This window comes from Mastacembelus armatus, chromosome 13 (assembly GCF_900324485.2).
Source record: "Mastacembelus armatus chromosome 13, fMasArm1.2, whole genome shotgun sequence".
Classification (NCBI taxonomy): Eukaryota; Metazoa; Chordata; class Actinopteri; order Synbranchiformes; family Mastacembelidae; genus Mastacembelus; species Mastacembelus armatus.
The window spans coordinates 6,033,744-6,275,911 of record NC_046645.1 but is presented as its reverse complement, the minus strand read 5'-3'; the positions used below and the strand labels follow the sequence as shown (position 1 = coordinate 6,275,911).

The window sequence follows — 242,168 nt, the reverse complement described above, 5'->3', positions numbered from 1 at the left end:
GGTAATTACTTTGTGCCCTGCGCTTCCTCATCCTGCCAGAACCTGCTGCCACCCGCTGTAAAACGTTCTAATCTGCTACTGATGAGCTTCAGATGGGTTTTGCAGATATAATCGACTGGACACATTTCTCCAGTTTATAGTCATTACACATTTTTGCCTTTTTGGAACCTGACAAACTCATTTCAGCCTCAAAAACCCAGATCTTCTGCTTTGTTGTCAAGGAAACCACCCAAGTGAGTACTGATCGCATCAAAGGTGTTGATCCCAGCAGCATTTTGACCATCAAAAGCATTGATGTCAGTGGTCATTCATTTCATGCTGTGTCTCCTCTCTTCTGCTCTAAAAGCACTGATATAAAAAAATCTGTTTGGTTTTGATGCTACATTTTTGTCATTTTTTATTGTTTGAGGAATGTCTTACAGTGTCTGTCGATGGAATTAAGATACAGTAAAAATCTTTTTCATCTCAATTAAAGTGGTTGTGCGAAGGTCGAGAGCCTCTTTTATCTCATCATGACTTACAGTACCAAGGTGGAGATGAGATAACAGCAGCTGGAAAGATGAGGGATAGAAGGGCGTTAAAAATACTGCTCAACCACACAGTGTGGATGATCATGTGATCTAAAGGTCCAGCATAAGTCCTGTAAACTATAGGAAAACTGTATTCAGATGAACTTTCTGTGGAGAAATAAGGTGAACATCATTCAGGTTGTGCAAAAACTGATTTTGTTTTAGGACATTTACATACGTAGTGGTTCTTTAAATCTCAGAAAAGCCAATCTTTCCAGGAATGTTCAAGTTTTTGAGCAGCAGCACTGAGCCACTGCATAAAGTAAACACTGGCTAATCCTGCTGTGGTGAAATGTTGAGTGCAACAGCTCTGAGGTCCTGAAGTCCCTCCTGCAGGCTGCAGACTGGAAATGAAAATGGAGTTGGAGCAGACTTGTGTGATCCTAAGAGGGTCTGATGGTCTGCAGTGCCGCGTGGAGCATCTCTCAGCAGGATACAGTTCATCTGAACAGTTTCCTTTGATACATTTCATTAACACCTTGTCTTCAGTCACCTCCAGCTGACTGGAAAACACACAAACACTCATGCACGCACACACTCGATCTTCTCTCCCAATCTATCCCCACCTTTTATACCCAAATATGGACTTTTATCTCACACACACACACACACACACACAAACACACTGCAGCACTTCTTCAGAGAAAAAGCTGTCTTGCTTTGCTGCGTCTGATTAACAGACCCCAGCCCCTCCCTTCAGGTTTATCACCAATTACTGGTTATCAGGGAGAAAAAAAGGGGAAAAGGCCTTTCTCCTCGTCCCCATGGCAACTGCTCTCCTCTTCTCCTTTTCTGCACAATCAATCAGACAATGACTTTCTGGCTGCCCCAGCCCAACTTAAGGGGAGACATACAGGAACTGAATATCACTTTCAGATTCAGGTTTGATAAACAGACTATTTTTGGTCATTTCCATCGATGGTGTCTCTGCCTACCCGGCTTCTTTCCCAGTGTTTCCTTTCCTTCTGCTTGTTCCTCAGTCACCTCTAACCGTCAATATGTATTTTAGGCAAAAAACAAACATCCAGTAAAAATAATCAAATTTAAAAATTGTCATTATGTAGATTTTCTTGTCTCTTCTCATGTGAAGAGATGATACCTGAATATTCATTGATACTTGACTTATGCTGAGTGTGTGTTCATGTTCTGACTGCTGTGCTTTGACATACTACCTATTTAAAGGAATAGTTTGGCATTTTGGGAAATGCTCATTAACTTTATCATCGAGGTAAATTGAAAGATTGACAGTCTCAGGACTGAGCAGTCAATTTGAAGCCTGTTAGCTTAGCACAACAGCTTGAAATGCTGAGGGAGCTGTACACCTGGTCTGTGGTCTCAGTTCTGGTTATGTTACTCCTAATGATATGAAATATAAACACCTTTGTGTCTTTTCATGCTGATTTAATATGTGACTCCGTCTTCCTCTCTACCTGTTGGATCTACGTGTTTCTCACTATTGTCCTATTTCCTTCCTCCCCTTAGTCTTCTTTGACTTTATCTTTCAAATCTGCCCATTTCTCACCAGCTGCAGACAATTTGGAGAACATTTCGTGCCGGACACCCAGCTTATCTCACAGACAAAATCACCACAGACAGACTCAGGAGGAGGAGGTGACAGAGAATAAGGAGAAGAGAATAAATTAGAGAAAGGGAGAAGTTAGACAGAATGACAAGATGTATAAAATGATCAAAAGATGGTAGAGGTTATAGAGGAGGATTAAAACATGTTAAGGAGAGATGAGGTGGTGAAAGAAACAGGTAGAGATATAGAAGTAAGAGCTGATGAATGAAGGAGCAAAAAGCCAGAAAATTGAAAACGCTATAGAAAATGTAATATCCATAAATGATTAAGATTTTATTGTTTCATAATTGACATGGTTATTTTTCCAAGGATGTTAAGTTCAGCCAGGAAACCCCTACAGCTGAAATCAGTGGAGGAGGAGAGCAGAAAAAGAGGGAGGGTGTGGTGAGGAGGATGCATGGAAGGAGGAAGGGAGGTCACTGAAGATAAGTACTAATAGTAGATGAGTCATGCTAAATATGCTGTGAGCAAATGCACCACTAGTCAGTGTGTGTGCGTGTGTGTCGGTGAAGTGAGTGAGGGTGAAATGGGATGTGCACAGGCAATCAGACTGAGGAATTAGCCCCTTAATCACTATACAGTCATTAAATCTGATTGCACAGTGACGTCCAGAGCTCAACTTAAGAAAACATGCTACTAAACAAAACACAAGTAAACTAGGAAAGTAGTGTATCTTCACCTGTCTGAGCACACAGGTGCAGCTTTGAGAAGAAATGCTGCAGAGCGAGGAAACACAACCAATCACCAGTGAGCTGCAGATACACAGAACGGCTCAGAGGGCCACTGTACAATCAGATGTAATTAAACTGCACAGAGATTAAGAAGCAAACTCCTCAGTCTGACTTGATGAAGACACACAGTGAGAGAGAGAGAGACAGGGCTGCAGGGCAGATTATGTCACTGTCTCACATTGTATAGGCGGCTGTCGCAGTAGTAGCGTCATCTGTATGGCAGCAAACACACAGTGGCTTTAAAGAAGCTTAGCACTTTAAACATTCTGACAGTTTTTTCTGATCTAGTTTGTCTCCCCCTGATCTTGTCTCTTCTTCAGCCCCCTGGGGTGCACCTTGTCACCCTTTTACTGATATTCTCATCCTCACGCCACAACAACCACTTTTGTTGCAAACTCATTGTCTTCAATCTCTCTGGTGTTGTTTCTAAGATCTGCCAAAACATATAGAGCACATTAAGTTCAAACAGTTAGGGAAACATTATTCTTATTTTGTGTTTCCTCTGAAAATCATGATACTCTTTTTCTGGAACTGAGGATGTTTTTTGTAGGTGTCCTGATGCTTCATTAAGCTTCCAAAGCTTAGGGGTCACCTGCAGATCACCAATTAAAACAAAACTTGCTTTGTTGAATTACGGTTTTAAAACAAACGTAAGAAATGGCTCATAGCGTAAAACAGCCATAGTCATGTCTTTTTATGTTTATGAACAGCTTTTATTTTCTTTTCTTTTCTTCTTAGCCTCAGAGTTTCTTAATAATCTGAGCCAAACAACAGTGCCAGTGGGCGGGGCCGTCAATCACTTCCGTTTACGTGCTGAGTGGCAGGTGCTCAGGTGTTCGCAGCAGAAAGATGCAGCGCAACCAAAACCCGAACCTTTTCACCCTTGTTGGTTTAGAGCCAGATAAAGAAGGAAGCTACCTGTCATTAAACACGAAGAAGAAGAAGGGCGGCAGAGACGAGGAACCTGCAGACAAACGTCATTATTCACCTGAACAGAGCGCTGAGTCTGCAGGACCATGGACCCAGACTTTGTCTAAGGTAAGACACGGAGGGTTTTTTTTTTTTTTAGGAAAAGACCGTTTGTTGGTGCAGCCCTGTGCTCATTGTCTGTCTGTTTACACCTGCTACAGGTGCGTCACGCCCGAACACGCAGAGCAGCGTGGCCTCATGGTCACTGAGCGTCAAACACTCAAGACCAGACATCGGGTCTGAACGTGTGGATTCACGAGGGCCCTGAAAACTGATGCACTAAGGTGAGCTTGTCCTTTAGATAAGTCAGGTCTAAGTACCTGTGGAGGCTCAGGGAGACCAGTTTTATCCATGAACCTTTTAGCAGGTCCACGACGGCCACCAGTCATTCATTGTCATTAGACAACAGTTTATTTTCACTGCCTTGTTATTTCTCATCTGTTGCTCTATCAATAATTAGTTGTCTGTAATGTTGATTGCCGTGTTATTTATCGTGTGTCTTTCTACCAATAATTGTTTGTTTCCAATGCCTTGTCACTTCTCATGTCTCATTTCTATCTAATCTAGAATTCTGTTTCATCTCCAGCTAATTAGAGGTGGCTGGGCTGGTGGTGCCAAGAGAACTGACCTTTCAGTTTTGGCTGCAATAAGCCTATTGGTTGTTGTGTGTTGATGGTGGCTGTGTCATTGTACAAGGAGGTCTGACCTGTTTTGGTTCCAATAGGCCTATTGGTGGTTGTGTATTGGAGGTGGATGGCTCGGTAGTGTTGAGAGGTCTTTGGCCTGTTGTGGTACTTAGAGGTCTGACCTGTCTGTTTTGGCTCCAATAGGCCTGTTGCTGCGCTGGGGGTGTGGCAGGCAGTGACAGGTCTGGAAAGCAAATATTTAAAGGTTCTTCTAGGTGCAAATGTAGTGATGAGTAGCAAGAACATCTCAAGTCTGGCTTCCTTTGAGACTGAAGAACTTGGCCATTAACAAGCACTTGCTCTTTAACACCACCATGCCTCTGCTCGCCTGTCTGATGTCCTTTAGATGTTCCCAGAATCAACCAGCAGGTGGCATTAGGACAGTCCTGTCGGAAGAGCTGATTGAAAGTTGTTCCTGGACAACTTAGATGGTGTCTGGATTCATGAAGAGCAATTTACAAGTTCTAATGCCACAGAGTAAAGTTTTACAGCTGATACTTTCCAAAAGTGTAAATGTGATGGACAAACAAGGCCTAGATTTTATTGTAATTGGATCAAATGGGTCTATATCTGCCTGGGCCCATCTTATCTGATTAAACAAATTAGTTCACGTTTCCGCTGAAGTCATGATGTTTGAGTTGACTCTTTCATCATTCAGAGTTTGACTTACAGTTAAGACTGGACCTGGAATTTAGATTTTAGACTTTTATTGTAGTGCATCAACATTAAAAAGGCAACAAGAAAAATCAGAACTTTACTTTTTGATTTCTTTCTTTCTAACACTCAACCATCTAGTTCAGTTTTTTGCCCTCATCCCCCATGTGAACTGCTTGTAAAATGAGACTGTTGCAGTTAAACAACCCCCCCCCCCCCCCACACACACACACACAGCTGTTCCTCACCTTCCTTATTTACACAGAGAAAAGCAAATCATCTAATCTGAGGAACTTTAACCACCAAATGTTCAAAATTTTTAAATTGCAGAATAATGCCAGTTCTGTAATTTACTGTTCATGTATATTTCACTGAAACATCACAAACGTAGTTTTTCTAACTTCATTTCATTTCTAATTCATTCATTTCATGTCAATATTCAATATGCACAAAAAATGCTGAAAAAAATCTAATATATATCAAGTCCTGTTTTGAGGGCCATGCGGCAACTCGATAGAATCAGAAAACTAGAGATAATTTTGCAGCTGATCTCAGACCTGCTGAGACTTTGTGAACCAGGCAAATGTCTAGTGAAGAGCTCCCTCTGGTCTTTGCCCTCAACACCAGTGTTCCCAGTTCAAGGCTTTTGTTTCAAACCAGCAACAAAGAAATAAGCTTTTCCTCCGTTTGTCTGTGAGTAGATGGGTCTAAAACACCGGCCTAATGGGAGGAGCTGAAACAAGTGGTGTCCAGGATGTATAAAGTCTTTGATGTTCTTTGACAGCCATAATTGGAAAGATGGTCCAATGATGGTGAATCCATGCCAGTAATATCCTGGGCTGCTTTCACAACCCACTGACGGGCTGTTTTATGGCCTTTGCTGCTGCTGTACCAGGCTGTCATGCAGTTGGTGACAGTGCTCCCTGTCGTCCCTCTGTAGAAATTCACAAGCAGTATTTGGGGGTGCTTGGTTCTCCTCAGTGTCCACAAGACATAAAGACTTTGTTGTGCCTCAGCCCCTGCTGCTGACATGTTGTCAAGCCCAGGAAAGCTCCTCAGTGATAGAGACACCCAGGCACCTTAAGCTGGAGACTCTTTCTACAGCTTCCACGTTGGTATGGACAGCACTATGGGTAGTCCTCTGGGTGGTTCTAAATAATGTCCTTGATTCTGGTGTTTATAACCAGGTTCTTATCTGCACTCCAGTTTTATTTATCTGGTGTGATTTTAGAAGAAGATTGTTGAACTGTCAGAATGAATACAACTGTTTGATATCTGGGATAATGACAGCATCATTTGCACATCAGATGTTAATTGTTGCTGCTGTAGGGAATTAAATTAACTCCAGAAATATATGTATTTCATATACACTGAGGTTTTCTGACACAGATGACAGAGTATTTGATTCTGTCTGTGGTTTTTATTCTCAGGTCTTAAATAATTGAATGACTACTGGTAGAAAGGGGGTTCCTCCAGAAAGGACGCACTTCTTCTTTTGAGTAACTCAGCATCTGTACAGGTGTTTTCTTGTTTTTTTTTTTTTTTTAGTTTTTTTTTTTAGTGGATGTACAATCTCTCAAAACTAAGTAGAATGGAACACACAGAATCAGTAGAGCTGCTGCTGTTATTGCTGCTGTCAGTCGCAGTATAATGTAGAGGTCGATCCATCCCTGACTCTCTGGTCCTGGACTCTCTGTTGGTCTCTGAGGTTCAGGTTCCTCACCAGCTGCTGTGAAACACAGAGATATTTGTTGATATCTGTTCATGTCCAAATGTAACATCTGGACAGTTTGAGCTTGGACCTAATGATGTTTGTTGCCATGTGCAGCATGTGTGTGTGTGATAAGATGTTAGCAAAATCACACAGACCTCAGAGCCTCAGTCCATCAGATCCAGTTTATCACCACAGTTTGTCCAACATGGACACACAAGGACACTTGTTCAACTTTTTACTAAACCAACTTACATTTTTCATAAACCTCCCTACATCAACACTTAAACAGGTGGACAAAAGAATTTATTCTCATATATCAAAGTCAAATTGACAATGTCCTTGACTTTTGCAAAGTGTCACACAGATGGTAATATCAGACATGGTGGGAAAAATGACATTGCTCAACACATTAAATCACAATGGCACCATTGTGCAGCAGGGGCACAGAAGGGCACACTGACCATTTCCACTGTCATGGGTAGAAGCAGAAACTGTGTTACAGATGGTTAATGTTGTAAAATTGAAGGAACAAGAACCATAAGTCACCTTATTATCATAGTGCCTCCCCACCCCCCGCTCATGGGTCTCCCAGATTTTGGTCCCCAAATGTTGACAGGTATGATGGTCGCAGAGCAGGCAAGTGAGGCCTTCATTTCATACATCATATGTCTGCCCTTAGGATCACCCCTCTGAGCACAAAGCAGCATCAGTATTGTTCAGGGAACGAGAGAGAAAATAGAAAGACTGGGCAGATGATGTAGCCACAGGGTCTTCTCTGTGTGTGTGTGTGTGTGTGTGTGTGTGTGTGTGTGTGTGTGTGTGTGTGTCTGTGTGTGTGTCTGTGTGTGTGTCTGTGTGTGTGTGTGTGTGTGTGTGTGTGTCTGTGTGTGTGTGTCTGTGTGTGTCGTTCTGGGTTATGCTCTCAGTGTTACATAAGCTGTTTGGGAAAAGGGCTAAGCTCTGGGAGGGAAGGGGGTGTTATCAAAAATACAATTTTCCGGGACTGAAAATAACACAGATTGTATCCTAAGTTACAGAGACAAGCTACAGTAATTCTGCCGTCTATTCCCATTACCATTCTCCAAACTTCTCTGGCAGTTTTTTTTTAATATGTGCAGAACTTTTGATGTTGTAGCATAATCCTCTTTTCTGTCCTCATTTCTTCCACTTCTGCAAAATCACCACCATCATCCCTTTCTCTTCTAACTTCATTTTTTGTTACAGTGCATCAAATGTGCAGTGCAGTACGTTGCTGTGTGACACACCAGCTGTCTGTTAAGCCATAATGACATATCAGCTTCGTATGTTACTCTGCCCTTAAGGATAACCCTTACTTTTCTTATTGATACAACAAATGTGAAATACCATAGAGATCATTGTGTGTTTGGTTTTCTGGTAATTACATAGAGAATAAGATGTACTGCTTTGCTTAATGTTATCTTACCGTTTCCGACTTTGAGATTTACCAGCACAACCAGTTATCCTTTTAAGGTTTTCCTCCAGGCAGAGCAGGTTTTACCCAGTGTTGACTCTGTGTTGCTCAAAGGACAGAGCAGTTGTAATGGTAATTTCAAATACACAGAAAAGCAGAAAGGTCGTCCAGTGTGACTTTGCTCTGGAGGTACTGTTGGTGGTGGTTTTCTGTGTTAGCCAGTAATTGATTATAACAAATAAGGCAGGAAAGACAAGTTGGTTCTTAAGTGTTTGTTTTACCAGAGCATGTTGAGCCAAAGCTCAGTGAATGGCTTTGTTTCATCAGACTTGAGTCACACTGACTGCTTTGGACATGCCGGTTAAACAGGGCTAGACTGTCCCTAGATGAGTTGGATCAGGTTTTTGGAGAACTGTCCAAGATGCCCAATGGGATCCAGTGTATTGAGGGTTTACTGCAAATATCTATGGGCTCTGATTTCATCTTTCGTGTCCTCGCAAACTTATTGACATGAGGTCAGAATAGACCCTGTCCAAAACCTCTGTCATGGAAGCAGCTGCATCACTTTATGGCCAGGAGGTGACCGGTGCTTGTTATGGTGGTAGCCAAGGACAGAGACCATCCAAACTGGTTTGGCATGGACTCAGCAGAGAAAAACCAACAGGCCTTAAAGGCAACAGCTGAAGTAACTGCAGAAAAGAACAGAGATCCCACTTACATGCACCATGATCCTGGCTATGGATGAGGACTTCAGGGTAGTTATATACCAGTGATGCTAGAAGATATGAGTAGTAACCATAGCATGAAGTATAGATAGTACCTTTTAATAGTATACTTTAAGTTCCTGGCCCACGTTGTAAACATTTTTAGAATAGAATAGACTTTATCATTGTACACATGCAATGACAGCAAACAGGGATATATGAACATGTGTTGTGAACAATCCAGACTAACAATGTCCCGTCTGACTTCATAAGTCTAAATAGTCAACACCAACAATGTGAATTATTTACTGAAGCATTATAAATAATAGAAAATACAGGCAGCTATATACTCTACAAACAATGATCATAACCAACACAATCAACCTTTATGTCCACAACATGTACAGATGGGTTACAATCATGTTAGATTATTCATTTTGCTTAAATGATAAATAATTTGTTGATTGACACGGAAATACCCAAGAGTGGACGGTAGCAGCTGGGACAGATGGGGACAAACTGGAAGCGTATCAACACATTCCTACAGTTAAGTGGCATTATGGCAACAGGGATGAACATGGAATTAGCACTGTGACTTGTTTACAGGATTTTGCAAATGTAATTGCATTAATATAGCTTCATGATGTTTGTCAGCATTAACACCAGTTAAATACCTGAGCATAGAAATAAGGTTGACAAACACTGCTATCAACGAACCAATATATAAAAATGGATTTGAGCAGTGTGCATACCAGGCACTTTTTTGAAGTACTGTATATTAATGGAAAGATAAGAACAATTGTATCATCTGATTTCCTATAATTCGTGCTGCAAAGTTAGCCAGCAGCCATCTGGCTCCTCTTGAAAGACACACAGTTCCTCTCACATTCAGTTATTCACACACACACACACACACACACACACACACACACACACACACACAAAACAAACTCAGTGGGAATGACAATCTGAGGTCGTGTAGTCAGAGAGAGGATATAATGACAGGCCTGAGTGACCATAACTCCCAGATGATGTAGCAGTCACAGCTCAGTTTTTCTCTCTCTCTCTTAAACACAAACACACGTTTACACACCACTGACAAGGGGATGATAATGTTCTTTTATTTAAACCTGGAGAACGAATGTATTTCTCTTCTAGGCATTTGTATCAGCAATCTCTGTCCACTAAATTCACTCAGTTCATAGAGGGCAATTAAATAAACTCAAAAGCAAGATCTGGTGTTCCTGGTGATAGCAGGGCAATTGTGCTTCCCTCCTGCTGGGTTCAAAAGATTTCCTAGATTATGTATTAAAGCCCAGCACAATATGTGGTGCTGTTTGCTGGCTAGGCCCAAAGAAATGATGTTCAAGCTGTTGATGCAAGGAAAATGAAAGGATGAACCCTTGTGCTGGTAATGCTCACAAGAAAGCAGCAGGTTAAGCACATGACTATGCTCTGTTGACTTTGTGCTGACAGAAAAGTCAAACACAGGAGATTTTGTTGAAGAGTTTCCATTGGAGATGAAGTACTGTATGATGTTGCAAAATGTTATGTTGCTTCCAGTGAATTCTTCTGACATAATGTAATAAATTTGATATTCTCCAGCGTAGTTAGACAGGGCTGAGTAAATGTAAGTGAATGTGGACTGTTTTACACAGACACATTCAAGTCGACTACATGCAATTGTGCTTGTAGCCCCGAGCTGGAGCAAAAACTCCAAAAGTGGAGGATGAACACTTGGAGAAGAGGCATAATTAGTTTTGGAAAATTCAGCCTTGTGCTGAAGACAACACTGGGCTACTAGTCACTGTGATAAAACCTCAAAATGTCAAGTGAAGGTGGAAGATAACGCTGTGTTTGGGTAGCAGTGGGAAGAAGCTGTCGTGTGGTGGGGATGGCAGGATGGCAGAACGAAGGAAGGAAGAAGGAAGAGAGAGGAAGAAACTAAAGGAGGAAGGAGAGGGAAAGATGCAGGGACTGTGGGCTACAGGAAGGTATTAAAGCATGCACTGCAGGGATGGAGAGAGGAATGAGAAGTGAGAGGAAGGCACAGAGAAAGGAGGGGATTAAGATAAGAAGGGATAGATAGGAGTGAGAAATGTCTGAAAAGCATGTGTGCACAACAGGAGCTCATCAGCAGTCATTTTTTCCCCTCATCAGCTCTTACATATTTACACCAAATCAGATGGTATGTATTTAAATATGACCCATATGAGCATTGCTACAAGGACTCATGACAGATCTGGCTTCTTTGATCCATGACTAGATATTGGTAGGTTTAAGGAGCTGGAGTAGCTTTAATCCATTTTCCTGTACCGAGGATGAATCCCATGATAATATGTATGTGAAAGGGGGCCCTCATAATGATCAACTGAACTTCTCACCTGATTGTAGTGTCAGCTCTACAGAGCATTTTAGCATCTGTCAGCTCATTGCTTGGGTCTTATCAGTGTTGACTACAGGAAGGTATTAAAGCATGCACTGCAGGGATGGAGGGAGAAATGAGATTTTTGATTGATTTTTAGCTATAAATGAACTCTGAAGCAAAAAGCAGAGCACAAGTTAGCAACTATGCGTGCACATATTGGAACATTTAGCAGTTAACAAACCAGAGATTTCTTTCAGCAGCTGGTGCAGACCAAAAACAGATCAAGTGGGGAGTGCATATTGGACTAAAGTTCACCAGGTGGCCAGAAACATGACTCCAGATGAATAATAATATTACCCAGTTTGTGCTGGATGTGTCTAAATGCAAAGATTTGTCTTTTACTTTGACATGTCAATTTAAAACCTTATGAAATGTGTTGTCTCCTTGTGGCAAAAAATTGGAAATTGAAGATTTAATGTTTGTAAAGACAAAACATTATACGAGCACAAAAATATTACTTCTGGCTTTGTGAGAGTTGAGTGAATGTAAAGCTGTCTCCTCTCAGGATACTGGTCTGTTTAAATGCTAGTTGAAGACGGACTGAATATTCCTGAGCCTTTCCTTTCTTCACTACAATCTGTTTTTTCCTTTTGTAATGTGGACCAGTGGAACTGCTGCTTGTTATTTGCTGCTTGTTATCAACCTGGCACGAAGTGAGCACAACAAGCGAGAGAAGAAGTGAAAGAGGGTGTGGGGTTGTGTTGTTTGGGAAAGGAAATGCATTTTGCAAGGTAGGATTGTTTTCGTGCCAAAAGCCACCACTAAAGCTGTGTGTATTTGTTGAGAAAAGGAAGTGGATGGAGTCAAACAAGACAAAGTGATACAAGCAATAAATGCACAATTGAAAAATCATCCACAGCTTTGTCCGGCACACGGTGCATGATTTGAAGCTGCTCCAAGTGATAGAGCACATAGGTCTTTCCATATGAAGTGCAGGTAACGACAAAGTGCTTTTCACATATTTCACCCTTCTGTTTTTGTCTTTATATCCTAATATCTTATTGACAACCATATTGTTGCTCCATATTTCTGCTGCAGGCGCCGTAGCTCACAGCACTGTCTTCTAAAAATCTGTATCAGAGCTGACCTACAATATTACTGTTTCCACTGATGATGTATCAGTGTTTCCACTGATATTGTAGCTCAGCACAGAACTATCTAACAATCAGGCCATGGACACAGAAAGGATCATAAATAATTAAGTGTCTGTTCGGTCGGCACTTTCAAATTCCAGGAATCGGGCTGCCTATAAATGTCAGTAAACACTCCTGGTTGAGGACAGAAGGTCCCATCAGGTTCTGATGTAATCAACTAAAGGAGATAATATGGGAGCAACTCTGGGAGCTCAATCAACAGAGCCATGACATGGTTTGCTTTTGTTGCAGAGCTTTATTCAACAAACAATAAGATTTTTTTGTTTAATGGTCACTAAACATGATGTCAGGGATATTGTCTTTTCTTGCTCTTTCTTGACCTTATCAGATTCACAGAGCTTGAATCTGGTAGCTGTAGGAGACTCAAGACGAGCGTTGACTATAGGGGTAATATTGATTTCACCGAGCTATAAACTGAAGCACACCTCACACTCTCTCTGACCTTTTATTTCCAGATTAAATCATGATATATTTCACTGCTTTTCACATTCAACACATTTGATTTGGGCTCAGGGGGTATGAAATGTCTTTGTTTAATCTTATGTAACAAACAAATCAGGTTTTAATGAAGGGAAGACTGCTCAGGGTCACATTAATGGGTCGCTTCAGTTTGAATCACATTAAAAATAGTTTTAAAATGAACAGAGCATGTCTGGCTGCTTTGCTCATTAGTTTCATCTTATTTGCAGAATCAGCTCTGTGCAGTGTGTTTGAGTAGAAACTGGTGCACCAGGAATTTTCTGTCTCATAAAAATAAGCCTCACTACACTTTATTGCCGAGCACTGGCCATACACTACTGTCACATTACAGCTGCTCCTACTTACTATCCCCTTCGCTGGTGGAGAGCATTTCATCTTTTATTTTCTCGTCAATGCTGCTAACACTGTTGGTTTCTTAGTCTGATCTACCTTTGACCGTAGGGGGTGTGTCAGATCTACCAAATATTGGTGTCCCATGTTCTTCAGCAGTTTGCATTTTACTGAGATTTTGGCTTTAAATGAGAAGAAAAGTTTCACTTTTGTTGTCAACTGCTACAAGACAAAAGGTCAGCTTTAGATAAACTTCAAGCTGGGTGTTAAAGCCAGAACTATATATATCAAAAGTAATGAAGAGAATAAAGAGCAAGTTTAAAATCCTTCTGAAGAAATGACATTGAAAACCTCAGTGCTTTGGCTCCACTAGTGTTGTGGCTCCATAATGCTGGTCTATCAGCTGGTCCAAATCGTAGACTGTAGGACTATGGAAAAGCGAAGCGAATATGGGGCTGCCTTCTTGCTTTTATTTTTAAATATTTCACAACTAGATTCTTCACATATGCTAATCAAAGCTATTAATATTCAGAAATACACCAGTTGTTCAAACACAATAAGAAACAAACTTGACCACTTGTTTCCGAATCTTTGTGATTGTGATCTTTGGGAAACCTTTGTACTTTCATTGACTCATATCCCATTTGCTATGACAGAGGGGTGAGGGTTTTAAACCTATAGTGCAACCAGACAAAATGAATCACAAAAGCAAGAGGCAGGCACCGTATTCATGATATGTTGGCTTCTGTTTTGTACAGTGGGAGGAAGTGGTTACACTTCATCCATCTGTCTAGAGTACAAACTGACAAAACATTAGCATGCTAACACACTAACATAGTGTTCGTGGTAAACATTGTACCTGCTTAAAAAAAAAAACAGCATGCTGAAGTTTGTCTATAGATAAAGCTTATATTGTCAAATATGCCTGTTTAATCTGGAATATTCTAACAAGGTTTTGACTTTTTGATGAAAGTATGAGATATTTCAGAGATATAAAAAAATAACTGGCCTTTGGTTCCTTACAATGACGCTGGGGTCAATTTAAAAAAAACATTCAAACAGCTGCTGCTGTTAATTTATTGATGCTAGAGGAGTACACTTAAAAAAAACACTGGTATAAATACTTGCTCCAGCTGGTGATGAGTGTCCATTGCAGACATCTCTTTGACCTGGCTCCCAGCAGACTAACTGTCTGTTAGTGCCCACACTGACTGATTTCAATCCAGGGTCCTCGGACCTCGTACAAGAGTCCTGCTGGACGGACACACACGAGCACATACAAGTTGAGGATGTTGAGACACAGCTGAGGACCATAGATCTTTATGCCAACACACCAGACGTGCACATACATTTGCATACACACAGAGGCAAACTTGACATGGCAGTGCTGAAGTTCAGTCTCCCTCACTGCTGCAGCTCTCTTCTCCTGAGCCTTTTCCTTCATCCTCACTTTTGAATTATTCTTCTTTTCCTATCTCCATGTCTCTGTCACACGCTCTTGTTCTTCTCCCTGTGTTTTTTTTTTTTTTTTTGACAGCTGCTGCTGGGTGACTTAAAATGCCTCTATTAAAACTGCAGTGCTTTTCAGACACTTTACACCCTCTGTGTTTACTAAATTAGTGTTTAATAAAAGTGCCACACGCCTACATTATCTTGGGGCACGGGGCTACTGTTTAAAGCATCTGTGTAAGCCCTGTGATTGTGATGAACATGCCCAGTATTTATCTAGATGCATAAAGGACTGTGAGGATGCAGCAACACTGGGATCTATTTACACTGACACAGCAGATCTGATTTTTGGACCTCTTCTGGTCTTCCTCTATTACCATGAGATAGTCTGGTTTGAATCAGATTTGATCTGTTTAGACAGTCATATGGAGATCATCCACATGCTGCAAATTATAAATAAATGTACTTTCTGCTAGGGTATAAAAAACAGCCAAAGCCTGTAACTACCAAACAGGACATTGAGGTCATGTCCTATTTTTTTGATGTCACAAAAAAAAACATAATTCATCTGATGGATGGACCTGTACAGCAGTACTGTATCAATTTGTTTTCTATGTTTTAATCCAGTGGTTCCCAACACAGGGATCATTTCTGCTGCTGATACCTACAAAATGAATTTGAGAGGTCACAAGATGATTTAAAACGATGGGGGAAAATAAAACATGTTATATGTTCTAATATTTTTTTACATAATTTTACATGTAACAATAAAAGCATTAACACTAGAAAGACAAAATCTTATTGGTAATCTCTCACAGGGAATATCCACCTGTAAAGTCCTTTGCCATCCTGGCACTTTAGGTGCTTTGGTAAAAGCCTGTAGACATTCTTGTTTGAGAGAAATGATCTGCTGTGCTGCAGCACAATATTTGTTCATTGTGTTATACTGTAGATGATAAAGCACAGGTGTAAGTGATGACATTAATAATGGCTGTATTTCATTTAGTTGTGCTAGTTCAAGGCTTGTGGTCCTGTGCATATCGGTTCAACAATACTGGTTTACTGACTCACAATGGCATCATAACCTCAGTAATATTATTATTTACAGGTGTATCTTCTTGATTTAAAATGTGCCTTTCCCTGATGAGGCCTGCAGTTTTGTAGTTTTTACGGACTTTGTTTATTTTAAAGTAGATTTTCAATCTTGGTCTCTTGACCAGCGTAATAATAAAACAGCTGTTGAACAGAGAACTTGTTCTGTGTCAAACTAGAAAAAGGAAAATATGAAGGTGTAATACATAATCAAAATGTAAATACACCACCCGAACTTAAAGCACATGATTCAAAACTACTTTGTTTCAAAAAGTATGAATATTTTACAATAGTGAACATGAGAGCAACTGTCAAAGTTATACAGAAGTTTTGTTCATTCACACAAGTGTTTGAAATTATGACTGATGAGGCTGATTAATCCCTAACTCAGGTTAAAGTTAAACTATGGTTGAAAGTTCCTCAGGTCATGAACTAATGTTGATAGAGGTGATGATGATCATCATCATCATCATAACCACATGCAGCAGATCTAACAGAAGTGTCAGTCAGTCTTGAGTAGAGGCCTACTCAGGTAAGATAATTGAGAACACCTGCCTAAGACCTGGTGATTTAGATGCTGTTTAATATTTGTTTGGACTTCCTCTACGTCTTGTGTGAACGGGCCTTTGAAACGTAAAACACGTGACATCTGAAGCCACAGGTAGGACATTTAAAAGGCTGAAATATCAACAATCATTGCTGTTGTGGTGATTCCCTGCTGCTTTCTGTGGTGCAGCGGAAAGCCCATATAAGGCAGAAGAGAGAGGCTCTGAGCTGGACCTTATACCTGTCCTGTGATAAACCCTGCGGGGTGCAACATGTGGTTTCTAGTCAAACCGTGCCAGCACGAGGCGATAAGATCTCATGTGTTTGTGAGCAGAGGGTCACGTGCAGGCTTGTTCCAGATATATAGCAAACATGCAGCGGGAGTGCACGAGAGGAGCGTGCGTGCTGGGAGTTGTGCACGTGTAGCTGAGGTGTGAAGACACTGTGAAAGTTGGATTTTCAGAACAACACACAACTTTCATTTCCACGGAGGAATTAGCCGGTGCACGCGGAGTCAGGTCCGGTTTGACTGACGCGTCTTTGACTGTTGCGTCCATGTGGCGTTGGACGCGAAGAGACACCGGCTGAGCTCCCTCCCTCCCTGCTCAGTCGTTATATTCTCCCTCACCCCAGCTCGAGTATCAGTTACCGGGTCCCGACCAATCCCCGCGCGCTGTCAGAGCTCGAGAGCAGGCAGCAGCCGGCGGAGCCCAGAGCGGAGAGAGGCAGGCGGAGCAGCACACACCCAAACACATCTCTCCATCCGCATACACTCCTTCCCGGTCACCCCCTGCAGACACACGGGCAGCTCCCTCTCCTCCTCTCCTCCTCTCCTCACCCTGACTGCAGCTGTTCGGGTGCACCGGGGAGGCGCGAGGCAGGATGCGCGATGGGACAAGCGTGCGGACACGCGCTCCTTTGCCGTAGCCAGCCGCCGTCCTCCGAGATGTAAGTGCGTCTCTGATAACTATGCATGCCGCCTGTACTGTTGGGTCTTTCTTGTGACTTCTGCACACAGCGCTGAAACTGAGCGGCTGGAGAGAGATGGCGCCTGGCGCTGGTGTAGTGGGAGTGTGTGACCTGCTGGGTGTCATTATTCCCCCTCACAGCGATACAAAAAGCCCATGTGAACTGTGTCAGTACAAACCCCCATCACTACAGGTTGTCACAGTGCGTCTACAGGCAGCTCTAAGACTTCAGTGACCTTATGGTGCCTTTGCATCTTGTAGGAGATCAGCACTCCTTTGGGACAGACGCATCTGTTGAATTTTGTCTACAAAAATGATGTCAGATTGTTTTTTAATGGGCTGAATTTGATCTAACTATCTAAAAACAGTCACTCTCCAACAACCCATCAGGTGCCAGGTTGTGGAAAAAATATTTTTGATTGATTAGACTTTTTTTACCTGGAAATGAGCTGCACGGGAACTGTGCCAAAATCAATTTAAACAGCTTATTAAGCATTTATTAATTAATTGCCAGCCTCTGCAACAGCTTTGTCACCACAAAGGAAGAATAAACTCTGAGGGGTTTTTTTGCCCACAACCTGGCAATTCATAATCTGTTCTTATTATTGGCTATAACAGATTTGTGAGGCATTAGCAGATGATTTCTGAGTGACTAATACAGCTTAAAGAGTTCCTCATTAGAAAGTTTTGCCCATGTAACCCAGACATTTGGTTGATTTTCAGATAAACTCGAAGATCAGTCCTTCATGCTGCAGTTTTCTCATTTGAAAGGCCAAAATGCAGCATGACAGAGGTTAAATTAAGACTGTGTAAGTCCACTCTGTGTCCTGAGGCTTAGTCATGAAAAGCTGACATGAGATGGCAAATATACTCCATTTATCAAAAGAGCCTGATATGATAGTAAGTACAGTTTAATTCAGTCAGCCCATTGTTGCATGCTCTCCTAGTGTGTGTTAATGTATCAGAGACGTACTCATTAAACTCTTAAGGTGATTGCTGAGGCCATTATTTGCCTTCTGTTGTATGGTGTTGCTGGTTGCCATGCGTCTTCAAAGCGGCATCTGTTTGGAGGAAAAAAAAGTGAACTTTTAAATGTCAGGGCCACAGTTGGCTTAGCTAAATGTTAGTTAATAAAGTGAAGCTCTCCAGAGATGGTACCTGGTTTCAGCTGTTTGAAATGAAATTTTGCGAAGTAAACACACAATGGCTGCTCTCACATTATCTGACACATCTGCTGCCGCTGAAGTTGAGTGATTGTGATCGTAACGCGTGGCCGATCAAGCGGCATGCTCATACTTTATGGTATATGTGGTGGGAGCTTCCTTCTGGACATGTCTTGCTGCCTATGGTGTGTGTGTGTGTCTGTTTTTAATACCATTAGGTCTTCGCCTCTCTGATAGCTGAATCACACCAGTTGTGGATAACATCATTGTGATGCCATTATACACTGATTGCACAAAATATTAGGGACATCTTCCTCATATCAAGTTTCAATCCATTTTACTCTGAGCTGAAAAATCCTCATAATGTGTGTTATTCTTGCCATCTCCTTCATTATTGGTTTTAATTCAATAAAGATAACCAATAAATGGCTTTTATTCGTCTCACCAGTGCTTGTCAGAAAAGACTGAGCTTCTTATGTTGGGCATTTGTTGGCCAGTCTAGGAGAAAATAATCAGAGCTATGGGGGAATAATGAATCTGCCAGGTGGACGTCACAGGTCTCTGACATACAATTAGTTTCAGTAGCTGGTCTCACCTGCTTCCCTCAAGCTGGAGTCGGTTTGACTTAGAGATTTAGTATTTGTGATCAGTGAAGGTCATGAAATACACAAGAGCTTGTCATGCTTGTATCCACTGGTATGTGTACACTCCTGTAATTGAGGACTCATGGTTGTTACTTGAAGCGCGAGCCATTCATTCTCAGGAATATAAACCAAACACTGCAGTTTCAGGAATCACAAACATGTACATGTAGATGGATGAATGTATGTACTGTCAGTCCTAATACTCTCTTTATTTTGCTGTGCTTGTTTATTTTAAATAGGACTGGTTCCTAATCAATGCACTTTGTTTATCATCATGCATCAATTTAGCTGCCAACAGGCATCGCCTTGTAATCTGTATTTGGGTATGTGCGTATGTGAATGGTTCTCAGCCTGAAAGATATTGCAATTTACTGGATTGACACCAGGAAGTCAGGTCTCCCAGTCTCAGCCTCACAAACACACACAGAAATGCACAGAAGTACACACCAGCAGCAGAGTTGTAACCTGACGCCTGATGAGTGAGCGTGTGTGTGTGTGAGAGAGAGAGAGACAGAGGGAAAGGATGCTGACATTGCATTGTGTTATCATCAGTAATGGGCTCATCAATACTAAAATATTCAGAGAGAAAAGAGACAAGGAGGAATGGGGGAGGTAAAGTGAAGCAGAGGGAGACTATTGTGTGTTTGGATGCTATTGCGAGTGTTTGTCTGTATGCTATATAAAAAACATGTTTATAGCAAAGCATTTGGCTCTCACTTCACTTTTATTTAGCTAGATTTTGCTTTTCTCCATCTGTGTCCAGAATTGTACATATCTATTTAAAAGAACAACATGTGGACTGCTTATTGTGTACCTTGGAGCCTGGCAGCTGATATCAGATAATGTATAATCTGCTTAAAGTTTAAATGCTTCAGTATTTTACCTTTAAATATAATATACATTTTTGATTAATTAATAAATGGAAGCTGTGCATGTCACATAAAATCTTATAAAAGTCTTTCATGTGAGGTGTAAATTAAGGATGTGATTATGTTTTAAATGGTAAACTCAATGGGTATTTTGGTAATTTTCTGCATGAATAGCAGAGAAGCAGGAAGAAAAAAAATTGTGTTCAAACACCAAGAGAGTGAGAGAAATCAACTATGACTCCCAAGGAGTTATGAGGTAACAAATCACCAGCGCTATTGAGTTTTGTGCAACTTTAATACATTCAGCAGATTTAATCAATTGTCTTTGGGATTTTGGGTCTGGGTCTTGATTGAATTCAAAGGCTGGTGAGGTTTTTTGTTCCCGATTGCAAAGATGAAGTTTTTTTGAACTTGCTACAGCTATGACTTGTGCCTGTGGCCATACCAGAAAGAATGAATGAAACTAAATATATAATAAATGTATTAAAAAAAAAATAGTACCATCAAACTCTCCTCTCTTCAGCCTCTTTAAGGTTATTATTGAAATATAACCTCAGTTGCAGATATGCAGAGAACACCTTCCTAACCCTGCTCTACTTCTTAGCTCTTGAGTTTACCGTACACTTAAACAGAATTAATACTGATAGCTCTGGAGGTCACATCCACTCTGTCATCCTGAGTATGTCACACATGCACACACATTGCATTTTCACGCATAGCTGAACCAGGACGCTTAAACACCAACATTAACAGATGTTCAAACACTGAGCAAGGGCCACTTAAAAATGGGACCCACATGGGACAAAAGCTGGAAATGTGATCATTTGCATGATGCAATGTGCTATATAAAGGCTTTTACTCTGAAGCAGTTGCATGCATGTTGTGTGCACAGGGCTGATTTTCAGACAATTTTACAGCTTTAAAACAGACTAATTCCAGCCATGGCACAAGATCGTTGATCTAAAAAAACAGTGTATTTCAATCTTCAGTCATACTGTCTTGCAGCTGTGAGTAGACCTAAAATCTAAAAACTTTACATTACATTGTGTTCGGCAGTGTGGTCAATTATTGAGCAAGGCTGCCTGCTCAGTTTCCCTGCATTGAAACTCCCTATCCCAGTGAATAGCTCATCATACGAGTGTGTGGGTTTGACATGTTTATGTAGAAACTGTGCAGGTTTGTGTGATCCTGTCTGCAGTTTCTATTGTGGGTAGCTGGGCAGCTGGTCACTTGTGATGACAGGTTCACACCTTATTAGGAAGAGTTATTTTAAAAATGGAGGCTAGAATGACAGTTAGAGCATATAAAACCTTAGGTTTAGTCTAAGATTAAGGCTTCAGCAAGTGTTGGGCTGAAGTTGAGGGAACGTTTTGGGTTAAGAAGAGTATACTGCATAACGGCTCTAGAGAGTGAATTAAGTGTGTCTGTGTGTTTGTGTTGGAGAGAGAGAGAGAGAGAGAGAGCGAGCCTGGAAGTGTCACGGTGAAATGTGCCTGACAGCTCCCATGGTTTCCAGCTTTGGCTCCAGCAGCTCCTGTCACCCTTCTTATCTCTTTGGATTGTTGCCACAGACAGGTGTTTCTGTGTGTGTGTGTGTGTGTGTGTGTTTACACGTGTGTGTACATACATATATACAAGTAACAAGTGTGTGTATGTATGGGTACAGTTGTGTTTCTGTCAGTAATCAAATGGACAGCCACAACTGTGGTTGTGTGTTTTTCTTTTGTCAGTGGCCACAACTTGCGTGTGTGTGTGTGTGTGTGTGTGTGTGTGTGTAGGAGTTGACACATCTGTGTTTTGGACACAGAGCTTTGGTTTAATTACAAAGCAAAGCAGTATCAGGTACTCCTGTGTGCATGATGTGACCTCAATGACAGGAGGTTGAAGTGTGTATATATGTAAATGTGTTTGTGTGTTCTCTTTGCCTATAGCCTGGGCTGTTACTAACACATTAAATAAATGCGTCATAATCCACCAAAGAGTAAGCATAAAGCATGTTGCACTCTTTGTGAAGTTTGTGTTTAAGGTTTGTTGTTCTGCCTGCTTACTTTAGTTTGTCAGTGTGATCAGCTACATCTGTTGTAATTTGAGTGTAGGTTGATTCATTTGTTCTTGCAGTTAGCCTGTATCTGTGTATTGCAGTGTTGTAGCATGAAAAGCAGAATGGGCTTTGTACACACACATTCAAACACACAGGCTTTATACATGAGGAGAATTACCCAGCATGTGACTCATAAATTGATATCACTTATGAATATGACAAAACAGTTGTCAGAGTTTCTCCTATAGTGTCATATTTTATGTAGAAAAAGGAACATTTGAAATGGCTACTAAAAAGAGATGGAAGATTGAATGACACAAGATAACTGATGTAAATAATTAATAAATCTGAAAGATGAGTGTTTTGAATACAGATTGTGGGGATTATGTGTCTCACTATTTTTTTGCTACTGTAAGAATAAGCACTTGTTTTGTGTTCATTCTGTGTAGGTAGGGGGACTAAAATGGCACTGCAGTCAATCCACTGAATCCCATGGCAGTGTTTACCTGTTTAATGCTAATGGTGTGTGTGTTGTTAGTTTTTGCTGCTGCAGGTGTTATCTGTTTTTTATTGTTTGTCTTACCGCCATGAAATGTAGCATGTCCCTGTTATGTCACGGTTGTTTTTCCTATTGCTGCTGTTGATTTTGCTGCCATTGTTTTATGTGCTCTCACAGCAGCTGCAGATGTTTCCTGATGTGGTTGTTACTCTTCTGCACATGTATCTTGCGTTGTTTTTCTGCTATAAATTAATTGGCTTGTTGAGCAAAGTTACAGAATATTGATGTTCCATTTGTTATTATTGTAGCTGTTATTGTTGGCATTGTTGTGCTCTACATTAGAGTAGCAGAATGTGTTTCTGTGCTGTGGTTCCTCTGACTGCAGGGCTTTTTCTTATTGACCGGTTCTATTGATTGACTCAGAGATAAAGCCACTGACAGGCTGTAAGTGTCGCATTTAGGCATTCAGGGGTTTTGTGATGCTTGTAGTGCAGAATGAAACAACTCGCTCACTAGGATTTGAGCACAGGCTGTTGAAACATGCATACACACAGCTACTCACACACATACTAGTTGTGTGTTGATCGTATTTCTGTCTGCATAGTGTATAGTCAGTATTTTGACATTAATATCCATTAGCACTCAGCAGCTATTTTAATACTGCTTTCCAGGTGGAAACATAGTGATGATTATTTTGATCACATGGACACTAAAGTATTGAATGTTTACCCTGTCTGTCTTCACAGTCCACGTGTTAACTGGAGTATTTGTTTACTTATGTTTTCTTTTCCGACAGATCAATTCTCTGTTCTCTTCATCTCATTTGTGTCCTATTGTCTCCATTTACCACATTTGTTTTTTTTTTTTAATATATATTCTCACTTCTCTGCCCTGACTTTCCACCTCTCCACTCACCAGGCAGAGACAAAGAGGGAAAGACAGGTGTGACAGAAAGACGAAGAGACTGCTGAGATGACTTGATAGATGAAGGGTGGGTGCTTCATCCAAAGAGTAGTCCAGGTTGCCTGGCAACTAATGATGTCACAGGTCACCCAACATATAGAGGTGTTATATTCTATATCTGTCCTAGATGTTTGATCTTTGTCCTTTTAATCCATCTCTGTAATCATTTTACAGTCACACACACAAAAATCAATACCTTTTGTTGATGTTCATCATATAATAAAGCAACGTAAATTTAGAAAACAGAATGACACAGATCGAACAGGAGAGGAGGAGGTTGCAAATTAGTAGACTTATGCAATCATAACCAAACCAGTCATTAAAACAGTAATAAAACTACACCTAACATATTTATAAGAAAAATGATGACCCAAATGATGTTAATGGTCATTAAGTACATATAGAAAACTGGCATGTGGATTTACCTGTCAAATATTATGAACATGGATGAATAGGCCTATCAGGGACAGGCCCAGGGGCCCAGACGGGCCTGGGGCCCTCTAGACTCCAGACAGGCAGTTAACTTTTCCATTAAAAACTCAATCAAATGAGTGAAAAGCTATGACAAAAAAGCAACAAAATGAGGAAAAAATTGATTCTGAGCTACTAGAAGAGATAAAAAAAAAACACTAAAAAGAAGCCCAAAATGACTATAAAGAGAGAAAATGACAGTAAATAACTTCCAAAATAATGCGAAACAACAGAGAAACAGAATGATGACAAAACAATACAAAACAACTAAGAGAAAAAATTAAGTAAAATAGTTAACTACAGAAAGATGCTGAACAATTAAATATTAACACGAAACAATTTCCAATAAAAAATTGAGACGGTGGCTCAAACTGTCTTGCTCAGTGTAAGAAGGTGTTGGGGCATCTGTGCCCAAGGACCCATTGTTGTTTAATCCGTCCATGATTATGAAAATACACCTGAGAATTACATTGGCAGAAGAAGAAAAAGTGATAAAACATATTTAAACATAAATATTAATGTTGTAGACTGAAAACATGTTGAATTATCTGAAGAGAGGACCTGAGAGCTCCTTACAGTGTAACTGGCCGCTATTACAAATCTTTTTTGCAGAACGTTAAAGCCTGTAGGGATTTTGGAATTATGTTGGCCCAGACAACATTAGCATAAATCAAACTGCGATGAATCATAGAAAAATAGAGGAAATAAACAAGACACATTAATCAAAAAGGTTTGCTGAGGATTCCCAGTGACTGAACATAATCAGCAGGTTTTTCCAGTTGAATTTCTCCACTAAAATTCCTAGAAAACACGTGTAAGAAATATGGGAGATTTCAGCTGCATCTAATGACACAGTCCTTGTACTTGCTGCCCTCTCCTGCAAATGCTGTGCAATTTGACTTTTAATATTTAGTGAACTGTCTTTCAGCTCTCATTTGCATATTACTATTTTTTTTAAAGTATGTACATCTGTGTGTGATGGTGTCATGTTAGTAAACAATAGAGGAAGGGAACATTTACAAAATAATGGAAAACCATTGATATAGACAGTAAATAATATGGATCCTAAAATAGATACTTCAGTACACAAGAATCACATTAATTTGTTAAACTCTACATGTGTTACTTTATCTCACTCACAGAAATAGTTCACCACCTGTGTACTGTTACATTTTGACTAATAAAATTGACATTAAGCCAAAGATATTTATTTATAGCAATGTTTATTTTGCCCAAAGGTTGTAAAAGTATCAATGTAATCTTTAACAGTATAGTTGTGGTATTATATAAATATCTGTAAACACTGGACTAAAACACATATTTTGATTTATAAGTTGAGGAAATTAAAAAGAAAATGCACATCTCATTTATGTGACAAAAATACTGTTTGGACCTTTTTCCCCACAGAGTACTGCAGAACCATAATAAATTATGTTTATATTTCGAATCTAGCTTTAACAATTAATCAGTCAATTAACTCTTTAATTGATAAAATAATTTCTCAGGCAAAAATACCAAACATTAATTGTTCCAGGTTCTTCAATGTAAAAATTTGCTGCTTTTCTTTCTTACATATAAGTATTGACTAATTTGGGGTTATCGACTATTAATTTGATAGTGACCTCCTGGGTTTAATTGTTTTAGTTTCTGAATCCTTCTTATTATTACTGGCCCTGTAAACGAGTGGTTTTCACTCCTGTTTTTTCTCTGAGTCCAGCTGGTTTTCATTCTCAGTATTTATATAGACTCACCTGGGACACTATGTGATGGCACTCAAATGGAAAATCAGCAGGTGACTTTGCTCGTCACTGCTTGTTCTACTGCTCAGACTGAAAATGGAAAGTACGTTAGAGAGCAGGACCTGCACTGCCAAGGCAACATGGGCACAATGAACTAATAAAACAGTAAGTGTCGGGGATAAATAATCTTACAGCAGGAAGAGACTGACAGCAATTTTTGTTAACTAATATACCTTATTTATTATTGAGTGTTGTCTCTATATAGCTCTCTTAGCTCCTGTATTGTTTCCTTACATTTGGTGTCTCAGCCAGATGTAATGACAAGGTGAGAAAACTTGAACCATCATCGACTCAGGCAGCAGTGACAAATAACCTCTCAACAATTGCCCTGCTGCTGCTCCAGGCTTGCAGAAAGTATTATCTGGGCAGCTCAGAAAACAGTCTACTCTACTTTGTGTTTTTCGAACTTTAGAATGATTTAGAGCTGTTAGTCTTATGGTCTGTGTGTTGTCCAATTTAACAATACCTTAAGGGAGCTCACAGATTGGAAATAGTATTAAGAGGATCAATATCCAGATCAATACCAGGCCCCCATATCTTATGTCATATGTTTTGTTGTGTGTGCAACGTAGGAAGAATAGTTGCTACCTCAGCGGCAGGTAATGGAGATCTAAATAAAATTAGTAAGTAAACAAGAACGCCAAGTCCAGACACATATAACATAAAACATATTTATGGATAAACCTGATAGAAAGGGAATACATAACGTGGAAATCAACAGTATTGAATTTTATCATGATAAACTGCACGCAGAGCCACAGAGCTGAGATTATAGTGACTGTGACTTGGTTGAGTCACACAGCGGTGGAAGACCAAAGACATCAGGAAGGCCTCTCAGAGAGAGCTGGTGGTTTTAAGACCATGGAGTGCATATTATGTAGGCTATACTCTATGCAACTATGTATACTGTACCACAAGGTCACAAAGTGCTCTTGAGTTGAGCCAACAGTGCTCACATACATATGGACAGAAACGTTAAGGGCTTTTAAATTTCATGTAGAGTAGAGTAAATCAGGTGGCATTAATTGAACTGTGGCGGAGACTGGATGCACTTACTTTAAGTACAGGATTTGTGGACTCCCAGGATGAATAGTACTCACTTGGTAAGTACTACCTGTGATAATGTACCTATAAAACTAAAGACATCCCCATCAACCTCAGCTGTACTCTGTGCAGCTCTAAATAAAATAAAGTGGTTAACATGGTATCTGCAACATGTTTTTTTTTTTCTTTTCATGCAAATGAATAGTGGTAACATAGAGTTAACCAAGTACAACCTTACAGAATTGCAAGTGTTGCTGAAGGCGCCAAGTCTTGTTTACCAACACCAGTGCATGTCAGTATGTGCTGCACTGCACAGTGTGTTCAGGAGTGAGATAAAACTGAAATATTTAGGGTGACCAATCTGTGTTCTTTGAACTTTGGAAACTGTCTCTAGATTATGGGCCTCTCCCCGTTTGAGAGATCATATTTATAAAAATGCAGCTTTTTACAAGCCATAAAAAGTGTAATCGTTAAGGCTGGAGAGTGTCTTTGTTTGTTTGAACTATTGTGGCCTATTTTAGAAGACACACACGAAGAGACAGACCATAAACTGCTCCCAGACAAACACACAGAAGTTGTTCTTGATCCTCGCTTACCCTGGGCCACATACTGTATGTGTATTAAGGAAGACAGTGTACACACACACACACACTTATGCAGGCTTACACACACACGCCAAACACGTACATGAACTTGGAGAACACACACACCAAGACTCTCATTTCTCTTGACAGCATGACAGCAAAATGAGCATAAACTCTAATTAAGAACTTCAGTTTCAAGCTGCAGAATAGTTTCTGCATGTGTCTATGTGCGTGCATGTGTTTGTGTACGTGTTTAGTGGCGTCTGCCTCCGTGTGTTATCATTTAGAGGTGTAAGAGCTTAGAGACAGTGCGGTGGCTACTTAGCATATAATTAGCATATCATAGGGCTGTTGCTCTAACAGCCAATCAAACCGGGAAAATACTGTCTGAATGCAAATGAATTTCGCCCTGTCCAACCACTTTTCTCACGTTTCACAGCACTTGTATAAGACTTTCAAACAACGAGATATGTGACTGTGTGTGTATGTGTGTGTTTGGTAGGTGTATATATTACTAACTTTGGAGTAATATACATATACATATAATATTTTAGAGTATTAGTTGACATAAATAGGTAAATAGTTGCTGTGGTTAAGATTAAGGTTAGTTTCCAGGAAATAAATGTAAGTCGATGTAAAATCCTAACAAGGAATAAAAACAAATGCATACATGTGTGTCTGTGTGGCAGATTCTTTTTTAGTGTCTCTTCCCATTTTCTTCTGTCATTAATGATCCCAACTGGTCAACTTTCACAATTTTGCCATCTTGCTTTGTCTACACACACACACACACACACACGCACGCACAACTGCCCAGAGGCACTTCTCTGTTTCTCTCATCCTGGCTTCAATTTTGTCTTGTATTTTTTTTCTCTCTTTACTTTTTAAAAATTTCCCTTTCAAGTGAGCCCAGTCAAATTTTTACTGCCAGCAGGGGGTATAGCTGGGATGTATGTGTTAGTTCTTCGTGCAAGTATTTCTGCATGTCTCCTTAAATGTGCTGTAAACGCATGTCCTAGTTGTTTTAGTCTGCTACATGTGGGGATGCTGCATGTCTCCAGATGTGCATTTCTGCTAATGTTCATCTATATGGAGTTTACAGGTATGCATGTTATAGTTTTGTGGTGTCCAGGTGCAGCCTTATTCTCAACATCAGTTTTTGTATTGCAGAGGGCTCTGGTCTCTGTCTTCAGCAGAGGAGGGAGGATTTAAGGGTTTGATGGGTCCACTGCAACTTTTTTAAAATGTACTTTGAGAAGCTTTCTCATGGTGGAGTGCACTGATGTCTAAGATGCTTTCATCTCTTTTGTCTTTTTCCATCTTTCTGCCATAATCTGTTTTTGCCTCTCTCTTTGCATCTACATCAGTCTGTTTATCTCTCTCTGCTTGGCTCACTGTTTCTTTCATCCTCGCCTTTTGCCTTCCGATAAGGACGAGAGGTCATGTGTTGCACTGTCGCATGTTTTGTACTACAGTGAGATTGCGTCGGGGCAGAGCTCACTGGGTGCCTAACTAGGCAGCCTAGGAAACTACTTTGATGTCACCGACAATTTGAAGTCGGTAATGAGGAGGTGGATTTCTTTCTGATTGGAGCCGACCTTGTTTGAAACATACAGTTCTGTCTCATGTTTGTTGATGGTGTTTGTGCTCTGTTGACTTCTCATTTTCTACCGCCCAGCTAATCATACCGCTTGCTTGATCTGTCTGACTGTCAGAAATGGTTGGATTTCTGGGCTGGAATAGAAGAGAAACTTCATGGTTAAACAAAAGAGTTGATTCTGAAAAGCTTCACTCGCTCATCTTAATGAAGCAGATGGTATTATTTGCTTTATTACACTGCTAGCTAGCACCATGCACTATACCGTATGTACTATGTATTGAGATGTTCTAATTTGTACGTTCCTTACCTCATGCTCCTCTGTATGCAGATAGTTGAATCAAGGGAGCTAGACTAACTAGACTACATCCCTTATTGTGAGGATGTCAACATAATTTGTTGACTCTATTTTTCTTTTTTTTTCTCTGGTGTCTGGTCTGGGAAACACTGAAAGAAATCAGAGTTGACACATTTATCAAATGAAATTTACTACAACACCCAATCCATTAACGTGTAAATTAAACAACAAATCACAGTAATTGCCATTGCAACATAACACAGGCTTCAATAAAGAAGTTGCGGGCGTTTACCGTAAAACTAATTCTGTGTCCTAGTCACAATAGCTCTGATGTGTGACTGTTATATTTGAATAGATTCCTTAGTCACATTTTAAAGGCTTGAATGATTCCCTGTGAACGTTTGTCTAAAATGAGCTCAGCACTGACAAAAGACAGAGGACAATCAACAACCATCTGGACAGGACAGAGTTTGGAAAGAAGACAGAAACCACACGTGGAATAATGAATAACAGACTCAAATGTGTGTAACTGATCAAAACTGAATAATGCTCTGTACCTCTTCTATTCTTATTATTGTCTCCCCTGCCCACTTCATCACTCCTTTTCTTTTTTTCTCTTTCCTCCTCCTTACTTTTCCTTTGCTCTTTTTCATGAATTTCTTTCTTTCTCCCAGTTGGACTTGTGTCCCATGTGGTAAAGGTTGTCAGGGACTCTATTTTAAGTTTTTTCACATCCATCACATTAGATATAGAACATAAAACGTTCTGCTTTTCTCCATTTTGTCCTTCCCGCTTTCTTTTTTTTTTTCCCTCTTTTCTTTTTGCTTTCACAACATCTCTTGTTTCACCTTCTGCATGCTACTGCTCTACTGCTCTTCTTTTAGTTACTTTTAAAGATTAAACAGTTTTTTTTTTTGTTTTGTTTTTTTAAGTTATGTAACTTTCTTTTTTTATCATGTCTTCCTCAAAAATACCTGGATTAATTTAAAAGGTGGCATTGATCAGTTTCAACTGATTTTCACCCATATTTTCATGCCCACTGCATTGAGTTTTTGTTTTCTGTAGCTTAAAAACACATGAAGGGTTAAGCTAAGAATATGCTTCTGCTGACAGATATTAAGAGAGAAATTTGGAGCTGATTACTGTATGTGCTAGTAACATGAAATGGTTAAAAATACAGTAAATTCTGTTTACTGTACTTTTCTATTGTAAATAGTCAAAATATGCACTGTTTCTTTTCAAAATAAAGTATAAAAATAATTACATTTACTTGATGCAAAGTTCTTTCTATGCTCTTATGTATGAAACCCTTTTGTTTGCATTTAACACACACACAGACACACACACAGGAGCATGTGAAAATACATTTCGTCATGCTTTTAACTGCTGGTCCGCCTTTTCTGATACATAATACATTACAGCTGAGACCAAGTGTGCCTCACCCTCTTTCTCTGCTCCTCACCCCCACTTTTCCCTCCTTCTCCCTCATCTACTCACACTCCCACTGATGATGTTGGTCTCTCATACCCCCCCCCCCCCCCCCCCCCCAGTCCCTGTCTCTACATCACTTTTCTCTCTATTTTATGTCGTACCATATTGTTAGGTCCCAGCAGTAATTTATTCATAGAGGTGCACCGGCTGGCCTCTCCTAAAATGGGAGGACGAATTATTCACAACAGACAGCTAACAAGAGATGTGAGATATGTGATAAATGACTGGCACTTCCGATTTGATGTTTCGAGGTTTATGTGCAAAAAGAAATCACATCTGTTGATGAATGTTGTTTGCCCACTGTCCCCAAACCACAGAGGAAGTGTTTAGAAATTTATATTGTTGAAATCGCTGCAGCTGGTTGGTGTTGGGAAGGAAATGTCAACCAAATTGTCTCAGAATGTGACTTTAGGCATGACAGATTCTTTTTAGTTGTCATCTCCTCATATCCCATGTTGTCTTCTGTTGTGGCAGACATGTACTGATGTACAGCTTCTCTTTTTAAGTATATCTTAGCTTAGTTCCTGTTGTGTAAAGTTAGTGAATAATTGCGGCCTGAATTCAAAGGTTAGAACATGAATGGACATATAACTCATAGCATTCATGGGAAATTAGAGGAACTCTTTTGTGAAACCATATTCTGGGGCAACATTTTGTATTGAATGAAACACTATGTTTATTAATGGAGCCCCCCAGGGTGACGGGCGTAAAAATTACACTGTCACATCAGAGGTTGTTGGAAAGATCATGGTATTTGTTAAATATAATTGGCTACATTCTGCCTGGTGTTACTTCTTCTGTACTAAACCAGAACACAGTCTGTCCCTAACCATAAAGAAAGTGTTGTGTGTGTGCTGTGTGTTGGATCAGTTGCATGTACTGCACTTTGCAGATGTTTTAGGCACATTTAGATGTTTTAGATTCTTATGACTGTCCTGCACAGGTTCATTGTGCAGGACAACATGCCCATAAAGAACCCGCTAGAGTTCATTAAGAGCTATTTTCAGAGGCAAGAAGAACCAGCAGTCCGCAGCAGATGGTCTAACCCCCACAGAGCCTTGATCTCAGCAGTGTGGGGTCAGTCTGGGATCATGTGAAGAGACAGAAACACTGGGACAGCCTGACTCTATAGAAGAACTGCAGCAACTTCTCCAAAGTGCTGAAAAGTACCAGGAGAAACTGTGTGCAAACCAGAGAAAGCTGCTGCTGGCTTAAGAGTAAAATGCTGCAAATGCTGATTAGACCCTGTACTGCACTTTTTATGAAGTTAACTGTCATTTTTAGTAAAGGCATCACATGTGTATTTATAGTGCCAAAAACTTTTGCACATTACTGCAGCTCTATATAAAGGGCCTGTGTATTGAAATGGCTTAGAATATAAATGCTGTAATATGTATTGAATTGTTTGTCTGTCTTTGTAGCCTTGGCCTATTTACAGTATATCTCCAGGAAAAGGGGCATTAAATAAAAACAGATTGTGTTGCTTTCTCTGACAAGTCTGTTTTGTACATTGATCCTAAGCTGCGAAACATAACAGCAGTGGTCCAAAACTCAGTAACACCATCAAAAACACAATATGTCCAAAAGCAGATTTTAAAAAGAGTCTTTGTGTATGTAATGTTGGGTTTTCTAGAAGGTCAAATGTTTTTATTTTTTTTGTTCTTTTTTGTTTTGTTTTTCGTCTCAGGACAGTAGGACATGTCTGTGTGTTGTGTGTGATAAACCATGATATCTACTGTACAGTGTTATAGTTATAGAGTCATAGTTTCATTGTATTCACTAGCACAAAGCACAGGTTCTGTTGCTATGGTTACCTGCACTTTATGATACTTTGTGCACAGATTTGCAAACCGTCCACTGGACACGACATGGTATATTATATGTAATGGCTTCAATTATATGTTAGATGTGATGTGGAAATGGTGGTGTTTGTAGTAGCTGATGGTGATTCTACTGTAGATGAGCATTGCAGCAATATTGTCCAATAACCACCAGTTTGCCCAGTGAGCTGCCAAATTGTTTCCTGCCTCTGTATGTGTGTAGGTGTGTGTATATCTGTATCTGTGTGTTTGGATGGCCAGATGCTAGGTGTGTCTTTCATCAGCTTCCAACAGGAAGGACACACAGACCCATTAGAGAAAAGAGAAGAAAAACCTAATTGATTGATCAACAACTGGGCATAAGGGTCGACACACACGGTGGTTTCCCTCCAGTCACCCATCCACCCTGGGCTGGTTGTAGTGATGGTCTTTGGGAATATACTGATGATATAGGCCTCCTCCTTTCCAGTAATTTCACAGTTTTTATGTTCTGTATCTCAGGTTCAACTTTTAGTTTTGGCCTTAGCTACCGGTACAGCAGGCGACTCTCTGACCTCTTGAGCTTTTGATCATGTCAGAAGGACTTCATATTGGTGGAGCTCCAGATTCAGGGGCTAATTCTCAGAAGTTTCATGATCATGAGCAAGCCCTTTTGCTTTTTGACACTGTCCTTTGAGATATTGTTATATGTAAAATATTAATGATAACTGCTTTAAGGGCTTATAGTCTTTTATTGTGTTGAGATAAACTTTAAATTTCAGCGTCTAATGTATAATTTGATGACAACTAAGATCATGTGTTATGACTTAAATCAAAAACTGCTGCTAAATGAACCTCAAGGTGAGATTTTGCCACCTGCTCAAATGTGTTATACCAAATTCAAACTAATAGCTTCATAGTAAAATTTATATTTTAATTTAATTTTTCCAGAATAATTCATTCAATATCTGTACAGCTTTAAAGGGAGTCCTTTTACTTTTTTTATAAACCTCAATATGAGTGAAAAAAAATGGCATCTGACCTAAAATAAGCCATAAAATTATCTCAACCAGCAGATTGCTGATTTGCTGCTGCTTCAGAAGCCACAAGAACAGTATTATAAAGAACGAATAAAATGTAGTGATCAGTGAATTTGAAATGTATGGTAAATTTTAGGATTTTAGGTAGATCCTGATGTCATCACTGATTTATGATGCTTCTCTCTTTATCTCCCTTCTCTCTCTGCGTACCCTCCCTCCCTCCGTCCATAATCCCATGACAGCTATTAATAATGAATGGCTCTGACTGTGTAAAATGCCAGTCCCTTGCATATCTGTGAACTGTCCCTTTTAGAGAGCTAATGTTGACAGATGACTGGGAGCATAAGGCATTTGAACACACTATTAACCTCAGAAATGTCATTGTTTGTGTGTGTGAGCCAGAGAGACGCTTGTGTGTGTTTGTATGTGTTTGTTTGAAAGAGAGAGAGAGAGTGTGTGTGTGTGTGTGTGTGTGTGTTTGCGCGTGTGGTCCTGTCTATAAAATGTTATTAGGGGGCTTTGTGGGCTGCTATTAACCTTCATTGACCTTCATTATATTTCAGCCTTGTCATTCCTGTCGCTTTCTCTTCAAATGTCGTCACATATCACAGTGATAATAGTTTCACTAGCTCATACACATACACAGATGCATATGCTGTCTCACACACACATACAGATACAACCATGTATCTGTATGTGTGTGCTATTGTACAGTGCATTGAGCAGGCAGATAAGGAGGAGCAAGCTGCTACACTCTTACATCGAGGGGTCTAATTGAAGGGCCTAATTGGCTGCTTAAACACAATTTTTATTACACACACACACACACATGGGGTGCTCTCAGGCAGGTTTTTTTCATTTGTCATTGTTAATGAATACTATAGTGTTAAAGAGATAAAGCTAAACTGGCTGGACTCATTAAATCACGCCTGAGTGTTAAAGATTATGTTTTCTGTGTGAGTGAGTCTGTGTGCGTGTGTGTGTGTGTGTGCGTGTGTGTGTGGAAAGGAGTCAGGGAAAAAAGTTTGCATGTTGCTTAATTACCTTGCCATAGAAAATCATGTTCGCACTACAAGGGGTACTGGATTAAATGTCAGCATATCCGTGAATATAATCAGAATGTGTGGGGGGGTTAAGGCTTGTGCATTCTTATGGGTCTGAGTACGTAGTTATGTAAATATAATATAAATAAATTAATTATGGTAATATAATAGTAGTATGAATGTGTGTATTTGTTTGTGTGTGTATGGTTCTGGTGCGCTCTGTCAATTCCAGTAGCCCTCATCTCACACTTTCTCTCCTCCTGTCTCTCTGGGAGCTCTTCTCACTGCTCCATTTATTTTACTATGCTGTCTGAGTGTGTATTTGTGTGTGTGTGTGTGTGTGTGTGTGTGTCCACTGTGTGGGTGTTATCTGCCTTGTTTTATTCTTCTTCAGTTGCTTATTAAACTTTCTTATGGCCTCCACCTTCTTTTCCTCCTTCCCTTGACAGTCTCTTTGTGTCCTTCTCTTAGTATTGATCCATAAATCTTTACCTCTGGGTCATTTTGTCTCTTCACCTTTCTTTATTTACTATATGTATTTGATTTGTTCACCTACACTAAGCCTTTATTGTTTTCTTTTATATGTGTCTTTTATTCATTAGTGTTGTCACTCATCCTCCTGTTTTCTCTCTCCATTTCTACGTCTGTCTCTTAATGTCTGACAAGGATTATGCAATTTCTATTTCAAACTGGAGGTCATTATGCATTTACAAAATAAGTCATAACTGATAATTAGAAGGCATGGTGTTCAGTGCAGTTTATTCTGACTGCATGCAAAAGGAAAAAGTTAATGCTTTAAAGCTTGATGTGTCTGTAGTACACCAACTCTAAGGCTGTTTGCAATGCGGAGACTCTTATTCAACTGTGAGAAAGTGAAGGGGACAGAGGAATGTGAGATGCAAATCTGTCCACTTTTGTATTAGTTCTTAACGGCTTTCTTAACAATCCAAATAAAGGTTAAGTCATATTTCTCTGGATGTATGGTGCAAATTCAAGTTATGAGTAGCTAAAGGTGCAGAATTGTCTGCTGTCACCAGAGAAACACTAGGATGATGCTAGCAGGAGGTATGATGTTTCATGATAAATCTGTATAATACTGCAGTATTGCCTTTGTAAACAGCATAAAGGAGTTGTTTTTTTTTTGGGAAGACAAAGACACACCAAATAATGTGGCTTGTTTCTCTTAAGTCATTTGCACTTCACATCCTCGTTAGTGTGTAGCATCAGTATAGACCTGGCTGAACTTAAATGCCACTATATTACTGTTTAAAGCCTCATAAATTGAGCTTACACTGAAATTAACTAGTAAATTGCGGATCATCTGAATGTATCACTAAATTTTATAAGAAGAATCTGAATCCAATGTCCCTTCTCTGCTCAAATCTTGCTTCTTTTTTTTTTTTTTTTTTTTTTACCAGCATGTCAAACAGTACTGGAGTAGTACAGAGCTTGTACTTTATCCTTGAATTCTCATTTCAGTCGGGGGAAAATGGGGCTGGCAATTGTGGCGTAAAACCACATTATATAATGCAGTTGGGCTCATAACTTTCCATAGCCGTGGGATAGTGTGAGGAATATTAGCATTTTTTGGAAAAAATAACTGAACATGCAGAACATGTCTGCCTTTTAAAAATGACCACTACATTTGGCCACTAAAGATACTATATAACCACTCTCTAAAGAAGAAATGTCTTCTCTTAATGAAGAAATGTTCTCTGCATGATCATTTATATATTTTAAAAAAGGTGTTTCTCAACTTGTGTATGTAAATTTAATATTAACTGTACAAACCACTTTTTTATTTTCAACCTTAGCAATAAGTGTTTTGTGTTGTATGAGCATAAACAGCAGTACAAAAACTTTGCCGTATTTTATTTACATATTCTTTAATGTGTTATATACTGATTTAAGTTGCATTTATTCCAATTATAAGCTTCAGTATTCTTAGTATTCAATGGCTACTTTTAGTACTTCACAGATATGCAAGTATTATTGGAACCTGAAAGTTTTGAGATTTGCTGGGTTATTGTAGTTATCATAGTTTTATATTGACAGATCTAAACTTACTGTAATATTGTGTATAATTAAATTACATGTAGTTCTCTCATCTCTCTCTTTTTCCGGTGCATTAGATTTGTACCATGAGCAGCTTTAAACTAAGGTCACTTACAGTCAAGACATTGCTCACGTTTACTCATGTAACTGATTATTTGTGAACATCAGTGTTACCCTTTGTTAGTGTTTGTAAGTGTGGCGTGTGTTAGTCAGATATAGTAAGCCACACACACTTGTTCACTATATCTTGCTTTAAATCTACTTTTTCTCTACGTGTTTATTACGTCTATGAGTCTATTATTTATCATATGTGTGTAGATTTAACCACGTGTGTGTGAACACAGGCGTTGCCGTCTTATCTATGGCGTCACACAGAAACAGAATCAATCAACATAAGACCAAAAGCCTTATCGTGCCAAACACCACCATACTGTTTACTCAGACAAGCAGACACACACACACACACACACACACACACACACACACACACAGACACACACACCTTTCCTTTACTATCTGGTATTCTGCGTAATGAGCAAGAATCGTGATGTTTACTGTAAGATGTGTATGTTTGAGTGTGTCTACATGCATTCGTCTGTGTATTGCCAACAGCTGAGAACAAACTGACTACAGTATATGTGGGCGGTTCATGTGTGGAATTGTTTTAAAGTCAGATTCAGTTTGTGAAGACATAATTGCCACTTTGTGCAAGGGGTGGGGGTGTATTTATTGGTACATAGATATCCAGTGGGCTTAATTAGTGTATATATAATTCGTGTAAATATGTTATAGAGCAAAGTCCATGTGGAGAGGAGGTATACTGAGATTTCCTGAAACAGATATTGAACTACAGAATAAAACAGTGAAACAACCCAAAATAAGATATTGATTGATCCAGTTTTTTTAACCCACAGTATCTTCATGAGGCAAACCTCCATGTGAACAAAACACCTGACTTTTTTATACACTTAAAACATTTCAAATCTCCTTTGTATGTTGTTTCTAGCTGGGGTTTGCTGTGCACAGTATCCTCTGCCACTCTGGTCACATATTGACCCATGAATGTGATTCCTGGAGCCAGTGGGTGGAACATACTGTACTGTATGAGTGGGGCATTGTTTCCATATGGCCCATTGAACTGATCTGACCTTTGATGCAAACCTTACATTTACTAGTGCATCCTTTAAGATTAGTAACCAAGCTAATATGAGATTAGTCATTTGGTTAATTTAACATACAAAAACACTTTACACTATAATATTATTTGCGCTAATATTTTGACTGTTTCTTCAGCTTTAAATTCAATATAGGGGTACTGTAGGTTGATAGTTCTATTGTCTGCGACCTATGGTTTTGTAACTAACACAGTCTCGCTCTCTTCTTGAGATTGCTTTGTTATCTTGGAGACAGACTGCTTTAAGTGTCACTCTGTATAATCATGGTTATTCACAGGATGAACTGCAGAATGAAACTAATGGGGAGCATTAGGTTTCCACAGGGGGGACATATTAAGTAATACAGATATGTTTACAGAGTGCCTGCAGTAAAAAAGAAGAATTGCCAGACTGCAGTTCAGCTCAGTGTCCTAACAGGAAGGAATTTTGTGCCTCAGACACAACCAGATGTGTCATTACACAAAATGACATTGTATGGATACACAGAGTTCCATTCTGGCTTCAAAACATAATACACAAGACCGACCTACTTGCACAAATAAGCAGGCAGTAACCCACTCACTCATCACAGTTACTTGAATAGACATGCTAACATGACATAACTGTCATCCCTCTAGTTTGACATGTATATCATTGTTTTAGAGTTTTTTATGACATGAAAAGGTGGAGTGTGTAAATTGTTATTTAGTGGCTTCTAGTGGTGAGATTACAGAATGCAGCTTTCTGAGCATTTCTAACCCCCCTACTTTTCAGGTGTGATGGTAAAACATGATTCCCTGTCTACAGTCAGTGTTTGGTTTGTCCATTTTGGGCTACTGTAGAAACATGGCAAGAGAACATGGCTGCCTCTGTGAATGGAGACCCGCTCCCTATGTAGATTTTCTTACAAGCAGCCTCTTGTAAAGCTGCTAATGGCTACAAGATGAGTGTGAAGCTACTGTCTTATCACAGAATCTCTCAAGGTGGAGTTTGATAGTTCAGAGCACAAAGTGAATTAATTTGACACCAGAGACGGTGTAACAATCAGGGTGATCTTTCCCTAATGACTATGACATTTTCCTGAGTACAACCAAATATTTTAAGCCACCATAACTTTTCTGTAAAGCTGGCATATGAGTCATTTTTGGAGCATCGCTCTCCCACATATAGTTGAGCTGGATGTTTGGACCACTTAGCTAAACTTCTCTGTCACCCACAGGAAGATACAAGTGGCCTTATAGTGTTAACCCTGCAGTCTTATCCACTGATAAACCATGTATTTCATCCCACTAGGAAGTCTGTACAGTGAAGTGAAAGTCACAGTGTCATGTTAATCCAGCCATGATTTGAATTTTTATGTCTGTTTTCATTAATCTGTAGTGAGGTCAAGGTTTGCCTTAATGAAAGTCATTCTGGATGTCAGATAACTGAATAAACACTAAATGTGCATGTGGCAGTGAGGTGGATGAGGGTTTTAATGGAGGAGAGAGCAGTTTCTCTGGCTTGTAGAATAAATTTAGGAGAACTCTTTATCAGCCTGCTCACACACTCTTACACAAAAACATAGATGCACATACATTTATATATGAGTTTACATATACGTACATACACAGTCTCCTAATACAGACACTCATTTCAAAAATGATTTCAACTCATTTGCATCCACAGCTGCGAGAATTTTAATGTTGGTAACACAGTGAGAAATTAGTCATGTTTGCATGAAGCAGAGTTGGCTTTTGATGCTGTTATATATAGTTCAGTCAACCCTAATAATCTTGGGTAACCTGAGGTAATGGATGCTTCTCTGTGGCCTACATCTCATGAAAGCGAATTAGGTGAACAGATCCACTCCTGTTTATCGCTGAACGTCAAGTGAAAGCTAAGTGTTTTTAAAGTGGCTCATACATTTTGTGGATGTTCCAAATGACCCTGTAAAGAAGAGCATAGCTGGAAATTTCATTTTGTGGTCAGGCTTTCTTGTCACAGCAGCCCCTTTTTGAGTGCTTGACCTTGAATTAGGCTGGTTCAGACTGGTTTTCTTGACCTAGGCATTCTTCAGTGAGCCTATATGAAGCATTCCATTTGATTTAGTAATGTAGTGGTAGGAGGTTTGATCCACTCTTGTGCTGAGTTGCTTTTAAGGTGTGAAACATGAAGTGGGCAGAATTTGGGGGAAACTTTGGCCAGAGGGGTAAATGGGAACGCAAGAATATCAACCTCCGAGCTCAGACCTGAGAGACAGTTTTATAACTGAAAAACAAGTTTTGTGAGAAGCCTAGGCTAGGACCTGTGTGTGAGCAGGGATGCTTTTTGTTTTCTCTCTGCGAAGTTGCACAGTCTCAAATTTTTGCAGTCACATCACTTATATGCAAATCAAACTGAGAGCAGAACAAAATCCATTGGATTTGACATGCCTCAAAGTGTCATCCTGTTGAGTCTGCCTTCTGTCAGGCTGTGTCATCCACACGCTGCGGATGTTACACTGATCCTAACCCTTGTGTCACACTAAAGTTCTTCAATACGTAGCTACATTGACTTTTATCAGAGAAAATTTTTGAGGGGCTCAGAGAGCTAAATATGCAGACCTCAGTGTATTGGTAAACCTGGTAGGACATTCATTTCTTATCATCTGACAACAGCCTTTGTGCTGCTTTTATACTGTGTTTCGCTTTCATGTTTCCTCCAGAGTTTTCTTCCTCTGCAGACTCGTCTGTCTCTCTACCCGTCAGTCGTCCTGTGGGAGAGAATAAGGTTCACACTTGTCATGTGTCTCTGGGCCCAAATAAAAGAAAAGACAGATCTCCTTCTGAGTCGCAGGCAGGAAGCAACTTTTAACGTTTTCAGTCCAACACACGGTAATTCACATCAGCGTGGATCATGATCTTATTCATTTTGTTATGAAAAACAGAGCAAATACTGTAAGTCAAACTGTCGCAACTGCACTCACTGTAATTTTTTGTAATGTAAGTTTTCCCTCAGATTTACTGCCAGAAATTAGGCATATTACCACCATCCTTGTGTCACGAAGCTTAAGATTTCATCTAGCTGTTACAATTATATTAAGCAGTGTTACAGTAACAAATGGTCACAATGTAACATCATACTGTAATGCATGCTGTTGTATTCCACAACATTATACTGCATTTTGGCAAGCCTGGCTTCAAGTTGCTCTAAAAACGTCTTTTGTGATTTAAGAATCTGTCCTTCTCAGATTGTTTCTTTGTATCTTTGGCAATTTCTGTCTTCCCAGCTGTGTTTTGGATGGCCTTGGTGTCATGTATATCTCAAACGTCTATGTCAGATCTTTGTACTTTGTAGTAGATGGAGAATAGAAACGAGAGTGTAACAAGGCAGAAAGGCAGGTTAAAAAGGTGCCATGAGAGTTGGAAAAGTGTGGAGGTGTGACATCGGTGCAGAGTGAGAGATGAAAGAATGGGACTAAAGAAAGAGAGAGAGGCCAGGGACAGAGAGAGAAAGTTTAAAGACGATTAACAATATGGGAAGAAAGAAATACCCAGCTGGGGGAGGTTTAGGTAAAATTCAGGGGAGAGCTTGGCCGGTTTTTACCAGAGGGAAAAGAGGAGATTGTTATGACCACGTTACCATGGCGACAGCAGGTTTCTAGCGCTGCTTTTCTCATCCCCTTGATCACAGACTGGGATTTAGATAAAGGTGTTTGCATATGTGTATTTCTTTTTTGTGCTGATGTGTGCCATTGTGTGTGCTTGTGTGTGTGTAACACAGACAGGGAGGGAGAGAGAAGTGAAGGCTGACCTTTGTGGCATATTGATGCCTGCTGGGAAATGATATTGTTTGCATCAGTGCATCCTCAATATGTGTGTGTGGGTGCATGTGTGTAATCATGCTGTCAGTCCAAATATACGCCCACCTGGCTGATAATGACGCCGCTTCACCATGTGTGCCCTCTGTGGTTGTATGTATTTGTACGTGTATGCGTGATTTTGTTTATGTTTGGGTAATGCGTGTGTGTGTGTGTGTGTGTGTGCTGCGAGTTTATTTATTTATTTTTTGCAAACAGGTGTTGAGACTGAGGCGAGGAAGATATTGGAGAGGGTCAAGAAAGGCCGAAGCAAATCATTATAGAAATCCTATCAAGCACTGAAGAGGCATCTAAGTGAAACCATGTTAACAACAGAAAATAGAATTGGCTCTGGTTACATCTCTAAGCATCACAACCGAAGGGGATGGGCTGGGGGGGATATGGAGGGAAGGACAAGGGAAAAGACGACAGGTGAGGAAAATTGGAGAGAAAATGATTTCTGATTTCCTCAGCAGTGGTGAGGAGATTGGACAGGCAGCCGTTTAGATAGAGTACTACACACATCCACACAGGGGTGCATACACACACACACACACCCACTCTCACTATCACACTTTGTCAGTACTTTAAAGCTCAGTGCTATGAGCAAGGCCCGGCTGCAGTAATCATGAGATAAAGTGTTTTAATCGTGGAGCGAAATCACTCCTCTTATCCTTTAATCTCAGTGATGGGCAGGATTGGAAATGTTACTCTGAAAGTGTAATCTGTTACAGAATACTCATTACAACTACACCATAATCAAGTGAAATACTCAGATTAAGGTTGTGTGATATGACAATATATATTCTGAGATCATATAAACAAAGTGCTTTGCTGTTTATTCAATAGTTTATATATGTGGTTGTATTAAACCAGCAGCTCCAAACTTGAGCAATGAAAAGATTCTATAAGGGCAAAGGAGAAAAAATCATTTTCTTTGTATCTTTTCACTGTTTTGTTTTAAGGGGTCAACAGACCAATAGAAACCACTGTATTGATTATCATTTAGCAGGAGCGTTCACATGTGATGTTCATGTGATCTGTTTTAATTTCTCTCTCTCTTTCTCCCTCAGGATTTTACACCAAAACACACACACACACACACACACACACACACACACACACACCCTCACACACACACACACACACACACACACACACACACACACAGAGTTACAGAGACACATACGGATACATGCACAGTTTAAGAGGCTTTTCTGCTGATCCTTTGTAGCACCCATAAACACACAATAGGTAGAAATGCATTCACTCACATATGTGTACTGGTTGTGCACATACATATTATTACACACATACACAATCACATCACCTGAAAGAAACCACCACCAAGATGAAGAGTCTGTAATGAAAGATGAATATGAATATGAAAAGATGAGATAAGAAAGGAAGTCTGTACACTCTCACACAGTGTGAGTTTCTATATGTACTGTAAATCTGCCCTACTTGCGACTGTAGCCTCTCAGTGGATTAGACTTTCTTCTTTCTTGTCTCATTTTTCCTTTCCTTTCTCTGTCTTATTTATCCTGTTTTTTGGGGGGCAGGCATTATTAATTCTTACCCTCTTTAGGCCCTACGCTTCCCTTTGAAATGGAAACAATAAGCTCATTGGTATTCCTTATAGAGATGTGTAAGTGTGAGGAGAGAGAGGGCGCAGGAGAGACAGAACACTTGCAAGACTTTGAAGTTTGTGTTTGGAAGGTGGAGTGATGTTGTAATTGATGCCGGCCCTTCAGGTGAAGTCAGTGCAGAAAATGCAGTTCATTTCCCCTCGTCTCATCTGCCTGTATGACGACTGGACCCCAGAGAGAAATTGTCAAGAAAATTTGAAAATTGGTTTCCATTACGGTCCTCAGTCTTCATAAAGCAGATAGAGCGGTGCAGTCAAACCCGACATTAATCCAAATGAGAATGAAAGCAGCGTGTTTTGGTTCAGCTGGGATTTTCTTCAATAAAAAACAGACAAGGTTACAGATGCACTGTTTCATGTTGTCTTTATTAAATTCACACACAGAGCACACAAAAGAGATTGTAGTTCTACACTAAATTTAAGTGCTGCTCTGACAGTGTCACTGTAAATCAGACACACGTCCAATTTGGATGTGCTGAGTGTAGTTTAGCTATTTGTACACGTGGGGGCACTCTGACAGCAGAGCTGACTTGTCTGACATTGCAAACCTGCAGAGAAAACACACAAAAAAACTGGAGGAAGAAAGATAAAGAGGAGGAAAAAGGAATTCTTAATAAATTATTTTAAGGAAAAAAGTAATGAGTGAAAGAAGGAAGGAAGAGGGAAAGCGAGAAAACATGAGTTAAAAAGAAAGAGTCCAAAGGCGAAGAAGGTCAAAAATCTGTTTATTTAGGCGTGGCTGTGGATGTATGTTGAGGGCGTGTGTGTGTGGATTTGTCACGTAAGTTCATGACATGAATGAGGGCACGTGTGTACACAGAGTGTGTATGTGTGTACAAATGTGTGGGTGTGCCCATAATTGCCATTGTGTATTCAGACCCAGATAGTGTTTCTTTGTTTCAACATGTTCACTGTCTGTCTGTGTCACAGCTTCACAGGACTTGACGTATTTTGTTTTCAGAATGTAAGTTAATTTATGGGCTGTCCACCTCTCCTGTTTATGTTCATTGCACTCCTGTCTGTGTCCACTGGGCTTCATCCAGCAGTGGAGTTTTGAGCTACACAGTTGGACCAGCCGTTTGCTCTGGAACAATTATTAATACATTATAATCAACAGAAGAGTAATTCATCATAATTCATAGCATAATTCTGGTAATTACATTTGCACATACAATGTTAATCAATTGATATGTTGGTTATTACCAGATTAATTCTTCAGTGGTTTGTTCCAAAAAAAAAAAAAGATTAAATGTCACATTTTCCTAGAGGCCAAGGTGGTGCCTTCATACTCTTTGTCTGTCCAACTGTAAAAACAATCAAAGTTTGCTACCATAACACCATGTAATTGTAAAATGCTCAGTATTTGTGCTTGAGCTGCTGACTGTTTGAAAACTTTCAACAATGTTTTTGGTTATAGTTCCAAAAAATATAACCTTACATGTAGGTTAGATTTTTTAGGTCTGTTTGATATCCAAACACAAGAAATGGGAAAGCTAATGGTAAAACTTGAGTCTCTGGTTAAATTAAGATTGGACTGAAAACGTCAGAACAGCTACTGATAATACTGATACTAATGTTTATCAAAGATCTCCTGTTTTATCTCAAGTTGTCAAAGTGCCATCAACTTTTTTTCACAGCTGCATTACACACACTAACGTCTTCGTGTCTGTCTTCAGTCAACTCTGCCTTTACCTATGCTGTAAAACATCTTGCATCATTTATTTATTTATTTATTTATTTTTGCCTGTTACAGGTTTTCTGAGACAGAATTCCCATCTGATATTTTGCAGTCTTACACATAACTCTGTCAGTTTTGTCAACATGAATAATTCCCTCCTTCAGCTATGAAACTGGTTTGACATCCTGCTCTAAAACTAAATCAAAAGGTGGCATAGAGCCCGGTGACAGCCTAACACTGACTTTGTTTGAGAGTTTAGTCTGGTAGTGTTTTCACTGTGACCATGACTTCTGAAAATATGGTTATTCTCTTGTATAACTCTATTTAGTCCCCGAGTTTAGTTCTAATCCTCCATCTGTACCGAAGGCTCGAGGTTATGCTTTGAGAGGATAAAGCTGCTGTGTGTGTGTGGGGTTACATGTGTAGCTGAGTGTGTGCACGCCAGGGTCAGTGCATTCACTGCTTCATTATAGAAGGGAAATTGTGGGTATAAATTGTTCTGTGATTTTTGCACCTCAGGACGACGGGGTGCCATAGCAACAAATCTGAGGCAGTGTGGTTATTTCACATGCACGCACACATGCACGTGTACACACACAAACACACACACGCAGTCATTGTCATTACCACTTGTAGCATCTATTCAGTCTGCTCAACACTGCACTCACATCAGCTTGTCGCAGTGCTGTGTTCTGATTGGCTGAACTAAGAAAGCAATTAGATTAGAGGTGAAGAGATAAAGAGGGCATGGAGATATTAATATAACCAGACATTCACCATCTGATCTATCTGGTTACTACCAGTGCACAAAGCTGCAAAGACATGCAAATACTAGCACACAAATGTTATGTTTCCTAACCAGAGAGTGAACAGTGCAGTGAGGCACTATTGGACTTACACCTCATTAGCTGTTGGGTAGTTTTGTATAAAGTAAAAAAAGAACCAGGGAAACAGGGTGGAACAGGAAGTTTTGTTGGTTTGCTGCAGGGTTCCTCTGACTTTTTCATTCCCTGCATCTACATGACTTCTTTCCATCTATTACTTTTCTTTTTCTTCCTTCAGCTGCTGTTGCTGCAGTGTTTTCTTTTCTCTGTTCCCACTCTGGTGTCTTGCTCTCTCCCTCTGCAGGATGCTCTCTGTGTTTTCTGCTTTTCCTGCTTTTACCTAGGCTCTGACTTCTTCTGTCTCACTGCTGCAGATTTTCTGCCACCCTCACTCATTTTCCAGTGAGTCTGTGTGGGGTTTCTTTTAACTATAGTGCACATCAGGGTGCATGTGCTCACATATGTAGCAAAAACGATGTGTCAGCTGTGACAACTTTTTGGCTTTTTAGCTGACGCCGACATCACCATGGGCTACAGCGACAGTGACTGAAAGGGTCAGGTTCCTCCCCTTCAACCTTTAGCTTCTCATTAGGTGGTTTGCCGCCTTCCTTCCATCTCTCCACCTCCTTCTTCATCTCACTATCTGTCTTTCACTTCCCCATCCTCTGGGTTTATCACTTACTCCTCACTGTGCTCACTGTTTCCCACTCACCTCTGACATGAATGCCAATAACGAAATGGTGAAGGAAGGAAATGTGTGTGTGTCTGTGTGTGTGTGTGTCTGTGTGTGTGTCTGTGTGTGTCCTTGTGCCTGAACATTGTTGAGCAGCACATCAGGAAGGAAGCAGCTAACTATGACAGGAGAAGAGCTCCTTTATACATAAACAGACACCATTTTTATGCTTCTAGTCTTTCTTGCATTATTTATTTCTTTATAATTGTAAATACTGGAAGACACTATGAAACTTGAATAGTTCAGGTCCCATCAGTTTAATGTTGACTGCATGTAGGAGCAACTTTTTTGCATACTGGGAAAGCCACATTTGCCAAGTGTGGACACAGATCAGTACCCTCTATGTACTTAATAGGTGTCCTGGTCCTGCATTACCCCTTTTTAAACAGACGTCTTTGATAGAGAGTTCACTAAAAGCTTATTAGGCTTAGTCAGTAATTTACTGATGCTTTAAAAATTTGCTTTAAGCCATTAGTATGAACAAATTTTGCAGAGTTGTTATTGTTGTGTAAATCTGCTCAAAGCCTCTGTGCATTAGCAGTGAGTGACAGTGACATTCACATCATCAAAGGATCAGTTTTGGTGTCTTTAGAAACAATCAGTCAGGCCTCACCTACTCCAGGTTCCCTCCAAGTCTTAGACAGAGGTTACTCATGTCTGATCGAAGAATAAATCTATCAGGACAGGTGTCTGTTGTCTGAGAAACCTGGCTCAGCCTGTTTTACTAGGCCTAATGTCCAAAACAGATAACTGACAGACTCGAAACATCGCAGGTAAACTCCACATTAGTTGTACTCTGAACCCTCATTTTCACTCGGCTCATTATGAACTTGAACACTCCAGGTGACCTGCTAAATAGGCTCCACTTTTAACAGTAGTGTTAGCAGCAAACAATTAGTAAGGTCCAGCTATGACTCAAACCCAGAAACAAATACAGTTAACCTGCTGTCTCGTTCCACCTGCAGGGTGAAATTTACAGTATGGACTAAATGAGCAGAGTATATGACTCCTGTAAGCCACACAAATGCAATTGCTCTTTGAGTTAATGGTGAATTTGCAGTGTTTCTTACATACACATTTAAAAACAACAAGACAGCCGGATAGTGCTATTGTATTGTTCAGCAGGTGGGCTTTCTAAATAGCAGTGGACTATACAGATATTTCTATAGAACCTTCTCCTTTTCTTCTCGTTCCTCATCCTTTCATCTGCCTCTCCTCACTTCTTGAAGCTGCTGAGATTTACTATAGTTAGGACACAGTGCATGTTGGTATGGAAACTAGCTTATAAACTGTGCAGGTTGCCAACGTCCTAGCTCACATAGCAACCACCAATGAGCCTCACAAAATGTTGATGAGAAGCAGCTTGGTGATTTCTGATGAACAGAAGTCATGAAGGTTTATTATTTTTAGTGTGTGGACACCCTGCTGGATATCACACAGAGAGAAAGGGGCTTTGACAATGTAGGGAACTATTGGAGGTAAAGAGCTTTTACAAAAAAAGCTGGATTTTAAGGTGACATGTCGACTTGAATCAGTTGACACCCACTCACTTACCTTGACATGTAATGGTGTGGAAATAAAGCTCAATCTGCAGTGCTTGAAAATTTTTAAGACCTTACGTACAAAACACTTTTCAAAGCATTTGATCAACTGATGAATTGTAAAGCCCAAAATGTTTTTTTTTTTTTGCAATTAAAGAACAAAAACCTTCAAATGGATTTGCAGTGGGAGCAAATCTGCCACAGTTTGGTACAGGCTGCAGTTTCCCTTCATACAATGAAGAACCGTAGTTTCTTCCACATGAAGAGAAATGTTTTTTCCATTCTAGTGTGCAACAGCATGGCCTGCTCTCTTAGCACACTGTCAATATCTGTTGTAAATACAATTTGACTGGAAAGTGAAACGTGCAATGTGGGTATTTAAAGAGCATAAAAAATCACCTTTATTTTGCTTCATTCAGCACATTGGCTGTTTTTCCCCCATATGCAGTTGGCAGCATTATTGATGCTCGCTGCATTCAGATTCATTGTTTCAAAGTGCTGTGCTGAGCAGAGTCACGTTAGCAGACGTGCCGCACTGTTGAAACAGGTTATCAATACAAACAGTACGGCTCACTGTTAAGTGTTTGATTGCGTATGTCTGCGTGACTTTTCAAAGTAGGGCGTGTCATTGTCGCTTTCCTGCTGTTGTTTTACTGCTCATGTTGTTTAAGGAAATTAGTTATGGGCAACAATAAGGTTAAGCAATATTCACACACGCACACACACACACCCACACACTTTTCTCTAAGATATTAATCATACAACATGTGGTAACCACTTTTATCCAAGGCACTTTACAGTGCATAGATTTCTAGCATTTACTGCCACACTAAGAATTTTTTTTTTTTTAGCTTCACACCTACCTTTAAACTTAGAGGGAATAAATAACAGCAAAAAAGGGCGTTAATATTAAATTAAATACACTACTAATAAGTTCTCTTTGAAATGTGAACTCTAAGAATAATAGATTGCATTTATTATCTGTCAACCATATTTTTCACTGATTCATTGCTTAGTTTATCTGTTTTTGCAAAACATGGACAAATTCTTCATCAGAATTAAAAGAGCTCAGATTATTTGCTTTATTTGACTAATCTGAATATATTTATCAGGAACTAGTGAATTGAGATATTTTCTTGATTAAAATCATGAATTACTTACCTACTGTAATTATTTACATTTTATGTGTGAAGGTAGCTAAGATAGAAAGTAATTTTCATGTCATAATGCTGATCTGAACACCTTACGCTCATCCTTGATAGCCTAACATATACTCTCACTGCATGCATTGCTATGTACTGCCTCGCTCTGTCTTTTCCGGCTCCTCACACAGCAAAAGCATTTCCCCAAATGCAAATCACTCATTAAGCTGAGTGCATTTCTGAAGCATCCACCTCAAGATGGGAACCTCTATTGTTCCACAGAAGAGGATGTCAATGGATTTTGCAGATCTCTTTCACGCTGGGATGGAAATGCAGCGAAAGAGGCACTAGTATGAAAGGCTCTAAAAATTTCATGTCATGGATTATTGGTTTTAGAGAATACTGCTTAGAAAATGCTGATGATGATCTTGATTTTTGCATAGAAAAATAAATAATGAAATGTTAATATATTTGAAAGGTTGTACAAGATCAGCCTTTAATCAGTGAGCGCAATCACACTAAGTACATTGATCAAATAAGATCTGTGATATGTTATTGGCTTTTTTGTAACACAGTTAAATGAGAAGCTGGTCTAAAACAAATAAAGTTAATTATGTCTTTCTTAAAAATATTTTTATTTATATACTTGTCTATTTTTTCCCTTGGTTTTCTTTTTTTCTTATTCTGTCTTTTTTGCACTGGTTCAGATCAGCAGGAAGAAAACTGGGGGTGTGGGGGAAGAGAGAGACTCCGGTTCACTTGACACTACACATATATATATATGTGTGTGTGTGTGTGTGTGTTTGCATTAGGATGCCATTAATACAGCTCGACCATTATGTAGATTAGCCCTATTCCCCTGAGTGCACCTTCACCAGTTAGAGCTTTCAATCACTCCACTGCTTTATGGGAGCCAAGACACACACACACACACACACACACACACACACACACAGAGGCACATTTTCATACAGATGTGCTTTCAATCACTGTATTTTATGGACACCATATACACACACATAAAACCACATCACAGCCACCAACACATCATGCTGACATATACTTTATCCATAAACACACACACACACACACGCACACACACACACACACACACACACACACACAAACTCCATCATTTTAGAGAACATTACATTGACTTAAATTCGTTTCTTGGAGACTTATCCCAACCTTAATCCAGGTCTTCACCTTAAAACTTAATGATCTGCATTACAGGGACTCACATTTTGTCCCCAAAAAGAAATCACAATATGACTGTGTAAATACTGTAGATTACGTATGTCTCCACAATGTAAATAATACAAGAACAGACACACACAGCACTTCAAGGTTACTGGTCATACCCTCATCAGACTCCAGGTCCATCCATAGCTTGGTAGTAATGTTCTGCACTGTAAGTTATTCCTGCTGGTTCAGTGTCTGTGTGCGTGTGGGGGGTATGATGTGCTGGGTGAGTACGTAACCGCATGGTGTTTTTATGTGTTGATTGCATCTAAGCAACAACGGTCCCCGTTTTAATCGTGAACTTGGGATCTATAGTCTTTTCAGCTGAACTGTGCAGCAGCTATGCTCTAAAGAATGTGTGTATGCCTGGAATTACTCACATTGTGGGGACCAGTGTTAGGCAAGCACTGCTTATGGTTACAGTTAGGGAAAGTCTCCAGAAAATGAATGTAAGTCAATGTAAAGTCTCCATAAAAAATAAAAAGATGTGTGTTTCACACAGTCCACAGCAGATGAGAAGAGAGTGTTTGAGTCAAACTGTTGTCAGGAGTGTGTTTGTAAATATGCTTGCTTGTGTGTTTTCCTCAGTACAGGTAAGGACATGTACCCCTACCTGTGTGTGTGTGAGAGTGTGAAAGAGAGAGAGAGCTCAATCTATGGCAGATACTGCACAGAATTGATTATATGAACTATGTGCCGTGCTGATTATCTATCTGTGTGTTTTGCTGCTATTAGCCAACACTGGTCAATACAGTATGTGGTCCTGCTGCACTGGAATAACCTAACCATGTGTACAGAACAGCCAGCCTCTGGGTTTACTGACATTGTGTGTCTAATCACAATCAATGTAACTCTGTGAACGAATGGTCAGGTTCTGACTTAGCTGCCCACTATGAACCATCTTTCTCTCTTTTCCTGGGTCCCTTCATATATAAAAGGATATAAGTGACTTTAAAGTAGTTGTTATTGTCAAATTGTGTTTGGACTTAACCCAGGAGAGTTGTGTTTGTCAGCCAGTTATAATCCAACACTGGCTTTTTGATGGCTTCAAAGATAATCAGCCACTACCATTTTTAAGTGTGCTAAATTAAAAAAAAAAACAAATAAAAAAAAAAAATATATATATATATTTAGCTCACTTATATATTATATATATATATATACTTATATTTTTTTTAATGCAATGAAAATTGTGTGTAATTATGAAAATTGTACGTGTATGTATATGTATGTGTATGGGTACGGAAAGTATTCAGACCCCTTTAAATTTTTCACTCTTTGTGTCATTGCAGCCATTTGCCAAAATCAAAAAAGTTCATTTTATTTCTCATTAATGTACACTCAGCACCCCATCTTGACAGAAAAAAACAGAAATGTAGAAATTTTTGCAAATTTATTAAAAAAGAAAAACTGAAATATCACATGGTCATAAGTATTCAGACCCTGTGCTCAGTATTGAGTAGAAGCACCCTTTTGAGCTAGTACAGCCATGAGTCTTCTTGGGAATGATGCAACAAGTTTTTCACACCTGGATTTGGGGATCCTCTGCCATTCTTCCTTGCAGATCCTCTCCAGTTCTGTCAGGTTGGATGGTGAACGTTGGTGGACAGCCATTTTCAGGTCTCTGCAGAGAAGCTCAATTGGGTTTAGGTCAGGGCTCTGGCTGGGCCAGTCAAGAACGATCACAGAGTTGTTCCGAAGCCACTCCTTTGTTATTTTAGCTGTGTGCTTAGGGTCATTGTCCTGTTGAAAGGTGAACCTTCGGCCCAGTCTGAGGTCCTGAGCACTCTGGGAGAGGTTTTCTTCCAGGATATCTCTGTACTTGGCCGCATTCATCTTTCCTTCAATTGCAACCAGTCGTCCTGTCCCTGCAGCTGAAAAACACCCCCACAACATGATGCTCCCACCACCATGTATCACTGTAGGGATTGTATTGGGCAGGTGATGAGCAGTGCCTGGTTTTCTCCACACATACCGCTTAGAATTAATGCCAAAAAGTTCAATCTTGGTCTCATCAGACCAGAGAATCTTATTTCTCATGGTCTGGGAGTCCTTCATGTGTTTTTTGGCAAACTCTATGCGGGCTTTCATGTGTCTTTCATTGAGGAGAGGCTTCCGTTGGGCCACTCTGCCATAAAGCCCCGACTGGTGGAGGGCTGCAGTGATAGTTGACTTTGTGGAACTTTCTCCCACCTCCCTACTGCATCTCTGGAGCTCAGCCACAGTGATCTTTGGGTTCTTCTTTACCTCTCTCACCAAGGCTCTTCTCCCACGATTGCTCAGTTTGGCTGGACGGCCAGGTCTAGGAAGAGTTCTGGTCGTCCCAAACTTTTTCCATTTGAGGATTATGGAGGCCACTGTGCTCTTAGGAACCTTGAGTGCTGCAGAAATTCTTTTGTAACCTTGGCCAGATCTGTGCCTTGCCACAATTCTCTCTGAGCTCCTTGGGCAGTTCCTTCAACCTCATGATTCTCATTTGCTCTGACATGCACTGTGAGCTGTAAGGTCTTATATAGACAGGGGTGTGCCTTTCCTAATCAAGTCCAATCAGTTTAATTAAACACAGCTGGACTCCAATGAAGGAGCAGAACCATCTCAAGGAGGATCAGAAGAAATGGACAGCATGTGAGTTAAATATGAGTGTCACTGCAAAGGGTCTGAATACTTATGACCATGTGATATTTCAGTTTTTCTTTTGTAATAAATTTGCAAAAATTTCTACATTTCTGGTTTTTTCTGTCAAGATGGGGTGCTGAGTGTACATTAATGAGAAATAAAATGAACTTTTTTGATTTTGGCAAATGGCAGCAATGACACAAAGAGTGAAAAATTTAAAGGGGTCTGAATACTTTCCGTACCCACTGTATATACATACATACATACATACACATTTCATAATAGCTTTTTGGAAGACATCATACACAACTGCAGTTGTTTGCAAAATTTAAAATCTTAAATCCTAAGAATTGGCAGTACAGTGTTGACTGAACACAGCTGCTTCAGAAATGCATTTTCTGTGTGATATGACTTGACATTGTGTGTGTACGTAGCTGCTGGCGTGCCTGTTTTTAGTAAAAGACTCAGAGGTTTGTTGTCAGATTGATGGACTACATTAGACAGTCCTATTCAACCTCTTGTACAGCTCCGTGCTGAATGTCCTGTCACTACCAATGTCACCTTAGAGAAGCAGCTGTCAGTGGCACACGTGGCGCTTTCTGCAGCAGATTGGAGCTGATGTGATAAATCTGCCAGCCGATTGGACGTATATCACTGTGATGGTGGAGATAAATCTTTGATGCATTATAAATATGCATTGCATGTGACTTTGTTTCTGTTATAGTGGTTGGAGGGCTAAATCAGGATTAATTCTTCTTAGGAATTGTTTGAAATTATTGGGTTTCATTTTGAGCTGAGAAAAATCCATCTAAGTGAAAATCAGTTTATAGAAATAGGCAAACACTGCAGTGACTATATTTTCTGTCACTTTGAGGACCTCAGGGACCCTTTTTCCATTTCGTTTGCTGTTGTGTGAAGTATTTTCTAAATGGTGTGTGCAACAGAACAAAATTAACATAATGGAACAATCCGACATATAGACTTTTACCCAGGGCAAAGGCGTGTGTTGGTGGTGGTGTGGTGCTTCATGTACAGGTGAGAAAATAAAATATGATACAGTTGTGGTTCAGTTGGAGAAACAGATTTTTATGTGTAAAGCTTATTAGACACCAAATCACAAACAGTATTTTGTAATACTCAGGATTTTACAAAGGTTGTTGCAGCAGCAACTGTTTCATGTCTGGTCATGACAATGTTGAGGTAAACAGCAGAAATACAATGTTCATGTTACAGAATCATCCATGTGTACATGTTGATTGGCCAGTGCCTTGCTGGATGACGATTGTGTTACAGAAAAAGTTAAACTAGATCCATTTTTTCCCCTCCGGTGCCAGTTCCTGCACTGTGCCCTTCTAAACAAATGAAAGCTGCATTTATTATGTATTATCAAATATGGCATAAAAAAAGGTTTGAGCCAATTTGACCAAAAAAAATAGTATTTGAACCTGTGAAAATGGGTGAACTCAATCTATTAATGAAGATCTTGGATACGACAATAAATAGACCATGGGATGTGATGTTCATATAGGTACAGTACAGTATTTTCTGATCTGCCTCCTTAATGAACTGGTTAAGTTGTGGCAGTTAAACTAAAGTACTGGGTTAACATGAGGACCAACCCAGGTTGACTGTTGATAGAAAAGAGTTCACACACATGGCTGTATATATGTTGTTTCAATGGTCACAACACACTGACAGTAGGGAAATTAAATGTGGTGAGGGTTGAGGGAGGCAGTAAGACCCAGAGGAGAAGCAGAGAGAGAGGGAGAGAGGGAGCGAGAAGTGGGAGGAGAGAGGAGGAGGGACTGTGTTCATTCTCGGCTCTATGTGTTGAAGCTCGTGGTGTTGGCGCACCAGTGTGTGTCTCAGCCTGCCGGCGCGAGTGTGTGAATGTGTGTGTGACTCCAGCGCTCTCTCTGCGTGCGACAGGTGGAGATGACATGACTGCACTCGAGAGAAAGAAAGGGAAGGACCTGTAAGGACTATACACACTCAGATTCACTCACATACGTAAACACACTCACCTTTTCCCCTACATTCCCTCACACACAAATTCCTGCACTCCTCAGTTCAGGGAAAAGATAAGTTCTTCAGTGTGTGTGAAAATCTTTTTTTTTTCCCAGAAGCTTATCACCCAGACTGAAACAGCTGACTCCATGTGCAGACAACACAGCAGACAACAAACACATACACAGAAGTCCTGACTGTTGTTTTTGATGCCTGCAGACGCGGTCAGCAAGTGTTTCTGCGTCCAGAGGACAGTTCAGCTCCAGCCCTGACTACCAGACAGTCCACCACGTTGTCCGAACAACTCCAGGTAGGATTTACTTCTCTTCTCCTTCTACCCGTCAATGTCTTTTTCCACTAACTACTAGATGTACACTGATAAATTCACCTTGATATACTCTACTGACCTGGTTTTCCCTTCAGTCAAAATCCCTTTTAATTGAGGAACTTTCCCCCCTGATTTGTTCTGTCAGTTTCTTTTTCTTCTTCTTTCTGTCTCTCTCTCTCTCTCTCTCTCTCTCACACACACACACACACACACGCACAAACACTTCTGCTCTCTTCTTGCCTCTTGTTATTCCCTCACCATCCTTGTTTCTGGCAATGATGAACTTTTGTCTGGAGGAGGTAAGTTTCAACTCCTGTTGTTGAAACTGTCTATCTTTCTCTCCAGATTGAGTTGGTGAGATACTTATTACTTGCCTGGGGCTTCTGTGTGTGTGTGTGTGTGTGTGTGTGTCTCTGTCTCTGTCTCTGTCTCTGTCTCTGTCTCTGTCTCTGTCTCTGTCTCTGTCTCTGTCTCTGTCTCTGTCTCTGTCTGTCTGTGAACTCAGATAAAAGACGGAAAGATAAAACATAAAGCAGCCATAAACATGAAAGGGAGGAAATTAAAGATGATGACATTCTTGTTTGAATGGCGAATGAGTGCTTGGGCACAGCTGTGTCTGTGCATGTGTGTTACGTGCTTGTGTGTGTGTCTTTTGCTCGACTATGTTTTTCGTTTGAGTTCATGCAAATAGTTCTTGTAGTTACATTCCTCATTTTGTTTTGTCGTCTTTTTCAAATTTCTTGTTTTGGTCCGTCTCGCTCCGTTTGTGTTTGTATGATTTGTGGCCTATAAGCAGATACCTAACTGCTGCTTTCTTGTGTATTCACACATGCCATCAAACAGCATTAGCTTGAGTGTGTGTTTGCATGTACAAGTGTGTGTTTGGTTGTGCATTTGTGTTTGTGTTTTTTTTTTATTGCAGTGGGATTTAATGTTGTTGGCAGCAAAATAGAAGAAAACGTTTGATTGGATGCCAGTGTCAATATGTTCTGCTCAGATCCAATTACTTAAACAGATGTACACACACTGATGGCACACAACCCCAACCTCTTACACACACACACGTTATGTCATTCATACAAGAAAGAGATAAATAACCACATAAACATCATTCAGTATGAAAATTGTTTCATCATTTCTTTCTCATTAATTTATGTCAGGGCAAGGATCAGTTTTAAATACACAGTAGATAATTATAGTGTTTCAGGCTGTGTGGGTATCTCAATACATTTTAAAGTTGAATTGCACCGGCACATTTGTTCAGTTGATTCAACCATTATTTATGCAGGCATTTGTGTACATGTGCGTCTCAACTTGTTTGTGTGCAGGTCTGTCGTTATAGTGGTAAGGCAGTTCTCAGTCACTCTTCCACATACGTATTTCCGCAGTCAGATTACGTCTCTGAACAGTCCGGTCCAACTGCATTCTTGTCTTTCAGCCTTTGCGTGCATTTAAATGGTAAATGGTTTGTTGCTGGAGCGTCATCACCGCTGTAAATACTGGCTCTCATTTAGCTGCTGGTAAACATGGGTGCACTTGTTACAGTTGCTCAGGGGCGAATAAGGTGACACGTTTGTTATTGACTTGCTTCACATGTAAAGTTTTGATGATGTCATGACTGTTATCTTTTGCTTATGTCAAAAATTTCGGTGAAACCAAGTGAGTCCATCAATGTTAAGTTGTGTCCTGCGTGTATGCTGTTATTCGTTGGTGAGCCTGTGCATAGGGGAAAGGCGCTGTATTTATTGGGTTTGTGTGTGCACACACTCATTTGTATATGCATGTGAACCAATGAGGCAGGAGAAGCAGAAGGTTAAGCTTTTCTCATTCTCCAGTAAAACAGAGGATTAATTTGTCAGGGGAAATTGTGGTAGCGTTTACATGTTTGTGTGTTTTTGGGTCTTATATTGTGCAAATCCTTGTTTCATTACTATCCATATTTAGACCCTGTGCTTCAATCTTATTCCTAAGTGAGACATTGTATGTTGCTGTATAGTGTGTGAATCTCTACAACTGTGTGCATCGTTGTGAAAAACAAATCAGAAGCAACATTTGGGAACAGGTGTGTGTTTATTTGTCCTGATCCCTTCTTCCTTAGGCTCCCCGACAATTATCTGCATATGTTATCCATGTCACACTGTCATTTAGCTGTACAGATCCATCCATCCATTTTCTTTACCTGCTTATTCCTTAACCAGGGTCACAGGGATCTGCTGGAGCCTATCCCAGGTCTCTTTGGGTGGAAGGCAGGGGTACACCCTGGACAGGTCCCCAGTCCATCACAGGGCCACATAGAGACAAACAACCTCACACACTCACACTCACTCCTATGGGCAATTTAGAGTCACCAATCAACTTGACATACATGTTTTTGGACTGTGGGAGGAAACCAGAGTACCTGGAGAAAACCCATGCAAACACAGGGAGAACATGCAAACTCCACACAGAAAGGCCGGGTTGCAAACCCACGACCCTCTTGTTGTGAGGCAACAGTGCTAACCACTCAGCCACCATGCTGCCCGCTGCGCAGATGTCTCTGTATTTTCTTCTCATGATCTGCTTAAAGCAATGGAAAATTCTCGACTGATTATTAACAAATACAAATGCACAACATGCCGTACAACCTATACCAAATAGGTCATTTGTCCTATTGCTTTAACAATGGCATACATCATTATGGCAGGTATAACAGACCTCTGTTGCTGTGGAAACTGTTCCAACTATACCATTACAATTACAGAGCTGTCATAATTCATTAAATTTAGGCACAATAACATCTTGGTTAGGTTTAGGCAAAAACTGGGCCTGCATGCAACCACCCCCAGGCTTCTCCTGATGTAGACTTTCTTTACTTTATATACTATGTCACCTCGCTTCCTCCTGTTAGGAGGGCCACTAGACATTGCCTAACCATGACACATAACTGCTGGTCATAACAACCTACTGGCACATATGACCACGTACAGAATAATTTCTCACAGAGGGGCAGTCTCTAAATGAAAGGTGCACAGGTGTGTGTGTATGAATGTGGCTGCAAGCTCCATACATTGCTGCCCCAGACAGATGGACAGTGTTTCTGTTGGCAGTAGAAGCTTTAGCATACTCAAGTTTGCATTTCATAGTTTTAGAATTTTCAGTGGGTCTGACCTAACTGCTGGTACACTGTGATGAGTACTGCATTACTGAGTATGTGTGTGCTTGCCCACACATGCTGCTTGCAAGCACATGCAAAGATTTGTTATTATGATGCTGGATCACTTTCTCACTTGTTGTTTCTTGCTTCCATAGTATTTATTTACTTTGCTTGAGCTTGTACATAAGCTATGTGTGTTTACTTTTGTGTAGTTCAATACAGAGTACAGGTAGAGAACAGGTGGGTGTTCATTGTCTCACTCAAGGGCAAAGCAACAGACAACATGCAGTTGAATTATTGCTGTAGCTACCAACAGAATCAAAAATTTATCATTTTATCTATTCATTTTAAACCATTTTCAGCTCAGCCAGTCAGCACACACACTGAATGAGAATTCAGTAATTAAGAACAGACAAATAGATTATTTTGGCTCAAGGCAAAACCTAAATTCAAGCCACCAAAAAGCAATAACAGGAAGAGGCCAATTCATCAAAAGCTGCATCTGCAACAAGCAGCTTGCTGTGATAAACCAGCAGAGCTCTCACCAATATCATTTTCAAAGAGCCTAAAGAAAATTCAATGATTTTACCCACCATCTCTGGTACGGTCATTTTGTCTTTGTGTGAAAGCTTCAGTGTGTATTTCTTCTTGCCTGCTCTGCTTTTATCCCTAATGTGAGCACCAGTGGTTTGATGCAGCAGTAAGCAGCAAATACTGTACAGGGCTTGACATTCAGCGCATTTAGTCAAGCACACGCAGCACTAGAACCCGTTGTCAGTAAGCAGTCGGCACTTAAGAATGAAACAAATAATTGCCAAAGGCAGCACAGAACTACTGACCTAGTGTGTAGTATACTACTGTGCCGTATGTGAGGAGCCACTAACAGGCTAAATGGATTATAATTTATTTACACTATCAGAAGAGTTGCATGAGGTGACCCTTAAAGCCAACAGGAATATTATTCTCTGTAAAGTGGTCACACACACTCTAGTAACAATGTATACTGAGAACCTGTGGTTTTCATACAGGTGACAGCAAACTCTCATCAGATCTCATGCATGCTTCATATTACATGTTAGTCACACCAGAAACCAAAAACATGTCCCTGTAATGTAAAAACAAAGACTTTAAACTGGAGGTAAAGGATGTAAGCACTATACGCGTACGAGTATACGCCACAAAGGAGGGTGTCAGAACAGAAGACTGGATTACATGCATAGCATAATAGCAACATCCTATATAAGCAACAGAGTAGAACACTCTTTAGTTCCAGTGATCACTGTTAGGTTTTAATTAAACTATTGAGAGCGAGATCTACTATTGCACTTCTCTTCAATTAGACATTGAGGGACAATAGTCTCAGGTATGACATGAATAAGTAGTGGCTGCAGTAGCAGAGGAAATAGTGAATCAGCAGGTTAAAGTGATCACCCAGTTGCGATGGCAGTCAGCATGCTTGGTTGGTGCATCAGCTGATGCAGACCATAGCACTGCTTGAGTGGTATATGTTTTTGTGCATTGACAAGGCTTAGACAAATTAGACAGATGGGTTAGGTATCCAGCAATATGCATAGTAATCAGTTTCACAAAACAATACAAAGTCAGGAAATATTTCTGTATTCTAATGTATTTAGAATTTATTTAGATGGATCTATTTTTGTTTTTAGTTTAATGCAGTTCAGGAGTATTTTCTTACCTTTCTACAATGGTGAATTTCATGTTCCCCATTGCAAAACAAAATAATATTGTTGGCCTACTGATTTGTCTTTATGTACATGTAATTTAAAAAAAAAAAACGCACCATGACTCTGCTCTGTATCAGTCATGTTTTTTATTATGGTGGGATGAAAACATTTCTCTGGCTCAGCCCATGAAAGTTTACCTCCATGAGATATTATTGATAATAAGTGAGACAGTGATGAAGACTTTAAGTTTAGTTAAGTTAGTGATTTTTGTGAGCTAGATCTAGTAGCTATAGCTGTCAGATAAATGTAGTAGAGTGGAAAAAAATAATGTACAAGTACCTCAAAATTGTACTTGAGCATATGTAGCTACTTTCCATGACTGGACATGGGACCCTTGTACCAGTATGTCCCGTCCTTTTACCCTCTGTCTCCACTAGCTAAACCTAAATGAAGCAAATAATGTCAAAATAAAAATAATGTTGAAAAACAACTTTAGAAACATTTAAATGTAATTAAATAAGTTATCCTACAGTAGATTCATTTCCTGTCTGCTTCTATTTTTCTGTTATTTAGAGTTGGTTCATTTAAAATTGTGTAAATACTCCAAATGTCATTGCATACTGAAATAAAATGTAGTTCTTTTGTTTATTTGAGCCTCTCTCCTGCTGTGGTGGCATTTCTCATGCTACAGGGCTCTGAATGATGCAAATCCAGAGTGTTTCCATTAGAGTGGCACAGCCGCATGGTCCCATGTGCTCAAAGACAAGAAATTTACACAAACTTAGACTACGGGGCTTCGCCTACCACAGGGCTTTGAATCACATGTCTTGATAAATGACCACCAACACAAGGGCACCTTCACTTCACACAGCCGTCTGAGAGCGCTGTACTGTGAATATAAGGTACATGTGTATGTGTGTGTGTCAGGGTTAGTGTTTTTTCTTTGATAAATGGATTGTATTATTCAGTGCTGCTGAATTTTATCTCAAGTGGTTCCCTGCAGTGTATTGAGTAAGCTTTTTCTCTCCCTCCTGGTGTGTGTGTGTGTGTGTGTGTGTGTGTGTGTGTGTGTGCGTGTGTGCGTGTGTGCGAACATGCCAATATAGAGTAGTCCACTGAGTTACGTGCACCTCTCCGCAGGTAAATATACACTGTGGCACTGAGTTTGCTGGTGTGCGAGCCCCCTGCTTACTTGCTAAACTCCAAAGAGTACATGTAGGCATTTGAGCACTCTCCATTTATTCAGACAGATAACGACAACATTCACAATCAGCTGGCTGAGGTAATATAAGTAACCCAGACACCACTGGAGCTTAGGACATATTAATTACAGAATTGTTGTGTGTTTATGTTGTTTTTCTGCTTTGAAAACCATAAACAAAGTCCATTAAAAGCCCAAAATCCAGTAAGGTGTTGGAAGTTTTATTGGTACATTTACCTGAAGGAGATGTGCTTTATTCTTTTATTGTACAGCCCACTTTACAGTAAATGTCATCTGTCTAAAAAGAGTTCATTCTTGGCCTTGCCAGACCACAATGAGAAAGGTTATATCATGAGGTGATTGTATCAGGCTACAAGGCACAGTCACCGATTTGTGTTAAAGAGAAGAAAGAAACAACTGATGAATCATCATTCACCTCATGTGGGCAGAAAGTCTAGTTCTTCTCCAGCTATTTCTTAAAGTGATCCTCCTTTGTGAGCTGTAGGCTTGAAAGGTGTAGTCGCTTTTAAAAGTTTTTAGTCAGTTTTGCTGATGAACATCAGTGCAGTAAACATAAATACAGATACAGTTATTTACCGAAAACATGACATCAACTAGTATCTTGTTTGCTATTGTGTTAATGAATACCTGGCTCAGTTTTTACATTGAAACAGAATATAATTCATATTAGAGTATGTTTCCTGACTCAAAAAGACCATCTTGGTTACTATAAACAAGGTGTTGTTGCGATGACTGAAGAAAAGACAATCCTTTAGTTGTAATAAGTTAAATAAGTTGCTGATAATAAGCCTTGTCATAAGAGAAATCTATAAAGAGTAGGCAGATGAATTTGTAAACATTCACGAAATATCTTAATTTTAAGGAACTAAGAAATGTAGTGTCACATAAACGCAGTGGGCACACCATGGACACCTTTTTTCTTGTTGTGGAAAAGGGAAGAACAATATAGTAGTTTGTACATAAAATTATTTACATTATATGAACATACTGTATATCCTTTCTTTCTTTACTCAAATTAAAAAAGTTGGAACATTTCTTTGCTGTTTTCTAAGCCAATGTATAAAATCTATCTAAAACGTAAGGTGGGTGGCCAGCCCACGCTCTTTTTAAAAAAAGAGTAGATGGTTTTCTCTTCATCTGGCATCATTGCTGTACTTCACTGCCAGCAGGGCCAAGTTAGATAAGGACGTGAGTGCAGAGGCAGCATGAGTAATAGATAGCAACATGAGGAGTTAGGTAGTTAGGTAGTTAGGTAGATTAGTTGAACAAATTCAGAGAGGCAATATAAAGGAGTCTACAAAAAAAATGAATGTATTCAAGTAACCTGGTCAAAAAAGGAACACTTTTACATTCACTCTTCATTTCCCCAGTAATATCTCAGTGTTTTCAGGGGTTGTTTGTGTGTTTTAGTTCTATTCTTTTTCTGTCCCATTCAATTTGCGGTGCTTCCATTGTGGTAATAGAACATTACTGAATGGAGACTTGAATAGAGGGGAGAATAAAAGGCTGAGGCGAAAGAAAGGAGCCGAGGAAGTGGGTGAAAGAACAGCAAGGGAAGAGGTGTCAGTATGTGATTTCCCTGAGGGATTGAACTAAAAGAGAGGGGAGTGTCCCTTTCCTCTTGGACTCTCGCACACTTGGTTTGTGTCTGCCTGTGCAGTGTGTGTGCATTGGTGAGTGTGCGCACTGTGGAGTGTATTATTGCACAGTGCCACTCTGTTGTATTGACCTTCATGTATCTCTGTCATGCTCCTGTTTATCCCAGTGGACAGAATTTTCCAACAGAAGTGTGTGTGTGCGTGCGCGTGCGTGCGTGCGTGGAGGAACATGCAACTACAGGAATCTGCTTGCATGTGTGGGTGTATATGTTACATGAACCTCTTTAGATATTCGTTAATTGGCTTCCATATTGATCCAGTTCGCACCAGTGATGGAGATCGATCTTCTTCCATTCCCACACAAACACACGCACACACACACCCACACATTCATGCCCTCAAGCTTACACTTAAAATTTTCCATAGGCACAGAGGTCAGCATCCATCAGGCTTATGTACCTTTTACTCTGAAAGCTCAGCTGTATCAAGAGGGATACATCAAGGCATGTGAGTGGCTTTTAGATATCCCTGTAGAGGAACTGACAGTTAAATGAGAGTAACTGAAATATGAGCTTCTCTCTTTATCTCTATGTACAGTTGAAATAAAAACTGCATCCTGCACAAAAAACTGTCCAAACACCAGCCCATATGTCTCATCAATATATGTGCATGCACACGTTGCCTTATTAATTCTTAATTAACCATATGTGCTTTATGCAAAGCACTTCATTCATATTTAAATGAATATAAATATGTTCATGTCCGCATTATTAATGCAATAAAACCATATTAGTAATAAAATAATACAATTTAAGTCATTAGAGAATATCACATGCTAGATAATAAAGCTAAAATGCCCAAAAAATATCATAAAAACATAATTTTATTGTTTGGAGTCTGTGTTCTTTAACTTAGCTGCTGTACCACCCACACCTCCACTTTCAGACCAGAGCTGCTGAGAAAAGTTTCTTCATTATATTAACAGTCCTCATCAGTGAAGCCTTTTCTTTTATAAAAGTTGAACATGAAATACCTTCATTGAAGGCAGAATTTAAATCGCATTTGTAAAGCTTGTTTACTACTCACATAGTCGCACTCTGGCTCATGTTAGGCTCTTGGTCTAAATTATTTTTTCTTGCAGTTCCATGCTTGTTGTCATCACATTCAATGAAAGTGATAAGTCTTGGTACCTTGTGTCTGATTGACTGATTGATTGGTCTCTGATGTGGGAGATGCTTTTAAACTGGTTCCCACTGTTCTGGGACAAAAGTGGCTAACAAAACAGTTTAGAGCTGGCAAACTCTAACAGAAACACTAGAAACAAGCTGGAAGAAACTTCATAGTCTAGTAAAGCTAATGCTAACATGATGCATAATGTCTGATCTTTCGTAATGCATTACTTACTTTTTTTGTCATTTCTAGAAAAACAATCCACCTCTGCATCATTCTCTAACTCTTCACAGATGATGCATCACTTTTTGTTGCACATTGCTGAAGAATGATCTGTTTAATATGGTGTGTGGGAGATGTTGGTTACAGTCAGTGGACCAAATGTCAGGGGAAAAAAGGGAGACCTTTTGTCTGTGTTTCGGCTGAGCACATGCTCTGACGGTTTGGCAGAGTTTGAATTGAAGCTATACCAGCCTGCCACACAGTGCACCGAGGCATTACCACCGGCATTTGAGCTGCATTAGAAAATCTCTTAAGCTTACCTCATGCAACACAAACATTATGCTGTATAGTGTCATGTCAGAGCCAGGGGATGTAGCTGCTGTCATCTGTACCTTATGAAGGTTAAAGGACTGTGTTAGTGATACTTTTTAGTTTTGCTGAAAAATTTGTGAAGCTGATCTACTGATAATATTTTATGAAATCACACATTTGGGCTGATGTTCGGAAATTTTGCCTGCAGTAAAAAGACATTTTAATCACATCATCTGTGATGAAGCTAAGCTAAGGTTTAGAAAACAGGCTTCCTTCATTTGGTACTTTAGGTACATTATGTGAACTAACCCTTTTGCTTCTTTGTTTCTGCTTTATCAAGGCATTTGTCTGCAAACTGGAGTTGCAGCTGTGTTATTTCACATCTACAGTGGGTACGGAAAGTATTCAGACCCCTTTAAATTTTTCACTCTTTGTGTCATTGCAGCCATTTGCCAAAATCAAAAAAGTTCATTTTATTTCTCATTAATGTACACTCAGCACCCCATCTTGACAGAAAAAAACAGAAATGTAGAAATTTTTGCAAATTTATTAAAAAAGAAAAACTGAAATATCACATGGTCATAAGTATTCAGACCCTTTGCAGTGACACTCATATTTAACTCTCATGCTGTCCATTTCTTCTGATCCTCCTTTTGATGGTTCTGCTCCTTCATTGGAGTCCAGCTGTGTTTAATTAAACTGATTGGACTTGATTAGGAAAGGCACACACCTGTCTATATAAGACCTTACAGCTCATAGTGCATGTCAGAGCAAATGAGAATCATGAGGTCGAAGGAACTGCCCAAGGAGCTCAGAGACAGAATTGTGGCAAGGCATAGATCAGGCCAAGGTTACAAAAGAATTTCTGCAGCACTCAAGGTTCCTAAGAGCACAGTGGCCTCCATAATCCTCAAATGGAAAAAGTTTGGGACGACCAGAACTCTTCCTAGACCTGGCCGTCCAGCCAAACTGAGCAATCGTGGGAGAAGAGCCTTGGTGAGAGAGGTAAAGAAGAACCCAAAGATCACTGTGGCTGAGCTCCAGAGATGCAGTAGGGAGATGGGAGAAAGTTCCACAAAGTCAACAATCACTGCAGCCCTCCACCAGTCGGGGCTTTATGGCTTAGTGGCCCGATGGAAGCTTCTCCTCAGTGCAAGACACATGAAAACCCTCATAGAGTTTGCCAAAAAACACATGAAGGACTCCCAGACCATGAGAAATAAGATTCTCTGGTCTGATGAGACCAAGATTGAACTTTTTGGCATTAATTCTAAGCGACATGTGTGGAGAAAACCAGGCACTGCTCATCACCTGCCCAATACAATCCCTACAGTGAAACATGGTGGTGGGAGCATCATGTTGTGGGGGTGTTTTTCAGCTGCAGGGACAGGACGACTGGTTGCAATTGAGGGAAAGATGAATGCGGCCAAGTACAGAGATATCCTGGAAGAAAACCTCTTCCAGAGTCCTCAGGACCTCAGACTGGGCCGAAGGTTCACCTTTCAACAGGACAATGACCCTAAGCACACAGCTAAAATAACAAAGGAGTGGCTTCGGAACAACTCTGTGACCGTTCTTGACTGGCCCAGCCAGAGCCCTGACCTAAACCCAATTGAGCATCTCTGGAGAGACCTGAAAATGGCTGTCCACCAACGTTCACCATCCAACCTGACAGAACTGGAGAGGATCTGCAAGGAAGAATGGCAGAGGATCCCCAAATCCAGGTGTGAAAAACTTGTTGCATCATTCCCAAGAAGACTCATGGCTGTACTAGCTCAAAAGGGTGCTTCTACTCAATACTGAGCACAGGGTCTGAATACTTATGACCATGTGATATTTCAGTTTTTCTTTTTTAATAAATTTGCAAAAATTTCTACATTTCTGTTTTTTTCTGTCAAGATGGGGTGCTGAGTGTACATTAATGAGAAATAAAATGAACTTTTTTGATTTTGGCAAATGGCTGCAATGACACAAAGAGTGAAAAATTTAAAGGGGTCTGAATACTTTCCGTACCCACTGTATTATTAGGGTTGATTTTCTTTTTTAAATCATCTTAAACTGTATCCCTGCTAACAATGGAAAAAGACTTTTGAAGAAAATTGATTTTCTGGATCTCGGAGAAAACCTGAACAGACTTTGTCTGGGGAAAAAATACTTTTTCAAAAAGTTTTTACTTTAATAACACTAAAGAGTAAAGTCATTTTGTTAAAGTTAAATTAAGGTGACCTATTCACAGGGAGTAGACACTTAAAGGCTCAACCGTTCATTTAAAATGTACTTTAACTTTGAAGTATGTAAATTACAATTACAAACACTGCTACCTGTGTGGGCCATATTATACTACATGCTAATTAGTAGCCTTTGTCAGCTATAAAGGGCCTTGCAATCATCACTTTGATGTGTGAGATTTCAAAGCAACAGGAGACAGCTAACACAGCTCCACAGAGCCAAATCATCTAGCTCATGGTGCAGGGGTATTAGTGAGAACAACTGAGGAATGATTTCATTGTCAAAAATAGTAGCCAGCACATCATCATCAAACACAAACTGCACTAACAAAGAGAAATATAGACCACTTGCTGAAAAGAGCAACTGCTGAATGCAAAGATGATTTATTAACTTCAAAAAGATCCTTTTTCACACATATTTTGTCAACCCACTGTCAATTTAGTCCTGAACAAACTGTCATCTCTTGTCTGTGCTCCTATGATGCAACTTGGCAACTCATTGACCAGAAAAATGTTAACTGGTGGCATCTCCCTGTTAAACTGTCTTATTTGATTCTCTCAGCTGCAGCTTTTCTTTTCTTACTCTCCCTTCTCTCTCATAATGTCTGTGCTTTATCTTGTTGTTTATTTTGCCTACATTTAATCTGGAGATACATCACACATTTCTTTGATAACTAGACCCTCTTGAACTTCTGATATTTGCAGTCTAATCTCTGAAGTGCCTTGCCGTATTGTACTTCAGCAGCTAGATTGCAATCCACGTCGACATATGTAACTGCTGAAGGATTTGACAGGCATGTAGAACAGTGTCTAATGTGTCATTCAGTGCTGCTTGAACACAGCCAGAATGTCAGGATCAGGCTGATGCTCTGTCCATCTCTTCTGTTTGTGGCCATTCTGTCTTGGTACGCTGTTCTTATCAGACTTGGACCTTCCCACTCTTAATACTTGATGTTTACAGGTTTCAAAATGTTACTGAAACAATTCACACTCAATTAAACAATATTACATGTACTTTTCGCATTAGTGGTTTTTAACATTTCAATAAAACTGGAGCCAAACTGACAGACCCATTCAGTTGACAACATGTAAACAAAATCACAGGGCTGTGATGGAGACTGAATGACATAAAACCTAGTTAATGTCTTCCAGCTTTGGGTAATCCTGTTTGACCCTGCATGGAAGGATTTTTTTTTTCCATTCCTCTCATGCCATTTTACATCCACCATTAAATGCTTCAAGATGGTTGTAATATCAAATGAAAAATAAAACATGCATGCAACCAAAAGCATAGTAAGGAGAAAGACTAAAAACTAAAGATATGAACAAAGAAAGAAATTGTATACAGCTATCATCTGTATTAGTTAATCATTGACAAAATAGTCAAAGTCCTACACAGGGGCTGTGTGTGGCATTTGTGGGATTAACCAGTGCTTGATGCACAACATTTATACATAACATTTCTTATCAGTGCCTAACATGTAGGTACTTTTATGATAACAAACAGAATAGCCTACACAACAAAGTCCTGGCACATGCAGTGATGTCTATGTGGAATCACTGTAACTCTCTAAGTCTTTGCTTGCTTTTCTCTTTATATTTACACCAACAATGAGCAGTTTATATGAGAATTTAATACACCATGATACCAGTAGTATAACCAGTGTATAATTTTTACATTGTCAAGATAGATCTCAATTGACCATTAACTCTTCTATAAAATGCTAATTAAAATAATTGACCTCACAGTGTTTCCACTGAGGACTCCAGATAATTCAAAGTTTCTGTCCTCTTCATGTCTAATTAACATTATTGTGCTATTTTTGGCATTGGCTTTGATGTTAATGTTGGCATGAAACACAGAGCATGTGGTCAACAACCACTGCTGAATACCATCACTCCAGGGAGATAATACAATCACCGGCATACAAAACATGATTAATTATAAGATCACACAACCTGTTAGTAATTTTATTGGCCGGATATGTCATCCACAGACAAGTTAAAGAAGAGTGGTAAATAACACTGCACCTTGACAACTCCCACCACTGACCTGTATAGACACATTAACCAGAACAAGATGTTCAACATAAAAACATGTTTTCCTCTTAAATGTGTTGTTTGAACTCAAGTTCAGGTAAGTTCATTAAGCCTGGATATTAGGTATTAGTCCAATCAGTAGTTTTCAGTCACACTGACAAACATTAGAATTGTAATCTGAAATTATAATATGAAGAAGTTAAAGCTGCACCTGTAAGAGCTTGTTATGTACCAGACATAGTAGATAGACCACATGCAGGGCTGCTTCCAGAGAGTTTGTAAATTATACAATATTTATTATGTGTTATGGACTACTATCATCAAGGCTGACAATGCTTTCTTTATTATGAAATGAACCAGCAGAACATTCATTCAATTTCAAATCAGAATGATTAATCTAGCATTTTGTTTTAGTGCAGAGATGCACATAGTTTCTATGTCATGCTTGCTTTGAAAGCCAGATTGATTAGAATGTAAAATTGATCATTCAAAACTGTCACTCAAAATTATCTTCTGAATTATGGAAAAGGGTTAAAGAGCTAAAGATATTACTAATTTAAATTTTGTCATGTTTTAGCCTTTATATGAGAAATTACAGCATACCAGTGTCCGGTGTGATGGACTTAAAAGTCAGTAAATTAATGGCAAGGTGTGATAAGCAGTAATGTGACTGAGAGACTTCATTACCATGCTGTCAGATCCATCAACAGTAAAGTTCCTGTTATACACACAATAAAATAATGTGGCACTTTTACTGTTATCCATATTTCAGATATTTTTAAAATCTTCCTGGCAACAAATCCAGACCTTATACGTGGAACAGTCTTGTCTGAAGCAGAATAGAAGACATTTAAGACATTTATAGGATATAATCTCAATCTGTACAATTTTGATCTACAACATCCGTTATGGCCAGTCACCAATTTGTTTAATACATTATCCAACCTACAAAAGATTTGTAAAGCCTGATTTTGTCATAAAATGTTCTATGGTGGCACAATCATTTCTGACATAACTAACCATATCATAATGTTATACCATTAAAGCAAACGTCAGTGAGCTTCATGTTAACACAATGCTAAAGTAGTGGTAGTTCATATTGTGCATGTATTGCTTCCATTCTATATATTTTTATTCTATATGTTTGTCTTTTTCCTTTGTTTAATGAAGCAAAAATTCAAGATTCAGCATATAAAAAAATACATTTAGATTTGTTGAGTTGAGCGTATGGGCTTGACTGAAATTGTTCTTTATTTTGACATCACACAGTTAAAAACATGAATCCCAGCATATTGTGAAATAAGGACATCCATTTATATATATTTATATATTTCTAATAAAAATACAGGAGATAATTTTGCTGTTCCCTTTCATTGATTGACAGGAGTCCCCAGGTTATTAAAGCATTTAATATTTGCTGTTCTGTACGCTCACGATGAGATAGCTTATAGCTTATTTTTCTGTGTTGTGGCAAAAAGTGTTTCTGTTTTCTGCTGTCATCATTTTAAACTTGCTCTACATCATAACATTTCACTTTATGGACAGCAGATTATTTTTGCTACTGCTGATCTTTCAAACATTAAAACAAGCGTCACATGGGAATGTAAATAATACAAGTCAAAATTCATTTAAAAGGCCTCTTAAAGAAATGAGGCATAGAGTAATAAGGTCACACTTCTGATTTAATTAAACCACAAGCATCAAGCCATTCTCCAGAGTACAGACATCAGGCTAACTATTCTTTGTTGAAGAAAAACTCACACTTCTTCTGTTTTGTCATTTTTTATGTTTATGTTTTAGTTTTTCTCTGCTCTCTGAGCACACTGACAGTAATCAGAAAAGTGTGATAACAGCGACACAGCATGCCAAGCATGCAAGAAGTGAGTGACACAGCCTTACTCAACTGAGACAAGGCTTGCAGCTGTCCTGCACTGTTGTAGAAATAAGCAGCTTTCTCTTCTGTGATGGATTTTTCTTCATAAGATTGGTCGACCTTTTTCTTTTTCTTCAAATCTGAAGGACAGAAAAATCTGTTCCCTTTCAGTTCTGTGTTATATCAAATATTTTTTCTGCTGTTGGCATTATGTAACATTAGATATACTTACAGTACATTATTCTGGTAGTATACTTCGTATTCTTGGATACATTTTGAAATTGGATTGTATATCGGCCTATAAACTGCTCACAAAAATTAAAGGAACACTTTAATTATTCAAGTTTAAAGTTTTATAGTAATAATTTGTTCAGAACAAAATTACACATGTTTAATGGAAACCAAAATCATCAACCCTTGGAGGGCTGTATCACAGTGAAATCAAAGAGAAAAGTTAAAATCACAGCCTCATTCAAGTTACATCATTAACTGTCACGTGTCACTTTCATTTGCACCAGAACAGGTGAAATTGATTTACAATCACTCATGATTCCTAAATGGACAGACTGACATCCCTGAAGTTTAACTGACATAGTTTTATACTCCGATGACATTGTGTTCCTTTAATTCTTGGAGCAGTTTATAGGCCTATAACCAATCCAACTTCAAAATGTGCCCAATAATGCAAAGTGTATAACATACTGTACCAATCCTGTCTCTCAGAAATTAGACTTAAGATATGCTGCTAATTTGTTTCACCAATTAAAATTTGTAGTGAAACTAAATTACTGCCCTTATTATGTCCCCTGGCATGTTTGTTTTCTAGTGTAGGAAGTGCTGCATTTATGTAATGCACACAAGTCATAACAAGGTGGTTGGAATGGCTGGTGGGCGAGCAAAACCTAGACTTTGGCACAAGAGACCGGATTTTGCATATGATTAGGTTTAAAGGCAACAAAAGCACTTTGTTTAAGGTTAGGAAAATATTATGGTTTTGATTCAGTGTTGATAAATTTAACATGTCATGGCTTATGCTTCTAGTCAATTTGAACTTTTTCAACATTGGACGGGAGTCTTAAGTTTAAACACGTGCTCTCATTTCATCATAATTTCCCCTGCAATGTTTTATTCATCATGTGTTTTGGAGCAACACAAGGAGAAATCCTCTTGCACACATATGTTAACAGAAACAGAAGTCATATCTCTTTGATGTGTGTAGAAGAAGAGCTGCTTTGTTAGTTTGAACAACAGTAGCTCCTGTGTGAGCCTCTGATTGTGTTAAGACACTACTCTGATGTCTTAAATAAGATAAATTAACCAAAGTCAGTTAACCAGAGATAAATGAACTTCCCATGATCCCTAGATCCATCATCTTTCAATTTGTCCATCTCTGTCAGTGTCTGTCCATTTATTCCTCCTCCTGCAGCTCTGCGTCCCTCTGTCCTTTTCCCAGCATTCATTAACAGTATGCATCACTTGTCTTTCAAGCCTTTACAGTTAATTATCCGCCTCTGCCAAAGAGCTAATCTTAATGTTTACCCTAGCATTGATCAGCCAGTAGCTGACAGGTGGCCATTGATTAAACCACCAACTGTGCTGGGTGTGCTGGTCCCTTGAGAAAAGGGTTTAAGGGCAATTGCAAGTGACATAAAAAACACACGTATACAGGAAGAGAGATAGACAGACAGACTGGCAGCAGCTACGTACATAAATCATAATGAAAAGGAAGGCACACACAAAGCAAACAGAAATCTGCTGTAATATAATAATCATGATCACATTTAGTCATTTTATTATGATATTATGTTACGGCCCCTTATTACTATGCTGACAAAATCACATTTCTGCCTCAGATCAAATGCATTTAAACTGATTGGCACCTGGGCTGAGCAGGCTAAACAGACACACAAACACATGCACACACATACAGTACGGAGACAGAAACAAACACAAAGACAGATGCACACAGACATACCCACGCAGCGTAAGGCAGAAGGCAGCATGCTAAACACCAGGCCTGTTGCATTAAATCAGATGAGAATTAGATGGCATGCTATTTGTTCAAAGCAAACTCTCTGGCTCTGAAATCTTTTATCAAGACAACGCGCCTAATGCCCAGTACACTTCGTGTGTATGTGTGTGTGTTTCCGCGTGTGTGTGTGTGAGAGAGAGATCGAGAGAGAGAGAGAGGCAGTTATTAAATAGGATTTGTTTTGTTTTGCTTCTCCGGAAATGAACCTGACATTACTCATCTATCAGGACCACTATCCCTGCCCTCGTCTTTTTTCCTCTTTGTCTTGTCATGTCTTTCCATTTCTGCACTTTTTCCTCCATCTTCTTCTTCTGATATTTTCTTTTCTGTCTTCTCTTTTTGTCTGTTCCATCTCAAGTTGTAGCCTTATTGTCCCTCTTTAGCGCTTTCTTTCTTTTTTTCACCTATTCATCTTTATGCTCTGTCTTTCACTCAACCTTTCTCTAGATATATCCCTTCATTCCTTGTATCCCCTCACTTTTTATCATCTTCCCCTCCCTGCTCTTTCTGTTGTAAATTACACTTTCTCCTGCTCTCCTGCTCTTTCTCTCCCATCTGGTTTATTTCCTATTCTCTCATTGCACCTCTTTCTCTCTTCTTCTATCAATCTCCTCCTCTCCATAATTCTCTCTTGTTCCATTCATCATACTTGTCTTTCAAATAGCCTGGTTTTCTAGCACAGCCGATTTATCTTTGGTGCATTCAAATCCCGTCTGGAAAAAAATGAATGCACGGTTTTTCACAGTGCCCACTTATGGTGGCTTGAAATTGTCCAAATTGTTGGATTTTAGTTTGTCTCGTGAGTTCCACTTTAAGACATTAAGTTCAGCACTAAATGATGTCAGACTTATTATTGCCTCCTACGTCTATTGTACTTAGCTTCCTTCTGCGTCAGTTTTTTTTTTTTTTTTTTAGTGAGAAATATCCAGTAGCTAATGACTAAAGCTTTAACAGTACATAAGACAGAGGCAAAATGTATTTACCATCACTCAAAACTGAGACAATCCAGACTGTTTTCATCTGTCGAACTTGCTTGGAATCATTACTTACTTTGTTTAGCCACAATGGTGCAACAGCTGGTTTATCAGCTGCTGTGAGAGGTGGAAATGGGCTGGAAAGCATCGCAGCGCTGCTGGGGGAGTAAAAATTGTGATGGAACAATGTTCCAGCTGAGATTATTGGATAAAAGTGCCTGTGCAGACATTTTAGACTGTTTGTGTGTATACAAGAAACAAAACATAGTGGTCTGGTAAGGGTAAGGTAACAACCGGGATGCTCCCATGGCATGAAGTGTCAGGTAGTCTAGAAGCTCACTCATGAAGTCACTTTTGCTCTCAGAAATACAGTATTGCTCAGGTTATAGACACACCAAATAAAGTAAACAAATTATAGTCACTGAACAAGTAAGGGAATGTAATTGCCAGGTACACTATTCTGAAATGCTCTGTCACTTTTTCTATTTCATTTACAGTATATGCATGGGGGGAAATGGAGACCATATGGGTCTTTCTTCTAATCAGTCAGGAAATAGCATTGCACAGGATGAAGGAGAGGTGAGGAGATGTTTTTCTAAGTCTGAATACATGGAGTAGTGTCATCGAGTACGCCTGTAATAAAATGAAATGGGAAAAGCAGCAGCTCTGGATATACTTCATTTTTCTGAGTAGCTCTCATAATAAAAAGGTCTGATGTAAACTAAACTCAAGCTTATAAGAAAAAGAACATTCATGCATTCTGCATTTCTTGTGAACAGCTCCTGCAATTTTTATTACTATTGCCCAGTGACATTTCCAAAATGTGCATTAAAGTAGAAAAACCTCAGTAAATGAGAGATAAGACATTCTAAACTCAAGCTTAACTTACTAGCCCCAAGGTCAAGAATCACATCAACATTACACCATATTATTTTTCTCCAAGATGAAAATCCATTACTATGCTCTGCTCATAGCAGCATAGTTCGAGGGCAAGTAATAGTAGGCTGCAATTGTGTGAAAACTTGGAGGCACATCTCCCTCAGGCAATATATGAATGACATAAAACTGTGAACATGCACAGAGATGCACACTGCAGATTCACACTTGGGAGTGCAAGCACTTTCTAATTTCAGCGGTTTGATTCTACAACCAGGGCTCTTCCCATGTGTCCGTCTCTCCTGTTTGTTCCAGTCTTCGCAGCCTGGAATCACCCGAATTAATCGTAGCATTGTCATGGTACTTTGACCTAAAGCAGGAAGCTGCAGTTCTCAGTGACAAAGCTCTAATAACACCCTGTACACTAAACTTAGATTAACCAGGTGGCCAGGAACATGACTTCATGATAATATTGCCTGATACGTAAATAAGAATAAGTTTGCCGACCTTATTAACTTGAAAGCTGATATGTCAGTGTTGTTCCAGCTGCACCCCAATGACAAAAAAAAGTTAGGGCAGGTTTAAAAAAAATTATGCAGCATTATACAGTAAAAAAAATCATCTCTTTAATTTCTTTACAACAGCATAACAATCACATCAAAGCTGTAAGCAATCAGTCTTCCACTCCAGCAATCTCACCAGTGGTTAGCTGATTTATTTTTTTCCCCTATTGCTAATATGATCTTTTTTTGTCCATATCTTCCATTAATTTTCATTTGCTCACTGGTTTAGGTATTGTGTGTGTGTGTGTGTGTGTGTGTGTGTGTGTGTGTGTAGTGTGGTACATTTAACTGAACCCTGTGGACTAACACTGATCTATAGCGTACATTTCAGACAAATCACAGAAACCATTAAAATAGCTCTGCAATTTACACATCCACATTCCTACGTCATCACCATTACCATCCTCAGCATGAACGTACATCTGGGCAAGACAGAGAGACAGATCGAGGCAAGAAATAGAATGAGTGTGTGGGAGAGGCAGAAGGAAAATGGAAGTAACTGTAAAGTAACTGCAGAAACAAGGGAAAAACAAACATGTAGAAAATGAGACCGTGGACGCAGTGATGAAGAGAGGAGAATGACTGAAATGCATTGTGGTGTTCTTATCCTTTTTCCCCATCAGGTTGTTGTTCTTTCTCAGTGCTGTTTATCACCGTGGCAACTGTCACTTAGACGTGTCGATGTGGGGGCGATGGGAAGTGAAGATGTGTTATTCAAGACAGGAAGCAGAAATTGTAGGGCTGCCGCTGAATCAAGACCAGAATAATGGAAATCATTGTTTAATGATTGTCCACAGTGGACAGAATATTTTCTTTCTTCTGCCACCCTCTCATCAGCGGGAGCTGAGATCATTCAACCACAGGCTCTGAAGAAGGGGGAGGAAAGTGTTTTTTCCCCTCCATGCTAGATATAAATAAAAAAGTATGCCTTTATTATGTTTGTCAGATGAGAGATTAATATGCTGATTTTCAAATAATGAGCGATTGAAGAACAGGGCAATGAGGAAGGTGTCCTGATGTGTTTGTGTATATCTTACAATGGGAATGATTTCTAGAGTGTTTGTCAAGCTGAATGTATTATTTCAGCACTACAAAAACAATGACATATAATTCAGCTGGGTTGAAAAATGTTGCCCAGTAATTGAAAAATGTATGGTAGTTCTCTAAAACATGCTGTTAATGTACATGCCTATAATACAGAGTTTCCTTGATTCTCAGCTCGAGGCATTCTTACTACACATGGCTCTTCATCTCTGTCTTGCTTTCTTTCCTTTTCTGCCTCGGTGTCAGTGCTGCTTTTATGCTTTTATGTTTGTGTGTGTGTTTGACGAGTGTGTACTCTGTGTGGGTGTGTATGTCGAGATTTCTGCCATTCTCCTTTTTGCTCTTTATGAGTTAGTGAGCACTTTTTCATTATGAGATTCTTTTCAGTGCCTCATGTCAAAGATCATATACTCGCCCACTCACACACACATGCACACATTCGCACAGTACAGTATATGCAGCCTCACATACTGATATATGAGAGGATGGCTGTGAGAGAAAATGGACTGGTTGAGTGTAGGTGTGTGGGTCTGATGTCTGTATGAGTTTAGAAAGTTTAAACTTTTCTAGAAGTTTCTCCATCCTCAGTAAGTCAGCGAGGCCATCATTTATCTGCATGTGTGCTAGAAAGAGGAGTGGTGGAGCAAAGGCTACCAGCTGCATTATGCACATGTTGGTATTTCCATGGCCTTTAAATGTACTGCTCCCTGTTTGTTTCAGCAGAGCTCATATTCCACAAAGGTGGGACGAGGGCACAACAAGATGTCACAGCGGCTGCAGCAGTGTTGAATTCTGTAATTTGATGATAATCATAATAAATGAAAACAATACTTTAAAACTTTGATTTGGCCACTTTTAAACTATCTAACATGTTTAGAAAAAGACTAATTGAAGTGGATTATTACAGTAATGTCAGCATGTTCCGATAACCAGATGATTTTGTAATGCTCTTGACATATCAAAAATAATCTACCATATAATTTAGCTTAATTTTTATTGTTCTGTTTTTACCTTCCTGTAGAATCAGAAATAATACCGTTTCCCTTCAAGCGTGAATGTGAACAAATAGCATTCATTGTCCTTGCTCACCTGACCATATAATATGCTCTTGTGATTTCTAGTTGTGAATATTCTGTTAAAAAGGAGAAGAGAAAAATACAGCATGTAAGATAAGATGAGCAACAAGTGTGTTGTTTATGTGATGTCTGTGCAAAAAATTCTGTGTGAATTTTAACTGTGTTTATATAACTGTGTTTGTGTGTGTGTCTTAGCAGTCGTTTGACACTCTGACTCTTTGAGTCACACAGCTGGTCCAGCGGTAAAAGCTGTCGCCCCCATGGGAAGCAGCGCAGGAGTAAAAGGCTTCGCCTTGCTGACTCTCACAGCCTTTTTTTTTTTTTCAGCAGCAAATTAACATCAACACAAGTGAGATGAGGCAAGCAGGAGAGTGTCAAGAGCACGGCTAAAAGGATTTGATGGAGGAAATGACAGTTATTGTGGATAAATTGTAGTATCCAGGTGAGAAATGGGTGGATTTAGAAGTTTTTATGGATTGTTACAGCATTTCATTTTTCACTATCAGATTCCATTATAACTGGCAAAAACTGCTGCAGTCATATGAGACTTTTTATTTTCTTTGTATCTTTGGTCTCTGGTCAAAGAAAAAACAATGGACTGAGGGTATAACATACAGCAAATGCCCCCAGATGGATTGAACTGAGGATGTTGCAGTTAGTACAATTTAACTGTTGCTGAAAACATACAAATCACATATAAACACATTTACCATTACCCTAGCAGCTGATTATAGATGAGTAGATTTAAAAATAAAGAGGCTATGTTTTTATATTAGTGGTTAGAATTATTTTGTCTTTTGTCTTGAATAATCTGATTGACATAACAAATCAAAATTACCCACGTTTGATATCATGTGGTAGTTTTTGATCAACCGCTGCACAAATAGTTATATTTGCTATTTAGTAATTTCTCTTGTCAGGGGCTCAGGTCCATTTTCAGTAAATGAAGTGTCTGTATGTTGCACCAAGGCTTTGTGTACACTGGAGAGGCAAGTTTGTCACTTGGAGAGCACGCTGAGGATGTTTGTCAGAGAAAATCTGTCTCTGCTTTATGTCAGAGCTAAAGTTGTTGCTAAACCATCAGGGGACTCTTCCTGAAAATGGGATTCAGACAATTTCCTCAAACTGTCACCACAGCACCTTCACTATCATATTAGTGCAAGTGAAAAACTGTGTGATGGCTTTGGGCATTCTGTGCACTCTTCCCTATAAAATGTTGAGCCTGTGAGAAAACACTTCATTTGATTCATTCTCCAAAATGGCCTCTGCTTGTGATTCTTTCTTGACATGAATTTTGCAGGATTGAATGCCTGCCAACAGAGATGCTGAGGGGATGCAACTGGCAATTCTATAACTTACAGCACAAGAAAGATGTTTGTGAAGAATACATAAGTACTAGTGCAAACATACTGTAGAGCACTTTAAACGTGGCTCTGGTGGGAGAACTAAAGGTTTCCAGACAGAACATGAAGCAGCGCAGCAGCTGGACTGTTTGTGCGGACTGTTTTTGTTGAGTCCTCTGACTTTTCAGAAAGACATTCACTAAGTAGTCACAGCAACAAATGTCAATTTAATATTCTTATCCTTTTTCTTAAAATGAATTGCAACAGGAATGTTCTGGTTCAAAAGAGTCAGGTACTTCTGTTTTTTTGCCTGAAGTGTAGATTGTGGTCAGAGAAGTTTTAGGTTTATTCTCTCCCTTCTGACTGTTAGAATGAGTGAAGTTGAAATGAGGTGAGAGAGATGTCTATTTGCTGCTCTGTCACTCTGATCGGTCTGCTGTGTGCGTCACTCACTCCTCCGGAGACCACGTCCGTTTCTCTTTTTTTGCCTCTTTTTCTCCAGCTACACGACTTCCAGGCAAATCAATTTAGAGGCGCTTTGTTTGTTGATAATGACATTTATCCCTGGCATCAAAGCACAATAAAAGACTCTCGGCCTCTCACCTAATACATTTCCTCTGCTTTTATCAATTCCTATCTTTCCCTCCAAGCCATCATTTTCTTCCCGCTGTCCTTCTGTTTGTCCCTCAGCACCATTCCTCTCTCATTTTCTCCTTTCATCGCTCTCGTCTCTCCAGCGTAGTGTCTGTGTGTTGATCTTTCAAAGATGCTCGACAGAGAAAACCACTTTGGGATGAATAATTTTCAACCAATTGCTTCTTAAGAAGATTGTATACAGCAGGGAAGGAAAGGACGAGCTCGAAGACATGCAAAGAAACTCTTAAGCTGAAAGTCGCAAATACCATTATGGAACTGCAGGAATATTGGCTCAGTCTATCCATATTTGATTTTAATATGCTAACTACTTGCTATTGAATCTAATCCTATCAAAATAGCAAACTATTTGCTATTTGCTACTGTTTGTGCTTTCTCTCCCCATGCTACAAGTGTTAATCCAAACAAATACCCAAATATCTACTATTTTTTGACTCACTTGTTCATCCTCCCATCTATACCCATATCTTCTATTGGATCTTTGACTTTTTTGTATGCAAATGAGTACATTGTCTCCCATTACATTTGATCAGCTGCTCTGTGTTAGTCAATATAGTCCCTATCTGCGTTTATTACTAAAACCATGCCCTGTCATTTGGCAGTAGCTAAAACCCAGATGAATCCACACTTAGAGTGTGTTCAAGGAGACACTCTTACAAAGTTCACATTTGATAATGTCCTCTGGCCTCCCTGTAGAGTACACAGGCAAGCAGGAATATCACAAGAAGGATTAAAAAAGTGTAGAATGATAAGATGTTAAATCTCTTGGTAGAAACTGTTGGCATTTTCTCAGAGTACAGAGTGTGAAACTGAAGTGTTTTCTGTTTGTCTCTGTTCTGACAGACTCAGGGGTATGTGCTCCTGCCCTGGCCTCACCTTCTTTTATCACATTTTTTATTTGAAAAGACCCTTCAGATTAAAAATAAATAATGTAAAAGAACCTGTACAAAAGTTTGAAGGTAACACATACTGTATACACAGCAATATGATAAACTTTATGGGCAGTGGACACATGCCAAAATCCCGGTGGTTGTAGGTGACAGAGTTTAGTGAGTGTGACTTTGTAAATAAAAACTTGCTGATCCTGTGTCTGCAGGATTAATGATGGTGATGAGGGCAGGGCCTGTATTTTACAAGTACTGTAGAGTAGGAAATTTGTTAGAACAAAAATGATGTGTACAATCACAAATAATTCAAATTATTATTTTTTGTTACTTGGAAAGTTCTCCCTGTTTGTTTTTTAGAGAAGATGTAATAAACTGGATTTTGAAGCCAGTTGAAAATGATATTGTAGGAGATGTGCACAGATTATGTTGAAGCATGAAAAATAAATGCAGATTGAAAGATTCAAACTTTTTTTGTTCGGACTAATCACTTCCTCTGCAAAATATTTCCTATTTAACAGATTGTCTGAGATAATAAGTTACAGTCAGAACTGTGGCACAGTGCAAATTTTTTTTTCTCGGTTTTTGATGAAATATACTGATCAGATTTTCAGTGTACACTTATGATCCACACACACAAATACCTGTCAGGTGACCTTCTTTGTGAAACTCCTCCGAGGTCTATTCTTGTTACAAAGAAGCTATAAATCATACACTGATGCCTGTAGTTGGAGGACACTGTCTTAACTGAAAGGGCAGCTCAGTAAAATCATGCATTGTCTGCATAAAGTCACATGGCCTTCCTGATGCTATTTGTAAAAACTGAAATTAAAACAGGATGAAAATCAACCTGAGTTTCATGCTAAATTAGGAATTAATTTTCAATCAAGGATGAATTCAATTAAAAATTAATTCTATATTTTAAAATCCTGTCAAGAACAGAGAGTGTGGAAATAACATGTGCTTGTGTGCATTTTATAATAAGAAGAACATATAGGCTGCTTTCCTCTGTTTGAGAAAGAAATTGATCTGAAGACTTTGGTTAAAAATATTATCACTGGGCTTAGCAGTATAGTCAGCTGCAACCTTTCAAAGATGGGGTTTCCAAGCTGTCATGCCTAGGTGACTTTTTTGGATCAATAACTTTAAAATCCTTACAGATCTCCACAGAAATTGCACTGAGAGGAAAAGGGTCCTGGGGTGAGCCAATAATGAATAGAGATATCACAGAAATGGGATTTTAGCAATGAGACCCTGAAGCAGACATAATATGCAGTCACTTCAGAAAGTGTGCAGGCAACTTCCCCTTCTGGACAATTTACTGTTATATACTCAATTTTACATGGATTTATTTAATAATAACTCGTAGTGACCTAGTGAAAGCATGTTTTGACAAATTTTAGAAAATGTATTAAAATTAACTATCTCTCACAAACATATTTAGACCCTTAATTCAGGACTAGAAACAGGACTAGAAACCAATTTGGCAGCATTTATAGCGCTCTTTGGTCTGCAAACTTTACACACCTGGATCTAATCATTTCATCTCACTCTTCCAAGCAGAGCCTGTCAAGCTACTGTACATCAGTGAATGGGAAGAGTCATCTTGTGATCTGTTTCAGCAGGGCCACTCAGGAACTGTCAGAGACTTGTCCTGCACTCCAGTGTTTTCTTGGCTTCAGGCCAGAACCATCGCCCCGGCAGGTTTTCTACAAGGACATCTCTATATAGACTGCATTCATTGTTTCTTCATTTCTATTCAGTCTCCCTGTCCCTGCTGCTGTGAAGCCTGCTGATGTTAGGATGCTGTATTCACCTGGTGATAAACAGTACCTTATGTTCTCCAGACATGATGGTTGAAGATCTGCCCAGATAGTTAATTTTTTGTCTCATCAGACCAGAGAGTCTTTTCTCTCATCCTCTCATTCTCCTTGAAATCCTGTCTGTGCACCTTCTAGCAGGCTGTTAGTTATATGGCTTTTACTGACAGTGGCTTTGTCTGCCCTAAAGGACTGATTGATGGAGGGCTGCTGAGATGGGTTGTCCTTTCAAGAGGTTCACCCATCTCTGTAGAGAACACCTGAAGCTACAGTGTGTCACCGCACTAATGACTGGCCAGTCAGAACTAGAGTTATTAGATCAGGCTTTGGTCCAAGAGGTGTTTATTTACCTAAACTAATTTGATTACTAGCCTTTGAGCAGAGTATTGTCCTTTGTAATGTTACATGTCTGAATGACCACTAATTATTCTCATGCTCAATAATCAGAAATCAAACTAAGTGTTACTGACTACATGCATGCACTGACTGTCCACCGCTCCTTCTACTCCTCAATGGCTCATGCTTCCCTATAACCTCTCAGCTCCTAGTAACAAAAAACAAGTTTGTATGTATCTGTATTATACGATATAGACAGGTCTTGATAGATATGTAGGTAAATTCAGAACATGTATTAAATTAGTAAAGTATTTTGTTAGTTCTTATATACTCTCCATTTGTCTTCACACACTGTTTGTGGAATATACGTGTCTGCATGCACGCATACATGTGTGTGTGTTCTTCACCAGCCCTTGCTGCGGGGGTGTCTGTTATTATTAGCACCTCTGTCGCCATGGAAACTATTTCGGTTACACTAATTGGCTTCATAACAAGACAAGTGGGTATGTGTTGAACTGGCAGCGAGATGGAGAAAAATTGAGGGAGAAATTAGAAAAAGAGTGAAAAGGACAGAGTAAAAGTTAGAGGCCATGAAAAGAGTTTTCCAGGGAGAAAAGTGGAAATGCAGAGATATGTAGACATGATGTAAGAGACAGTTGGAGAACAAAGACAGAGGCAAAAAAATTTTTTTCTTCTTTCATTTTCTTCCCAGATTTTTAGCAAATAGCTCCTATATTCCCATATGGTGCTGCATGTATGCAACTGTTCTGCTACTATTTCATAGGATATGCATGTGTGTGTATGTGCGTCTATTGTCTGATACCATGGAAGTGAGTGGATGCAGATTATTGTAGTGGTTCCCTGCCATGACAGATTTAACACTGGCTGTCATGTACTGAAGTGTACACACAATCATAATCACTAGAAATATTAAGTCTTGAGTTACTTCATCTAGAAGAAGCCATTTGTTTATGATATTTCATGTACAGGATCAGAAACAGTGCAGGCCATGCTTAAATAGTCCATGCTTAAATTACCTGCATTTGTCGTTTTCTCTTCTTTGTTGTTGTTCTTATTTTGCTGTCCTGATCTGTGTACACATTGAGCAACCTCTCAAACTTTCTTTTTTACAAAATTGCTTTAGTTTACTTCCAGGAAATAAAGGATGTGGACTCAGCTTTACACCAATCCCCAGAGTTCTGCTAAGAGATCACTTGCTAATTTCTGATTTCCTCACGTCTTCTTTCAATGGCCGTCAGCCAGGCAGGCAGGCATAGTCATTTCAAGCAAGGTTTGACTAAAGCAACAAAACATAAGTAATTAAACATGACATGCATTGCAAAATGCATAGATGGAAACAAATGGACCTTACTTAAACTCAAAATGACACCAGCATTCTCTCAACACTGGCTGGCTGTGAGGTTGGCAGTGAGACACCAGCAGGCTGGTCCATGCATATTGGAAGCACACAGATGGCCTCAGCACTGAATATGGATGAGGGATCTGACACCACAACTCAGACAGACACCGTGCAAGAGAGAGAGAAAGAGGAAAAGAGGTGAGGATGGGGAGAAGGAAGGAGAGTGCGAGGAGGGCAGATCAATAAAGTAGAACCTCAGGAGACCATTATATATCAGTAAATACATCTGTTTTTAATAATCTCACTCCATTTTCTCTTTTTCCTTATCCCTTTCTTTCTCTTCACTGCCCCCTCAATCCTCAGTCTGTCCCTCTGGCTATGGCTGTATGAATTATGAGGCACAAATGAGGCGTGTGTCTGCGCGCACTCATGTGTGAGTGTGATTGTGTAGTGTATTGTGGTTGTGTTTGTCTATGAGTGGGCTGAAGGCCAAGAGCAAGCGCACAATAGGCACAGCGCAACAGTAGCTGCCACAGCGTCTGTCGGGCCGGGGGTGTGAAGGTATTCTTAAACGGTACACAGGGGTTATAAAAAAAAAAAAAAAAACACACACGCACATACAATAACACACAAACACATTTTTCATAAGCGGTCACAAACTGCAGAGAAAAAAAACAAACACACAAGAGCAAACACACATACACAGGCAGCACAGAACATTCACACACATGCATCAGAGTTCCCATCAGAAGCGCTGCAGGGTATATTCATGTGTTTTGTGTTGTATCATTTTGGATCAGTGTATGGGTCTATATGTTTGCCTGTTTTTAAGGGTGTGTGTGTGTGTGTGTGTGCTTGTGTTGCCAGGGCTAATGAGGTCTTTAGCAGAGATGGTCTTTGCCAGTCAGGTGAGGGTGGTCCAGCCATCCTACCATGTTGCCACATTAAGTCGCTTCCTCTTTGTGGGAGGGAGAGAGTGAGGAAGGCAAAGAGAGGGGAGGGAAGGGCAGCTGGCAGGTGTGAGGAAAGATGGCTGAAGAGGAAAGGAGGGATGGACGGGTGGAGAAGAGGATGTGAAGAGGGGATGTGTAGAGTGATTTGCAATTAGACGATAAGAGGCGATGACAGAGCTAATTTATGATATCGACAGAAATCTGACTCCATTATCTGCAAACTGTTGTGTACTGATAAAAGCACAGAAAGTGACTGGGATTCTGGCAAAGTGAAAAGACTCTTAAGAGGAGGATCTTTCATATTACAGAGATATTGACATTAAGGCAATGAGCTGCAGCAAAATGGATGTATTTTAAATGTTTGATGATGCCTTTGATGCCTCTTAATGATCAAACAAATGAGTTGAATGCAGGTAAAAACCATTATTCTTTACTGACTTCTCTATCGGTCCCTAATACAAGCATGTAGATGAAGGAAAACACATTAGAAATATTTTATGTTTTAAGAAATTTGAGATGTGAGATGTGCAGAGGGAAGTGCAGATCTGTTTGAAGTCCCTAAAGTAATATTTTATTTTTATTATGTAGTGTTTATGATTAGAAATGTCATTAGTCTGTAAAAGAACATCAGGTGGTTTTGTATATTTCATTCTGTTAAGTGCAGAGCAAATGACATGTACTTTATATTCTCCAAAGCATACAAGATTGATTTAGTACCTTCCAGGCAGCCGCTGGTTTCAGTTCATGCTGGCACAGTCTGAAAATCACCTTGCAGAGAAACCTATCCCAGAGTGGCAATACATCACCATGACCATTTAATCAGCTTTATTTTATTTTGTTTATTCATTCATTGCATGTGTGCATTCGCAGAAAGGAGTTTTAGAAACTATTTTTCTTGTTTATTTACTGATACTTTAATCCTGTACTTTGATCCTGTACATGAAATATCATGAGCAAATGGCTGTAATGATCTATTCAGTATGAAAATATTAGTGATGTAAACACTTGATCTGATCCCTTCTTTCTTTTCAAATTCATTGTTTATATGCATATCTGCCCCATGTGCAGGTAGAGTATTTCCTGTAATAGCTAATTTCAAGTCTTTGCAAGTTGATTTTCACATTGAAAAGTACAGAAATAAAAGGAAATCGTTTACTGCCTGAAAAGTAGAAAATCAATCAAGAACTGGAAGGTACTGATGATTTGTAGTTAATGGACCAACGCATGCAAAGCTTTTCTCTCAGGTCAAATGTCAGTATTTCTCTTCCCCTGCTGTTCCTCTTTCTCTCCTGTTTTCCCCCCTTTTCTCTCTTACAAACCAAGGGGAGCATAAAATGGCCCTCCTCAGGGAGCAGCTTGTAATGTCTGTCTGTAAGATTGAAACAGGCAAAGTTTCACCTCCAGCTCAGTTCCCCAGTGACTGCTCATATTGGGCCTCAATTACTTTTTCCTACATCTCCTGTCTCCATCACCAGCAGGGAGATAAAGGACTTGGTGATACATTTCTCTGTCTGGGTTTGGGTATGATAACTCGAGTCCTTTTGGGTCTGCTCACCCATCCTGACAGATAAGACATGCTGCTTTTGTGTTCGCCTGTGTGTTGGTGCATGGATGAAGGGCCCTCCCTTCCTGCAACAGACACAACTGGTGGCTCAATAAAGTAATCTGATGATCTAAGTATCAGTGTGTTTTTGTTTGCGCACTCTTTGTTTACTGCTACTGTACCAAAGACAATCTGAAGTCTTTTGTTTCATCTGTCTCTACAATGATTTTTTTTGGCACCCTTACTGTGTCGGAGCTTTTCTTTCTTTCGCTTGCTTGTTTTTTTCTCATAACTGTTTTCTTTAGAATCACATGGTGATTCATCAACATTTTGTCTCAGTTCAGAGACGTCATTTTCTTTACTCATACGAGTCGTTTCACGGGGGGGATGAGTTATTTAATTCCTCCCAACAAAAACCCCTCTGATATGTTTAAGCATTTCTTAAAGAAAATCCGTAAAATATATTTTTTTGGTTTTGCCTCTCCAGTTTTTGCAGCCTAATATAACTATAATTCTGCACAATTTGCGTTCAGTGTCAAAGTTCAATGCCAGTGCAGAAAATGAGGTTCCCCGATATGCAGCAAAGTGGAAGAGAGTGTGGAGGTCAGGATGCCCATCATATAACCACCATACTTTCCCTACTTTAACCAGGCATTTTATCTGCCAAACCATAATCTTGATAAAACATATTTGCCATAATTACAGCCTTTTCTAACCCTAACCATACTCTAGTTGCCATTTGTAGGAATCTTGAGAAGGATTTTACAACCTTGTCTAATATCAAAGTTCTTGTCTCCATCAGGGATTGATTTTTGTTGCCAATCAAATGCACGTGTGCAGCTTGTGAATTAGAGCAGGGATGTGCAGGAACACATTTTTAAATAGTAATGAGATTTTAAGGAAGAGTGTATACTCACGCAAACAAAAACACAAATGTTCTATTAGTGCACTCTGTGCCCCTCTGCAGTCAGCAGAGTAATGGGTTGCAAAGGTGCAAAGAAAGAGGATGAATTGTATTTGTGAAAGGAAGTGAGAGGTGCAGCTGAAAAATCAAGGAAGTGATGGTAAATGTGTAGAGAAGAGAGAAGTGTTATATCAGAAAACTGCAGTGAGGAAAGACACCTAGTAGAATCACTGCTAACATTTCGCCATTTGTATACTGGATGAAATATTGAACATTAGATTTCTGCATCCAAAGCTGTGGAGCACGTTAGCCTGCTTAAGTGGCTATGTGGGAGGAGCTGAGGGGAAACAGACATGAAGGGGGTCACTGTTACACAACTGCATGTTATGCTTTATCTTCACTTGGGTTTGACTGACAAACTGTACGAGGGTGCAGGCGTGCCATCGATCCACCTACCAGAGTATTAATGTTTCTGTGTTTTCATGAAGAGCATGCACCTGCAAACTGAAAGGTGCTGCAGAAACAGAATCAGCTATTAGAGTTCCTCAGTAAGAAAAACAAAACAAAAACATTAGATTTGACAGGTTCATTCCACTTAGTTCATTACATGTTTTGAGTCGCACACACTCAATTACTTTTGTCTGTGCCCAAAGCATTAGGCAGGCTTGTTTGATTTGCTTTAGAAAGAAAGACAGAGAGCGAAAGAAAGAAACCGAGGGACATGGAATGTACCTCAGCCTAATGATTCGTCTGTACTCACAAATGCTTTAGCTCAGGGCTTGTTTCAACAATCAAATGAACACCCCGAGGAAAGTTCCATTCACCTCTGTCTTCCCCTGACTTATTTTTTCATCTCTTCATTTCTTTTCTTCTTCTCCTGTCCCTCGCTCTTGTCTTTTTTAAAGGTTTAATTATTTATGATTTAATCACAGAGTGCACTAACACCAATACATGCACAAGTGAGAACATGACTAATGGCACTTTGACAGTTTGTTTTAACTTGCTCCCATTTTCCATTGCTGATATATTCACAGTACGAACTGAAAAACCTGAAAATTAGTTAAAATAATGAGAATTTTCCTAAACTTGACACACAACTTTTCTTGTGTATATTGTTGTGGATTTAACCGAAGTCTTATTTTGAGATCACATGATGCCTTCATATGTGGCTGACATGACTCATTCAAACACCATATTTACTTTCTGTTTACTAATTTTGTGTGAGCTCACCTGAGAAGTTACTGTTTTTATAGGAGCCCTCTGCTCTATGGAAGCACTGGTGCGTATCTGCACCTACAGACTAATGAAGGGAGAGAAATGAAGGGACAGAAAGCTAACCCAGAGACAAAGATAAGGTGTATAAGAGGAAATACCATGACATATTTAACTCATATGGCCATTATTATCTTTTTATTATGTTTCCTTTAATAAATAAAAAAAACATTTTATGTAATTAAAAGCATCCCCCGTGTATTTTTAGTATCTAAAACTGTGCTGAGTACAGTCCTTTATATCTGAAATATTCTTTCAAAATAGCTCTGTGTGAACACACAGATTAATAGATTCAAGATAAATCTCCTCCAACCAGAGTACAAATCTCACACTCAGCACCCAGACATTTAAGAGTAATTCTTAAGGGATTAAGATCACCCACATCTAATATTTTAACTTCCCGGTCGTCTGCCCCGACATGTTTAACCATGTCTCTCTGAAGCCAAACGGGCAGTTGGTGAGACTGAATTATTTAATGTACAATTTATGCGTTGGAAGTCAAAGTAGAAATTGGCATTGCGACACTGAGTGCATAACCTCCTTTACAAGTCAATCTTTCACACACCATGCTATTACTGCACATCTGACACTGACTTTTACTACACCTTACTCACAGGATACAGCTGAATTAACTACATATTCATTTATTCCAAAAAAATGTTTTGTATTTTTAAAAATATATTATAGATATATAGATCTATAGATATATTAGATGTTATTTCTTACTTGGTATTCAGTGGAGGTAGGAGGGGAGGAGGATTGTGCAGAAAGGGGAAAAGAGGAGAGGTTATGTCGTCCCCTCAGGAATTAGATTGACTGCTTAATTTAAGTCATCAAACTCAAAGTCAAATGGAGAGAAGAAGGACGGGGTTATTTATGGACTGAATGACAAGAGGACAGAAAAGGAGAGACGGATTGTGATGTTATTGTTTGCATGTCATGTTGATGTCACGTCCATTTCTTCTCTGTGTCCTTCTGTGTTTTATTTCATTATTCATCAGTTGTGCAGTGGAGAGGTGGCTGGTAGAGGTGAGGGAAGACTTTGCAGATTATAAAGACTATTATGTTACTCTAAAACAATACAAATCTCAACTGCTCATGCAGTATTGCAATTCAGTGACAAACAAACACACCACAGTCTGTGCTCATGTTCAAAAGACGGTGACATCCACTCACTGAGAGTTGATTCAGAGTCTACAGCCAGTCAAGGTTTACAGGGCACACTAACAAAAAACATCAAACCTTTTAAATTTTCTTTTTAGCCAGGGGTTCTGTCTAAATGACAAACAAAGAAATGACTTTTCCTAATACAACACTGATACTGCCCACACCCAAAGATACACACACGCACACACACACTGAGACACATGCATTCAAACTGATTAAAATGTCCTTCCAAATGGAGAAATCTCCACATCTACTTATAGTTTAGTATGTGTGTTTATCTCCAAATGTGCGTATGTGCATGCATGCATGTATGTGTGTGTGAGTATATTTAGACATGTCGACATGCCTCCACAGGCAATCCTCTTCTGCGTTACCATGGAAATGAAAGAGCCAAATTGTCAGTTTGCACTAGAAAAGAGGGGTAAGTGATGCGAATCCTCAATGTCTTTATGTGCATGTGTGGGTGTTTGTACATGTGTGTTAGTGTATTAGGGGGCCCTATGTAGTCATTCATTTATACATATGCTGTGTGTAGATAAGTCGCACAAAGAGAATGTAGAAGAATGACAGGTGTTTGTTTTGGTTATTGTGGCATCACGCCTTTGCACTCGGCTACTAAATCTTTTTGTGTGTTTGACCAGGAAATTAAATCTTTCATGCTTTTCAGATAAAACTGAACCTTTTGATCTCTCCCATTGTCTCTACCAACATTACTGACCCTTTTCATACATCCTTCCTCAGCATCTCTTCTTCTTTCTGTCTTTCCTCTGTTCTTTCTGTGTTTCACTCTGCCTTTTAGTGCATCTGTCCACCCCTCACTGGGTGATCACTGAGACATGCAGCTGTGTTTGGAGGAAGCAAAAAATGCAAATTATGAGGTTTCGCCAAGGTTCATTTAGCTGCTTTTGGGGGGTCCTGTGCTTGTGGTGCTCCCCAAAAGCAGCTAAATGAACCTAAAATCTTGAAATAAAGAAGTTTAGTTTCCTAAAGCTTTGTTACAATTTTTATTATGATAAATCTGATGACATTTTGTTTTAATCTGAGACTGGGATTTAATGAGCCAACATTTTTCAAATTAGTTTTTAGCCATGGCAGTAGTTCAGGCATGGTAATGCACGCTGGCTGGTCCACCACCCTATGAGATAGATTGTTGTGCAATTTCATACAGACATTCCCAGCTGCCAGAGGATAAATCTTTAAGTCTTTGATGACTTTTTATCTACTTTCATGGGCAGTTTTCAGTGAAATTCATTCATGGTTCACAGATGAAAAATCCTAATGACTTTGGGGGGTGATCTGACTCCTCACAATGTTTGTGGCTTTATTAAATCTCAACCAGTACCGATGGGTTGCCATGAAATTTGCTCAGAATTTCCCCCAGAATTAATGTAATCACTTTGGTGACCACTTGATTTTCCACATAGCGCTGTATTTAAGTCAGAATGTTTTTTCCAGTACTTTGATTTATGACCAAACACCTGTAAAACTAGTGGGATCACATCAGTCTCAGCTGCACTTTGTGTTAGCAATAATTGTCAGCATACTAACATGCTGCACTAAGACTTTACCTGCTAAATGTAGCATTGTTGTGTGTTGCTGACATGAACAACTTGGGATCTCACTCTTCCAAACCACAGCCACAGACATTGATGTATAGTCTGTGCTGTTTGTATTGCAGGATGTTATAACTTCTTATCACAGACCACAACCCCATTCCAGTTTCTTAAACAAAGAAATCTAAAGCAAAACTTAGTGAATAAAGTTGGTGGCATAGATGTAGGCAAGGTAAGACTCCGTGTGTCTAGAAAACTGCTCCACAAAATGTGGGCATCAGTTTTGAGGGAAATTACAATGTAATTATTTTGTCAGATTCTTAATAGTCTTCTAACCTCAGGGTACGTTGTTCACTGTTCCGTAATGATACATGCTGACACTGATCAAAGTGAAAGTAAAACTGCACACACAGTAAATTGGGGGGACAAGATCAGCACAATCCTCTTCAAACAAAGGGCATGTAGGCGTGAAAATATGCCAGCAGTCGACACAAACTCCACCCCACAACAAAGCAAATCTGAGAGGAACAAGGAAGAAAATACAACTCTACATTTCTCTCCTTTACTTTCTGTCCTTGTCCCTTGGCATTGTCAGTCTTTCGGTTGCTTTCTGTAGATGCTGGTGGTGATTCAGGTTAGCCTTTAGCTACACATGCTCTTACTCTACCTGTGGACACTGAGTAGCAATTCTGAAAAAGATGTTGTTAGAGGCAAAGGAGGGGAAGGTCAGGAAGCAATGATACAACAATGGAGTGTACTTTGCTTAAGGGAGGCCTTTGGGAGTGTGAAAGTGGTCTGTCTTTGTGTATATATGCATGTGAAAAAGGCGAAGATGTGTCATTGCCGCAGGGAGCATAGGGAAGAACAAGCAGAGTGTCCAGGACGAGACAGGAGCTGTTATTCTTTTCATCTCATCATTTTCCATTTCATTTCACTTCATCTGTGTGGTTTTTTCTGTCTGTCAGTGTGAGCGGCAGTGAGTGGGCGCATGAGAGCATGTAAGAGGAATGAACGAGGGGAGGAGCAGAGAGAAGAGACAGCATCAGGGTTGTTAGTGGTGGTAGAGATGGTCATGGACAATATGCAAGACCTGCTGTACTGATCCACACAAAGTTTAGAATAGAGTACCTGCACACACACACACACACACACACACACACACTCTCTCTCTTGCTCTCTCTCTCTCTCTCTCTTTTTCTTTGTCTCTCTCATACTTGGATTCAATTTATCTGATTTCCAGAAAAGGAGTTGAGGGAGCAATATGACATTCAAAAACAACATGCTCCAGGTGATTGAAGATGTTCTTCCTCTGTTTGATCCAATAATAACAAACACATCATCCACACAGTGAAAAACACTTTGCTTCTAATGCATAAAGCAGAGGAAACCTGTTGAAAGTGCATACTCTGCTCCTTCACTTCTACCTAGAAATGAAGTTGTTGTCCCGGGAAATTTGGTAGAAAGTGTACTCTTGTATAATAAGTGCACAACTCTTGCTTTTGTAATTGTTAAATGATTTTGTCAGTATGACTTTAAAGGCTAATGCAAATTCTAGTGTTCTGCAGATTGTGTGTGGCAACAATGAGAAATATAAGCCACATATGTTTGGGGTAAACCATGCCATGACATCTCCATAGCCACAGCCATGTGTTTGTGATAAATGATAAATGATGTATCATTTAGGTTGAAGGTGTCATTGCACAGATCCCTGTCCACCCACATGTTGAAGTGTCCTTGTCACGATGAGGTGTCTCCCTAATGGACACACCTCAACTAAATCAGCACCTTTATCACTATGTGATAATTTTATAGTTAAAAGGTTTTTTGGTTGATTAAAAGTGTATTTATATCAATGTGTATATTGATGACAATTTAAAGCTGTATATTTTCCATGATTAAGGATTTGATCAATATTTCTCACTCCTAATGAAAAGCTAAAAAGCAAAACAGAAGCTAAATCCTTACCAGAATCACAGGACTGACTCAAGGGTGACAGTTTCAGCTGTTTAACTCTGAAGCAGATATAAATCTTATTTCAGTGTTTACCAACTGAAATTCCTCTTGTCACAACCTGCTGCTCAGGGATACAACTGTGTTTCTGATACATTTTCAATCTGCTTGTGTGCTGTTTTGCTGTACCTTGTCCTGGCCTGTTTCAAGGCAACTCAAGTCGTCATTATGCTGTTAGCACTTACTGGAAATGTTTCACCTAAATGCTGTGATATTACCAGGCTAAAATATCTACTGAAAAATCCTTGTTTTCTCTCAAAAAATAATAATGCCAGTAGACAGCAAGAAAGGATGGAGGTGGGGTTGTGGTGGGAGCACCTGTTAAAGTTAGTCATCTCTCAGTAACCGTAGAAACGGCTGGTGGGGATGTAATATTGCCGTCACCTTGGGAACAGAAGGGATTGGAGAGAATGAGATAGGAGAAATGTATGGAATGGGTAGAGGAATGATGGATGTCTTTATGGCAGGTTATACTTAGCATAATACTGTGTGTGTGTGTGTGTGTGTTTCTGTGGGTGCTTGTGTGTGTTTTTGTGAGTGTCAGTTATACAAAGAGAAATCAGGGTGTAGGGAGGAATTAATCAGCGCTCTCTTCCTTTCACTGAAATGTTCTGATGGATACAGTTATTATGTAAATGATTGTTCCTACATTTGCTCTGCAGATCCTAATTTTGCCTTCTGTGTCGCTGCCTCTTTCACACAGAGATCTAAAAGTGAGTGGGGGCTATGTGGGTGTAAAAGATTAGTAGCAGCTCCTCTGTGAGTGGAGTGAACTACACTGACCTCAGATCAGAGCAGTGAGCAACGTACTGGGCTCTGTTTTCACTGCAGGTTTAAACCTGTTCGGGAGATTTTCTATACAAACTCATCCCATTCTTTAGAAACTATTTAAAACATTTTCATATTTACATTAAACAAGTCAATTTTATTGCAGAAATCTTCATCCAAAATAGCTTGGTTTGGAAGAACATCCCAAAACAGCCTGCAGATGTTTAGGAACACCCCCTTCCTAATCCAGCACAAAAGAAGATTTGTAATCCTAAAGTTCCTGAAGTCTGACATATCATACAGCTTTAATTATTCTAAGGAACCAGCAAAAAACAGAGCAAATCCTCAAACAACTGGTGCAAAAACCGAAGCTTTGTCTGATTTTACATTGCAGCTATAAAATACAACAGAGGATTTAGACCAATAACACTGGATTAAGAAAAACGCACACAGAGAAAGGGCTGCATTGGTGGGTGAGTGTTGTTTCACAGACCAATGAAATGACTGAATATGTTATAGGAAGGCAAGTTAGTCATAGATCAGTGAGTTTAATGAAGACTCATCTGATGCCAAAATGCCACACAAAAATGTACTTTTCAGAAGGATTTTACTACTGTTGTCACAGAAACAATTACTTTCTCTTCTGTCAGGATGATTGCAAGGTAAACAGTGTTGTTGTTAGAACTATCCTCTAGGGAAGGTGTGTTGTGTCCTTAAACAGAGAGCCGATTAAACTATGGATGAGTTATGAACACATTTTTGATTAACTTTAGCTTTCTTTAATGTAATCACAGCCTTTCTTAAGTATGTTCAATTTTATGTTTATTCTAATCTGTCAAATTGCATTTATATAGAAATAACAGTACAATATCATCTGTCCTTAATATTTGAATCAGATAAGGAAAAATCCCCCAAAACACTTTTAGTGGGAAAAGAAAGAAAGAAACCTCAGAAAGAAGAGAAGAGAAGGGACCACTCTTCCAGACAGACACGTCATAGATGTATGTACAGAATAGATCAAGATAATAGATTTATATTAATCCTTCTGTTGCCTCCAATTAAATAAAATGTAATTAAATGTCAATAAAACTTTCATTTATATTACTCTGAATATGTGTGCACTTTAAAGGTCTTACTAGTATGAATACATGACAGTAACTCTTCTATGCGGAAAGAGTGCTTGATGATATTAGAAAAATGGAAAATGTTTTCATCTAAAAGCCTGATTTCAAGAACCTTGAAAACTCCATACAGCTTTTAAAATGCTTTAAAAATTTACTGTGAAATGTTTCACCATCCTCATTGAACCTTATAGTCAATTGTGAAGCAAAGAGCAGCAAGAACACATCCCACAAGTGTGTGTTGCCTTCACAGTGCTTTACAGGTTAACAGCAACAGATGAGGAGAAAACACAGACAAAAACACAAGAAAGAATTTCTGCCCTGATCTGAAAAAGTACAGATTTTTTTTTTTTTTTACCAGAGCAGTGACAATAGTGTCTTCAAAGCTAAGTGTGTGTGTGTGTGTGTGTGTGTGTGTGTGTGTGTGTGTGTGTGTGTGTGTGTGTGTGTGTGTGTGTCTGCACAAGTCTTTTACTTTGGGAAATAAATGTTCTTGTATCATTTTCACAAATGAGAACACCAGACCTCATCTTTCATTCCTCTTCTGTCATCCCTCGATCAGCTTAGATTCCAAGTAAGCTCCAAAATAATCAGTGTAATTTATATGAGGAGATTTTAGGTTTGTGGCCTCAATGAACCTCTTATGTTAGAGTGGCCTGAATTATTTTGTGCCCTGAAGGTAGATTTATTTTATCTTTGATGTTGCTCTAAAATTTACATGAACTGTCTGCAACAAGAAAAAACACCCAGGTTTTCATGCATCCATTTAGTTTTTTTTTTTTTTAATTTGTTTTTACTTTTCATGAATTTCAGTGAATACTTCCATCAGAAAATTCACATGAAAGTTGTTGTTTTACCACGTAAAGTACTCTCTAAGCTAAAAAGCGTTGGTGTATACAAACACTGGCATTTTTCCACCCGAAATATCTGCCATAGATTACAGGTAAAAAATTCATAAAGCTGAAAATTACTTAAATAAACTTTGACTTATGTGCAAATGTCAACATAATTAGGTTACACAATGCCAGGAAATATAACATAAATGTTAATTATGTATTTGGCATTTTACTAATGTGAGATAGAGGGATGGGCTAGACTGAATCAAATGTGCTCAAACACACTGTGCTTGCAGAGACGCACATGACAAACAGAGATGGAACATTAAAGCCTGCAGAGTGACGGGTGAGTGACAGATTGATCAGAAAGTTTTATTTCTTTCCCTTTGACTGATCTGACAGGAAACAGGCACAGAGGCTCTGTATCCTGGCAACAGGCCCCTTTTTTGCACCATTGAGAGATGGACAGGATGCAAGGGCGTGTGTCTGAATGCATGTGTGAATATAGGACTGTGCATATACTTGTGCTTTTAAGGGAGTTATTATTACAAGGGGGAGTGATGATGGCGTGACAAACTGCATTATGGCAATGGAAGAAAAGTTTGATTTCGATTATGGATGTAAATATAATCCTGCAGCATCAGATCCACACAGTCTGGAGAGGAAATGCATGTTAATGCCAGGTGTAAAGGGATATTTTGTATGTGTGTAGGTGCTTGTGAGTATATATGTGTGGAGGTGTGTTAGGATGTATGTGCGACAGAAAATCCGTGGCTAAGTATGTGAAAGCCAATAAGGATGTACCTGTATATGTTGGTCCATGCAACAGTGTTAGAGGTGTCGGCCTGTGCAGTGTGTAAGAAAGAGCGCATACCTGTGTGCGTGTGCACGTATGCATGTGCATGTCTGTGTGCGCTTGTATGTGTGTCTTAATCCTCCCCGTCAAAATGATTTTACAGCCCTCGCTCATCTCCTCCAGTCTTTCCAAACAGAGGAAGAGAAGATTAGTCACACCTCCTCCACTCTTGCTCTCAGTCTCTCCCTTTATCCTCTCTTCCACAAGTGTGTATCTGTGTGCGTGTTTGGCTGTGTGTGTGAGGGTGTGTGTGTGTGTGTGTGTGTGTGTGTGTGTGTGTGTGTGTGTGTGTGTGTGTGCATGCATGAGAATGTATTTGTATTTGTGCGTGGGCTTAGCAGTTTTACGTAAAGCTCCATAGAAAAGGTAAGAGTCAAGCAGAGTCCTTGGCAGCAGAATGCAATTGCTGCTCAATGGACCATTTTCTGCAAAGCTGACCCTGCCATATTGAATTTTCTTTAGAGGCCTATACACACACACACACACACACACACGCACACGCTCACGCTCACGCTCACACTCACACTCACAGGTACACAGATGACAGAAAGCTGTGGTTGCCTGTGTTTGGCTTAATAATCATGATAATTACCATCTATTCACATATTCACATACACACAGAGCATAATTACCTACACAGCTGTTTATGCACGCATACACTTATGTGTTTATGTCTGTGATTTTGTGTTTATACATTGTGCGCAGGCGTGCATGTGTGTCTTAAAGTCAAAGGGAAGTGGGTGGCGTTCCCTCCATTGCGGAAGTGTGTGTGATGACATGATGACCTCCTCATCTGTACTGCTCTGTTACCTTTGACCTTTACCCAGAATGAGTCTTTCAGGGGCTGTCATTTTATGTTCAGATTGATTTTGTTCTTCAGCCAAATCCATAAAATTGCAAAATAATTTTCTTATGCAAAATATTTTGATTGTTTTCCTGTCAAATTCAGGAAGAAATTCTTCAGAAGAACCTGTCTGTTCACAGCAACAAAACTGTAGACTGAGGTCCTAAACTTGCTCCCACCACCAGGAAATGCTAAAACATAATGTCACAAAAGTGGTGATTTTCACATGTTGCCAAATTACTGCTGCCAAGAATTTTTAATAATAGTCTTTTCTCTCTCTCTCTCTTTCTCTCATATGTTTCCCCTCCTCTTGTTGGTGTTCTTTGGTGTCCTTCTTTAAGGTAAGAAACAAAAGCAAACACTCACTATCACAAAAGGAATTCTATATGAGATAGATAGATAGATGGATGGATGGATGGGTAGATGGATGGATGGATAGATAGATAGATAGATAGATAGATAGGTAGATAGGTAGGTAGATAGATAGATAGATACATAGGTAGATAGGTAGATAGATAAGATTAGATGAAGATGCAAAAAAATTGAGACAAACAGGAAGACTGACTAATAGTGACAGGGCCAGGTTGGATCAATAGACAGACTGATGAACAGAAAGATTGATCAGCAGACAGATCCACAGATGGGTAGATTAGTAGAACCTAGATTAAACGATTATCACAGACAGAAATAGACAGATGAAAAGCCTGACAAAGAGAAGAAGAGAAGGGCTGGACAGATGGACAATCATATCTACAAGTCTGTTAACAGACTGTGATGGCTTTCTTCTGTTGCCATGGCAGCACCATCACATACCAGCTGGACTGGAGAAAAGATGACCCAGCACACACACACACACACACACACACACACGTACATCCATTTTTATCTCTGCACTCTTCAAATCTCTCCTCAAATGACTTACTTTACTTAATAACATAAATTCTGAACACCTCCCTGTAGAGAGGAAATTATGTAGATTAAGTCATTATTGCCTGTGTTGAGTTTTACACCCAACCATGAGAGCCAGTATGTTCCTGACTGTTACAGCAATTCCTGGAGTATAACGTGTTGACATAAGGGTGCCATTAGTAAGAAGTGTCTCTTCAGTAACAGCTGTCAGAAAGTACAACATTAACAATTAGAAATTGTTGGCTCACCTCAGGTAAAAGATTCAGTACTGTTGAGATAAGGCTTTAGACTGCGCATCATCATAGTGTTTTTATTATCTACCTATGTTTAACACCAAGAATATCCACATCACTGCCAAGTATAAACTGACTCAATGTTACTGCCTCACTGTTTGAGCTAGCAGTGAAGCTAAAATCATTATGTGTCACATTCAAAGTGGCATTTATTTAATTGGTGTTTAAACTGAGAAACAGCTGGTAAGACACACTGACCGGAAGTCTCCTAAGCCATAAGTTGACATTTTCTAAGCTTCAAAAAAACAAACTTTTCATTCCAATCAAATAAATTTGCTACACTGAAGTTTACTCCCAATGTGGTTAGAAAAATCCTCAGCTGTTGAAGAAGTAGTAGACAAGTGACACTATCACTGATCAGCAGCTCTTGCAAACCGGGCTCACAACTTGTGGAAGTTTTGTATAAAGGCCCAGCACTTTAAATGGTTGCACTCAAACTTAACTACTTAAACTATTCTACTTACAAGATTATACACAAGTACCACTTCAGTTGAAAAATACAGTGAACTGACACAGACATGGTGTGGGATAATCATAGCTGCATGTTGTATTCTTTATAAATGTAAAATAGGAGCATTATTTTATAAGTGTATACTTTTATCATTTCTGCACATCAGTGACTGATTAATGCTGAACTCCTGTACATCCTTTTGTCTCTCAATAATGTGCTGGTGTCACAAGGTTAACAAAACATTCAGACTATCTCATGGGGACATAATTATAATTCTCTTCCACTTGGTATACGTGTACAGGTTCTGTGCAAGGCATTCAGAATAAAAGTTCATACTGCAGGTCATCTCACATCTCACCTCTGCTTGAACACAGCTGGTCTCACTGCCTGCAGCTATTACTGTTTCAGCCATTAATCTCTCACTCATTATCCCTTTAAACTCACTCATATCTCCCTGTCATTCACACTCACTCTCACTCTCTTTTGGTTTATGGCTTAATTAGCACCAGCTATTAACATGCTCTCTCTACTGTATGCATATCTGGATAAGGAAAAACATGCATTGATGTAAAACGCAGAACACCATGTGTGATCAGATTTTTTCTGGCTGTAAATTGAGATTAAAATTGAGAACTTACTTTATTCATGGAACTTGATGAACTCTGTATTTTAACCCACCCAAAGTGCACACACACACCCAGAGCAGTGGGCGGCCATTGCTGCGGCGCCCAGGGGTTTGGTGCCTTGCTCAAGGGTCTTACCTCAGTCGTGGTATTGAAGGTGGAGAGAGCGCTGTTGAAGATGTTTGGTTGTTACACTAGTAGTGACTAATGTAGCCTGAAAACATTAGTCTTATGCAGAGGAGAGTGGGTTACATAGGTCTGGTCAATTCACTTCTTTCTAACCCTACTCTTCCAGATGTTTGTAATATTCAGACTTGCAGTCTGCAGCTCCAAGTGACACAGACTCAGGTGATTTCAGGTAATAATAAGATCAGATTTTGTGCAGCTCCACAGAAATCTTTATACAGAACTCCTGAGGCCTGTAAACAGACCTTGATGTGTGAAATTTGTGGCATTCCTCTTTAAATAAAGTGTAAAGCAAAGGCTCGAGATAAGATGTCACTACTCTGATAACGCATCCAGACAGAGATCACATGTTAACTCCAGGTGCATAAGGGATCTGAAGCACTCTCTCTCCTGCCTCAACTTCATTCTGTTTTCCTCTCGTTTCTGCTCCTATAGCTTGCCTGCATTCTTTGACTGCTCTCAGTCACTTCATCCTCATCTATTTTGCCTTTTCTGACAGGACTCCTAATTTTTGCTCTGATTCTTTTGTGTTTTTCTTGCTCTGGCTCCTCCAATTTACTTTCAATCTTTCGTACATTGCTCAATACTACTAATGCTCTGGCCACGCTATTGACTTCAATCAGTCTCATTGGTGAAGTGATCAATTTGCTGCATGTGTGTAGTAACTAACCATCATCATATGTATTTTTAGACTTTTCCAAAGATTTGCAAACACACACATACGCACACACACAAGCAGATTTATTGTGCATCTTTGACACTAATGCGTAATCAGGTGTGCAGTCAATCTTCAAACACATTAACCCCACTGTGCCTGCAGACAGTATATGCAGTTCAGCCACTGGAGTAGTACACAAACACACACCAACCAACAGACACACTGATATTAACACAGGTAAGTAACAAGGCTATGATAACAGAGTTCAAATGAGTTGACCCTGTGAGTGTGTGTGAGCCTGTTTGTGGCAGAGAATTAATGCACTGACTATAATCTCTGTATTTGACTGTGCCCACTCATGGGGAAAAGGACAAGTGCCATCATGTGCACGCACATACACACACATGCGCAAATAGGGTATAACACAAGGTCTTATTTTATGAAATGCAGTCAAAATACAACACACGTCATGGTAAAGTGAATATATAATGATATGTTTGTTTCCTGGCAGCAGAAATTGCTCCTTCTTTATCACCTCTATTAAAAGGTGAATGAAAATGTCATTTCAGCAGCCTAATGGTTTGGACCAAACTGGCATCTTTGTATATTGTGTCAGGTCAGATGTGTTTGGAAATGGACAGGTGACATATATGTAGGTATTTCATGTTCAGTAATGTGCATTTGTGCTGATGCCTGCAGCACACTGTTCAATTTTGATGAGTAAGGAATCATTTTGTATGACTTTTCAGAAATAAACTTTAACACAGTGTTACAGCCGGGCAAACACTCACACGTACACACACATAGGAGATGTAGTTATTTTGAAATTCAAAGTAGACCTCTGCAAGTCCCTGATAAGACCGCCTTGGGCAAGATATAATAAATATTAATACTAGTTTTTACTATTTCACTGGGTTTGCGTCAATGTGTGTGTGTGTTTGTGGACTGCATATGTGTGTTTGTGTTGTAGATGCCATCCATCCCTAAACTCCCTATCAATCACTTCCAGTCCAATCTGCTAAGTGGACCTCTCCAGGGATTTTGTGCCTGAATGTGTGTGTTTGTGTTTATGTGCATGACTGATAGACTGTTTAATTTAATTCATTTTCATTTAATTGTAAGTTTTCCAGTTGAGTCAGCAAAACACATTTAAACTCAGTTACAGTTTCTAAAGCTTCTCCTACTTGCTGCACAAATTAAATCTAATTTGTAACAGACTTAACAAAGCTAATTATACAACCAGTTTAACAAACGTGCAGTTTTTGGTGATTGGTCCAGCAACTGTTAATTACTGCTACATCTGATAGCGATATGACTCCTGCAGCATCTTCACATTAGCTGTTTCTGCTCATGCCATATATAATTTCACATGTGTGTGAGTTAGTTTCTGTGTATGTGAGTGATTGTTTTTTCAGTAATTTATGTTTTGCCAACAGGCTTCCTATCCTGTCCGCTATATCTGTGTGTGTCTGTGGCAGGAATCCTTTAGTCAGAATTATGACCCTGAGCATCAGCTATGTCACACTGATTGTGTGTATGTGTGTGTGGTTGTATGGCTATTGTTTGTGAGATCCAGTTTGAGCTTTATACAATGGACGTCAGGACATTTTGGGTTGTTCTCACTTTGTAACATATCAGCTGTTTGAAGGTTAAAACCTGGTTTAGGGGTTGGGGTTACGCATTTACTGTTAAACCAGGCAGACTGTGTGATTTTTATTGATCACGTGTATTAACTCCCACAACATGTTTTTAATCAGCCTTCCAATATGGCCTGAACCTGCGACTTCCCTGATCACACTGTTTTAGATCTTGGCATGATCTATTTTCTCACATTGAACATTTCAACTGAGCCATTGAACAGGTTTGGTCATTGACAATTCCATCCATCCATCCTTTCTCTATTCCAGCGCACACCAGGCCAGAGGCAGGGTACACCCGGTCTGTCACAGGGCCGACACATACAGACACACAACCATCTGACATCGTCACCTTTACACCTAGAGGCAATTTAGAGTCACCAGTCAACCTAACCTGCATGTTTTTGGCCTGTAGCAAGAGAAAATCCACAGACACAGGGAGAACATGCAAACATCCATGATGCTGCCTCAGTTAAAACAGTGTTGTCACTAATCCTATAAACTTATATTCAGACAAGATGACTGTATCCCCAAAGTCAACAAATACAAAAACAACATAGCTAAAACATACCACAGGGTATGGGATTGTGAATGTGCACTACGTTGTCCTGGAGCCAGATCATTGGTTGTTTAGGTGGTTAATTATGCAGTTTGATCCTGCTCACACTGCACGTTAAACAACAACCAAACTGGCCCAAATTTGACCCCATTGAAAAATTTGTCAGGGGTGACTGGTTTAGGGCTAAAACTCTGTCAAACCCAGTGTCCCATCCAGCATTAGGGTGAGAGAATGCATTATGTCAATGAGTGTTCACATAAAGTGTGTGTGTGTGTGTGCGTGTGTGTGTGTGTGTGTGTGTGTGTGTGTGTGTGTGCGCGTGCGTGACCTCAGTGGCGAATATTGATTGATTGTCTGGTGCCCCATTGTCAGTACACAGTTACACTCATTAGAAATAGGTCATGCTGTTCTCTCCTCACCGTCTTTCTCCTCACATGTCTTCATCCCATCTTCTCCTTCACCATCCATGACCTCATCTCTCCTCTCCTCTCTCATCCTCCTCTTCGTCATTTCACGAAAGATGACACGTTTGGCAACACCGTTGTCAGTAGTAATAGGAGCTGGCAACTACACCAGTTGTCAAAAACATAATGAAGTGTGAAGGACAAAGGTTTAATGAAACAAAATACTGTTTTGTGTAATTATTGGCAGCAGCTCATATTTCATTTCAAACAGCAGCTGTCAAATAATGAATTTAACATTGCTTCTCATTGGCTCATGTAGGAAATATAATTACATGAACAATGAATACATCCCTGTCCCTTTGCAATTTAAATACAGTAGTAACAAAATGCACACAAAGTAAGCTACATCACAAAGACATTTACATTATAAAGAATTGTTATTCTATATGATAAAATATATGTTGATAATCATGAGAATTGTAGGAGCTTTCATTGTGTAAATGTAATATACATGGGATGGCTTTTCCAGATATGAGGATGACAACTGCAAAGATGCAATGATGGCTATTTTAAGGTTGGACATTAGGCCCCGAGAGGACTCAATAAATGTGCGAAAGTATATGTCAGAGCCTGACCATGTTACCTTGGGTGAAATGAAAAAGCTTTTGAAATCAAATCTGTATTTTCACTGGGAAAGAGGACAGTCGTGGGGTGATGAGGGACCTGTGAGAGTGTTTGTCAAAATCCTGGCAGCAGTATCCTGCAGCAGCTGCAGCCAGGTCATTGTTGACTGACTGAGGCAGGGGAACAAGCCAATACCAGAGACCTGACATGATGAGATAAAAGCATGAACTGAATAAATAAAAAATAAACTGCACAGGTTGTCTGTCCGTTGCAGGGGAAAACCACAGACAAACAAACAAATGCTCACCTCCAGACAGCTACAGTTTCAGTTCACCTGGTCTGCTTGTCTTTCACTGTGACAGGGAACAAAATAAACAGAAAATGAAGTTAGGAAGAACTAACCACTGAGCCCAATGCTGCCAACTTACTAATTACTTGTTCAAAATAATCAGGCTCAACCAGATGAGTGTGAGAACTATTTACAGTGGAAACAATTCTGGGTAAACGTCTCATATGACTTTGTTATTGAGAAATAACACCAAATGCACAGCCCCCTTTGGAATTCAACATAATAAGTCAAGTTATTTTTTCTTTGAATCATCCATCTTCTCAGATGTCACAGACATTGTTTAATTATCCATACACTAGAGTGGCAACAAATTAGCTCACTACAATTAGCAGACCCATCTTGCCAGATTGTAATTACTGTTTCTGGGCTTGTTCCAGATTATTTTTATGCTTTTGGGGCGTAATTATTTTCCTGAATCAAACCTTCGCCAAGTGAAATAGTGCATGGTGAATTTCATTTAACCTGGGGTGTGCTGGATGTCAGTTCTGCCAATACCCGGAGTGCTGTATAAAGACGCATTGTGGTTCAGTGCATTTGTGTATTTAGTTTTTTGTTTGTCTGTGTAGTGTACTAAGACTGCAAAAAGGAAACACAACCATATTTAGACTCTTGGGTCTGTCTGTTCAGAGATTGCATGCCATCCCTATGTCTTTAAAGATCGAAATAGTTCTGTCAATCCACTAAGTGATTTATTGACTAATTATTTAAGCTCTACTGAATTGCCTGAATGGATATATGGATGTTTAGGTTTTCTGTCAAGGATGTTTTAGGCATGATAGAAGAGTTCCAATAGGAAAATATGGATCCATAAACTATGCACAGAAATACACTGAGGGGTATACAATATCAGCTAAATTTGCTCACCTTAATTTGATTCCAGTCTGCATTGTTAATGTCAGACCTTGACAGACCCAGACTGATTTTAATGAGTTTCCTTGTTATCTCTAGAACAGATATGCAGTATTAAAACTAACTGGACAATGTTGTTTACAGGAATAAATGATAACTCTGCTGTAACACTCTGCTTCACTAATATGAAAATCTGCACAGTTGCAGAGCAGCTGATCTTTTTCAACCTTAGAAATGAGACATTATAGTTAGATGTCAGAAAAGTGTGTCTGCCCTCAGGGCCAACACCTTCACTACTTACCAATTCTCACTAGTCTAACAAGTTTGCTCCTGTTTTCACTGCAACACCAACTACAGCAACTCTCACTTATCAGTTTTTGTCTTCTTCGAACGCTTTCATCCAGCAAACTTCAGGACACACACAAAGTATCGAGGGGCACAGTAGAGATTTCAGGCTCATGCTGAATGTACCCCCTGATATAAAGTCCTCACAAACACTCCCCATCAATGCAAACCCATTCTCACACTAATCAGTTACTCAACATTCAAAGGAAAGGTTTTGAGTTATATATTCAGTATTTATTAAATCTGAAATGAATGATAGTTAACAATAGTGCCATATCTTTTAGAAAGAATGTTTGTGGACTAAGCCTGTTTGAAATAAAACAGTATGAAATTTAAAATATTTACGAGTACATATGTGATGATTACAAAAAGAGCTGAAGAGCCCCCTCCTTCAGGTGAGGGCCAGGTGCAGTATTCCTGCTGTGTCATGCACATTCACACTGCTCAAGGTGACCCAAGATTTTTTTGAAAGAGAACAACACAGAGAGAGGAAAAGAGGTCATGGGAAAGGGGATGGTAGACTAAGGTGACATCATGAAATGACCCAGTAGAAGAAAAGATGGCGAGGGAGCCCTGCAGGGAGGGGGCTGAGGGAGGAAGAAGGTAAAAAGAGAGGTGAGCAAAATGTCAAGGAGACTTAGAGGTAACATCAGGAGCCTGAGGCATTGTATTGCTCTGCGTAAATGTGTATTTGTGGGTGTGTGTTCCTGAACAGATAAACAGGGAAGCTCCCAGAGGGGAGTCCATCCTGGAATTTTTAACAGGAAATTTCTTCTGCTCCTAAACAATGGAATAATGCACATGCACACACACACACGCGCGCGCATACAAAAACAGAGTGCACACTCACAGACACTCACAAAGTCTCTAAGTCTCATTAGGAGCACAAGACAGTACAGCAATTCATATAAATCATTGGCATCAAAACACTCTCTTTGTAAAGAATGTGTCTGTGTTTGTGTGTGTCTGTGCAGTATGTGTGTGGTCTTTGCATCTAATTGCATGTCTGTGTCTAATTTGTGCTTCATTTTATGTTTTTGTTAGTCATTAAAATTGTATTTGTGAGCTTGCACCTGTGCGCACTTCCATGTGTGTGTGTGTTTGTGTAAGCTCATCACAGCATGTTTAGAATTCAACTTAATGCATTTTCATTTTTAATTTGCAGCGTTCATGTGCAATAGCTGCCCCAGGTGTACACTTTGAAGTGAGAGCTCACAAACAGCCACACAGCCTTTCACACAGTGACGTGTTAAACAGAAGACTGGAGTTAGGTGAAAGGCTCCGCGGTTAAAATAACAAGTGCGTAAACGTGAACACAGGGAACACACCTCTCTCTGTCCTCTGTGTTCGTGTGTGTGTGTGTACGCAGGTATTCATGGATTTCTGTTTCTTGTTCAAAGTCGACACACTTTGAGTTTTTAGTGTTGACAATTACCAGAGTAAAATACATAGATGGAGGAAGCACTTGCACAAATCTCCTGGCAGTCACTGCAGAGTGCTACTGGAGATTTGGCTGTGAGCAAATCTTAGCTGACGATTTAACTGCAAGGCTGACAATAACAGGCATACATGGAAAAGATGACAGTGTGAAGTGCTGTGTAGTTCATTTCAGTAAGCATCTGATGAGGTATATGTTTCCAAATTTCTCTGCAGCACAGAAAACATTATCTTGTTTGGTTCCGGTTATTATCTAGGTGGCAGTTAATGTGAGCGTAGTCTCTATTAAGTACCTTGACTGTTTATCTTTTCAGATGTACTAATAGTCATACAGTGATGACTTTGTGTCTAGAAATCTTTGGTTTGGTAGTAAAGCGACATCATTCAAACAGCATAGGGATTAACAGTTTCTTTCATGTGTCATGTCACCCGAAAGCCTTTTATACTTAATACTCAGTTTTTACCAGGTCTGTTATTTCTAAGGAATAGCTGTTTTGCAGCTAATCGTCCCACATCAAATTTAAAGGCAGGCTGAGAAAAGTCTCTTTCACTTGTTGCCAAATAAATCCCATGGGTGGCTTTGAAGCTGTGCATGTCCCAGTATGTGATGTGACATAACACAGATTCTGGCTTCATTTTTTTTCATCCAACTACTTTCAAATGCAACTGATTCTAGCAACCAGTTGATGTACATCTAATTTGTTCAAGGGAAAACACAAAAAAGAAAAAGCATTTTCTGATCTGACGCCTTTCTCAGCAGAATCACATAATCTCCGTGTCTTTTGAAACAGTTTGAAATCACAGCTGAAAACTAAATTTTTATTAAACATATGATGTGGCATGGGCAGCACGGTGGCTGAGTGGTTAGCACTGTTGCCTCACAGCAAGAAGGTCCTAGGTTTGCAACCTGGCCTTTCTGTGTGGAGTTTGCATGTTCTCCCTGTGCTTCGGTGGGTTTTCTGCAGGTACTCTGGTTTCCCCCCACAGTCCAAAAAACATGTATGTCAGGTTGAGTAAACATTCTAGCAAGTTATTGTGAAATTACAGACCTCTAAAACATTTTACTGCCATATCTTTTTGCCGAAATTCTGATTTAACAAACTAGCAGTACAGAGAGAGAGAGTTTCGAGGTGAGAGCTTTAAGAATAACAGAGTTGTGTTGCAGTGTGACATTATCAAGTGGCTCAAAGTGAACTACATGGCAACTGGGATATTTGTATCCATGACGATTTGGTTGTCTCCAAGGTCTGCAGTTTCCTAGGCAGCAACAGTCCGGGCATTTTTTATTTTGCTAAAACAAGACATCATTTTTTGTTATTGTAGGCTTTGTTCTATGTTTAGATTAGACTAGGTTGGTTAGATAGATAGATAGATAGATAGATAGATAGATAGATAGATAGGGAGAGAGAGATAAAGAAGAGCAGAAGGATGGAGATGAGGAAAACCATGAGCTATAATAGAAAGAGAAATGAAGTTGAACCCACAGGTTTGAGCAGAGTAACAACAACCCAGTGGAGGAGAAAAGAAAGAGTGAACATAGTGAAGAGCGTGGCAGAGCCAAGAGAATGGCAGGAGCATGTGGGTGTCTGTTCCTGAACAGAAGAGTCAGATTAAAATAGAACAACAGCAATATGATGACAGCGTGACTGTCAAACACCTGCAGCAGAGACAGTAAGAAAGAAAGGAGAGAGAGAGACAGGCAGAGTAGGATGTAAGAGGCAAATGAGGGAAGCAGACAGGCGACAGACAGAGGGGAAAGGCCAGGGGCTAAAATTGTGAATAGTGAGATTATGTTGTACATAAGAGAGAACAGAGCAACAAAGATGGAGCGTGAATCAGATATAGATGGGCGAAAGTTTGAGAACAAATGAAAAAGAAGGCAAGGTTAAAGAAAAGAGACCATTATTGAGGCCTCTTTGCCAGAGTTTGTATGACTGAGAAAGAACTGGTGTTTTTCTCCCATCAATCTGCCTTTCTGCTGCCCCGAGCTGTGACCAGCTCTCCACTGCAGCGCTGCTAGAACAGGAGAAAGTAGATGAGCTGAGGTATCATTGTCTCTGACAAAGGTACTATCATTCACAACACATCTGTTTCATTGTCACGAGGTAGTTTTTGAGCGGCCATGGTATTTAGACAGCTCTGATGGGCAAGTTGTTGACATTAGAGACGAGGCCAGTCCCCTCAGTGAGAATCGAGGACAATCAGAGACATTTAAATTGGACGAGCTGCTTAGTATTTTACTGCATCTCTACTTAGTCTGCATCAGGAACAAAACCAAGGCTGTTATATGACTAAAAAATCCAATATTCTTAATAACCAAAAATACAAAAATCTATAATACACATTGAAACAAACAAATTGTTAAAACATTAAGGTTTCGTGAAGGCACATCATCACCATCTTCATCACAGTCTTGACTGTTTTTATCAGTGTAATTGTAGGAATGACACTTGGGCAGAAACAATAGTGCTGCTTCACTCACTGTGGACAATAACCGCCAGAAAAATGACAGAGAAATTGTCACTCGGTACAAAAGAAGCTGATGCTGCTCAGTCACAGCCTGAAACAAAAGGAGACATGAGACGCTGCTAAACACGCAGCAGAGAAACTCATTCATTAACTCCCACAGACACCCATCAAAAACAGCTGCAAACACATCGAGCTGGCACCACACAGTTAATAATTTGCCATCAACAAGAATGTGTAACTGTGCTAATCAGGCCAATGTGAACACATGAAGATAGATTAACAGCTGAACATGGCTTACATCGGATAAAAGAGAGCAAAATAATTACAGCATATTTGAATTTGAATCAAGATTAGATGTTCTGCATTAGTTCTTTAAGACTTATTAGACATAGAAGAACATGTAGAGCTGTGCCACTCTCATACTGAAATAAATGCAATTAGCTATATAGGATGATGTTGTCTTAGTATTGCCTGTCAGTTGTTTCTGTGCTTTATTGGCAATCAATGGATAAAATATCTGATCAGCTTGAAGAAGGTAGACAAATTTGTAATGTGGGTGATGATCCACAGGTTTTCAACCAGGATTTTACCAGGATGTATTTTCTGCACACGTTAGCATATTCTGCATATAAAAGAGCAATTTTACATCCTGTTACATCTTCACAAAGATACCAATAACAAAATGTATGGCGTTTATAATACAATTGTGAATTACCTCATATATCTGACAGGTCATTTATCTAACAGATAAATCAGATTATCAATCTCCTTTGCTTAATTTCCAACTTCTCCTTTTTATTTTTTCTTCCTTTTCCACCGTAATTAAAATGTAATATTGATTAGTCCAGATGAGAACAGCTGTTTTCCCTCGTCTCTGGAGATACAAAAACAGCCTCAAACCGACTAAGAGGGGAATTGCCAGACGTTACCAACAGAATATTGTCAAACCTTAGAGCACATGGGTCTGATTTAAATCAATCTTGTTAGATTTGTTATAAATGAGCTCATATGAAATTTGGTTATGGGCTTCAATTAAGACAAAGTCATAATGATGTTACCAAAAATGTGATATGATTGATTAATTTTCACCATAGATATGTGATATATTATAGCACAGTAACATCAGAGGACAGCTGGGATGGGCATACGCTGACCAAAGTGAATTTGTCCTGATATACAATCACAGCAGAGACTTCTTCTCAGTTGTGTCTGTATTTCTTGGCCTCTCTCCAATCATTCCTGCAGCACTTCCTCTGAATGATGTGTGAATCTCATCAGCAAACAGTTTTCTGTCTTTATGGGATTGGATTCCCCTGTTTAGTCTGTCAATTCCTGCCTTTCTACTTGTTCTTTGAGGTCTGAGTTTCTGTTTCTCACTCTTTCTGTCTATCATCCAGCTCCTTTGAGTCATGCTGAGGAAATATTTATGAATTATGGTGTGTTGACTGGTCTCGGTTTAATAAATGCCATCAAAACTCAAAAAAAAAAAAATCCTCTGTCTCTTTCTCTCACTCTCTCTTCCTCACACAAGCACACACACAGATTGGTTAACTAAGCGGCAGCACCATGAGGCACCTGTTTCCTCTTCTCTTCACACAGTGATAGGCCAGCCTTATCATCACCATAGCAGCAACAATTTATTGTTTAACACCTCTAGTCATTCATCTTTGCATGTGTGCGTGATAGAGGCTGTTGCACACGTGCGTGTTCATGTGTATGCATGTGTGTTTGAGTACATGGCGAGGCCCATCCTCGTGGCTTGGCTGTATTCTACAGTGCATGTGTCTCCAGTATGTTAGTGATGCTACTGGAGACCCAGCTCTGTTGGAATAACAACCAGGACCCATTGCAACACTACCAGCCTCCGTCTGGCCATGCTGTGTGTGTGTGTTTGAGTGTGTGTGTATGTGTGTGTGTCTTTTTCTCAAATAGACACATTGATTTAGACTTTCCGTTTGTCCCTCTTCACTCCTCTCTCCCTTTAGTGGGTGACGGACAGATAACAAAAATCAATCTGCAGTAATTTACTTAACTGAAATGAGAAGAAAGTGACCAGTCAACATTAAGTCTCTTGTGACCCTAAATATCCACAGATAAACTGGTAAACAGCATGTGAAGAAATAAACAAGCTAGTGATTTGCTTAAAGGTACTGGGTCATCTTGTCAGAAATCATAAATTGTTGATTTAAATAAATAAGCATGAGTGAGCACGCATTTAATCATCCTGCAAGTGGGTTGCCATGACCCGTCATCGTTTTGCTTTTAGATCAAGGTCAACCCCTTAAAATGCAGATTGACTTGATTCACGGCATTAGATGGCTCTGTGAACAATGCTGCAGATAAGAAATACAGACGTTACCCTAAAGGCTCCAATTAGCTTAAACTAATCCTCCCAAGTGACTCTTTAACTAAGCTGAGTCTATCTAGTGTGACCAATTTATAACATTATTATGCAGCTAACTGGCTAATCTAACATTTGTTTCTCAGGTGAATGTTACCCTTCACACATTCAGGAGAGTAATCAGACACTAAATAATATGAGGGTGTTTTTCATTTTAAATATTATGTAAAATAGTTACAAATAGCAGTAATAGGAGTACCCTGGTAGCCAAATGATTACGGTGCATGATTTTGGTTGAGGACCTTCGGTGCAGCCCTCTTTCCCCATTTTTCTTGTCTGCACCAGTGTGGAAATGAAAAATGGCAGATTGCAATGAAAATGAAAACTCATCTGTTTAATAATGTGGAATATAACTCCTGTCCTGCTCTTCATCTGCTAAAAATGAATTAACTTAACCTAACCGTGTTTTGAAGGATTACTCAGTATATCTTTATATTTAGGTGACACAAATCTTGAAGAATAGTACACAGGCACAGCTTATGAAAGCATATGGTTGTAGAATTATTTGTGGGAATACTTTGATTGTATTCACGACAATGTCTTTAGATAGTCCTGTGTAAAACTGACCTCAGTGATAAAAAAAAAACATCAAAGGTGTCATGTGGTATTCGTCTTTCGCTGTGCAAAAGTGGTTGACTTTTATTGATGTGGAGGAAGAAGGTCAGTAGAAGCAAATAAGTGGGTGTGATTTACTTTGATGATGATTATAGTTTTGATCTTCCACATGAGAAGGATGTGAGTGCACAAGAAGAAAAAAAATTTGTTGTGTTGGATTTTATTCATATGGTCATGGAACAACAGCAGACTAGTCAAAATAAAGAATAGTCTGACTTTTTCTAGCAAGGGCATCTACCAAATCAAATTATAGCCAAATGTGAGCATGTGAGAAAACAGGGAGCTTTCTTTTGTTAAACAATATTCAAAATATTTCTCACTTATTAGAACTTTTTGTATCTCTGTGATAATTGGGATCTTTAGTCTTCATGTTTTATTAGGTTTTGCAATTTCACGTCATTTAGTTATGCCACATTATGAGTTTTCCATTCTGGAGGAGAGATCCATCAGCCATTGTGCTTTCTAAGGTTTCCTCCTTTTCTCCTTTAAAGTTTTTTTCCTATTAGAAATGATGGCATAAGAGCTGAGAGTATGGTATGTTGTACAGATTGTACAGCCCTTTGAGGCAATTGTGTGATTTGTGCCCACAGTAAAAAAGCGTTAACACCTGTCTCACTTTTTGCTTTCGCCATCAGAAAGCAGAAATAAGAGACCTGACTAGCAGAGCTGGGTCAAATAGTTGTGGGAAATAATTTTGCTTTAATCAGCTTGAAATACAGCATATGATAATACGTACAAATCAGGCAGGCAGCTGATGTTTATATAGAGGTTCGGCTCCAAAATGTGTTCAATATATTGTTCTGTGTGCTCAAAAAAAAAGCCCTGCTCACCAGGCAGCCAAAACAGGCTAAAATAAACCTTAGAAAGAATGTGCAAATATTATCTGGCCTAGTTCTGCTCAATAGGAAATTATCTCGATGTTATACAGAGCCGATTTGGCTTTATCATGCTTGCTGCAGCTCTGTCCATGTAGACTTAATTAAACTTTTCAGTGAGTTGTCCTCCTGGAGTTGCACTGCAAATTTCTGCCTCCCTCCCTATTAACTCTGATTTATGACTGCTGTAGTTCAGTCGAAAGATTGAATGAAAGGCTAAAATTTTGCCCTCTATCTTTTTTTTTTTCTTTACCCACATTTATTTGCAGGTCAGCATTTTCTTGTTCAACACTCAGGTCCTGCTCCACTATTGTCTCATTTCCATACCATTATACCACTATGTTAGCAGTTTCACAGATAAGCTTTAGGCATTAGTGCCCTCCAGAAGAGCAAACTGAGAATAGCTCTCACAGACACTGTGTACCTGCCTGTAGTTAACAATCAGCATCAAGCACAAGGATATAGAAAAGGTATTTTGTCTCGTTAATTATAGTTTTACTAATTATTCTGTGTTTAACTGTCCACTTGGTGTGCATTCTTTGCATAAGGCATAGCAGCTTTCCTCGTTTTTCTCTGTCAGTTACAGTTTTATATGAGCAGTGTTGTGTGCAAAATGTCAAAGGAGCCATTCAGTTTGATTATGAGCTGGATTTAACTGGTTAACCATAAATGATGGTGCATGTGATGGGCGCTCGGGTGACGGGGTTTGCTGAGGGAATCTGTGTTTGGTTATGCTGATCATAGGTGCCCTTCAAAATGTCAGAGCGCCGCCATTGATTACAAAGCCTGCAGATAAAGACAACAGCAAAGGCTACAGCTGATGAAAGGAGGAGCGGGAGAGAAACGGGACGAGAAAGTGAACTTTTGGAGTTTGGGTAGAAAAATGCAGGGAAATAAATGACATCCATGTTAATGGGTTACACAAGAAGAGTCCCCATAAATCACAGTATGAATTAGTGTGACATTTACAGAAATGTAGCATTTTAATTGTAATATTCATGATCTTGCATAACAAAGAAACTAGTGAACAATACATCCTGCTGCAGATGGGTGCACCACTGACAATAATGAAATCACTGGAATGAATATGGACTCTTTAAAAATATTTCTAAAATTAGATCAAAATTATTGAATTAAAATAATGACTGTACTGTATAATCATAATGGCCCTTCACATTGTCCTGTAATGCATTTTGGTTCAAGCGTCTCCATGGTCTGGAGATTTGACATCTCCTGTATTAAAAATGTACTTTGACATAGCATTTTCAAATCAATTCAGATAAAAGCTTTGGCCAAATTCACATGAACTGAAATGTCATTACAGAAAAACAGAACACGTTAGTGTAATGAAATCACATCGACTGTTTTCATTCAAATTTTGGATACCATCTTGCTTCAGTTGTGAAGTGTGTGATTACGTTGTCCCCTGTGTTTTGTTTGTTTTTTTTTTGTTTTTGGTGGGGAGGTTCAGTGACCCTTAAAAACCTCACTGGGTTTAATGCTTGTGGTGCAGCATGAGGAACTGGTGAGTAGGCAGTTGAATATGTATGCACATGTGAGCTTGTGTATGTGTGTGTGTGTGTGTGCGTGTGTGTTTGTGTGTGTGTGATGGCAGTGAAGCAGGTAAATTAATATAACAGATGGTTTGAGGCTCATGGCAAGAAATGATTGTTAAAGGTCAACAGAGTAACATTTACAAAGGCATACTTACATCTTATTGCTAGTAATGTATGTGTTTCTAACACACACACACACACACACACATACACACACATATAAAAGGAGGGCTTCAGCATCTATCCTTGACAAGCTGTTGACAGCTGAGTGGGGAGCCTGAGACATTTGTTTGTGTGCTGTTCAAATCTACTTTCAATCAAATATTACTTAGCAGGATTTGCACATGCATTTCAAGATCCATGGTTTAAGATGTAACACACTCAATTTTTTTATCTCTCACACACACAGGCTGGCAGAGCTCCAGCTTCATTTACAAGAGCACTCTGGCAGGCTGATTGAGTGATCAAAGCTAATCGCATTTAATCATATCTAATCACATGTAATAACCAACACTGAGTGCTCAGGCATGACAAGACTCTTCACTCTCACTCCATTTCACCCTTTTCCTTTCTTCTCCTGCCACCGTACCCAACTGAGTGACACACTGAGGGGTAGAAGGAGAGTGTCAAAAAGAAAAAGACAAATAGAAAAGTTATGTGATGAACAGCTTTCTCAGAACAGCTGGAGGAGCAGTCACGGGCAATATTGTCAACATTATTATCTTCTTTCCAATTTGTATTTGTTACACAGTTTTAAAAGCTGTGGCGTCTCAAGCCTCTGCAGTTTTTTTGTTGTGCTCTTCTTTGCCTCGAATAGATTTTGAAGTTCCACTGAGATGTTTCTTTAGAATGTGCTTACAGTAACAAAATAAAGCATGATAACTGGAGCTCATGGGGGTTTAAGTAGACTGCACACAGCATGTAAATATTCTTCTGGTATGAATTCATAGATGCCACAGGGGATGTTACAAGCTCTCATCTGATAAAATTGTGGCTGTGATATAACGCAGCTCTAAATACCTGTTTGTAATGTTTGTGGAAGGTAAAAATGTAAAAACTTCCAGGCACAGGCCCAGTCTTGCATGGCTTTAAAATATAAACTTCCTTGTTATTGCAGATCAGCTCTTCTGTTTTCCTCTTTGTCTCTACCCTGCTTCCAAATTTAATATTTATTAAAGTAGAAGGCTGCTTTTAGAGGACCAAACAGAGCACTTAGAGTAAACCTACCACTGTCACCATGGACTTATATTGTCCCTTTTGTCAGTATGCCTCAATCAAAGTCTTTCAGATCGCACAGCATCTGAAACATCTTCCCCCTACTTCATAAGGGACTGTATTTTTTTTTTTCAGTTTTCTTCTATCCGAAACCAAAAACTGGGACAAGCATGTCCACTAGGTGTGCCAAGACAAGAAAGTAGACAGGATTTAAACTTCTCTCTCAGACTTGTTTTTAAATTCTTCACACAGTCACTACTGCCAGCTTCTATGTGCACATTCACAACATCCTGGTGCAGATTCATGACCAGGGGCCATTTTGAACAACAGAAATGATCAGGGGCTAAGTCATATTTCTACTGGGCTTGTGCTTTCTGTGTGGGCATCCATTGGTTTCACCTACATATATAATATATATAATAAATAATGTAATGTAAACTGTCCATTCAGTCTGCAAACGGGTCCACATGTAAATGTAATATCAAAATAACACACTGTACTTTGCCTGAGGAATTAGCTTCCCTCTTTCAAAGGTGACTGAAGTTTGAATATTTATTTGTATAAAAAATAATTGTCTGTCCATCCTTCCATGGCCACACAATAATTTACAAATGGTTTCACTGTTACAACTTACAGCAGTGTGTGTAACTTAGGGGACAACTTGCATTGGGCAGAAAATCTTCCTACTGGTTTGCAACCAGAAGTTGTGTCTGTAATATTTTCAACCTAATTTCTCAATTTCTTTCATTTTTAAAATATTAAAATATGCTGTAATTAGTGCCTCTTCACCTCAAGATCAGTCTGTGGCCTTAGAATGAATCTATAGTGTTAGCTTAGTGCAAACCTTTGACAGGACTGAATATGTTCGGGGCAGACCTCAAAAGCCAGCCTTTACTCTGAAGAGGTCTCTCATCCTTCTGGTTTATTTCTGTTGTGATAAGATTCTCCATGCTTGTTCGACTTTAGGATGCGTGGGTGTGTGATGACTTTTGATGCGGAAAGATGGTTTATCAAAATCAAAAGAGAAAAAAATGGATTGACTCTTGTTAAATTTGATCAGACTGATCAGAAGTTATTAACAGAACCACCATGTTTTCAAACACTCCTTTTAGAGATAAGTGCTTCTATAAAATCTTCAAAGAAGGCATCAATGAGCAAAGAGCAAATCAACAGTTAATGTTAAACAGCCTAATCGCTGTGGGGACAAATGATGTCCTCAACCTCTCAGTTCTGCAGCACAGTGAGATGAACCTCCCACTGCAGCTGCTACTCTGTTCAGTCAGGATGTCGTGGAGGGGGTGTTTATTATTGTCCATTATAAAGTACTATGGTAGAACTGCCACACACAACACCATCAGGAACAGTCTGCATTGCCTTATGCTGCAAATTAACTGTTGAGTTCTCACAGTGCCAAAATGAAACAAAATCACTGAGTGTCCTGAAGAGCAAAACTAACTCCAGTAATCCCTGAATCCCTGAGTTCAGTTCATTTTCTAAGTACCTCACTTGTATCTGCAACAGGCACAGACTGCTGTGTGTTTACTAAGTGTGACACAGTTTAAATATTGTTTCAGAGACCTTTGCAGGCTGCCAAAGTAAATATCTGAGGAAGAGTTGTGGCAACATAAACCTTGTACCCTAAGAAAACACTAAATTATTGCTTTTTGGAGCCACATATTGAGATCATAAACAAACAACCAAAAAGACATCAGGGCATCTGTTTCTCTCCCTCCCCAGGATGCTTTGCTGCGGCTGGCAGCAGTGGTCGACTCACGCTCACTGCGCGTGGCCCTTCGAGACAGCATACAGGAGCTGCTACCCAGCACGGTATTTTCACACACACATGCAAGCCCTACATTTGCCCAAGCAGCTGGACAAATCCGAAATGTCCTTGATTTATTACCTAAACAAAAAAAAGAAAACCCTTCCTGTTAGTATTCTGCATGTTGGCGCTCAATGCCTCAGTTCTGACATAAGTCCAGGGTGCACAAGCCCAGGCCTTGTTGTAAATGGATGAGGCTCATGACTCATTAAATTAATTAGAATCTGATTATTATTACAAATGAATGTGTGTGTATGCGGTATGTGTGTGTTTTGTTCCAGGAGTGTGTATGTGTCTACATGCTAGAGGGAGACTCGAGGCTGTTGTCTGAAGACCCACCACATGAACTGCCACAAGAGGGAAAAATCAGGTGTGTACTGTTTGTGTGTGTGTGTGTGTGTGTGTGTGTGTGTGTGTGTGTGTGTGTGTGTGTGTGTGTGTCTATGCAGCAAGCTGCAGATGTTTTGTCTCAGTGAGCCGCTGCTGTGTGCTGATTTACTGCAGCGTTGTTGAGGCCGGTGATATCTGGGTAAGCAATAGAACAAGGGTGAGATGAAGAGGGGAAGCAGAGATGGCTGTTTTCTCTGTGTGAAAAGCAGGTGTCACCTGAATGAATATGAGCCACTCAACCCCAAATCACATTATCACCACAGAGACAGCAGTGCCACAAAGACACAGATCTCATCAAGGAATGACGTGGACCCTCTCTTACTTTCTAGCACTTTACTTTTTTCTTTCATCTCCCATCTCTATTGCTCGCTCATTAAAACTCTCCCTTTATCTCATTTTTCACCCTTTCGCATCTCGCTCTGTCCCTCTGACAGCCTTTTTCCCTCTGGTGTCATTGGCTATTCCACCTTACCACCTCACTGCATCAGACTATCTTTGCCCTTTTATCCTCTCAGCCTACCGTCTCCCCAAAGAGCCATGAAGCACTAAGCCAGCTGTGTTTCAGGCTTTCTATCCAACCCTCGCACTGATGTGCATCTTTCTCTCTCACCTTCAATCCCTCTCCCTGTGGAAGTGTTGCAGGGCTAATAGCCGAGGTGACAGATCCCAGGGTCCCTCAGTGAGACACGGCGATCCTCTCCTCTGTTAAGTGCTTTCTGGAGCTTTTACAACCCCATGTGCTACCATGACTGCTGCTCAAGCGCTGGTGAAAGCCAACACTACATTACTGATGAAACCTGTCTGTTAGTCAGAGAACAACCTTTTTTCCAACACCTCATTGCCCCACAAGCCCAGGATTGCACACAAACATGCTTATGCAAACAAGAAACATGCAAGGGCACAAGCACAGACCACAGAAATGCACAGGCACACATACAACTCTTTGCATGCACACACACATATATACACATACCTGTACATATTCTTGCATTTGTCAGGGCTGCATGCAGGCTAGAGGTAATGGGGATATTTAAAAAGCTACAGGGCTCTTTGTTACATTTCACTCTCCAATTCACCTGCTTATATAAGCCTGGTCCCAAGACCTTGGTACACACACACTTGTGCAAACAAACACACTCGATGAAGCTGTTCAAGAGGCAGAAGGCCACACTGTTTGTGCCCCATTCCAGCCCACTTTCTAATACATACAAACCCATTAAGTAGACCTTGACACAGACAAACCAGGCAGACAAAAATTCACAAACAAGTTCAGCTGAGACATTTTCCATGCTTGTTTATCCTTCAAGCTGTGTACAAGATATCTGAAGTCTCGTGGCCAGTAGGCTATATTGTTACTGCAAAAGGAAGATGCACAGCTCAAGTGCTAAAATATGCAGAAGACAGTGAGACACATGCACAATGTAGCTGCACTATTGTTGGATAATTTTCCAGTTGTCAGATGGTCTCGTTTCCATTAAATGTTTACCCATTTTGTGAAAAGGTCTTTTTACTTAATATGCAGATTGACATATTGCTGGTGGTGAATGATAAGATGGTTTTGCCATTATGTCTCGTTGTTTTGAAAACATTCATTTCGTACAAACTGTCAGACATTTATTTACTTTTCATTAAAACTGTTGATATTCATCATTAAAACTTTTCAATTACTTTTAGTTTTCACTGTCTGCCAATCAAATTATACAATACTGTGAAAAAGTTTTAGGTGCTAAAAATACACAAGGGATGCTTTTAATATAAATTACTTAAATAGTTTTTCATTCATCAGTTAACTTTATACAAACTGCAGTAAAGGGAACCAAACCTAAATCTAATCAGTATCTGCAGTACTTTGCCCTTTGCCCTTAAGCCAGCAGTAGTTATCTTCTCCAACATACTGCAGTTCTTGTGTAGAGTCAGGCTGTCCCAGTGTTTCTGTCTCTTCATGTGATCCCAGACTGACCCCACACTGCTGAGATCAGGGCTCTGTGGGGGTCAGACCATCTGCTGCAGGACTCCTGGTTCTTCTTGCCTCCTTATGGGTGTGTTGTCCTGCACAATGAACCTCAATCAGACACCTGGTGGTGTTATGTGATAACAATCTAAAACATATGATGATGCAGTTCTACCATGCTGTTCTAGTCATTTGTCATTTGTAAAACTGTATAAAGAAAAAAACAGAGAAAATAAAATACAATATATGAAATAATTTAATATATCCCAGGAAATTATCTACAATTAAATGTCTGAATCTATCTATTAAAACGGCCCATCACTGCTGCATCGTAAGCAGGTTTGTGAATCTTTAATTGACCTTAAAATCCATTTAAATCTACTTTTTACATTCTAATACATATAACAGATAACACAAAGAATAGTATTGTTCCTACTACCCTATGGACCACTTGTTTTGCTGAGCTGGGCCTTGTATGAATTGGCTTTATGACCATGCAGAAAAGCTGCTTTGAACAAAACATTACACAAAGGTCAACTGTATGTGCCAAAATGGTAAACTCCAGTGAGAATGTTTTTGAAAAAAAATGGACTATTCCTCAGTGAGCTGAAATAAATGGACACTTTTAAATCAATGCACCATGCAATTTGGCGGCAATGGTTCAAGGGGATTTGTGAGCATGTAATGGAGTGATTGCTGCTCTGTGTGTTTATGTGTTTGTGTCTGTGTGTCTGTGTCTGTGTGTGAGTGCGTGTGTGTGTGAGTGAGTGTGTGTGTGTGTGTGTCTGTGTGTGAGTGAGTGTGTGTGTGTGTGTGTGTGTCTGTGTGTGAGTGAGTGTGTGTCCGTGTCTGTGTGTGAGTGAGTGTGTTTGTGTGTGTGCGTGAGTGAGTGGCTATGACAGCGTTCTATAGATTATGTGATGAACATAGATCATTTGCCAGTGTGCATGAGCATTTTATTTCTCACTGTCTTTTAATAATATGTCCACATTGTCAATGAACACAACATGTTTGTTTTTATAATGCTGGCAACTGTTTTTCCAGTTCTTCTATTTGTCTTACAAATTCCTCTTTCTCTTTGTCTACCCAGAGTCTAACAGACTGCCCTGCTCTGTTTCTCACTCTGACTAATGTGCTGAAACCTAACTCACTATGTATCTGCCTGTCTCAGGAGTATCGCAGACCAGCTGAAGCGATGTCAGTGTGCTGGTCTTCCTCTCTCTGAACTGCCAGAAAAGTACAGAATCTGCCTCGCAGCACCTTTACCAGCACACAGAAGAGGTCTGTATGATTGAACAGTGTGCATATATTTAGAGTTTAAGCGAGAGCTTGAGTGATGTTGGTGGACTGAAAAATGGACAAGCACCCCAGTGTGCATGTGTGCGCTTGTTCGAGGATGTGTGAGTGCACCTGTACATGCGGAGGAACGGGGAGATGTGGGAGGAAAAAACAAACGAGTGGAGGTACAGAGAGAAGTAGAGAACAAGAGATAATGATTGCCGGGGGAGAGGTATGGAGCTGCGTGGGCACTAAAACTGGACGAGAGACCAAACAGCAATGAAAGGTCTATGATGAGAAAAAAATACAAGTGCTCAAATGGAGTAGAATGAATAGATTCTACATTCCTCTTCAAATTAACATTTTGTTTTTTATCTAAAAGCAGCCATGGGAGAAAAATCTGTAAGGCTGTATTCACAGAGCCATCTTAAAGTGCACATGCCCAACCACTCTGTGGATCAATAAATACCAATAATAATGTTATAAAAAAAAATAAATGTTGTGGTACCAGTGTGGTAAACATTCTGATGCCTGTTTTTTTTTCTGCTGTGCTGTAGCACTTACCAAACCAATTACCAAACCTATTTTGTCTCTAAGGATCTGCTGTAGCTATATGCTCTACATTGATGAGGATAACAAATAAAAGAAAATGAAAAAAAGAAAAAACATTGTTGTGCAAGGACATAAGATATAGTGTTCATTTCCCCTGCATATTTTTAGCTTTAGGACAAGACGAAAAAGAAATAAGATTAAAAACAAGACAAGGCCAGAGAAAGAAATTTAAAGGGGGAAAATAAAGGGAGTCTGTATTGTTTTTAAACCTAATGAATTATGTATTGAGGGTTTTTTCTTTCTTTCTTTCTTTCTTTCTTTCTTACTTTTGTTCTTTCTTTCTTTCATTCTTTCTTTCTTTCATTCAGCTGTTGTTATTCCTGTCTTGGACCAGGAGCAGATCAAGGCCCTCTCTGTCTTACTGGTAAGCCCACGCTTTCAAGGACATAAAATGGGTTTTCAATATATTTATTAAGAGGCAAATAAATTGTTACTGATTAAGTTAGTGACCTTTAATTCTTCCTCTATGAAAAGTAGATACTTCCAATTAAATAACATATACAATGTGGATTTAGACACAGTACAACTTCCAACAGTCGAGCTCATGTTCTGGACCAGGCTGAAATGTCTGTGTTGCAGGTGGGCTGTAATTCACTCTCTGATCAAGATGAAATACATCTTAACATACTGGAAAAACATGTAAGTGCCCTCTTTCTCTGTGTGTTTTGGTCTCAATTTACTGTGAAAAAACTATTTTGCACTAAAAGGATTTGGTCTTTATTTAACCAGTAGGTTTCAGCACGTGGCCTTTATGTCTCCTTGAGTGGAGAAAGCACAGCATCCTATATACACTGTAACCTCTGTGAGACTAATGAGTTTTATGGTAATTATCCAGTGGGAAACAGACATACATGGCCAAATGATGCTGTATCTAAAAAAAATGAAAGCAAAAATATCCTCACAAAATCAACAATGAAAGTTAATCCATTAACTGCTAATGCTCTGTTCTATTAAGCTATTTTTAGAAGTCCCACAGTTGTAAGTTTCTCAGAGAATAAATTCAATGAAGTTCATAGCCCCCCAATCCCTTCAATTCATCTCTGAAGCCTTGGCTCTCAGGTCTGGCTACTGAATGTTTTATATCTTTACAAAAATGTGTGTGTTGTGATCACACACACAAGTTCAGTAGGGATTGCTGCCAAACACTCATGGTGTTTACTCCAGTGACTTTTACATTTATTCTTCGTAGCCTGAGTGCAAGATATGAAAATAGATCAACCAGTTTGTAGTTTTTGACAGTTTTGTTGTGCAGATTTTCTCTTGACCTATTTGACTTTGGCATTTGTCTGTGTTTGTTTCTTTATGTGTGTGTGACATCACAGGCCTCAGTGGCGTGTGTGCGGGTCCACGCTGTTCACACCTCATACCAGAGGCCTCCTCTTAGCCCCTCACCTATACAGTCCCACAATGCACTGCTGCACCTCAACGTCTCTGAACAGGACTACTGCGAGCTGGACCGCAACATCTTGCAACTCTGTGGTATGTATACACACACACACACACACAAATGCAAAATCACATTAAATACCTTCAATTTCTCTTTCTCTTGCTCTTTGTTTTTCCTCTTTCACTTTCACTCACACATCTTACATTTCCCACACCTCATATACACAAAAGTTAATCATAATTACACACACACACACACAACAGTCTGAGAGAGGTGAGTTGTGCTAATGGCGGAAGCCCATCTGGATAAAAGGCTCTATGAATTTAGATGGACTTTGTCACTAGCACGACGAATGTGTGACAGCTCCTGTGTGAAAACAGACCGCTTTGCAAAAACACTGTTTAAAATCTCATGCATAATGGAAGTGGACTCACTAATGCTGCTCCTGTGCATATACAAATACATCAACTTTGTTTACCCCCTGTTATTTGTCAACAAATATGAGCTGCCTTTAGTTTTTCGAGCAACTTTTTTGCTGTCCTGCTTCCCCCCTCTGCCGTTATCTGCAGTTCAGACATCCTTCTATCTTGTCTTCATTATTAGTCCCCGTCTTAGCAGGATCCCGTTCACCCTCGACTGACCTCGCTGTCTCAATGCATCCCTCCCCGGACTGCTTTCTGTCCACTTGCATACATGCTCTGCATTCCCTTCCTTCCTTAACTCCAGTCTGCCCTTGCTCCTCTCTGGTTTTTAGCCCATCACCCTCTCTCTGTTCCTTTTCTCTTTTAGGTGAGCTCTATGACCTTGATGCAGCCTCTCTCCAACTCAAAGTCATCAATTATGTAAGTGGCTCACTATTATGCACCTACAGTATACACAGTTAAATATATAGCCAGTACTCCCATGACTCCTTCCCCTCTTCCTAACATTACCCACACCACAAGCTTTTTTTTTCAGATAATTACTTCATCAGTCTCCCTATAGTGTGTCCCTTGACATACTGTATATGTGATACACTTTCTGTAAAAAGGAGGACGGTGGGGGGCGGGGGGTGATTGCAGGAAAAGAAGAGCTATGGATGAAAGGGAGGGAAGAGAGGGAGATGAGATATCAGGCTTCAGGTACAATATGTCCAGAACCTGACAACATTTTAAATGTATGGAATTATTCACTGATAAAAAAATATATATATATATGAGATGGAGAGAGATAAAGCAAGTGAGGGGAGGCGGCAGAATTGAAGGTTATACTGCATCAAAGGGACAAAGCCTCAGCCCATCAGAGCTTCAGCGAAGGCTCATGGACGTATGCATATACTTGTGATTCTTTTTTCATACAACTGAGCATGAATGACTTTTCTGCTCAGCTTTAATAAAACCGGGAAGCATATATACTATACTTTACATTCAGTGGTTCCATCTCCTCAGTTGTGAGGATCTGCTGCTTGTCTTTGTCTGGTGCGTTGGCAAACTCTAAAGATCATGATTACTTGCATACATTATGTTGGAATTTTGGAAATTGAGATATTCAAAAAATCTTTATCTAAAAAGAAAAATTATTTTTAATCATTAATACCATAAAAGCAAAACGTGGCAATTAGATTTTGCATATAACATATGCATCTTATTCAGGTTACATGTTTTTTTCTAAATTATCACCTAAATACAGGAGCTCTGGTGCATATTTACTTTAGCAGCTCATTTTTACCTTTTTTATTTTTTCTTCTTTACTCTTATGATTTCAGTGTCCTCCTGCTGCAGAAAACATATATAGTTTTAGTTACAAAAGAGCAAAAAAATCAGTTTTTTTAAACCTGCTCATTTCTCTAGAAAAATGTGAGAATGGTGGCCTGACCTTTCCTGCACCTTTGCATCTTTGACGTCCCACTAGATCTGTGTGTTCCAGCAACACAACAGCAGCAGTACAGGCTGCACCTAAACCATCAGCCTGTAAACCTGCATTTAAAGAAGTGGGGTTTTTTTCAGCAAGGAAGGGAGAGAGAGCAGTTGTGGTGGTGCAAGCAGCTGCAGGCATTTTAGAGCATATCTTGAATTTGATGTGATTTATTTCATTTGTTTAGTGTTACATTTGTAAAAAAAAAAAAAAAAAAAAAAAGGTGGGGTGAGGAAATGAGTGAGGCAAGGGAGAGAATACATGTCAGTTTGGTGGGAAGTGCTTGGGGCGGCTCTTATGGGATTAACAGTATTTGGGAAAAGGGGGGAGGGGATTATTTATTTTTATTTGTGAGTGCAACAACATGTTTTATGACAGTGTGTTTGTGCTGTGTGTGTACATGAGTACATGTGTGCACATGTTAAGTACTTGCCCGTGTGATTGTGGGGCGAGTGTGTTGGCAGTGGCTGGTGTTTATTCCTGTCCTGCTTGTTCTTCATCCAGCTCTGTGGATTACCGTGAAGAATGATGTGTGAGGAAACGTTGCTCTTATAACTGTGTGTGGGTGTGTGGGTGTGTGTGTGTGTGTGTGTGTATGTATTATCGTGTTTGTTCTTGTGTATCTACCACATTGGTGTCTTTGCCCATACAGCGGTGTGTGTTTGCACCTCAGAGCGTATTTCAGCCTGTGAATGCCTATGAGATGTTTCTCATCACAGAGAGCTGTAGGGAATTGGTTGCAACTCTGCAGGTGTCACAGTGCAGCAGAGATGTTTGATGCACACACAAATGTGACTTTATCTTTTGCTTTCAGTTGCAAAGGAAAACCTTGATAATACAGCATGATAATGTATTTTGTGTTATTTCTAAATGTTTAAATGCTGTGAGAGAGTGTCAGTAATGGAAGAACATAGGAGATATACACATGTATTTGCAAAGGTAAATAAATAATGGTAATAATTGTTTAGCTATTTATTCCAAAAAATAAATCATATCTATTGCACACTATAAACATTGAAAATATTGTTCAATGTATTGTCATGTCTAGTATTTATATTTACATTATAACTGCAGGTTGATTCCAGATTTATGTTAGATCTTTAATTAGTTCTTTCTGGTTATTTGACTATGTATCATATTTAATTTTCTTAGTCTTAAGTCCCAGTTTAATGCAACTGCAGATTTTTGTGTTATAAGTTAGATGAGGACTGATGATGTTTGTGTTCTTTAGCTGCAGCAGCAGACTCGGTCACAGTGTTGTTGTCTGCTTCTGGTGTCCGAGGACAACCACCAATTATTTTGCCAGGTATACACACACACACACACACATATATATACATTTTTTTAATTGTTTAAAATGCTTGCATCAATTTCCTGGAGTCAATCCCTAATTTTAATCTAAACCCTTTAACCCCAGCCTAACCTTAAAGCCATCAGTATAAAATTGAATGATTTACATTTTGATTTATGTCCACAAGACATTGAATCCACACAATGTGTTTATATCTCCCCACCATGAGTAATAACAGCCCACGCACACACAAAGTGAAAAAGACATGAAAGTGATCAACCATTTTAACAATGACTCATTTCCCTGTGAGTAGTTTGAACATAAACTTTTGAATAACTCCTGGCCTTTGACCTTTGTGACCTTCAGGTAGTTGGAGACAAAGTGCTGGAAGAAGAAATCAGCTTCCCGGTGAGGCCCAAAAATCTAAATCTAAATATCCAGACTTTACTATATATTTACTTATTTGCATTTTTTGTCTCTGTGTCCGATTTTCCATTTTAAAATTTTTCATGCTTTCTTTATTGATTCATTCACGGGTGTTTCTTACAATGGGGGTCAAGAGGTAGTCTAGCCCCCTGAGGTATATTTAGGGAGATTTGTTGCAATTTTTAACAAGCCTGCTTTAATTGCAAGTGTTGTAACCCAACTTAAATGTTTCCTTGAGTGAAACAATAGAATAGGCCTCCCACATGTAATCTTTTATAATCTTTTTGCCACTTTAGGTCTCCTGCCCCTGGATGTAGTGCAGACAGCTTTTTAAACAGGCTTTCCATAATGAAGTGAATAGATGGTGTACCCCAGGCTAAATGATGTGTGAAATCTTGATAACAGTTGGTGTAAAGATATTAGGACACAAAAAAAAACCACTCTAGGCTATTTGGGCTAATTTAACAAGGGAGGTAATAGACTTCACTCAGAATAAACAACATTATTTATTTATTTTATCATTAAAAAAATCTCCAGGGATCCTTTCAACAGTTCTGTTTTTTTCCTGTCTCTAACCCTCATTAGACCGTGTCTTTTTTTTAACACCAGCCCTTTTCACTCATCCTATTTTGATCTCTCCTCTTTTTTCTCCTCTGTTTTAGCTGATGTTCGGACGTTTTGGTCAGGTTGTTGAAAAGAAGAAGTCAATTACTCTTCAGGACATCAGCGCTGTAAGTATCTATTCATTTATCTATCTATCCATTCATCCATCCATCCTTTTGATCTCTTCATTCTCTTTCTCTCAGGAGGAACGCAGGCAGCTGTCCAGTATGTTGGGCTGTGAGATCTCCTCCATGCTTTGTGTACCGGTAGCCAGCAGGGCCACTGGTCAGGTGGTGGCACTAGCGTGCGCCTTCAACAAACAAGGTGGACAGAGGTCTGTATGTCAGAGACAGTTTAAGTTGTAAGCAGCCGTAAAGTTTTTTGCTTTTGGTTGTGTGCTGTTCCCCTCTGTAAATCATATGCCCGTACTAAAACATTTCATGTAGAGAACTGTTCTTTTAGTAAGAACAAAAACTTGTGGAAATCCTGTTTTTAACCACGTAACTCAGGGGTCTCAAACTCCAGTCTTCAAGGGCCATTGTCCTGCTTGTTTTCCAACTATCCCTCGAGGATTGGAGTTTGAGACCCCTGAAGTAGCTGTACCAGGTATTATAATATATATAGTCACTGATCGATTATTGCTGAAATACAGTTTGAAAATGGTGGGTTGTCAGTGGGAGGATGAGTTGGCTATTTCTAAATCCTTAAACACAGACTTGTAATAGATACAAAGATTTATCTGACAGTGGCTTACGGTAATATTGGGATGGGAACCTGACTGGTTGATCCTAACAGCTCAGATTATCTGAGTTTATAGCAATGGAAAATGTGCTGTTGTGTCCACTGAAATCTGCCACTAACCAGCAGAATGTGCTATATGGTCCATACGAACAGATAACATTACTTTGGAGCCTGTGTCAAATCACACCTAGTGTGTGTGTGTTTGTGACCGTGCAGATGGCTATGTGATGATCTAGCGTCGGGCCATGAGTCTAACAGCAGCGGGTAGCTCGGCTGCCTGCTTTGGCACCATGTCTTGCCGTGTGTGTGTGTGTGTGTGTGTGTGTGTGTGTGTGTGTGTGTGTGTGTGTGTGTGTGTGTGCGCGCGCGCATGCTGCTCGGAGCTATGCTGCTATCTCCTGAATACAGAAGTCTGTAAAAACACATTCCAGCTGTGCATCTGTCTGGGTTTGTTTGTAAGAAATTGTGAGATAGTGTAACAAATGTAGTTTTATATTATTTGATTTTTAACATCAATGTATGTATATATGTATCTCCGTCTGTCCGTCCGTCTGTGGGAGATTCATGTATTTCATCTTTTTTTCTGTATTGCACACTCACACATCATACACATGCATGCTCTCTCTCTCCTCTCTGAAGGCTGAGAGAGATCAGAGGCGACCACATCCCATAATTTCTCCCTGTGCCAGTGGCACTGATGATAGAGCTGGCATCTCATTACCATAGTAACAGCAGCAGGATTATAGTCGCAACTGTGCATAAAATGTAATAAATCTATCCTTTCTCCAAGCATAGTCGTCCAAATCTTAGTAGACATATATCTTCAAGATACATCCTGTGATCATGTAGGTTGCATATGCATTTGCAAACTTTCCTGGAACTTCTGTCTTTCTGGCCTCATTCAAGTGTAATATAACCTCTTACCCTAGGACACAGGAGCATGAAATTGTATTGTGACAGCAGTTACAGGTCTATAACTCAGTTTTGGTGCTAGCAGATAAAAACACTATACATACACGCAACATTACAAGCATAATTGAATCATATTTTACAGAGAATGCGCAGTGGGACATTGTTAGAAGAAGAAGAAACAAAAACAGAAAGACACGTACAGATGTGTTCAGCACAAAAAATATGATCTCATGATAAACCTGCAGCAGTATAAGAATATTTTAAGTTGAAGGAATATAAGGCCACCCCTAAAATAGGTATATGTGTTGACAAATAAGTTGGTAACAGTGTTGGGAGGAGGGCACAGTTTGTTGTTGATTGTCTGTACCTTTGAGGAACAATAGCCATCCCCATGCCAGCAACACACAAAACCAAACAGGGTGTACACATTCTTCCTTACAGTTTTTTCATAAATACTAGTTGCTTATTGGAAAGTGCCAGTTTCTTGTGCTCCTGGCCTTTCAAAATGAACTCCTACTCATTTTCATTTTAGCAGCGGAAATGGAGACTGTCTTCTGTCATGACTGCAAATAACTAGCTGTTGCCACACAAAATTATTCTCCGCCCTGGCTTACAAGACTGAAGACTATTGCTCTGTGCAAGTCTCAGAACATATCAGTAATAAAGCATTTTAACCTCTTGTGGGGAGAATGAACTTCATTGCCCTTAAACTGAGCTTCCCATGTCTTTTCCAGGCTCAGTACAAATCCTGCCTCTTTTGCAAAGATTCCTGGGAGACTAAGCTCATGGACAAGAAAGCCCTGGAGCAATGTAAAGCTCCTGATGATGACACAATAATATGCCACTGCCCTCTGTAGACAAAGAGAGATAACTGCAGTCAGTCACTAGCATCCCTATGGTCACTGCAGATAATTTTGTTCATCTGTCTTGATTTGTCAGTTTAGTGCTGGCAAGTTCGCACACCATTAAATTTTAAAGGAGAGCGTGACAGTCACATTCCCATGCAGGAAACAGGGATTAGGTTTTCAGAGTCAGAGTAACTCTGTAAGAATAGATTCTTAGAGTTGTGACTCTTTTTTCATATGTTCTTAATTTATAATCAATAACTTCCCTTCCCCCTCTTTAGAGGTGCAGCTAAAGATTATTATCATCAATTAATCTACTATTTTTGGAAAGTAACTTATTAAGAGTTTGGGCTATACAATTGCACTGGTGGAAGAAGTACTGAACTATTTACTTTTACTTACTGTCAAAACTACAAGTGCTCATAATGTAAAACGGTTTCTTTCAGAGCATTTTTGTACGTATAACTTTTCTTATTTATTGAATTGCACTTTGATGAACTTTATGTACTGTTGGGTGGTTTAATCAGAAACAATTCACTGAAGATAAGGCAATCATACTCATATAAATACCAACCATTTCAATCGCAAAGATGTTTAATTTACAGTGATGCAAAACAGAAATAGCTTAAAATCCTCATAATTTAAGAGTCAGAATCAGAGAATGGAGTTTTTATTTAAAATGCTTAATCCATCCACTGGTGCATTTACAGTTCCATTTATATTTTCATGAATGTTTTACAAATTAATCAATGCAATTTAATTTTGTATTTTGTGACTCTGTGTGTGTGTGTGTGTGTGTGTGTGTGTGTGTGTGTGCGTGCGTGTGTGTGTGTGTGTGTGTGTGCGTGCGTGCGTGCGTGTGTGTGTGTGTGTGTGTGTGTGTGTGTGTGTGTGTGTGTGTGTGTGTGTGTGTGTGTTCATTATAGACACACAGAGGTGGATGAACATGCCATCCAACACTGTTTCTGTTACACTTCAACGGTCCTCACTTCAACTTTGGCCTTCCAGAAAGAACAGAAGCTCAAAGTGGAGTGCCAGGTGCTGCATTCACTTGCGCTCACACACACACACACACACACATACAGGCACACTGTGATACATCCTATATTGCATAGATGAATAAACATGAAGCTTTTTTGTGTCCACTGTTTCTCCTCACAGGCGCTCTTACAAGTGGCCAAGAATCTCTTCACACATTTGGGTAAGTTTTTCCTCCTCTGTCTGTTTCTCATTCACTCTACATGTGTCTCTGTTAAGGAGGAATGCTGTCGGACAATTGGTGCTAAAGACCGATATTTAATTGATCAACTAGTGAAACGAATGGTGCACGTAATTGAATAAGATATTACAGAGCCTAAAGGTGATTACATCCAGGATCATAACCATAAAATCAAAGAGGCAGTAAAAATTATTGCTCCGCCTTTGCATCCAATAATTACACCGAGGCGTTTAGAATCCTATCTAAGAGTAAGCATCAACAGTAGAATAAGTCATTGATGATTCATCATGATTGCAGCGACAAACAAATTGATCCTCTGGTAGAGCAAATTGCCTCCCACTGTACTGAACCTTTAATTACAAAAGCTCTTATCAGCCTGTACAGCTGATCCACTGGTACTCATGGTATAATCTATTTCTGCCTATCTGGGCTTTGTTGTATTCCTTTAATTTCCTCTGTTTTCTTTTTATTTCTCACCCACTCCTTTTCTCTCTTTTTCTCTTTTCCTCTTCCTCTGCGTTTTCCAGATGATGTGTCAGTGCTGCTACAGGAAATTATAGTGGAGGCCAGGAACCTCAGTGATGCAGAGATGTAAGCCCTCTGATTCATCTTCAAAGGGATGTTTCTGTGTGTGTGTGTGTGTGTGTCTGTCTGTGTCTTTATCCCCATTTGCAAAAGCTGTCTTGGCAATTTGTTCTTAACCGACTTGCTTCATTTAATAAAAGTTACAAAATGACCTCAGATGAAACAAGATAAAACACTCATTTTCTCTGCTTTGCTCCACATTCCCCTCTAACTCGGTCCTTCTCTTTTTTTCCTCTAGCTGTTCAGTGTTCCTGCTGGATCGTGTCAGTCATGAGCTGGTGGCGAAAGTGTTTGACGGGGGTGTCGTTAGTGACGAGGAGGTACAACACACTCAAACACTCACACACACTCATGTAGAGACACACTTTTTTATAGAAAATATGATGGCGTATCTTGCATCTCTCCTGTGGCTTAGAGGTGTATACCGTGAAATTACACTTTGATTCCAGTTGTGAAATGTTTCTAGGTTCTATTTTTGGGGAAGTTTATGTCGTTATTAGAAAGATGAGCAATTCTATGTCTCAAAGGTCCACATCCAGACATCCAGAACGTCAGATGTTACACCTCAAATCCCTATGCCACAACACGCATCAGTGGTTGAGGATCGTGGTTTTATGTCATCCCCTTTGCTCTCTCCACACACTTCCTCTCTGTCTCTAGTGCCACACATCAAATAAAAGGAAAAACAAAAGATAATAATAATTGATGTCTCTTGATTACATGAGTGGCTGTATGTATGTCTGTGTTCGTGTGCAGAAGGAGTTTCGTATCCCGGCAGATCAGGGTATTGCAGGCCATGTGGCGACTACTGGTCAGATCTTGAATATTAAGGATGCCTACTCCCATCCCCTGTTCTACCGAGGTGTGGATGACAGCACAGGCTTCAGGACTCGCAACATCCTCTGTTTCCCCATCAAAGATGAGAATAATGGTATGACTTCTGCACAAAAAATAAATGCTTCACATAACACATGCAAACATAAATAAGCTGCCAGGCTCTTTATTTTCTCACTGAAAACTTTCTCAAGTAAACTTTATTTGTAAAGTGCCTTTTATACAGGCAAATGCTCTACAGGTGACTAGAGTGAATAAAAGTAAAAGCTATTTTAGTTTATTTCATTGGTAGATGCTGCATAACAGAACATACTTTCTCTTCCTATTTTCTGTCAAAACCAAGCTACATTTCTACACAGGTGTGCTCTCAGAATAGCACAAAGAGTTGTTACATCACATCCTTGTGCCTAAATGATTTGGTGCAGTTGCCTCTTCAAAGTGCTTAAAGTGCACTTTGGAGAGGCAGCCACCTTCAGTGTGCTCCATACTTAGAAATTACAGAAAACTCAGACTTTGGTGGTCCTCCCTACTTCTTGCTGTGTTCAAGCAGAGAAACTTTTGACTCTGTGTGATTTGTCTCCATATAGAAAACTGTCTGTCTGCTCTGGAATTCAGATCTTTTCATTTGGTTCAGTCCCAGTGTGAAATTAATTTACGTTAGCAGACCCATTAGAATTGATGTCTTTTCTGTACCTGAGACCACTGAATTCTGTGCCTCATTTTCTCGTCCTTGATTTTCTTCTTCCACTTTTCTATTCATCTTAATCATCAATCTCTCCATCTCTGTATACCTCACTCCTTTCATGCTTCCACTCTCCTTTCCCCCTTGTTTCTTCTCCCCATCATTACTCCTGCCTTGACCCCTTTCTTTAAATCCCCTTCTTCTAGAGGTGATTGGCGTGGCTGAGTTGGTGAATAAAATGAACGGGCCGTGGTTCAATCGCTTTGATGAGGACCTGGCCACAGCTTTCTCCATCTACTGTGGTATCAGCATCGCACATGTAAGTCTCAAAGTTTGGGATCCTGATCTAGTAATGCTTACATTTTCTAGTTCAGTATGTTAATTAGCCACAATGTATTTATTAAGCTAATTGTTGTCACCACACAAATCAACACAGTCCATTTGACTAACAAACTCCTTTTTGCTGGTTAGTGCATGGTTTCATATAAAGAAAACAAATAAGTCCTGCTGTATGACAGTTGCACAGCTGCACAACTGCTTTAAAAATGTTATTAGTTATGAATTAATTGTTTACAACTTTACAATAGAAAACCATTTATATCACTTTCTTTTATCTCTGTTAAGCAGCACTAAGTTTCAATTTAAGTATATCTCAAAAATAACTGCAAAGTAAAATAATATTGACATGTCTGCAAGTTCCATGCACCTTTGTAATCATTAAGTGAGTGCACAGAGAGGTATAAAAGACATTTTCAGTACATACATCATTAGAAGTCTCTTATTCCTTAAAACCTGGTGGTAAATCTGTTGTTGGTGCTGTTAGAAAGATTGATCCTGTCTGGGAAAATGGGCTCAGTTCAGTGGGAACAAAATGCTCTGTCAAAGCAGATTAGAGCAAGACCCTAAGGGAAATTTTAAGAGATTCACTCTGAAGGGACTGAGTGGCTTTTGTGTTGTGTTTCATAGACATTGTTTGACTGCTGCAAAGCCATTAAAGCACACTCAGCTGAACTACTGTATGTAGCTCACAAAGACAATGGTGAAGATGATGTTTGAGACAATAATGATGATCAGATGTGAGAGAAGGGGCTTCACTGTGTTATTTTGCCATCACCCACAGAGATTGCCATTGATTTCTCACTGTTTGCAGATCTATCCAAACCTTCAACTACACAGTATTTCTGATTTCAAATCAAAATGTTTTCTCATTTGCTAAAAACTGCATATTAGTCATTATTACAGCCGTTCAATAGTGATTCGTGTTGATTTATTGTGTGTGCCATCTTAAAAATAAAGTACATCTAAAGTTTTTAATGATAATTATATGTTTACAACTGATCTCATATAATTTAGTCTAAGAAAGACAAGAAAGCAGAGACACCAAGATAAAGAAAGAAACTCATGAAGCAGATAAAGAAGGTTACAAATTACAGCTGTGACAATGTTTTATTCAACATTTCACATTCACCTTTGATTTAAATTGCTCTTGTAGCTTCTGCCCTTTGAATGTCTGCAATGACTACTTGATAGTTCATATACAAACTATAAAGATATTTGATTGAAAAAATAATCACCTTCTAGGCACCTCATTAATCATTTAAAGATGACCAAATGCATTATTTATCAGTGCTCTCTCTGTATGGTGGTGTTCAGGACGCTGTGGGTTGTATAAAGTAGCTCCACAATATGCTGAAACAAAAGCTGAAACGCTTGAATTTTTATCACTTGGTGCACTAGACACAGAGCTGTGACAGTGTGGAAGTGATTAAAATGCATTTGTCAATCATGAATCTTGTTCGGATTCCAAAGATTGAACACGAATTCAGTCCATCAAATTTTCTTTGTAAGTGTTGGAAGGATGAAAAAAAGGGTTGCTGTAATGTAGTGCTTTTATTTCTCTAGTCTCTACTCTACAAGAAAGTCCATGAAGCTCAATTCAGGTCTCACCTGGCCAATGAAATGATGATGTACCACATGAAGGTAAATTCTCACTGATGTGTCTTACTCACTCCCGCACACAGACACATTGCATTTTTAGACACTGTCAGTATTATTTGCTCATTTTGATTCAGTTTGTGTATTTTTCAGGTTTCAGAGGAAGAGGTGTCTAAGCTGCTGGTCACAGGGATTGACCCAGTGAAGGAGAGTCACCCCTGCTTCGCTGAGTTCACTTACACACCTCGCTCCCTGTCTGATGACACAACACCCATGGTAAGGAAACGATAGGGTGTGTGAGTTGGCAGCACAAAGATTCATGGAGAGTAGACAGTGAGGGCAAAGATGAGAGAGAAAAACACGAAATGGAAACTGATGTAACTGATGCTGTTGTGTGTGTCTGCAGTGCGTTCTCAGCATGTTTGAAGACATGGGTTTCATCAACACATACAAGATTGACCTGCAGACTCTCGCAAGGTCTGAAAACTCCATCAATTCATATACTGAATATGTGTGTATGTGTGTGTCCTCATGGTACTCTGACTTGTTATTGTTGATTTTAACTTTTCCTACCAATGAATATAACAACATATGCAACTTTTTTACATAATGGTTCCATATTTTTAATCTGCTTCAATTGTCTGATCATCATCTTGTCAACTGCTTTGTTGGAATAGATGCACTCTAAGTACTTTTTATTGATCAGTCAACTATAAGGCCCATACACCAGTACTTGGGAAAGAAAGATGTAGCTTAAGCAACTTTCTAAGACCTGAACTGACAAGATTTTAGTCAGCACTGAGCAGTAGTACGGAAAACTCTCGAAATATATGTTTCAGGTTAGAGTTGTTCTTTAACTTGGGGGATGTGTGGGTAGCAGTGGGAGAATTCCTAATGCTCTCTCTTCAGCATTGGAGCAGAGTAATATAGTAACTTAGGAAAACTTTTTTTAAATCAGCTTTTAAGTTGAAAGAAAGAACAGGACAAGAACAAACGCCATTAATTAAGTCATTCAGTTACATATTGAAAAGGCATTTGATTGCATGTGCCACTGTTTACATGCTGTATTGTGGATGTAGTTAACCACTGCTTTGGTGTCAGGTTCTGCCTGATGGTGAAGAAAGGCTACAGAGACCCTCCCTACCACAACTGGATGCATGCCTTTTCTGTCTCACATTTCTGCTACCTGCTCTACAAAAACCTAGGGCTGTCCAACTACCTCGAGTGAGTATACCGCTCTTGAACATTTAAAAAAATGTGCATTTACTTTTGTTAATGTCACTAAAATTACTCAGCTTTGTCCACTGTCTTCACCTTTTAGGGATATAGAGATATTAGCTCTCTTTGTCTCCTGTATGTGCCATGACTTGGACCACCGTGGCACCAACAATTCTTTTCAAGTTGCCTCGGTGAGCACATATTAAGTTTCTGCTTTATTAGAGGAATGACACAAAGTGAAGGAAGGAAGAATCTGGCATCAGGACATTAATCCTCCTGCACACGTAGAGGGCAATAGAGCAGCTCTTCACCAGCACTTTAACATTGCAGACTAAAAATTGACTTTTAGATTCTCAGGGTGAAGCACGCCAATAAGAGCCAGGCTCTGTGTGTTTTTCAGTAATATCTCTGCATGTATCTGTGAATTTGCTCCAGTTGGACACTAGTTATAATTGTGATTAGGAGCATGTTGCTTTGTTTCACTCTAATCATCCAGCACGTACACGACACACATATATTATCAGCCATCATTAAGCAGCAAAGGTCACAGGTCATTTAATCTTTTCTGTTTTTATTGTTTGTGTTTGAAAATGATATTTAAGCTGACAAATGTAGTTGAAGAAAAGACATTGCAGCATTTTATTGAATGTTTTTTTTTAATTGAGTCAATACAATGTGTACACAAAAAGGATTGTGTTTTCCTTTTTTGTCTGTATCTACTTTCAGCAATCAGTGCTGGCTGCTCTCTACAGCTCAGAGGGATCTGTGATGGAGGTAATCTCAGCCAGTTATCATTCCATCTTAGAGATGTGGGAGAGCTGACTGGAGACCTATCAAAGCTTTGACCCATGTTTTCAAACAGTGAATATACTGTGTACTTTTGCAAAATCTAACATTATAGACTGAAAAAATATGATTGCCTTGTTAGTTATACTGGTTTATTCCATCACGGTTAATAAACTTTGCTATCTGGGGGCTGGTTATATTGTTGTGTTGTAGTATGACATCTAGTGGTCAAAATCAAACTTCAGTTCTTTGTCGCAGTGATGAAGCAATGGGAGACATGTAAAATGTCTTTTCTGTTTGCATGGCAACCCAACTCAGCATTCCTATGTAGAAATACTTTTTTAATTTTCTCCTAAATTTTCCCATCATGCTTCACTTGCCATGACAGAGACATCACTTTGCCCAGGCCATCGCCATTCTGAACACTCAAGGATGCAACATCTTTGAAAAGTTCAACAGAAAGGTGAGCTATAAATTGCATATTGCACATTCTCTCTCATTTTAATCCAATTCTCAATGCATGTGCAAGCTAAAGTTATTTTTGATTTTTTTGTAGGACTATCAACGAATGCTGGATTTGATAAGAGACATCATTCTGGCTACAGACCTGGCTCATCACCTTCGTATTTTCAAGGACTTACAGAAGATGGCTGACGGTACGCCCCATTAGTTCAGTATGCACAGCCATGTCTTGACTTATTTTTTTTGCTCACAACCCTGTACAGCAAAGGGAGGCTTGGTCCAGAGCAATGACACCAAAGCAGTGTTTTTATTTTTGCAATGAATCACAAATAAATCCTTATACCAAACATCCATTCTGTAGCTAAGCAATCAAGGACAAATACTGCACACAGACTGAAATTATAAACCTATTTGTTCTGCAGTATGACTCACTTCTTTGCACCAGGTAGAAAGTACATTCTCACTCTTTTATTTTCATGGCATTTCTTATTTTGCAGGTCAAGCCTGTAGAATGAATCACTGACATTCTTAATAATCCTTTGGTTTTATTGAACTATTTACCCTTTTGAGGAGACAGTTGCTTACAGCAACTTTTATATAATATAATCGGCTGTAACCTCTTGGCCAGTGGTTTGTTACGCTTGAATGCAGCTAAATATACATTTTGAGATGTTAAAGCAATTCAAGGACTTTAAAAACCTCTAAATGAGTTAGCAACTTCTTCATATTGCAGACTGTGTAATGTCTTTCGAGGACTCAAAGAGTGGTTAACACCAAGTACAAATATACAAAAACAGGATGCCATTTAGACAACATTACCAAGCATCCAGTTGTGTAAAATTCAGTATCTATAGATAGCAGCATACTAAAATGCAACGAATTTCAAAAATGTTTTTGTCTAGGGATTTATTTCATACAGTTGAAAGGTGACGTTGGTGCTTCAATACTGTTTAAACCAGTAATTCGTTTGTGTGTGTTTCAGATGGATATAATGCAAAAAGCCGTACCCACCGCTCCCTGCTGTTGTGCCTGTTGATGACGTCTTGTGACTTGTCAGACCAAACCAAGGGCTGGAAAACCACACGCAAGATTGCTGTCAGTTTAAGCCCATACACATGTCTGTACTGCATAATTAAAGTTTAACCACAAAGTAATAATTTGATTTAGTAAAATCTATTTAGTTTTCATAATCTGAGGCATTGCTGCAGTAAAAGTTAAAGCTACTGGAAACTCTGGTAAATTTCCCACCACACTGGAAAACTTGAGGGTTAAGTTGACTAATAGCAGTTAGCAGCATCTAGTGGTGAGAATGCAGAATGTGAGGGCGGGTACGGTGATCGTCACCTTAAAAACAAAACATGACTCCCTGTCTAGAGCCAGTGGTTTGGTTTGTCCATTCTGGGCTACTATAGAAACATACTGGTGCAACATGTCTGCCTCCTTGAAAGGAGACCCACTCCCTATATAGATTTAAAATGCAATGGATAGGCCTTTTCTGGTGATTACACACTAATGACAACATACTTATGAATACTATATTCCATTTCTGCTAATAGGTCACATAGTATTGCACATTTACCCTTTAGTAATATATTCAATATATTATTTGTAGTATATTCAATAATGCAAATGTGTCACATTGTTAATGCAATTAACTTGTAATTTGAACAATTAATATGAATGCTTAGTAATACTGGTATACAATTTCAGTAGTGGAAGGTGTACTAGTAGTGACTTTGTTCAAATACACAGAACTAAATATTTATATTAGCTTGTTGCAAGTCCAAATAAATGACTTGACATGATGTGGTGACAGTTTGAGACAGTTCATATACTGTCTCTGTTAGTTGGCACGCTTTCTTTGCACCAGTAAAGGACATTTCATTACAGTAGGGCCTGATTTTATTGATACATTTGTTATGATTTCCAGTACCCAATAACCATACAGAAAACTGACTCATTTTATAAGAATAATAAATGAGGTGCAGTGCTATACACTAAAGAACAATCAGCCTGTCTGTTTTCTATGAGACTTCATTTTGTGAAACTCCATTTTGGGATTATGTTTAATCTTGATCTACCCCCTTTTCAACACTAAACCCTTGACCCTTGTCCTAAATCCAAACCCCTAAATCTCCAAATACCTAACACCTGCAGAAAATGCACTGTAATCCTTTGCCTCAGAAACAAAATCATATTGCTGTTTGCTTCAAGGAAAGAGATTAATTGAAAAGAAAAAAAACAACAATCATATTAAAGATTAAATTTATCTTAGATTAAAACACTAATTCAGCAGTCATGTTACAGTAATGTTTTCAACAATGAGAAATTCTTTCCCATGTGATACTACAGGGTTACCTTAAATATGGTGTCATATTAAAATATGATGTTTAACCTTGCATACAGTAAATGTAAGTGGTTGAAACAACATAGTTCTAAATATGAAATCATATGAACAGTAACAGGTATTTTCCTCTATGTGTCCACAGGAGCTGATTTATAAAGAGTTCTTCTCTCAAGGAGATCTGGTATGTGTTAAATGAGATGGCAAGTCATTTAGCAGGTAACTAAAGCGTGTGTGTGCCTTTAAATAAACTGTGCTCATAGCTGATGTCTGTCTGCATTGTGTGTGTGTATGTGCAGGAAAAAGCCATGGGGAACAGACCCAGTGAGATGATGGACAGAGAGAAAGCATACATCCCAGAACTACAGATAAGCTTCATGGAACATATTGCCATGCCCATCTACAAGTGTGTATAAAAAGCTAAAACATCACATCATTCCTATTCTGCTGCTTTTACCCACATATCACTTTGCCTGAGGGATAGGACAGAACTTCCCACACCACAAGTGCTGAACACAGAGAGAATAAAATGTTGAATGTTGCTGCAGTCCTGAAAATAGTCAAGCAAAACAGATTACATAACAGCAGAACTTGAAACTGAATTTGGATTTGGTATGCTTTATTTTTAGTTCATGAAAGCTGCTTTAATCATATTTATATATTAATAATGTCTTCTATGTGTAATATTTAGAGAGTAACGTTTTAGTGGCAAACGAAGTTCTGCAGGGTTCCTTAAGCTTTACTGAGCAGCTTATGGTCTTTCAGCTCATTGTTTTTGTTTGATGTCCACAACTTTACTGTGTTTGTTTACTGTCACAACTATCACCATGTTATTTTCAGCAGTTGTGGGCAGCTTTTCTCCAATGAAAGCACTTTAAGAAACCACTGTACACTACCTGCTCATTCTGAGCAGTCAATAACAGGCTGCCAGGTGAACATAGCAGAGAATTTAGCAGTTGAAGCCACTAAATGTGTAAACAAGCATCTGTTTGTCATAAGAGGAATGACTAGTATAAGGTAATTATATGTAAAATGTGTTTACAGCTTATTTAGCTTGCTTTAACAGGCCAAAGATTATGTTATTACAAGTTTCACAAAACTAGATACTATATTCCACATCTGAAAATAAAACATTCAGGAAATTAAGTTATCATTTAAACCATTTAATTACACCAGGTTCTGGGACAAGATCCGCTAAGAGTACTCATGTGTAATTCTTTCTTCACAAAGTGTTACAATAACAAACAATTGCATATTACCTAATGGGCCACCATTGTCCTTTTAGGCTGCTGTCTGAGCTGTTTCCTGGGGCCACTGAGCTGTACGAGAGAGTGGCAGCTAATCGGGAGCAGTGGACCAAAGTGTCCCACAAGTTCACCATTCGTGGGTTGCCTAGCAACAACAGCCTAGACTTCCTGGACCAGGAATACGAGCTACTGCAATCCCAGGGTGCTTTTGGGAGCGATGACCACTGCCTCAACGGTTGCCTTGACGATGCAGATGGAGGGAGGGGTCAGTGACAACATCGGACTGCTCAGACTTTCCTGAAGTTTTCTGTGGTCCAATAAGAGGCTGAGGATAACCTTTTTAGCGACCTAAGAGGGAGGGGTCTCTCTGCTGTCAATCCCTTAGATGCTTAGCAGGCCATGCAGAATGGACAGGGCAAAGTTTCAAACTAATTGAATCAGACACGTGATTTGAAACCAGTGGATCCTTCTGAGCCGATTCAGTGATTAGATGCTACATTTTGCTTGTGTCTTCAGTTAAAGAAAGCCGAAGGTGGTGACTCTTTTTCAGCAGCTATCCTGGAAAAAATATGTTTTTACCACAAATCACAGGTTCATTCATACAGTACTGATCCTGATTATGATTGTAAAAAATCACACTGACACACATATGTACATGCACATTTTGTTTAGACACACAGGACAGAGAAAAATATTCATTCTTATGGGGAAAAAACTACTATAATATGTAACGGTGAGCTAGAATGCTATACTTTCTGTAAAAGTTTTCACAATAGCTTATATTATTATATCATATTATTTGATTAAATTATAAAATTTAATTACTCAGCTTTGTTCACACACAAGCAGCTGCCATAGTCCCTAAGCTGATGCTTATGGATGCATGCTATATGGACACACCATACGTTATTCCTTTTATCAGGGTCCTTGTTGATTTCTCCATGGCTAAGTTAATGCAGCCCATTTATTTACTACCAGAACAGATTTTTGCATTCAGCTTTTCAAGCCATATTCATTCATCCACAAACATCCAGTTAACAAGTATTTCAAATACAAGGGTGTCCTTGTTCATTTGCCAATACAAGATTTAACCCTTGTGTATAATAATTTAGTTTTCAGCATTTTTGATTTAAGGGGCAATTTGACAATCACTGATGAATGATGGAGACACAGAATCCCTGGCCATGACTTAAAACTTTAAAAACATACACCCTGTGCATCAGAATATTCAGAATATTCATTTACAACTCAAAGGCCACTCATGACCATAAAACCCACCCTCTGTTCAATTTTCTCACCATCAATTACTCCCTTGCACTTTTCATTTTCTTTCTTTTTTTTTAAATCATGCTTATTTTCTCATACAACTTTAGATAGAGAGCCACCAAAGCCCTTTAAAAGATCCATCCCATCTGTCAGTGTAAATGTGCCAGAGTGTGTTCTATGGAGTCTCACTAAGTGTGTCATATGGATCTGCCTTATTGCGCATCTTTGCTGCCTTTCTTAGAGCTTTTAAATATATGAAAATTGAACTAAAGAATCTGTTTATTATGTGTGTTGTATATTTGTTATAGACATAGTTTGAGTATCAATCTGTTGACTGAATGAATACCTTGCTCAGAAGATGTATATTTGTGAAATAACTCTGTGACAACCTCAGATGTCATGTCATTTCACATTTCATTTTAAATTGTGTATCCAACCACTGGATATTATGTAAGCACATCAGTGTATTTTTCAGTTCCTAATTCACCCAAAAATTGTTTTGATGAACTAGAAATGTAGCCATCATTTAAATTATGCTTTCCTGAAAGCATCAACAGTTCACGATTCCCACACTCTAAAAGAAGTGTTTGGAAAGAGTTAAAATTTCAGATGGTGCCTCGTAAAAACTGCACATTTTAGGGCTGTGGGGGTTTGTGTTACGGCACATCATATTCAGTTTTCCCTTACTGTGTTTTAAATAGAAAAATGCTGCAGTTAGAGAAAGACACCAAGAGAATAGTTACCTGCAGAGAAACGTCTGATACAGCCAACAATGTATGTTATATGTGTGTGGGGGGGTGTTAGTGAGCAAATAAGTGGATGGATGAGTGGGTGTGTAGATGAAAAGAAAGAAAATGAGAGATCAGTGACTGGAGGTGGGTAAGTCCTCCAGTGTTTGGTATCACTAGTCTTTAAAAAGCTGGTGTTGACAGATCTGATCTGCTAGAATTTCCTATCTTCTCATTTATGCTAGTGAATCTAGATAAAAGCAAAAACATTGCAGTCATGGGATTTAAATATAGAATTTTTCTTTTAAGGGGTCTCACAAAGGTGCATTAGGGAGAAAGGTTAATTGGCTAGCAAAGTGGTTTGATGTATGAGTTATACCTACACTGGGATACGCATTAGCATAGTTGGATGAAATTGTTTGATCTGCCTTGGTCTGATTCATGGACTGAGTATTTTTTACTATAAAGTTTTTAAAGGGCATACAGATGTGTTTGTAGAAGAGCCACTCTCTCTTTCTCAAGCTCTTTCACTCACATGTGGTTTTCCCATTCATGCTATTTTTTAAACCACTGTTTCATACGTACCTGCCTTTTTCATGTGCAATATGAAGTGTCTGCCTCTTTGATGTTGCATAGACTCCTATGTAAATACTGAATTATTACTTTAGGTCTAACTTCTCAAATGCATTTAAGTGTTAACTCCTGTTTCCATTGAAGAAATGTCAGTGTTTTGTGACAATTTTAATCCTGAAATGCTTTTGAAAGTCCAGACCTAAGATAGTTTTCTATATTTGAGTGTATCTGTCCTTTTATGTTTGTTTTAGAAAGTCAGGGCTATATGTGCCAAGCAAACATTTTCTACTTCCTGGCCAAGCTGCAAAGTGAAAAAAAGGCATAACTTAAAATATTTTTGTTCGCTAGTGTTGGTGTGATTATGAGGGCTGTGTTTATAAAAAATATTTCTAATACATCTTGACTAGGTCTAAAATTGCAGCTCATCCAGGAAGCTTGAACCCATTGTGTTTCTCATCATCATAGAACAGCAGGACTCTAACGTAATGTCATTGTAATGATCATCTGTGACAAAATTGTTAACTGTCAAAAATATAATTGCTGTAAATATCAAAGTTTTAAAAGAAAATGTTATTTGACTGTCTGTCATTATTACAATGGAAAGTATTTTAATTCTGTAATGTATTTAAAGTGGTTGCATCCTGTTCTCTTTTTTATGCCATTTTTGAACAACCCCAAGCTTAGACTTTTGGACTGAGGGGATGAAAGAAAAATATGTGTATTTATGATACACATATATAAGAACCCAGACTAATCTGAAATGTATACATGATGCTTATACTGAGGTATAAATCCAATGAGCTGTTAATTATTTGTTTTGTTCTGAGTGCTGTTGGTCTTGTTCTATTTCAGATGTAATGAACAAGGACATTTTTGACAAAATGACAAATGGATGAAATTTTATTTTATTTTTTCTTTCTTGGAATAAATCTGGTGAAAGGATTCTTGATTGCTGTATTGTGAACGCGCACACACACACACACACACACACACACCATAAGTACTTGGATGCCTGGAATTTTCTGTTAGGTAACACTGATTTAGTCATCACAGTGGCATCTCTGTTGGGTCCTTCCATTCACTCTTTAGTTAATATTGTGCATGAAATTATGATTATTCCCAGACACATCTTTTCTTACTGGTTGCTAAAACATAATTGTAGTGTTGTGTGTAGAAAAAGTAAGGAAAAGTAACATTTCATTTCATATGCAATAATTTAAATCTTGACTGACGATATTCCAGTTAGTAAGAGAATAGCCATTTAATTCTATGAGAAAGTAAAGTTTCATTTAGGAATTTCAGAAAAACATTAATAAATCATGCATTTGCAATAGAATTTGACCAGGGATCTCTCATAATAAAAACACAAAAGACAGAATACATTGCCTTAAAGACAAGTGATTCCCATACATAGAGTACTATAATAAATCAGCTACAATTAGCCCATTACCACCAGTCACAATTTCCTAAAAAAAAAAAAAAAAAAAACATACCAAGAAAATAAACAATATGGATGAACTTTACACTAGCATATTAACTTTTTTCATTACACACATGCAATTAGTTGTTAAATGTGTATTGTATGTGTATGGAAAAAAATGTGGTGGAATGTAACTAAGTGTTGTCTGTCTTAAGTGTTGTCTGTTCATACTACTTTATGCTTCTATTCCACTATTATTCAGATGTAGTTTTTCATCTACTACATTTGGCAGCTGTATAATTACACGTTTAACAGTAGTAGTGCAGTAGAAGTATAGTAGTTTATCTTTAAATAGTAAACGTAATGAAAATGCTTTTTTTTTTCATGACAATCACGTTATGTTTCCATCCTCTCCAATATAATCATTTACCGCTTGTGCTTAATCTTATTAATAACTTTAAGTGAAAATCTGACTATTTTCTATTTTATTTTAAAAACCAAACAATCCAATAAATGAATCGAGAAAATACCCATTTAGATTAATTCATCAATAACAATCTAATGATGCTACAATAGAATAGTGAAAGGGGACATTTTCTCCATGGAGCAATTACACCTTTATCAAAGTTTTTTTTATCATAATTAGACTAAATTATATACAATATTTTCGATGTAGTGTTCCACCACAGTATTATTCTTTACACAAGGATGTAAATTGTGTTTTTAAGGTACAGGTGGAAGTAAGAGTAGAGTTCCCAGATATTGATATCTCGCGTGGTTTGGGATGCGTGAGCTCTGCGCAATGAGAACTGCAGGTAGTCCGCCATTGCTTGATGAAGAACCGTTGGGTTTGGCGTCAGGCTGTCAACAATAAACCTGCGGTGCCGGGACGTGGAGCTACGAGGTCGAGTGAAAGCTCGTCGACTGCTCCATAAACCAGTAGTCAGCCCCGTCCCTCCCTGGAGAACACTTTCATATGAATACAGAGCCCACGGACGAGGCAACCATGTCCAATCTCAGCAAAGGCGGCACCAAGAAGGACACCAAAATGAGGATACGGGCCTTTCCTGTAAGTGCACACCGCAGGAGGTGCTCTGCCTGCCGGGTAGGCGGCGACTCGAACGTCGTGGTCTGGGTCCCAGGCTAAATGCTAGCAGGCTAACCAGCTGGGCAGCAGATATGGTTTGTCCCTCCGTAAACAAAGTCCAGCCGTCAAATGTCCAATAGCCCCCACACTTGTTGTCTTGGTTAGCAGCTGCTCTGTTGTATTAACACTAATTAATAAGTTTTATTAATCACTGACTCTGTTTTTGACGTTTTAACTGTCTCACAAGTCCCAGGACGTTAGCTAGCAGGTTAGATCTGTCGATACAACCGATGCTAACGCTAGCCCTGGCTGTTTACACTTGATTTGGCCTTGGTTAACAAACACATACCTTTTTGTGTCTGATCTGACTTGTGCATACTGAAATGCCAGAAATATTTCTACCTGCGTGCAAAAGAGAGACAGCCTCTTTACCACAGCTGTAAGTGAATGGATGCTATCAAAAAACAAACTAGCTAACCTAATGGTGGATTTGCATTAATGGCAGTTGAGGATCAAAGTGCCGGTTCTGGTGTTTCCTCGGTGTTGAAATTGTGCTGTAGGATCCCTCGTCTACCTGGCACTCGTTTGTCTGCAAGTCATTGTGAGACCTCATTTATGAACTGACCTCATTCAGCTTAAGGTGAAATTTTAGGCAGTCTGTGGCTGGCTGAGCAAGACTGCACATTATCCAGATTATCCTGATTTGGTTGCTCCTTTCTGAGTACCTGAGTCATTTCAAGCTTGTGTTAACACTGCTGGGACCTTCAGTTAGTATGGGAGCCTGTTGAATGTGGCCCAGTCTTGACAGAAACTTGCATCTTGATATGCATGTGTTTGGGCTTGTCGGCTGAGAAGCAGCACACACTGTTCCCACTCACTACGGGTGGCGTGTGTTAGGTTTTTTCTTTTGGCCAACATGTGTTGGGAACTCTACAAGGAAGCTGAGTAGGATTATAATGGTGCACCATTGCTTAGTACTGTGCAGAACTACGTAATAGGAGGTATCTTCAAAATCCTCATTCAACCATTGTTATTCATAAGTAAATTAACCGATTTTTCAACCTTATAGTACAAACTCAACTATCAGCTTCAAATGGAATATGACAGTTTGGAAGATAAAGTTGCAGTAGTTGTCATTGTGGTAGTATTTGTTTTTAACTAAATGTTTAGTTACATTTAGAAATGTAGGTGGTTGACAGATTTTTATTGGCCAAGTTTGTGCACACAAACAAGGAATTAGACTCTGGTTCACTAAGTACAAGAATTAAATAAGGTTAAACTTTTTAGGAAAGGAAAATAAGTTTAAAATAAAGAAAGGAAAAAAGGCTAGAAAAATGATATTTTCATATACAATGTGTGAGGTATTGGAGTATGAGTGCAAGGATTTAACTATAAAGGTACAGAGGTGCAAATATGCATACAGTGATTATTGTACAGTGGTTATTTCTGTCATTAAGAATTCATAAAAGCGACAGCCTGGAGGAAGAAACTGTGCCAGCAGGTTTTGGCATACAGTGACTGCACAGTTTGTGTCCAGAGTGTGAGGGGTCTGCAAAGATGCTCCTTCCCTGTTTCCCGACCATGGACCAGTACAGGTCTTGCATGGAGGGACGATTGGCCCAGATGATCCTCTCTGCAGACCGGATTGTCCTTTGCAGTCTGTTCCTGTCTAGTTTAGTGGCCGATCCAAACCAGACTGAATAAAGTCACAATTTTGTATAATTATGTATATTCACATTTCTACCTTAAACATTTACTAGTAATCCAGTGGCTTTAATAATTACACTTATATTGGCATCCCTTAATTTCTTCTTCATAGTGCCAATGCATTTAGTTGGGCTTGGATTTACTCTAGTGCGTTGCTCCTTGTCTTTTTGAAACACACTTAAATAGGACATGACAGAAACTGAAGATCTGACCTTTGCCTTTTATAAGATAGCCTGTATTGGGTTATCAGTAAGATGTCAGACTAAATGATCAGGAGGACTTTACTGATCATAATCAAAAAGAACCAGTTTCCCCCAAAATACTGTACAAACACATAAGGACATTACATAAAATGGCAGATAACTTCAGACCAGCCATCATGCAAACCACGGATGAATACAATCTGAATGTGTTGTGACTGTTGCCTTTGTGCTTGATTAACTTTGCGTATCTTGTTGTATCAGGACTCCAATATGAGTGTTTCTAAAATATAAAGGTGTGATTTGGGCCACAGTGCACTGTTGGAATGGAAAAAAGACCTCACACTGAAGTTCAGTCTTTGTGTGGGTTTGTGTTAAATATAGCTAATGTCTCTTGTTCATGGATTCAAATGAGCTGGCATGCTAACAGTGCTTCTTAGAGCTGTTAACATAGCTGTCAAGTAAGGACCTTTTTACTGTAATGCAGCTTATTTTTTTCCTGCCCTGATTGATTTTTCCCAGTGGGCCTTTTTTAGTTTGAGTTTAGTGAAACTCCTTTCTAATTTGCTATAATGAGCTGATCCTAGTATCAGCCATGACTCTAATGTTAACCAAACTGTCTGTACATGAAAGCACACTGTATATTTTGACGAGATTCTTATGGCTAATATCTACAGCAGGGGAGGGAGAATCAATTTCAAATTTCATAGTCACATCACAGTGTTTGTACAACTGACCATAGATGACTGTTGTTTTATTCGACCCGTTACTGGCTGCTTTTTGCAGATGACGATGGATGAGAAGTACGTCAACAATATCTGGGACCTTCTGAAGAATGCCATCCAGGAGATTCAGAGGAAAAATAACAGTGGCCTGAGCTTTGAGGAACTATACAGGAATGCCTACACAATGGTGCTCCACAAACATGGAGAGAAGCTGTACACAGGCCTGCGGGAGGTCGTCACTGAACACCTCATCAACAAAGTAAGACTAATGGATATTACAGGCTAATTGACTTAAAGTATGTTTTGACATGACCACTTAGGATCACATGTCCTGGAGGAAACACATTAGTAATTCCTTAATCATACAAGACCACTTTCCATATATTTAGCAAGCAAATGTGCTTATTTTTATTCATCAGAAGGAGCATCTTGGGCTTGCTTGATTTGCAAGACACTCAAAGTCAAGTAATGACAGGTTAAATTCAATGACTTATACTCCTTTCATGTGTGTGCAGATGTATACAGTGTGATAGATAATTACTGGTGCATAATAATTACTAGGATTAAACCTACATTTAGAAACACTGAAATTGGAGTTGCTCTGTTGTGACAGTTTGCAGAGCAAATGAAAAAGTGACCAGTGGGTCGTGTGACTGTCCCTCTCTAATAACCACATTGATAAGAAGATCAGAATTTAATCAGAACTATTGCTTCATTTTGGAATGTGAATTTAACCCAGCTGATTGAAAGCCTCTTTTCTGTAGCTTTCTTGGTTCATAATTTGATATTAATATTCACAGTTTTATGTATCTTGCCATTATTGCATAACAATTATGATACTGGAAAACATGAGTTGTTACCATTTCTGAACAGCTTTGTAAGGGTGAGTGTGTATTAAGAGTTGTACAGCTTTTTAAGGATTCTTCGTTTGGCAGATTGTTCATTTCTGTACCTTGATAAGAAGTGCATAGTTTTGTGAATAAGGTTATTGAGTCTTCCTTCAGGGGTTAATTGTTTTTCCAAAACATCTAACATGAGCTGTCCCTCTGATGTACTCATTCCTGATCCTATCCATCCTCATCACTCCCAGAGAGAACCTCAATATCTTTTTTATTTTCACCTATGTCAAGTCATTCTGCATGCTATATTATTACAGTATCAGCAGACATTTAGTTGATTTATTCACCTGGAGAAGTCCATTGTAGGTGAAATGGCAGATATGGCTGATGTTAGTCAACTGGATTATTCTAAGCAGTCTCTTTAAAAGAATTGGCACAAGCATCAGCAATCTAATGCTGATCCTGTGATTAATTTGTTTTCAAAACCCTGCTAATAAGCTAGTAGTGCCATTAATCAATGTTTTTCCTAAGCTACCACTTGTTTTTTGTTGCATATAATTAATAACACTTTTGGCAATGGTACCTGAAGTGAATGCTTGTGTGTATCTTACACCCAATGAGCAATATTTCAGCAGGCTGCTGCTGAACACCAGCCAGATGGTTTATAGCTTAATTAAATACACATTCTCAACTTGGAGAGTTTAGTAAATTAGCAGATATAGGATTTCAACAAGCAACAGGTCGAAGAAGAGTGTGTTCTTATCTAATAATGATCCAGATTTCACTTTCAAGGAAAAACAGTTGCAAAGGATTTCATGAAGCCTAAAAAAATGTCAAACTGAACTCACACTTCAACCAGATGTGTGTGCTGAAAACATTTCAAAGATTCTTTTTTTTTTTTTTTTTTTGTATTCAAAGTTTTGACATTGCTATACTATGCTGTCATCAAATTCAGTGACTATAGCTTAACTATTCATGGATGAACTTGTACTCATGTTCATATTGATATAACATTAAACCATGTATGTATTTTACATATATGGTATACATATTGTTTAATGTTCCCAGCAGCTACATTAATTTTAATCCATAGGTGTGTACGTTAAGTCTTTCCTTTAAAGGCATATCTCTTGGACCTGAGCATCTCTTTTTGAAGTGTAAAATTAAAGTTGGTGAGTCTGATTTTTGAGCTTATGCAATATTAGAAACAGAGGTGATAATGCATCATCTCTGTTTAGAAGGAGAATAAAAGGGGAGGTTAGTGTGCCCTTAAGAATCTGACTCTACAGAGACTTTGGTTTACAGTGCTGAGTCACACTGCAGTGTGACTGTTATCAAGCTGTTGTACAGCTGAATAGTAGAGACAAGGTATTAAACACCATAGTTTGATCATGATGAAAGAGTGAGTAAGAAAGCTTGATGCAGGGCCATGTGTTTCTCTTAAACAATATGTTTTCTAGTGTTTTGTGGTTGGTCATTCATTTTCTTGTGACTATCACTGCATACTTGCTGTAATATGCCTGCTTTATGCACATCTGTTTCACCCAAAGGTACGAGAAGATGTCCTCAACTCCCTAAACAACAACTTTCTCCAAACCCTAAATCAGGCCTGGAATGACCATCAGACAGCAATGGTGATGATCAGAGACATCCTGATGTACATGGTAAGTGCTGATGTTTCTCAAGAGTCTCACATAACACATATAGGGCATACTAGTTGTCTTCTCATCACACAGATTTTTTATTGCTGATTTATTCATGATTTGAAAAATATTCAAATAAATATAACAAATATGAAAATGATCGGTAACTTCCAACAAGAAGTATCCACTAAACTATACGTTGATAGCTTGCATTTCTTTGGTGCCTGTTGAGCAAACATACGTTGTCTCTTGTCATATTTGCATACTACAACAGAAGTAGACACTGTATGCATTTTAAAACGTACTTGAATCTGGGTAATTGTTGAATCATCAGTGAGGAGTTTTTGTCAGTACATTATGAGTACTGACAAATATAACTATGAATACTCACACTAAGCTGGGTTTGGGTAGTAGCACTGAGATACAACCTTATATACCATTAACCCACCTTATATGGTGAGACAAACACATTTAACCAGTGATATTGTTGCATATGTCTAATGTTAATTCCCCTTTCTTGTGTGTTATCCCTCACAGGACCGAGTGTATGTACAGCAGAATAATGTAGAGAACGTCTACAACCTTGGTCTTATCATCTTCAGGGATCAGGTGGTTCGCTATGGCTGCATCAGAGACCACCTCCGACAGACACTGTTGGACATGATCGCACGTGAAAGGAAGGGGGAGGTGGTGGACAGGTAGTCACAAATGCACACATAGCACTGACAGCATAACTACCCGGATAATTACTCATTGATGTTGACAAGCTAACAAGCCAATTTCAGTTTCACATAAATTTGAAAATCCATGTCTTTTTATATTTTGTCAAATTAATTAGGAAGATATTAAATTATTTGTGGCCAGGGCTAGGAAGGCTACATGTTTTTCACATGAACAATAAAAGATCTGTCAAGCACATCTGCTACAATTACACCTGCTGAGATGTTAAAACGAGTCATATGGCATTATTAAAGTTTGAATTTTTTCAAACATTTCTTTTCCTGTTTTCAACATTACTGTTGTTGCATTAACAGTTGGTCTGCTCTCCCACTCCTCCAGGGGGGCCATTAGAAATGCCTGCCAAATGTTAATGATCCTTGGCCTTGAAGGGAGATCTGTTTATGAAGAAGACTTTGAAGCACCATTCTTAGAAATGTCTGCAGAATTTTTCCAGGTTTGTGAGACAGAGGCATTCTCCTGTCTTTTCATTGTTTATCATTTATTTGGATCCTGATCGACGTTACCTTGACTACAGTTTCTGAAAAGGAATTAACAGAACAATTTACATACTTTTTACTGCATTGTGAAAAATTATAGAAAAATCTTAAAAGGGGTTTGACATTTATTTCATTTACAGCTCAGTGTTTTTCGTTTTAACTTAGATGGAGAGCCAAAAGTTCCTTGCAGAAAACAGTGCCAGTGTGTACATAAAGAAGGTGGAAGCCAGGATCAATGAGGAGATTGAACGGGTGATGCACTGCCTGGATAAATCTACAGAGGAGCCCATTGTCAAGGTGGTGGAACGGGAGCTCATCTCCAAGCACATGAAGACCATTGTAGAGATGGAAAACTCAGGCCTGGTCCACATGCTCAAAAATGGCAAAACAGATGGTAAGCACCAATGGTATCCCATTTACACTTCAGCATTTGTAGTCAAAAGTTACAGGGACAAGTCATAATTCACTCCACAAAACAGTAGAATAGAAATCCCCCACACATTTTAATAACTGTCACTTGCAGAATATATATTGTATGTTTGCTGGCTTGTCGCAATGTGTTTCTTGGCTTCTGTCACAAACAATATAATATGAGGAATGTAAGGATGATTTGATTTTCTGCCTTAAGGAAATATTTCCATATTGATATACTAAAGTATTTCAGATGGTTTGTGTGTGTCTGTGTCTGTGCGTGCGTGCGTGCGTACTCACTCACTCATATCCATCTGCAGATTTGGCGTGCATGTACAAGCTGTTTAGCCGAGTTCCCAATGGGCTTAAGACCATGTGTGAGTGTATGAGCTCATACCTGCGGGAGCAAGGCAAGGCTCTCGTGTCAGAAGAGGGAGAAGGAAAGAACCCTGTAGACTACATCCAGGTAAGCAGATGGATCATCATGAGGCTCTGCAGTGTAATAATTGTATTGCTCAATCTTTTGAAGTACACAATAACCTTCTAACCACACATATTTTAGACGAATGAGTGAGAAAAAGAGTTTGGTCCTAACATCTAATGATCTTGTTCAAGATCATGAAGCAATTTCCACTCTCTCAACCATACTTCAGCACACCATTGCCCACATAGCCATAATGCATTTCCATAACGTCCAAGCAGAGGATAACTGCTCTGACCTCCTGCATTTCTGGTCACAAATCATCGTGATCCCTCAGCTGCACTGTGTCACTGGACTGTACTATTAACATATGAGGTCATTCCAGCCACTAGAAAGAAGACGCTGTATTTAAAAATCATTATGTTCATCTTTCATTACTTTTCAAGCTCCTTTGTAAAATGTTCTAAGTTCCCCTCTTACATTTCTGTTCTCTCTTATCTAACAGACAGTAGCCTGTGTTTTCTGATGAGATCAGCTCTCCTCTCCTTAACAACTATAGCTACTGTTGGACCTTTACTTACTTATTGTTTAATGCAAACTGTTGCTGTCTCAGACCTTTTCATATTTGTCGTCCTGCCTCCTTCCTACAGGGTTTGCTAGACCTGAAGTCCCGTTTCGACCGTTTCCTCCAAGAGTCCTTCAATAACGACCGGCTCTTCAAACAAACTATTGCTGGTGACTTCGAGTACTTCCTTAACCTCAACTCTCGCTCGCCTGAGTATCTCTCACTTTTTATTGATGACAAACTGAAAAAGGGAGTGAAAGGGGTGAGCCTTTTGATACATGCTACAGATTTTACACGCCTGTTTAGTCAGGATTTGATACCACACACATACAAAACCATTTTGATTTTATAACAGAAAATATTTGTGTAAGGTTTTATTACTTTGTCTCATTATAATATTTATTACAGTATGTTGTTGTGTCATTGCTGCACCCTCTGCATTTTGCTTCTTGGCTCAAAGTAGACTAAAAATTGCTTTGTATAACATAAATATCTATTACATACATTACATAAAAATGTTACTTACCTAACTATCCATGTGAATACTGCTGCTTGCTGTCTATCTATGGTAATAGGGACAGCAGATTATTGAGTCTGTTGTATATTCAGCTTACATAATGGACATAAACTGCCTTGTTTTACATATAGTTTTATTTTATGTTATTTTTGTCCAGTTGACAGAGCAGGAGGTGGAGTCTATACTGGACAAGGCCATGGTGCTGTTCCGCTTCATGCAGGAGAAGGATGTCTTTGAGAGGTACTACAAGCAGCACCTGGCCCGCAGGCTGCTCACCAACAAGAGCGTCTCTGATGACTCTGAGAAAAACATGATCTCAAAGCTTAAGGTGAGATGGAATGTGCTATAACCAAGCTATGTTCTTTGGAGTAAAATAAGATTTGAAAAATTTTAATTTAATGAAAAATAAACCTGTGGATTAGAAGAACTAGTCATCCAAGTTAAATAATCCTAAATTCTCAGTTATGGTTTTCCTGTGCTTTATAACTACTCATGTATTTACATCACTGAGAAATTTTACTAAAATTTACTAAAAGGTGTTATTTGTAAAGACACTTGGGTGGTCTTGTTAAAGGGTTGTCTATGGTTGGGATTTAAGAGTCTAGGTTCTTAAAATAGGTGTTGGTTAGAGGAAACATACAGTACACAGGCTGTATCCACTGTCACCCTTATGAATAAAAAATGAATTTATTGACCACCATATGCATATTGATTTACTTTAAATCAATTGCTGAATTGATTGGCTAAATGTCATCTTTTTGGTTTTTGTTGCTCAGACCGAGTGCGGCTGTCAGTTCACATCTAAACTGGAAGGCATGTTCCGAGATATGAGCATCTCCAACACTACCATGGATGAGTTTAGACAACATCTACAGACAACTGGGGTGAGGAGAAGCTACATACCACAATTCATTCTGTCAAAATAATGAGCTCACTTGCTATGTATAATCAGTATATGGCTGCTTGACTGACTGAGCATTGCTGTGTTGCTCACTTACATGAAAAACAATTATGCACCCTAACTCTCCGTGCCAGTGGAACACATGGTGCTAATTTCTGGCTTGTGCTGTGCTGTCTCATGGCTTTGGTCGCCAGATCCTTGGGTACTGTATTTGATTGGCACTGTAATTTGATGGAGTGTGATTAGCACATAGTAAATTTGTTGAGGTTTGGAGTGTGCAAGACATGAGTCAGAATAATTATTTGTGTTTAGTCATTGAGTTTCTTAAACGAATCTAATTCTTCACATTAAGTTCTATTATGAAAAATTAGAATAAATTACATAGAATAAAATAAATATTAGAATATTGGTTTATCTGGACCAAATAGCACTATTTGTGTTATTAGTCTGTTTTTGTTTTCAGTTTTTTTTTTTTTTGTCAGTTTCTAATCTAATTGCACAAATAAAAATCTTGTATGTTAGCAGTAAGCTGCTCAAAACTGCTATAGACTGAAACCTAAACTTGTATTTTTTTTCTACTTTCAGGTGTTACTTGGAGGAGTTGATCTGACTGTGAGAGTCCTGACCACAGGATACTGGCCAACACAATCAGCAACACCCAAGTGCAATATCCCTCCTTCGCCGCGACATGCATTTGAAGTCTTTAGAAGGTCTGTTACTATTCACTCACTTGGTAGTTTATTATGTGCAGCCAACTAAAATTAATGCAGTCTAACACAACAGTCCTGCAGTAAATCCTCCCTCTGTGAATATGGTAACGGTCATTTTTTGATGATAAGCTGATGATCATTTTGGAGGTTGAAGTTGTGGTGCTGTATTGCATTATAATGATTTGTTTTTAATGCTTTGTCCATTTGGTTTATATCAGTGAGCAAGGCTAAATAATAGAAACACACTGTATAATGCAATATAGTTCATCAGCATCTCTTAGAGCCTTAGGCAAAAACACTTTGGTTTGATTAATTGGCATACATGGACTGTGCTTACAGTAGATGTTAACCTTGTGTGAATCCGCTTTGCTTGTAGGTTTTATCTTGGTAAGCACAGTGGCAGACAGCTCACACTGCAGCACCATATGGGCTCTGCAGATCTAAACGCCACCTTCTACGGCCCCATCAAAAAGGTATGAGCCACCTGTGAAGTGGATTGCCACATTTCTGCTCTAACATACTGTGTGTATTGATGTTTTGCAATGATTTACAAATAAAGAACTGAAATCCACATGAATGGACCTAGAATACTATGAAAATAAGATGCCCAATATTGCGTGCTGCCTTTTCAGTTTTTAAAATCTCTAAGCAGTATATTAAAGAATAAGACTTTCAAATGTACTGTTGATGTGCACTGTGGATCACTGGAGTAAATACAAAGAAAAGACAAAGGTAAATGTGACAAATAATTGTAAAAATAACTGTTTACAGATAATGTACAACTGATAAAGTAACAGTACATAAAGCACTGTTAGAGTGAGCCCTTGTTTTCATTTTCTCTTGATAATGAACATTTGCTTTGTTTGAGAGAAAGCTACCGTTTTTGAGTACTTTAATAAAAAGCAACCCTCAGTTTCCTAGAAGGAATTGTGAAACCTGTTGTTAGACTGTGATCTTTTGTCCCAACGTATCAACAGGAGGACGGTTCAGAAGTTGGAGTGGGAGGCGCACAGGTGACAGGTTCCAACACCAGGAAGCACATCCTCCAGGTCTCTACTTTTCAGATGACCATCCTCATGCTTTTCAACAACAGAGAGAAGTCCACTTTTGAGGTACACAACTTAGCATTATCCAATGGTCTCTGAGAATCACAAAAGCTATTTGCACTGCCAAGAAGCACAAACATAAAACTATAAATCTATTGATTTATAGTTAGTACTTTCAGCAGGATAAGGCTTTAGTTCTCATGTTTTTATTTTTCTGTAGCACTGATCTTTATTTCTCCACACTGTAGGAGATCCAGCAGGAGACAGACATCCCAGAGAGGGAGCTGGTGCGAGCGCTGCAGTCTCTGGCCTGTGGGAAACCCACTCAGAGAGTCCTCACCAAGGAGCCCAAATCCAAGGAGATTGAGAATGGCCACGTGTTTACAGTCAATGACCAGTTTACCTCTAAACTGCACCGTGTCAAGATCCAGACAGGTAAACAAAATCAAGGTTATATGAAGCTTTTGGAATAGAAACCAAGCAATATGCAGTTATGTGTCAACACTGGAGCACTGTTACAATAGACTGGATATTTGAGATATGCAAAGCACAGACTTTTACTCAGCTAAAAATGCAGGACTAAAATGTAGAAGTGTTTCAATATTGAATTGCCACTTTACTACAGTAGTATATCATTTCAAACTCTTACTGTTTACTTCATAATAAATTATTAAGAGCACTTACTTGGCAAAAGGAGTGTGTTATTAATCTGTTTATTTTAGTGTGACTGTGTTTTGCATCTGTTTTTGTTTCGTATGCACCTTCCAGTGGCTGCTAAACAGGGGGAGTCAGACCCAGAGAGGAAGGAGACACGACAGAAAGTGGATGACGACAGGAAGCATGAGATTGAAGCTGCCATTGTTCGCATCATGAAGTCGAGAAAGAAGATGCAGCACAATGTCCTAGTAGCAGAGGTTAGTCAGCAAAATGATTGCTGTGACATTAAAAGAACATTACAGTCTATTTATAAAATAACAAGATTCTCATATTTGGTTCATAATTTTATACATTGGACAACAGCATAGTGTTTTTCCTGAAGCACACCCTTAGTGAATTATGAGATGTGTGAGTGAGCCTCTCTGGTTCTCAGCAAAGAACAAGGGCAAGGCTGAAGCTAAAATTATTATTATAAAAATTGCTTAATAAGCTTTCCCAAAACCAATAAAAATTCTCTATGCTCTTCTAGTTTGTAACCACAACCTGTCCACATTTTTAAACGTTGTTATGGTAAATAAAGGCAACATTAAAGTTAAAAGATTTTTCCCCTCTATGGAACTGAAATGATTTATTAAAGTAGAAAGTAAAGCAATATAATCCAGGACCAACTAAAAGGATATGAAGAGGTGGTCACTAATCTCTAGATGGAACAAACCAAAACTCCCTAGAGTGAAGAAAAACATGAGAAAAAAATGTGAAAGAGAATGACAGCAGCTTTGCTGCTGCAAAAATGGATTGTTATTCTATTGTTCTTTCTGCTGTCAGAAACCTACCCTGGAACTACCCTCACATGAGCAGAGCACTCATTCTCACTCAGTCACACACATACAATAAAAGAGTTTGTTTGGTACCATTTAAAATATGTGATTTAAATATGTCATGTAAGTGCCATGAAAAATATGTGATGATGTGTCACACAGAACAAAGGTTAAGCAGAGCAGAAACACTGATTATTGTGTCTTGTGTCTCTGCAGGTCACGCAGCAGCTGCGAGCACGATTCCTCCCTAGTCCGGTAGTCATCAAGAAGCGCATTGAAGGACTCATTGAGAGGGAATATTTGGCACGAACACCGGAGGACCGCAAAGTGTATACTTACGTAGCGTAAAGGAAGTGAATTCAATGAAAGCTAACATCGAGTTCAGACAACCCGAGAGCCTTTTTTTTTTTTTTTTTTTTCGGTTTTTTGTTCATTTTTGTGGACTGCTATCTGTTTGAATGGACTTGGAAGCGCGTTCATCATTGATTCTGGGAAACACTGGGAAGCTTAACTTTTCTTCCATAAAATGTGTAAAAAAAAAAAAAAAAAAATCAAGCAAACAATGGGGAAGTTTTCTAGCAATATTAGATTCCTTCTGCTGAGAGGAAAGAAAAGGGGGGTCTAGTTTTGTAAAGAAAATCATGTTTGGAGAGAGAAATTGCCTTTGGAGAGAACTGGGTGAGCCTGTTTGCCAATTAACTACGCACTGTCGTGAACAAGCATCAACACGTTGAAGCAAACGTGGCTACATGGAGACCAAGAAAACATTTGAATTCACACACCTGTTATAAATGTTGATGTCATTGTGTTATGTTTGTGTTTTGTGGCACAATGACGACTGTACAGGTTGACAGACACTCTTGGCCTTTTCATTTCAGAGGATTTTAAATTTAGAGACGACAGCAAAAGTGTTAACTGGTACAGACCTGGTTTACAACAGCAGTAAAATACATTTTGAGTACTTGAGAAAATATGGAGTGCTTAATGTATGTGGCACATAGCTGAAATATTTAATGCCATTGTCAATATTTTGGCCAGGTCTGTACTAGTGGTTAGATCAAGAGCTGTAGCTTCACAGCATGCTTTTATCTAATGGATAAATCAGGGGAATAAGATACACATAAACGCTCCATATATGGTGTTTGGTCTCTCATGACACATTTTTCACTTTGGGCCTGCTGTATGATCGGCCAAAACAATAATTTCCTCTCCCTGAATCGAAGGTTCCTCGTGGTGCAGGTTTCAAAGAGGATTTTTTCTTTTTCATTCTTGACTGCATTTTGAACGGGTGGAACCAAATTAGCACCATGTTCTAATGTGTACAAATTGTAAAATAATTATTGTACTCACTGCAGAGGTGGATTGTACAGGGCCTTGTTTTCATCATATTAAATGTAGAATTTAAAAAAATTAAAGGGATTTTTTTTTTTTTTTTTTTTTTTTACTTCACTCATATGACGTCCATGGCAAACATCAGAAATACTGGCCTCTCTGACCATAATTAAAGCTTTATGTAAATGGTAAGCCACAATCAAAATCTCAGTGGTCACATGAGGAATGTTGCAGGCTTCTGAAGTACATTGTTTACTGCATTATTTTGAGATTTAATTGAGACTTTATTTTCTTTTCATCTTAATGAGAAAATACACTGTAAAAATATTTTGTTTTAGAGCACTGTAGATTCAAACATAGTCATTTTGGAGGCTGTAACTGAGATGCTTTTAAATTTTCTAAACCTTTTCAGTTTCCACATAAAACAAACATAACTTTTACTTCTATTCATTTCAAAAATTTTCAAACTCAAAATATGCATCAGTTAAAAAAAACTGACAAACTGAATCGAAATGTGTTTATACAAACCTGAACTTGTGCAGAGGTAATACAATACTGCCATGAAGGCACAACAAATTCTTTACGTAGTACAAATATACGTTTTTTTTTAAACAGTTTTAGGAGTTTTGTATGACTCATTTTTTGTCATTCCTGTCAGGTGTGTTTCCCTGATGATTGCATCACGTGTCCTCCAAAAGAGTCCTCAGAGGCGACTTACTGGCAACACAAGGCATTAGATATTAACCAGCAACTGAGCGTGCTGCCTTCACGGGTTAGTGCTGTGTGTGATTTCCACTTCACCTTACTTGGAACACAATGATTTCTTCAGGTGAGCCGTTTAGGGATTGTAAATATCTTAACAGATAGCATGTTTACATGTCATTGTTGATAGCCTCCCCGCCACACGTCCAGTATGGGTTTCTGACATGGGCAGTCAATCTGTAGGGGGCAGCAGGAGGAGATTAGATTGAGTCTAGATTCTCTTAAAGTGTGCTATTATATGTGTGTGATTGAAGGATGTGTGCACTGCAGAACAGTAACTTTCTATTCTATTTGTGTTGTATTTATATATATATATTATATATATATATATTGTGTGTGTGTGAGAGAGAGAGCCGGGAAAATGAATAGGAGTGAGCTGGTAAAGATAATGGGTGGACGTTATTATTTTTATTATCTTCATATCCATGTGACGTTTTTAAAATATATTTTTGTATATACTTTTGGTGCAGGGCGTCATACAAGCCAGGACCGTCACTGCCCACGTCCCCTGCACTTATAAATCTGCCCAGCCCATCTGGACCGTGTCCTTTGTCCTCTTATATTGTTAGACTAATGCCATCTGCTCCCTGTTATCATAGGCAGCTTTGTGTCCCCTTCTCCCAGAGTCAGTCTCCGTAACGTCCTAAACATAGTCCAGCATGCACTGCTTGTAAACGTAACTCCAGTCTTAGTTTTTTTTGTAAACTCACCGAATAATCACTGAGACTTTATTCGCATATAACGGTGTATGGTTGTCCCGTGACGTCATCGCGTCCCCTTCTCTTGGACCGAGCTGCGGAGAGAAGCCGAGCAGGATGCTCCTCGGTCCCAGTCCTGACCGCTGCGAACACAACTCAAACTTTCTGCCCACTGCACCAAAGTGTTTTCTAGACGATGTTTCGAAAAGCGGCGACATTAAAGAGAGCCGACGATGACAACGTGGACTCCGGAGCTGAAACTGCCGAGTGAGTCTCAGTGTTACCGTTAGCCCCGGGCTAACGTCGGCTAGCAAACTTCGCTTTTTAGCCGCAGCCACAATGGGAGTTAATTTAGGGGCGGGCATTTCAAACCAGCAACTTAACTGTTGTTTTACCTTTTTAGCTCTTTAGTGTGTTTTTATGTATCCTCTGTGCTTTTTAAGGTATTTTCTTGTAAAAGGTCTTTTTACGCGTATGTTAGCTAACAACAGTTAACGTGTTGTCATGGTGACCGAAGAAAAGGGGCAGATTTCCAAACCAACCACCACAAGATGGAGACAGATTTTATTTTCCTTCCCCCAGCCAGTGTTTGTGTTTTATGGACTCATGTGCTTCTTATTTTGTGTCTTACTCAGATCTGACTGCAGCAGGATGTCATCATCTGGCAGTAAGTATTTCTACGCTCATGCAGGTGTTAAAGGGGCACTACAGTCGCAATTAGACAGTTAAAAAATACAATTGCAAAATACTTTTGATTTTATGGTTTTTGTTTGATTAAATTATTTAAGGATGAATCATGTTTCTCAGAGTCTTAAAAGGATGTGATACTTTATTCGGTCCAATCAAGACGATCAGATTTTTATACATAACCATCTGTGGATGATTTTATACCCTCATAATTTCTTTGTTAAGCTAAGGTCACATTAGCCTCCTGCTAATAAAAGATGGCTCCACTTTCATAAAGTATATGATGTCACCTGTAACCTTTACCAAACTGTAAAAGTTTGTAAAAGCTGACCTTTGTACTGCAAGTCCAACAGAGCCTGTTGGAGATCACACTTAAACCCCAAACCCACCATTTACTTTGTGTGTTGTCATGTAACCATACCTCTCCACAGAAGCCAATTAAGACGCAGATGTGTTTAACACATTCAGAAAGCTGAACTTGGTGTGTAGTAACTAACTAGACATTTGTTAGATTTCTGCTAAAACGTCTGTGCTGGCTGCTTATCATTTGGATGTTTGCAGCTGTCTAAAACATGTTTGTACACTTACATGTAATGTGTGTATGTAACTCCAGTTGAGCTCATGTCCAGGCGGGTCGGGCAGCAGCGGCAGCAACAACTCCTGCTAATGAATTTACATCTACTCGCCAATCCTGGAGACTCCCTGCTGCTGCAGCACTCCCTGGATCGCCTGCTGCGCTGGCTCTGCCCAAGCCTCCGCATTTTCCATGTGTCAGAGAGGGCATCCCCATTCAGAAGTTACACCCATGTCTGTCCTGTAGCAGGTAAGGATCCAGGATTTCTTGTGTGTAATCTAAGATTATATGCTGTGTTACACATTCACATGTGTGTGATTGATTTATAACAAACCTTTTCTAAAAAAAAAAAAAAATTCAGGCTACCCTTCCCTGGCTATTACTTTCTTCCTGCATGAGGCCTATGGAGAGGAACGAATCCTCAAAGTGCTGGACTTCTTTCAAAGGCCTCCTTGGCAATACCATCACACTGAGAGCTGTGGCAACCGAACTGGAGGTATCCACATTACCTCTAGCCACTCCCCTGATGCCCTGCTGCGGCCTTATCTCCTGCCCAGCAGAGACTTCTACAGTTTGGGTGCAGGGATGCCTGTGTGGGGAGTTCGGCCAGTGCACTGCGGAGGAGAAATACTACGTGTGACACTGTATAGTGGATATGACAACTATGAGGATGCTGTACGATTCTACGAGACAGTGCTGCAGCGACAGGCAGAGGAACAAAAGACAGGATTCTGCTGGTTCACCCTTCACACAGGTGCGTCTTTGTGTTTGTTTGTTTTTGTTTTGTTTTTTTTTTTGTTTGTTTTTTTTTAAGCATTTATACTCGTCAAAATGAAAAATAGACTCTTTGCATCAAATTGTCTGGCCTTCAAGAGTGTTAGCTTCTTTATTATAACAGTTAACACAGACACTGTCTGTAAAGTGATACAAAATTGTTTGCAATGTGCATCTACTTTACAGAATAATTATCTAAGTATCCCAACACCAGTAAGTGATCTGAAATATTTTAAAATATAAGTTGTGATAACCAGTGAAACAGAATGAAGGAAAATAATCACATCTCTAGCCGTTTTGTCTTAAAGAAAACTTGGTCCTTGACACATTCCCTTCAGTTTTATTGTGATCCGATATGTCAGCCTGTTGCTCCCATTTCTCCTCCTCGCACAGAGCCAGGATTGTGCCTGCAGCTGGCTTTGAAGCAGCTGTCACCAGGTGTTCGAGTGGAGCCATGCAGTTCTGCCGTGCTGCAGTTTAGCGTGGAAGAAATTGGCCAACTGGTCCCACTACTGCCCAATCCCTGCACACCCATCAGCACTACACGCTGGCAGACAGAAGACCTGGATGGCAACAAGATTCTGTTCCAGGTGAGTGCAGCGTAATATGTATGCCTAATAACTGATATTGTGTTTTTCATTTTGTCCCACTCTTTAACATGTAAGACAGGTATGAGTAGAAGAAAAGCTTCTCCTTGATTTAACAAGCCTCAAGCTAAACCGTGTCATACATAACTAGCAGCCCTATATTACATGTAAACACACAGTACTCTGCTTCAAGATTTGAGATGTATAATTATGACAGAATACAGTCTGAAGAGCATAATCATTGTCCATTGGCACACTAAAATTCCATTTGCACAAAGGGTAATGTGTACTTTTGAGGGAAAGCAGCAGTTTTATTTAATTTTTTTTTGTGAAATGGAAAAGGAATGTTAATATGCTTTTCAGTTTTTTTGTTAGATGAAGAGATAATTTCACTTCACATAAATCATGTTAACAAGACTCAAATATACAAAGAAAGAAAATCAGATTTTTACTTAAAAGTTAATTTTGAATGAATTTGTAATGTCATTTAACATGAACCAATTCAGGTACATAAGAGGATTTTAAATTCAATTTATTGGTCCAAACACATTTATGTACCAGTTGGCAGTGGGAAACTCACATGACTGGCTCCTGTTAAATATAATTTTCCTTTTCTCCCCTTGTCACAAGACTTAGCAACTGATTCCAGTGTCCCGCCTGAGATTCAGGTTTTTAATGTCGCTGTGGCGACCCCTGAAGGGAGCAGCCGAAAGGAAAAGAACATTAATCTGAGACATGGCTCAACAAAATCCGTGTCAGATCAAGTTTTCAACTGCTAAGGTCGTGTTTAAGCCAGAGTTCGTCTGCTTAAATGTCTTCATCTGTCTTTCTGTGCTGCAGGTGAAAACTCCAGCCCAACCTCAGCAAACTCTGACCTGTGCTTTCCCCCTGACCTGCCCCAGCATGTCTCCTCGAGGAATGCAGCTGAGGAACTTGGGACAGAGCCACAGTCTGTCAACCTGCAGCCTCACAACGCCCTGGTCCTGGCAAACACACAGGCATGGTAAGTACAGAAGGAACAAGTGTGTTTATAGGGTTAAGATGCTGTAGTTGCCTGTATCTGCAGGGTCTTAAATCAGCTGCCATTGTCAGAAGCTTTAGGGAAAAGACACGTCATTGAGTAGATACTGGTTCCCTTAAAATGTAAGGCTGGTCATTTCCCATGTTGACAGTACTTTCAGCACTCTAAAACCAAAAATGAATCACCTCTACTCACAGTTAATGTCTGTCAGTCTCCAACTTGAATTAGCTTGTTTTGTCGTAAAATGATTACATCAGCGACACTCACCACTGCACTGAGACACATTTCCCTGTTAATATAGTTCAGTTGAAACTGAAGTCACATGTGAGAGCTGCTCTGTGTGGCACAGGGAGCAAACAGACTATAACTGCAGACTTAAATTCCAGGTCTAAACTTTACTAACAGAACATGTCACCCAGTGGAGCAGCATTTGTTGATGTGTTCTTGTTTTTTGTTTTTGTTTTCTCTTTCAACAGAGGTATACAAAACAAGCTAAGAGTACAGACTGATAGACATTAATGGTGAGAAGACGTAATTCATTGTTGGTTTCAGTCTCCAAGCCTTTTCCTTTACATGATCATTACATGAAATTTAAAGAAGCCCACATGGCATTTTCCCCACAGTTGAATTGATTGGTTAATGTTCAGCTAAATTTGAGTAGATTAAATGAGAATATTTTTAATGGTCTGCTCCAGTCAAACTGTTTGATGTGTGTTCAATTGTTGCCAGGACACAGACCATACAGTGACCCTGTCCTGGAGAAGCTTCAAGGAGGAGGTGGTGGAGCAGAGAGTTTAGGATCAGGGAGTTGCTGTAGCACTCCTCCTGGCAGCTCCTGTTACTCATCTCAACGCAGCAGCCCTGCTCTGCCCTCAACTTCCAATCACCCTGACTCTCCTCTGCGTGTCTCCATCACCCGTTCTCGCTCCCATCTCCTACTGGAAGAGGACGAGGAGAAGCTGGAGACGAATGTAGACACAGGAGTCCCTGTCTCACCTCGCAATGACACAGCAGTCAGAACAATTACTCGCTCTTCCTCTGTGGACCTTTTGATGACACACCAACACCCTCACAGCACCTCCAAAGCTTGGGACTCTGCTGGTTGTACAGCTGCAGTCAGGGAGGGCTGTGGCAGTTGGACCACTGCACCAGGACAAAGCCCATCCAAAGATCCCACAGTAGAGAAGAGGACCACTGCTGAGTTGCTGTCAGCATGCACAAACAATAAGGAGCCAATCGATGAGTTCTTCATCTAAATTCCTGCCACAATGCTGTATGCTGTGATAACAGTGCAATTTAAAACATTTCACCGAGTGGCGACAGCAACAAAGTTTGGATGAGAAGCCCCTTAAGAGTAATAAGTTCCACAGGAAGATGCAGCTGTGCAGTATGACAAAAGAGCAGTGCTCTCATCTAAAGTCTGACTTGCCCCATGAATTTCCAAAATGTACAGTAACAATAACTGTACAAATCCTACTCTAAACTGACCTGCCAAGAGAGGGATGCAAGGTGAGTGATATTTTACAACAGCACAGGGAATATTGTTGCCAGTCCTATTTACTTTCATAATGCCTAAATCCATCTGATTTGTGCAGCTATTGTGCTAACCTGCCCTGTGAATAGAAGGAAATGCTCTGTATGCAAGTGTTAGTCAGGGTCTAATGCCAGTCTAGGTTTCTGTCCCATCGCCCCACTAGGCGAGCTGATGTCTCAGTTTTAAACTGCCTTTGAAAGAGATGAAAATGATCCTAGCATGAAGGTATTCTTTGATGTGACTGTTGACTGTGACTACAAATCTTGATTGTTCTCCACAGTGCAACACTGCTAACCTGAAATCAGGCTTCACATAGTAAAAGTATAGCCTAGTGGTTTTGATTACATTTGCTTTAATGCACTTCTAATGATATTTGCTTTTGTGCATTTTTTTGTTTTTTTTACTAAGGTTAGCCAAAATACTGCTGACAATTGAATTCTCACAATTTTTTTTTCCTCAGCTAGCCTAGAACAAGATATTCTAATTAGGAGGAATTGGACTTTACAAAAAAGTCCTATATAATATGTATATATTCTGATATTAGTATGTGTGGTGTTTAAAACAGCCCAAATATTAATTACTGTAAGTTAAAGGATCAAAAGATGGATCATCACAAGTACATCATGTAATGCAGATATGAATGTGCTGAACTTACTGGAACAAAGCAAATGTGTTAAATCAGAAAGCATTAACTGTGTTCTTATAGTTGCACAGGATAAAAAGATTAAAATATAAATGTGATGCCATTGTCAATTCATAAGTTGTGTACTGTATGATGAGCTGCATAATCAGTCATCTATATCTGCAGTGACAGACTGCCCTAGTCTGCCTGCAGTGATGGACTAAAAAAAAAACCATCACATGTCATGAGGGAAATACTAAGACATCAGATGTAACTGCCATCAGACTACAGCAGTGTTCTGCTATTAGTCATAAACCAGATTTTCATTTTTTCAGTTCTCCCTCCTCATGTGTTTCTTTAAGCACATTGCACTTTAAGACACAGCTGTCCACCATTCATCTGACCTGCCTGTACTGGTACTACACATTATGGGGATTCACTGACAAAGATTTAGGCCTTCTACTGTAACAAGCAATTATGAGGAAACACACAATCACAGGCAGCAGTTATTTATGCAGTAAACACGTAGCTCATGACATTTTAGAAGAGATAAGAGCACATACCTTTTGCTTTCTCCATCTGTGTGCACATACTAAAAGAGAAAAGAAGATGGTTTTGTTGTACAGTCTTATCTAAAATCTATTAAGACTATAATTGCACATTGGTAATAATTTCTCTGCAGTATAAATATCATATGTATTTCAGCATGTGTAAGCCAATAGGACTTTTTTCAGTCTCTGCATGTGTGGCTTTTTAGAACCAGGTTTCTGTTGCAACACACAAACTCAGTCTTTCTGTATTCCAGTCAACAAATTGCACTTTGTATAAAGCTTACAGCTCCCTCTGCTGGTCAAAGGATGTTGTTGCGCTCAGGTGAATCGAAGCAACCAATCCAGCTCAGTTCCTTGGCCCACTGGCCCTCTCTGGTGACTCGCACTTTGACTGGGTCAAATCTCCAGAACCGTTGTTGTCTGAACAGGTAGAGGCGTCCATCTGGCCGAGACAGAGCCCCATTGGTCCCCTGTGGCACCCCAGTCCAGTCTGTCAGTCTGCGGGGGTAGTAAGGCTCTTGGCGCATGGTTTTCAGGTTAAGCACAAAGTACCGGGAGCCCTTGAAGAGGACCATGTGACCCAGAGAGTGATAATAGAAGGCACAGTCAGGGTGGCGAGGCAACCCCAAATCAGCACTCTTCCTGGGAAAACCTGGATCCAACACACTGCCAGTGTAGCGCCATATCCGCTTCCCTGCAAAACATGAGACAGGAGGTTACAAAAGAGTGGTTTTTATAGGCTTATACTATAGATCATGTACTATATACTTCTACATCACATTTAATCATAAGACCAACACCAATTTCAATACCTAACATTTCACATAGCACCACACAAATTCACTATGACTCTTGTCTTAGAAGAGCATCTGTATTTTACAGGAAACTGTTTTGCTTTCAGTAAATAAGTGACTCTGGGTACCACTGTGAGGTTCTTAGCAATAATGATAAATTTGGCAGTAACTTATTAGCCTTTTCATGGAAGGTAAAACTGAGGCCTCACAGCAGTGCAGTACGTTAAACAGAAGTATCCTATGACAAAGAAACACCTTTGACAGATGTATATGTATATGCCTATGTGAAGTAACCAATAGTTTAGGGAATGTCTTTAAAAGGAACCATGAGTCACATTAATGAGCTCAGTGAAGCAATACCTTTGAAAAAATACCACTTAGAGTCCAGAGCGGAGAAGGCAGCTGCCTCAATGGCCAGAGGAAGTTCAGACCAGCGCTGACGAAGAGGCATCGGGCCGCTCACGTCTTCAGCTGATACCGTCCAGTAAACACTGCCCCTAAACACCAGCACTGTGTTATTCTGGTCTGGAAACACAGGGAACAGAGGAATTATACAGGTAGGTCTTCATCAGTGCATTGTCATAGAACATAAAGAGCTTAAAAACAATTTGAACACAGTGTTAAGACTTGTTAAAGAATAAGCTGGTGTAGAAAAGATGTGTGGTTGGATGACAACACATTGTTTCAATTGAACTAATATAAAGTTCACACTGACAAATATTTAACACCTGCAGTTTTGTCCGATCAAAAAATAAATATAACTGGATTTTATCTGAGGTCTATGGTGGCCAACAAGGGCAAATGCACCACAATGGCCCAATGCTGCAAATACAGAAACACAGATACACTTCCGTTCCGTGAATATGTGAGTTTTTGGTATTTGCAGTGTTTCTGTATGTGCAGTGTTCTGCTGTGGCGGCGTGTTTGCCCTTTTCAGCCACCAGAGGGGCCACACCAGTAACCACAGCCATGAAAGGATGTGGCTATTTTCTAATATTTTCATTTAGACCTCACCTACAGTGATGGCATCAAACACACCCTGGCAATAGAGAGGCTGGCCTGTGGTCTCATGCCCATTGTGAAGCTCTGTGAACTCCCATTCCTGCAGCCTCGCGTGCAAAACCTGACCTGGCAGCCTCACAGGACGATCACCTGATGGTTTACCTGAGGGCAACAAAAACCAAAAGACAGACAGGTCTGTGAAAAGGTGAAAACTGTCAACACCTCCAAGAAGTCGCTTTTTTCACAAACACTATATAGGCATATTAGTTTAAAATCTACAGTGAGCCAACTAATCTCCTGGGACAGATGCTATGTTACTGTCCAGTCTAATTTCTCATACATGCCCAACATAATTTAAGTATTTTCTAAATAAATAGAACGGAGAGCATGGGAACAACTGGAGAGACAAACTGTGGAGATTCTTCCTGAAACAGGGCCTGGGCTGGATAATGCTAACATTTAAATTGTCCTTTACAGGATGTGGCTGGGTTGATGTACACTGATGGATAACATTACACTGCACAGGAAATAAACAATGGATTTAGACACACTGGAACCTTACACTTATTGAATCTTTAGCAGTAAAATCTTTTTTTAGCCTCAGTCTGAAAGCGTAGACTCTTGGCCATGACATCAAAAGCATAAAGAATCAAAGCAGAACAAAAGCATAAGCACAACATAGTGAAGCAAAAGAGTAAATGATGCTTCAGACATGATTACAGCCATTTTGTTTGCAAGGACCTGAACAAACATTTGTCTAGGAGGTGGATAAAATCAGCACACCCAGGAACAGGAGGAAGACTGAAGGCAAAACAGATATACACACTACAGTGGATAACAGACTCACACAGTGTGTATCTATGAGTCTGTATGAGAGTGTGTGTGTGTGTGTGTGTGTGTGTGTGTGAGAGAGAGAGAGAGAGAGAGAGATAAGAACGGATGTCAGTGTAACACAAAACCTGTTAATTGTTAATTTAATTATTAAACCAAACAAACCACATGAAATGCACAGTATCACCTTGGATTTACAGCAGGGCTGTGGTATCAGGCTGCCTTAGTTCAGCTAGGGGTACATAAAAAACTGACAATTGAACATGTCCAATATATTTTGCATTAAAAGTTATTTCTTTAGTGAGCATCAATTAATTCTTAATGTGGCTTTGAGACTACTGTCAGAGTTATCCCTGTTTGTCATCATAGTAAAAGTTAAGGACAGTCCCAGTTTATGCCACTTGATTCTTCTAATCCACTATATTTCCCTGCGTTTATCTGATCTCTATAGTTAGATGTTACTTTGCTTTACATACAACACATTCACTGTCTTATAAGGTAGAAACCCCATGTGAGCTCTGCAATGTGTGATGCTCAGAGGGCCCTTCACATTTCTCATCACAGAGCAATCAGGGGAGGTCAGGATGTCTGGAGGCTGACATATTCACACTCCCTACATCTGTCTCTTATCAGATCATAATTCCAACAACAAGGATGGTACACACACACACACAGAGACAGACAATTCCTACAGCTTATATCTTTGAGCATTTTCACAGCACTGGGAGTTGCAGTCCTTTTCCATGTAGACTAGGGCTGTTTGACATTTACGTGGGTGCAGCTGCAGTCTGGAGAAATTACTGCCACAGGGTAGAACTCAGGGTGATAAGGATAAGGAAGAAAAGCATGTTGCACTTTGCTAAGCAGCACACAAGCCCAAACTAAAGATTCCTGGGTAACTTTTTGTGAGGCAGTAAAAAACAAAAATGAGTCTTGATTTCTTTCCTCAAAATAAGACAAGCAAACATTCCCAGGTGTCTTTCAGTGTCAGCTGTTCTAATTGCTGCTCATTACTGGACGTTAAATTATTCTATGGTCAAATTATAAATCACAGTAGTATTAAGTACTGCAGTTATTAGGTGTAACTAAGCTGAAAATAAAGACATGGGTCTCAGAGGAGGCTCAGCTGAGGCAGCTGGGTGGTCAATTGCAGTCCCCCCCCCCATTCGCTGTGTAAACCCTGAAGATAAATCACCAGCAAATACCATTTTAGGAAACTGAGGCCAGAACATTTCCAGAGGCAGAACACAACAGATAACACAACAACACGGCCTGCAAAAGGTTGTGTTTTCCCAGGCTAATTTCAGCATCATGCTCTGCAGTCGCATCTAGTAGATTGAAAGCACTACACCATCACAGAGGACAGTCAGGTGGTCGGAAAGTTACTTTTACAAATAAAGATGACATGTTCTTCTGCAGCCGCTGCAGCAAAATCGGTTTCTTAGCAGCAGAAAAAAAAACAAGCAAGAGAACAGTGCAGAGCAGCACATGTGGAAACCTGCCTTACACATGCCAGGAGGAAAACACACTCGCAGTACACAGAAACTATTATATCTGTCATAAAGATGTATGTAATGCTCCAATACTCTGCAACAACATCAGTAATCCTACACAACAACTCACAAAACACCTGGGCACCAAGGGTTTCATTTTTTGTTCTGTGTTTGCAGCTGGAGGTCTTCAGGGCAGCCTCGTGGGCCTTTTAACAGCTCAGTGCCATGACAGATTAGATTTAATGAGCCAAAGAGCAAAAATTACTCTACTTCTGCGTTTCAACAGAACAACAACAGTCTGGTTTCATAACAAGTCAGTATTTCCTACAATTGCCTCTATGTATTGCAATAAGAATTCATTACAAAGTGCAACCTATTCTCACCAGCTCTAAGTGTTTTAAAGCCAGTGAGACATTTGTCACTTGTCCACTAAAGAAAACTTCCCCTTGAGCTTTGTTTAGTATTGTGGAGAGGTATAAATCTAGACAAGAACCTTAAGAAAAATATTTTGAACAAAGTTTGCCCAGGCAGCATGTGACAATAAACCCACAAACTCTATCAGGTTGAATAGATGACCATAAGAAGTATTATCTCACCGTACAGCTGCTGTACTGCGATGATGTCGTCCCAGCTCAGCACCAGGCTGCGGCCGAGTTTCCTGTAGTACGGCGACATCAGGGCATGACGCACAGGTGAGTGCTCCAGGCCGAGGGTGTGTCCAATCTCGTGGGCAGTCACCATGAACAGGTTGTGTCCTTTGTGTCCATTCAGCGTCCACCTCTCCGCCATGTCGAAGTGGGCCTCACCCCGGCGAGGCAGGAAGGCGTGAGCCAGAGTTCCCCCTGAAGGTCACAGAGCAGAGACACACAGAGTCAGACAGTATCAGTGTCTTTTTGTTTCTTCTTTTTCCCCTTTTCCTGTAAAATACTGTGCAGCTTCACCTTCGATGTTTATGCCATTTATGTCTATTTACACACTGACAGGTGTGGACAGTGGTCGTAATGTTACAGTAACGTACCAGCCCACCTAAGACACCAAAAACATACAGCAGTGAGTCATTTGTCAGTATCATCCAGAAATGAAGGAGACTCTTTAATGTCCTCTAACATATAATAAGGAATAAAACATGAAAGGGACTTTACTTTCAGTCTGACATAAAACCCATCAAACCCATACTTTCTCTCCAGGGAAACAAACCTGTTCCCATAATTAATGCTAATATATTTGAACTTAACACAGATCTCTAATGCCTGATTAGAATTGATCTGCACTGTTGTCATTATTTGGACAATATGTCTGTAATTTGAGGCTTGTTCCAAACATCATCATCATCATCATCTTTCCTTTGCACGTCAGAAACACTTTGTGCTAAGTGTCATAAAACCTATACTGTGGGTCTAATTGCCTTTTTATGACTTATGTAAAGCACGTGGACTCACCTCTCATATTTAGGCTTCTATTAAATTGAAACAGTCTGAAATGATTAAACTCACTTATAAAACTGAACCACTCAAACATGCGCTCTGTAATTAGGAGTTGCAGGGAGACGCTGCTTTGATGTCAAAGGGATTTAAAAACACTGGACTTCAATGCAAAACTGCAGTGAAGTGCTCTGTAAATCCTAAACATGCATGGGTTCCTTCCATTTGCGTCATTAATAGGATGGTTCCTGGAGGTGAACACACATCCCAGACATCAGGCTGACAAGTGATGTTTATATTCAGTGTAAACTCATGTTATGGTGGGATCCAGATTAGTGTATGTAAACAAACTGTTACGTTAATGTGTTTTATTATTGTGTGTGCACGTAAGGAGTAGGACTTGTTAAGCTTTAGGATTCTGGGATCAGCATCTGTTTTGTGTGAGACCTGAGAACAAATTATAGACACAATATCATAACTAAGACTGATTGCTCACAAAAGAAAGACACACTAAAAGTGATGACAAATTCATATCAAGTGCTGTGGTTCTTAGCTTTGGACTTCTAATTGAAAGCTTAGATGTGCCCGCAGCCTCTACACAGTGTGTGGTGGTCCCTGACCTGGTCCATCAAAAGCATTACTGATCCCATCATTGTGGTCTCCCTCATAAAAAGCCAGCCTTATGTCAGCAGGTCCTTCGGGGGATTCCTGGAAAACCAGGCCCGACACGTTGCTCCACACCTGGAAGGCAGCACGCACCACCAGCCGCACTGAGCCCAGAGACAGGTGGCGAGGCCAGTTCACTATCCGGTAGGTCAGGTGATGTTTGTACCACTTCTCAGCTGGAGAATACCCACAAAGAGAGAGGAATAGGATCAGAGATACAAGTCATGCAGGCACGAAGCTCACAATCATATTCGTCACAAACTTAGAGCCAGTGCACGATAAGCTCAAATCAGCAGATAACCAAAAAAAAAAAACTGGCAGTGTTCCTGAGAGCAAGAGCATATCTTCATTTGTTCATCCACACAAATAATTTAGTATAATGTTCTAAAATCCAACATAAATGAAGACAAGGAACCTAAGAAATCTAGTAACCAGAGTGAAATATTTGAATAACACTGGACATTTCTCCTGTGTGAACAAATTAATAAAAAAAATGATAAAGAGAGGTAAACAGGTAAACTTCACTCTATTCCCTCACTCATTGCATTTCACTTTGTGGATCCAAATCTAGTTTTTTGTGTTGTTGTCTGCAGAACCACCACTAACACATTTTCCTTTCACTGATCTTCTCATTTTGAACTGAAATCTCACATCTGAACATATTTAGGTTTAGCTTAGAATTGTTATACTATTCTGAGTAGCAGTGGAGGCTGGTGCATGTTGGTTTTCACAGGTTAACATACAACCTAAAGGAAAACAGGCAGGAACCAACACACAAAAAGGCAAATCCCTGTAAGTTCCATTTGAAAGCGAAGCAAAGAAAGAAAATCAGCAGCTAAAACTCTTTTACAGGATCAGTCTCATCTACCAGGACTCTACCATCTGCTCACATCACTGCAGGGTGAGCTAGACCAACACAAAGCTTTCAAAGCAGACAAGATAACCAGAAACACGTGGATGTAAGATTTACCTGTGATTGCTGAAGTCAAAATATATCTGCGAACACACAAACACACTCACAAGTGAATAAACACCGGTATAGTGTCATTTGGTTAAGAAAGCTTCTACCTGCTTTCCATAACTCAGTATTGGTCAGTCCCTCACTGATTAGAAAACCTAACGCTGCACAGCTGCTTTCACTGAGCAGGTGAACACAAAGAAAATCCACAACAATAAAGTTGTTGCTAATCTAAAGGACAAGTCTCACATGAGCCAAAGTTGCTACACACTGAAGCTCCTGTTTATCAATCAGCCATTGAAAAAAAAAAGAAGTATATATTTGTGACTGTTAGTTTTAGCATTTTCTTAATACTGGTATTTTATAAAATGTTTCACAAGCCATTTATTTTATTATTACTGTATTTACCTCTCTCATTTCCTGTATTTTAAACCTGGATGTCAGTTATTCTGTGTTCAACCACTTTGTTTTGAAGCACAGCCACTTCACATCCAGCAGGCCGAGCCAAAATGATAGGATGTTAACCATGTCGGCACACAGCTGGGTAAACTAACTAGCGCTCTGAGTACAGGCTTGACTATAAACAATTTACTCCAACACGTGTCTGTGGTTTCTCAGCTTAGATGTAATTACATGTCTCAAACTCCAGCAAATCATATTAGGTGGACGATGGAGCCAAGGGTGGAGTTAATTCAGCCGTTCTTTAATTTACAAGACACTAATCTCTGATCTCATATACACATAGGATTAAACAATGCAGCAATCTGGAAACAAAGCAAACACACAAGCTCTCAGCCGTGCGGCATAAATCCACAACAAGTGAGCAGAGAGGCTGGAGGCTCGCTCTGACTGCTCAGGTCCAGAGGGTTTAAGGGTGGACTGAGCTGGTGAAAGACATGGCAAACACATTGTAAACAAGGGGACTTTTATGAAGGTGTTTTTTTTAAATCAACTCTGGAAACGTCAAACTCGTCTTAGCTCAAGACCGATCTGTCCAAGGTTTGGGCTAAAGAATATTTTCTAAACTTGACTTTTTTAAAGAGACAGAGGCTGATTTGTCTTTTGTTATATCTTGGTGAAATCCTGAATACACTTAAAGTGCAGAGCAGGATGAATGTGTCTTTAAAACAACTTTGATGGGAAAGCAGCACATAAAATGAAAGACAGTTGAACTGTTACTGCTAATAAAATAAACTGAAGAAACTGACAAGAAAAAAAAAAAAAACATCCATCCATTTTCTATACCCACTTATTCCTTAACCAGGGTCACAGAGATCTGCTGGATCCTATCCCAGCTCTCAGTGGGTGGAAGGCAGGGGTACACCCTGGACAGGTCACCAGTCCATCACAGGGCCACATAGAGACAGACAACCTCACACACTCACACTCACTCCTATGGGCAATTTAGAGTCACCAATCAACCTGACATTCATGTTTTTGGACTGTGGGAGGAAACCGGAGTACCTGGAGAAAACCCACACAAGCACAGAGAGAACATGCAAACGCCACACAGAAAGGCTGAGTTGCAAACCCACGACCTTCTTACTGTGAGGCAACAGTGCTAACCACTCAGCCACCATGCTGCTCCAAAAACAAAACAAAAACAAACAAACAAAAAAAAATACTATATATATATATATATATATATATATATATATGGTTTATTTCCTACTCAAGCCCTCTTAAAGTACATATTGAGCAGAGTGCTACACTCAAAATCAATGGAAGGAGCTCATGGAGTTGCACTATAGATGACTTCCTTTATGGATTTACACATACTGTCACACGTCAGCTTTAACTAAGCAGCACATAAACCAAGTACACTTACAGTTGTCAAAAGGCTTGAAAATCAAACCACATACAAGGTGGACTGAGGCAGCCAGGTTGGAGAATTTACACCCACGGATTATTTTGTGTGTAAAGTTTGAGTCATTTTAGTGTCATTTGTGCTTGGTTAGGAAAATATACAGTAAAGAGCCATGAGAAAGATGAGTGTGATAAAAAAAGAGGTATGCACTACATACTGTGAATTACTCAGAGACCTCAACAGCCCCCTGGAGACAGGGAAATATCAGATATCTGGAGCCATTAAGACATGGGTTTGGCAATGACATCAGTGTGTGTGTTTGTGTGTGAGTAAACACACAAACATAATTTGTGCCCCAGCAGAAACTCGAGTGTTGTCCAAAAATGAATCTAAGCATTTATGTTGCACCAATTCAAAGTTAAAGTTCAAATATTAGCAATAGTAAAAGTGAAGAGTCATCATGTTAATTTACATTCACATTTAAAAAAGATGTGAAAGTAACAATTCAAGAGGATTCAATGCACTACATGTTTTCCAGAAAAAGCCCAATGGTTTCATAATTGACACACACTCAAAAACATTCAACTAGTTCACTTTGGTTTTCCCAACTCCATTTTTCATGCCCAGACAATTTGCAGCAAATGAATCAGGCCTGTTGCTACATAATGTGTGCAGATCTGTATTCTCAGCAGAGCTCAGGCGCCGTCTCCTCATCCCAGACCGCCGCAGAGTAAGAGCTCCCCGAGGACGGCAGAGAAGCCAGGAAGTCCAATACACAAGACATTCCTCGACTTCCCTTATGGAAGCAATTAACATGATGCCCTCTATAGCAGCAGCGTACGAAGAGTGGGTTATCACAGACATTAGGAAGTGACCGAGACCATCTGATAAACAAAATCTCTCTGCACCTCCACAAACAATAATTTTGTCTGTTACTGGTGTCAGGCAGGCTGTTTGAGACACACACACACGCACGCACACGCACGCACACACACGCACGCACACGCACGCACACCAAATTTACAAATCATCTCAAAGGGAACTTAATTGTCTCTGTGCCAAATTTCATAGCAATCCATTAAATACTTGTTCAGTTTTCACTAAAAAAACTAAAGTATCAACCTCATCATCAAATATCATCAAATGGCTTTTCTAATATCTAAAAATATCCCATTTACAACAATATAAAATAGATACAAACAGAAAATCATCACACGAGAAGCAGGAACCTGAATTGAAATACCTGCCAATGCTAATTTTCTGTCAATTGACTAATTATTGCCACTTCAGTAAACAAAGATATGAACTTTCTGTTTGCAAGCTGTTTAAACTGTAAAAGTACCATAAATGGTATGTTGTCAAAATGGCAATTAAGTGATTAACACCTCCCCAGGGTGCAGGTCCACAAGTGTACGCCTTTTAAAACACACACTCACACCTATCGCACTTACAGTACTTATCTTAGATATGGGTGGTGGAATGTCAGCTCTGTAAATATCAGTGGGAACAACCATTAAATTCCACCACAAGTCAAGGTCTGTTTTCAGTTTCCAGGAGGCGCAGACAGAGCCATGTGCTCACTGAACAAGTTGACTTTACACCAGAGAGATAAGCTGAAAACAGGTAGTGATCTGACTCAGCTGCATGATGCAGTAGCCTGCAAACTGAGTTTAGCAGACGATGTCCACCATCAAGGACAAACAGCTCAGTTAAGCATTAAGTTTAAGTCATGCAGAGCTTGTGATAATTACATTAATAATTCTAGTATTTGCTAATTATTTATTAGTGCTGAACACAAAGTGCAGCTGGGGCTGATGGCAATGTCAACATCCATTCTCTATTCCACTTAGTCCAATTCAGCTGGAAAGTGACCTGGACACTGAGAGGTGGGAATGACCCTGGAAAGGTCACCAGTCTATCACAGGGCAGACACATAGAAACACACAACCACTCACACTCACACTTATGGGCAATTCACAGCCACCACTTACGCTTCAGCCCAATCTGAATGTGTGTGGACCATATGTTTCACCCAAAACACCCTTCAAACCACAGACAGAGTAATATAATGTTTGAGTACAAAGAGGTGGTTACCCAGTAGCATAGTACTGCTCAACTATATCAGTGAAAATATGCAGCCAGATCTATGGGAGATTTGACCTGACAGTCAGAAAAGTCTCTGACTTTAACACTGCTCTTTGTGTAATAATCCTGTTGACATGAATCATGTCTGGGACTAATATCAAGAAAAAGTGTTTTTCTTTTTTTGTGCACAACAACACGCTGCAATCCAGACAGTCAGTCACTCTGTAAGATATCCACTAATTCAGGCAGCAAAGAGATCTGGCCATCGAGCTAGCCAGCCAGTTTGACAAATATAATCCAGAGAGTGAGCAATGTGTTTACCAGAGGGAACATGTCAGGTACTGACATGAAGAGGCAGCAGCAAACATCAGCCACCGCTGCATTCTCTGAACATTAGCCAACCTCGTCAGTGACAGGAAGGTATGTAGACGCTTCGCACATCACGAGGCTGGAGGAACCGGCAGAGAGCGAGAAGTTCTTCTCCTCCTCCTCCTCCTCCTGTTTTGGCCCATTCAGTATCTCCCATCTCTATTACAGGGGAGATTTTCTGCAAAGCACAATAATACAAGAGGAGAGGACTTTGCACTCAATTACTTCATGGAGTCTGCAAGACATTTGGCAGTTCTCAGCTGAACTCTTAACCACTATTACAGCCTTTAAATCCTGCAGCCTTTAGCCAGTTATACTGCAGTGACCTGCTCACCAGTGAATCATTTTATTACTGTTTAGAGCACAAAGTTCGGTTAAATCTCTAACAGCCCCGTGTCATTTTCTAAAGGAATTTAGGGAAACAATCAAACTACACAATTAGAGTGATGACGCTGATCAAAACGTGGGGCAACAACTTGAGGAACTTAGATTTCTGCAGGAAACTGCTCAGACAGGGAGAAACTGGACTCTGGGCCTGGAGACCTGGTAATGTTTTTACCTGGTAATGATGATGTGAAAGATACTGCATGTGGATTTTTTAAATTGCTGTTTAAAGCAGAACGTGTCCCGGCTGACACACGAAACATCAAACACTCCACCAGTTTTAATTACAACCCTCAGCTCTATTTAGTGCTTTAGTTTAGTGGACCCTCCCAGCTAACTGCTGGCTCTTTATGACCACTCCACAACAGGACACTCAAAACCTTCACAGACAAAGCAACAAGTAATATCATAATGTCTTTACATAGGATGTCATTTAGATCTTCATTGCACATGGACATACATGCCCTTTCATTTTTATCCTAAAAGACACACAAACATTGAGTCTCACAATTACACACAGTACATACAATACCTTGTGTAGCCGAGCGCTTCCTGTGACGCTGAGGTCTCCCTGCAGCGACACTCTTTCCAGTGAAGATCACATTTACCCTCTGAGCCCAGATCTCCTGGCTACCCTCATCTGACACCCCACAGCGGGGCTCTGACATCCGCCTCAGGGTGGCGCTGTCGAGGTCACCTGTGACAGGAAGTCGGGACAACCACTGGAACTCGCTGCAGAGAAAGGAAATGTTTGTATTCATTTGACTTTTCAGTCCTACAACAATATATGAATTAACAGGAAACTAAGTGGACACTCCCCACCCAGTCTGAGAATCCTGACTTAACAATATGAAGTCTCACTGCGTTGCTGAGACGAATAAAAGAGTTGCAGTATGTTGATGTTTCAGAAAGGGTTGAAACACTGGTGATAATGTGTGATTTAAAGGTACCAGATTTAGTCAAATGGCAAGTTTTAATCTGCACCTGGTGAGATTAACATTTTGATTTCCCGGCCCCTAGTCCAGGTTTTCAGACAGAGCAAAGCTTTCCAGTGAGTTTCTGTGATGTTATAATCGGTGTATAGCCACAGGGTGAGATTCTTGAAAATCATGCATAGTTCAGGGACGGTTCAGATGAGGGTGTGTTTTACTGCCTGCTCTGACGTTCAGCCCTGAGGCCTGTCCCACACCGAGCTCACCCCTCCCCCTGATGAACACACTGAAGACAACATAGCTAACTCTACTTAAAGTATAAAGAAAAATAAATATTTATCACTTTGTTCCAAAATCAAACCAAATCCACTTTAGGATTTCTGATAAACCGCTCTGACATCTACATTCATCACTGAGTCACCTACCGGATGGCTGACTGCACCTCAGCTGTGTTGTGGATGTGGCTGTCCTGATGGAGGTAACCATACTTTTCCAGAAAAACCTGCAATTGTAATTGTGTTTGTTAATCTCCAACTCGACACATAAACCCAGCAGAAGACTCCAACATTATCGCTGCCACATTTGTGAAAATCATTTTGTTTTAAAGTTTTTAAAATTACATCTTTGGATAAAATCCTGTTGGTTTTACAGACCAACGATCTCACAGCACCACAACACAATGCTTTGGTAAATCCCAATGTATGCTGCCAAGAAGGGACATATACATCTGGACCACCCATAAGAGAAAGACACCCTTGGGGTGCCCCAGAAAATTCCTAGTTATTACTTCACAAGAATTGTGTGTAAACAAGCAAGAATAGTTCCAAAGCTTCATTACTATAAAATATTGTGAAACATTAACCCACAGGACACTTAACTGTTACATTGTGGTTTGACATTAGCTATGTTGACAGCTGTGATGTTTCAGTGTGTTTGTTAAGAACACAGACGTGGTGAAGGTGGGATGAAAACACAGACTGAGATGAATGGAATGTGCAATAGAAACCCAGAAAGGGTATGTTGCCTATAAGAGACAAAGAAAAGCTGTAAACATATGTAATAACCTGATGAAGAAAATGTGTAGCCTGGAAATGCCATCAAACACAGCTGTCACTGAAACTAGTGCAAACCACAGTGAAGTGATCACAGCATCCAACACTGACACACCAATAAAGCTGTATTCTCTCTTTAAAATGGGTTTGGTCTTTGTACATCATTATATGTGGCTGCACTATACTGCTCAGACTGTTACTGTGGGCAGTACTAACCTGGAGCACTTCTCAGGACAGTACTTATTATACTTAACTTTCTCAGTTGTGAGAAACAGATTTCCTCACACAGATGTGAGAGGAAAACTAATACTAAAAAAAAAAATATATCTTTTCAGTTGCTTGAATATTTGTATTTTAATAGGCACATTGGGTCTTAAAGGGACATAACCCAGATTTGAACCCTTTTGTTGACATTAACTGTATTTCCATAGTGTTCCTGGTGTAGTCTACAGTAAGTAGAGAAACCATGCTCCCTTTTGTTTTTTAAGAAAAAAAGGAAAATCAAGCACTTTAAGTTTAAAACACTGCTCATAATCCATTTCGTAATATTAGACAATTCAGCTAGGCAACACAAAGGCGCCATTAGTCGCTTTCAAATTAATCATTAGCTCAAATACAGCAACAGATTTGTTCCCAGTCATTTGTTATTTACCATAATATTTTAATATGTGCTCCTTAAAATTCATGACATAACCAGAAGGCGACCTTGTGAAAAAGGAAATATGAGTGTTTGACAGGGGTACCTGCGGGTCCAGGTGCAGCGGTGACCCTGCGGAGGTCTGAGCGGTGATGCAGACGGTCACAGTGAGGACCAAGGCTGCCCTCAGGTCCCATCCAGCGCCACAACGGTCTGCCGGAGATCGGTGCGTCATTGCGGGACAAAGCGCAGTGTCACCAGTGCGCCGCGCATTTCTGCGTGGCTCCTGCCGGTTTTCTTTGTCGACTTGACTGGGCCGTCAGTACCTCAGAGCAAGCTGCTGCTCGCCTAACATCTCCATCCCTGCGAGGACTGACGGAGACGAGTCAACCACCGGGAGGGTTACACCGAGGGAGGGCCGGCACCGCCCCTCTCCGCCAGCCTACACAGCAGCCGGGAGCCAAATACCACCAGGTTGCTCCCGACGGAAAATACAGTATCAGCAAATTTCTAAGGAACTAACGCTCACTCATTTTCTGTCTTAGTTTTGCAAATGACCAAAAAGTCTCAACACACTGAGAAAAGATCACAGTTTTTAATATCATTTGGGAAGGGGGTGGGTACAGAACAGGTAAAACAATTTTATTCCTTTCATACAAAAATGGTACGAAGTCTACTTCACAACACATCTGCAACTACAATCAGAAAATTAAAAAGATGTACAAAGAAATTAAAAAAAAAAAAAAAGAAAAAAAAAAAAAAAGAAAAGAAACAAGAAATGAAACATGCCAATCAGCCCAAAACCCTTTCACATTAGGTCAACATATCCTTCCCCGACAGCTCGACATTAATAGTTGAGAAGCACAGGCTACAAAAAGGTTCAGAAATCAGGAAGTCTGATCTATCCCCTTCCCCAAACTAAACCCTCTCTCCACGGTGAACTCCAGGGCAGGAATGGTTTCCATCTGCTCAGTGCTTAGTATGGCCGGTCTCGTCTGTCGTCTCTGCGGTCACCTCTGGGGAGAAAAGATGTTTGTTCAAACCTGTATTTTAAAACAGACCAAGACTTTGCCATTTTATTAATCTTCTTTATCTTAAGAGGGAAATATGGTGTCGATATTCATTAAGCTACTTTTTTAAAAAGTAATATGGTTTAGAGAAAGGAGTCCGTCATTCAGCCAACAACCCACTTCACCACACTTCAACTCTAGCAAGTAGTTTTAAATCAAATACCCAAGACCCTCAAGGGGCACAAAACACTAAGTGCAGACACACTTAGTGACTTGGCTTCTTACCATGTGGCTCTTCTGTACTCTACTGGTAGATTAGTCATTTTACAGAGCTGTAGTGCCAAGATGAAATTAAATACCTAATTTGATCTTGCCATGTAGTGTGTTCAGTTTAAACAAGTGTCAAAATTAAGTCTAGCCAAATCACTAGTCAGAAAAAGGCACCACAGAAATATATCAGGCCCTCACGGTAAAGACAAACTGGGCAGAACAAATAAGATCTGCCTTTTATGAGAAACAGCATTTAATTCTTTCAGACTAGGACATGCAAAACCTGTGTTGACTTCTTGCACACTGCCTGCAAAACAGTTTATGAAACATTACCCCAGGCTTTAATGAAATTATAGATTCAGAATTTGTGGACTCATCTTAAGAGGACTACACCCTCTTCTGGACACATGATCAAACTACACGAGCAAAGACCCATGCAGATGCATGAGGTCAGCTATCACACACACAATTTAAGAAAACTCTTTAACCAACCTTCCTCCCATCTTGTAGCCACCTCCAAATCCTCCTCCAGCACCACCACCGCCGCCTCTTCCGTAGCCTCCACGGTCTCCACCACGGAAACCTCCACGACCTCTGAAACCCCCACCTCTGTCACCGCCAAAACCCCCTCTGCCACCACGATCTGCAAACAGTCAACGACCATCAGCAAAACCAGATGAGAAAAGTGAAACTACAAAACTGCAGACATGCTGTTTGTATTTCAGTCTCACAGGTACAATTGTAAGACTGCTATAACTAGCTCCAGATACTCATTTGATATGCACTGAAACTTTTGGCCTTTTCAATTTGTTTCTTTTTAGGAATACAATGACAAAGTGAAGTTTAAAGCACTCACCACCTCCAAACCCTCCATCTCCTGGTTTGGGTGCACCACACTTGTTGCACTCCTGCCGTCGCGCAAAATTCATGTTGCCACAAGAGCTGAGAAGAGAGGAATGAGAGAACTGTTATACAAAGATAGTTTCAAACATGACCAAATGAGTCCCTTTTGTTGCAGTTTTTCCAAGCTACATAAACGCCTGTCTAACCTGTTGGGACAAGGCCAATCTCCTCCTTTAATGTCAAAGTTGGGTCCTCCACCTCCACCACCACCACCACCACCACGACCTCTGAAACCTAAAAAGAAGAGACAAGCGATTAAAACATCAACATACCTAAATTTGGAAACTGGATTCCAACACCTAGTGCATCTGTTATTTGAGCCCTGGGACAGCTTCATCAGTACCTACCTCCTCGCCCACCTCTTCCACCCCCTCTCTGTGCGAATTCAGCCCTGCGGGTGGCAAATGACACTTTGATAGGTTTGCCATTGAATTCCTTGCCTGAAAGGAGAAAAACATGTCAGTGAAAGCAGGATGTAAAAGTCTTGAAAAACAAAAGACACACTAGTGCTTTTACCATCAAACCATTCAATAGCAGCTTTAGCAGAGGGTGGGTCATCAAATGACACTGTAGCTTCTCCCTTTGGTCGACCGGTTGCCTTGTCAGAGTAGATGTTGATCATTGGCTGGCCAGTCTTCTTGTTCACCTGAAAGCACAACACCACATTAAACTTCCAGTGTTTTTGTTTGCATGTTTCATTTCTACACCTGTCTGGGGCTGGGTGCCTGGTATTCAAATGTGTTATAGATTACCTTAATGATACCAATTTGTTTGAAGAAATCACCAACTTCCTGAACCGTGACATCTTCTCCTAGTCCCTGTACAAAGATGGTGTTGTTGTCAGAGTTGTCCTGCTCTCCAACTGTGGAGGAGATGAAAAGGAGAGGACATCAGAAATAATATCAGTAACTTTAACATATAGTATCAAACTACAGTGCCCAAACAGTTATTGTGAACTGATCAGTACAAACTAGTAAAGTGTTTATGGAGGGTCTTACCTGGTTCATCCCTTGAGCTGTAGTCTCGTGGGCCTGGAAAACAGGGGAGAGGATGGAAGAGAGGACCTGAGTACTGAATCATAATTGTCTGTACTTTTTCACATAATTAACTTCACCCCTACCAATGCATAATAATAGAAATCTAAAGTGTATGTTTACAGCTCGCTGATGGGTGTTTCCATACCGTTGCATCATGTACCAACACCTTGCAACAACAGATTTTTCTTTTTTTTTTTTCCTTTTTTGAACTTACACCAGAAATGAAAACCACCAAAATGTCTCCAGTTATAGAATGTTTTCCTTCTTCGTCCTGGGAACACCTCATTTACAATCAGCTCTTGCCTTCATGCAACAATACCATTATTTTATAACTCAGGCTCCATGTTCTTTACCATATCTGAAGTGACTTAAGAGAAATCCTGCTAAGAATAACTGGTGGAGTCCCTTGGGATCTGGACATGAAAATGGTGGCATTCATTGAGTTTGTTTTTAAATCCCACTCTTTTCTCGCTAACAAGTTCTTTTGTCCCCCACCGACACAGTTCTGATGCTCGTCACTTACCACCGTAATTTTTGTAGCCACCACGGTCACCACCTCTGCAGAGGAAAAATTGGAGATATGATGGCTTTTCCTTTGTCCAAACAGAGCTCAAAGCTCCCCTACATCCCATCAGTATGCACTCCTGCCAGGGTGTATGACTACGTGGAAATGTCTCACACGAGGAATTCATTAGTCTTTGACATTAGATCAATTAACAGACGACTAGACAGCTCTGACTGAACAATCAGGCAGACGAGTGAAGACAGTTATCACATGTTACTGGGTCACCACTTAAAGAATTTGGAACTGTCTTTTTATATGATCAAATTGGATGCCAGAAAATAAACAACCAGCTGACTTTTTTTTTTTTTTTTAAACTTGAGAAGCCAAATTGGAGTGAAGGGGCATTGCAACTGTTAAGCAATCCTCCACTGAGTGCATCTATGAGATCCTTTAACTGAGGTCCAAGTTTTAGTTCAATCACTCTGAACACCTGTAGTATAAAATGTAGATCCATGTTAACACAACACACATGTTCGCCATTGTCACATATACAACACTTGAATGAAACCTGTTGGATGTGAAGCAGCTGAAGATGTGGCTCCAGGTCTAAGGACATCATCTTAGGTGCATTTCCATTGCTCAAAAACATATGGAGGACTTCAAGCATATCACATACAATCTTAAATTCAGTAAACAAGGCTCTCCCCCCCCAGTTGGCTCCACAATGTTACCTAGTGGACCAATATGTGGCTATACTACTATACAAAAAAATAAATAAATAAAATAAAATATATATGTATCCCCAAATATATATTTTGCACTTGGGCAGATGGGAATGTTATCTGAAATCTGTCCTCAAAAACAGAAGGACACACAGTACTCCATGCATAGGAAAATTATATTCTGATATTGTACCGTAACTTTGCTTCCATTTACAAAAATTCTGCTCAGTTAACTTTTTCAATATATTAGTATTTCACTTTAACAGAGCCTTTGAAAATGGCTGAGAGTGTGGACCAAATTGCTCCATTGTCTGGGATAATGCACAACCAGCACTCCAACACCCTTTAAGCTTCAATGTGGGCAGGTATATTCAGTCTCCATTGCTTCATTATTTAAGACCAGACAACATGTAGATTCTCAGAGGATCAAAGGACCTCTCTAACCTCTAATTAAGAGTATAATTGCATACCAATGATTTGATCTTAGCAGCAGTGTGGATTTAACAACGTGTGTCTTATGTAGAATCTCAAATCTGATTGTTCAAGCACCTGGACACCGCAGAGATGGTGAATATTACTTGTGTGATCTGTGTCAACTGTGTATGAATCAGGTGCTGGGCAAAGAATTACCAGTCTGGGAATCTGGAGCACAACGCAGATGAGTGGTGAAAATCATCTATGTGGATGGTTTGTACTTGAGGGATGATGTGTCTTCTATTTCACAGTGTACAGCGGTACCTTGGGGGCAGTGGCACTGTGCAACTTACCCCATACCAGGAGGTCCACCTCTTCCGCCACGGTCGTATCCACCGCGGTCATATCCGCCACTGCGGTCATAGCCACCACGGCCTCGGCCTCTGAAGCCACCTCCTTCTGAACGGTCTCCATGCTCACGTCCAAACCTCCCACCTTGACCACCATCTTCACCTGGCACAAAGACAGGTGTGAATATTCACAACCTGACTGATCAGACAACACATTTTAAGGTCAAGTTACTCATACCTTCGCTCCATCTTCCATAGCTGCCACCAGCACCTTGCCCTTGGCCAGCTTGGCCACCATATCCGCCGCCGCCGCCGCCACCACCGCCGCCACCACCACCACCACCACCGGCCCCGCCGCCCTGTCCCTGGCTACCATAGGAGCTTTGCTGTCCATAGCCTTCTCCTCCTTGACCCTGGCCACCATAGGATCCTTGTTGCCCATATGAGCTTTGTTGTCCAAAAGATGGCTTGTCACCATACCTACAAACATTTTGGCAAAAATCATTAGTTAGCAAAACAGAGATGCCAAATATTTAAAGTCATGAATGGATTAAGTCAGGTAAGCTGAGCAGTTGTTGAACCATAAAAGAGTGGGGGGAAAAAAAACACCTAAAATTAACACTGTTTTGCTGGTTTATATGAGACATTTCAATTTCATGATTTGCATGCAAGATGCCTTAAGTTTTCATAACTGACTAATGATGCTGAATATATGTTACAAAATAAACAATATACATCAATGTTTTATAAGCTAGATCAAATTACAAATGATGCCAGTTAAAAATTATGTTGCACAGAAATGAGGACATTTGTGAATAATGTGATATTAGCATCTTACCAAGATGAATCCTGGCCATAATTTTCATAGCTCTGTTGCTGGGGCTGGCTATACCCCTCTATAAGAGAACAAAAATAAAGTTCAGAACCATCTGATGTCTTTCAAAGCAATGTGGTGCTTAATTCAACATCTTATGATCTATTATGCAATAAATCAAACAAATTGAACAAACCCAAGAGAAAAGCTTGGATTCTTCTGTTGCCTAAGGTGATTTGATTTTTTTTTTTCCAAAGCAGGTTTTCTAAAACAAGTCATGTTTTAAACATAAGTGTAAAAAAAAAAACAAAAAAAAAAAAAATAATCTAACAAGACACTTAGGAAGCTATCATCAAATCATTATCCTTCGCTTTAATAAAAATTAGATTAAATGAATTTGCCACCTTGTGGAAAAAAAATCTAAAAAGTATGTCTAACACAGATTAGGTTTTGATATGACAAAAATTAGCTTCAGTATGATGTACTCTTTCCCACTGTCCTAGAAACATTACTCTTCCATTGCCACCATAGGTACTGTACCTTGTGTTCCACTTTGCTGTCCAAAGCCCCCGAAACTCTGCCCTGTATAAGAGCCACTGCCATTTCCCTGGCCATAACCCTGTCAATAAGAAAGACCATTTAGAAACTGACAACTGAAGTTAGGACTGCTTGCAGTCAATAGTTGCAGTTTGGAGAAAGGACTTACCTGTCCGCTTTGCTGACCTCCATATGCCCCATAGCTGCAGGCACACAAAAAATAACTTAGTTTCTGCTTTAAGGCCCATTCAAAAACCCTTCATTATGTTGCTTTTTATGCCGTTTTGTGCAGGTTGAGATGACATTTCTTTAGGTAAAGATAATTCTGGTTATGTCCAGAGGTTCAGTCTATTAGTGGGTTGTATATGAAAACAAATGTGTAGGCTACATACGACGGAAATGAGCTTTAAATGTGAAAATGTTACCCTGCTTTGTTCGCACATTACCTTTGGGAGCCGCCATGCTGACCGTAGCCTGAATCTGAAACAGAAACAAAGCAGCAGATTAAGAAAGGAGTCTAAGTGTATTGTGACCGATCAGGGAGCTAAAGGAGCAGCTAGTAACCGACGACATGAGGCTGAAAACAGAAGCGGGTCACCGAGACAGGCCGGGCCCACGCCGACCCATTGAAAATGGCGGCCGATTCAGTCTCTCTTGGAATGAAGCGTGCGGCTAAAACGAAATGATTCCCCGTCGAGTTAAAAATTCTCGTTTACATTAAAAACGATCCAAAAGTTGTGGTAGGTTCGGCTCCTCGGTAAGTAGGTAAACACCCTCGGTGTAAAGAAAGACTTGTTGGGCCGTTAGCCGCGACAAGGCCCGACTCGTCCCGCGACACGACCACGAACTTTTCCTTAGCTGGAGGTAACACTTTACAGTTCCATGTGAGTACAAAGTAAACTCCAAACGGAACAGGATTTAATTAAACATCTGAATCCTTGCTAAAGAGAGGCGCGCTATGTTTCATGACAAAGACGGAGCCCACCTCGCCGCGCGGTTAGCTCACGTTTTAGCACCGATGCTAACTGACCCACTTTTCACTACCATACACAAAAAAAACACACATAAAACACACAAGCAGACATTCAAAAGACCTGTTGACTTACCAGTGGCCATCTTGTAACCTTTTATATGTAGTTAAAAAACACAATGAAGTCAGTTTCTTCTGATTAGCCGATAAAAATCCAGCAGCACCGCAGAACAACGCCAAAGCACTGCGGCACTTCCCTTATGCAGCTTCTTCTTCCTCTGCCCTTTTTTTTTTGAGCGGGCTGCTCGTTTCAAACCCAAGTCTCACTATCGCCACCTACTGCTGCAGCTCGTCAATGACAACATTCCATCTAATTTTAGGTTAAATTGGTGTTTAAAACATTTTTTAGAGACATATAAATATTCGATATAGTGGAATGTCTAATATTTTATCGACATGTTACAGTACTTTAACCTGTTATAATTTTGTCATCAAATTTTTTTGACGAGACGTATTCCTTGATGGCATATTCTTCAACTAAATAAGCAACATTTGAAAAGAGCAATTTGTCCAAAAACATGTATGTCAGGTTGATTGGTGACTCTAAATTTCTCATAGGAGTGAGTGTGAGTGTGTGAGGTTGTTTGTCTCTATGTGGCCCTGTGATGGACTGGTGACCTGTCCAGGGTGTACCCCTGCCTTTCACCCAAAGAGAGCTGGGCTAAACGGATAGAGATGATATTTAGAGATGATGGGTTGCATAGTTTATTTCATGTGTTAAGGTCCAATCTGTAAAATGAAATGAAAGCTTTTGTAATCTCATCACTAGATGCCACTGACTGCAACCTTCTGAGTACCCTACTAAAACCCCACCCCACTATTTCCAGGTGCAAGGGAGGCTACAGTGGCTTTAATATAAACCTGATTCCCTGTCTAGAGCACCAAAGGAAGTGTAAAATATTAACATTAAATGAAATTAAATGCATCAAAAATAGAAATACCTGCAGGATATTATTAGTTTGCAAGCTGTTGGAACACCAGTGCTACTCCAGTGTTTCAATGTTGTGAGTTTAACATGTAATTACAAACAAAGACATTAACCCAACAAATTATAGCAATTTTATTCATTTAAAAAAAAATGCCCAAATACAATCAAATAATTACATCATAAAGTAAAATTAAAAAAAGTGACAGAGCTGGTTAAAGTGTCTCAGCTAAATTTGCCTTTCTATGAAAATTTAGCATGAAAGAAAACATGTTAAAAAGGAAAAGTGACATCAGGTTTTCAATGTTAACTTGAAACGTAAGGCAGTGTTGAAAAGGCACAGACTGCACTTCAGCTGAGTCGCTGACGTTCTCAAACTCCCAACATTCACACTAAAGTATTGGCATGAGTAATGACAGACTGCATATGTGATCAGACAAAAAAAAAACTAAACTGACAGTTTCACCATTCGGGAAGCCAACAAATGCATATAATCATGTTTTTTTTCCATAAATTATCTACTTTGCTTCACATCTCTGCACATTTTATGCATAAAAGGCAAAATCCCTTGTGAAAGCAAAGTTAAGTGTTATTGTACCTATAATGGCAGCTTGTTACACCAAACATTTTCCTCAGAATTTTCACAATGCTTAAAAACAACATGTATTGTAAGTACATTTAAAAGTACTAGATCAGCTCTGAGAGTAACTAAAGTCTGCACCATATCTAAAATCCCTCTCAGAACTGGGGCTGCAACAGAAACACACTGCACTCAACATATTCACTTAGATGTATGATATAATATCTGCTCTGGTGTTACAGCTACAGTCTGTTAATCAGTTTGATGAAAGTAACAAACATCACAAGATGTCAAACTGAATAACCTTCCTAAGGGTTCAACTTCATGTTCACAGTGGAGTTATATTATGTACAATTAGAGGCTGGGATCAGTGTGTCCTTATCCCACTAAAACAGTTTCTCTACTTTGAGTCACCATCAATTTAAGAACCTGTACAGCCATACAGATGCACTTAGTTTTAATGTGGTATGAAAATGTGTAAAAAATTAAATCTGAAATGAACATTACTCTTGGCTGCATTTACGTGTCAACATGTTTCATTTCATCAAGATAGAAGGTTCCTACATCTAATCCTCAAAACCCAAAGCTGCAGTCAACACCCAATTACACAAATGTATTCATTCATATCTCCTTAATGGTTTCTGGAAACCAGACTGGTTAACTTGTTTGGTCTGAGACCACAGTTCAAGTTAGGACGCCAGCAGATCCAGGCTGGTGGTCCAGGTACATAATATAGCACACATAAGTAGGAACTATAGATTGAAATTTCTGACTGGGTTTATTAAATCCTGCTGAGGTAGGGTTTGCCTCATGATTTTACACTTACTGTAGCTTTCACAAACCAGGTGAGTATAAACAACTGTTTACTGCTTTTGAGAATCAGTCCTCATAAAACAAAACAAAATAGAAAAGTTAAAACCACCACTTGAGTAGTGAGAGTGAGGTTGGGTTTGAAACACTTTAACTCCAGACATCTTGTGAGTAGCGTCCCTTGGTCATCAGTTTCTTGATGTAATCTGTAGCCTGGGTACGCGTCATGCCTCCGAGCTCTTCTGCAATGTCGTGGAAGGCCGCCTGCACGTCCTTGGCCATGTTCCTTGCATCTCTAAACCAGGAAAGAGATTGCTTTAGGTGTCTGGCTGTCATGGTTACAGGTTTTTTTTTTTTTTTTTTAAATAACCTACATTTCAGGGTGTCCAAGAAGACATTTCAGTTTAATGAAAAATAGTGATATCAGCCAACAACAGCAGTCACAACTTAAACTCAAGGATGAAAGTCAGTACCGTTTCATTAAATGGATGCAACGACATGACAGTAAGTATTCATTTATTGCAAATGATTGAATTACCCGCAGATGTAGATATGAGCGTTGTCTGAGTGAATCAGATTCCATATGTGTTCTTTATTTTTCTTCAGGAGATGCTGTACATACACCTTTATTTTAGAGAATGAAAGAAAATATTCTAGGTGTAATTGGTTTACAAGCTCAAATTCCACACACAGACACAAATAATATACAGTATTCTCTACACTTATATTCACATTAATTGTGGCTTGTTTAACAGAGATCTGACTGACTTATTCCTTTAAATAACTTAAAGATTACATTTTTTATTGTGCACAATATCATTAACAGCCACTGGGTGTCCCATTTGCTACATTATACAATTAGGTTTTGCTGTGATAGTTTCAGCTCACACTTTTATGCTGTACAGTAGATGGCCTAGTTGAAGTAGTTGGTTTAATATGGAAAATAGATGGCTGTACCTTTTGCTCCTGGTCTCTGGAGAAAGCAACATTAAGCTGCGTCAGGACCCCATTGCTCTCTGCTTCCTCCAGCTCCTCCTGGTAGATATAATCCTCATTCTTATGTCTGCAGCCAAAAAACATCACCGTCTCTCCAACCTCCTTTCCTGTGAAGAAAAATGAAAACATTGGTTATTTCCCATGTGCTGATTTTTGTATTCTTTCTTTTAGGCTATAAATACATCAAGTCACTGTTGGACCTAATCAGTCACAGACTTTGTGTTTTCGAGTCTAATTAATAGTAAGCACACTCACAATTTGACTTAAAGCAACCTAATTTGCTTAGACTAAGTGTCTATTCAGTGATGTGGGCTATATTCACTGTGCAACTGGTCTGAATAGGCCAACATGCACAAAAAGAACGGTCAGACTTGGCTTTTATGTTTACGTGTTTTCACGGAAAACAGCAATGCTAACTTGTATCCCAACACTGTTCTTAATTTTTCATCAGCTGTGGTGTAGCCAATGAAAGAAAAAGACGAGTCATGGTCTTCCACCTCCCTTTTCTTTTCTTGTGATAAGATAGGAGACAAGGTGAAGTCAAACAAACAAACAAACAAAAACACAGACCCATGCCCACAGTGTCTGTAAATACCTTGCTGTTTGAGCCAGCCCCTCTCTTGGATGAAGCCCATGAAGGGAGCGATTCCTGTCCCAGGGCCAATCATGATCACTGGGTTGGTGGCTTTGAAGGGCAGGCGGAACTGAGACTTGCGGATGTACATGGGAACGGTGGATTTGTGGCCATTGTCTGTGACCAGTTTGTTCTTCAGCCAGTTGGTGGCAACTCCCTTGTTGATGCGGCCAGTCTTGGTTTCGTATTCCACCACTACGGCACAGATGTGGATGCTGTTGGGGTGCACCTAAGGGGCAGAAGAGAGCTACTAACAACCCACTCTTATAATACACAGATTAAAAGAATTAAAAGATATGCCATGCTTTTCTTTTCCCAGCCCTTCCTGGGTGATTTAAACAGAGAATTACCTTTGAGGAGGAGGCAATGGAATAATAGCGAGCCTGGAGACGAGGTAGAAGCTCACACAGGTGGTCAATGGGAGGCCGCAAAGATGGCATATCCTCCAGGATGGCGAGGATGTTTCTACTGGCATCCAACACCCAACTCTGGTAAAGTGCCTGTAGAGAGGCAGCAACAGAAAGACAATAACGTACAACAGGTGAGAAATAGTTGAAAAGACATCACAAGTACACAGTCAGTATTTTTCATAACACCACCACCAGTGAATCTTTACCACCCCTGACAGACCTTGCCCTCAGGTGAGGAGGAGGCCATCTTGCGCATGTTCTCCTGGTCTTTGGGGTCAGAGGCGTACTGTGCCAGCTCGTAGAGGACGTTGGTGCGAGGAGGATGTGTGATGTCCAGGTAGTGAGTGAGGGCCATGCGGTAGGTGGTGGGACAAGGGAAAGGGTGCTTCTTGTTGGACTCCTCTGAAAAACACAAACTTTATTTTTGGCCCATTCCTCAAAATTTAAAAACTACAAATTGTTCAAGTGTTATTTTGTAGTAAGCATTTCATTGTTGGATGCATTCAATTTAATTTCCTTTAAATGTTGACTCTGAACAGAAGTTGCCTTAATTGTCACTTATGTAACAACCAAGCCTATCTGATGACGTCCATCTAATTCATAACACAAGTCTACACTCCATATTACAGCAATAATATCTAATTGCAGTAATATAACCTTTGGGACTATCTGGATCGTAAGGATTTTGTGAGACATTTGAGGGACAAGATAGGGACAAGTCAAGGTGCTTCGGGTTTTCAATGCCATACCATCAAGGTTGTTGAGAGAGATAACCACATCAAGGTCCACTCCAAGGATTTGTCCCAGCTTGTTCACCAATGCAGCTTCATTTGTAGGAAAAACAGCAACATGATCTCCTGACTCATATCTAAAATCACAGAATGTGAAAAAAAATGACACTTTGACCTTGATTCATGAAACCTTAAAACAAAACAATCAGAGCATCCAAACAGTCTTACCTGATCTTAGAGCCTGTTATGTCTAGCTCCAGGTGCATAAGATGTCTATCACCACCTTTGTTGAGTCTGCGGTTGACAGTAACTGCAGCCAAGAAAGGGTTTTTCGAATCAAAGGGCCTATAAATAAAGAATAAATGCACCACTTAAATGTAAAAAAAGCAGCTCCAAAGAAAAAAGAAAAAAAGAAAAGAAGTGATTTTCCAGGGATTACTCAAACTTTAAGGTTTGATTACAAAAGCTGCAGAAATATGCTTCTGTGTCCACTAGGGGGCAGAAAGCTTTATTAATTTTTTGGTTAGAAATGTAGGTGAATTGTGAGCAATGTCTGAGCAAACAGCAGTTTAATGATGAAGGACTTCTGGTGACTAGTGGCTCTACTACAGTACTTACGGCTTTTGGATCTCAAAGCTCTTCAGGCGGCCAATCTCTCCTGTGTACACTTTGTTCATGTTGATGTCTGTGTGCACCTTCAGCTCGTACTGTCGTATACTGTCAGGGAAAATAATTTGTAGTTAGCCACTTCATACACTACGTATATATAGTACCATCTATCCTATAAGGGAAACCAAATAACAATTGGTGTTCTGAAGGAGGTTTGTGCATTGCTCACTTGTAGCAGGGTTTCACATACAGATGGGTGAGGCTCATCATGTAAACCAGATATGGCCTGATTCATATTGCATGTCAATCAAAATAAACTTTGCCTTTTTACTAGTATCTGTTAAAAATAGTGCTTTTCCAGTAAAATCATTTGATGGACCATTTGATGGATGTTCATGCATGGACATTATGGCCAAAATAACTGGTAAGATGAGTAAAAAAGGTAAACAAGACCAGTTAATACAAATACTGAAAAAACAATGTAAACAAATAATAAACATATGTGAAATGATGAATGCACCTTGATTCTTCTCCTAAGGCTTCCACTCCAAAGTGCTCGCAGACAGCCGGCCAAAACTGTTCTCTCCAAGAAATGAAGTCCTCTTCCAGACTGAAAAACAAAACCAGGACGTTTCAATTAACATTTGTTCAAAGGAGCTGACTAAACCAGAAGTTTTATTTACAACAACAATGGGTTGTCCCACCCACTGAAAATAAAAAGCTCTCCTGACACACTGCAATTTTCAATACATCTCAGAACTGAATCTAGACATACTGGGCTTTTAACAGGTTTGGGGCTAAAAGGAAAACGTATAGTTAATCCCTCAGTTTAAATCATGACACATCTTGTGTGCATTTGTCCTGGCTTGAAAGACCCACTTGGCTCCCAGTTCTTCCATACAACATTCAAAAAGTATTGGGGTAATCCACTAAGGGCATAATACATTTAGTAAGATTCACACCATACTGGATTTCAACAGTTTGAGTGTGCTAAAAGAAGCTGACACCCAGGTTCAGCTGTCTAACATGTAGTTAAAGGATAACTGATTGTGGTGCTCCACACCTGGAGAAAACTGAGGTCAGTATTTTGTTTTTAGGCTCAGAGCATTGATCACTCACTTACTTGCCATCATCATCTCCCAAACCAAGATCAAAAATGCGCTTGGCTCCCAGTTCTTCAAGTCTTTTGTCAACATATTTTCCCATTGCATTGTAGTGTTCATATGTCTTGTTGCCCAGAGCAAATACCTAAAGGACAGAACAGAATCTGTCAGTGATCATTGCTAAATGCAACAAGTTAAACTGGAACTGAGAGAACATAAAGTTTAGGTTTTCAGTTTTTTAGCAGTAGTTGCTAACAAGTAACCAAAAAAGTGATCTCTTGTTGTAAGTCAGTTAACCAGTGCAGATGTTTAATGGTGAACATTATCAAAATGTTGTCATTAGGCATCATGTGTTTTATTCTACTAAAATACAGAATGAAATCAAAGTGCCATACTGAATAATGCCTTACAGGAGAAGTTAAAAAGGTTAAGTAGTCAGGTGATAAAGACCACAAAAAAAAAAAAAAAGGATGAAACTGTGCCCAAGAATTTACCGATACAGGGCCAGGGATGCTGCACCCCAGTAAAGGCACACACGTCCACACAGACCAAACAGTTCATTAAACAAGTAATGCATATCCAGCCTGCAGATGCCAGTAGTGCAAGCCAGCTATTCAAATGTCCACATAACATTATCTGTAGAAAATGTCAAATCATTTTCATTCTTTAAAAGCTGAATGACCTTCTCATTGTTATAGTGGGAAGGTGAACAGAAGCAAAACAGAATGCATGCAATGAAAAAACTAGACATTCATCCATATAAATACTGTTAGATCAACTCAGTTCATATGATTTTAACTTGGCAAAATCTACTTGTGATCACAGTAAACTACAGCGGCAATAAAGAGCAGTTTAATCAACTGGTTGATCAGCAACCATTTGAAAAAAAAAAAAAAAAAAAAAATCAATAATTTAGGTAATTCTTTAGAGAAAATGCCAGTTGCTAGAGGGCTTAATGTTATGAATTACCAGAACAAATAGCTTTTGTGTCTTAATCAATAAACTAGGAAAATAACTGATAGATCAATGACACACACAAAAGTAAAACATAATGCACCACAATGTGTGGCCACTGACACGAAGCATTTTGCTGGCCCTTTTTGTGCTTTGTGTTGTGCCTAATAAACTGGAATTATATTATCCTCTGTTTACTAAGATGTATTCATGACAAGTCCCAGGGTTTCTGCAAATTTGTCAGCTTTACAACAAAACTGGAGCATAAAGACTCACAGTGTAGTTTAGTCCAGACAGGTCTTCATCATCATTTTCCTGCAGCCAGTCATAGAAGTCCTGGGCGTTATCTGTTGGGTCTCCCTCACCATATGTGGCCATGCAAAATATGGCAAGGGAGTTTTTAATCTCGGACAGACGGGAAAGTTCCCCCTAGAACATAAGACAACAGAATTGCAGACAGTGAGTGCTGAAGGAATAACTGTTTTAAGAAAGTTTTGTCTGATCAGTTGTATCAAGAGCTGCACTGTCAGCAAACCTGGATGCTTTTACAAACTGTATGCCGTCCAAATCAAAGTGTATTATCTCTGTCTATACTGGTTACTGGTGTGTTGCAACACATTCTCAAACAAAGTCTGAACTCATAATAGTGTGCACTTTGTATTATTGTGAATGAAATAACATTTTGATATGAGTGTGCGCTGTCCCCGGGTATTTTCAGACTCACTAGTCTGGTCTTGCTTAATTACTGCATAATGAATTTATTATACAAATGATAGATTTTTCCCCTGGCAGCTATTATAAACTGTTAATGGGTTTCTGCTCTTTCATCATCCTCAAGCATAAGAAGGACTTCTGTCAATTTTAACCTTGTAGTTTGTATGTTGTACCATCATGGCAACTTACCATGTCATACTCCTCTGGATCGGCAGCCATTCCTTTCATGCCATAACGCTGAGCGTCTTTGGAGAGCCTGTTAGCAAATTCTTCTGCTGTGCCCGTCTGTGAGCCGTAGAACACAATGATGTTCTTGCTCTGTTTACAAATTGACAGAAAACCATTTACATGTAGCATGTAAAAGCTACCTACCAAAAGTATAAATAAAGACTTACAGCTTTGGGTTCAAATTACACCTTTCTCCAACGTAGCTTCTCTTTACATAAACACTACCGTCTGTATATGCATTTATGAGACTTGCATTTTATTTTCTTGTCTACAATGATGCTGTGATAATTCATAAAGAAAAACAGTCAAACTTAAATAGTGCTGCAGACCAAAGTTCTTCTCTACAACCAACATGGTATCCAAACTATTTGCTGCAAAACCACATGATTCAAAGCCAAGGCTTTTTTTCTTCAAGGCTGGCTTGAAAACAGAGGAACATCAAAATCAAAACAAATGTAAAACCACAGACATTACCAGAGACCACTAGAGACATATCATATTAATATTTGTTATTCATAGAGGAGAAGGGGAGGAAAAGTAATTTTACTGAATCTTGATTCTAAACTGTGGGCTGCAAGCTGACGGGGGGGAAAAAAAAAAAAAAACTAAACTGACTAAAACATAGTAATTGGGGAAGATATCTTCAAGGTTAAAAACTGAGTAACAGCAACAAAACTACTCTTGGAGAATGTAAGAACATTATTGTTTAAGGAGACTGAGTTATTGTTAAACTTACTGTTTTCTTCATTTTCTCAATAAAACTTGTGTCTCTTGTGGTGGGTGCTCTGAAAAAAACAAACAAAAAAAAAACCCAGATTTGACTTGTAAATAAATAATTTCAGACTAAACACAGACACAATTTGACTTTTAACATGACTATTGTCCACCTGCAGTGACAGCCGTGGAAAATACTGTATACATGAATTCAAGTAGAAAACACTTTTCAAGGTAGTCACATAATTTGAGTATTTTAATAACCTGAGGTCACAATTGTCAACGCATTGACCAATATAAATTTGAGTTACAATCAATAACACATTGCGACTGATTTAATAATTAAAAAATAAATAAACAGGACTATTTGGGGAGAGGATTGTCAGCTGATCATAACTTATTGCCCGACAGAACTCAAAAATATTACTGATGTAAACAAACCCATAATCAGCATTAGAAAAGCATTTATGTAACAGTTTACATCACATAGCACTTCTTTAACACACCAGAAACATTTAAATAATGCTTTATAACATACTATAGCCACAATTGTTAAACACTGTACATTAATAAAAAATTGTTTATATTAGAGTTTTAATTATTTATTTTTTTCACTTATATATAAAAGCTGGGGGAAATAATGACTAATAATTTAAATAGCACACTTAAGGTTTGAAGTAAAACTAAAAAAGGTCAATTAAAATGATTTCCTCTACAAATGACTGCAGTTCCTTTAGAAAGAAGTGAAGACTTTTTCAGTCAAACACTGTTCAGTGGGTTTAACTACTTAATTATTTTCTATGTAAAAGGTCCCAAGACAGTTAAAGCAGAGCAAGATTATAAGTCTACATTTTCATTTATTGACTATATCCTCATTAATAGTGGGCTATTAAGCCACATTGCCCAGTCCTACAACAAAGCATGATATGAAAAAATTTTAAACAATCAGCATCTAAATAAATGTTTAGCACCAACTCTTGGGCAATATGCTCAAATTTCCTAGATTGTAAGTTCCATTCTTACAACATGCAGTAGCAGAGTGGTGACTCAGCAGCCACTTAACAACAGTCATGGTAACTCTGTCTACAAGCACGTATTGAGCATGAGTATATTTTCTGCAATTTGATATCAGATGAGAGGGAAAATACATAATCATCACAGATTTATAAGCTTGATTCAGATGTATTTACAAGAGAACTGATCAAAACATCAGTGTGTAAAAGGGATACAAAACCCATAATTTATTATTGAAGCAAATAAAAGGCAAAGGCGCTTCATCCCGGATCAAAGTGGACAGCTGCAACTCAATGAATCAAAAGGCTATACACAACTACAAGCAGAATTAGTAATGTTACATGAATATATTTCCATTTTTCACTATACAGAGATACAAGAAAGAAAGAAAGTTAATGTTAATTTGCTGAAAATGATCTGGGCTATAAAACAGATACCAGACATATAGAACAAATTTACCTGTTGTCTATACAGTGTTTAGTATAAAGGTATAATACACCAAGAGCATCTGATTCCATTTAGTCACTAACACAGAGTTAGTGAAAGACGCTATGAAACCCTCGAGGAACAGCAGTGGGCGGGCATATGGGGTCGATGCCTTAAAAACAGGCCCCCTGTGGTGAACGCGTCTCAGTCTGAAGCAAAGTGTAAATTCCTGATTGAAATTTGAAACAAGCCTTTGCCTCCAAGCTGAAGCATTCCTGATGCCTTTAACAGGAAGTCTGAGGTGTTATCAGCCCACTGGCTCCACAGCCACTTAAAAGTGAGAGGGCTTTTTTGTGCATCATTAAAAAAAACAGCAGCATTAGTGGGGACTATGCAGTACCTGAATACTGTGACAACAAATGCAAGTATCTTGGAGCATGTGAAAAATGAAGCATAAGTTGACAAGGAGAGTTGACAACACAACAATGCTGTGACAGTAGCTGAAACTGACTAACATTATGCAAAGCAGATGAAGTTGTATTTGCAGCTGTTTTTCAATGTTAGTATCCCTTTAACATGAATAAAGTAAAAAGCTAGGACTGCAAGCTGAACTCAAGAAGTAACATTTTTATTGAGGAAGTACTTAAATGCCAAGTAGCCTTTGAGAATTCAGCCCATTTGCACGTCCTCTTAAGTATCTTTTCCTTTCAGCAAATGCTTGAGTCCAACATTAAAACAAACCTGTGCTTTTAGTCATTTGAACTATTTACAGTCTAGTCCAAATACCCAGAGATCATCCTCTATGCAGCAGCTAAAGCCTTTTCAAACAATCACACCGAGTCAGTTCAGTTTTCCCTCTGTGCAAAATGGCCAAATGCAAACATGGATGTGATTTTCATGCTACATTCAATGACACATTTTTCCATTTAGTCACACCAACTCAAACTTCATGCTATGCATGTTTACAAATTAAAATAAAACAAGGTTGGAAATGTACAACTCAATGTTGCACACAGTGTTCAACTCTGAGCTTGTCAGAAAAGGAGAACAGAAGAGCCAATGATTAAATTATGTTTGCAGTCAGATGTTATCACCCATTTTACATATTCAACTGGGAACATTGGAGGATATTTGAAACCACTATCAAACCAGTCTTTGAATAAAAAAATTAAAAAAAACATAAAATAAGTGACTACATGTTGCATGGAGTTTACTTTTGAAACAAGCCACAAGTTCAGTAGTTTCATTAGCTGTCATTCAAAAAAACCAATGTGATCTGTGCTACCAAACTACCTGATGGACTGAACAATAGCTGGTGGCAAATGTTTAGATTTCAACAAAGCATCATTAAAACACCTTACTGGGCTTTAAAGAAGCAGTAAATCAAACACGTTACTGACCTCTCAGCAGCATCTCTCCTGTCCTCTGGCAGGGAGAAGACACAGCCCATGGCATGCAGCCCTGTAGCTCACCACTGCCACTAGTACCGCTGGCCAAGCCACTCCGGGAACCACCACGCTCAAAATTAAAAGCAGGACGCCCACACTCCACAACCACAGGATGAAAAAATTAAACCAGTCCAGAAAGGCAGCCGGACATTCACAGGATTTGAAGCGCTGCCTGTCTTCACCTAAGACGCTCCAACACGATCTGAACTCCCCCTTTTCCTCTTCCGCTCTGAAGCCAGCAGCGTCTGTTCTCCACACACAGAAACTCTACTACACACACACAGCACAGCAGCCTACAAGCCCTGTCAGTGTCTGGCAACCGCTGAGGACACAATGGTGGGAAACTGACTTTCCCATAAAAAGTAGCTGAGCTGCATACCCACAGTTTTAACTCAGAGAAACACAGACTGAACCACTTTTGGCTGAAAATGCCTTCCTCCTCATCTCCGCCCCTTTTCCTCTCTAGCCTCAAAGGTGTGAGGAAAAAAAAAGTCTACAAGATCAATTCTAAGATTTTGGATGGTAATCACAGCAAGTCCTCGGTGGAGGGGGGGCAGTGCTGTGAATGGCAGTTTTTTTCTGAAGTATCCCCCGCCCCCATCCCATTGGAGGAGAGAGGGGAATGTCATTGCTATGGCAACCTCATTTATCATAAAAGGATTGCATTTGTGACATGGCCCTACGCCAATGGCAGAGCTGCTCAGCCCGCACACTCATGAAAAAGGAAAAAACAGGACAGTGGGGGAAGAAGAATTTAAAAAAGTAACCCAGGGCAAAGAAAGGTTTGCTTGTCTTTTTCCTCAACTTTCCACCTTTGCACAGGACTCAGAAAAGCAGCTTGGCTCACCTTCCACGTTTGCTCTCTGGGGAACTTTCAAAATGGGTTCAGGGCCAAAAACAAAAGCACAGGAAAGACATGGAAGACTACGCCCCCTTCGTAACAGTTAGGTAACCACTGCTCACTTTAAGGGGAGGGGAGACCAGCTTGGAGCTTGTATTGCTCCACGTTCCCTTCCTGTATTCCCGCCTTAAATAGATATAAACTCTCCCCAAAGCAAAACATGTCCTCCATGGGTCTTTCCCCGTTCTAGCCAATGTCCTGTTTTCACACAAATGGTCAGGATCTCCATTGCTCCGCATCCAAAATTGTCTCCATTCACCCAACCACATAAGGCCTCGGGCTCAGGCTGCTGCTGGCCTGTAGCTTTATCCTGGTGACCAAAGAAATTGTATTGTGGTTGGGAAGGGAGTGAAAATGTGGCCAGTGGAGAGTCCATTGAAATCAAGCCAAGCCTCCATCACTTCACTGATAAGTGGTGAAGGGAAGAGACAGAGGAGGGAAGGCTGGCATCAGAGGAAGAGAAGCAGTGACCAGAGAAAAAGAGATCAGGTAAGTTTGTGAGAGCAGAGCGAGGCTGTGTATAAAAAAAAAAAAAAAAAAGACGAGGAGAAAAAAACAAAACAAAGGTTGCTACTAGTGGAACATTTACAAGAGGTTTAAGCCACGCACTCTCACATACTTGTCATGGGACCCTGCAATGACAACACTGACACAGTGAAACCAAAGAAAGATTAAAAAGTGTTTCTCTCCAGCAGTTTTTGTGTTTTAAGATACAGGCGGAGCACTGGGAGTATACACACTTACATTCTTCAATGTAAAGGACTATAAGTACTGTACAATGAGGGAAACATATACAGCTGACAACTATTTTGATAACTGAATTAGTAATTGAAATCACCTGATGGTTTTTTTTAGCATTTGGAAAAAAAACAAAAAAAGAAGCTGCTTTAAACTGAATTATAACTATAACAATTTTTCACTATTTGCTGACATTTTAGAGTCAAAATGATGAATCAACTAGTCAAGAAAATAACTGGCAGCCATAAAAACTTTAACCATTAAACAGAAGCATATAAACCAGACACTCCCTTGAAAGTGTTCAGGTAAAGAACATGTCTCACGTAACTCCATGTGAATACTTTTTTATAGCTTTTTACACAAATTATGCAAGAGTCACTTGATCTCCAATGAGGAACAAAATATGGTTCTAGTTTTTATTTTACATTACATAACAAATGTCAATTTCCAACACCATTTACCAACAATAAACCCATGAAAACAAAAACCTGTATAAACATACAGATCACTAGCATCATTGAAAGCCTGGCTTAAGAAAAGAGTCAAGTCATTTTGGCAAGCAAACATGATAAGGAGCTGAGGTCAGCAAGGCTAATGTGAATGAAATTCCCCTCACAGAAGGTCACGTCTGTGGGACAAAAGCTGAACTGAAAGCAATGATTTCACACTTTCAGTGTCACAAATCGTCTGTGTGACAAAGTGTACATAGTGTGTCTTTCTGTGCTTTTTTTTAACCACACTAAAACCAAGTCCATCCACTGGATATCTATAGCCTGTTAGTCAAGAAATTCAAGGTGCTATAGGTGTAACATGGCAGCAAAGGAAGTGGCATAGGTTACTGCTAAATATGCAACTGAGGTAAATTAACAATAATAGTGATTCCTAAAAGCAAACATATGACCCAAGCCTGTCCCTCTAGGTGAGCCTGTTAAATATGTGTTAATACATATTTATAATGAGGTTTCCAGACCCCTCAGGTCTTCTGGGACAGGTCTACTGTGTGTTCCCAGAACCTGAACCAAACAAAGTGAAGCAGCATTCAGTTACCTCACTTGTGGAACAAACTTCCTGAACACCTGAGGTCTGCCCAAACTGTCAGCTCTTTCAAATCAGGACTGAAAACACTGTTGTTTACTGCTGCTTTCAAATAATTGTTCATCCGTGTTTTCTTAATGTGCTTTTACATCTTATTTTAATTTACTTTATTTGATTTAAATTTATTTTATGTTAAATGTCTTTGTTTTTAGATGATCTTTTCCATACTTTTATTGTAATTACATGCCTTGTAAAGAACTTTGAATTGCGTAGTGTATGAACAGTGCTATACAAATAAATTTGCCTTGCCTTATAATGATTACAATATGGCTGACTGGAGGACGTGCTTAGAAGCATGGCTAAATTCTACAGAAAAGAGTAATGATGCAGAGAAATGCAATCCCTACATGAAAATAACAATGAAACCAAGAAAATCATTTTTATTTCATTACATGAGTTATTCCAACAACCTTTTTGAGTATTCAAAATCTGTTAAGAATAAAAGCAGCTTTTGTTGTCATGAATTGGAACAAAGATTTGATGTAACTGCATTGACACACAGAACAAGAGCCTGAACAGAATCTGTACAGTCTGCACAATAGCCAACACAGTATGAGGCAGCTTAAAGCTTTGAATTGTTTCTTAAACTTGCAGTAGTCTTCACTTCTCAAAAAAACAGTCAGATCTGAAAAACCAAGAAAGGTGAGATACTCACGGTGTGTCGAGTTTCTTAAATTCAGGGATGGGCTCAGGCTTCTTGCGGGACATGAACCAATAAATGACAAGGCCGACAATCAGGGAGAAGAGGAAGAGGTCCAGGTTGCTGAAAAGAGGCTCCTCTTCACTCATCACAGGCTCAGTGTGTGTGGTGGTCTCAGAGTCCATGTCTGACATGTTGACACGCTACAGGAGTATAGTAAGAACACAGCTATTAGACCAGTCTAACATGGAAAAACCAAAGTCAAATGTATAAAATGATCACCAAATAAAATTTTCCCAGTCCCAGCTCATGTAATTGTATAATGATTCCTCTCATGATTTTGTGCAAAATAACACAAAATGCAGAAATGAAAAGATTTATTTTTAAGATAATTAGTTGTAGTCCTGCAATTTAGAATATATATAAGTCAGAAAGACAATGTGTTTTATTTTACAATCTGTATTTTAAATACATTTAATTTCTGAGGGTAAAAGTTAAAAATTCCAACTAAACGAAACAGTGGACTCGGGCATAAAAATGGTTAAGCTGCTGCACAGAACAATATGATTGCTAACATATGTGAAAAACATTCTACATCTATAACATACAAGGGCAACTTTTGTGCAAGCATTAATGGACAAACGGCTCAAGATTTGGTTCAACATACCATATAACATTGTAAGAAATGGCTTCCAGTACATTAAAAATTTCTCATTGTGCTTCCACAACAGCAACTCTATTCACACTGAGCACGAGAGGACTTCATGTTCTGAGCTCTCAGGTTTTAATTTGGTTCAAGGACTGAAAACAAAGACATCAGCTTTTCTTTGATTCTCTAAGCAGGCTGGTAAACAATTCAAGTACACTTTGACATCTTTTTTTGCCATGGATATGTACACATTCACTCAAGCTCTACCCTGCTCACTGCTAGACCGCTGAGTCACTGATATATTAAGCAAACCACTTCAACCACCATGTACAGATGTTGCTGTGCAACAAACCCAGTCACACTGATGTCATGGCTACTGTAATACTATCAGATAAAAACCTTTCAGTCAAGACAAACAGACTGAATAAACATACCATATCAATAATACTTTCCTTAATAGACATTCTTTAATGGAACATGAGTATGTTACCATCTCCTTCTTTGTGTATAACAGTTTCTATAATGAGATAATGAGCTACAATAGGTGATCATCTGCAAATAAAGCCAACATTTCAAACAAAGGCAAACAATTCACTGAAGATTGGGGTTTTTGATAGTAGCTACTTGATAATAGCTACAAAGCAGATTTTTGTTGTTGCCCATTATTCATATATTATGTGCATAACCACACAAACATTTTGGATGACTTGTATGTACTAAGGATATTTTATAGTTGTAAAAGACTCAGGGCTTTTTGGTTGACAAACTATGTAACAGCAAAACTTTTATTAATGTAATTAGAGGTTGTCTATTAGGAGAGAAATTTAATGGAGATTTGGGAGCATTAGGTGCTTGACAAAATCTTAGCCTCTCATTTGCCAAATTATTAGGTTCACCTACCTACCACCCTGAAATAAAGTCTTCTTTTATAAAAGATACTGTCCCTTTTTTAACTGATATTGAACAGTTTTTATAGTCCTATGATCTGCCTTAAACAGGCAACATGGCTGAAACTGCTTTCAAAATGGGTTGTTATAGTAAACCAGATTTAGATCGAGAATATTGAAATATATGTTTGTTGGTACCTAATAAGATGCCAATTGATGTTAAGTCTGACCACCAAAGAAAAACAAGCACCAAGCTAAAATGCTGGTGAAAAACTACATCACTTAAGCAATTAGTGCATCCTGTCCATTGTGATATAGTCTCCATGCTATCACCCAGTGGGGTCAATTAGTAACTGAAAAAACAAGTATGTTGTATATACAGACTACAATGTGTCACAGAGTCAGAAATTCTGTGATAACAGGAAAATAATAACTTGACTACACAAAACACAGGCAAATTTTACTTATTTCACCAAATACAAATTAAGTTATTATATGTCTCTCATTGTTTTTACATAGTGGCTTAAGCTCAATAGATGACAGGATGGAAGCCACTAAATATTCTGTTAACTGAATGTAAGAAAATTAATCAACAGCAACTATTTATTATGGTTATTTGTAAAGCAAAAATTCCAAACACTCTTTGGTTCCAGAGTGAGGGTTTTTTGTATTTCGTTGCCATAAATATGACGTATTTAGAGGAATATTTGGACTGTTCGTTAAATGAAAGAATCTGAATACATGTGACATTTTATAGACAAAACAATCAAGAAAATAACCTGTAGATCCATAAAGAAAGTGAATGTGTGGTGCATCCCTAAAAAACAAAAACATTAAAGTGGTGGCTATTCCTGATAAGAGGAATATCTGAAGTTTACCTTTGTGATGTTTTGCCTTCAGGCCTGGAAGAAGAGGAGCTGAAATAAGAGACTGTTTTTAAAAGCTGCCACCTCTGACACAGTGAGTACAGTCCCACACCTGTGTCCCGTGTCCCACACCTGTGTCCCGTGTCCCACACCTGTGTCCCGTGTCCCACACCTGTCACTGACTAACATTCATTCAAAATTACGTGAGGCTTTTTGTTGGCCGCCACGTTAGTAGACCTTAAAATAACCTTTAATGGCAGTAATCTCAGCTATTTAAAATGATAGATAATCAGACATGGGTGAGGTTCGTTGAAGTTCAATCTGACAGCCAACCTCTTCTGCTTAAAGCAAATAATTATGTAACGGGTAGATATCCACACCGGTTTCCACCAGGGCTGAAACTAGGGCCCTGTCTATTCCCTGGAACCCTGGTTAAACACATGATATTACAATACGCTGCTAATCCAAAGTCCAAAATAACGTTTTCTAAAGTATGTCATGAGCAGAGCTTCTTAAAAGTGAGGTATTTTAAACTACATTTTAACAAAAGGACTTGAAGTGAGTTTCAGTTTGTGTAACACTGGAGTCAGCGCTCCTCTCATGCTAAAAAGATGAATTTTCCCTCTCTGGTCAAAGTTTCTGCTTTGTGTGTGAGTCTAAAACAGCTGAAGTGTAAACGCCACAGGCTGTCACAGGCTAAAGGAAGACGTAAAACACAGAAAGTCGAGTTTACTTTAGTACCTACCTTGGGCTCTCCTCTCTCTTACAGGACTCTGCTCGACGCGGAAGGAAAGTTTACGCCATGCAGGATCAGACCAACTCTATCTTAGCGGCGGGGGAGGACTTTACCACTGTCAAGGACATATGAAGCTTATTGGGGGCGTGTTTTCTGTTCTTGAGAAATTGTAGCTGCGTGTTTTCTAGATAAATAAATCTGCTCTAGTGGTTTGCTGAGGTAATCGTGTTTATCTTTACGGTTTGCTGGCGCGTTTTATTTATTTATTTATTTATTTTTGGCTTGGACCGGTCCATAAAGGGAGTACTTGATGTCAGTGTGTACATATGGCCTGTTATAATAAATAACTGTGGAGGTGAAGCAGTCTAAGGGTCATGGCTATGTGATCCAACCACAGGGACAGACTGTAGTTCATCCCTGACATACTGAATCATCAAACCTGTCCTCAAAGTAAAGGCTGTAAATGTTCATAGTGCCAGGCCCAACAAAATGTTAGGTTTTTTGACTGCAGCAGCAGCAAAAGAAGGATTCAAATCATTCATTTTAAAAAACTCATGACACATGATAGAATTATTAAACATCTGGTGTGAACTAGGTTTGTGTTGGGAAGACTGAGGAGGGCACACATCTGTCCTAAACTTATTTTATCTTCTATTATTTTTATTTATCACATTGATCTTTTTTTACTGTCATGACGTTCACTTTCCAGCATTATGTAAAACACTTTAAATTGCCTTTGTGTACTACATGTGCTATATAAATAAACTTGCCTTGCCTTGTAAGTCTTAAGCTAAGAAAAAGTTCATGAAGCATTGATGCCAAAATGTATCTAAGGTATCAAAAGTAAATGTACTAATCTGGGACTAGCATGACCCCAGCAAGTGCTGGTGGAACGTAACTTTGCTCCAGAAAGTACTATTCAGTGAAACATTATCTAATAGATTGGCACAAACCATATACACATACACACACAAAGGGTAGTGTGCCTTTAAAAGCAGAGATTTTATTGGAGGGTATTTTTGTTCATTGATTGTGCCCATGAGAGTAATGGTCTTAATAATACAAAGATAAGAAAACAGAGGGAGAACACCATAGGAGGGAGAAATTAATTTAATGGTGATTGATTGGCCATAGCACATTTATATATATTTATATATTTATATATTTACCATGCATGTTTTGTAATTACTGCCAGCTGACCCATGAAAAGTTTCTATGATAAGTAATACTGACAGTGACAGCCATAATGATGATATGAGTTTTCATTTAAAGAGGCGCATGTGAGACATCATTTGGCAGACACCTTTTTTTTATATATGTATTACAGACTCTTTGGCTTCTGACTCCTGCTCTTGATCTTTTGACGAACCACAGCAACAGTGGTGAAGAAGTTTCCCATGAACAGAATGAGGAAGCACAAACTACACATAAAGACCTGTCATCACATGGAATATAGAGAATAACACACCAGTTAGTGAAAAAGGTCTAACTCAGTTTTATTTACTTGACCTTGATAGGGGGGATAAGGTATAGATGTAGTATTTAGAAATACTGTGGAGTTACTTTCAAATATGCACTGTAAAGAGGACTGCTTCATAGAAAAACTATGAAACTATACAGAAAAAGTACAATAGTTTTATCATTAATAGAAAACGAATGGGATAACAAACAAAACTAACACTTATTATAATGTAACACTAGAGTGTCAGTGATATTTGACAAAATATGAACACACTATTCTTGCCATACAGATCAGAACTTCTCAAGTGGTGTAAATATATAGTTTATAACTAGATGTCAATGTGAGAAAAATCTAAACAAAAAAATCAAATTAGTAGTTAAGTGTTATATAAAAGCATGAACAGGGTGAGCGAGTGAAACATGGTCACTGTGACAGGACTGACCTGCCAGTCGTTACAGTCTGGGAGCTGAGCCATTCTGAAGAGAGAGAGGCCATTGAAGAGCTGCCAGAACTACAAAACAGAAATATTTAAGGGTTTCTTACATGTAAAACTTAATGGGAATTATATGCATCTACTAAAACAAACAGAGACAAACTAAGGTTCCACCAAAATTATTAGGAACACAATGACATCAGCATATTTTATCAGCTTGCCTGCTTCAAACTATGCCAACCATGACTAAGCAAGATTTTTTTTTAAACAGATAAGCAGTCAGTTGGAAGAAAATGTCCATGTTCACATTCTCCAAGTGTCAGACAATACTCACGTGGCCAAAAAACAGGAAGGGCAAAAGAAATGTCAGTCCTTTCCACATCCAGGATTGAAATCCCTCTAAAAGAATAGATTGTAGAGAAGAGTTTGTGTTTTTTTTTTTTGTTTTTTTTTTGTTTTTTGTTTTTTTTTTTACTCCCACATCTGTTTATTTATTATTATAGATTGTAGAGAAGAGTTTGTGTTTTTTTTTTGTTTTTGTTTTTTTGTTTTTTGTTTTTACTCCCACATGTTTATTATTGTAGGCCCCAGACATGATAAACTCAAAATCTTTAAAAAAATGGCCACACGTTAAATTATGATATGTTGGGCTTGGATTTATCCATGGTGTGTTACAGTGTTATCTCACCGACGGTCAGATCCATGTTGTGTCTTTCTCCCAGGGCTCGTAGTCTGTACAGACATCCACTCTGATAATAGTATTGCAGACACTGAACAAAACCTGTGTGTTCCAGATGAAAGAAATCAGGCTTTGGTTTGGTCTGGAAAATGGAGCAATTAAGGTTTTTCAAGAACTTTGAACTTACTTTGATACAAGGAGTAGGCAAGGAACTGGTTCCTGAATGTTTTGTAAAGGTTTCCATCTGGCCTTAAGTATGAAATAGAAGAAAACAGCAATTTAATTGATATATTCTTCTCTAACCAAAACAAGTGTATATAAGAACCAGGGGCAAGTATCACATGCATTACAGCTTTACAGTTCCTTTTGTTTCTTAACTTGTTGTTTAAGGTTTTAATTTTCCTCTACTTACCATGTCAGCATTATACCAGACAAAAAAGCTGAGATATAGTGGTGAGAAACCCACCAGCCTTTGATTCTAAGACATAGGACACATTTTATTTTATTTATTATTATTTATTAGAGTTTTATATTATATTTTATTGACTTGCTCAAGAAATTACAGCTAATTAAGCAAAAAGATAACTTAAACAATTATCGGTTTCCATTATAATAATATATACAGTATATTTTAACTTAGAAATATGCATATTAAATAGAAATATAGTTAATAATAGTTTAATAAAATATACAGTGTAGGATGTGCTGACCTGGAGCCATTGGTGATGAGGATACTCTCTCTGATGGTTAAGGTACAATAGTACCACAGCAGCAGGAAATTGAGGATTGCATCAAGAAATCTACAGACGGGCAAAAGATAAGACTTGGATTATGTAAATAAACTCAATGTGACTGACAAGACTGGAGCAGCTGTTCATTATCGCAGTATGCTGTAGCTACACAAATGATGCCTCAGTACCTGTAGTTCACAAAGAAATAGCATATGAAGGAGAACAGCAGAAGGATGACTGTGAGGTACAACTTGAACTTCTCATATTCGTCTTTGTAGGCAAATCTGACAAAGATGTGATAAATTCCAGACTCAGTGTAAAACATACAAGACTTTCCAAAACTAGTGAAACGTAGAAATTCATTAAACAAAGAAACGTGCAATTTAGGGAATTAAGCAATGGCTATATGTTACCATGCAAATACAAATTTAAAGCTTACTTTGACTGCTTGCTAAGAAGAGTGATATTCACATTTCCAAGAACCAAATTGAGGTATAACCTGAAATGTGAAATCATCATGTAATGTAAGATAATAAATACATTTTATGTATTTTAATCATATTTCATTTTCTGAATAAACAGATGTCACCCATTTTCCTTCGGAAGAAAAGATTCCATTTCGAAGAAAGCATTTGGCCGCATCTTGATTTTCTCATTAATTTCAACCAAATATTTTGCATCTTCTCCTGAAGGTGCTTTGCCATATCTGATAGATGATATAAGAGAACAAGACATGTTTGTACAATTAGGACAAGTTGGCGTAGTATTGGTCAATATTTAATATTCTATTGAATAAGTACAACTATGTCCATGTAAATTTGTGTGGACACTTACTTTTTCACTACGTGTGACAGCTCCTTCACTCTTTTTCTCTGATGGGAAATGGAGGAAGAGCAGTGGTTTTGTAGTTCGGAAATTTCCTCAAGTTTCTTTAAGTACATTCTGTGTGTCTCCTGGATGATAAGAATTTGTGGTTACACTAGAAACCAATGAAACATGGTGATTACTCAATCATTTCAATATTTGAACATCTTTTTGGGAAATGGCAGACAATCTGAAGCACAACCAAGACATTTTGCATGAAACCAAGCATTAGTGATGCAGTTTTACAGGAAGTTTAATTTTTAATTAAAACATGACTGCTTTTAGTGATTTGATTCTGTTTCTTACCTGAAGTTGCTGATATTCCTCCTCCAGACATTTCCACTCCTTCAGAACATCTGTTAAGCCTTGAACCATTTTGTCAGCACTTAAACTTTCCCTGAGAGCCCAGAAACCCAGACACAGTCAAAATAAAACCCAGTCAAATGTCTCAATTATTTAACCAGAAAGAAATGACTTACACATAATGCTATGTTGCAGTATTACTCTACAGGGTGTGTATCATATCCCATGGACGGTTTATTGCATAAAGTGAACTTTGACTGGTGCAAGTGTGCAGGATTTGGACTTGGACATTGTTCTGTGGAAATTTTCTGGTTATCATATTGTTGAGTAATCAGTCACAGAGCTAAAAGTCATAGGTTATTGTTGACATGATTATGAACAATGCAAAGACTAGAGGTCTACATTTTTCCTATTTGTCATTCACCCAGTTTCCAGATGTTACTTACGTGCATATTTTAACTTTCAGCATGTTTTGCCATTCACACAGCTATACATTAGCAACATCTGGTGGACATATTAGTTAGAAACTCACCATGCCAAAGAGTCAAAGATGAAGCTTAAGCTTCTGGAATTTTATGGCCCATGTGATGCATTTGAATATTAAAAAATAATTTGAGTGGTTTGCAGTGGAAGTGCTACAGTATGTGTCCTTTTAACACTTAATAGACAGCAGCCAGATCCAGTAGTGTCTTACATTACAATTCCCTTTAATTATACTTCATAAGAAATAGTATCCCCAAAATCTGAATCTGCATGAAGGGTTACAGGAAAAAAAAAACTGCATGCTGAGGTCAGCAACACTGTAAGTTCTGACAGATTTAAAATCAATACACATTTATAGTCAATTAGACTTTATATTTCTTTTATTCTGAAATATTTGACCGGAAGAACCGTTGTTGTTGGGGTCGTTGGCGCATGCGCGTCTAGTTGACAGCAGGCGGATGCGGTAAAGAAAAACAGCTGTTCGCTCAGAGCTGGAGACAACATTTCATCAGTCACTTCCTGCAGAGACACTAGGACATTAACTCACTCATTAGTGCCGTTATATTATTGCGTTAGCTACGACTAAACACCAGAGAAAACCCCAACTATTTTATGAAAAAGGTAAGATTTCTTCTTGTGAGACCCTTGGCTCAGCTAACATTAGCTTAATTCAGCTAGTACGCTGACACCGTTATTGTTTGTTGCGCTAAATGTTGTCTAGTATAGTATCTGACTGTAGACTGGCTCTACAACAGTGAATGAAAATGTATGTCTGGGTAGACACATGATTTTTAAAAAGCTGTTCACATGCAACAGCTTGTTTTCTCTTTATAAACTGACTTCTTTTGATCAGGACTAATCAAATGATTAGTTGATTTAAAAGGGAAAACAATTTGAACTAATTATATAATTGTTTATATTTTTAATCATAAGCACTTTGACAATGTCAACTGTCAGGGATCTATGATTATTTTCCTTTACACTCACTTTTCTACATGTAATAATCCTAAATGGATTCAGGGTCATTGAGGGTCTGCCCTCACTGACCCTGAAAGCTTTACACTCACCTCTGTCTAGACAAGGTTTGGAGAAATCCTGCTTCATTGTATTTGTGCACTGGGTTGTGTTTGTTTTGCAGAAGACTGATAGAAGATGTGTGCAGCAGTGTATGTCCTGTCAACCGTAACGGGCTATGTGCTCACCTCTGCCCTGCTGTTGAAATGCCCAACTCTTTTGCACCGGAGGAAGCGAGAGACTTTCCTCGGCAGACACATTTCCCACCGTGGAGGTGAATCATTGGCAACTATTCAGATTTCAGTATTTTTCAAATGAGATTTATTTTTCTTTCTCTCAATATCCCCCTCATTTTAGCCCCAATTTCCCAGTGAAGTTCCAAGTTATTTCTCAACAGTTAGCTACATTTCCCATTTCTGGTAGGAATTAGACCATTTACTTCATGATTATATATTTTCATGGTTTTGGTTATATTGTAGTATATATATTACCCATCTCAAACAGGACCTTATTAGCTAACCAGAGACATTATTACAGTATATTACAGTATTATACAGTATTTGACATTTCCACATAAATAGTTGTGTAACCACATGATGAGGCAATGACCTTCTAAACCTGGTAGTATATTTATATTGGTAGGTTGATTGATTTACAGAACGCAAATAAATAAAATGTCATCATCGAACGGTGTTCACATTGGTGCAAATAGAAGGAAAACACTGCACTGTGTTCAGTGTCTACTTCTTGTGTTGTAGGGGCAGGTGAAAACCTGGAAAACACTATGGCAGCTTTCAAGCAGTGAGTTATAATTTTGGTCATTCCTTATGTGTTTTTGAAACTGGTGCTTGTACTTGTGACTGTGGTCAGTGTATGTCATCTGAGCTTGGTGGTCACACACTTGTTAACTTTCTGTTCACTTTTCTGTTATTGTTTACCCAGACTTAAACACATGGGCAGAAATGCATTAGATCATTATTCAACACAAAGGCTTTGATTATATACTGTTATTATTTTGGATTGATTTATTGGTCTTACCATACATTAATTATGTAAAAAATATTTTAAGTAGTGTTTATTATTCAAAATTAGGATGAAACTTGAATACACTTTAATTTAATCAGAAATTCAGGTTTACTTTAAAGTTAATTAACTGTCCACATATGTGTGGACCATGCAACAAAAGAGTATATACATAGTGTGGGTCTGGAGCCACTAATACTGCCCCCAAGTGGTGAGGAGAGCTCATTTATGTTACCCTAACTCAAAGTGGAGTTAAGTTAACTAACAATGTATGAAAGGGTCAGCAGAGTCGGAAGAGAATAGCTTTGTGATTCTTTGAAAGTGTATGTGCTCTGTTTTATGCTGTCACTGTTGGCTGCTTGACCACAGTGGTGAGGTTACTAATAAAGGTCAGTGGAGTCTCCTGGGTATAGTGATAAGACCACTATGTGTACTGTATTCTGGTTGATGCAGTGCTGTAGATCTCGGCACAGACATGCTGGAGCTGGACTGCCACCTGACGAAAGATGAGCAGGTAGTGGTTTCACATGATACCAACTTACACAGAGCCACTGGCATCGATGCCCAAATCTCCGACATGACCTACGCTGTGAGTTTCTCTTCTTCTCTTCCCATTTTTATAGCTAACAGAGAAATAACTATGTGCTTTTTCCAAATAGCTCTTTGAATTGTTTGACTGTTTTCCTCTTTCTACCACCTGCAAAAAAAAAAGAGTCAGTCAGTCAATCAGTAAACTGCAATTATCAAAAAAATAAAATAAAATGAACACAGACAGTTGTTTTTTTAATTAGTGTTAATATGTAAAAGACACGTCAATAGGTCCAGACATATTTGAGTTAAAACATGAAACAAAGTGTGGTAACGGGTTTGATGAATCATGTGCCATAATCCAGTCAGATCCCTAACAAGTCACCTGATCACATCCTATGATGAGCTTTTGCATGATTAAAAAAAGCATTTAAACAAAAACAACAAAAATTCAAATAATCAGCGGATTATTTGTTGTTTACTTAGGATCTTAACTCTGTTCTACACATCTTACAAAGTTCAGCTCCAGTATTTGTGTGTGTATGGAAACCAGTGATCACAACTTTAAGTTAAACAAAAATTATACTGATAAATGTTGCTAAATCTGTTTTTCCTTTCGGCTGCTCCCTTCAGGGGTCGCCACAGCGAATCATCTGCCTCCATTTAACCCTATCCTCTGTATCGTCCTCACCCACACCAACTATCCTCATGTCCTCCTTGACTACATCCAAGAACCTCCTCTTTGGTCTTCCTCTAGGCCTCCTTCCTGGCAGCTCTAATCTCAGCATCCTTTTACCAATGTATTCACTGTCCCTCCTCTGAACATGTCCAAACCATCTCAATCTGGCTTCTCTGGCTTTTTCTCCAAAACATCTAACATGAGCTGTCCCTCTGATGTCCTCATTCCTGATCCTATCCATCCTCGTCACTCCCAGAGAGAACCAGACAACATTGCTGGTCTCACCACTGTCTTGTCCACCTTTCCTTTCATTCTTGCTGACACTCTTTTGTCACACATCACACCTGACACTTTCCTCCACCCGTTCCAACCTGCTTGCACATGTCTCTTCACTTCTTTTCCACACTCCTTCCACCGTTGCTCTGGACTGTTGACCTCTCATTTACACACATGTACTCTGTTTTAATGTTGCTAAATAAGGTACCAAAATGATATTTGCAGACATTAACGTTGTTAGGTTCAAAGTTTTGTCATCTTTGGCTTTTTAGTTCTGAGAAAACACAGATGTCTTTACATTAATCTGGCTCTGACCTGTCCTTGTTGGGTTGTTTAATATGAATGCATTAATCACACCACCTCTGCACCTGAACTTACAGGCTCTCACTGTAGGCTGTAAATCTTGTCTGTTAATTTCTGACTGCTGTATGCTCTTTGCAGGAACTCCCTCCATACCTCTGCAAGCTGGGAGTAAGTTTTCAGAGGGGTGAGCACTGTTAATGAGTTGAATTACTATACCTACATATACTATATATGTATACTTAGGAACATTAGTTGCCAGTGTGAGAGTTTGAGGTGGTGTATCTAAGGTTTGATACAAAGCTGAGTTCACCTATGACTGAATTAATGTTGCAAAGCTATATCTAGTGCATGTGTATTTATCTGTAGATCATTTTCATTTGAATTCATAGTTTACTGTCTGTTGGCAGGAAAACCACAGTTGCACTGGTGAATGAACTGGTGCCAACACACTTGTTCTTGTTTACACAGAGTGTTTCTGCGAGGGAGGAGAGGACAAACGCATCCCACTCCTCGGGGACGTTTTTGATGCCTTTCCTAATACCCCTGTCAACATTGACATTAAGGTCAACGACGACACACTTATAAAGAAGGTATGTCTTCTTTCAACCCTCTAAACATTTTTGCCTATTATTATTGTAAGTAAACAAAGAGGCAATGAAACTAGGATCCATCTTCATCAGTTTGCCCCAACATCCTGAACAAATAAGAGGGGCTGATTCTCTGAAAATGCCATTGTTTCTTTTTAACTTTAAGCCTGGCAGTCTGGTACTGGGAACAGGCTGGATCTGTAATTAAAATGCCTTTTTGACAAGTCTGCAGTGAGACCACGTTTGGCTGCCCAAAGCTTACCAAATGAATAGGATGGACAGTATTATTATGCTTCATTTGTACTGCATCAACTTTAGTCGAATTAAAACAGCCTCAATAGCAGTGCCAGCTGAGTCACTGAGAGCGTTCTTTCACTCTCGAATTTACAATTTTGATTAGGTGGAAGTAAACATTTCTTAAAATGTCAGCAGCAGAAATTGATGGCAAAAAGGAATAGCAAAGTTTCCCATCTGTTTCACACCTTTGTACCATGTTTTTTGTGGAGCATCTGCAATAATGACTCGTTACAGGTCTCCGAGCTGGTCATTAAGTACGACAGAGAGCATCTGACTGTGTGGGGCAACGCTAGCAACCAGATTGTCAAGAAGTGTTACAGAGAGGTACTTTAAGATGTTTGGCCTTATTTTAAGGACATATGGAAATAGATCTTAATTATTTTTTGATATTAGTCACTTGAGACTTTGTTTTAGCCATATGAGTATTATGTTTACATTTGTTCCAATCATTTCTGGAAGTGAATCTCCTCCTGTATCAAACAACCTGTAACAGAACAACCTGCCAGCAGTAAAAATATTGTTGTCGTGTAATGGCCTGAGAAAATTTCACATATTCATATATTATATGCAGGAGTCAGTAGTACAGTTGGTTTCTAAAACTTTTGGCATAGAAACAAGCAAATCATCTCAAGACTTCCTTTGAAAGTACAGTGTATCATTATTATCAGTGAAAAACAAGGGAACTGGTTGTGTGTTTGCGCAGAACCCTAGGATTCCAGTGTTGTTCAGCCTTACCAGAGTCTTGCAGCTTTTAGGCCTCTTCTACACAGGCCTACTGCCCTTCATTCCCCTCAAGGAGCAATTCTTCGAGATCCCCATGCCCTCCATTATCACCAAGTAAGTCTGCACATAAAAAATCAAATGACAATGAGATTCACTTAAGAGCGCTTCTGGAAAAAAGCAGCAAAGTCATAATTATAAGTCAAATAACAAAGAGAAGCAAAATGACCACACAAAGACTACAAACACAAGAAACAGCCAAAAAAACAAACAAACAAACATGGATGTCAAAAAGATATAAACCACTACAAAGAGACACAAAATGACCAAAGTGAGACGTTTCTTTGAACCAATGTCTCTTGCATAGGATGGTGGCAAGCATTCAACATGTCTGCCCAGCAGTGATCGTCTCAGACTGTCCTTTGGTTGCTGTACAACACGACACAGATACAGGTCCTCTACAGGTCTAGTTAGTCAGTAAGATACATCAATAACATTACGCTTCACCTGAGCTGATCAGTGTCAGTCTACAAGTACACAGCATTTGATAGGAGGCCAGAGGTTGACAGCTGTTTTACGGGGATAAAGACATTTTTCTCCTTTTTTACTTTGGGTTAAGTTCCATATTTGAGCATGGATTTATTCCAGAACAGTCTCTAAATGACCACGTGTCACACGTTTAAGTGGGTCACAGGATTAAACTATAATTCTGCCCCAAACTCTAAAATACGAACAGGAACAAACCTACTGCGTCTCAGGAAAACAATGCACTAAAAATTGCCTCTCTCTGCAAAATCTTACCTAAAAAGGTTAAATTGGCAACAATTTTCAGCTGCTTCTAATTAATCAGCTGGAGAAATTGTTCTCTAAATGCTGAAGTTTGATCTCTGTTTATAGCCAGAGTCAACAATGTCTGGAATTCAGCTTAATGTTTCATTGTGGACCTTGGAAGTAAAAAATCTCAGCAGACGGTGTATTTGCTGGGGAAACTTCTAGCCCACAGAATCACTAGTGTTTTCATGGGTAGGTGGACCTTGTGCTAAGAGTTTTTTACTAAAATGTGGGGAATAGCAAATTTCCTCCTAATGTCAGGACTGTCAGAAGTGTTTTTTAAGATACATATACTGGGTTTGTTTTCCTTAATGAAATACACTATAATTTGTTTGGTTCAGGTTTCAAACATTTCAAGATATACCTGTCATCCTCAGCTCAGGTGTACTCACCACACTTCACCGTTTGCTCGTTTGCTGTGTGTCCTTTCCGTGGCTGTTATCTGGGCCACAGTGTTGTCTGAAAGATGATCTCACTCACTGATTAAGTCATTAAAGTAAAATATTCACAACTCCTTCCTGGAGGGTGTGTCTTAGTGGATCATAAGGATCAAGGGCACAGAGCAGATTATATGTACTGAACATTCATTAAGGATTAAGCGATTTCCCTCATTACACTTCTTTTAAGGCTTTTACACTATTTAAGTTGTACTAAATAGTTGCATAGTACAAAGCCCCCCTTCAAACAGTCTCACACTGTTACTGTTATATTACCAATTTGTTGTGTTCAGTTGTATTTATAGTGTTATTGTTAAGTGTTGATGTAAAAACAAAAAAATTACACTTTCTTCTAGTTGTACTTATTGATTTTCTGTTTCCTAGAGTGAATTTGACCAATGTCCTGAACATGTGTTGCACTGGTCCATCTAGTTGTCGAGGACTGTGTTTAACTCAAGCAAATCTAACTCTGTATGATCATTTTGTACCTCAGACAGCCAGTACTGTCAAAAAGTGAAGAGCACAGATTGACTATTTGAAAAACAATGTCTTACTACTTTTTGCTTTTGAGAATGTTTTTCATTTTAGCAATTTTTAATATAATGTTTTATTGTGGCAACCACATCAATAGCACTTAAATGTGAATTTGCAGACTAAAGGATCCTAGAAAATTAACGAGGACTCAGAGACTCATTGCCTGGCTGGCAGACACGTAAGTCACATGTCTATCTATCTATCTATCTATCTATCTATCTATCTATCAATGTATTGCCATGTATTGCCATGTGGCCCTGATTAAAGGAAAACCTCTTCAGTTGTACAGCTAAACTTCTCTGTGCCTTTGCTATACTTAGAGCACCTCCCTGCTGACAAGTACTTGTTATTCCCCTGCAGGTTGCTTATGAGGAAAGCTCTATTTGACCATCTAACTGCCAGGGGAATTCAGGTAAACCTCTTCTTATGTACCCTCCGCACAAGTCCTCACAAATCTGAATTAACTACTGCAGATAGATGATTGAATCTATCTGCAATGATTGCAAATAAGGACCAGTGGCCAATTACCTACAAAGTTAATTTATTACATTGCTCCAAACTAGTTTGTTTACATTATTGGGGCTATTTTAAACAAGTGTATCCAGTGTTGACGTGTACATAGTTAATAGCCACTAGTTACATGTACAGAATAAGTTACTTTGTTCTTTGTCTGTATCATTTTTACTTTCAAGAATGACAGTTTTCCGTAGTATACAATATCAATACTCAGCCTGTCTGAATATTGGGAGCCATTTGTTGTAGTTGCAGTGTTATTCTGTAGTTAAGAGCACCTACTGGGAAATGTCCAAGTTCAGAAATAGACTGCAGTGGCCGTGAACACTGCTGTTCAGAGTACAGAAGCATTCTTGAGCCCAATGTGACTCTCACTACTGTGTAATGTGTGTGTTTTAAACTGTACAAGTATGGCTTCTGGTTTCAGGTGTACATCTGGGTGTTGAATGATGAGGAGGACTTCCAGAGGGCATTTGCTTTGGGAGCTACTGGAGTTATGACAGATTTTCCCACCAGGCTTAAAGACTTCATGGACAGAAATGGCATTTCTAAGCTCCAGTGACCTGCCAAAATCTACCTCACCCACCACCCCTCACCCCAAGGTACACTGCGTTCATTCCAGCAGAGCTACTCAAACACTCTACACACAGTGGGGATCTTCTTCTGTGACACTTCCCTACATTCATGTATACACAAACTCCTGTACTTCACATCAATCACCTAAAATCATCATCAGGACACATACTGTACCTTCTGTATATTATCTTTGGGTTGTGTTCTAGGATCCCTCAATGCACATGCACATGCACACACACAAGTTAAGTTACGTTATTACCCTTATTAGTCCCACAAATGGGGAAACTCCATTAACATCCAAAGTGCACACACACAGCAGTGAACACACATACCATGAACACACACCCGGAGCAGTGGGCAGCCAGTGCTGTGGCATTACACGATATTGTACAGGATATTTACAGAATATCTATAAAATGGGACAAAATAGGCACTGAAATATAATGTTTGTAAGTCTTACATATTTTTAATTTCATAATGGATGGATGGATTTTGACTTGAAAACATTTTTAAGTTTTACTGAATTAAAGACTTTATTTTAGCTTTTTACGGTTTGTAGTATTACTGCATCATGGTTTGGGTATTGTGCTTGCAGCTTGATAATGAAATGTAACATTAATTTCCACTGCTGTTTTGAAGGCTGACTTTATTTTTTTTTCTGTCACTTGGCACATTTAATGCTATACTAATCAAAGCAGTTGGGGGATATTTTTATATATACCAGATGCAGCCAGATTAGCCCAACTGAGGTAGGAAGTGCTACTGTTTCATATTTATTCAGAAAATTCAACTAAGCTGTGGATTGCTTTGGTAAATATATATATATATTTGGGTTGTACAATGGGTTGTATGTAACAGCTGTCATATGTTTATATGTAATTGATTAGTCTAGATTTTTCTGTCAGACTGACATCCATCCATCCATCCCTCCATCCATCCGTTATCTATACCTGTTTATTCCTATTTAGGGTAACAGGGATCTGCTGGAGCGTATCAGACTGACAATTTGTTGAATTAATCTACGGAAATGCACACAAAATAAGGAACTTCATCTTATTTATTTTAGTAAGTAGTGGTATGATCATAAACAGGACTTTATATTTAAAAAGTCTGAACATTTTAAAGGTTTGTGCTTTAAAATATATTTGCCAGATATTAGGGGTTCTGATACATGTTGATCACTTCATCGCAGTCATTTGAAATCAGAATATAATAAAGACAGAGGTTGTCTAAAAGTTCCTCACATTTTTTAATCAAAGTTTGAAGTGTGAAGATTATGAGGATGATCATACCATTAATTTGTCAACATATAGTCAGGGTCAGTAATGAATGTTAGAATGGCTGAATGTAATGTATGTCGTTTGGTATTTCACAATCAAAACCTTGTTGCTGTTTAAATCTTAAGTTTATTGTTGATCATTTTTATATTAGTAAAATCCTTACATTGTTGATCTGATGTCTGATGTTTTATTGTTTTGACAAAACCTGTGCATCCATAAGCATTATTCTTAAGAAATGTTTGGTGTCTACTAGTCATATTGCAGATCTTCTATTAGGGAATATTCTCTAGAATATTTTTGATTACATGAATCATGCTGTACTGTACTTGCATGCATAAATAAACATTTGTTGCACTGTTCTGTTTGAATATGTATGGTTTGACAAATGTGTAGACTTGGCTTTTTGGGAACTACACATTCTTTTCCTATAAGCAATTAAAACATCATTACAAATTGGTGTTTACGTACAGCTTTATAACAATGTTTAGACCAACTTGAATAAAAATATGTGATAATGTGAATAATTATTTGGTAACCACCTGCAGACTGACACCTGGTGGCGCTGTAGACTCGGTGGGGGTTAAATTAAAAATAAATTGAAAAGTTTCCCCTGTAGTGGAAAACTTAATGATGCTGAAGATATTCTGTTACATGAAAATAACCACTTTCTATAGATTTTTACAAGAACCCTTGAGATTTTTGTGCTCTAATGTTATTTTCTCAAACTATACCCACAGGTAGCTAACGCTAAGCTAGGCTACCTCCTAGCGAGTAGTGAAAAATAAGCCTCCAATGAGCTCATTGGTTACTCGCCTTTACCCTTGACCAATGAACGCGGTGTTGCTATGCTCTATCGGTTCGCTGATTGGCTGAAACAGCTGTCATTCATTCATTAGTTCAATGGCCTGTGTGAGTTTGGCCAAAGATCATCAACTCTGCTGACAAGATAGTTCACGTCCACCGGAGTGTTGGATGAGTTCTGCCGTAGGCTACACTTTGTGCTCCCTCTGCTTCATGAACATGAGCTTTTCTTTCAATACGTGCGCTAAAGTTAGAAAATGAAGTGCTCCAATCACGGTTGTTTTAGTGATGGAGCTGTGTTGTGCCGGTTAGCAACCATAGGCAAACTTTTTCTTTAATTAAGTGCAGTTGTGATACGAAAGCTCTCGTTTTGTGTGTGACAACTTGTAATAACGCGTTTGTCAAAGGCGAACATGACAGATGACGATGACGACTATAAATTAATAAAATATACAATTTATTGATTAAGTACAGTAAATGAATGCAACAAATGATCGTATCAAGCTATACTGAGTATGCGCGACATGACGGCTGCTAATATATCGACGTTGTACATCCTAGTAAGTCACAGATGTTCAAAATCACACAATAAATTGTTTAAATGAAACATTAAACTAAAAATTTAGTAAAAACTGATTCTGCCCCGTGGAGCTTTTGCGAACACGGAAGTAGGTAAGAGTGAAGCCTCCCGCTCCGGCTATCTGCCTCATCACTCTCTCTGCCTGGCTCTTCTAAACTCTGCTGGGCATCGTTGCGCGTCAAAACATTGCGTCTCTGCAGGACTTGCCAGTGCTGAAGAGAAGAGGAAAATTTCCTGGGAAGGAATGCTAAAGAGTGTTTAAGATTGGCACTGCAACGAGGAAAACGAGGAGGTGCGACGTTTTCTAGGCTACGTGGAGACCCGTTTTTTCTTCCTTTCAAAGGTAAAATAATTTTCTCTGCGTTATTTTTCCACTGTGCCGCATTTGTTGTTACGCGTTGTTTTCATACCGCTCTACGAACCTTATTCCAGCACCGACTTGCTACCTTTCCACTACTTTATATTCGAGGTAACTTTTAACACGGACTGATATTGTACTAATACAACAAAAATATATGTTTATGGTTTAGTGTCCTGACATCATCGTGCATTAGGTTTGTTTTTATAACAGGTTTTCGTTATTGGACTGATGTTTATTCTGCGGATGCTACTCTGCAGCAGAGCTACACTATGTAATGTAATATTATTAGGACACATGCTGCTTACGGTGGCAATCCTGCAAGTATGCGCCATCATCATGTGTGCGCGCCTGTCCGGGATGGTGCACGTCATCGGAGATCAATGCGGGTTATCGTGTAATGCAATCATGTGACCACAGAGTCTCAACTGATTCTCGCCGATCTATAACAGTCAGTGCAGATGTTAAAGCTTTTCAGTGCCGGGGGTGTGTGCCTGCGTGTGTGCGTTGTTTGTGTGTGTTTTGCTGATCTGAGGCATCCCCGCCATCTGTCCTACGTGTGGCGGCTGAAGTTCTGCCCCAGATCAAGTGCGCCACTGCCTGTAACCTGAATAATGCCTCTAATCACACACACGCTGTAAAACTTAAACCTAAGTGTTTTGTGAGATTATTAATGTGTTACACACACAGGTGAGCACCCTATGCAAGTCAAGGACAAGTAGAGCTGCAGGTGAAAAGGCTGCATAAACCCCCCAAAAAAACCTACTGGGTAAAGTCCATGTGAGTACATAAAGGCATTTCAAGATCCTGATCAAGTCACAACCTTTCCATGTTCACCTGCTTTGATTGCAGTGTGTGCATGCAGATAGGTTTTGATCATGTGAGGGGCTGATACCCAGGCAACAGAACTGGGGGTCAAAGAGCTGCAGGCCTTGAAAAGTGATCTTCACAGGCACAGCTTGAATAAATTAGCAAAAGTTGTGTACTCTGTACAGTTCTCAGTAGCTATGCTGAGTGATTATTTATCATCTGATAGCCACAAACAGAAATGCCTTAGACGTAATTCACGTATATGAATGCAGAATGTGTGAGTTATAACAAACGAGCTAATGATAATTTATATAGTGTTTATTTTAGGTCTTTTTGTAAGGAAATATATTAACATATGAGTCCCAGAGGTATTTAAAAACAGGCATCAAACACTACAAAACAGCCTTCCTTTCCCTACAGGACCAACACAAGAAAATCTGAAGCAAGTACATCTAAAACATAGCAACGGTAACCAGACACACACGGGATGCAAGAGCATGGCTTCATCAGTGAGATTTGATACGAGGGGCTGAGGCAGAGAGGAGATTTTTGCTCCTCTAGTCAGTGATGTCATGCTGCTGTATGCTGCTGGCTGTCGTGTACCACTGAATTGAGAACAGGACGAAAGTACATGAAGTACAGAAACTGTGTCAATGCAGCTCATGGGCAGTGGACACACATCTGGTCCAGTGTTGGACACACACCACATCTTCTCTATTTCTTTGTTCATTTAACTAACTCCCTTTCCCTGTTGGATGCCCATCCATCTTAACGCATATCTCTTCCTACCCTCTGTCTTTCGCCTGCTGTTGATCATTGTCAGAAACAGCATCAGCAGTAGCATCAATGCGTTACATAACAAAGGTTTTTTGTTGGGACACAAGGGCCCTTTTGGCTCGCGAGACTCGTGGCAAATAGCCTTTTGTGATGACCAGAATGGACAGCTCAGTGACCTCAAACAACCCGCGGCAGAACTGATAAATAGACCGAGCGAAAGCAGGAAAAATAAATATACAAACATGTCGAGAGGCATAGGGTCCAATGCACAGAAGGCATGAGCAGGCAGAGTGAAAGAACTGATAAAAGATGGGCAAACAACAAAGACACACGCAGAGGTCATGCAGTCTTTGTTTTGACACTTTGTTTTGATCAGATGCTCTGATATCTGGATATGTGATCAGTTTTTATACAATTTCTTATTCTGTCAGAGTTTTTTTTAGTGCAGAATTGCTCTAATTGACTCTTTGCATCAGCGTTTTACAGCGTGACAGCATCCCAGCATCCCACCAACAATTTTGCCTCGCAGAATGACTTTCAAGCATGTCCACCCACCAAGATGAGTGTTACCCTGTTCTTGGAAACTGATGGAAATTGTTAGAAAATGTCAAACAGCGTCACAGTCCTGCCCTAAACAGGCCCAGGATGTTGTCATTGGTTTAAAATTGTATAAAGCCTGCATCTGCTTCCTCTTCAATATTTTTGGCATATATATTTAAAACTCTATCTTTGCAGTTACATCAATTTATTTTTTTATAATGCTAAAGTTACTTTTTTTTGTGGATTCTTTTCTCAGTCAAGTGAATTTTAACAAACCCCAATTATCAAAACATTTGCCAAACAATTATCTGACAATTAGCTGATCTGTTAATCATGTAATTAATTTCAGCATCTCCTTAGCCATGTTAAACAACAGCAACAATATCACACATGGTGACTATATTACAATTTATGAATCTCTTTACTAAGACATATCAGTTTCCTCCCAAAGCCACCACCATGCACTGACACACTGTTATAGCTATAATGAAGTGAGTCTTCAGAGAACTCCACATGGGCAAGACGTGTAACGTGCAATGCTATAATTCATGACCGCTGTTAAGGGCACATTAATGAATCATGAGATGCTCTCCGTTAACATGCTGACAGTCAAATATAACAACATAGCTTGAGTAAACGCCTCGTGTGCCTTCATGTGTGATGGACAGGATCTTGACAGGCTTGCACTCTAGACATTTAACTGGTTGTTTGAGCTTTAGCTCAGAAAAAGAATCTAAAAATGAATTTTAATTAAAGTTGAAATTTCTGATGAAGTTTCAACTTTGCAACAAAAAGAGCATAAAATGGCCTTCACAGTTTCATAAAGCAAAGTGATGTCATCAAATGTTTTTGCTTTGTCCAACCAACAGTACCAAACCCAAAGATATTCACTTTACAAAAACAGAGCATAGAAAAAAAGCAGCTAACTGTAACAACTGAGAAACTAGAACTGAAAATTGATGGTATTTTTGCTAAAAGAATGACTTAAACATTTAAGAATATGATGAAAACAGTTTGCCTGTTCATTTAATGTCTTCTTTCTTTTCCTTGTTCATTTAATGTAATTCTACTAATCTAAGGGAGGGAAAATGTTTTGAATAGATAATATTAGTGGCCATCACAATATTTTTGAACAAATCTCTGAGGATTGATGCTACATAAACATCTTACTTGTCCTCACTACTGAAATTACAGAGAATAAAATATGCTTTGGGTTAACCGTCAGTCTTTCTGTGTGTGTGTGTGTGTGTGTGGGTCAGGGGTCAACTCTGACAACTGCACTGAGTGTGCCTTTGTGCCCCAATCCTACACCGCTGGCATTGAGTCAGAGGAGAGAAAACAAGGGCACGTCTCACTGCCTTATTTATTTATATCCCCCAGTCCTTTCCATCAGCACTGGGGCCTTTATCAGCCACCGTCTGACACTAAAAACAATCATATAGGAGAGTAAAGTAAAGTAAAGAGGCCTCTCTGTCGTTTGTCCTGAGCTCATAGAGGCCTCCTGTTCCCATTCAGTGTTTTATTAGTTTTTCCAGATGGTTTAGTGAAGACAGACAAAAAAGAGAAGAGGCAGGATAGGACAATATAGTGTGAAGGTGATGAAACAACTCATAAAGACCAAATTACTAAAGCAATTGTTCGATACCATAGAGAGACATTGTCTAGAAAACAACCAAAATACTCTAATTTAGTTAGAAAGGTTGTGTTTTCTGTATTATTCAAATTAGAAAGATAATAGTTCAAATAGGCAGGTAGACAATGCAAGTCATCTATAGTGTGTTTTAGTGATGCTCATCAACAACTTTATAGATAAAGTACTACCAGGGAATAAAACAAAGATTAAACAAGATTAAATTCTGGTCAATATGATGTACTTGTAGCAGTGCAGCTACAGTGCTGAATTGCATTAAGCAATAACATCAGAAAAATTAGATCTGCACCATGAGGTAGAGAGAACAGTCTAACCATTTTTTTTCCAGTACAGTTAGTCAAAACATACTCCTGTCCTCCTGGCCTCGAGCCTTTGGGACGGATTCCCAGGCCAGATTGCTAATCTTCTCAGTCACCAGGCCACCCCAGCAGAAGTATTTTAAGGGCTCAGTCTATTTAGATGTCATGGAGTGAGCATAGCACGATCCTCACAGTTGTGCTACCCTAAGCAGCTTATCTTTGCAGCCTCATAGCCTTAAACACAGAATGTGAGCTAGCGTTGCTGCTTGTGTATGCTGCTTTCAGCTGTTGTCAGTGCTGAATGGTTTGACAGCCGGTTGATGGAGACAGCTGGACAATAAACTGTACTCACTAGTAATGACTGTTTATTTTCTGCCAATACTTCGTTATTTTATAGGTTCATTGTTTGGTCGATATAAAGACATAAAATGTCATTTGCTTTTCCCAGTCCAGTGTGACATGTTCAAATATCTGACCAATGGTCCAAAACCCAAAGACATGTAGTCTCAATTCTATAAAACAGAAAAGCAGCGAATCACATTTGAGAAGCTGAAAACTGAGAATTTCAGTACTTCAGCATAAACGTTTAAAAGTCAGGATCACCAAGTCAGTACGATTCATTGTCTGGGAACCATCATCTGAATTTCACTTTGGGATTATCCCATCTCATCTCAAATCATGATAAGTCAACTCATCCTATAGTTTTTGACATACTTTGGTTTGGACCAAAGTGTTGCACCAGCCATCTCCTACAGGAGACTTCCTTTGGTGTTTATACCTTGCAAATAAAATATGAAAATCAATGACTCAACCTGGGATACAGGCTCATTAATCATGCATGGTGTCTCATCACAAGTTTTTTTTTTTTCAAGTTTTCAAACGTTTAAAGGATGCAAGGAAGTTGGAGCTGATGCTCTAAACCCACAGAGCAAACTGTAATGTCCTGTGAGTCTGTTTGGACCATCAGTTTAAGGATGCAGCTGTTACATAACCATGTAACCATTGGCTGCTGTTGTATCCTCTCTGTACTCAGGTGTTCGCCTCCCGACCCACCGCCCACCACGGCCCTCACCTGTGTGTTGCGGTGCTTCCCCTGTGAGCCGACCTGGGCTGGCAGTCCCTTCTTGCACCGCCCGCCAACCCCGCCCATGGTCAGAATGACACGCTCCAAGACCTTCCAGGCGTACCTGCCGAGCTGCCACCGAACCTACAGCTGCATCCACTGCCGAGCTCACCTGGCCAATCATGATGAACTCATCTCCAAGGTAGCCTGTGGCTAAAGCAGCACTCATCTTACCAACAGCAGTTGCTTCCTAACATTCATGCAGCTAATTATAACAGATTGAACAAGATACTGGACACAAAGATGTACATTTTTTACCAGAGATAATGTTTTTCTTTAGAAATTGTTAGTGTAATTAGTGTTAGTTTATATTTAATATTAATAGCACAGTTCATGTTACGTGATTAACAGCTATTAAAAGGACAAGCTTTGAAGACAAGGAATTATAAAAACTACCAGCAGGTTGAACACCTGTATGTCTGTGTCTGTGGATGGATTATGTTATAAGCTGGTTAGTGGATTGGATTATGAATGCACTATCTTCACGTGCGACTATGAAAACACATTCACCTACAGAAAGAGGTTCTGCTGGTCGTAACAATAAATCTACTAATGTGTCTTGTATTCAAAGCCAATGTTGTTAGTGGTACAGCTTCTTTTACATAAGTCAACCGTGATGTTCTCACTTGCTGTTACTTGGAGACTACACACCAATTTAAACTAAAGATATCATTAAAAGCCTGTCTTAAATCAAACCAGTGTTATTTGATTGAGGTATTATGGTAATATAATCATACTTGTATAATTTAACAGTGTTATTGAGCTGCAGGAATCGGTAGGTTATTATGGCAACATCATCTTTGTTTCATCTCGCCTCTGCAGTCGTTCCAGGGCAGCCAGGGCAGAGCCTACCTGTTCAACTCGGTGTGAGTATCTGTCTGAAAAAGCCAAATATCTCTTGCTGCATTTCCATCCACCTGTTTAGGAGTGGCAAATTGCATTTGATCTTATGTGTTAGGAAAACATATTGGATAGACAGGAGACAAGTGTTTCAAATAGGTTTATAGTGGACCTTGCTCCAAATAGCAGTTGTGTTGTTTTTGAAGCCCCAGAGTAGGCAGAGCCAGCCTGTGCCTCAGAGTACTGTCATTATAAACTGAATTGAGTGTGAATATTACACTGCTTGAATCTATGCTCTGTGGCCTGGTGCCCCATCAGTATGCACTGTGTGAGTGGGTGTGATGCAATGACTCACTCTGAGCACATCATACAGTACATGCAATGAGCAACTTGAGCCACTTTCACACCACTATTTTATTTATTTTTTACTTTTCTCACTCTGTCTCTGCTTGAGGGTCCTTTCACATACTGATTTTCCCTCCCTCAGGGTGAATGTCGGGTGTGGCCCTGCAGAGGAGAGAGTTCTGCTCACAGGCCTGCATGCAGTAGCAGATATCTACTGTGAGAACTGCAAGACGACCCTGGGCTGGAAATATGTAAGTGTCCTTGGCTGACTTGATGCACAGCACACAAACTGCATCCATGTTAAAAGATGATAAACTGGAAGGTTGCTATTATGGTACACCCTAATTTTATTTGAACCCTAATTATATTTGGACTTCCTCTCAGGGTCAATGCATTGGTATAGCTGTGGGCTAAAATAATTATTAGACAGACTTCCCTGAACAGGTGGACACCAGAAAGAGAAGTCTTAATTTATTTTATGGGATTTTTAATAAAATCTACTGAAAGATTAAATCTATAGATTGGTAGAGAGTTCTGTGGTATTGTAGGTACCTTTAACTCTGCTTTGTGTGGCTAATTTTCATTACAACTGTCATTGCTGGGTGTTAATAAATGTCACTTTTGCTGTCAGGCTTTTAGTGTTAAAATCACATGGTGTAGCTATATATTTGGGCTGTGGATACAGTCAAAGTCTGTGTATATAGCAAGTGAAAATACATCTGCAGTATGTATTTAGAACAGAGTATTTTAGGTCCCATGTTGGGGAGAAGAAAAAAAACAGGATCCACATGTTAGCTGCTTTCATATATCAACAGAGCTGAGCTTGTGCAGCTGTCACTGGTGAACCCTGTCAGCATGGAGGTGAGAGTTTACACTACAGGCCACGTGACTGTATCATTAAAGGGTTAACTCAGACACAAGTAGGCACACAGTATCCTTGTTGTTTGACTTATGAGAAGGCTCCATTGACAGCACCCTTTACCTAACCTTTAGCCATAATGTTCACCGCCACGTGTCTAACCTTAAGCCAGATTGTTTGACCGCTCGGCCTAAAAATAATCATTTTCTTTTTGACACCTGGTAAACAGCTGGTAAGCCAGTTTCAAAAGTAGCTACTCTCTATTCCTGTCAGGACCCCACAAGGCATGCACAAGCTCATAGACACTAGGTCTTAATAGAGGGCTGCCATTAATACCAGTTGTAGCAGTGTTGATTTTCTGCATCAAGTTCTGTTGAGAGGCTTGACCTACTGCACTTCTACACTGAGAAATCTGATAACTTGCCTCTGCGGCTCTGAACTAAAATAACAAAGACAAAGCAAGGTACAGACACATCACAGTGAAAGTACATTAGTATCAGCCTACTCTGTGACACTGTTTTCAAGAGAGGCTCACAGTGATTGAATGGCTCTCACAAGGTTGTTAATGGACTTGTACAGTATGCAGAACTTGGTGTATTGACTACCAGCTCAGCCATTTAGTGCAATCCAACATGGAAAGAATCCTTTCGGAACAATTTTCAAAATGGGAGCTGTATTGAAATAATGCCACTAAAAGGTGTTAAAATATTTTATGCCATTAAAAAAACATGGACATCAACTTAGGGTTTCAAACTCTTTGTTTCAAAGTTTCATTACATTCAGGCATATTGCTTGCTGCTGTCATTGTTGGCTCTTGTAGGCATAAAAAGATGGGATATGGAAGGTGAAAGCGGAACAAACCGCAACAGCAAACAGCAAGCTGAGCGTGACGGCCATGATATAACATATGTGTCAGCAAGCTAATTTGTGCTAATTAGCACTAAAGACAACAAACCAAGAGTGATGGGAATCTAATAGGTGTTTTAGACATTTAGGCATGAATCAAAGTAATTAGCCATTAAAGTAACTTGTTTACTCATTTAGCCTCTGTGGTTGTTCCACGGCATCAACTTTTGCATCATGAAATTTCATCTTTTCGTTTTCATTACCAGCTACTTAATTCTCTTACAGGGTTGGCTCAGTAAACTGTTGCAGTCTTACCTTAACCCTAACAGTTGAGATTGTGTAGTCAACATATTTATATGGTGCAAAACTAATAAATAATAAGGTGATATTTTAACATTTTTTACTTAACAGACAAACACTAAGTCAAGTAAATAAGCTTCTGTGTAGCTAGACTTTGGCTCTGGCCTTTTTTATAAATCCCATTCATATTTTCCAGAGGAATTTTGGATTACACACCTTACAGCACAAATGCATTTAACACCCTGCAAAATGAAGAGAAAACTTTACTTCACTTTTGGCTGTTGCAAGGCTCAAACCTGTGACCTTTTGGTTTTGGCAGTTTCTTAGTCGTTAGAAACGCATTCCTGCCAGTTTAAGGTACGGTGGTCCAGCCTGGTCAGATTTGGGTTCTGCAGTTTAGTGACTGAGGATTATATAACCAGCTTTGATAGAGACAGGACAGGATTGAGTCAGAGATTTTCATATATAGCTAAAAGGCTGTCCTGTGCAGGCAGTTTTATGCTCCTTGTGTCCTTTCCTACACTATTTTACTCTCTGTCACAGATACAAACATGTTGTTATTCCCTGTCCATCTGTCACTTGAACTAAATGCCGTCTCTCCTGTCCTCTGCCACACCCTCCAGGAACATGCCTTTGAGAGCAGTCAGAAATATAAAGAGGGCAAGTTCATCATCGAGCTGGCCCACATGATCAAGGACAATGGTTGGGACTGAGGGACGAGCAGCAGGCACAGCAGTGAAGGGGAGGGGGGAACTGGGTGACTGGATGGACAGTCACATGGATGGGCGGGAGAGAGGGAGGGTGTGGTGGGTGAGTGTGTGACTTTGGTTTGGCTGATTTACCATTAACCCCTGTAACTCTCTGCCCATCCCTCTCTACCACACCTCTTCTTTGATATAAACACACACACAAACCTACACACATCAAGGTCCCAGACATCCCAGGTTGACAGGGAGAGAAGGCAGGCTTATATGCAGCTAGCAGGACTAGGTGACTGGCCAGCAACAGTAGATGTGTTATTTTCACAAGACTTCCTCTATACCTACAAGGAGACATCTTCATTTGTAAATTTTAACAGGCCATTCAGTGGAAATTTAGCCAGAAATAGGCCAGTTGGCCTGGCCTGGCGAGGGGAGGGCTTGGTTAAAGAACTAACGGACATTCACTCTGTCCCCCAGCGTGAATGGGATGACCTAAGATGATTATAGCAAATCTAGCTGATCGGGGCCATGCCAGCTGGGCCAGTGATGAGGCCTGGCGCTGAGGCTTGGCACGGAGGCCCAAGCACACGGGCGTTGGATGGTGGAGGGGGAAGGGTGCAGGGATTGCTGCACACCAGGCTACTCATTCAACACAGCAGGGAGGGGAAGATCCTGATCCAGTTATGCAGTGGCTTTGATGGCTTTTGGCTGGGATCCACTACACGTCTTGCCAGTGATGCAGCTCAGTACAGGCAGGGTGGGCTAACAGCGATACAGATACAGACAGCAACAAGCTCGTCCTAAAACCTCACAGGAATTTGCCCTCACAGCAGCAAAGCGTCTCCCCAGAGTTGTATTCATCCTTCGATACACTGAGTCATGTAAAGTGATCTGCTGATCCTTTCCATGATCGTGTGGTGCTTGTGAACGCATCTCTGCGTCCACCTTAGCTACTTGGCTCGACAGAATTACACAACATAAGTGTGTCTCAGATGAGCAACTTTGACTGAGATACCAAAGTTGTGCACTGTGAGCATCTTTCTGCTGTTGTAAGATGATGATGATGAGCAAAGTTGATGAGGCTCTGCAGGCTTGGGCCAGCAGCTAGTGAATAGTAATAAATGAACCCCACCCCAGATATCATGCAAATACCAGGCCTCTATGGTGTTTGATGTGAAGAAACAAATGGCTAATGCATGACTGGTTTCATGGGCCAAGGAAGAATGCAATTTTTTTTTTTTTTTTTATGTGAGCTATTACTTCTGCTAAAGTTAAGAGGTATATTCATAGCTACAGAGTTGTGTACTGTAGATGCAATATGTGTAAAATGTAACAGGCTAACTGTCACTCTTAGGCTCTTTTTCAGTCTGGGATGTCTGCTGTTTAACTGCTGTTACACTGGTCTGCACTCATAAAACATAAGAAACCTACTGGGCAACATTATGAAGCAATGTGATAGATCTATTTACTTATTCTTCTTTAATGCACCAGCACAGTTTATTCTTTAGCCCTGGTTTTAGATCTTTTTTTCTTGCCTTTTTTGTCCTCCACAATTAGCTTACTACATATTCTTCATGCATCATGATGGGCTTTTGAGCTATGACACCTAGGTAATATATGACATAACATTAACCTTGACTTTAATGCTAACTTTTTTATTTAGCTAAGGCCAGGATCCTTCCCAGTGTGTTGGATGTGTTATCTGATGGAAATTATTTTCAAATGAGAGAATCCATCATAGCTGCCTCTGTGCCATGGAAATGCAACAGAAAAATGCATGCATGATCTAAAACAAAGGTTTTCTGACCAGTTTTGTGCTCGGCCCTTATCATGTCTTTGTGAAAAGAACATGTGTGTATCAGAGTTGCAATGAAACCTTGTGCTGTAATACAACCACTAATCAGTTTCATCTCAGTCCATTTGAGCTGCAAGATCCTTCTGCAGTGGCACAGAGTATTACAGATTAAATGTGATCCTGGTTTAGACAAGTAAAATTAGTTGTTCTGTTTGTCACATAGTTTCCTGTTGGTGCAAACCTTGCTCTAGAAGTTGCCCTGTACAGTATATATCAATCCTTGTTCAATTTATTTACAACCAAACCTAAGCAGATAAGTCTCTTCATTAACTCAGAAGCTGACTGCTCAGTTGGAGGCTGTGACATTAAACCCAGCACAACCAAAGAAATCACCCATAAACAATAAATTGACCAAACAATCTCATTTTGCTTGGACAAACAAAAAGGGTGTTGTGTATAGCTGAAAGCCAAGGTTGTGGATAGCCTTTCTCTGATATACAGTATATAATGCATTATGATTTTGTAAACAAAAGATCTTAATATATGGATATATTCTATTTACTGTATTCATTATGAGGATTACCATCCATTTCAACCTCTGTGTTATAGATGTAAATAATGTTAATGTATTGTGTTTTATCTATGATCCATACGATGATGAATGAATATGATTTAGGTCATGTCATGCTTTCTCTCTGGTGCCCCACATTGGCTGTACGATACAACTTTTTTACTGAAAATGTTTCAACTTTGTCTTTTGTAAAGGAGGATGCTGATGTTGACTATATATCATTGGATCTTCATCTAATAAAATGCACCTTGATATCTCGCTGGAATATAGTGTTTCTTTTTGTGCAATCATAAATCTTGATAATAGGTGTCATGCACTTTAAAGGGACACTTGAACAATTTAGTGCTGCAATTTCACTGAGACATGATATGGTATGGCTACATTTGAAGCAGCAGAAGCCAAGACATCCTGACATTTATTCCCTAGTATGCGTCAAGCTCCAAAAACACAGGAACATAGTTTTCCTACTGTATCATGTACTAATAAATAGCATCTTTTGTTTGGCTATTGGAGCCTTGCAGATGCCCTTGTCTTTCATAACTTTAATGTTTCATGTTATAAGATGACGTGATCAGGGTTATTACCTTATTGTTTAAAGCAACACCTAAAAAAATTACTTTGGGGTTTGTTCTTAAAATGTGTAACATATGTAAGCTGTAAAACATTAATGTTACACCCATCATGTGTAAAATCGCCCCTTTAAGAAACTGAACTAGATCATCTGCACATATCGGCACAGATTAGCTGTGGACCGACCTGAGGTAATGCTTTGTTTTTGCAGATAAAAGGTGTGAGTACAGCTTCTCAGCACTAATAACATCCTAGCCTAATTAGAAACAACACTAATAACTGTAGAAGTGAGTCATTCACACTAATGACGAGGTGGATGTTTGCGTGAATTGACCTGACGCCACCACAGAACGTGGGCATGAAGCCTGCTGCGACAGAACGGTGATATCTGGTGGTGACATTTTATTGTCCCCATGGTAACAAGTGCATCATCTGTTACTATAGGGGGACAATGAAAAAAAAAATAATAATAACAGCAGCAGCACCTTGGTTTCTCTTCCACCAGTGTTCATCACCTCTACTTTTAATACAAAAAAATATCATGAGGATGTTGCTCATCATCGTTTCTGTAAGAATGGATTTGCAGATGTGTGTATGAAAGTTAGTGCGTATGCGGAGGAGTGGGTGGTATAAGAGTCACACCTGTTAGTCATACATTAATCAAGCTCCGTGTCATGCATGCTTTTCTCCTCTTTCTTTCCCTCCCTTCCTGTTCTCACTTCTCCTCCTTATTCCCAGCCCCCATCCGGTCTTGCTTTTTTCTACCTTCTTATCTTTCATTATCATCCTTCATCCCTCTTCTCCCTCTGTCCCCCATCCTCCTCAGTCTGTCCCTGTAGCTTGGTTTCCAATGATCCTCCTGGGCTGAGTCTCTCTCTCTCTCTCTATCCGACTTGGCTAACCCACTCCAAATCTCACTGCAGCAGATGGTGCTGTGTTTGCATTAGGCTGGGTCTCCTAGCAACCCCATATCTTTCTCTCTCCCTTTCCGAAACCAGTGGAGGAGTCTGTGTCATGCACTGTCTGGGTCTGCCATCGCCACCCCTCCTCTGTCTCTCGACTGACCTGACCGAGCACTGATGTCTGTGTTTACGTCCACGCCTCTGTCTCTCTCTGATGCAAAAGTAGGGCAGTGGGCTGCCTCTCTGGATTATTATAAATGTGTTGTGATTAAATTCAATAAGCAAAATGGGCAAAGCAGGACACAGCAACCAGTATGACCACCCCTTCCACTCAAAAAAAAAAATGTTATGATTTGTAATCCAATGTGACCTAGACTTCCTGTATGTTGTGATGGCAAGTAAAGATCACATCTGGATCACACAAGGTTTAAAGACACATGTGCCTTTATTCATGGCATTTGTAGCTGCTCAAACATGTAAATATGTCTGTGTAGGTATTTAATTTTTCATCACAGGAGCTATTATTTAAACAAGTATAATCTACTGAGGGAGTGTAATGACAAAACATCATGAGGTCTGCAGGTACAGACGTGATACTGTAACATACCACACATACATACGCACACACAGAAATTTACAAAGGCAGGAGGGCAAACAAGGACTTGCATCCTGATATGTCACTGGTTCATGTGCCTTCATGCTGCCTCTGGCCTATAGACACACATGCTCACACAATTACAACGTAATGCCCACACTTCCTATTGTGTGATTTTTCTGAGAAAGCAAGTTCTCATCCACAAAATGTTCTCCAAATCTTTTATCTCATTTTAAGTATTTACAATAAGAGTCAGGTCCTACATTCACATTCTAATAATTATAATTTTCATCTTCTTGTCCTCCTTTAACCTCTGTTTTATACATTCATCTAAAATTTCATTCTAAACCCAAGACCAAACCTTAAAAGCATAGTTCAGCATACTGGAGAATATGGTTAAAGTCTGCAATGGTGTAAATAGAAAACATCCATCATGCGCAGACAAAACCACCACAACACTTTAGTATTGCTGAGGGAAACAACAATATAAAGGCAGCCACAAGACATCTTAGGAGGCCTCTGTCCCTGATTAATTGCTTTAATTTACTTTCTCAGCCGCGTCACAAAGACAATACAAATGCTTCATAATTCTCCTTGACGTCTGTTCACTCGAAACACTAAGAACCACCACCTACTGCTCGATGAGTGCACTGAATAACCTTTAGTCTATTTTCTGTAACTAAAAATGTGCTATCTCACTTCTAAAAGGTTCTGTCGTACAACTAAGTGGTACCAGATATTGATGATCAACAGGAAACCATGAAGCATCTGCAGGGGATCGTCTGCACCAGCATCTAAAAGCCGTCTTTGTGGTTCATCCTTCTTTTTGAGGAGAATCACTGGCCCCTGAGGGAGCCAAAGTGCCGCCTGCTTGTTTGTTTACTCAAACAGAAGTGCTCATAGGCCTCAACAGAGAGGGGTAGGCTTTTTCCTTATCCTGTGACCTCATATCTGTCTCAGTCACTCAAACGTGGGCTGAGACCATCCTTGTAGGAGTGCAGTATGCAAGGCAAGCACAAAATGGTGCATTCAAAGGCCTTCAGCGAGGGCGGCCTGAGTGATGACACTTTGCTGACACTCTCATTCAGATAAACCCTTCTGTAAACAGTGAGACCATTCAGATAGTTTTACAATAGAAATGTTGTTCCTTTCAGGTATTCTATATTGTTCTTCATCACACTGAGGCGCAGTTCTCCAGCTGGGCTCAGGCCATGCCACATACCCAATGGGTGATTTTTCAGTGCCTCACCAAGTCATCAATAAATAGAATTTCTTTCAAACTTTTTCTACTTTATAATGAAGTCAGATGGAAATTTTTTTCAACTAAGATTGCGTCAGTGGCCCCTCGGAAAAGAAGCTGCCAGATACTGATGAGATACTGATGAGGATGATGAGCAGATGAAGAACTTAACTGAATATGACAAAATATGTATTGAATTAGCTCTTCTGTAGCTTTTAAGCCAACTTCCACAACAACAAATACATGTGTTCTTGGATATGTGACCTTCACTGTGCAAAAATGATGCATGTGCACAGCCTGACATGAAAAGGATGCTTTAACACTCACCTGCTGATGAGTTTTCATTTTGTGACAGCTAGTGTGGAAATTAGCTGAAAGGCAATACGTAACTTATATACAGTGACACATACACATTTTTGCACATACCCAGTTTTTGTATTTTCAGTGACATAGAAGTCATTTTGTGTTCAGTAGTTCAACTTTTGAAAAGACGTTTGTATATTCATAGCTTATTGATCTTTTGGTATGGTTTATATATGTCTTAAAATGTGTGGATGTGGATTTTAAATGAATAAATTAAAATATTAAAATATTAAAATAGCTCAGACCAAAATGGAGACTGGGACATTTAAAAAAAAAAAAAAAAACACCTCCTGCAACTGTAAAGAACAATTTGTTTTTTTTTTTTTTTTTTTTTTTTTAAAAAGGAGATGTTTTTGGATTAACAAAAAAAATGGGCTGTGTGTTATTTTATTGGCCTTAAAAAGAATGTGGTTGGGTTTATTGGCTTCTTAATACAGTAATCCATTGTGACTAGAAGCAAATTTTATTAGGATAGAAAGATACGATCAGCGAATGTTTTAATGTCTGTTCTTTCACAGATTCTGGGAGCGAATGAGGCTCATCATTGTGCATGTTCAAAGTGTTTACAGAGAACTAAGGATGAAAAGTTAGAAGAAAAATGACGTTAGATTATGAGTTAATCATAGATTTCGTGAACCCAGGCCTACTCAGATGTTATATGATCACTTTGCTGTTATGTTGTTGTGACAGTGACTGAGGAGTCAGGAGGATTTCTAAGAAAAGCTGGGCCTGCTGACAAATGCAACATTGGTTCTGTGAAACACAGCAATAAATCATGGTATAAATATTTTGAAAAATTAATGTACTAAGCATCAAAGTATTTTGTGCTTCGGTGTTACATATTTTAAATAGTGTATGGTTCTATTTTAACAAACATTTACAAGTTTAGTTGTTTCTAGTCTTTGCAGAACTTAACTGCACTGGTGATGTTTTCACATCATGTACTTGAAATACTTGATAAGAATATTTGCAGTGAAATATTTTAGAAAAAAAAAATGTAAAAAAACATGAAGAAACACAAATTTAAAAATGACTGATAAATAAGAAGCTTCTGTTCCTGACAACATCTACAATTTGTTCTGGTCTTTAAAAGAAAAACTGAGAAAATATGTTAATGACATGTGCTTTTATCGTTGAGGCTATCCTAAATAACAAAAACATGTGTCTGTATAATGCAGCCCATCTCAACAGCAACACAATCTACATGCACTACAGTTGAATCAGCAAGTCTCTGAAACACTTTGAACAAAAATAAAACATCACCTTCATGAACTGATGTTTTATTGCAGAGTTGTCGTATTAGACTTCACTAGTTTTGCCTTGGTGTAGCTAATAAACTGCCAACTATGTGTATGTGAGGCTGTTTGGTCCCTTTTGCATCCTGCTTGTTTTGGAGAGCAGACGGGACACAGACAGAGATACTGCTTTACATGAGACCTGCTGTAAGATGGCCCAGCTCAGGACTGCAGAGACTATAAATAGCACAGCCTGTCTTTCTCACAGGCACCACCCAC

General features: G+C 39.3%; 9 protein-coding genes across 19 annotated transcripts; 5 read left to right on the top strand and 4 right to left on the bottom strand.

Moving 5' to 3' along the window:
• The first annotated feature begins 3,743 nt into the window (after window positions 1-3,743).
• On the top strand, window positions 3,744-144,748 carry pde2a (phosphodiesterase 2A). 3 transcript variants are annotated; one of them, XM_026330301.1, is made up of 32 exons: window positions 3,744-3,920; window positions 4,013-4,135; window positions 55,513-55,603; window positions 118,086-118,175; window positions 118,452-118,540; window positions 121,683-121,792; window positions 122,710-122,765; window positions 122,981-123,040; window positions 123,724-123,880; window positions 124,578-124,630; window positions 126,913-126,987; window positions 127,339-127,380; window positions 128,061-128,129; window positions 128,205-128,335; window positions 131,426-131,537; window positions 131,661-131,700; window positions 132,246-132,309; window positions 132,542-132,623; window positions 133,060-133,234; window positions 134,026-134,138; window positions 135,722-135,799; window positions 135,908-136,030; window positions 136,161-136,231; window positions 136,856-136,978; window positions 137,076-137,163; window positions 137,699-137,746; window positions 138,147-138,221; window positions 138,315-138,414; window positions 139,203-139,315; window positions 140,710-140,748; window positions 140,864-140,970; window positions 141,850-144,748. In XM_026330301.1, the coding sequence occupies exons 5-32, from the start codon at window positions 118,470-118,472 to the stop codon at window positions 142,082-142,084; spliced, it is 2,610 nt and encodes an 869-aa protein (XP_026186086.1). In that variant the 5' UTR covers window positions 3,744-3,920; window positions 4,013-4,135; window positions 55,513-55,603; window positions 118,086-118,175; window positions 118,452-118,469; the 3' UTR covers window positions 142,085-144,748. The 3 variants fall into 3 exon arrangements, with proteins under 3 accessions (XP_026186086.1, XP_026186066.1, XP_026186076.1); XM_026330281.1 differs by lacking the exons at window positions 3,744-3,920; window positions 4,013-4,135 and adding an exon at window positions 17,184-17,468; XM_026330291.1 differs by lacking the exons at window positions 3,744-3,920; window positions 4,013-4,135 and adding an exon at window positions 55,127-55,261.
• Window positions 144,749-146,604: 1,856 nt separating this feature from the next.
• Window positions 146,605-159,817, top strand: cul3b (cullin 3b). The gene is made up of 16 exons (XM_026298592.1): window positions 146,605-146,867; window positions 149,579-149,776; window positions 151,907-152,020; window positions 152,537-152,697; window positions 153,059-153,173; window positions 153,382-153,610; window positions 153,948-154,093; window positions 154,699-154,875; window positions 155,288-155,458; window positions 155,907-156,014; window positions 156,617-156,741; window positions 157,118-157,214; window positions 157,719-157,853; window positions 158,036-158,222; window positions 158,556-158,701; window positions 159,479-159,817. The coding sequence occupies exons 1-16, from the start codon at window positions 146,775-146,777 to the stop codon at window positions 159,608-159,610; spliced, it is 2,334 nt and encodes a 777-aa protein (XP_026154377.1). The 5' UTR covers window positions 146,605-146,774; the 3' UTR covers window positions 159,611-159,817.
• Window positions 159,818-162,103: 2,286 nt separating this feature from the next.
• Window positions 162,104-167,598, top strand: fam124b (family with sequence similarity 124B). The gene is made up of 7 exons (XM_026298462.2): window positions 162,104-162,321; window positions 162,690-162,721; window positions 163,355-163,564; window positions 163,677-164,069; window positions 164,483-164,679; window positions 165,517-165,679; window positions 166,427-167,598. The coding sequence occupies exons 1-7, from the start codon at window positions 162,251-162,253 to the stop codon at window positions 166,951-166,953; spliced, it is 1,593 nt and encodes a 530-aa protein (XP_026154247.1). The 5' UTR covers window positions 162,104-162,250; the 3' UTR covers window positions 166,954-167,598.
• On the bottom strand, window positions 164,183-183,195 carry mmp28 (matrix metallopeptidase 28). 3 transcript variants are annotated; one of them, XM_026298466.2, is made up of 10 exons: window positions 182,942-183,195; window positions 181,572-181,648; window positions 180,747-180,946; window positions 174,566-174,787; window positions 173,121-173,366; window positions 170,213-170,362; window positions 169,559-169,723; window positions 168,689-169,098; window positions 168,417-168,445; window positions 164,183-165,659 (listed from the first exon to the last, which is right to left on the bottom strand). In XM_026298466.2, exons 1-8 carry the CDS (start codon window positions 183,068-183,070, stop codon window positions 168,704-168,706), a joined length of 1,584 nt encoding a protein of 527 aa, XP_026154251.1. In that variant the 5' UTR covers window positions 183,071-183,195; the 3' UTR covers window positions 164,183-165,659; window positions 168,417-168,445; window positions 168,689-168,703. The 3 variants fall into 3 exon arrangements, with proteins under 3 accessions (XP_026154251.1, XP_026154250.1, XP_026154248.1); XM_026298465.2 differs by having other exon boundaries at window positions 164,183-164,652; XM_026298463.1 differs by lacking the exon at window positions 164,183-165,659 and having other exon boundaries at window positions 167,695-169,098.
• A 220-nt stretch (window positions 183,196-183,415) lies between these two features.
• Window positions 183,416-190,643, bottom strand: taf15 (TAF15 RNA polymerase II, TATA box binding protein (TBP)-associated factor). The gene is made up of 16 exons (XM_026298804.1): window positions 190,504-190,643; window positions 189,844-189,877; window positions 189,567-189,600; window positions 189,401-189,479; window positions 188,885-188,942; window positions 188,285-188,526; window positions 188,050-188,209; window positions 186,579-186,613; window positions 186,017-186,049; window positions 185,771-185,880; window positions 185,535-185,664; window positions 185,366-185,458; window positions 185,165-185,252; window positions 184,972-185,057; window positions 184,608-184,758; window positions 183,416-183,851 (listed from the first exon to the last, which is right to left on the bottom strand). Exons 1-16 carry the CDS (start codon window positions 190,511-190,513, stop codon window positions 183,812-183,814), a joined length of 1,383 nt encoding a protein of 460 aa, XP_026154589.1. The 5' UTR covers window positions 190,514-190,643; the 3' UTR covers window positions 183,416-183,811.
• An 828-nt stretch (window positions 190,644-191,471) lies between these two features.
• porb (P450 (cytochrome) oxidoreductase b) lies at window positions 191,472-209,351 on the bottom strand. 4 transcript variants are annotated; one of them, XM_026292701.1, is made up of 17 exons: window positions 209,245-209,319; window positions 208,512-208,550; window positions 206,113-206,300; window positions 199,858-199,906; window positions 199,083-199,211; window positions 198,456-198,608; window positions 197,246-197,370; window positions 196,643-196,732; window positions 196,132-196,230; window positions 195,742-195,858; window positions 195,532-195,650; window positions 195,003-195,184; window positions 194,723-194,872; window positions 194,334-194,601; window positions 193,700-193,845; window positions 193,281-193,366; window positions 191,472-193,037 (listed from the first exon to the last, which is right to left on the bottom strand). In XM_026292701.1, exons 3-17 carry the CDS (start codon window positions 206,289-206,291, stop codon window positions 192,893-192,895), a joined length of 2,037 nt encoding a protein of 678 aa, XP_026148486.1. In that variant the 5' UTR covers window positions 206,292-206,300; window positions 208,512-208,550; window positions 209,245-209,319; the 3' UTR covers window positions 191,472-192,892. The 4 variants fall into 4 exon arrangements, with proteins under 4 accessions (XP_026148486.1, XP_026148504.1, XP_026148496.1 ...); XM_026292719.1 differs by having other exon boundaries at window positions 208,512-208,535; window positions 209,245-209,298; XM_026292711.1 differs by lacking the exon at window positions 208,512-208,550 and having other exon boundaries at window positions 209,245-209,351.
• Window positions 209,352-210,367: 1,016 nt separating this feature from the next.
• On the bottom strand, window positions 210,368-214,640 carry tmem120ab (transmembrane protein 120Ab). The gene is made up of 13 exons (XM_026292737.2): window positions 213,884-214,640; window positions 213,711-213,801; window positions 213,375-213,493; window positions 213,130-213,246; window positions 212,980-213,039; window positions 212,729-212,824; window positions 212,520-212,609; window positions 212,222-212,287; window positions 211,997-212,058; window positions 211,819-211,911; window positions 211,465-211,529; window positions 211,140-211,208; window positions 210,368-210,670 (listed from the first exon to the last, which is right to left on the bottom strand). The coding sequence occupies exons 2-13, from the start codon at window positions 213,777-213,779 to the stop codon at window positions 210,557-210,559; spliced, it is 1,020 nt and encodes a 339-aa protein (XP_026148522.1). The 5' UTR covers window positions 213,780-213,801; window positions 213,884-214,640; the 3' UTR covers window positions 210,368-210,556.
• A 33-nt stretch (window positions 214,641-214,673) lies between these two features.
• On the top strand, window positions 214,674-224,148 carry gdpd1 (glycerophosphodiester phosphodiesterase domain containing 1). Of its 4 annotated transcripts, none has more exons than XM_026292769.2 (12): window positions 214,674-214,811; window positions 215,329-215,478; window positions 215,963-216,005; window positions 216,681-216,816; window positions 218,152-218,197; window positions 218,482-218,603; window positions 219,132-219,221; window positions 219,601-219,734; window positions 221,538-221,597; window positions 221,780-221,831; window positions 222,360-222,534; window positions 223,477-224,148. In XM_026292769.2, exons 2-11 carry the CDS (start codon window positions 215,343-215,345, stop codon window positions 222,492-222,494), a joined length of 954 nt encoding a protein of 317 aa, XP_026148554.1. In that variant the 5' UTR covers window positions 214,674-214,811; window positions 215,329-215,342; the 3' UTR covers window positions 222,495-222,534; window positions 223,477-224,148. The 4 variants fall into 4 exon arrangements, with proteins under 4 accessions (XP_026148554.1, XP_026148545.1, XP_026148535.1 ...); XM_026292760.2 differs by having other exon boundaries at window positions 223,414-224,148; XM_026292750.2 differs by having other exon boundaries at window positions 222,360-224,148.
• Window positions 224,149-225,323: 1,175 nt separating this feature from the next.
• On the top strand, window positions 225,324-234,668 carry ypel2b (yippee-like 2b). Its single transcript, XM_026292789.1, has 5 exons — window positions 225,324-225,512; window positions 230,638-230,869; window positions 231,550-231,593; window positions 232,055-232,163; window positions 234,541-234,668. Exons 2-5 carry the CDS (start codon window positions 230,753-230,755, stop codon window positions 234,628-234,630), a joined length of 360 nt encoding a protein of 119 aa, XP_026148574.1. The 5' UTR covers window positions 225,324-225,512; window positions 230,638-230,752; the 3' UTR covers window positions 234,631-234,668.
• Window positions 234,669-242,168: the final 7,500 nt, after the last annotated feature.

Bases quoted from the DNA above. Each gene is read 5' to 3' on its own strand.
- ypel2b (XM_026292789.1), top strand. From the start codon at position 230,753: ATGGTCAGAATGACACGCTCCAAGACCTTCCAGGCGTACCTGCCGAGC. The intron at 230,870-231,549 runs GTAGCCTGTGGC...TCGCCTCTGCAG, and splicing joins ATGATGAACTCATCTCCAAG to TCGTTCCAGGGCAGCCAGGG. The intron at 232,164-234,540 runs GTAAGTGTCCTT...CACACCCTCCAG, and splicing joins CGACCCTGGGCTGGAAATAT to GAACATGCCTTTGAGAGCAG.
- mmp28 (XM_026298466.2), bottom strand. From the start codon at position 183,070: ATGACGCACCGATCTCCGGCAGACCGTTGTGGCGCTGGATGGGACCTG. The intron at 181,649-182,941 runs GTACCCCTGTCA...TTACAATTGCAG, and splicing joins CGCTGCACCTGGACCCGCAG to GTTTTTCTGGAAAAGTATGG. The intron at 169,724-170,212 runs GTGAGGTCTAAA...CTGTGTTTCCAG, and splicing joins GTTTGATGCCATCACTGTAG to ACCAGAATAACACAGTGCTG.
- cul3b (XM_026298592.1), top strand. From the start codon at position 146,775: ATGAATACAGAGCCCACGGACGAGGCAACCATGTCCAATCTCAGCAAA. The intron at 153,611-153,947 runs GTAAGCACCAAT...ATCCATCTGCAG, and splicing joins CAAAAATGGCAAAACAGATG to ATTTGGCGTGCATGTACAAG. The intron at 154,094-154,698 runs GTAAGCAGATGG...TCCTTCCTACAG, and splicing joins ACCCTGTAGACTACATCCAG to GGTTTGCTAGACCTGAAGTC.
- taf15 (XM_026298804.1), bottom strand. The intron at 186,050-186,578 runs GTAAGTGACGAG...CCTGTTTTCCAG, and splicing joins TGGCTACAAAAATTACGGTG to GCCCACGAGACTACAGCTCA. The intron at 183,852-184,607 runs GTTGGTTAAAGA...TTTTCTCCCCAG, and splicing joins GGCTACAAGATGGGAGGAAG to AGGTGACCGCAGAGACGACA.
- tmem120ab (XM_026292737.2), bottom strand. From the start codon at position 213,779: ATGGTTCAAGGCTTAACAGATGTTCTGAAGGAGTGGAAATGTCTGGAG. The intron at 212,825-212,979 runs GTAAGCTTTAAA...CATCTTTGTCAG, and splicing joins CTTCTTAGCAAGCAGTCAAA to ATTTGCCTACAAAGACGAAT. The intron at 211,530-211,818 runs GTGAGATAACAC...CTATTCTTTTAG, and splicing joins CAACATGGATCTGACCGTCG to AGGGATTTCAATCCTGGATG.
- gdpd1 (XM_026292769.2), top strand. From the start codon at position 215,343: ATGTGTGCAGCAGTGTATGTCCTGTCAACCGTAACGGGCTATGTGCTC. The intron at 215,479-215,962 runs GTGAATCATTGG...CTTGTGTTGTAG, and splicing joins ACACATTTCCCACCGTGGAG to GGGCAGGTGAAAACCTGGAA. The intron at 221,598-221,779 runs GTAAGTCACATG...ATTCCCCTGCAG, and splicing joins ATTGCCTGGCTGGCAGACAC to GTTGCTTATGAGGAAAGCTC.
- fam124b (XM_026298462.2), top strand. From the start codon at position 162,251: ATGTTTCGAAAAGCGGCGACATTAAAGAGAGCCGACGATGACAACGTG. The intron at 164,070-164,482 runs GTGCGTCTTTGT...CTCCTCGCACAG, and splicing joins CTGGTTCACCCTTCACACAG to AGCCAGGATTGTGCCTGCAG. The intron at 164,680-165,516 runs GTGAGTGCAGCG...TCTGTGCTGCAG, and splicing joins GCAACAAGATTCTGTTCCAG to GTGAAAACTCCAGCCCAACC.
- porb (XM_026292711.1), bottom strand. From the start codon at position 206,291: ATGTCAGACATGGACTCTGAGACCACCACACACACTGAGCCTGTGATG. The intron at 199,212-199,857 runs GTAAGTTTAACA...ATTTGTAAACAG, and splicing joins TTGAGAAAATGAAGAAAACA to AGCAAGAACATCATTGTGTT. The intron at 196,733-197,245 runs GTAAGTGAGTGA...TTTGTTTTTCAG, and splicing joins TTGGGAGATGATGATGGCAA to TCTGGAAGAGGACTTCATTT.
- pde2a (XM_026330281.1), top strand. From the start codon at position 17,410: ATGGGACAAGCGTGCGGACACGCGCTCCTTTGCCGTAGCCAGCCGCCG. The intron at 136,232-136,855 runs GTCTGAAAACTC...CTTTGGTGTCAG, and splicing joins GACCTGCAGACTCTCGCAAG to GTTCTGCCTGATGGTGAAGA. The intron at 139,316-140,709 runs GTCAGTTTAAGC...ATGTGTCCACAG, and splicing joins AAACCACACGCAAGATTGCT to GAGCTGATTTATAAAGAGTT.